The sequence below is a fragment of the Oncorhynchus nerka genome, linkage group LG15, assembly GCF_034236695.1.
Source record: "Oncorhynchus nerka isolate Pitt River linkage group LG15, Oner_Uvic_2.0, whole genome shotgun sequence".
Taxonomy (NCBI): domain Eukaryota; kingdom Metazoa; phylum Chordata; class Actinopteri; order Salmoniformes; family Salmonidae; genus Oncorhynchus; species Oncorhynchus nerka.
The window spans coordinates 89,290,357-89,578,714 of record NC_088410.1 but is presented as its reverse complement, the minus strand read 5'-3'; the positions used below and the strand labels follow the sequence as shown (position 1 = coordinate 89,578,714).

Genomic DNA, 288,358 nt, shown 5'->3' with positions numbered 1-288,358 from the left:
CATAACCCAGCAGACAAATCATTACAAACAGTAACCAGCCAAGCAGAAGAGTTAAACAAGTCAGAAATAGAGATACAATTAATCCCTTACCTTTGATGATCTTCATATGGTTGCACTCAGAAGACATTCATTTACTCAATACATGTTCCTTTTGTTCGATAAAGACTCTTTATATCCAAAAAACTCAGTTTTGTTTACGCATTTTCTTCAGTAATCCACAGGCTCAAACGCAGTCAAAACAGGCAGACAAAAAATCCAAATTGTATCCGTAAAGTTCATAGAAACATGTCCAACGATGTTTATATTCAATCCTTGTTTTTAGCCTAAATGAACTATAATATTTCAACAAGACAATAACGTTGTCAATATAAAAGGTAAACAAGAAAGGCACGCTCTCGGGATTGCGCATGAAAAAGCTCTGTGACTCGACAAGGATCCACTCATTCAGACTGGTCTTACTCCCTCATTTATCAGAATACAAGCCTGAAACAATTTCTAAATACTGTTGACATCTAGTGGAAAGCATAGGAACTGCAATTTGAGTCATAAGTCAATGGATACTGTAATGGCATCGAATAGAAAACTACAAAACCAACAAACAAAAAACTACTTCCTGAATGGAGTTTTCTCAGGTTTTCACCTGCCAAATAAGTTATGTTATATTCACAGACACTATTTTAACAGTTTTGGAAACTTTGGAGTGGTTTCTATCCAAATCTACCAGTTATATGCATATTGTATCTTCTGGGCCTGAGTAGCAGGTCGTTTAATTTGGGCATGCTTTTCATCCAAAATTCCAAATGCTGCCCCCTACCGTAGAGAAGTAAGCATCTCCAATCCAAAATTAAATCTAGAATTGGCTTCCTATATCGCAACAAAGCATCCTTTACTCATGCTGCCAAACATACCCTCGTAAAACTGACCATCCTACCGATCCTCGACTTGAGTGATGTCATCTATAAAATAGCCTCCGAAACTCTACTCAACAAACTGGATGCAGTCTATCACAGTGCCATCCGTTTTGTCACCAAAGCCCCATACACTACCCACCATTGCGACCTGTTCGCTCTCGTTGGTTGGCCCTCGCTTCATACGTGTCGTCAAACCCACTGGCTACAGGTTATCTACAAGTCTCTGCTAGGTAAAGCCCCGCCTTATCTCAGCTCACTGGTCACCATAGCAGCACCCACTCGTAGCATGCGCTCCAGCAAGTATATCTCACTGGTCACCACCAAAGCCAATTCCTCCTTTGGTCGTCTTTCCTTCCAGTTCTCTGCTGCCAATGACTGGAACGAACTGCAAAAATCTCTGAAGCTGGAGACTCATATCTCCCTCACTAGCTTTAAGGACCAGCTGTCAGAGCAGCTCACAGATCACTGCACCTGTGCATAGCCCATCTATCTACCTACCTCATCCCCATACAGTATTTATTTATTTATCTTGCTCCTTTGCACCCCAGTATCTCTACTTGCACATTCATCTTATGCACATCTACCATTCCAGTGTTTAATTGCTATATTGTAATTACTTTGCCACCATGGCCTATTTATTGCACTCACTGTATATAGACTTTTTGTTTTCTTTTGTTCTACTGTATTATTGACTATGTTTTGTTTATTCCATGTGTAACTCTGTGTTGTTGTGTGTGTCGAATTGCTATGCTTTATCTTGGCCAGGTCGCAGTTGCAAATGAGAACTTGTTCTCAACTAGCCTACCTGGTTAAATAATGGTGAGAAAAAAAAGAGAAAAAAAACCTTTTAGAATTAATAATTTTACAGTGTGTGGCTCACTGCTGGGCCTGACCTGTATAATCTTATGGTGATGCAGTATGTAGGCCAGTTTTGAGCATGACCCAGGCATATACTGGGCCAGAAAAATACAAAGTATGTGGCCCACAGCTGTACCCGAATAATTTCTCTATTTGGGTTGGAGAGGGGCAGGGCTCAGGGAACATTTTAAATTGTGATTAACAGCAGTGGCCCTGCTAAACAAATCATGGCAAAATACATTTTTTCGAAATATATTTACTGTATGTTCACATGTGCAAGAAAATTATTGGTATATTTCTTACATACATTTTCCTAAGACCTAAATATGTTCAACTGTCAAAATATATATATGACCATAGGCCTACTACATTAGTTTTCTGAGGTGTCATAGAAAATGGGTTAAAACGCACATTGTCCATATAATATCAGATCAAACTTCAATAAAGAGGCGTATAACACGTGACAGTAGCCTTTAAATAAACATTGTATGCAAGTTACATTCGATTACAAAACACATTGAGCTCTAGGCTACTAGAGCAACTCTCGACCACAACGACCACAACGAGGAACGAGGGGGTGTCACGCTTCTGATACTAACATTAGAACACTTGCCTGACTTCAGTAAATGTCCAATGAATGAACGGGGTGTTGCAGAGTAGAGAGAGCACAGTAGCATACCCTAATAAATCGAAGCACCACTTTATCTCGAGCAAGACGAGTGCCATCATTCTCCCTGTCTCACGTCTCCTGTGTACGCGAGTCTCTCTCCAGGGAACAAGGTATCCAAAATGACTAAGCGCAAATCAAAGACTGCCGCCAACTTCAAGCCAGAGCGCGAGGACAACTCTTTCTTAATAGAATCCCACCCAGTGTCCGAGTCACGAAGAAGAGTAAATCAAGTTGCGCTGCCATGCATGTTGTTCCTTATCGTCGCGATTGGAGGGGCATCCGCGGGCTGGTTTTGCCTGCAACAGCAACAATCCATTGATCAGCTATCAGAAACGTTTAGGGCCATGCAAATAAGAATCACCAAGTTTCAGCAGCAGATGGGGCTGAGAGACGCACAGGTAATGGACTGATCTGATTCTGAAATTGTCATATGACCATGAGTAGGCTATGTCGTTGATCTTTGCAATAATGTAAATCAAATGAGCCCGGCTGAGAATGAGAAGGGCTTTGGAGTTGTTATTAAAGCATTGACAGAATATACACTGAATAAAATTATAAACGCAACATGTGAAATGTTGGTGGTCCCATGTTTCATGAGCTGAAATATAAGATCCCAGAAATGTTCCATATGCAGTAAAAGTTCATTTTTCCCTGTTAGTGAACATTTCTCCATTGCCAAGGTAATCCACCCATCTGACACGTGTGGCATATCAAGAAGCTGATTAAACAGCCTGATCATTACACAGTTACACCTTGTGCTGGGGACAATAAAATGGCAATCTAAAATGGGTAGTTTTGTCACAAGATACAATGCCACAGATGTCTCAAGTTTTGAGGGAGCGTGCAATTGGCATGCTAACTGCAGGAATGTCCACCAGAGCTTTTGCCAGATCATTTAATGTTCATTTCTCTACCATAATCCGCCTCCTTCGTCATTTATAAGAATTTGGCAGTACGTTCAACCGGCCTCACATCCGCAGACCACGAATATGGCATTGTGTGGGAGAGTGGTTTGCTGATGTCAAGGTTGTGAACAGAATGCCCCATGGTGCCGGTGGAGTTATGGTATGGGCAGACATAAGCTACGGACAATGAACACAATTGCATTTTATCGATGGCAGTTTGAATGCACAGAGATACCGTGACGAGATCCTGAGACCCATTTTTTTTTATGTTATCTGTGACCAACAGATGCATATCTGTATTCACAGCCATGGGAAATCCATAGGTTAGTGCCTAACGAAATTATTTCATGTGACTGATTTCCTTAACTCAGTAAAATCTTTGAAATTGTTGCGTGTTGTTTATATTTTTGTTCTGTATAAAATATGAAAATGTATATATATTTATATTTTGTCATCATCAGTTTATGTTGATGTTCTGATCATGATTGAATACCAGCATGTGCCATGTGCATAGGATGTCTACAGCTCTTTTTGAATTGATCTTTTTGGTGAATGTCGGGAATCGAATCGCATCGGTGAAAGAGATGTTCATTTGGCTCCCTGTTTTGCATACTGTTACGACTGCTTTATGAGCTCAGAACAACGTTTTTCTGCAGATATGTTACAAAATAATTATCTAAAGAGGGTGAATCCTCGCTTCAGAAACAATAATTAGTGGGGATAGGACGTAAATCTGAGCCAGGTAAACATTTATTTGTATGCTCATTTCACAATCTGACATAATGGTAGCCTACCCTTTCCGCTATTCATGGTTATAGATCTTTTCGGGAACTGAGCCAAATGACTCGGCTCACCGAAAACACTTGGAATGCCCATCGCTACAGCATATAGTTCCACAGTAGGTTCTATAACAGGGTTCCACAGTAGGTGGCTATTTGGCACTCCAAGTTTTCTGAGCACATACATTTTGTTTATGGACATAAAATAATATTAAGTCACTATGAAATCAGTTCAAAGTCATTTTAATTTCAGAAATCTATTCCCAAGTATTTCCACTGAGAATTTAGAGGCATATGTGGTCATATCCCAATGTAAACAAGGGTTGAAATAATTCTGTTTTTGTCAAATACTATATCTGTTTGGGATTATTGTGATCAATTTGCGGTGAACAAATTGATTATAACTTTGTTCCGGCCCTCTGACCATCTGCTCAATGAAAAATTGGCCCATGGCTGAATGTAATTGGGGACCCCTGGCTTATACTGTACACATGCATACAGGATAGGATAGCTATCTATATATAGAATGCTACCAGTCTGCAAGTTCATGCTCATGTTTCCCAACCACACATGTTGAAATGAATGGAAATGACATTTGTTAAGCAACGGAAGAAACAGCAGCAGCTGTTTAAAGATCAGTCAGGACCTCCCTCTACCCTTTAACACTACCAAGCTATTTTCACAGCCCTGTATGCCAGCAGCTTGCCTGGCTACCCAGACTCCTTGCTCTGACCAAAAGCTATGTCACGTCCATGGACATTAGTTTCTTCTCCGCAATGGATCTGAGTACATCCCCGACCCTTTACCGAATGCTAACACATTCGGGGCTGTCTGATTGATCCAGAAGCCAATAGGTTGGGCCAGAGCCAGAAAACACGTGGGTAAAGCGTAAAGCGGCAGTTTGAAAATCCGTCATTGGCTTGGATGCTGTGATTGGTTAGAGACTCTGTGATTGGTTAGAGTTGTTTTGTACAACACCCCTCGTGCCACTCGTCAGCACAAACAACTTAAATGATGGCAGTCTCAGACCAAAGTATGTGGCGAAAGACAGAGCAGCGGAAGATTTAGTATGAGTTGTCAGGCTAACCAGAAACGGCTGTATGACTGAATGTCCTTGTAGGTAACAGATATTAAACGTGGGTGAGGAAAGTCTTTGCTTATGAACATAATCAGAAAGCCTGCACAAAACAGCATATATTCCTCTTCACTGTAACCAGAACCGCAATACAGTATTGCAGGTTCTCTTTCTTAGTTCTTGGTGTTTGTTGTTGGTCCAGCACGGATGTGGAGAATATTTTCCTATTCCTTGTGTATTACTGGAATCAGAATTTCTATGTGAATAACAGGGATGAGCAGTTGCCGATAAGGTCAATCCAAATCTATTTGTTTTTTTACAAGTTGCAACAGGGAGACAACTCCAGCACAGAATCAGAGAAATGTCTAACTAGCCGTCTCTGAGAAGGCCTTTACATCCTAAATCAGCAGACAACTTCTCTGGAAACACCAGCCAGAAAGTCTTGTTAGGAAGTCAAAACAAAATGCAGGGGCTTTGTAAGCTGCTACAGAATCACACAAGCATTTGTCGGTCCTTACACCTCCAGACCGGCGTCAATCACTATCTACAGATATTTGATAAATATTTCATCTCTAACATAAAACATCGAGTCTAGTGACCATCAACCCTCAACTCTCCCAAACAGAACACTGGAAATCATGTGTATTACAGAAAGGTAAAAAATATAAATATGCTAAACATTGTGTTAATCACTCTAAACTGAATTAATCTGATTCATCTTTCTTTTTTTTTTTCACCTTTATTTAACCAGGTAGGCTAGTTGAGAACAAGTTCTCATTTGCAACTGCGACCTGGCCAAGATAAAGCATAGCAGTGTGAGCAGACAAACACAGAGTTACACATGGAGTAAACAATTAACAAGTCAATAACACAGTAGGAAAAAAAAGGGGAGTCTATATACATTGTGTGCAAAAGGCATGAGGAGGTAGGCGAATAATTACAATTTTGCAGATTAATACTGGAGTGATAAATGATCAGATGGTCATGTACAGGTAGAGATATTGGTGTGCAAAAGAGCAGAAAAGTAAATAAATAAAAACAGTATGGGGATGAGGTAGGTAAAAATGGGTGGGCTATTTGCCTATAGGCTATGTACAGCTGCAGCGATTGGTTAGCTGCTCAGATAGCAGATTTTTGCAATTCGTTCCAGTCACAGGCAGCAGAGAACTGGAACGAAAGGCGGCCAAATGAGGTGTTGGCTTTAGGGATGATCAGTGAGATACACCTGCTGGAGCGCGTGCTACGGATGGGTGTTGCCATCGTGACCAGTGAACTGAGATAAGGCGGAGCTTTACCTAGCATGGACTTGTAGATGACCTGGAGCCAGTGGGTCTGGCGACGAATATGTAGCGAGGGCCAGCCGACTAGAGCGTACAAGTCGCAGTGGTGGGTGGTATAAGGTGCTTTAGTGACAAAACGGATGGCACTGTGATAAACTGCATCCAGTTTGCTGAGTAGAGTGTTGGAAGCAATTTTGTAGATGACATCGCCGAAGTCGAGGATCGGTAGGATAGTCAGTTTTACTAGGGTAAGTTTGGCGGCGTGAGTGAAGGAGGCTTAAATATTGCCATTACGACTACTCAATACCACAACTTGTTTTCCTCATAATTGCAGTGTAACTACACCGATATAATAATGTAACTGCAGCACAAGCTTTTGGGGCTTTTTAAATATTCTTATTTAGTCTATTGTAGTAAATGAACGGACAACAATACTTTTACTGATACTTCCAGCTATTTTGCTTCTACCTTACCTGTAGTTAAGTCATTATACTGTACATTGCCTCTTTCTTCAAGTGCTGGATTTTCATCATCAGTGGCCAATCCACCATTCATTCTGACCTTAACTCCAACCCTCCGCTGTCCACAGATGAACCCATATTTCCTAGTATAATCCTATTTAGCTATTTATTTTTGCAATACATCCCTCCATTTTACTATGAGGTTTTAAAGGGGTACTGAACCTCCCTATTTGTAACTTTTCTACCGATATTGACCTAACATTAACAATCATACCTCGACCTGAATCCAAACTTGAGCCACTGATTGACAGTAGCATAACATATGATCTATTGATTCTGTTTCAATGCCCCATATATTCAGCATTCTTTTTGTAGCAAGTGTTTTATATAATAGCTTAAATTGTAACAAACTGATTGATGTGTCAATTGTTGTTTTACATGTCAGTTCATAGACCCAATGCCAAGGTATTGGGACATTAAAAACCTGTTCCCAACTGACTTGATTTTATGTGGTATTGCTGTCAAACCTTTTGACTTTAATTCTTTGGGCTAGGGGGCAGTATTTTGACGTCCAGATGAAAAGCGTGTCCAAAGTAAAGTGCCTCTTACTCAGGCCCGGAAGCTAGGATATGCATAGAATTGATAGATTTGGATAAGAAACACTCTAATGTTTCTAGAACTGTTAAAATAATGTCTGTGAATATAACAGCACTGATATGGCAGGCGAAACCCCAAGGACAAATCATCCAAAAATAATAGCTTACTACTGTTTCCAATGGCTCTCATGTTTATTATGAGGCAAAACCCTCCCAGATTGCAGTTCCTACAGCTTCCACTAGATGTCAACAGTCTTTAGAAAGAGTTTCAGGCTTGTTTTTGGAAAAAAATGGCTAAAATTTGTAGTTTTTCTAAGTGGCTCCCATTTTGGCTGTAGTGTTTGCATACGCGTGGATAAGAGCGGGTTCTTTGTTGTTTATCTCCGGTAAAGACAATAACGATTCTCCGTCTGGTGGAGAAGTTTGGTGGAGGGCCATTTCCGTTCAATTGATACTTTTGCCTCTTCCCTTCATTTTTAACCCCTTAATGTTATCATTAGATCTAACAATTCAATGCCAGTAGCAAATATGTATGTATGGTGACAGAGGGCAACCCTCTTTTACGCCTCTTGACAATTCAAAGTTCTCAGAGAAGTAACCCTTATTTATTATTATTTAGGATTGTTGTACATGACTTTTACCCATCTTATGAGAGACTTTCCAAATTTGAAGAAATTCAAGCACTTATAAACAAATTCTAGACGTATCAAATGATTTCTCAAAATCTGCTATAAAGATTATACCTTGTTTCTCTGGAACACAAGCTTTAACTGATATCTGTTTTGTAACCAAGCCCAGATGAGATCAGGAGGTCTGATCGAGGAGAGGATACTGGCTTTGGAGGCAGCTCAGAAACAGGCCCAGCAGAAGGCGGAGGTTACCCTGGTAATGTCAGAGCAGTTGAAGAGCATCGACCTCAAATCCCAGTTGTGGGCACTCCACAACGAGATGAACACCAGGCTGGCTGAGTTCCAGCAGGTAGCCATCTCCTCCGCAGCCCTGCAGGCCATGATGAAGAACAAGAGCGATGACTTTGAGTCGATCAAGGAGAGCGTGGCGGCCGTTTCGAGCTCCAACTCTGCGCTAGCTTTGAGCTTGGCGAGGATGACCAGCACAGTGGACAACGTCAAATCCAGTCTGGACGAGCAGGTGTCTACGGTGGACGGCTTGACGTCACAGCTGGAAGGACAGGTCACTGAGCAGAGGGAACTGAGAGAGTTTCTGAGTCTTGACAGGATAGTGCTTCATAACAACCACCAGGAAGTGGGTGAAATAAAGTAAGCTTGGGTTTTGTGAATCTTATGATTAACTTCATGCATGAACTCACTCACTAGCTACAGTGGGGCAAAAATGTATTTAGTCTGCCACCAATTGTGCAAGTTCTCCCACTTAAAAAGATGAGAGAGGCCTGTAATTTATCATCATAGGTACACTTCAACTATGACAGACAAAATGAGAAAGAAAAAAAAATCCAGAAAATCACATTGTAGGATTTTTAATGAATTTATTTGCAAATTATGGTGGAAAATAAGTATTTGGTCACCTACAAACAAGCAAGATTTCTGTCTCTCACAGACCTTTTAACTTCTTCTTTAAGAGGATCCTCTGTCCTCCACTCGTTACCTGTATTAATGGCACCTGTTTGAACTTGTTATCGGTATAAAAGACACCTGTCCACAACCTCAAACAGTCACACTCCAAACTCCACTATGGCCAAGACCAAAGAGCTGTCAAAGGACACCAGAAACAAAATTGTAGACCTGCACCAGGCTGGGAAGACTGCATCTGCAATAGGTAAGCAGCTTGGTTTGAAGAAATCAACTGTGGGAGCAATTATTGGGAAATGGAAGACATACAAGACCACTGATAATCTCCCTCGATCTGGGGCTCCACGCAAGATCTCACCCCGTGGGGTCAAAATGATCACAAGAACGGTGAGCAAAAATCCCAGAACCACACGGGGGGACCTAGTGAATGAACTGCAGAGAGCTGGGACCAAAGTAACAAAGCCTACCATCAGTAACACACTACGCCGCCAGGGACTCAAATCCTGCAGTGCCAAACATGTCCCCCTGCTTAAACCAGTACATGTCCAGGCACGTCTGAAGTTTGCTAGAGAGCATTTGGATGATCCAGAAGAAGATTGGGAGAATGTCATATGATCAGATGAAACCAAAATATAACTTTTTGGTAAAAACTCAACTCGTCGTGTTTGGAGGACAAAGAATGCTGAGTTGCATCCAAAGAACACCATACTTACTGTGAAGCATGGGGGTGGAAACATCATGCTTTGGGGCTGTTTTTCTGCAAAGGGACCAGGACGACTGATCCGTGTAAAGGAAAGAATGAATGGGGCCATGTATTGTGAGATTTTGAGTGAAAACCTCCTTCCATCAGTAAGGGCATTGAAGATGAAACGTGGCTGGGTCTTTCAGCATGACAATGATCCCAAACACACCGCCCGGGCAATGAAGGAGTGGCTTCGTAAGAAGCATTTCAAGGTCCTGGAGTGGCCTAGCCAGTCTCCAGATCTCAACCCCATAGAAAATCTTTGGAGGGAGTTGAAAGTCTGTGTTGCCCAGCAACAGCCCCAAAACATCACTGCTCTAGAGGAGATCTGCATGGAGGAATGGGCCAAAATATCAGCAACAGTGTGTGAAAACCTTGTGAAGACTTAGAGAAAACGTTTGATCTCTGTCATTGCCAACAAAGGATATATAACAAAGTATTGAGATAAAGTTTTGCTATGGACCAAATACTTATTTTCCACCATAATTTGCAAATAAATTCATTAAAAATCCTACAATGTGATTTTCTGGATTTTTTTCCTTCTCATTTCTCATTTTGTCTGTCATATATGTACCTATGATGAAAATTACAGGCCTCTCTCATCTTTTTAAGTGGGAGAACTTGCACAATTGGTGGCTGACTAAATACTTTTTTGCCTCACTGTATATGAATAGTGAAAGTTACTTGATGGCTGTAATTTATTTGTCTTGACTATAGGCAGGAGCTTGTCCTGACAGAAGCATGGTTTTTCTTGGTCAAGTCACATGCTTAGATAAAATATACCATTTCAAATGTTGGTTCTAATATTCTATGGCTCATTGAGTCTCTATCTGTCTGTGTTTCAGGGAGTTGCTGGAGGAATGGCAGGTCAAGAAGGCCCAGACTCTGGAGCAGCAGCTGCAGTTAGTGACCAGGACCCTGGATGAGCAGCACATCAGCTCCCAAAGCATGCACCCCCATCTCAAGAGGCAGCTGGAGGCTGTTCACAGCCAGGTAGGCCCCACTTCCACCACAGCTAATTATTATATTTCTATATCCGTAGACTGCAAGGAAAAGGAACAATAAAGTATTCCTCATCTTCTAGATTTTTTAATGAAAGAACATATCATGGTTTTGAGGCTTATAGTGTAGACTTACACACAGTGCTCTTACAAAAGTAATTATATCTGCTTTCTGACACATACAGTAAGTTAGTCAAGTATTGTATAACTTCAGGTTCACTTAATAGATCGCTCTGATCTGTAAACACCAAACTAGCGTGATCAGAGAAAAGCAAATCCTTTTATCGACAAAGGGTTGAAAACTAATATAAAACGAATATTGGAGAGGAGCATTGTAAGTGTGTAACTCTTTCAGACACCATACACGATGACCCATGCTCGAGTGCCCTCTTGAATGTACAGTACGGATTGTTCTCTGTGTTCTAGCTGGTGAATGGTGGTCCACTCAGCCAAGAGGAAGTAGACTCCGAGGCGGCAGAGGCCTCGGAAATGGCAGAATGGGAGCATGAGGTAACAGAGGAAGAACCTGCTGAGGAGGAGGTAGAGGAGGACTTTACTGAGGAGGCAGTGGAACAGGAAGCTGAAGAGGAGGGCGTTACTGAGGAGGCAGTGGAACAGGAAGCTGAAGAGGAGGAAATGGAGCAGGAGGAGTCAGTGGGAAAGGAAGTGACAGAGGAGCCAGAAAAACAGCTAGTTGTAGTGGAGTCATTGGAAGATGGTGTTACAGAAGAGCAACTGGAGGAGGAGGAGCCAAAGGATGAGGAAGAGGAGATTGATGATGACAATGACTTCCCAGAGGACTGGTCTCCTGAGGAGCAATGGTAGGAGGAGGAAAAGGTTCAGGTACACATTGCTGACTCTGGTATGGCTAGAGCAGACATTTTGACAATTGAAACATTACTGTATTGAAAGAAGTGGAGGCCACTCAACCAACATGAGGCATGGTGCATTAACAAAAATTTGATAAGGCGCAACGCTAACTCACCATTAAAAACATTATTTTATTCAAGCAATTATTAATAGCCTGACAAAATTATGACGTAGGGGCCTATATGTACATGTCCATTCCCTCTGTATCATTTTATTGATGAAGGCCTGAAATGTGACATTTTGAATAGTTGCTTGAATAACATAATGACACAGTATGTCTTTAATGGTGAGTGAGTGTGGGCCATTTCCTTTTTAATTAATCATACTTTACTGCATTGCCAGAAATTAAATTACATTTGACCAAAATGGTGAGGTCTTATGGAAATATTAAAGATATATTTCTAAAGATAAAGACGAGTGCCTATCGAGGACCCACTCCTCAAGACCCACACCCTCATACAGGGTCTTTAAAGTTCAAAAGGAATACTTCAGATAAAAATAAAGACTCTGTCAGTGCCAACTGTTAACAGTTGTCTGTACCTAAGTAAGCAGTCTGAAGTTTTCAGTTCTTTGTTTAAATTTGAATTTCAGAGCAATAACATCAGTTTTTAAGATGAGTGACAAAAGCTACTTTCCAATTTGTTGGCAAAGCCGCAGAACACTTACCACCTTGGTTATGAACTTATTTGATAATGTTTCAGTTGTAAAATGTCCTTACTAAAAAGTTGTAAATCAAAAATGTGTGTGATTATTTGGTTTTGATTTATGTAAATACATTTTCTTAACTGTCCATATTATTGACCTAGCCTACATTCAGTAGCTGGGATTATTAATGGAGCCTCATTTTATTTCTGTCATGTTATAGATGTGACATTTTCAAACCTGCAAATTGCATCACAGATGTCATTGATGCACTTTTGTAATAAAAAAAAGTGTATACTTTATTTATTTACCTCTGCTTCTGTCCTCTTATTTGTTGTAGTTAATTATAGCCTAACAATGATTTAAACCTCGATTTACAAGAAAGCTGTTAAAATATAATTCTTCAGCTCATGGTTTAAGTTAATTTATTTGAGCAACTGAAAGCTTGCCTCTGTCTAAAAGAGAATGGAATGAAACCTTGACCGTAATTTGATCTGTAACAAAACACCTTCGCACAACCTCTCCCCATATGTTATTTATGGTGTTGGCTTAGCCTATGGCACGAAGAACAGTATAGCCCTGTGCTGGACCTGCTGTACATGTGGTTGGAGTTTCCCCTGTCTGGTGCTGGACATGTTGTACATGTGGTTGGAGTTTCCCCTTTCTAGTGATGGACATGTTGTACATGTGGTTGGAGTTTCCCCTGTCTGGTGCTGGACATGTACATGTGGTTGGAGTTTCCCCTTTCTAGTGATGGACATGTTGTACATGTGGTTGGAGTTTCCCCTGTCTGGTGCTGGACATGTTGTACATGTGGTTGGAGTTTCCCCTGTCTGGTGCTGGACATGTTGTACATGTGGTTGGAGTTTCCCCTGTCTGGTGCTGGACATGCTGTACATGTGGTTGGAGTTTCCCTGTCTGGTGCTGGACATGTTGTACATGTGGTTGGAGTTTCCCCTGTCTGGTGCTGGACATGTTGTACATGTGGTTGGAGTTTCCCCTGTCTGGTGCTGGACATGCTGTACATGTGGTTGGAGTTTCCCCTGTCTGGTGCTGGACATGTTGTACATGTGGTTGGAGTTTCCCCTGTCTGGTGCTGGACATGTTGTACATGTGGTTGGAGTTTCCCCTGTCTGGTGCTGGACATGCTGTACATGTGGTTGGAGTTTCCCCTGTCTGGTACTGGACAAGTTGTACATGTGGTTGGAGTTTCCCCTGTCTGGTGCTGGACATGTTGTACATGTGGTTGGAGTTTCCCCTTTCTAGTGATGGACATGTTGTACATGTGGTTGGAGTTTCCCCTGTCTGGTGCTGGACATGTACATGTGGTTGGAGTTTCCCCTTTCTAGTGATGGACATGTTGTACATGTGGTTGGAGTTTCCCCTGTCTGGTGCTGGACATGTTGTACATGTGGTTGGAGTTTCCCCTGTCTGGTGCTGGACATGTTGTACATGTGGTTGGAGTTTCCCCTGTCTGGTGCTGGACATGCTGTACATGTGGTTGGAGTTTCCCCTGTCTGGTGCTGGACATGTTGTACATGTGGTTGGAGTTTCCCCTGTCTGGTGCTGGACATGTTGTACATGTGGTTGGAGTTTCCCCTGTCTGGTGCTGGACATGCTGTACATGTGGTTGGAGTTTCCCCTGTCTGGTGCTGGACATGTTGTACAGTTTCCCCTGTCTGGTGCTGGACATGTTGTACATGTGGTTGGAGTTTCCCCTGTCTGGTGCTGGACATGTTGTACATGTGGTTGGAGTTTCCCCTGTCTGGTGCTGGACATGTTGTACATGTGGTTGGAGTTTCCCCTGTCTGGTGCTGGACATGTTGTACATGTGGTTGGAGTTTCCCCTGTCTGGTGCTGGACATGTTGTACATGTGGTTGGAGTTTCCCTGTCTGGTGCTGGACATGTTGTACATGTGGTTGGAGTTTCCCTTGTCTGGTGCTGGACATGTTGTACATGTGGTTGGAGTTTCCCCTGTCTGGTGCTGGACATGCTGTACATGTGGTTGGAGTTTCCCCTGTCTGGTACTGGACATGTTGTACATGTGGTTGGAGTTTCCCCTGTCTGGTGCTGGACATGTTGTACATGTGGTTGGAGTTTCCCCTGTCTGGTGCTGGACATGTTGTACATGTGGTTGGAGTTTCCCCTGTCTGGTACTGGACATGCTGTTCTTTTTCCGCCAGGCTTTTTGTGAGCTCTTTGGAAACTTTGTATAATGCCACCAGGTGGTGCCAATATCTACAGGTCAGTGTCTCATCCTCACTGTGTGACAAAGTGTGACCGAGACTTGTCCATACAGTTCTGATATTATCACCCAGTTCTGGTAGTAAAATATTACCATGAGATGGTGCCAACATGTTCATTTCCATATACTGTTCAGATAATATAGATTACCAACCTGGTGTGTGATTAAACTTTGATGAACACTGTTTTCTTGATTAATCTTGTGGAATGGTATTACTGTAAATATCACTTTTCAATTGGTCTGAGCAAAAACATTGGGTAGATATTAATCTTGGTTAACCAAGGACAAAAATCTTGTGTAATTATGTCCACAAGAGATTAGATAGAGATAGCTATATGGCTTGCTGTAATATTTCAGGCCAGAAATGTAATTTCTGCTATTGTTACCTTTCATATTATGCTCATATCCCTCTCTGTAAAGTGAAGATAGTGATTATTTGTCCATAAGGTATGTATATTGTATTTATAGCATGCTGAAGCCAAAAGATATTCTTAGACAGGCACTGACCACTAACCCATCAGGGGAGCACTAATCAAAGGAAGTAGAGATTATGAGCACCAGCCAAAATGACTTCCTGTTGTTGTCATCATTTTCCTCTACCCCCACGCTCTCCCCCTCTCTCCCTCTCTCCAGATCCCTTCCTACCCTCCTCTCTCCCCCTCTCCCCAGATTTCTCGTACCCCCCTCTATCCTTCACCCCAGTTCCCCTCCTACCCCCTTCTCTCCCTCTCTCCAGATCCCCTCCTACCCCCTCTCCCTTTCTCCAGATCCCCTCCTACCCTTCTCTCTCCCCCTGTCTCCAGATTCCCTCCTATCCCCCTCTCTCCCCCTCTCTGCAGTTCCCCCATACCCCCTCTCTCCCTCTCTGCAGAGCCCGTTCATACCCCGTCTCTCCCTACTACTCCCCTCTCTCCCTCTCTCCAGATCCTCTCTCCTGCACTCTCTCTCTCTCCAGATCCCCTCCTACCCTCTCTCTCCCTTTCTCAAGGTCCATCTTATCCCCCCCTCTCCCTTTCTCCAGATCCCTCCTACCCCCTCTCTCCCTTTCTCCAGATCCCTCCTACCCCCTCTCCCCCTCTCTCCAGATCCCCTCCTACCCCTATTTCTCCAGATCCCTCCTACCCCCTGCTCCCTCGTTCCCTCTCTCCAGATCCCCCTTCTAAGCCTTCTCTTCAGATCCCCTTCTACCCCCTCTCTCCAGATCCCCTCCTACCCATCCTACCCCCTCTCTCCAGATCCCCTCCTACCCCTTCTCTCTCCCTCTCTCCAGGGCCCCTCCTACCCCGGCTCTCCAGATCCCCTCCTACCCCGGCTCTCCAGATCCCCTACTACCCCTTCTCTCCCCTCTCTCCAGATCCCCTCCTACCCCCTCTCTCCAGATCCCCTCCTAACCCACTCTCCAGATCCCCTCCTACCCCTTCTACCCCCTCTCTCCAGATCCCATCCTACCCCCCTGTTTCCAGATCCCCTCCTACACCTTCTCTTTCACTCTCTCCAGATCCCCTTCTACCCCTCTCTCTAGATCCCCTCCTACCCCTCCTACCCCCTCTCTCCAGATCCCCTCCTACCCCTTCTCTCTCCGTCTCTCCAGGTCCCCTCCTACCCCGGCTCTCCAGATCCCCTCCTAACCCTTCTCTCCCCTCTCTCCAGATCCCCTCCTAACCCTCTCTCCAGATCCCCTCCTAACCCTTCTCTCCCCCTCTCTCCAGATCCCCTCCTACCCCACTCTCCAGGTCCCCTCTTACCCCTTCTCTCTCCAGATCCCCTCCTAACCTCCTCTCTCCAGATCCCTTCCTACCTTTTCTCTCTCTCGAGGAAAGGATCCCCTCCTATCTCCCTCTCTGCAGATCCGCCCTCCTACCCCCTCTTTCGCTTTCTCTAGATCCCTCCTACCCCCATCTCTCCCTTTCTCCAGATCCCTCCTACCCCCTCTCTCCCTTTCTCCAGATCCCTCCTACACCCCCTCTCCCCTTCTCCAGATCCCTCCTACACCCTCTCTCCCCCTTCTCCAGATCCCTCCTACCCCCTCTCTCCCTTTCTCCAGATCCCTCCTACAGCCCCTCTCCCCCTTCTCCAGATTCCCTCCTACCCCCTCTCTCCCTTTCTCCAGATCCCTCCTACACCCCCTCTCCCCCTTCTCCAGATCCCTCCTTCCCCCACCCCCTCTCTCCAGATCCCTCCTACCACCCTCTCTCCCTCTCCAGATTCCCTCCTACCCCCATATCTCCCTTTCTCCAGATCCCCTCCTACCCCCTGCTCCCTCTCTCCCTCTCCAGATCCTCCCCTACCCCCCTCTCTGCAGATCCCCTCCTACCCCTCCATATCTCCCTCTCTCCAGATCCCCTCCTACCCCTTCTGTCTCTCTGCTGCATCATGCACACACTAACAAGGGAATTCTGGCAGCCATGTTTGTGACGCTGTGAAATTAGATATAAAAATGACGAATTACATTTTTTTATTATCTTCATAACAAATTCCAATGTCCAACAAATCCATATTAGTCCATAGCTCAGACCAAAGGGTGATTAAAGAAAGAGGGGGAAAGAGAGACAGTGAGGCAGAAAGAGAGAGAGCGAGAGGCTGTCAGGCAGAATGAGAGCCGGGTGCTTTACTTTGAAGTTTTCATTTTTGTTGAATCACCACAGTCCAGAGAGTGCTCTCATTAGCGACATTGCTGTCAAGTCCCAGGCAGTGTCCCTCCCCATACAGTCTACAGCACCGCCCAGCGCCCACCCTCTTCCTCCTCCACAGCTCCCTCCCTTTTGCTACTCACCTTCCACTCATCTCATCTCAGGATCACTCAACATCACCTGGAGTGAGATCACACTCCTGACCACAGCTATTTCTGTATCAATAGAACTCTATTATTTTGATCCTGACAATCCTGACTCTGTCCCTTCACCACCTTCATTCACATCACAGGGATTTGAACTGTTGGTTGGACCGGACCGCTGGACCCCACGTGAACCTCATGCAGTGGAGATTATCCTGCAGCGATGTCATCTCATCTCTCCCCCCGCAACGCAAAGGATCAGCCACGCACAAGAAAGTCATCCACTGATTCGTCTCCCGCTAAACCCTCGCCGACCTCCAGAAGCCTCAAAGTAAGAACAGATTACTTCTCTTTTCTATGGGCAATAACAAGGAGACGCCTAGGCTGCCTTTTGGAAACATTGCCATGTGTTGAAAAAAGCTATGGATCAGATAAAATGCCACGCTTGACTTAGAACTTTAACCATTAGTTTTGAGCTCTCCAGACTAGCCAAGCACTATGTTGATGTCTAATACCATAGGTGTTATGGCATACTGTTCATGATTTTAGTGGAAACCTTTGTAATTGTTTCATGAAGATTGTAGTGAGCGATGGTGATTAGCCCTCTTGAGCCAAGTGGCTTATGTGGGAGTAAATTTGACTAAAGGAATAGGAAGTTTCAGACTCAGCTGCATGGATGTAACTATTCAAATATAATTGTAAAACACATTAAACATACAAAGTGTACTCATACACAGACTCTCTCTCTCTCTCTCTCTCTCTCTCTCTCTCTCTCTCTCTCTCTCTCTCTCTCTCTCTCTCTCTTTGTGAGGTCCAGAATCCGTCCAATACAGCCTCAGCATTTTACTCCCACGACTGGTCGTATAAGTGTCAGATAACTTTTGAGTTTCCATGACATCATCAGCTCCATGCAATTTTTTCACAAGGAAGAAAGTTGCCTCGGAATTTGACTGAGAGGAGTCCTGTGTAACTTAAAAAAAGAGACAGCTGACATATATACAACTCAGATTGTCATTGAAGATACTTATCAGACAGGATCAACTAGATCAAACCCTTTCAGAGGCATGCATTCAAGTGGGTCCCCCTGATATCACCCTGGATAAGACTCAGCACGTTCCTGCACACAAGCCAGCCGGGAAAACAAAACAGGGAAATGTTTAAGAAGTTATAATAAGAAGTTGATCTCAACTGTTTACTCAAGCAGTGATACGATATATATACAAATAAATATATATATATATAAACAACCATATTGTTTATATATATATATGAACCAGCTGTTCATGCCTTTTTTCATATATATATGATGTAAAGAATATGGTTGTTTATATTTATATATATATATCGTATCACTGCTTGAGTAAACAGTTGAGATCAACTTCTTATTATAACTTCTTAAACATTTCCCTGTTTTGTTTTCCCGGCTGGCTTGTGTGCAGGAACGTGCTGAGTCTTATCCAGGGTGATATCAGGGGGACCCACTTGAACGCATGCCTCTGAAAATGTGATATATATATATATATATATATATATATATATCACATTTTCTTCTTTGGATGAGCTAGTCAGCAGATAGGAAGTCCCCCATCGGATCTAACAGAGTAGGAGGGGAGCACAAAGAAAGACTGGCCTGGTCCACAAACAACCACTAGCTCCAACATTCTGGGCACTGGTGTGAATCTGAAAGGATTCTATTGGTGTAATGATTAATCAATACAAGCCTACTAGAGAACCAGATGGACCCACAACCATATTGTTTACATCATCCAACTATTTCTGATCTACATGAAATGCCTAGGGGTTAGATATTATAGGGTTATTCCTGGCTGGGTCTGGTTGTGGTGGAGGGGTTAGATATTATAGGGGTTATTCCTGGCTGGGTTGGTCATGGTGGAAGGGTTAGATATTATAAGGGTTATTCCTGGCTGGGTTGGTCATGGTGGAGGGCTTAGATATTATAAGGGTTATTCCTGGCTGGGTTGGTCATGGTGGAAGGGTTAGATATTATAGGGGTTATTCCTGGCTGGGTTGGTCATGGTGGAGGGGTTAGATATTATAGGGGTTATTCCTGGCTGGGTTGGTCATGGTGGAGGGGTTAGATATTATAAGGGTTATTCCTGGCTGGGTTGGTCATGGTGGAAGGGTTAGATATTATAGGGGTTATTCCTGGCTGGGTTGGTCATGGTGGAAGGGTTAGATATTATAGGGGTTATTCCTGGCTGGGTTGGTCATGGTGGAGGGGTTAGATATTATAAGGGTTATTCCTGGCTGGGTTGGTCATGGTGGAGGGTTAGATATTATAAGGGTTATTCCTGGCTGGGTTGGTCATGGTGGAAGGGTTAGATATTATAAGGGTTATTCCTGGCTGGGTTGGTCATGGTGGAGGGTTAGATATTATAAGGGTTATTCCTGGCTGGGTTGGTCATGGTGGAAGGGTTAGATATTATAGGGGTTATTCCTGGCTGGGTTGGTCATGGTGGAGGGTTAGATATTATAAGGGTTATTCCTGGCTGGGTTGGTCATGGTGGAAGGGTTAGATATTATAAGGGTTATTCCTGGCTGGGTTGGTCATGGTGGAAGGGTTAGATATTATAAGGGTTATTCCTGGCTGGGTTGGTCATGGTGGAAGGGTTAGATATTATAAGGGTTATTCCTGGCTGGGTTGGTCATGGTGGAAGGGTTAGATATTATAAGGGTTATTCCTGGCTGGGTTGGTCATGGTGGAAGGGTTAGATATTATAAGGGTTATTCCTGGCTGGGTTGGTCATGGTGGAGGGGTTAGATATTATAGGGGTTATTCCTGGCTGGGTTGGTCATGGTGGAAGGGTTAGATATTATAAGGGTTATTCCTGGCTGGGTTGGTCATGGTGGAGGGGTTAGATATTATAGGGGTTATTCCTGGCTGGGTTGGTCATGGTGGAGGGGTTAGATATTATAGGGGTTATTCCTGGCTGGGTTGGTCATGGTGGAGGGGTTACATATTATAGGGGTTATTCCTGGCTGGGTTGGTCATGGTGGAAGGGTTAGATATTATAAGGGTTATTCCTGGCTGGGTTGGTCATGGTGGAAGGGTTAGATATTATAAGGGTTATTCCTGGCTGGGTTGGTCATTGTGGAAGGGTTAGATATTATATGGGTTATTCCTGGCTGGGTTGGTCATGGTGGAAGGGTTAGATATTATAAGGGTTATTCCTGGCTGGGTTGGTCATGGTGGAAGGGTTAGATATTATAAGGGTTATTCCTGGCTGGGTTGGTCATGGTGGAAGGGTTAGATATTATAAGGGTTATTCCTGGCTGGGTTGGTCATGGTGGAAGGGTTAGATATTATAAGGGTTATTCCTGGCTGGGTTGGTCATGGTGGAAGGGTTAGATATTATAAGGGTTATTCCTGGCTGGGTTGGTCATGGTGGAAGGGTTAGATATTATAAGGGTTATTCCTGGCTGGGTTGGTCATGGTGGAAGGGTTAGATATTATAAGGGTTATTCCTGGCTGGGTTGGTCATGGTGGAAGGGTTAGATATTATAAGGGTTATTCCTGGCTGGGTTGGTCATGGTGGAAGGGTTAGATATTATAAGGGTTATTCCTGGCTGGGTTGGTCATGGTGGAAGGGTTAGATATTATAAGGGTTATTCCTGGCTGGGTTGGTCATGGTGGAAGGGTTAGATATTATAAGGGTTATTCCTGGCTGGGTTGGTCATTCCTGGCTGGGTTGGCTGGTGGAAGGGTTAGATATTATAAGGGTTATTCCTGGCTGGGTTGGGTTGGTCATCAGGGTGGAAGGGTTAGATATTATATTATAAGGGTTATTCCTGGCTGGGTTGGTCATGGTGGAAGGGTTAGATATTATAAGGGTTATTCCTGGCTGGGTTGGTCATGGTGGAAGGGTTAGATATTATAGGGGTTATTCCTGGCTGGGTTGGTCATGGTGGAAGGGTTAGATATTATAGGGGTTATTCCTGGCTGGGTTGGTCATGGTGGAGGGGTTAGATATTATAAGGGTTATTCCTGGCTGGGTTGGTCATGGTGGAGGGGTTAGATATTATAAGGGTTATTCCTGGCTGGGTTGGTCATGGTGGAGAGGTTAGATATTATAAGGGTTATTCCTGGCTGGGTTGGTCATGGTGGAGGGGTTAGATATTATAAGGGTTATTCCTGGCTGGGTTGGTCATGGTGGAAGGGTTAGATATTATAAGGGTTATTCCTGGCTGGGTTGGTCATGGTGGAAGGGTTAGATATTATAGGGGTTATTCCTGGCTGGGTTGGTCATGGTGGAAGGGTTAGATATTATAAGGGTTATTCCTGGCTGGGTTGGTCATGGTGGAAGGGTTAGATATTATAAGGGTTATTCCTGGCTGGGTTGGTCATGGTGGAAGGGTTAGATATTATAGGGGTTATTCCTGGCTGGGTTGGTCATGGTGGAAGGGTTAGATATTATAAGGGTTATTCCTGGCTGGGTTGGTCATGGTGGAAGGGTTAGATATTATAAGGGTTATTCCTGGCTGGGTTGGTCATGGTGGAAGGGTTAGATATTATAGGGGTTATTCCTGGCTGGGTTGGTCATGGTGGAAGGGTTAGATATTATAAGGGTTATTCCTGGCTGGGTTGGTCATGGTGGAAGGGTTAGATATTATAAGGGTTATTCCTGGCTGGGTTGGTCATGGTGGAAGGGTTAGATATTATTGGGGTTATTCCTGGCTGGGTTGGTCATGGTGGAAGGGTTAGATATTATAAGGGTTATTCCTGGCTGGGTTGGTCATGGTGGAAGGGTTAGATATTATTGGGGTTATTCCTGGCTGGGTTGGTCATGGTGGAAGGGTTAGATATTATTGGGGTTATTCCTGGCTGGGTTGGTCATGGTGGAAGGGTTAGATATTATAGGGGTTATTCCTGGCTGGGTTGGTCATGGTGGAAGGGTTAGATATTATAAGGGGTTATTCCTGGCTGGGTTGGTCATGGTGGAAGGGTTAGATATTATAAGGGTTATTCCTGGCTGGGTTGGTCATGGTGGAAGGGTTAGATATTATAAGGGTTATTCCTGGCTGGGTTGGTCATGGTGGAAGGGTTAGATATTATAAGGGTTATTCCTGGCTGGGTTGGTCATGGTGGAGGGGTTAGATATTATAGGGGTTATTCCTGGCTGGGTTGGTCATGGTGGAAGGGTTAGATATTATAAGGGTTATTCCTGGCTGGGTTGGTCATGGTGGAAGGGTTAGATATTATAGGGGTTATTCCTGGCTGGGTTGGTCATGGTGGAAGGGTTAGATATTATATGGTGGGGTTATTCCTGGCTGGGTTGGTCATGGTGGAAGGGTTAGATATTATTGGGGTTATTCCTGGCTGGGTTGGTCATGGTGGAAGGGTTAGATATTATAAGGGTTATTCCTGGCTGGGTTGGTCATGGTGGAAGTTGGTTAGATATTATAAGGGTTATTCCTGGCTGGGTTGGTCATGGTGGAAGGGTTAGATTTATTGGGGTTATTCCTGGCTGGGTTGGTCATGGTGGAAGGGTTAGATATTATAAGGGTTATTCCTGGCTGGGTTGGTCATGGTGGAAGGGTTAGATATTATAAGGGTTATTCCTGGCTGGGTTGGTCATGGTGGAAGGGTTAGATTTATTGGGGTTATTCCTGGCTGGGTTGGTCATGGTGGAAGGGTTAGATATTATAAGGGTTATTCCTGGCTGGGTTGGTCATGGTGGAAGGGTTAGATTTATTGGGGTTATTCCTGGCTGGGTTGGTCATGGTGGAAGGGTTAGATATTATAAGGGTTATTCCTGGCTGGGTTGGTCATGGTGGAAGGGTTAGATATTATAGGGGTTATTCCTGGCTTGGTTGGTCATGGTGGAAGGGTTAGATTTATTGGGGTTATTCCTGGCTGGGTTGGTCATGGTGGAAGGGTTAGATTTATTGGGGTTATTCCTGGCTTGGTTGGTCATGGTGGAAGGGTTAGATATTATAAGGGTTATTCCTGGCTGGGTTGGTCATGGTGGAAGGGTTAGATATTATAAGGGTTATTCCTGGCTGGGTTGGTCATGGTGGAAGGGTTAGATTTATTGGGGTTATTCCTGGCTGGGTTGGTCATGGTGGAAGGGTTAGATATTATAAGGGTTATTCCTGGCTGGGTTGGTCATGGTGGAAGGGTTAGATATTATAAGGGTTATTCCTGGCTGGGTTGGTCATGGTGGAAGGGTTAGATATTATTGGGGTTATTCCTGGCTGGGTTGGTCATGGTGGAAGGGTTAGATATTATAAGGGTTATTCCTGGCTGGGTTGGTCATGGTGGAAGGGTTAGATTTATTGGGGTTATTCCTGGCTGGGTTGGTCATGGTGGAAGGGTTAGATATTATAAGGGTTATTCCTGGCTGGGTTGGTCATGGTGGAAGGGTTAGATATTATAGGGGTTATTCCTGGCTTGGTTGGTCATGGTGGAAGGGTTAGATTTATTGGGGTTATTCCTGGCTGGGTTGGTCATGGTGGAAGGGTTAGATTTATTGGGGTTATTCCTGGCTTGGTTGGTCATGGTGGAAGGGTTAGATATTATAAGGGTTATTCCTGGCTGGGTTGGTCATGGTGGAAGGGTTAGATATTATAAGGGTTATTCCTGGCTGGGTTGGTCATGGTGGAAGGGTTAGATTTATTGGGGTTATTCCTGGCTGGGTTGGTCATGGTGGAAGGGTTAGATATTATAAGGGTTATTCCTGGCTGGGTTGGTCATGGTGGAAGGGTTAGATATTATAAGGGTTATTCCTGGCTGGGTTGGTCATGGTGGAAGGGTTAGATATTATAGGGGTTATTCCTGGCTGGGTTGGTCATGGTGGAAGGGTTAGATATTATAGGGGTTATTCCTGGCTGGGTTGGTCATGGTGGAAGGGTTAGATTTATTGGGGTTATTCCTGGCTGGGTTGGTCATGGTGGAAGGGTTAGATATTATAAGGGTTATTCCTGGCTGGGTTGGTCATGGTGGAAGGGTTAGATATTATAAGGGTTATTCCTGGCTGGGTTGGTCATGGTGGAAGGGTTAGATTTATTGGGGTTATTCCTGGCTGGGTTGGTCATGGTGGAAGGGTTAGATATTATAAGGGTTATTCCTGGCTGGGTTGGTCATGGTGGAAGGGTTAGATATTATAAGGGTTATTCCTGGCTGGGTTGGTCATGGTGGAAGGGTTAGATATTATAAGGGTTATTCCTGGCTGGGTTGGTCATGGTGGAAGGGTTAGATATTATAAGGGTTATTCCTGGCTGGGTTGGTCATGGTGGAAGGGTTAGATTTATTGGGGTTATTCCTGGCTGGGTTGGTCATGGTGGAAGGGTTAGATATTATAGGGTTATTCCTGGCTGGGTTGGTCATGGTGGAAGGGTTAGATATTATAAGGGTTATTCCTGGCTGGGTTGGTCATGGTGGAAGGGTTAGATATTATAAGGGTTATTCCTGGCTGGGTTGGTCATGGTGGAAGGGTTAGATATTATAAGGGTTATTCCTGGCTGGGTTGGTCATGGTGGAAGGGTTAGATATTATAGGGGTTATTCCTGGCTGGGTTGGTCATGGTGGAAGGGTTAGATATTATAGGGGTTATTCCTGGCTGGGTTGGTCATGGTGGAAGGGTTAGATATTATAGGGGTTATTCCTGGCTTGGTTGGTCATGGTGGAAGGGTTAGATTTATTGGGGTTATTCCTGGCTGGGTTGGTCATGGTGGAAGGGTTAGATTTATTGGGGTTATTCCTGGCTTGGTTGGTCATGGTGGAAGGGTTAGATATTATAAGGGTTATTCCTGGCTGGGTTGGTCATGGTGGAAGGGTTAGATATTATAAGGGTTATTCCTGGCTGGGTTGGTCATGGTGGAAGGGTTAGATTTATTGGGGTTATTCCTGGCTGGGTTGGTCATGGTGGAAGGGTTAGATATTATAAGGGTTATTCCTGGCTGGGTTGGTTATTCATGGTTGGAAGGGTGGAAGGGTTAGATATTATAAGGGTTATTCCTGGCTGGGTTGGTCATGGTGGAAGGGTTAGATATTATAAGGGTTATTCCTGGCTGGGTTGGTCATGGTGGAAGGGTTGGGTATTATAGGGGTTATTCCTGGCTGGGTTGGTCATGGTGGAAGGGTTAGATATTATAGGGGTTATTCCTGGCTTGGTTGGTCATGGTGGAAGGGTTAGATTTATTGGGGTTATTCCTGGCTGGGTTGGTCATGGTGGAAGGGTTAGATTTATTGGGGTTATTCCTGGCTTGGTTGGTCATGGTGGAAGGGTTAGATTTATTGGGGTTATTCCTGGCTCGGTTGGTCATGGTGGAAGGGTTAGATATTATAAGGGTTATTCCTGGCTGGGTTGGTCATGGTGGAAGGGTTAGATTTATTGGGGTTATTCCTGGCTGGGTTGGTCATGGTGGAAGGGTTAGATATTATAAGGGTTATTCCTGGCTGGGTTGGTCATGGTGGAAGGGTTAGATTTATTGGGGTTATTCCTGGCTGGGTTGGTCATGGTGGAAGGGTTAGATATTATTGGGGTTATTTCTGGCTGGGTCTGGTCATGGTGGAAGGGTTGGGTATTATAGAGGTTATTCCTGGCTGGGTCTGGTTGTGGTGGAAGGGTTAGATATTATAGGGGTTATTCCTGACTGGGTTTGGTTGTGGTGGAGGGGTTAAATATTGTAGGGGTTATTCCTGGCTGGGTCTGGTCTCGGTGGAAGGCTTCGCTGAGGCATGTTAGACTCAGAGCAGGCCCTCTCCATCACAGCCCAACTTCTCCCAGTGCCAGATCCAAGCAGAGCTTCAGGAGGTTAGCCTTGTTAATGATAACTTACAATGGCTCCAAACACAAAGACAGACTCTTTAATGACAGTGTTGACACAGACGGAGAGAGAACATCCTGAGAGCTTGTTGATGTCTGATGGGAAACATTCCTGTGTGTTTATACATGATCCTTCTAGAGCCCCTTGAACAATTCAGGTGAATTTATATCTGTCTCCATAGAGCCTTACTTGGTGTGTTATGTCTAAACACTGCAATGAGTTCTTATGCCTGTGTGCATGACCTTAAGTTTGTTTTCCAGACTTCAGTTCAAGTCTCTTTTATTCTTGAAGCAATAATAGGCGAGTGCACAAAAAACAAGAAAATATTTATGTAATCTTACATTGTTAACCAAATCAATTGACGTCAATTGAAGCAATGTTTTAATGCCTTCACTCTTGCTCACTGTTGCATACCATGGCGTAAAAGCCTAAATATTTGGCTTTGAGGGCTGAACTCTTGAAATTGCCTGACAAAGTGCTTGCTCGTCATGGTTCCCTGGACACATAGAAAGCGGCACAGGCTTGAAAACGGAAGCAGGCTGTCGCTGCAGCCTGAGAACACAGAGGTCAGGGGCTGGCCAAACACTGGAAGAGAATCACTGAGGACATTTTCTAGCGGGAATGATTATGCCTGCAGTGGAAAGCATCTCCTATTCTATCCTATAGTATTGTATATTGTATTGTATCAGGAATAACCTTTTCAACTCTTCTACTGAAATAAATCCACAAGTGACTGAAGTAACAAATGCCCCGAACATTAATGCCATTGTCAACATTGCCATTTTTGCGGGAGTGTCTCTTTAAAAACAGATTCATATCCCCTGTTTCCAACCCTTCAGCAGGCAATAACCGTCAAGATTCCCAGGCTAAGCCGCTGCCATAGTTATGACCTTTTTTGGATGTGTTTAGCTTAATCTCTGCGTCTCAGTTTGCACATGTGACTGTTTCCACTGTCCTTCTCTAACTTGGCGTGAGTATCGAGTTTCATCCCGAGATGCTCTCTGCTGATATCCACATGCTTGGCTGCAGGACAGTGTGAAGGTCTTCAGTTAGCCTTCTATGACAGTTCATAACTAGGGCCATGGGGTTTTCCTGGCCACGTGAGCTGAAATGTAAAAATGTAATTACAGCACATGATCTTTATGCATACAGGACACAAAGGCCTTTTACAAAGTGCTCATCTTCACAGCTCTGCTGTCGGAAGACATTACACCTCAGTGTTGCAGATCATCCAAAACTACTCATGTTCTATGCATTTTGTAAGTGACATATCTTCTCTGTTTGTTTTCAGCATGAAAGAGTGTCCAGGTAAGATGCTTTCAACTCAATTAACTTCATCAAAAGACACAGGTGTGCTTTAGATTGTCCCTATCTATCTGGCATTGAAACATATCCTAACAGCCATTGGTCACTCAGGCCTAGATTGCAACTGATTGTTATTACAATTAGGGTCAAAGGTACATTGGTGGTTAAGCTCTGACACAGTGCAGTAGATTCAGGTTCAGTTGTGCAATCTTACCCTCAGACTGGACTCGTCTGGTGCTTACGACCGAGAGGCCTATGATGCTCGAAGGGAAAACAGAATGGCAGCGCGGAAAAAAGCAGAGGAGGAGGCAGGGTGCACTGACTATAAGAAGGTAACCAGTAACTTGGAAAAATGACCGTAGTTTGCTAATGTTCTGTTATAACTCTGTTATGTCATGATAATGACATTGTTTTGTAGCCCTTATGACTGTGGGTTCAAGTACAGTGTAACCCAAAATGGTATTAAATGGTATTTCATTGCACTGTTGAGAGGTAGTTCACAAGTAAGCATTTCATTTCACTGTTTACACCCTGCTGTATCCTGGGTATGTGAAAAATAAACTTTGATTTGAATTGGAGATCAGGCTACATGAAAAGCACAACTGGTTGATAACCTAAGTCAAATTATGTGGCATGTTATGATGTTCTGGGTCTGAGTTTGCTGTGGGATCCTGTGCATCACAGATGTACGAGGAGGCCTTGTCTACCAATGAGAGACTCAAGTCCAGGCTGCAGGGCAGCAAACAGGAGCTGGTATTGGTGCAGACTCAGCTGGAGAGAGTGACACAGGTGATTATCCCCAACTGGTATTCATCCACCACACAAAATAGTACCCCAACAAACAGTCATTGTAAACACAAAAAAAAAAAAATGTGTTCCTCAACCAGTGGCTGACTTGGGCAGGAGCTCACTGGAGCTGTGTACTGGCACCTCAAATGTTCTACTGCTTGAGCTACTGTTCCTCTTATAGAATATTATCTCAAAAGTATTGTGGCACTTCTGCACCTAAATCTACAGTAAACAGCACCGGCACTCAAAATTAGTACCGGAATCTATTTTAGTCCAAGTAAAGCCAACAAACCATCATCCTAAACATCAAATGAAACTGCAGAAATCAGATGAAGAGTCCAATGAAGAAGTACAGTGCATTCGGAAAGTACAATGCAGTAGTCTCTGAATGTCCTCGAGTAGCCCAGCCAGAGCCCAGACTTGAACCCGATCAAACAGCTCTAGAGAGACCTAAAAATTGCTGTGCATCCTGACATACCTTGGGAGGATCTGCAGAGAAGAATGGGAGAAACTTGCCAAATACAGGTGTGCCAAGCTTCTAGCGTCATACTCAAGAAGACTCGAGGCTGTAATGCTTCATCAAAGTACTGTTTGTCGCTATGGGGTATTGTGAGTAGATTGATAAGGGAAAAAACAAACATTTTAATACATTTTAGACTAAGGCTGTAACGTAAAAAATTTGTAAAAAGTCAAGGGGTTTGAATACTTTCCGAATGCACTGTATGTGTCTGTTTGTGCAATTGTATTGCTTATCATTGTGATTTCCAGTGTACAGTTCTTGTCAAATTCATGGTGGAATAACTCTTCCATATCCTACTGCAATGACCACTGCACAATACAATCAGGAAAGTTGCAGGAGTGTGAAGAATGTGACAGGTTATGCAAGGAAGATGCATTGGCTGATTCCAGAGGTATTATTTGTGAAGTACGGTAGTATGCTTGTGAGGTGACCATGGTTGTTTTCAAAGTTATATATGAGAAATGTCTGCCGGCTTCAGGGATTGCGCTCTTCTCATTGTCCCCATTTTAACCATGGGCTTTTGCGTTGCAGAGAAAGATAACCATGACTGAAAGGTCCAATGAAAGGTCCATGCTTGAGACAGAAAAACGGGTGAGATCCTTATGTCACTGAATGTTTGCTTATGCACTTTTAACTTCTCTCTTGGCCTTGTACAGCATATCTATTCATTATATGTTATTTTAATAGCTCATAGGTCCAGTCATGGTAAGGCTTGTAGTCACATCATGTTCAGTCTCACTCCTCTCCTCTCTGGGAGCCTCATCATGTCCAGTCTCACTGTGACATGTCTCCTCTCCTCTCTGTGAGCCTCATCATGTTCAGTCTCACTGTGACCTGTCTCCTCTCCTCTCTGGGAGCCTCATCATGTTCAGTCTCACTGTGACATGTCTCCTCTCCTCTCTGGGAGCCTCATCATGTTCAGTCTCACTGTGACATGTCTCATCTCCTCTCTGGGAGCCTCATCATGTTCAGTCTCACTGTGACATGTCTCCTCTCCTCTCTGGAAGCCTCATCATGTTCAGTCTCACCGTGACATGTCTCCTCTCCTCTCTGGGAGCCTCATCATGTTCAGTCTCACTGTGACATGTCTCCTCTCCTCTCTGGGAGCCTCATCATGTTCAGTCTCACTCCTCTCCTCTCTGGGAGCCTCATCATGTCCAGTCTCACTGTGACATGTCTCCTCTACTCTCTGTGAGCCTCATCATGTCCAGTCTCACTGTGACATGTCTCCTCTCCTCTCTGGGAGCCTCATCATGTCCAGTCTCACTGTGACATATCTCCTCTCCTCTCTGGGAGCCTCATCATGTCCAGTCTCACTGTGACATGTCTCCTCTCCTCTCTGGGAGCCTCATCATGTTCAGTCTCACTGTGACATGTCTCCTCTCCTCTCTGGGAGCCTCATGATGTTCAGTCTCACTCCTCTCCTCTCTGTGAGCCTCATCATGTTCAGTCTCACTGTGACATGTCTCCTCTCCTCTCTGGGAGCCTCATCATGTCCAGTCTCACTGTGACATGTCTCCTCTCCTCTCTGGGAGCCTCATCATGTCCAGTCTCACTGTGACATATCTCCTCTCCTCTCTGGGAGCCTCATCATGTCCAGTCTCACTGTGACATGTCTCCTCTCCTCTCTGGGAGCCTCATCATGTCCAGTCTCACTGTGACATGTCTCCTCTACTCTCTGGTTGAGCCTCATCATGTCCAGTCTCACTGTGACATGTCTCCTCTCCTCTCTGGGAGCCTCATCATGTCCAGTCTCACTGTGACATATCTTCTCTCCTCTCTGGGAGCCTCATCATGTCCAGTCTCACTGTGACATGTCTCCTCCTCTCTGGGAGCCTCATCATGTTCAGTCTCACTGTGACATGTCTCCTCTCCTCTCTGGGAGCCTCATCATGTTCTCTCACTGACACAGGTGATTACAGTACCCCCAACAAACAGTCATTGTAAACAAAAAAAAAATGTGTTCCTCAACCTCACTGTGACATGTCTCCTCTCCTCTCTGGGAGCCTCATCATGTTCAGTCTCACTCCTCTCCTCTCTGGGAGCCTCATCATGTCCAGTCTCACTGTGACATGTCTCCTCTCCTCTCTGGGAGCCTCATCATGTTCAGTCTCACTGTGACATGTCTCCTCTCCTCTCTGGGAGCCTCATGATGTTCAGTCTCTCCTCTCTCCTCTCTGTGAGCCTCATCATGTCCAGTCTCACTGTGACATGTCTCCTCTCCGCTCTGGGAGCCTCATCATGTCCAGTCTCACTGTGACATGTCTCCTCTCCTCTCTGGGATTCTCATCATGTCCAGTCTCACTGTGACATGTCTCCTCCTCCTCTCTGGGAGCCTCATCATGTCCAGTCTCACTGTGACATGTCTCCTCTCCTCTCTGGGAGCCTCATCATGTCCAGTCTCACTGTGACATATCTCCTCTCCTCTCTGGGAGCCTCATCATGTCCAGTCTCACTGTGACATGTCTCATGTTCAGTCTCTCTCCTCTCTGGGAGCCTCATCATGTCCAGTCTCACTGTGACATGTCTCCTCTACTCTCTGTGAGCCTCATCATGTCCAGTCTCACTGTGACATGTCTCCTCTCCTCTCTGGGAGCCTCATCATGTCCAGTCTCACTGTGACATATCTCCTCTCCTCTCTGGGAGCCTCATCATGTCCAGTCTCACTGTGACATGTCTCCTCTCCTCTCTGGGAGCCTCATCATGTTCAGTCTCACTGTGACATGTCTCCTCTCCTCTCTGGGAGCCTCATGATGTTCAGTCTCATGTCTCCTCTCCTCTCTGTGAGCCTCATCATGTTCAGTCTCACTGTGACATGTCTCCTCTCCTCTCTGGGAGCCTCATCATGTCCAGTCTCACTGTGACATGTCTCCTCTCCTCTCTGGGAGCCTCATCATGTCCAGTCTCACTGTGACATATCTCCTCTCCTCTCTGGGAGCCTCATCATGTCCAGTCTCACTGTGACATGTCTCCTCTCCTCTCTGGGAGCCTCATCATGTCCAGTCTCACTGTGACATATCTCCTCTCCTCTCTGGGAGCCTCATCATGTCCAGTCTCACTGTGACATGTCTCCTCTCCTCTCTGGGAGCCTCATCATGTTCAGTCTCACTGTGACATGTCTCCTCTCCTCTCTGGGAGCCTCATGATGTTCAGTCTCACTCCTCTCCTCTCTGTGAGCCTCATCATGTTCAGTCTCACTGTGACATGTCTCCTCTCCTCTCTGGGAGCCTCATCATGTCCAGTCTCACTGTGACATGTCTCCTCTCCTCTCTGGGAGCCTCATCATGTTCAGTCTCACTGTGACATGTCTCATCTCCTCTCTGGGAGCCTCATCATGTTCAGTCTCACTGTGACATGTCTCCTCTCCTCTCTGGAAGCCTCATCATGTTCAGTCTCACTGTGACATGTCTCCTTTCCTCTCTGGGAGCCTCATCATGTCCAGTCTCACTGTGACATATCTCCTCTCCTCTCTGGGAGCCTCATCATGTCCAGTCTCACTGTGACATGTCTCCTCTCCTCTCTGGGAGCCTCATCATGTTCAGTCTCACTGTGACATGTCTCCTCTCCTCTCTGGGAGCCTCATGATGTTCAGTCTCACTCCTCTCCTCTCTGTGAGCCTCATCATGTTCAGTCTCACTGTGACATGTCTCCTCTCCTCTCTGGGAGCCTCATCATGTCCAGTCTCACTGTGACATGTCTCCTCTCCTCTCTGGGAGCCTCATCATGTCCAGTCTCACTGTGACATATCTCCTCTCCTCTCTGGGAGCCTCATCATGTCCAGTCTCACTGTGACATGTCTCCTCTCCTCTCTGGGAGCCTCATCATGTCCAGTCTCACTGTGACATGTCTCCTCTACTCTCTGTGAGCCTCATCATGTCCAGTCTCACTGTGACATGTCTCCTCTCCTCTCTGGGAGCCTCATCATGTCCAGTCTCACTGTGACATATCTCCTCTCCTCTCTGGGAGCCTCATCATGTCCAGTCTCACTGTGACATGTCTCCTCTCCTCTCTGGGAGCCTCATCATGTTCAGTCTCACTGTGACATGTCTCCTCTCCTCTCTGGGAGCCTCATCATGTTCAGTCTCACTGTGACATGTCTCCTCTCCTCTCTGGGAGCCTCATCATGTTCAGTCTCACTCCTCTCCTCTCTGGGAGCCTCATCATGTCCAGTCTCACTGTGACATGTCTCCTCTCCTCTCTGGGAGCCTCATCATGTTCAGTCTCACTGTGACATGTCTCCTCTCCTCTCTGGGAGCCTCATGATGTTCAGTCTCACTCCTCTCCTCTCTGTGAGCCTCATCATGTCCAGTCTCACTGTGACATGTCTCCTCTCCGCTCTGGGAGCCTCATCATGTCCAGTCTCACTGTGACATGTCTCCTCTCCTCTCTGGGATTCTCATCATGTCCAGTCTCACTGTGACATGTCTCCTCTCCTCTCTGGGAGCCTCATCATGTCCAGTCTCACTGTGACATGTCTCCTCTCCTCTCTGGGAGCCTCATCATGTCCAGTCTCACTGTGACATATCTCCTCTCCTCTCTGGGAGCCTCATCATGTCCAGTCTCACTGTGACATGTCTCCTCTCCTCTCTGGGAGCCTCATCATGTCCAGTCTCACTGTGACATGTCTCCTCTACTCTCTGTGAGCCTCATCATGTCCAGTCTCACTGTGACATGTCTCCTCTCCTCTCTGGGAGCCTCATCATGTCCAGTCTCACTGTGACATATCTCCTCTCCTCTCTGGGAGCCTCATCATGTCCAGTCTCACTGTGACATGTCTCCTCTCCTCTCTGGGAGCCTCATCATGTTCAGTCTCACTGTGACATGTCTCCTCTCCTCTCTGGGAGCCTCATGATGTTCAGTCTCACTCCTCTCCTCTCTGTGAGCCTCATCATGTTCAGTCTCACTGTGACATGTCTCCTCTCCTCTCTGGGAGCCTCATCATGTCCAGTCTCACTGTGACATGTCTCCTCTCCTCTCTGGGAGCCTCATCATGTCCAGTCTCACTGTGACATATCTCCTCTCTCTCTCTGGGAGCCTCATCAGCCTCATCATGTCCAGTCTCACTGTGACATGTCTCCTCTCCTCTCTGGGAGCCTCATCATGTCCAGTCTCACTGTGACATATCTCCTCTCCTCTCTGGGAGCCTCATCATGTCCAGTCTCACTGTGACATGTCTCCTCTCCTCTCTGGGAGCCTCATCATGTTCAGTCTCACTGTGACATGTCTCCTCTCCTCTCTGGGAGCCTCATGATGTTCAGTCTCACTCCTCTCCTCTGAGCCTCATCATGTTCTGACATGTCTCCTCTCCTCTCTGGGAGCCTCATCATGTTCAGTCTCTCATGTCTCCTCTCCTCTCTGGGAGCCTCATCATGTTCAGTCTCACTGTGACATGTCTCCTCTCCTCTCTGGGACAGTCTCACTGTGACATGTCTCTCTCCTCTCTGGGAGCCTCATCATGTTCAGTCTCACTGTGACATGTCTCCTCTCCTCTCTGGGAGCCTCATCATGTCCAGTCTCACTGTGACATGTCTCCTCTCCTCTCTGGGAGCCTCATCATGTTCAGTCTCACTGTGACATGTCTCATCTCCTCTCTGGGAGCCTCATCATGTTCAGTCTCACTGTGACATGTCTCATCTCCTCTCTGGGAGCCTCATCATGTTCAGTGTCACTGTGACATGTCTCCACCATTGTGACATGTCTCCTCTCCTCTCTGTAGGAAACGCGTGTCCTGCAGAAGAAGATATCAGACATGGAAGATGAAGTGAAGGTATCTGTCCAGTTGCAATAATGGTGAATTTCCTGAATTGATACTGAGAGATGTTCAAGGTCTGACCAATTTGGGGTCATTTTCTTGTGGCTTAATGCCAGTTCTTGTACTTCTTGAGAACCTCTCCAATAGACTAAACCTAGCCACAGCAGAGACAGAACATATTTCCAAAACATAGTCTGCGCAGGAGGCCGAGCCATCACAAAGTTGCCCTGCAGATAGACAGAGCAAGCTGCTGAACAGGGAATATCTCTCTGGGACGTGCCTTGGTACTGTAGTGTGTCTGTCTCAAACGACACCCTGTTCCCTTAAAAATGCACTGCTTTCTGGTCAAATGTGCCAGTTGCGATGCAGCCCGAGTCTCAAGCCAGCAGTGACAAAGCATACATGGTGTGTGGTGTGGTATTCTAAGCTGACATCATTTGCCACCATTATGTAATCATTATGCTCCGTTGGCTGTGAAATGTGTGAGTGCATTGATTTATATTCATGGCGTGAGTACACCATTGGTATTCCTCCACAATCACTACTGCCACAAGCATCTGCTGTGTTCCATACAGGAAGGTACAGACAACAACCTTTTGTTGTCTCTGAATGAGAGGTCTCAATAAAGATGGAACACTAAACTGAAAAAAGACAATCTTGTGGGAGAACATTACATGTTCAGTTGACTCGGAGGAGAGGTTGGTGATGAGTGTCGTTGTCATTTGTTCTGTGAATCAAACTTGAACTGGATTTGCTTCACTCTAACCCCAACCCTATTCCCAAACATAACCCTAACCCCAACCCCAATCCCATAACCCCAACCCTAACCCCTAACCTTAACCACAACCCTAATCCCAACTCTAACCTCTACCATATATATCCCCAACCCTAACCATAACTCCAACCCTAACCCCAAACTGAACCTTAACCCCAACCATAACCCCAACTCCAACCATAACCCTCTCTGTCTGCTGTCCTCCACAGGTCCAGACAGAGCTGAAGAATGAGAACCAGAGACTGAAGGACGAAAACGGAGCCTTAATCCGGGTCATCAGTAAACTGTCTAAGTGAGAAGAGGAGGAAAAGGAAGAGAGCAGGGGATGATACAGCTTTATTTCCCATGTTTACACCCACTTCTCCAACTCCACCACCCCCACCAACACCAGTAGTCTTCACACGCAGTTTGCATATTTGCACATTTTTTTGTATTAATTTATGGATTGTTATAATGCATAATTATATAATCACAGCACATAATAATACCGTATGAATGTCTTCAAATGTTTCATCTATAAACTGATGTAACAGGTTATATATTATCACGTTTTGTATCACTATGTGACATTTGAAATGTTTTTTTTGTTTTTTTGTTTACTCCATCACATGAACAGTCTCCTACGCCTTGTATAAGTTATTTATAAAGATTTTCTATGCTGCAATCCAACGCAATCTCTTGTATTCAGTGTCATCAACTGGTCACGTGTGGTAGTGCATCATACTGCAGAGGCCTACAGTATATACTGTAATGTGAATCAGGATTGGTCCACATTTGTAAGGGTTATAGATTATATACATTGTTATTCTTATAGTTTACATGAAGTAGTGAATTTGAAAAGAGAAGGGAGTGCGGAGGAGTAGAGGAGGGAGTGAGGAGGAAGAGAGGAGGGAGTGAGGAGGAAGAGGAGGGAGTGAGGAGGAGGAGAGGAGGGAGTGAGGATGAGGAGAGGAGGGAGTACGAAGGAGGAGAGGAGGGAGTGAGGAGAAGGAGTGAGGAGGAGGAGAGGAGTGAGTACGAAGGAGGAGAGGAGGGAGTGAGGAGGAGAGGGAGTGAGGAGGAGAGGAGGGAGTGAGGAGGAGGAGGAGAGGAGGGAGTACGAAGGAGGAGAGGAGGGAATGAGGAGGAGAGTATGGAGTGCAGAGGAGGAGGAGGAGGGTGAGGAGAGGAGGGAGTGAGGAGGAGAGGAGCGAGTGCAGAGGAGGAGAGGAGGGAGTGCAGAGGAGGAGAGGAGGGAGTGAGGAGGAGAGGAGGGAGTGAGGAGGAGAGGAGGGAGTGCAGAGGAGGAGAGGAGGGAGTGAGGAGGAGGAGAAGAGGGAGTGAGGAGGAGAGGAGGGACTGAGAAGGAGGAGAGGACGGAGTACAGAGGTAAGGCAGAGGGGTACAGTTCTTTGGAATTATTGCAGTATGGTGGCCATGGAGGAACAAAATGCATAAAGAGGAACTTTTTTTTCTTTTAAGCAGCAATGTCGGCGGTATTGCATTGCGAATGTAGTTATTGGTCCTATTGTAAATACAATTGGAAACATTTAAGGCAGACAGAATTATGGTTGCTGCTCAAGATACAATAAACACAAGTAACACAGGACCAATCTATAAAACGATCTTAATCAATCCAAGTACACTCAATAGGAGGGATAGTGAAAACAAGTCAGGAAGTAACAGTATTAATGTATCACCACAATTAAACTAATATTCAGAGTAATAACTGCCATTCTGGAATGGAGGTTATACTGAATGGTTTGTACAAATCAGATCCATAGGCCTTCTTGCAATTGGAGTATTCAGAGCGTATGTACCGTGTACTGGGACAGTGGAAAGGACCTAATGCTGCTACAGGCTCTTTATGCTGACGTTTAAAGAACAAACGTTGTTTTGCATTCCATGTGGAAATGATATGAATTACTAAAGGTTCATTTTAAACTCTTTTGAACATAAGTATGTATATGATCATCACTAAAAGCCAAGCAGTCATATGATTTCATAAATACAGAGGCATGTACATCTTACAATATCAACTTTAAGTCACACCAATAATGTTGGTAAACATGACCACTATCATCATGTTAAGTACATATTTGTATAAGCAAAACGTGCATTCTACAGTGTGAGGTGAAACTCCAACAGCGCTGCTTCTGGTGACGATAGATTAACAAATATCATCATTTTTCACCTGTTCTTGCACAGGAAAGGAATCAAGTGTGAATCAGCCGCTCTGTTAAAATATCTCTATAAGGTTTTTAATTGAGCAGTAATAAGCCTTTGCTCAGAGTATAGAAACTTAAGCTCAAGTTGTATGGCTTTACTTCTCATGTTAATCAACATACACAAAAATACATGTTTAACTGTTATGACACCAGTGAACGACAGCAAGCAGAGGACTACTCAGGGTACAGATATGGAGAGAGTTATTGAAAGGGGGCTACAAGTCCATGCTTTGACTCCTATACAATGAGCTATATCTGATAACATGAACCTGGGGCTAAACAATCTAACGTCAAGCACGGTCTAGTACTAGGATTTCAATGTGTGTAGTACTGTAGTCTGACTTAGTACTAGAACACTGGTCAACACAGCAGATTCAAATCATTTTTGATAAGGCGGTGACTACCACCTCCGGCAGGATACTTGAAGAAAACACGGTACTTAGAATTACAAAGCAAAGGAGCTAGTAAATGTTCTGCTTTTGCAAAAAATACACAATAAATCCTGGCCATCGAAGACCATGCACACATACAAGTGAAAGCAGGAAATGTAAGTAATATTGCATTTTGACTTGTAGCCCCAGCATATAGTCATACATTTCAGGTTGTCCACTGTAGACATACATAAATAAAATACAAATTAAGTAACACTGTTGAATTTCAGGCAAGAAAATAGCCTGTAAAATCAACATATACTATGCAGACATATGTTCAGTCCTATTATACCCTTAGGGGAAAATACATCAAATGTGCAGTCAGTGCATATTTTTCTCTCCATTTTATTATCAAAATGACATTGGACACAAACACACATACACACTAATTATGGTTCCTCTTTAAAACATGCCGCTATTTACAACATTTCATAGATACATGCTGTATTATGACATTTTCTCACTGCATAATGTTTACAGGAGGACGAGAGAGGGGGGGTCAAAACTACATATCAATGGACTTATTAGTATGCCAACGTTCCCCCTCCTTTCAGTTTGATCACCTTATACACCATGGCCTCCTGGCAATCAACATTTCAGGATGTCTAACGAACAACGCCCTTGGGAAAAACAGGTTTGAATAAACAGCGGACAATACCACAATGTTTCAGGACTTTTGCGTTTTACAGAAGAGGGTTACATACTAAGCAGGTTGCGGATGAGTGCATGGTGCAAAGGTCAAAGCTAACGACATGAAGATAAGCACAAAGCATAAATCATGCTTACTTTACTCTCATTTGTTTCAAGCAAATGCTGCATTTCCGGTTGCTTGATGATGAACATTTCATCATTACAATGTGAACATCCAAGAATTGAATGTATACCCACACCACTACAGTCATCCTCAGCAGAGAGAAATAGACGTTGGGCCTTCATGCAAACACACTTTTAAACTGAGAAAACATCCCCTCCAGTATGTTTGTATCAGTCATTTCAGAGATGCAGCTTTACAATTCACAGGCAGTGGCTGTAACAAGCATATGGTCCCATCTTATAACATATGTTTCTTTCATCTCGATAGCATTAATGCCAAAAATGTGCTCACAATAGTGTACAGGGTGCAATGCTGTCGTAGTAGAATATGATTGATCATTTTTCTTTATTTTCTTGAACATACATCCTCAACATTGTGTATCTTTGACTTAAAATAGTAAAAGGTCAAATGTGTTTTCAACACATGCTATTAGTAGTAAATATCTCATCACTAACAAAGCATGGTCGTCATGGTTTTGGATGACAGTGACAGTTCTTCAATCATCTTTACTTTGGACATGGATAAGTAATCACTTTTACATCCAAGTGGTCAAAGTAGGTCTGCAGCACAATTGCAGTTTCCTTTTGGACTGTGCCATTATGACGTTTGCCAGGGATACAGTTTCCCTCAGTGCACTCTGAGTTGAGAGCCTAAAGGCACCCATGAATTCAAACCAGTCTGGGTTTCACACTGAAAACACTGGAAGGTGTATGGACCCTGTCCATAACGGCATCGAAATTAATCCTGTTTGATAAGTAATCATTAACTGCAAAGCCAAATATAATTTTTGCCACAATATGTCCATCTCTCTTATATCTGGGAATATATATAATAAAACAATTACAAATAATAATAATACAATTGGAACAAAAAAACCTTGCATTGTAAAGTTCTTTCAGAAAGACTTTCTGGAATGAATTGCTGCATTGTATTACCTTAATACCTACCATCTCACCTAAACCCTTTCCATTAGTACATTAAAAACTGTTTTATGTGAGAAATGTCCCAATACTAATATCTACTGCAAGATATGGCACACTTATGGGTTGAGAACAAGATATATGCTAATGGGAATCGGTTTGGCATGGTTTATGTAGAGCAGTGAGAACATAAGTAAAGCATGCACAATGTTCTATAAACTAAATGAAGAAGCTATAACCAGCATCAATTTCATTGAGTCTTTCTCCAAACTTTCATTGTCAGCATCTAAGCATCTGTTCCTAAAAAGCATGTTCAAATGAAACACAGATCAATTTATCAATCAATCAATCAATTTATCGCTCAATCTCCCTCTTCTCTCTTTACACTAAATACGTGAAATGCTATGGTGTTGGGAAAAGTGTTGTTTATGTTCTTCGATTTAATTATGAATAAGCTGATATTTTAGATGTTTCTTTTTTTTGTTCAGTGTTTCAAATAGACATGACAGAATCATGTGGAAGTCATGAGTTTCATGCAGTGTATGGCAGTTGGGGAGGGAGGGTTTCTGAGTTAGTTGGTTAGTTGGTAATCAATCGGACAAGTTAAGTTACTTTTTTGCATTTAAACCTGCCAGTGCCGCATCTATATCCTCCTCCTGTTGTAGTGGGTGCCACTGGGCAATGGGACGCCTGGGGTTAGAGAGCATGTCAGACCAATGCTTCAGACCAGGGCCCGTCGCCTTGCTGCCCACAAATATCTTCCCAATGGCGTCATTCTTGCCAATCTTGTCATAATCAAACACTGTCACCACCACCAAAATTTTCTGAAGAGGAAAGAGAGAAAAACATGTATATGTGTAGTAGATGCTACATGTGTGCACTCACATAGCCATTCATATGCAAGCCTCATACAGTAGGTATTCAACTACCAGGTTTTAAAAGAAAACACCACTCAAAAACTGTCTTTTGGTGTTTGTTTCATTAGTAGACTGTTGATACAGTTCCAAAATGTTAGTTGCAAAATCATCATAGTGGTATTTTGAAAGTTCTATATCTTGAAAACGTGATTGCTGACAAGCAAAACAATTTTGGGACAGTATCAACAGTGGACCAATGAAACAAATACCAAAAGATAGTTTTTGAGTGTTATTTTCCTTAAAATTCCACTGAATCGTATTGATTTTCTTTCATCATTGAATTGCTGTAAAGCATAGCGAAAATGGAAATGCGGTTGTAGGCCTAGAGAGAAAAAAACAAGAGCAGACCACCAAAAATATGTAGTGTTCTGCACCTGCATCATGTCCATTGGGATCTCAAAGCTGAAGGACTCGTTGTAGTACGGATTCAGTGTGTTCTTCTTCACTGTAGTCTTCTTCTTCTTCAGTTTCTTGCCTCCCTGCAGCAACGCGATCTTCACATAGGGATCTGCAAAGAAAGACCAACAGATATTCAATCTCTCATTTAAATGTTTTAAATGCATCACTGCGGTAGAGTGAAAAAAAATGTGGTGTGATATGAGTTGCTTGCTAATTAGAAAAATAATTCAGAGAGCTCATTAATGCAACATGTCTGCACAATGTCTGCAAATAAATCAGAGATTCTGCATCAATGAGCTATTTTAATGAATGGCAGATTGACATGCCTGATTAGTTGGAAATGATCTACTGTTATGTCCAGTGGTTTGCCCTACCAGACAGTCCACCCACAAGTTGTTTAAACAGCAGGGTTCTTTGATTTGTGACCAGGGCGGGACCCTTTCTGGAGCTTTAGAGACTCCTGTCTTGGAGGTGCTATTTAGAACCTTACAAATATATATTATTTCATTCTGAATAGCACCTTACACATTTAACCTCTGTAACAGTTATCTACGAGTAATTGGTATATGATATGTATGATGATGAAGATATTCAGTTTTTAACATTGTTATGCTACTGTGTTGTAATATGGGGTTGATCATGCTTAATCACTCTCACCTGGGAGTTGTATCAACCTGACTCAACCATGTCAAATGATGAAGTTAGTCCAAAAATATAAACTCGCATATACTTGCAGACCCTTCTCACTGACGGTATCGGACTAGCCACCTCAACAGAACCCATGAACATAAACACAGACACAAGACAAGTAGAATAAAACAACAAAATCATAGGTACCACACAGTAAGTGAAATAATGCAACATAAAGAACAGGAATTCATAATTACCCAGAACCATCTAGTGAAGGACTGCTTCAACATTTTAAAGAACAATTTGGAAGGGGAGGGTTCTATATAGAGAATGGTTCTTTGAGAAGACATGGTTCTACATAGAACCATCACTCACTGCAAAGAACCTTTCAAGAACCCTTTAAGAATCTCAAGAGTAAACTGTACGTCCAGTGGAAGTCTTAACGTACCAGACAGTCCACCCACGTCCATCTTCTTGAGGTTCTTTGCCTCCAGGATACAGACAGTGAGTTTGCCAGCGGTGGGCACGTAACGAAGAGAGATACAGATGTCTCCCAGCTTCTCAGGCTGCATGGATATTAAGGACAGAGAGAGGGCAAGCACAGAGAGAGCAACGACACAGAGAGGGAAAGATAGACAAAAATGTATATTACAATTGTCAGAGCTTGGCTGTTGTTAATTCTGCTGGGGCAACGCTTCCGTCCAACGATTAGCTTAGTTAGATGAAATCACAGAAAGATCAATCAATCAATTATGACTAGCATAAATAGTTTATGTTTCTTTTCAGATCATACCTCCTCTTTGTCTGCACTCTCCAGGTCCTTCCATTCTTCGATGGGCTGTCCCAGGTCAATGGTGTTCATGGGGATCCTCACCTCTCCAATGATGTCATGCTTGGAGAATCGGTCGTAGTCAAAGACTGACATCACCAGGGTTTTCCCACCGAGTTCATCATATGGTAACTGAGGAAGGAACACAACAACAACAACAACACCACAACACAACAACAACACAACTGGATTATTACATCTGAATGTAACCACATATCCCTACTGTATACTATTTGAATTGTTAATACTGTGTATCTGTGCTATTGCTGTTGTTTTTTTAAAAGAAAGAAACATCTTATTTTGTGCCATGGGCTGCTGGCAAGATATTGATTACTGACACATCAGTAATACGGCACAATGTCAGCTAACATACAGAGTTTTACAACACAGAATAGGAAAGGCAGAAAATGGGTTAGGCTGAATTCTAATGTGTAGCTTGGTTTTTACTCAGGAAACATCTAAGGAGAGATTTGTTCAGGTCTAATGGCACTAAAGCATAATTAGAGTATCTAATATGGGTTCTATTGATTCACTCCAGCCCTTGCAGACCTGGGGCTCTATTTTAATAAACCTTACACAATGATAAATCAACAAAAAAAATTACCATGTCATTGGATTTAGGTTAACAGTTTTGCTGACAAAAAGACAACAACGTTGATTCAACCAGTATTTTCCCAGTGGGATGTCTTCATGCAAATAACAAATACTAGGCTCCCGTAAATTGTATTGTATATGTGAGGAACGTTCTCAATAAGCAAGAGATAGCCTAGGCCTACTGTTGATGTTACGGTGTTATAGGACTGAATATTTTGAATATGTTTGGAGGAGCGGGTCTTTGATAACTGAAACCGAGAGTTTCTCTTTGGAAATGGGGATGGATACAAGCCGAATGGAGTATGCATTGCAGGGTAGGCCTATGTGAATTCTGAATAATGCAAAATATGACAGCAAAATTCTCACAGGTAGACCATTAAAAAAACATCTTATGGATAGGATATTTGGCAAATGCATGGCCATGATAAGGAAGACATTTCTGTTGAATCAGCTTTTGTTATCGTAAGGGTAGCCTTACCATAGGGCTTGTTTTTCAATCAAATGAAACATACCTCAGATATTGCCACCCCTCCCACCTCAGCACAAGCGAGCTCACATAAGACAGGTAAATTACCAATCCTGGCTTACGGGTTGGAAAATAGCAGAGTGCTGGCTTTAGCAGGTTCAAATTGCCAACGAGTGTATAATACACTAAAGCAGGTCTAGGAGCTAGAAGCTAGACATTGCATTTTCCTGTGGTGAAGGGTCTCATGACAAATATAAATAAAAAAATACATTCTAAAGGCATGCATCTGATTTCATATACTGTAAATTCTCCAAACTGTTCATGGATGGTCCCTACTCTAGGGACAGTGCTTCCACTATTGAGTGGTACAGGAAGCTGCAGTTAGTACACAGGCAAGAGGGTATATAGCAGGCAGGCAGGCATGGCAAGCCAGCACTGCTCTATACTATGACGTGAACACAACAAGAACACATAATGAAAAATAAATGTAGGCAACAACCACAAAGTCTTATACCATGTAGCATCTTAGGTCTGATTTTTTTACAACACCAAAACTATTAAGTTAGATTTAGTTTGAGACTCCGCTGTACTAGCCTGACACAATATTTTTGGCAGGATGATTGATACCTTTTATATTCCAACTAACTTCTGTGCAAGTGCAGTCCTGGTATAGAAACTGTGTTATGACTTACCTTGAAAACAAATGACTCATTAAAGACAGGGTTCAGGTTTTTCTTTTGAACCTTGGTGTCAAACTTCTTCTTCTTGTCTGGGAGGACAAAGACCTTGACATACGGGTCAGAGGTACCTCCGCTGTCCATGGAGATAAGATCAGCAGCTTGGAGGATTCCCACTGTGAGCTGTGAGGGGAGGGAGGGAGGGGAGGGGAGGGGAGGGGAGTGTTCAGGGGTCAAAGACAGCATTGAGGCAAACCAAACATATTTGGTGAGAAAACAACATACATTAATATATTCATGTGTGCTTCCTGTCACTGCTGCAGACAAATGCCGCAGCCTTGTTACATAAGCTTGTGGCCTGTTGGCTGACAACCTAAAGCTGCAGCAATAATTATCACAGCCCTTTTACATGACCAAGATTAGATACAAGATATCCACACTAGAGCTGTCAAATATATTTGCTGCCATGTCATCAGAAAGTCACAGAATATCATGTTACAGTAGTTTTGCATATCTGAAAAAGAGGAACGTATGCCAAGTATCATTGTGCTCTGAATATACTGGAGAAACCCTCTCATTCCCAGAACCCCCGATCTGGATTCACTGCTCTCTTGAATATTTTTATTCATCAACCCTAAGTCCAGCAGTTGTCAGCTGTCCCTCCCCAAAACTGTCGCTGCACAATTCTGCTGATGTTTTTACAGAGCTGTTGATAAAAGATGCTTGTTTTTTCAAGGTACTTTGAGGGGTTGTAGGCATGCTATGTGGAGTTTGTACTCAACAATGCCAAATCTGAGCTGTAGCTCAGTAAAAACACACTGATTTCTAGATGGATGACTCACCACCAGGTTCTTCAGGTCCACCAGTCTACTCTCTGGATATCCATACATCTGTTATTTAGACTACTGTAACTATGCCTTTAATTTCTAGAAGAAGATAGGGCTGGGCAGGAGTAATCCAGTATCGGAGTACTCCAACGGACGTCAAAACTCATTCTTTAACCAGAGATCACCTTTTTTTCATATACTAGTCAAATGTAGGAATCTCGCGTCACATCTTTTGCCACTGCAAAGCACCGCCGTCACCTCACCAAAGCCACGCAGGTAACACAGCTCATTATGGTTTCAATGAATAATTCAAATTACTTTTTTTTGTGGACTGAATAAGTAATGGAGCAATTTGATTTCAGTTTATATTTAATAACTCAACTTACTTTTAGTAGTCCTTTTGATTCCTAACATAAGGCTTTCACAAGCAAGGGCCACTGCTGAGGTTACTGCCTTTTTGAAGATTGTGTTTCCCACAATATAATATAACTAGTTGATATTACGGTTTCAATAAATTAATCTTAAAATGTCACTAGTGTTTTTATTGTCTGAATATATGGGTCAATTTACTTATTAGTATTTGTTATCTGTAATGGTTATGATAAATTAGAAATTGTTGCACACTGTTGGCATATTGATAAATGTGCACACAATGTTTTGTGTTCTAAAAATGGTAGGGTTTTTTATTGTAAAAAAAATCATATTCCCATCCCTGGATGTTGATGGACTCTTACTGATAGACTGACAACGCTGCACATATTGTATTAAGGTTCAAAAAAAGCCTAATACAGGTTTTGCTGAGCAGTGCCTACAAGGATTTAAAGGGTAAAATATCAGCTACTGACCTTACTGTCTTGGAAGTCATAGTCCAGCGAGTACTGCAGCTTGCCAAGTTTCTCCTCCTCTTTCTCTTCCTCCTCTTTCTCCTCCTCCGTGAGGCCTGTCTCGCCTTCATCATCATCATCGTCCTGTTTCTGCAGTGGTAGAACACAGGACACAGGGATCAGAGTTGCAGGGTCAGGGGTTATGTGTAGGAGGCAGATGGAGGGTGCCCCACTCACCACAGACAGCATGCCACAGACAGACAGTGGACGTTCAGAGGCTTGTGTTGTGTTGCATTGCGTTGCGCTGCGTACTGTAGCACCAGGGTTTGTTGCGTTGCCTTGCCTTGCATTGCGTAGCACCAGGGTTTGTTGCGTTGCCTTGCTCCCGCTTACCTGCTTCTCACCTGGTGGCATAGTGGAATACCATCCTGTCCCTAATGCAACCAGGAACTCAGGAATTATGTTTTCTAGCCAATGACTTGAATTCAAAATGTCCTTTGGTGACACAATTGTTTTACCCTGTCTTTTACATCTTACCCAATATTCCCAAGGAACTAGTTAACTGATCCTTCAAAAGCAGGGCCTGTATAATCTTACTTGCTTCCTTTTTATTCCATTAATGTGTCACCAAGGAATGTTCCTCTCAAGTCAGGTCACCATTTTTCCCAGCCAAATGGTAGCTACAGGATTAAAGGGCATAGCCAGCTATTTGCATAATGTAGAAGCAGTATTTCAGTTAGATAACAGACAGTTATGGTAACCCCTGTTTCTGACATGTTCAAGTTTCCGTGACTATTTCATCTGCAAACCTGTTCTTTATTTTTAAATTCTCATTTTCACTCTTCATTGAGTGACAAAGTCATTGGGGTGCAGATGAAAAATATTGATTGATTGGTCATGCGGTTAGCATTGTCGTCATCATGTCCCACAAACAACCAACCATGCCCCTTTTCACATGCATATATTAATAGTGTTATTTGTGGGTTGCGTTTAAACTATGCCCAATACGTTTCATATTGGGGTGAGTTTGGCATCACACTGTCACATAGTGGGCGATACGTTATTTAAAAAAAAAAAATGTTTTCTCTCAGGATTTTATGGAGTAGACCATAGCGTTCTCATTTAAATTCTCAAAACATAATTACAAAACATGATAGAAAAGCAAAGAAGCTACGATTTTCATTCCATGAACCCCCCATGATCATCATCATCTGCCCATGGGTCAGAGAGCATCACCGCGATCCTTCCACCTACCGTAGATCAGGGGTCCATCACAGTCAAGAAACACGATGCACACATAAGAGACAAAGTGAAGAGGAGGAGAGCAGAGAGAGGAAGAGGTTTGAACTTACGACACACCAGAAAACAAACAACACCACCGGCAACACTGGGACGATGATAAATGACACAGTGATTGTCTGTTCGTAAAAAAAAAAAAATGTAAACGTCCTTCTTCTAGGACCATCTTTCACCATGTGGAGACAATTAATTGTTTTAATAACTGTTACTGTTGAATGGGGCCCTGTTAATGATATTGGACACATTCAGCCTGGAATTAAGCAGGAGCACTTTTCACAGTCCTCCCCTGTTTATTCTGCTTAGTCTGAGATATGGCTCCTCTGATCCATGGGTATCGTGTCTATTATCCTTAAGCACGGAGGGCAGCTTACCCTAGCACTCATCCGTTAATTGGAATACCACAAAAGACAGGGCTTCATTACCTTCTCTACCCATTACCTAAACCATCCCTGGTCCTTTTCCCATTACCTACACCTTCCCTGGTCCTTTTCCCATTACCTAAACCATCCCTGATCCTTTTCCCATTACCTAAACCATCCCTGGTCCTTTTCCCATTACCTAAACCATCCCTGGTCCTTTTCCCATTACCTACACCATCCCTGGTCCTTTTCCCATTACCTAAACCATCCCTGGTCCTTTTCCCTTTACCTAAACCATCTCTGGTCCTTTTCTCATTACCTAAACCATCCCTGGTCCTTTTTCCATACCTAAACCATCCCTGGTCCTTTTCCCATTACCTAAACCATCCCTGGTCCTTTTCCCATTACCTAAACCATCCCTGGTCCTTTTCCCATTACCTAAACCATCCCTGGTCCTTTTCCCATTACCTAAACCATCCCTGGTCCTTTTCCCATACCTAAACCATACCTGGTCCTTTTCCCATTACCTAAACCATCCCTGGTCCTTTTCCCATTACCTAAACCATCCCTGGTCCTTTTCCCATTACCTAAACCATCCCTGGTCCTTTTCCCATTACCTAAACCATCCCTGGTCCTTTTCCCATTACCTAAACCATCCCTGGTCCATTTCCCATTACCTAAACCATCCCTGGTCCTTTTCCCATTACCTAAACCATCCCTGGTCCTTTTCCCATTACCTAAACCATCCCTGGTCCTTTTCCCATTACCTAAACCATCCCTGGTCCTTTTCTCATTACCTAAACCATCCCTGGTCCATTTCCCATTACCTAAACCATCCCTGGTCCTTTTCCCAAACCTAAACCATCCCTGGTCATTTTCCCATTACCTAAACCATCCCTGGTCCTTTTCCCAAACCTAAACCATCCCTGGTCATTTTCCCATTACCTAAACCATCCCTGGTCCTTTTCTCATTACCTAAACCATCCCTGGTCCATTTCCCATTACCTAAACCATCCCTGGTCATTTTCCCATTACCTAAACCATCCCTGGTCCTTTTACCTAAACCATCCCTGGTCACCTAAACCATCCCTGGTCCTTTTCCCATTACCTAAACCATCCCTGGTCCTTTTCCCATTACCTAAACCATCCCTGGTCCTTTTCCCATTACCTAAACCATCCCTGGTCCTTTTCTCATTACCTAAACCATCCCTGGTCATTTTCCCATTACCTAAACCATCCCTGGTCCTTTTCCCATACCTAAACCATCCCTGGTCCTTTTCCCATTACCTAAACCATCCCTGGTCACCATCCCTGGTCCTTTTCCCATTACCTAAACCATCCCTGGTCCTTTTCCCATTACCTAAACCATCCCTGGTCCATTTCCCATTACCTAAACCATCCCTGGTCCTTTTCCCATTACCTAAACCATCCCTGGTCCTTTTCCCATTACCTAAACCATCCCTGGTCCTTTTCCCATTACCTAAACCATCCCTGGTCCATTTCCCATTACCTAAACCATCCCTGGTCCTTTTCCCATTACCTAAACCATCCCTGGTCCTTTTCCCATTACCTAAACCATCCCTGGTCCTTTTCCCAAACCTAAACCATCCCTGGTCCATTTCCCATTACCTAAACCATCCCTGGTCCTTTTCCCATTACCTAAACCATCCCTGGACCTTTTCCATCCCTGGTCCTTTGTGTAATTTTCACCGTATGTCACAATGAAGTACAGCACACATTTTAAAACGACAACAACAACCACATCAAGAGAACAGAGAGGATAGGAGGTTATCGACATGTCTCCCTAAATCTGGTCTAAGTGCTGCCAATGAAAGATCAAAGGTTGTTACTGATACACCAAGGGATGCATAAAGAGCACGTGTTGTTGGTCAAATCTATATACAGATGTCAGATCTTAATTTGATCACTCTCTTGCTGCTGAGAATTGTCCTGCACCGCAGGAAATGCAGAGTATCTTCGTGATTGACATAAATTCAGAGAAAACCCACACTAACACATATTAACAGTATTGCACTCTTGATGTAGCCTACTTTTGGCCAGCTAATAGTCCAACCACTGATCAAGCAACATTATAGAATAAAAATTCTAATTCTGTTGCTGCAATTACGGTATATACGTAGAAAAGTATGTGGACATCCCTTCAAATGATTGGATTTGGCTATTTCAGCCACACCCGTTGCTTATAGGTGTTTATAATCCAGTGCCAAGTCTTGGTCCAAAAGGCTCCTTAACAGTTCTACCGATAAGCCATAAGACTGCTGAACAGTCAATCAAATTGACTATTTGCATTGACCTCCCCCTACTTAGTTTTTACAATGCTGCTACTCGCTGTTTATTATCTATGCATAGTCACTTTACCCCTACCTACATGTACAAATTACCTTGACTAACCTGTACCACAACCCATTGACTCGGTATCAGTACCCCCTGTATATAGCCTCGTTATTATTATTTTATTGTCTAACTTTTTTACTTTTTTTATGTTTTCCTTTAGTTTATTTAGTAACTCTATTTTCTTAAAACTGCATTGTTGGTTAAGGGCTTGAAACTGAGCATTTCACGATAAGGTTTGCACCTGGTGTATTCGGCTCATGTGACAAACACAATCTTATTTGAATTTGATTTCCTTTGATGAATCACGCTTCACCATCTGGCAGTCCGACGGACGAATCTGGGTTTGGCAGATTCCAGGAGAACGCTACCTGCCTGAATGCATAGTGTCAACTGCAAAAGTTTTGTGGAGGACGAATAATGGTTTGGGGCTGTTGTTCATGGTTCAAGCTAGGCACCTTAGTTCCAGTGAAGTGAAATCTTAACGCTACAGCGAACAATCACATTTTAGACAAGTCTGTTCTTCCAACTTTGTGGCAATAGTTTGGGGAAGGCCCTTTCCTGTTTCAGCATGACAATGCCCCCGTGCACAAAGCGAGGTCCATACAGAAGTGGTTTGTCGATATCGGTGTGGAAGAACTTGACTGGCCTGCACAGAGCCCTGACCTCAATCCCAACGAACACCTTTGGGATAAATTGGAACTCCAACTGCAAGCCAGGCCTCACTAATACTCTTGTGGCTGAATGGAAGCAAGTCCCCGCAGCAATGTTCCAACATCTAGTGGAAAGCCTTCCCAGAAGAGTGGAAATTGTTATAGCAGCAAAGGGGGGGGACCAACTCCATATTAATGCCCGTCATTTTGGAATTAGATTTTCAACTAGCAGGTGTCCACATACTTTTGGTTAGGTAGTGTATTTTACTGTGGTCAAATTAAGATCTTGCATCTTTACATATTGACCAAAACATTCCCAAGTTCCTCAAGCAAAATAAATTGTTGCACAGTAAATAAAACAGGCAACCTTGTTGTTATGGGGGAATGCAGTCTATGGCTTAGTAGGCTAATAATTATAGACGCCATCTGTCAGCTATCCTAGTCCTGTATGTCTACGTTCATCATCTAAAAATAAATAACTTAACCTACTGATATTCATGTGAGTTTTGTGAGTTTTGTGTTCACATGAAATGCGTATCCTGAGTGTGATATATGTTATGTCTGTCGGAGCTGCATGTACTCTGTGAACTGAGTTTAAATGTGGAGCCCGAAGCACCATACCTCGTCTCCTTTCATGTTCTTCATGTTGAGGCCATCTTTGCCCTTCTTGCCCTTCTTGTTCTTCTTCTTCTTACAGCAGCACTTCTTGATGATGCAGAAGCAGCAGGTGAGGATGAGGAGGGCGGCCACCACAGCGATAGCTATGATGGCCCAGGAGGGCACTGCAACACACACAGGGAAATTATGAGGAAAAGAACACTACTATGTAAATACCTCAATATGGGTTGGACTCTTATGAGATCACTCCTATGAGATCATTCATATTTAAGATTCTATGTTCCAATATTGTTCCAATCATAGTACATGAGTTATGAGTCAGGGTTGGGAAAAAAATAAGTATTTTGGTTAACCAGGGAAGACGTACATGGGATCTTATCGATCTCGTTCATGAACTTGCTCTTGATCTCTTCGAACATGTCGTTCTTGGAAACTGTGCCGTTGCCTGGGGGTTCAGCCACGGTGGTGGCGATGGCGACGGCTGGGGCTGCGGTCATAGTGGCGCCGGTGCCCGTGGGCTCTGGACCCACCATGGCCTCAGGCTTATTCTTGAACAGGTTCCACTTCATCCTCAATGACTAGGCCACACACACAGTCCCTGGGGCAAGTCACAGACGCACAAAGAGATGGTCAGTTGCCATCACCAGCAGCACAGGCAATGAAGTGTGTAAACTTTGGTATAACACACAAACACACACACACATCAAAAAGACAAGTATTTCATCACTCATTACCTGTTGACATACATGTATCAGTATCATGGCAATGTTTAGGGAATTAAAAATAGGCATCTGTTAGAGATTTACTTCAGCAGTTAGATTAGTCCTCTCTGGCACTCCACTCCAATAGAAACAATTTAGTAGCTGAGTATTGGTTTTCTCCACACAAAGTAACAAAATGGAGGATCTACAATTATACCATGTGACCCAACTCAATGCCTTAGCAATGTGCCAGACAGTAGAGCAGCACAGTGACAAAGCTGGAGTGGTTTGTAGGGAAATGGCCTCCTTGACATTAGTCCACATCACAGACCCTGAGGATAAAAATGCCAGCCGGTAGTCCTGCATCCTTAATGTACTATAAACTCCTAAATGGATTTAACTCAGGGATGAAACGGCTAATCTAATTTGTTTGAGGAATGAGACACAGTATCTTAATATTACATCAATGTCAATGGAGTAAAATTCTGTCAAATGAGCCCTCAGTCCCTTGTGAAAGCCGATATTCAACATTACAGCATTACATCACGGTCCGTTAGGGATGAAATAAAAATGAATGGTTAACACATCTTCTACTTGAGGTGGAAAACGTGCCAAATAAATACTAAGGCTCCCTTTCCAAAATTTGTTCCAAAGAGGACTATTTTCCATTTATGAATCGGGATCTGCTCTCTCTGAAGGAATGGCAAAGACTAAGGTGATTATAATATATCAATTATAATATGCTATGTCTCTTCTGAAACAATCATCTCCACCAAATTGAAATGAGGCAATCGTGACCGAAACATCCTTCATTCTACTGGAGTGTCTAGGTCCAAAAGGCTCCTTATCAGCTTCTACCCCCAACCCATAAGGCTGCTGAACAATTCATCACTGTTTATTATCTATGCATAGTCACTTTACCCCTACCTATATGTACATAGTACCTCAATTACCTCGACTAACCTGTACCCCCGCATATAGTCTCATTATTGTTATTTTATTGTGTTACTTTTTTAAACTTTTGTTTATTTAGTAAATATTTTCTTAACTCTTATTTTCTTAAAATTGCGTTGTTGGTTAAGGGCTGGTAAGTAAGCATTTCACAGCAAGGCCCATGTGATAAATACAATTTGATTTGATTTGAATCCTAATAGGATTAGCAATGAACTGTACTGACACAATTAACCCTGTGAGAAGGTGAGATGGAGAGGCTGAATGGGAATTATGACCTTCGGATGCATGTTAGACCAACTGTTATAGGCCCCACCTATTGCTCCCCAAAGAGTTCTCAGGAGTTCCCATTATCATGTACTGACTCATAATTACACATCTATAACAGTGGATGGCTTCTCATGTCTAATCATCTATAACAGTGAATGGCTTCTCATGTCTAATCATCTATAACAGTGAATGGCTTCTCATGTCTTATCATCTATAACAGTGGATGGCTTCTCATGTCTCATCATCTATAACAGTGAATGGCTTCTCATGTCTAATCATCTATAACAGTGAATGGCTTCTCATGGCTAATCATCTATAACAGTGAATGGCTTCTCATGGCTAATCATCTATAACAGTGAATGGCTTCTCGTGTCTAATCATCTATAACAGTGAATGGCTTCTCATGTCTAATCATCTATAACAGTGAATGGCTTCTCATGTCTAATCATCTATAACAGTGAATGGCCTCTCATGGCTAATCATCTATAACAGTGAATGGCTTCTCGTGTCTAATCATCTATAACAGTGAATGGCTTCTCATGTCTAATCATCTATAACAGTGAATGGCTTCTCATGTCTAATCATCTATAACAGTGAATGGCTTCTCATGTCTAATCATCTATAACAGTGAATGGCTTCTCATGTCTAATTAAGGATTCATTTCAGATAAATTATATTAATGTTAGAGATGAGATCACTGTGCAAATAGAAAAAGGTATAACAGGAAGCAAATTAATTATATATTTTCTAATCTACCCAGCAGGGTTTGGCTCAACTCAAATTGAAGGCAGTCAATTCAGGAAGTGATTAGAAATGTACAAATCAGAAATGTTTGAACTTTTACTTTTCAGTTTATTGAGAAGTAATTGAAAATAAATACATGTGTTTATTTTTATTATTGAAGTGTAATTTGAGTTAACTTCCTGAATTAACTGCCCTGCTACCCAGATGCAGGCTACGGTAATAACAGTGTTTATCAATCTGACTGCAATCCGTAATCACCAACGACAATCATAACGAATAAGAATGCATGAAACACTATAACCCCGCGTCTGTCTTCTTCTGCGGAATCCTATAGACTACAAACAGCTGGCCAAATAAATTCTCATCTCAGGCCTCAGCAAGCATCATATCATTCTGTGCCAGTTCTGTGTTGCTCTCAGGGGCGGCAACAGGAGGAGAGAGTAGGAAACGTTACCCAATTACATTGAAGTCTGACCATTTATTTCCCAGAATTCCTAGCTACACTGGAGTCTCAGGGGTGACACCAGCATATGATTAACATTTACAGATCACGGTGATCCTCATTGTGAGTCATACTCATATTTGATTGGGTAGGACTAAGCAGGGCTGAGAAATGTCACGACAGTGCGAAAAGTGTACCTAACCTTGAGCCAACCCACTCAACAACCCATAGGATAAAGAGCTACTTGTTGCCACACGGCCATTGTCCGGCTCTGCCTCCCTGCTGTCCCTGTTGTATCCTTCTCCCAGGGCAGGATATCTAAGGTGGAAAATGACAAAAGCCTACTCCCCTATTCTGCACATACAGAATTGGTTATACATCTATTACTCACCAAAATCAATAATGACGATGAGAGTCACAGTAACTTAACATCTCTAAATCATGTTAGTCTTGTAATAGATCAAACCTATCATCTCTCCTGATATCTACAATCCTATTGGTCTGGTAATAGACTAACCCTATCATCTCTCCTGATATCTACAATCCTATTGGTCTGGTGATAGACTAACCCTATCATCTCTCCTGATATCTACAATCCTATTGGTCTGGTGATAGACTAACCCTATCATCTCTCCTGACATCTACAATCCTATTGGTCTGGTGATAGACTAACCCTATCATCTCTCCTGACATCTACAATCCTATTTGTCTGGTAATAGACTACCCCTATCATCTCTTGACATCTACAATCCTATTGGTCTGGTAATAGACTAACCCTATCATCTCTCCTGACATCTACAATCCTATTTGTCTGGTAATAGACTAACCCTATCATCTCTCCTGACATCTACAATCCTATTGGTCTGGTAATAGACTAACCCTATCATCTCTCCTGACATCTACAATCCTATTGGTCTGGTGATAGATCAACCCTATCATCTCTCCTGACATCTACAATCCTGTTGGTCTGGTAATAGATCAACCCTATCATCTCTCCTGACATCTACAATCCTGTTGGTCTGGTAATAGACTAACCCTATCATCTCCCCTGACATATACAATCCTATTTGTCTGGTAATAGACTAACCCTATCATCTCTCCTGACATTTACAATCCTATTGGTCTGGTGATAGATCAACCCTATCATCTCTCCTGACATCTACAATCCTATTTGTCTGGTAATAGACTAACCCTATCATCTCTACTGACATCTACAATCCTATTTGTCTGGTAATAGACTACCCCTATCATCTACTGATGATACAACAACTCTTTGGAAAAGTAGCTGATACAAAATAACATTATTGCTTGAGGGTTGGTATACAATACTTTCACAAACAGTGAAGGAGTATTTCTATGTCAACTATTGAAAAGGGATAGAAACTGGATATATTGTAATTGAAGATATGCTTATTGTAACATACACTGAGTGCACAGAACATTAAGAACACCGTCCTAACATTCCGTTTGCCCTCAGAACAGCCTCAGTTCGGCGGGGCATGGACTCTACAAGGTGTTCATGTTGACTACAAAGCTTCCCACACTTGTCAAGTTGACTGAATGTCCTTTGGGTGGTGGATCATTCTTGATACAGTGGAAACTATTGAATGCGAAAAACCAAGCAGGGTTGCAGTTCTTGACACACTCAAACCGGTGCGCCTGGCACCTACTGCCATCCCTGTTCAAAGGCACTTCAATCTTTTGTCTTGCCCATTCACCTTCTGAATGGCACACATACACAATCCATGTCTCAATTGTTTTAAGGCTTGAAAATCATTATTTAACCTGTTTCCTCCTCTTTATCTACAGTGACTGAAGTTGGATTTAACAGGTGACATCAATAAGGGGTCATAGCTTTCACCTGGAATCACCTGGTCAGTCTATGTCTTGGAATGTGTGTGTGTGTGTGTGTGTGAGCCTGTGTGTGTGTATGAGCCTGTGTGTGTGTGTGTGAGCCTGTGTGTGTGTGTGTGTGTGTGCCTATGCGTCTGTATGTGAGAGGTTCTCCAATGCAAAAAGCTTCCCAGAGGTTTTTCATTCCCTCTAAAAGGGCTGGATGACAAAAACGATCTGTCTCAGTTTAGTTGACAAGCAGTTTCTAAGGCCCATCTAAATGAGCAAGCAAGACAATTGGGCAGAATTGGGATACATGGCAGGCAATCGTAGAGCTTAACCCAGATTACATGTGTCCTCACTGGAGACAAACCGACACACGCAGGTCTACAACGGATCTTTACTGACTTTAGAATCAGCCAGCCAGATCACCACGTGCAATCTATTTTGCTCGAGATCAGCCTGCCAGATCAGCTAGATCACCACGTGCACTCTATTTTTCTCTAGATCAGCCAGCCAGATCACCACGTGCACTCTATTTTGCTCGAGATCAGCCAGATCACCACGTGCACTCTATTTTTCTCTAGATCAGCCAGCCAGATCACCACGTGCAATCTATTTTGCTCGAGATCAGCCTGCCAGATCAGCCAGATCACCACGTGCACTCTATTTTTCTCTAGATCAGCCAGCCAGATCACCACGTGCACTCTATTTTGTATAGCTTTTACCATCAAAGAATGGTACCATGTCAAACCAAGTCTTTTGTTGTAGATGTAAAGAGGTGTTTATATGCAGTTGACATATTTATGTTTTCAGAAACTTTGTGTAAACTGTACAGTTGTCTACCTAAGATACCAAGTATTAAGTCAATGCTATACTGTATGTAGGAAATGCATTGTCTAAAGTCGCAACAGACAGTGAAATGATCAAGACATGGGTCAGCAGCAACAGTAAAACAGTATTCTGTCAGCGTAGTTCATAACTTGTATGAGGCTGTGATTCAATGCAAGGCGCATTATAGCGCGGACAGGTCCTTTATGATTGAGCCGACATGTGCAGCGTTTACCGTGAATGCAACCTACGCAAGTGCTGCATTGTCGGCTGTATAGTGTGCTGCTCTATAACGTGGCTTGGATTGAATACAGGTCTGTGTCTTCGTAATGAAACCTCGTCTTCATTGACCTATAGACCACAAATCAACACGCTTTGCATCTCCAACAGGTGCATTTTTTAAAGTGTTTAAAAAAAACTTAAAACAGCTAAAGGCGATATGCTATCCCACTCCACAAGACATGTGTTCAATTCCAGACTCCTTATGAAACGCTACAGCAGAGAAACTAGTTGTTGCCGAGCAAATCAGATCCAGCTGAATTGTTTCTGTCTGATACCTTACAGCCTTGCCTGAGGCCATGCTAGCCAATGGAGTTTGGGATCAGACAAATCAAATGACTAATTGTTTGATGTCACAGACAGAACTGCTTACTCTGTCCTCGCTCTCATTTATCGATATACACCAATCTTAACAGATAAGGATAATTATATGACATATTTAAATGATTCCTGTCAAACAAATGGACATCATACATCACGACTTATAATAATTGTCGTAACAGCAATTCTCACAGGCTATATTCAATCATAGCATAATAACCCTTGTCTAATTCTCAACTTGTATAGCGACTGTAAGGAGACAGAGACAAGAAGAGAAAGCTATCCATCCTATTCATAGTAGTACGTACTGTACCTCAACGCTGCAGGTACTCTTAGCACTTATATACCAGTGTCTACATTTATGCAGTTCAACACAGGACAGCTCCACTTAGCTAGTCACAAACCGAAAGCCCCAGAAACACACCATACAAACCCAATACAAACCCCTCAAATGGTCTAATGATTTGCACATTCATAGTTCAAATCTTCAAACAACAGAAGAATCATTTGACAATCATTTGACACTGTATAATAAAAACAAAATCAGTATTAAAGTTGTCCTTAAATGACCTGCATGTCTATATTGCCCGCTGATTACCATTTCCAGGGAGGAAATGAGAGTGAGGTAGAAAGTATTACCAGTCTAATGTGATGTTCCCACTGGCTGGGTGACCCATCCAATAATCAGGCTCGTAGGGCTAACGTTTCCGTGCGGTGGTAATATCTACTGATTTCTCCCATAAGCAGAGACTGCAGTCTCTCCCCTCACTTCTCTCCACTGCAGCAGAGCAGGGCAGTTCTCTCTCTCGCGCTCTCTCGCTCTCTCTCTCGCGCCCTCTCTCTCGCTCTCTCTCCAGTACAAACCGTCTGCCGCCTTTCCCACCCTCAATCACACACCTCCCTCTCTCAATTCTCTCCTCCTTCACTGTCTCTCCCTCAACATACACCTCCCTCTCTCAATTACCCCCTCCCTCACCGTCTCTCCCTCAACATACACACAATCTCCAATTGTCTCTCTCTTACTCTCTCCGTCCTCATTTGCGATGCTGCTCACACTGCTGAATGCAGTATGCTGTGCATCTGATAGCCATCGTAAATGATCAATATTTAAACCCCGTTCTCTGTTCCTAAGGGTTGGAATGGCTCACCGATTCTCTGGTAGGAAAGAGGGATGGAAGAGAGATGGAAAGATAGGCATGGAATGAGAGAGAAAGAAACAAGAGGAGAAGAGGAGAAAGAGAGAGAGAGGGAAGAGGGAGGGGTATAGGTGTGAGGATAGAGGGAAAGAGAGAAAATGGAGAGGTAAACTATTTACACTGAAGTTGAAAGGGTCATACCATTCACTGTACTGCGTATACCAATATCTCCTCTTCAGCAAACAACCATGTATAAACATTCAGTCTTCCATCGTAGTAATGTTTGATATGCCTTATGAAGAGTCTACAATCACTCCTCATCAGCCAAGAAACCCCTTCAAAATGCAGGAGACAGAATGCAGGTTTAGTTGAGAGGGATCAGCATCTCAGAATAGGTGTGCTGATTTAGGATCAGTTTGGCCTTATAGATCACAATAAATAAGAATTTTTCTTTTTTTAACTAGACAAGTCAGTTATGAACAAATTCTTATTTTCAATGACAGCCTAGGAACAGTAGGTTAACTGCCTTGTTCAGGGGCAGTACGACAGAATTTTACATGGTCAGCTCAGGGATTCGATCTGGCATCCTTTCTGTTACAAGTCCAACGCTCTAACCACTAGGCTACCTGCCACCCCAGATTGCACGGACAGGGAAGACCTGATCCTAGATCAGCACCCCTACTCTGAGATGCTTGACATATGGCTCCTGGTGAACATGTCCTCCTCACAACACATATCTTTCATGGGAGGATTTGAAAGGTGACAACAGGATGTAACAAGGATAAGGCCTTGGTGGAATCATGACAGTTATCTTGTTACAATTCACACAATAGATGTAACAATGGACAAACCAAATGATCCATTTGACCTGTTTTGATAAGGATACCAAGATAATTTGATTATATGTCACGATTCATTACAAAATTACAATAGAAAATAACAAGATCATAGAGCTACTATGTTATTGATCCAGCATGAAATCTTGTTTCATATAGCTGCAAAGAAAAGGATTTTGTAAACATGTCATTTTGACTCTGAACTCTCAAGTTGTTCAAGTGCACCTTGAGGTTATTGCCTCAGATTGGAGTTAGTCTACTCTACAGTATGGAGTTAGTCTGCCCTATAGCATAGAGTTAGTCTGCTCTACAGTATGGAGTTAGTCTGCCCGGTATGTGGTGTTAGTCTGCTGTACAGTATGGAGTTAGTCTGCTGTACAGTATGGAGTTGATCTGCCCTATAGCATAGAGTTAGTCTACAGTATGGAGTTAGTCTGCCCAGTACATGGTGTTAGTCTACTCTATAGTATGGAGTTAGTCTTCCCAGTATGTGGTGTTAGTCTGCTGTACAGTATGGAGTTAGTCTGCTGTACAGTATGGAGTTGGTCTGCCCTATAGCATAGAGTTAGTCTACAGTATGGAGTTAGTCTACTCTACAGTATGGAGTTAGTCTGCCCAGTATGTGATGTTAGTCTGCACTACAGTATGGAGTTAGTCTGCCCAGTATGTGGTGTTAGTCTGCTCCATAGTATGGAGTTAGTCTGCTGTACAGTATGGAGTTAGTCTGCCCAGTATGTGGTGTTAGTCTGCTCCATAGTATGGAGTTAGTCTGCTGTACAGTATGCAGTTAGTCTACTCTACAGTATGGAGTTAGTCTCCCCTATAGCATAGAGTTAGTCTACAGTGTGGAGTTAGTCTGCTGTACAGTATGGAGTTAGTCTGCCCTATAGCATAGAGTTAGTCTACAGTGTGGAGTTAGTCTGCTGTACAGTATGGAGTTAGTCTGCCCTATAGCATAGAGTTAGTCTACAGTATGGAGTTAGCCTGCTGTACAGTATGGAGTTAGTCTACTCTACAGTATTTAGTTAGTCTGCTGTACAGTATGGAGTTAGTCTGCCCTATAGCATAGAGTTAGTCTACAGTATGGAGTTAGTCTGCTGTACAGTATGGAGTTAGTCTACTCTACGGTATGGAGTTAGTCTGCCATATAGCATAGAGTTAGTCTGCTCTACAGTATGGAGTTAGTCTGCCCGGTATGTGGTGTTAGTCTGCTGTACAGTATGGAGTTAGTCTGCTCTACAGTATGTGGAGTTAGTCTACCCTCCAGTATGTAGAATTAGTCTGCCCAGCATGTGGAGTTAGTCTGCTCTACAGTATGGAGTTAGTCTGCTCTACAGTATAGAGTTAGTCTGCCCTATAGTTTGGAGATAGTCTGCCTACGGTATGGAGTTAGTCTGCCCGGTATGTGGTGTTAGTCTGCTCTACAGTATGGAGTTAGTCTGCTCTACAGTATGGAGTTAGTCTGCTCTACAGTATGGGCTTAGTCTGCTCTAAAGTATGTGCTTAGTCTCCTCTACAGTAAGGAGTTAGTCTGCCCTATTGTTTGGAGATAGTCTGCCTACGGTATGGAGTTAGTCTGCTCTACAGTATGGAGTTATTCTGCTCTACAGTATGGCGTTAGTCTGCTCTACAGTATTTGCTTTGTCTGCTCTAGTCTGCTCTACATTATGTGGAGTTAGCCTTCCATATAGTATGGAGTTAGTCTGCTCTACAGTATGGAGTTAGTCTGCTCTACAGTATGAAGTTAGTCTGCTCTACAGTATGGAGTTAGTCTGCTCTACAGTATGGAGTTAGCCTTCCATATAGTATGGAGTTAGTCTGCTCTACAATATGGAGTTAGTCTGCTCTACAGTATGGAGTTAGTCTGCTCTACAGTATGGAGTTAGTCTGCTCTACAGTATGGAGTTAGCCTTCCAAGTATGTTGAGTTATAATTCCCTACAGAGTAAAGATTGTGCTTAATCTACTGCTAAATAACATGTTGTGACCTTTTGGTTAGTAAGATAAGGCAGTTTTGCATACCCCATCCATTCATCTGTTTAACTCTAGCAGAAATCACCCTTCCACCATATGGTATCCTTTCATTTGCGTAACAAATTGGTGACATAAAAAAAACCCAGAAATAATAATGTTCTCCCTTGAATGAAACTGACCGGTTTGTCTTCTAACTAGCTGCCATGTTCCTGTCCTCCCAACCCCTCTAGTTTGAGCCGAATCCTCCATCAGCAGTCCAGTAAGGACTTTACTGGAAAAGTACTATTTCTGCTCATCTCCAGCACTCTCCCAGCCACCTCCAGATGGAATGCCTCATCCATCTCCAAAACTCTAACAGCCACCTCCAGAGGGAATGCCTCATCCATCTCCAGAACTCTCCCAGACACCCCCAGAGGGAATACCTCATCAATGTGTTTGTGTGGAAGTGAACAGCTGGTGGCAGCCAGACCGGCCCAGCAGGGGCTCTGTCTCTGCCATGTTACAGGATGTTATGACTCCCTTTGCACAGAGGGGGGCAGTACTGAACTCACAGCTCACTGTGCATGGTCCGGTTATGCCCTTGGCTGGAATAAGTAAGAGTTGATGTTGTGCTATGTCAATATTCCCTAAACCAGTGGTATTAAAACTTTTTCAGAGGGGACCCCATTGTTTCCGATAGAATTTCTGTTATAGATTTCGCGATCCCACGCCATCCCAAATCTGAAGACACCGCCTTATGATCGGTAAATGTAGATTTTTACATTAACAAATAACCTTAAATTCATTACATTTTTTATCTCTTATGATGAAAAGAAACCAAGAAATACATTTACTAAATTAAGTTTTATTTTTCAAATGATCTTTATCAAAAATGTTAGTACATCGTCTCGTACAATAATCTGTATTATTATATATATATTTTTTTTGGGGGGGGGTGAAGTGTGCAGATTATTGTAGGAGATATATCTATATATATATATATATATATATGTACATGTTTGCGGCGACCCACTGCAGTTCCCACGACTTTGAATACCACTGCACTAAACCTTCCTTAATAACCCCTCACTCCCTACCCACTTACTCACTCTCCCCTCATGGATGTTAAAGCATTTGATTTGTGTAACATTGGGTTAGCAGGAGTTCCCTTAACACCATTTGATGTCTTTTACATCTGTGAGATGTAGTGAACAAGCACATACTTTGGGGAGGCGGGCAAGGAAATCAGACAGCAGCCAGTCTCTGGGTGGAAGTTGCCCAGAGGTACAGATCATGTTTTCATTGACTGAGTATTAGTAATGACGAACAAATGATGCTTGTACTTGTACACAAATAATGTGACAGGAATGTCCTGTTATGTCAGGTGAAAGGGATACCGTGTTGTTGGCTGGAATTGATTACCTTGTCTTTGGTAGTGACCTCTCCCTCCCAGGGTTATTATCTCTGACAATAACATAGCCCACATCCAGCCCCATGCTGTATCTGGCCTATATACAGTACCTGTAAAAGGTTTGGACACACCTACTCATTCAAGGGTTTTTCTTAATTTTTTATTATTTTCTACATTGTAGAATAATAGTGAAGACATCAAAACTATGAAATAACACATACGGAATAATGTAGTAAGCAAAAATGGTTATACAAATATATTTTATAAGTAGCCACCCTTTGTATTGATGACAGCTTTGCAGACTCTTGACATTCTCTCAACCAGATTCATGAGGTAGTCACCTGGAATGCATTTCAATTAACAGGTATGCCTTGTTAAAAGTTAATTTGTGGAATTTCTTTCCTTCTTAATGCGTTTGAGCCAATCAGTTGTGTTGTGACAAAGTAGGGGTGGTATACAGAAGATAGCCCTATTTGGTAAAAGACCATCCAAATTATGGCAAGAACAGTTCAAATAAGCAAAGAGAAACGACAGTCCATCATTACGTTAAGACATGAAGGTCAGTCAATTCGGAAAACGTCAAGAACTTTGAATGTTTCTTCAAGTGCAGTCACAAAAACCATGAAGAGCTATGATGAGGACCGCCACAGAAAAGGTACCTAGTCAGTTGTACATCTGAAATGTGTCTTCCGCATTTAACCCAACCACTCTGAATCAGAGATGTGTGGGAGGCTGCCTAAATTGACATCCACGTCTTCAGAGCCTGGGAAACGGGCAGAACACCAGATTTTTACATTGTCAGCTCTGGGATTCAATCCAGCAACCTTTCAGTTACTGGCCCAAAACTCTAAGCACTAGGCTACCTGCCATACCGGAAAGGAAGACCCAGAGTTACCTCTGCTGCAGAGGATAAGTTGATTTGAGTTAACTGCACCTCAGAGTGCAGCCCAAATAAATGCTTCACAGAGTTCAAGTAATAGACACATCTCAACTGTTTAGAGGAGACTGTGTGAATCAAGCATTTGTGGTCAAATTGCTGCAAAGAAACCACTACTAAAGGACACCAAAAAGAAGAAGAGACTTGCTTGGGCCAAGAAACACGAGCAATGGACATTAAACCGGTGTGATGGTGTGGTGGTGCTTTGGTGGTGACACTGTCTGTGATTTATTTCAAATTTAAGTTACTCTTAACCAGCATGGCTACCACAGCATGGCTACCTTCTGCAGCGATACGCCATCCCATCTGGTTTGCGTTTGGTGGAACTATAATTTGTTTTTAACAGGACCATGACCCAACACATCTCCAGGCTGTGTTAGGGCTATTTGACCAAGAAGGAGAGGGATGGAGTGCTGCATCAGATGACCTGGCCTCCACAATCACCCGACCTCAACCCAATAGAGATGGTTTGGGATGAGTTGGACGACAGAGTGAAGGAAAAGCAGCCAACAAGTGCTCAGCATATGTGGGAACTCCTTCAAGACTGTTGGAAAAGCATTCCAGGTGAAGCTGGTTGAGAGAATGCCAAGAGTGTGCAAAGCCGTCATCAAGCAAAGGGTTGCTACATTGAACAATCTAAAATCTACAATATGCTGCACTTTGATTTGTTTAACACTTCTTGGGATACTACATGATTCCATATGTTATTTCACAGTATGGGTGTCATCACTATTATTCTACAATGTATAAAATAGTAAAAAATTAAGAAAAACTCTGGAATGAGTAGTTGTGTCCAAACGTTTGACTGGTGCTGTAGGCTATAGCAGGTTGTGACGCACATGTAAATGTGCTACTGTCATTTATCTCACTAATCCACTAATTGATGGAATTGAAATGTGTGGCTGTGGAAATCAGTTCACTGAAATATGAGACAAACTTTCCCAAAGTCTTAATGTAATGTTAGTGCTCTATGCTCATTGAAAAGATTACAGGAAGTTAACTAGGCCTATATTTTGTCAGTGTTTTTCCTAGAGAAAATATCAGATGATTCGGGTTGAACTATCTATACCAAACTGGGTTTTCTGAGGACTACAAAGAATTATCTAAGAACTGGGTCTTAGCTCCATTTTTCTAAGTGCATTTTTATTGAACCAGAAAAACACTCCCAAAAGACTAGTTTATGGAAACTACTTTGAATATCAATTATTCTAATAAAAAGTCAAACATAATTGTCTTTGTGTTAACAGGAGAAAATAATACAATTAAATGCAAGTGATTTTTCCAGAAGCTAATTAGAATACTCCCAACATATCATCAACTCGGGATAGCTTTATCCAACAACATGTTTTATCACATTGTTCCAGCACTGCCAGTGTTGAATCCCCATGTGAAGACTTAGTTTTCACAATTCGTTAGAAAAACCTTATTTTTTTCCCCGTACCCATTCAACATGACCTTGGTTAACATCTGCAACTCACAGACTACAGAACAACACCAGCCCAAGTGAAGAGATATGACTGACCAGAGGGGTTTTTAGTTGTCACTTGTCTAAAGTGTGTGGTGGATTGATGATGATACTGTGTTCAAACAGACCCATAGATCTAGACTGTATGTTCCATAAATCAAACCTGGACCAACAGAAAGAACCTTGCTCATAAAGAAGAGGGCAGCTCGAGCTTGACTCATGAAGATTTTACAGCACACATGATCCGGTACATGGTAGTGGGTGAGTTAGTATGTTCTTTGGAAAGTTGCAAACACAGTTGCTAAAGAAGGCACATAAGCTATTGATGAATGCAATACTTTGGAGCAGATTCTTCTTGGAATGTTCATTGACCCCATGATAGTAATTAAGCTAACTAAGACTTGCATGCTGTTACCCATCAACATCAAACTTTACTTATCCAGTTGCGGCCCACTTCTTGGAGGCAGGCCACTCGATTTCGTCTCTGCGTTATATTGGCATCGAACATGTCACCCTCCCTAGGAGAGGGGGTGACCTTGATAATTTATTGTTAAAACGAGAGGCTGCCTGGATCAGTAATTTAAAGACCCTTGCGCCCTTCGGTCTCAACGTAGACTTTGATCTGCCATTCTTGTGATTATTGTGACTCTGCCATTGTAATTGTGTGTAAACTTGTATAGTCAAATTAATCTATGATCGTATGCTATCCATTTGTTTGTATGCTGTTTTTTGTATGACATTTTAATATTTGATTATTAACCAATGATATTAGGCCACTCCTGGCCATGATTACAGACACCTGTGTCTTTTGACACTATATAAACGAGTCATCCCGCAGTGTTTGTAATTATACCCTGATGAAGACAGCTTGGCTGTCGAAACGTTGGTATAAAAATTTTGCATCTGAGCTCCAAGAGTGTGCGGCTCTCTTTTATTTTCAGGTTTCTGCTCCGCTAGCCAGCACCTCGTCTTAATAGGTGTGCGTTTCTTTTTCTTCTAGACCCATCAACATCAAACAAATATTGCAGTAGGCCTGTAAGATGAAGTTAGGGTGGAGTTCTGAATACAGTGTTAGATGGTACTACAGTACATACAGACAGTGGCGACGAACCAGATTCGACCAGTCACCGTTCTAACTGTATCGATTCAGCAGCTCTAGTATGATGGTGCCGTGTGACAAGCCATTCTGCAAGGTCATAGTGCATAGAAACCATAACAGTGATCTGGAGCTCCTGAATTATTGATCACTGAGGATTCATATTCCCCACTTCTGCCGTATGGGATTCCCGCACCCCCTCCCTTCCCTTGTCCCCCTGCCCCCCTCCCCTCCTGCACCTCAAAACCAAATCAACCCCAGTGCATCTATCTGTGAGAGAAACTCTCTCAACCTGGGCCCAGATCCACATGAGTGGTTCAGTTCAGCTGTGTGGACTGCTAAGCTGAGACATGATAACAAGAAAGCGAAGTCAAAGAGAGAGAAAGTAAACCCGGCCCGTAGAGTTAATGTGTGGTTTTTCTGAGTTGCATGCAGGGGGCTTCTAGTCGTCAATGTTATTTGGACCACGTTTCACTTCCCTCCGCTGTGACGGCAAAGAGGATGGGCACTGCATCCTCTCCAGATCCTGCAGGCAGCACTGCAATGCAGGGGTGTAACGTACAAAGATGAAGCTCGCTCTCTCTCTCTTTCTCTTTCTCTTTCTCTTTCTCTTTCTCTTTCTCTTTCTCTTTCTCTTTCTCTCTCTTTCTCTCTCTCTCTCTCTCTCTCTCTCTCTCTCTCGCTCTCTCTCTCTCTCTCTCTCTCTTTCTCTTTCTCTCTCTCTCTCTCTCTCTCTCTCTCTCTCTCTCTCTCTCTCTCTCTCTCTCTCATGCACTTACAGAGGTAGATTGTTATGTTGATCCCCTCTGATTAAGTTACCTTTTGATGTAATTGACCAGAAAGTATGTTTATATCTCTGTAATAAGAGCATGTAGGCCAGTCCTAAAATGGCCACATGATGTCAGCAGGGGCAGCTAGTATAAACAGAGAGAGAGAAAAAAAAGAACTGGTGCTCATTTCCAAAATGTAATTCCTGACTGGCAAGAACCACTCCCGTTATTATACAAATAAAGGTCCACGATAAAGTTCAAAAATCAACTATTGCTGAGATATATTAAAGGAGGAGTTTGATACACAAACACACACACACACACAAACGTGTCTCTCCGGGCCCCTCGTAATGCTGACAGTGCAACTACAAGGCAGCCAAGAATACAACTAGGGAGGTGTAGTCTACAAATGGCAGTAATGTGCAGATAGTATCACAGTGAACCAGCAGCAGTAGTCTCAACAGTAAGACAGTAGCATTGTAGTTAGCTCTGGACTGACAGTGTTTGACTGATGATATAATTGTTACAGTTTGACCTGAATCTGATACACTAGACTGGGTATACAAACACATAATAGCCTTTTCTCTGGGTCTAACACACAACAGTTACTATTACATTCACAGATCATCTCTGTAACTGTAACAAATCAGTTATCAGTGGGGCTGATAAAGAAGGTGGGGGACTCCGTTGAGAAGTCTTGTCTAGTTCATACAGTATACATACAGTATAGTGAGCAATATGTTTGGAACATCAAATCACAATAAAATCTCAGTATCCAATCGCAATAAATACAGTTCAATAACCAAACTATTTTCTTTCAAACTCCAGATGTAAAGTCACAGCTGACACCCCATTCTTTCTGCTGACATCTTTGAATCTGAATTCAGATTTTGGGGAAAACGTGGTCGCATAAAAAACAGAGGGCGATTTTACCGTAATTTTGTTACCAAACTTTTCATTTGCACAGTTTTGGTGAAATGTTCTATGTAAATTGTTCAGAGTAGTCCTTATACATAGTTGTATGGTTTGTTAAACTTTCATATCAATGGTTTTTGCTTTGCATACCTTTTAAAGTGAAATAAATCTGAGTTAAAATGTCATTTGGTTACTGTGGAATTGCCCTTTTTTATGATTATGATCTCACAAAGTACGAGGAAAGGAACGGTGTTTACCTGAACCAGGCCAAATACCCAGGACGTGAAAGGCAATGTTCTACTTACTGTGTTTGGACTAGATCGTACACCTGGAGCATTGTATAGTCTAGGCTAATGCTGTAAAGCTGTTGTGATCAGCCATGTTGGTAAAGGCCTCAGGCTCAAGCAAGAAGAAGTTACATTGAGGAACTATTGGTCCATCTTCATTTCTCTTCAATGTATTATCATACATATAGCACCGCATGTACATCACAGAAAAGTCAAAAGGAGAACGATCCAGCTGTCACAACACAGACGTATAATATCAGACTATTTACTTGGAAACTATTGGAAAATGAAGCAGACATTTACTAATTACGCTCTTCCTTATTAAAATCTCCTGTCTCCAACTGTAATTAAATGGATTGACCTGAGAATTCTATTATAATTAACTAAGATCAATTGTGAAATAAGAGGAGTCATTTTCAATTACTCTTTCACATAAACCTACTTTATAACATGACCTACCAAACATCCAACCACTTGGAAGACTAAAGGATATGATTATGTGAAATAGAACATTCTCTGAACATTAAAAGTAATAGATGTATTCCTATACAATCTACCGCATGGGGCATTGCATGCCTGAACTTCTTTCACATTATCAACAGAACACTATAGGCTAGCCACCTCCTGGTGACATAACTAGTTCTAGAACACTATAGGCTAGTCACCACCTGGTAACATAACTAGTTCTAGAATACTATAGGCTAGTCACCACCTGGTGACATAACTAGTTCTAGAATACTATAGGCTAGTCACCACCTGGTGACATAACTAGTTCTAGAATACCATAGGCTAGTCACCACTTGATGACATAACTAGTTCTAGAATACTATAGGCTAGTCACCACCTGGTGACATGACTAGTTCTAGAATACTATAGGCTAGTCACCACCTGGTGACATAACTAGTTCTAGAATACTATAGGCTAGTCACCACCTGGTGACATAACTAGTTCTAGAATACTATAGGCTAGTCACCACCTTGACATGACATAACTAGTCACCACCTAGAATAACTAGTTCTAGAATACTAGTCACCACCTGGTGACATAACTAGTTCTAGAATACTATAGGCTAGTCACCACCTGGTGACATAACTAGTTCTAGAATACTATAGGCTAGTCACCACCTGGTGACATAACTAGTTCTAGAATACTATAGGCTAGTCACCACCTGGTGACATAACTAGTTCTAGAATACTATAGGCTAGTCACCACCTGGTGACATAACTAGTTCTAGAATACTATAGGCTAGTCACCACCTGGTGACATAACTAGTTCTAGAATACCATAGGCTAGTCACCACTTGATGACATAACTAGTTCTAGAATACTATAGGCTAGTCACCACCTGGAGACATAACTAGTTCTAGAATACTATAGGCTAGTCACCACCTGGTGACATAACTAGTTCTAGAATACTATAGGCTAGTCACCACCTGGTGACATAACTAGTTCTAGAATACTATAGGCTAGTCACCACCTGGTGACATAACTAGTTCTAGAGTACTATAGGCTAGTCACCACCTGGTGACATAACTAGTTCTAGAATACTATAGGCTAGTCACCACCTGGTGACATAACTAGTTCTAGAATACTATAGGCTAGTCACCACAAGGTGACATAACTAGTTCTAGAATACCATAGGCTAGCCACCACTTGATGACATAAATAGTTCTAGAATACTATAGGCTAGTCACCACCTGGTGACATAACTAGTTCTAGAATACTATAGGCTAGTCACCACCTGGTGACATAACTAGTTCTAGAATACTATAGGCTAGTCACCACCTGGTGACATAACTAGTTCTAGAATACTATAGGCTAGTCACCTCCTGGTTACATAACTATTTCTAGAATACTATAGGCTAGTCACCACCTGGTGACATAACTAGTTCTAGAATACTTTAGGCTAGTCACCACCTGGTGACATAACTAGTTCTAGAATACTATAGGCTAGTCACCACCTGGTGACATAACTAGTTCTAGAATACTATAGGCTAGTCACCTCCTGGTTACATAACTATTTCTAGAATACTATAGGCTAGTCACCACCTGGTGACATAACTAGTTCTAGAATACTTTAGGCTAGTCACCACCTGGTGACATAACTAGTTCTAGAATACTATAGGCTAGTCACCACTTGGTGACATAACTAGTTCTAGAATACTATAAGCTAGTCACCACCTGGTGACATAACTAGTTCTAGAATACTATAGGCTAGTCACCATCTGGTGACATAACTAGTTCTAGAATACTATAGGCTAGTCACCACCTGGTGACATAACTAGTTCTAGAATACTATAGGCTAGTCACCACCTGGTGACATAACTAGTTCTAGAATACTTTAGGCTAGTCACCACCTGGTGACATAACTAGTTCTAGAATACTATAGGCTAGTCACCACCTGGTGACATAACTAGTTCTAGAATACTATAGGCTAGTCACCTCCTGGTTACATAACTATTTCTAGAATACTATAGGCTAGTCACCACCTGGTGACATAACTAGTTCTAGAATACTATAGGCTAGTCACCACCTGGTGACATAACTAGTTCTAGAATACTATAGGCTAGTCACCACCTGGTGACATAACTAGTTCTAGAATACTATAGGCTAGTCACCACCTGGTGACATAACTAGTTCTAGAATACTATAGGCTAGTCTCACCACCTGGTGACATAACTAGTTCTAGAACACTATAGGCTAGTCACCACCTGGTGACATAACTAGTTCTAGAATACTTTAGGCTAGTCACCACCTGGTGACATAACTAGTTCTAGAATACTATAGGCTAGTCACCACCTGGTGACATAACTAGTTCTAGAATACTATAGGCTAGTCACCATCTGGTGACATAACTAGTTCTAGAATACTATAGGCTAGTCACCACCTGGTGACATAACTAGTTCTAGAATACTATAGACTAGTCACCACCTGGTGACATAACTAGTTCTAGAATACTTTAGGCTAGTCACCACCTGGTGACATAACTAGTTCTAGAATACTATAGGCTAGTCACCACCTGGTGACATTACTAGTTCTAGAATACTATAGGCTAGTCACCACCTGGTGACATAACTTGTTCTAGATTTTGGTTAACATATCAATGATGTAAAACATATAGGCATCAACAATCAATCTTGCAGATTATGTCTGAGTGTCTTTTCTCCAGTTATCAATAATGACAGAAATATAGCATTACAACTGATGAGTAGGGCCCTAAGTTTTTCCTGGCCAGTGAATTTGTTTAGGAAACACTGAAGGCCTTACTGAAAACTTCAGATAACAAAAATCAGCTATGAACCTGGTTTAGAGCCCTTTATTAAAGTTATCATTCCACATGCTGCTTCGTGCCAAAACTACAATACCTGTACAGATCTCTGCAATCGCCAGTCCTTCAGTGGCAGGCTGGCAACTATGCAATTGCTTTCCCTTTTGTCATAAAAAAATGCAAGCACCGGGGAAAATCAGAAAGTGTTAGATCAGAAAATTGCAGTGTGACATCTCAGCAGCATGACATCCAGACGTACAAGGGCAACAAGGACAACACAGGACAAAGATACGTGTCCAACTTCAAGAGAAATGTTTGTCCACCGTTGCTATCTTCAAGAGAAGTGCTTGTCCACAGTTGCTATCTTCAAGGGAAATGTTTGTCCACAGTTGCTATCTTCAAGAGAAGTGCTTGTCCACAGTTGCTATCTTCAAGAGAAATGTTTGTCCACAGTTGCTATCTTCAAGGGAAATGCTTGTCCACAGTTGTTATCTTCAAGGGAAATGCTTGTCCACCGTTGCTATCTTCAAGGGAAATGCTTGTCCACAGTTGCTATCTTCAAGGGAAATGCTTGTCCACCGTTGCTATCTTCAAGAGAAATGTTTGTCCACAGTTGCTATCTTCAAGGGAAATGCTTGTCCACAGTTGCTATCTTCAAGAGAAGTGCTTGTCCACAGTTGCTATCTTCAAGGGAAATGCTTGTCCACAGTTGCTATCTTCAAGAGAAGTGCTTGTCCACAGTTGCTATCTTCAAGGGAAATGCTTGTCCACAGTTGCTATCTTCAAGAGAAGTGCTTGTCCACAGTTGCTATCTTCAAGGGAAATGCTTGTCCACAGTTGCTATCTTCAAGAGAAGTGCTTGTCCACAGTTGCTATCTTCAAGGGAAATGCTTGTCCACAGTTGCTATCTTCAAGAGAAATGTTTGTCCACAGTTGCTATCTTCAAGAGAAATGTTTGTCCACAGTTGCTATCTTCAAGAGAAATGTTTGTCCACAGTTGCTATCTTCAAGAGAAGTGCTTGTCCACCGTTGCTATCTTCAAGAGACATGTTTGTCCACAGTTGCTATCTTCAAGAGAAATGTTTGTCCACAGTTGCTATCTTCAAGAGAAATGTTTGTCCACAGTTGCTATCTTCAAGAGAAGTGCTTGTCCACAGTTGCTATCTTCAAGAGAAGTGCTTGTCCACCGTTGCTATCTTCAAGGGAAATGCTTGTCCACCGTTGCTATCTTCAAGAGAAATGTTTTTCCACAGTTGCTATCTTCAAGAGAAATGTTTGTCCACAGTTGCTATCTTCAAGAGAAATGTTTGTCCACAGTTGCTATCTTCAAGAGAAATGTTTGTCCACAGTTGCTATCTTCAAGAGAAATGTTTGTCCACAGTTGCTATCTTCAAGAGAAATGTTTGTCCACAGTTGCTATCTTCAAGAGAAATGTTTGTCCACAGTTGCTATCTTCAAGAGAAATGTTTGTCCACAGTTGCTATCTTCAAGAGAAATGTTTGTCCACAGTTGCTATCTTCAAGAGAAGTGCTTGTCCACAGTTGCTATCTTCAAGAGAAGTGCTTGTCCACAGTTGCTATCTTCAAGGGAAATGCTTGTCCACCGTTGCTATCTTCAAGAGAAGTGCTTGTGCACAGTTGTTATCTTCAAGAGAAATGCTTGTCCACAGTTGTTATCTTCAAGAGAAATGCTTGTCCACAGTTGCTATCTTCAAGGGAAATGTTTGTCCACAGTTGCTATCTTCAAAATAAATTATTGTCCACAGTTGTTATCTTCAAGATAAATGCTTGTCCACAGTTGCTATCTTCAAGAGGAATGCTTGTCCACAGTTGCTATCTTCAAGAGAAATGCTTGTCCACAGTTTTTATCTTCAAGATAAATGTTTGTCTACAGTTGCTATCTTCAAGATAAATGTTTGTCTACAGTTGCTATCTTCAAGAGAAATGTTTGTCTACAGTTGCTATCTTCAAGAGAAATGCTTGTCCACAGTTGGATGTTCAAGAGAAGTGCTTGTCCACAGTTGCTATCTTCAAGAGAAATGTTTGTCTACAGTTGCAATCTTTGAGAGAAATGAACAAATGAACAAGAAATGAACAAATGAACAGAGACAATATTAATCTCACTGATCTAAAAGTGCACTTCCCAGTGAATTCTAGTATGTTGTGCCAGACCAGTACTTTATAGTATTACTGTATGCCATGACGATTTACAATGACTTATTTCAGCTTGCAAAACACACCAAAATTTTCCTCATTTTGTCCATGATATTTATCTAGATCATGTGTACTACCCACTGCAATACTTTATAGAAGGAGTAAGACATTGGTACTGTATTTTAAACTTGAAATAGCTAGTCAAAACACTAACTCAACTAACTGGGTACTAACGGTATTAGCTATACAGGATATTAATACAATAACTAACTAACGCAAGCAATTGGAAGTAGTCACATTTCAAATAAAAATAGTTGCCTCCAGTAAATAAATTGACTGGGTCAAGGATTAAAGACAGGAAAAGATTTTGAACATGATTCATATTCAGGATTATTATAATAAATTAGTAATGTCTCAGGACAGGATCTGTCGAGGCTGACAGTGACCTAAGTACATGGCACCCCCCTGGATACAGTCTCAAAGTTCCTCCATCCTAACACCATCACAGTCCCTCCATCCCATCACCATCACAGTCCCTCCATCCCAACACCATCACAGTCCCTCCATGCTAACACCATCACAGTCCCTCCATCCTAACACCATCACAGTCCCTCCATCCTAACACCATCACAGTCCCTCCATCCCATCACCATCACAGTCCCTCCATCCCAACACCATCACAGTCCCTCCATGCCAACACCATCACAGTCCCTCCATCCCAACACCATCACAGTCCCTCCATCTTAACACCATCACAGTCCCTCCATCCCAACACCATCACAGTCCCTCCATCCCATCACCATCACAGTCCCTCCATCCCATCAAAATCACAGTCCCTCCATCCTAACACCATCACAGTCCCACCATCCTAACACCATCACAGTCCCTCCATCCTAACACAATCACAGTCCCTCCATCCTAACACCATCACAGTCCCTCCATCCTAACACCATCACAGTCCCTCCATCCCAACACCATCACAGTCCCTCCATCCCATCACCATCACAGTCCCTCCATCCCAACACCATCACAGTCCCTCCATGCCAACACCATCACAGTCCCTCCATCCCAACACCATCACAGTCCCTCCATCTTAACACCATCACAGTCCCTCCATCCCAACACCATCACAGTCCCTCCATCCCATCACCATCACAGTACCTCCATCCCATCACCATCACAGTCCCTCCATCCTAACACCATCACAGTCCCTCCATCCATCCCACCATCACCATCATCACAGTCCCTCCATCCCAACACCATCACAGTCCCTCCATCCCAACACCATCACAGTCCCTCCATCCCAACACCATCACAGTCCCTCCATCCTAACACCATCACAGTCCCTCCATCCATCATCACCATCACAGTCCCTCCATCCCAACACCATCACAGTCCATCCTAACACCATCAGTCCCTCCATCTTAACACCATCACAGTCCCTCCATCCCAACACCATCACAGTCCCTCCATCCCATCACCATCACAGTCCCTCCATCCCAACACCATCACAGTCCCTCCATCCCAACACCATCACAGTCCCTCCATCCCAACACCATCACAGTCCCTCCATCCCAACACCATCACAGTCCCTCCATCCCAACACCATCACAGTCCCTCCATCCCAACACCATCACAGTCCCTCCATCCCAACACCATCACAGTCCCTCCATCCCAACACCATCACAGTCCCTCCATCCCATCACCATCACAGTCCCTCCATCCCAACACCATCACAGTCCCTCCATCCTAACACCATCACAGTCCCTCCATCCCATCACCATCACAGTCCCTCCATCCCAACACCATCACAGTCCCTCCATCCCATCCCAGTCCCTCCATCCCAAACCATCCATCCCTCCATCACCATCACAGTCCCTCCATCCCAACACCATCACAGTCCCTCCATCCCATCACCATCACAGTCCCTCCATCCCATCACCATCACAGTCCCTCCATCCCATCACCATCACAGTCCCTCCATCCCAACACCATCACAGTCCCTCCATCCCATCACCATCACAGTCCCTCCATCCCAACACCATCACAGTCCCTCCATCCCACAGTCCCTCCATCCCAACACCATCACAGTCCCTCCATCCCATCACCATCACAGTCCCTCCATCCTAACACCATCACAGTCCCTCCATCCCAACACCATCACAGTCCCTCCATCCTATCACCACCATCACAGTCCCTCCATCCCATCACCATCACAGTCCCTCCATCCCAACACCATCACAGTCCCTCCATCCTAACACCATCACAGTCCCTCCATCCCAACACCATCACAGTCCCTCCACCATCACAGTCCCTCCATCCCAACACCATCACAGTCCCTCCATCCATCCCAACACCATCACAGTCCCTCCATCCCATCACCATCACAGTCCCTCCATCCTAACACCATCACAGTCCCTCCATCCCAACACCATCACAGTCCCTCCATCCCAACACCATCACAGTCCCTCCATCCCAACACCATCACAGTCCCTCCATCCCATCACCATCACAGTCCCTCCATCCCAACACCATCACAGTCCCTCCATCCTAACACCATCACAGTCCCTCCATCCCAACACCATCACAGTCCCTCCATCCCAACACCATCACAGTCCCTCCATCCCATCACCATCACAGTCCCTCCATCCCAACACCATCACAGTCCCTCCATCCATCCTAACACCATCACAGTCCCTCCATCCATCACAGTCCCTCCATCCCACACCATCACAGTCCCTCCATCCTAACACCATCACAGTCCCCTCCATCCTAATCCCACATCACAGTCCCTCCATCCTAACACCATCACAGTCCCTCCATCCTAACACCATCACAGTCCCTCCATCCCAACACCATCACAGTCCCTCCATCCCATCACCATCACAGTCCCTCCATCCACAGTCCCACCATCACAGTCCCTCCATCCCCCAACACCATCACAGTCCCCCTCCATCCCAGTCCCTCCACACCATCACAGTCCCTCCATCCCAACACCATCACAGTCCCTCCATCCCAACACCATCACAGTCCCTCCATCCCATCACCATCACAGTCCCTCCATCCCAACACCATCACAGTCCCTCCATCCCATCACCATCACAGTCCCTCCATCCTAACACCATCACAGTCCCTCCATCCCAACACCATCACAGTCCCTCCATCCCACCAACAGTCCCTCCATCCCATCACAGTCCCTCCATCCCATCACCATCACAGTCCCTCCATCCAACACCATCACAGTCCCTCCATCCCAACCCATCACAGTCCCTCCATCCCATCACCATCACAGTCCCTCCATCCTAACACCATCACAGTCCCTCCATCCCATCACCATCACAGTCCCTCCATCCTAACACCATCACAGTCCCTCCATCCAACACCATCACAGTCCCTCCATCCCATCACCATCACAGTCCCTCCATCCCATCACCATCACAGTCCCTCCATCCCAACACCATCACAGTCCCTCCATCCCAACACCATCACAGTCCCTCCATCCCAACACCATCACAGTCCCTCCATCCCAACACCCTCCATCCTAACACCATCACAGTCCCTCCATCCAACACCATCACAGTCCCTCCATCCCAAACCCATCACAGTCCCTCCATCCCATCACCATCACAGTCCCTCCATCCTAACACCATCACAGTCCCTCCATCCCAACACCATCACAGTCCCTCCATCCCATCACCATCACAGTCCCTCCATCCCATCACCATCACAGTCCCTCCATCCTAACACCATCACAGTCCCTCCATCCCATCACCATCACAGTCCCTCCATCCCAACACCATCACAGTCCCTCCCATCCATCACCATCACAGTCCCTCCATCCCATCACCATCACAGTCCCTCCATCCTAACACCATCACAGTCCCTCCATCCCAAACCCATCACAGTCCCTCCATCCCATCACCATTACAGTCCCTCCATCCTAACACCATCACAGTCCCTCCATCCCAAACCCATCACAGTCCCTCCATCCCATCACAGTCCCTCCATCCCATCACTATCACAGTCCCTCCATCCTAACACCATCATAGTCCCTTCATCCCATCACCATCACAGTCCCTCCATCCCATCACCATCACAGTCCCTCCATCCTAACACCATCACAGTCCCTCCATCCCAACACCATCACAGTCCCTCCATCCCATCACCATCACAGTCCCTCCATCCATCCCAGTCCCTCATCCCCACCATCACAGTCCCTCCATCCCTCCATCCCTCCAACACCATCACAGTCCCTCCATCCCAACACCATCACAGTCCCTCCATCCCATCACCATCACAGTCCCTCCATCCTAATCACAGTCCCTCCACCATCACCATCACAGTCCCTCCATCCCATCACCATCACAGTCCCTCCATCCCATCACCATCACAGTCCCTCCATCCCATCACCATCACAGTCCCTCCATCCTAACACCATCACAGTCCCTCCATCCCATCACCATCACAGTCCCTCCATCCTAACACCATCACAGTCCCTCCATCCCATCACCATCACAGTCCCTCCATCCCATCACCATCACAGTCCCTCCATCCCAACACCATCACAGTCCTCCATCCTAACATCACAGTCCCTCCAGTCCCACCATCCATCCATCACCATCACAGTCCCTCCATCCTAACACCATCACAGTCCCTCCATCCCATCACCATCACAGTCCCTCCATCCCTAACACCATCACAGTCCCTCCATCCCAACACCATCACAGTCCCTCCATCCATCCAAACACCATCACAGTCCCTCCATCCCATCACCATCACAGTCCCTCCATCCCATCACCATTACAGTCCCTCCATCCTAACATCATCACAGTCCCTCCATCCCATCACCATCACAGTCCCTCCATCCCAACACCATTACAGTCCCTCCATCCCAACACCATCACAGTCCCTCCATCCCAACACCATCACAGTCCCTCCATCCCAACACCATCACAGTCCCTCCATCCCAACACCATCACAGTCCCTCCATCCCAACACCATCACAGTCCCTCCATCCCATCACCATCACAGTACCTCCATCCCATCACCATCACAGTCCCTCCATCCTAACACCATCACAGTCCCTCCATCCCAAACCCATCACAGTCCCTCCATCCCATCACCATTACAGTCCCTCCATCCTAACACCATCACAGTCCCTCCATCCTAACACCATCACAGTCCCTCCATCCTATCACCATCACAGTCCCTCCATCCCATCACTATCACAGTCCCTCCATCCTAACACCATCACAGTCCCTCCATCCCATCACCATCACAGTCCCTCCATCCTAACACCATCACAGTCCCTCCATCCCAACACCATCACAGTCCCTCCATCCCATCACCATCACAGTCCCTCCATCCCATCACCATCACAGTCCCTCCATCCTAACACCATCACAGTCCCTCCATCCTAACACCATCACAGTCCCTCCATCCCAAACCCATCACAGTCCCTCCATCCCATCACCATTACAGTCCCTCCATCCTAACACCATCACAGTCCCTCCATCCCATCACCATCACAGTCCCTCCATCCCATCACTATCACAGTCCCTCCATCCTAACACCATCACAGTCCCTCCATCCCATCACCATCACAGTCCCTCCATCCTAACACCATCACAGTCCCTCCATCCCAACACCATCACAGTCCCTCCATCCCATCACCATCACAGTCCTCCATCCCACACCATCACAGTCCCTCCATCCCAACACCATCACAGTCCCTCCATCCTAACACCATCACAGTCCCTCCATCCCAACACCATCACAGTCCCTCCATCCTAACACCATCACAGTCCCTCCATCCCATCACCATCACAGTCCATCACAGTCCCTCCATCCTAACACCATCACAGTCCCATCCCATCACAGTCCCTCCATCCTCCATCCCCACCATCACAGTCCCTCCATCCCATCACAGTCCCTCCATCCCTAACACCATCACAGTCCCTCCATCCCAACACCATCACAGTCCCTCCATCCCAACACCATCACAGTCCCTCCATCCCATCACCATCACAGTCCCTCCATCCCATCACCATCACAGTCCCTCCATCCCATCACCATCACAGTCCCTCCATCCTAACACCATCACAGTCCCTCCATCCCATCACCATCACAGTCCCTCCATCCCATCACCATCACAGTCCCTCCATCCCTAACACCATCACAGTCCCTCCATCCCAACACCATCACAGTCCCTCCATCCTAACACCATCACAGTCCCTCCATCCCAACACCATCACAGTCCCTCCATCCCAACACCATCACAGTCCCTCCATCCCATCACCATCACAGTCCCTCCATCCCATCACCATCACAGTCCCTCCATCCTAACACCATCACAGTCCCTCCATCCCAACACCATCACAGTCCCTCCATCCCTCCAACACCATCACAGTCCCTCCATCCCATCACCATCACAGTCCCTCCATCCCAACACCATCACAGTCCCTCCATCCCATCACCATCACAGTCCCTCCATCCCATCCCCATCACAGTCCCTCCATCCCAACACCATCACAGTCCCTCCATCCCATCACCATCACAGTCCCTCCATCCCCCTAACACCATCACAGTCCCTCCATCCCAACACCATCACAGTCCCTCCATCCCATCACCATCACAGTCCCTCCATCCCAACACCATCACAGTCCCTCCATCCCAACACCATCACAGTCCCTCCATCCCAACACCATCACAGTCCCTCCATCCCAACACCATCACAGTCCCTCCATCCCTAACACCATCACAGTCCCTCCATCCCAACACCATCACAGTCCCTCCATCCCAACACCATCACAGTCCCTCCATCCTAACACCATCACAGTCCCTCCATCCATCCCACAGTCCCTCCATCCCAACACCATCACAGTCCCTCCATCCCAACACCATCAGTCCCTCCATCCCAGTCACCTCCATCCCTCCATCCTAACACCATCACAGTCCCTCCATCCCAACACCATCACAGTCCCTCCATCCCATCACCATCACAGTCCCTCCATCCCATCACCATCACAGTCCCTCCATCCTAACACCATCACAGTCCCTCCATCCCAATCCACCATCACAGTCCCTCCATCCCATCACCATCACAGTCCCTCCATCCTAACACCATCACAGTCCCTCCATCCCTCCATCGCCATCCAGTCCCTCCATCCCATCACCATCACAGTCCCTCCATCCCAACACCATCACAGTCCCTCCATCCCAACACCATCACAGTCCCTCCATCCCATCACCATCACAGTCCCTCCATCCTAACACCATCACAGTCCCTCCATCCCAGTCCCTCCATCACCATCCAGTCCCTCCATCCCATCACCATCACAGTCCCTCCATCCCAACACCATCACAGTCCCTCCATCCCAACACCATCACAGTCCCTCCATCCTAACACCTCCAGTCCCTCCATCCCAACACCATCACAGTCCCTCCATCCCATCACCATCACAGTCCCTCCATCCCAACACCATCACAGTCCCTCCATCCCCATCACCATCACAGTCCCTCCATCCATCCCCCATCACCATCACAGTCCCTCCATCCTAACACCATCCTCCATCCCAACACCATCACAGTCCCTCCATCCCATCACCATCATCCAGTCCCTCCATCCTAACACCATCACAGTCCCTCCATCCTAACACCATCACAGTCCCTCCATCCCATCACCATCACAGTCCCTCCATCCTATCACCATCACAGTCCCTCCATCACCATCACAGTCCCTCCATCCTAACACCATCACAGTCCCTCCATCCCATCACCATCACAGTCCCTCCATCCAACACCATCACAGTCCCTCCATCCCAACACCATCACAGTCCCTCCATCCCAACACCATCACAGTCCCTCCATCCCATCACCATCACAGTCCCTCCATCCCATCACCATCACAGTCCCTCCATCCCAACACCATCACAGTCCCTCCATCCCAAACCCATCACAGTCCCTCCATCCCATCACCATTACAGTCCCTCCATCCTAACACCATCACAGTCCCTCCATCCTATCACCATCACAGTCCCTCCATCCCATCACCATTACAGTCCCTCCATCCTAACACCATAACAGTCCCTCCATCCCAACACCATCACAGTCCCTCCATCCCATCACTATCACAGTCCCTCCATCCCATCACCATCACAGTCCCTCCATCCTAACACCATCACAGTCCCTCCATCCCATCACCATCACAGTCCCTCCATCCCCCATCACAGTCCCTCCAACACCATCACAGTCCCTCCATCCCATCACCATCACAGTCCCTCCATCCCAACACCATCACAGTCCCTCCATCCCATCCCATCACAGTCCCTCCATCCCATCACCATCACAGTCCCTCCATCCTAACACCATCACAGTCCCTCCATCCCATCACACCATCCTAATCACAGTCCCTCCATCCCAACACCATCACAGTCCCTCCATCCCATCACCATCACAGTCCCTCCATCCCATCACCATTACAGTCCCTCCATCCTAACACCATCACAGTCCCTCCATCCTAACACCATCACAGTCCCTCCATCCCAAACCCATCACAGTCCCTCCATCCCATCACCATTACAGTCCCTCCATCCTAACACCATCACAGTCCCTCCATCCCATCACCATCACAGTCCCTCCATCCCATCACTATCACAGTCCCTCCATCCTAACACCATCACAGTCCCTCCATGCCAACACCATCACAGTCCCTCCATCCCAACACCATCACAGTCCCTCCATCTTAACACCATCACAGTCCCTCCATCCCAACACCATCACAGTCCTCCTCCATCCCTCCATCCCATCACCATCACAGTCCCTCCATCCCAACACCATCAGTCCTCCATCCATCACAGTCCCTCCATCCCATCACCATCACAGTCCCTCCATCCCATCACCATCACAGTCCCTCCATCCCAACACCATCACAGTCCCCCATCCAGTCTCCTCCATCCCATCACCATCACCATCACAGTCCCTCCATCCTAACACCATCACAGTCCCTCCATCCCTATCACCATCACAGTCCCTCCATCCCATCACCATCACAGTCCCTCCATCCTAACACCATCACAGTCCCTCCATCCCATCACCATCACAGTCCCTCCATCCCTAACACCATCACAGTCCCTCCATCCCAACACCATCACAGTCCCCTCCATCCCATCACCATCACAGTCCCCCTCCATCCCATCACCATCACAGTCCCTCCATCCCAACACCATCACAGTCCCTCCATCCCATCACCATCACAGTCCCTCCATCCCAACACCATCACAGTCCCTCCATCCCAACACCATCAGTCCCTCCATCCCAACACCATCCCTCCATCCCATCACCATCCACCTCCATCCCATCACCATCACAGTCCCTCCATCCTAACACCATCACAGTCCCTCCATCCCAACACCATCACAGTCCCTCCATCCCATCACCATCACAGTCCCTCCATCCTAACACCATCACAGTCCCTCCATCCCAACACCATCACAGTCCCTCCATCCCATCACCATTACAGTCCCTCCATCCCTAACACCATCACAGTCCATCCCTCCATCCTAACACCATCACAGTCCCTCCATCCCATCACCATCACAGTCCCTCCATCCCATCACCATCACAGTCCCTCCATCCCATCACCATCACAGTCCCTCCATAACACCATCAAGTCCCTCCATCCCATCCCTCCATCCCATCACCATCACAGTCCCTCCATCCCATCACCATCACAGTCCCTCCATCCCATCACCATCACAGTCCCTCCATCCTAACACCATCCAGTCCCTCCATCCCAAACCCATCACAGTCCCTCCATCCCATCACCATCACAGTCCCTCCATCCTAACACCAGTCCCTCCATCCCTCCAGTCCCTCCATCCCATCACTATCACAGTCCCTCCATCCCAACACCATCACAGTCCCTCCATCCCATCACCATCACAGTCCCTCCATCCTAACACCATCACAGTCCCTCCATCCCAACACCATCACAGTCCCTCCATCCCATCACCATCACAGTCCCTCCATCCTAACACCATCACAGTCCCTCCATCCCATCACCATCACAGTCCCTCCATCCTAACACCATCAGTCCCTCCATCCCTCCATCCTCCATCCTAACACCATCACAGTCCCTCCATCCCACACATCCCATCACACAGTCCCTCCATCCTAACACCATCACAGTCCCTCCATCCCAACACCATCACAGTCCCATCCCATCCATCACAGTCCCTCCATCCTCCAACACCATCACAGTCCCTCCATCCTAACACCATCACAGTCCCTCCATCCCATCACCATCACAGTCCCTCCATCCCTCACCAACACCATCACAGTCCCTCCATCCCATCACCATCACAGTCCCTCCATCCTAACACCATCACAGTCCCTCCATCCCAACACCATCACAGTCCCTCCATCCCATCACCATCACAGTCCCTCCATCCCATCACCATCACAGTCCCTCCATAACACCATCACAGTCCCTCCACACCATCACAGTCCCTCCATCCCAACACCATCCCAACACCACACAGTCCCTCCATCCTAACACCATCACAGTCCCTCCATCCCATCACCATCACAGTCCCCTCCATCCCATCACCATCACAGTCCCTCCATCCCATCACCATCACAGTCCCTCCATCCCAACACCATCACAGTCCCTCCATCCCATCACCATCACAGTCCCTCCATCCCAACACCATCACAGTCCCTCCATCCCAACACCATCACAGTCCCTCCATCCCAACACCATCACAGTCCCTCCATCCTAACACCATCACAGTCCCTCCATCCCATCCCAGTCCCTCCATCCCATCACAACACCATCACAGTCCCTCCATCCCATCACCATCACAGTCCCTCCATCCTAACACCATCACAGTCCCTCCATCCCAACACCATCACAGTCCCTCCATCCCATCACCATTACAGTCCCTCCATCCTCCAACACCATCACAGTCCCTCCATCCCATCACCATCACAGTCCCTCCATCCCATCACCATCACAGTCCCTCCATCCCTAACACCATCACAGTCCCTCCATCCCAACACCATCCTCCATCCAGTCCCCCTCCACCATCACCATCACAGTCCCTCCATCCTAACACCATCACAGTCCCTCCATCCCAACACCATCACAGTCCCTCCATCCCAACACCATCACAGTCCCTCCATCCCATCACCATCACAGTCCCTCCATCCTAACACCATCACAGTCCCTCCATCCCATCACCATCACAGTCCCTCCATCCCATCACTATCACAGTCCCTCCATCCTAACACCATCACAGTCCCTCCATCCCATCACCATCACAGTCCCTCCATCCTAACACCATCACAGTCCCTCCATCCCAACACCATCACAGTCCCTCCATCCCATCACCATCACAGTTCCTCCATCCCATCACCATTACAGTCCCTCCATCCTAACACCATCACAGTCCCTCCATCCTAACACCATCACAGTCCCTCCATCCCAAACCCATCACAGTCCCTCCATCCCATCACCACAGTCCCTCCATCCCACCATCACCATCACAGTCCCTCCATCCCATCACTATCACAGTCCCTCCATCCTAACACCATCACAGTCCCTCCATGCCAACACCATCACAGTCCCTCCATCCCAACACCATCACAGTCCCTCCATCTTAACACCATCACAGTCCCTCCATCCCAACACCATCACAGTCCCTCCATCCCATCACCATCACAGTACCTCCATCCCATCACCATCACAGTCCCTCCATCCTAACACCATCACAGTCCCTCCATCCCAAACCCATCACAGTCCCTCCATCCCATCACCATTACAGTCCCTCCATCCTAACACCATCACAGTCCCCTCCATCCCAGTCCCTCCATCCCATCACAGTCCCTCCATCCCATCATCACCATTACAGTCCCTCCATCCTAACACCATCACAGTCCCTCCATCCATCACCATCACAGTCCCTCCATCCCATCACTATCACAGTCCCTCCATCCCTAACACCATCACAGTCCCTCCATCCCATCACCATCACAGTCCTAACACCATCACAGTCCCTCCATCCCAACACCATCACAGTCCCTCCATCCCATCACCATCACAGTCCCTCCATCCCATCACCATCACAGTCCCTCCATCCCTAACACCATCACAGTCCCTCCATCCCATCACCAAGTCCCTCCACCATCACTATCACAGTCCCTCCATCCAACACCATCACAGTCCCTCCATCCCAACACCATCACAGTCCCTCCATCCCATCACCATCACAGTCCCTCCATCCTAACACCATCACAGTCCCTCCATCCCATCACCATCACAGTCCCTCCATCCCATCACCATCACAGTCCCTCCATCCCATCACCATCACAGTCCCTCCATCCTAACACCATCACAGTCCCTCCATCCCAACACCATCACAGTCCCTCCATCCCCCAACACCATCACAGTCCCTCCATCCCATAACACCATCACAGTCCCTCCATCCCAACACCATCACAGTCCCTCCATCCCATCACCATCACAGTCCCTCCATCCCATCACCATCACAGTCCCTCCATCCATCACCATCACAGTCCCTCCATCCTAACACCATCACAGTCCCTCCATCCCAACACCCATCACAGTCCCTCCATCCCATCACCATCACAGTCCCTCCATCCTAACACCATCACAGTCCCTCCATCCCATCAACATCCCATCACAGTCCCTCCAGTCCCTCCATCCCATCACCATTACAGTCCCTCCATCCTAACACCATCACAGTCCCTCCATCCTATCACCATCACAGTCCCTCCATCCCATCACTATCACAGTCCCTCCATCCTAACACCATCACAGTCCCTCCATCCCATCACCATCACAGTCCCTCCATCCTAACACCATCACAGTCCCTCCATCCCAACACCATCACAGTCCCTCCATCCTAACACCATCACAGTCCCTCCATCCCATCACCATCACAGTCCCTCCATCCTAACACCATCACAGTCCCTCCATCCCATCACCATCACAGTCCCTCCATCCCATCACTATCACAGTCCCTCCATCCTAACACCATCACAGTCCCTCCATGCCAACACCATCACAGTCCCTCCATCCCAACACCATCAAGTCCCTCCATAACACCACAGTCCCTCAGTCACCATCACAGTCCCTCCATCCCATCACCATCACAGTCCCTCCATCCCATCACCATCACAGTCCCTCCATCCTAACACCATCACAGTCCCTCCATCCCAAACCCATCACAGTCCCTCCATCCCATCACCATTACAGTCCCTCCATCCTAACACCATCACAGTCCCTCCATCCCAAACCCATCACAGTCCCTCCATCCCATCACCATTACAGTCCCTCCATCCTAACACCATCACAGTCCCTCCATCCTATCACCATCACAGTCCCTCCATCCCATCACTATCACAGTCCCTCCATCCCAACACCATCATAGTCCCTTCATCCCATCACCATCACAGTCCCTCCATCCTAACACCATCACAGTCCCTCCATCCCAACACCATCACAGTCCCTCCATCCCATCACATTCCTCCATCCCATCACCATCACAGTCCCTCCATCCTAACACCATCACAGTCCCTCCATCCTAACACCATCAGAGTCCCTCCATCCCAAACCCATCACAGTCCCTCCATCCCATCACCATTACAGTCCCTCCATCCTAACATCATCACAGTCCCTCCATCCAATCGCCATCACAGTCCCTCCATCCCATCACTATCACAGTCCCTCCATCCTAACACCATCACAGTCCCTCCATCCCATCACCATCACAGTCCCTCCATCCTAACACCATCACAGTCCCTCCATCCCAACACCATCACAGTCCCTCCATCCCATCACTATCACAGTCCCTCCATCCTAACACCATCACTCCAGTCCCTCCATCCCATCACCATCACAGTCCCTCCATCCTAACACCATCACAGTCCCTCCATCCCAACACCATCACAGTCCCTCCATCCCATCACCATCACAGTCCCTCCATCCCAACACCATCCCTCCATCCCTCCATCCATCCCTAACACCATCACAGTCCCTCCATCCCAAACCCATCACAGTCCTCCTCCATCCCATCACCATCACAGTCCCTCCATCCTAACACCATCACAGTCCCCTCCATCCCATCACACCCATCACAGTCCCTCCATCCCATCACCATCACAGTCCCTCCATCCCAACACCATCACAGTCCCTCCATCCCATCACCATCACAGTCCCCATCCCATCATCACAGTCCCTCCATCCTAACACCATCACAGTCCCTCCATCCCATCACCATCACAGTCCCTCCATCCCAACACCATCACAGTCCCTCCATCCCAACACCATCACAGTCCCTCCATCCCAACACCATCACAGTCCCTCCATCCCTAACACCATCACAGTCCCTCCATCCCAACACCATCACAGTCCCTCCATCCCATCACCATCACAGTCCCTCCATCCTAACACCATCACAGTCCCTCCATCCCATCACCATCACAGTCCCTCCATCCTAACACCATCACAGTCCCCTCCATCCCATAACACCATCACAGTCCCTCCATCCCTAATCACCATCACAGTCCCTCCATCCCACACCATCACAGTCCCTCCATCCTAACACCATCACAGTCCCTCCATCCCATCACCCATCACAGTCCCTCCATCCCATCACCATCACAGTCCCTCCATCCCACAGTCCCTCCACCAACACCATCACAGTCCCTCCATCCCAACACCATCACAGTCCCTCCATCCTAACACCATCACAGTCCCTCCATCCCATCACAGTCCCTCCATCCCCATCACAGTCCCTCCATCCCATCACCATCACAGTCCCTCCATCCTAACACCATCACAGTCCCTCCATCCCAAACCCATCACAGTCCCTCCATCCCATCACCATTACAGTCCCTCCATCCTAACACCACCATCACAGTCCCTCCATCCCATCACCATCACAGTCCCTCCATCCCATCACCATCACAGTCCCTCCATCCTAACACCATCACAGTCCCTCCATCACAGTCCCTCCATCCCATCACCATCACAGTCCCTCCATCCTAACACCATCACAGTCCCTCCATCCCAACACCATCACAGTCCCTCCATCCCATCACCATCACAGTCATCATCCCATCACCATCACAGTCCCTCCATCCTAACACCATCACAGTCCCTCCATCCTATCACCATCACAGTCCCTCCATCCCAAACCCATCACAGTCCCTCCATCACCATCACCATCCCTCCATCCTAACACCATCACAGTCCCTCCATCCCATCACCATCACAGTCCCTCCATCCCATCACTATCACAGTCCCTCCATCCTAACACCATCACAGTCCCTCCATCCCATCACCATCACAGTCCCTCCATCCTAACACCATCACAGTCCCTCCATCCCAACACCATCCAGTCCCTCCATCCCATCACCATCACAGTCCCTCCATCCCATCACCATCATAGTCCCTCCATCCCAACACCATCACAGTCCCTCCATCCTAACACCATCACAGTCCCTCCATCCCAACACCATCACAGTCCCTCCATCCCATCACCATCACAGTCCCTCCATCCTAACACCATCACAGTCCCTCCATCCCATCACCATCACAGTCCCTCCATCCCATCACCATCACAGTCCCTCCATCCTAACACCATCACAGTCCCTCCATCCCAACACCATCACAGTCCCTCCATCCCAACACCATCACAGTCCCTCCATCCCAACACCATCACAGTCCCTCCATCCCAACACCATCACAGTCCCTCCATCCCATCACCATCACAGTCCCTCCATCCCAACACCATCAGTCCCTCCATCCCTCCATCCCTCCATCCCATCACCATCACAGTCCCTCCATCCCATCACCATCACAGTCCCTCCATCCTAACACCATCACAGTCCCTCCATCCCAACACCATCACAGTCCCTCCATCCCATCACCATCACAGTCCCTCCATCCCAACACCATCACAGTCCCTCCACCCCATCACCATCACAGTCCCTCCATCCTAACACCATCCAGTCCCTCCATCCCATCACCATCACAGCCCCTCCATCACCATCACAGTCCCTCCATCCTAACACCATCACAGTCCCTCCATCCCATCACCATCACAGTCCCTCCATCCCATCACCATCACAGTCCCTCCATCCATCACCATCACAGTCCCTCCATCCTAACACCATCACAGTCCCTCCATCCCAACACCATCACAGTCCTCCATCCCATCACTATCCAGTCCCTCCATCCCATCACCATCACAGTCCCTCCATCCCAACACCATCACAGTCCCTCCATCCCATCACCATCACAGTCCCTCCATCCCATCCTAACACCATCACAGTCCCTCCCTAACATCCCAACACCATCACAGTCCCTCCATCCTAACACCATCACAGTCCCTCCATCCCAACACCATCACAGTCCCTCCCATCACCATCATCCATCACCATCACAGTCCCTCCATCCTAACACCATCACAGTCCCTCCATCCCAACACCATCACAGTCCCTCCCATCCTAACACCATCACAGTCCCTCCATCCCATCACCATCACAGTCCTTCCATCCTAACACCATCACAGTCCCTCCATCCCAACACCATCACAGTCCCTCCATCCCGTCACCATCACAGACCCTCCATCCTAACACCATCACAGTCCCTCCATCCCATCACCATCATAGTCCCTCCATCCCAACACCATCACAGTCCCTCCATCCCTAACACCATCACAGTCCCCCATCCCATCACCATCACAGTCCCCTCCATCCTAAAACCATCACAGTCCCTCCATCCCAACACCATCACAGTCCCTCCATCCCATCACCATCACAGTCCCTCCATCCCATCACCATCATAGTCCCTCCATCCCAACACCATCACAGTCCCTCCATCCTAACACTTTCACAGTCCCTCCATCCCATCACCATCACAGTCCCTCCATCCCACCACCATCACAGTCCCTCCATCCCTAACACCATCACAGTCCCTCCATCCCAACACCACATCCCATCACAGTCCCTCCCTCCCACCACCATCACAGTCCCTCCATCCCATCACCATCACAGTCCTCCATCCTATCACCATCACAGTCCCTCCTCCCACCATCACAGTCCCTCCATCCCATCACTATCACAGTCCCTCCATCCCAACACATCACAGTCCCTCCATCCCAACACCATCACAGTCCCTCCATCCCATCACCATCACAGTCCCTCCATCCCAACACCATCACAGTCCCTCCATCCCAACACCATCACAGTCCCTCCATCCCATCACCAACACCATCACAGTCCCTCCATCCTAACACCATCACAGTCCCTCCATCCTAACACCATCACAGTCCCTCCATCCCAACACCATCAAAGTCCCTCCATCCTAACACCATCACAGTCCCTCCATCCCAACACCATCACAGTCCCTCCACCCCATCCCATCACAGACCTTCCATCCTAACACCATCACAGTCCCTCCATCCCAACACCACCACAGTCCCTCCATCCTAACACCATCACAGTCCCTCCATCCCATCACCATCACAGTCCCTCCATCCTAACACCATCACAGTCCCTCCATCCCAACACCATCACAGCCCCTCCATCCCATCACCATCACAGACCCTCCAGTCCCTCCATCCCATCCCATCACCATCACAGTCCCTCCATCCTAACACCATCACAGTCCCTCCATCCTAACACCATCACAGTCCCTCCATCCCATCACCATCACAGTCCCTCCATCCCTAAAACCATCACAGTCCCTCCATCCCAACACCATCACAGTCCCTCCATCCCATCACCATCACAGTCCCTCCATCCCATCACCATCACAGTCCCTCCATCCCATCACCATCACAGTCCCTCCATCCTAACACCATCACAGTCCCTCCATCCCAACACCATCACAGTCCCTCCATCCCAACACCATCACAGTCCCTCCATCCTAACACCATCACAGTCCCTCCATCACAGTCCCTCCATCCCAACACCATCACAGTCCTCCATCCCATCACTATCACAGTCCCTCCATTCTAACACCATCACAGTCCCTCCATCCCATCACCATCACAGTCCCTCCATCCTAACACCATCACAGTCCCTCCATCCTAACACCATCACAGTCCCTCCATCCCAACACCATCACAGTCCCTCCATCCCATCACCATCACAGTCCCTCCATCCCATCACCATCATAGTCCCTCCATCCCAACACCATCACAGTCCCTCCATCCTAACACCATCACAGTCCCTCCATCCCAACACCATCACAGTCCCTCCATCCCACCACCATCACAGTCCCTCCATCCTAACACCATCACAGTCCCTCCATCCCATCACTATCACAGTCCCTCCTTCCCAGCACCATCACAGTCCCTCCATCCCATCACTATCACAGTCCCTCCATCCTAACACCATCACAGTCCCTCCATCCCAACGCCATCACAGTCCCTCCATCCCATCACTATCACAGTCCCTCCATCCCATCACCATCACAGTCCCTCCATCCTAACACCATCACAGTCCCTCCATCCCATCACCATTACAGTCCCTCCATCCTAACACCATCACAGTCCCTCCATCCTAACACCATCACAGTCCCTCCATCCTAACACCATCACAGTCCCTCCATCCCAACACCATCAAAGTCCCTCCATCCTAACACCATCGCAGTCCCTCCATCCCAACACCATCACAGTCCCTCCACCCCATCACCATCACAGACCTTCCATCCTAACACCATCACAGTCCCTCCATCCCAACACCACCACAGTCCCTCCCTCCTAACACCATCACAGTCCCTCCATCCCATCACCATCACAGTCCCTCCATCCTAACACCATCACAGTCCCTCCATCCCAACACCATCACAGTCCCTCCATCCCATCACCATCACAGACCCTCCATCCTAACACCATCACAGTCCCTCCATCCCATCACCATCACAGTCCCTCCATCCTAACACCATCACAGTCCCTCCATCCTAACACCATCACAGTCCCTCCATCCCATCACCATCACAGTCCCTCCATCCTAAAACCATCACAGTCCCTCCATCCCAACACCATCACAGTCCCTCCATCCCATCACCATCACAGTCCCTCCATCCCATCACCATCATAGTCCCTCCATCCCAACACCATCACAGTCCCTCCATCCCATTCACCATCACAGCCCCTCCATCCCACCACCATCACAGTCCCTCCATCCCAAAACCATCACAGTCCCTCCATCCTAACACCATCACAGTCCCTCCATCCCATCACTATCACAGTCCCTCCTTCCCAGCACCATCACAGTCCCTCCATCCCATCACTATCACAGTCCCTCCATGCCAACACCATCACAGTCCCTCCATTCCAGCACCATCACATAGCCTCTGTCTCCTCTGTCTTTCAAGGTTGCTCAAATTAGGCCAGTCAGACGTTTTGACTCTTTCTTACCCTCTTGGCTGCTCTTGGTTTAGTTTTCTCTCTCTCTCTCTCTCTCTCTCTCTCTCTCTCTCTCTCTCTCGCTCTCTCACTCTCTCTCACACTCACACACACACACACTTTCTCTCTATCTCTCATGCACACATGCCCTCTCTCATGTACACTCTCCCTACATCTCTCATTTTCTGTCTATTATACACACGCTCATTATTTTTGTGCTTCCTGCTGGTACCTAAAATAGCTTGACCGACTAGAGCTGGTTGAAACAGTTAGAGATGGGCTAGGGGGAGAGGATAAAGGAGAGAGAGAGAGCTCAGTCTGAATTCATCACCCTACACAAAGAGCAGAGCGTGTTGCCCCATTCAACGGATCTGGGGCAACTTGACTGAGTAGGCTACTGAGGGAAAGGCCTTCCATAAGGGACTGACTAATTAACGTATCTCTTTGCACCCCATTTATCTGAATAGATTTTAAAAGATTTTGTGTTTTTTTCTGTGATTTTTCTGTATTGCTAAGGAAACTGGAGAACCACTAGTATTCATTAGGCTGAATCCTTCGACGTTGAAAGTTAAGGCTGCACCAGTAATTACTTCATCAGCAGGAGGCCTGCATCATATCTTAGGAACTTATATAAACCAAACTAAGCTCTGTCTGGACATCTTCTATTTTCTGCTTCAGCAGCTCACCAGGATTTCTTGCTTGAGAGACAGAGGAAGAGCAAGGAAGACAAATTGGCATCATTATGGAAGGATGATTCTCAGCATTTCCTCACAAAGAGGCAGAATACTCTCCCTGTCTCTTCAGGCTGTTCCTGGTCAGTACATAGTCAATATTCTTAACTTACAACGTTCAATCTGGGATGGATAGATTCTCAGTCTTACTAAATCATTTGAAGATAGTATGTACAATGTTACTATTCTGAAATCTTTGCACCCACATTGTGGTGATGCACAAGTCTATAATTGAAGATCTGGATTCTGACCAATAGGGGGCAGTGAAGTTGAGCTGTCCTTCTTTAACAGAGGAGGGTAAATGTCATATGATATACTTTTCGATTGCTGTTTGCCCATTAACATGGCTGCATAGATTTATCAGAAATTCAATCATGGTTTAACACGTCATTGATGGAACTTTAATTAGATTATCCACATGAATCAACCAGATGTAGTGAAGTACAGGGGGAAGCCCTTTCTGCAATAGTTGCCCACCCCAGTCAATGGAGTTTGTGCTGATGTGGACTCCACTAAGCTATGAGAATTCTCAGCTATACTCTCTCACCTCTTGAGCTTCCAACTCTGCTGGCATACAACATAGACAGCATATCTTTCTAACAGTTAGGAAAAACAACACAGACATAGCAGCAGGCCTGATAGTTCAGGCTCACTGTGGCTCTTATCAAACATATTAATCAAATCAAATCAAATTGTACTGGTCACATACTCATATTTAGCAGATGTTATTGCGGGTTTAGCAGCATGCTTGTGTTCCTAGTTCCAACAGTGCAGTAATATCTAACAATTCACAACAATACCCACAAAACTAAAAGTAAATGAATGGAATTAAGATATACTGTATATAAATATTAGGACGAGCAATGTCGGATTGGCATTGACTAGAATACAGTAGAAGAGAATACGTTATATACATACAAGATGAGTAAAGCAGTATGTAAACATTATTCAAGTGACTAGTGTTCCAGGGCAGCAGCCTCTAAGTTGCAGGTTTGAGTAACCGGGGGGAAGCCGGCTAGTGATGGCTATTTAACAGTCTGATGGCCTTGAGATAGAAGCTGTTTTTCAGTCTCTCTGTCCTTGCTTTGATGCACCTGTCCTGACCTCGCATTCTGGATGGTAGCGGGGTGAACAGGCCGTGGCTCGGGTGGTTGACGTCCTTGATGATGTTTTTGGCCTTCCTGTGACACTGGGTGCTGTAGGTGTCCTGGAGGGCAGGCAGTGTGCCCCCGGTGAAATGTTGGACAGACTGCACCATCCTCTGGAGAGCCCTGTGGTTGCGGGCGTGGCAGTTACCGTACTAGGCGGTGATACAGCCTGACAGGATGCTCTCAATTGTGCATCTGTAAAAGTTTGTAAGGTTCTTGGGGGACAAGCCACATTTCTTCAGCCTCCTCAGGTTGAAGAGGCGCTGCTGCACCTTCTTCACCACACTGTCTGTGTGGGTGGACCATTTCAGACAATCAGTGATGTGTACGCCAACGAACTTGAAGCTTTTCACGTTCTCCACTGTGGTCCCATCAATGTGGATAGGGGTGTGCTCCATCTGCTTTTTCCTGAAGTCCAACATCAGCTCCTTCTTTTAGTTGACGTTGATGGAGAGGTTATTTTCCTGGCACCACTCCACCAGGGCTCTCACCTCCTCTCTGTAGGCTGTCTCATCATTATTGGTAATCAGGCCTTCTATGGTTGTGTCGTCTGCAAACTTGATGATTGTGGCCACGCAGTCATGGGTGAACAGGGAGGAGGGGGCTAAGTATGCACCCTTGTGGGGCCCCTGGGTTGAGGATCAGTGAAATGAAGGTGTTGTTTCCTACCTTCACCACCCAGGGTCTTGCCCATCAGGAAATCCAAGACTGGGTTGCAGACCCAGGGCCCGAGCCTGATGATGAGCTTGGAGGGTACTATGGTTTTGATGGCTGAGCTGTAGTCAATGAACAGCATTCTTTCATATGTATTCCTCTTGTCCAAGTGGGATAGGGCAGTGTGAAATGCAATGGTGATTGCATCGTCTGTGGATCTATTGGGGCGGTAAGCAAACCAAAGTGGGTCTGGGGTGTAAGGTAAGGTAGAGGTGATACGATCCTTAACTAGCCTCTCAAAGCACTTCATGATGACAGAAGTAATTGTCATGTAGTTCAGTTACCTTTGCTTTCTTGGGACAGGAACAATGGTGGACATATTGAAGCAATTGTGGACAGCAGACTGGGATAGGGAGATTTTTTAAATATATTTTTTTACCTTTATTTTACTAGGCAAGTCAGTTAAGAACAAATTCTTATTTTCAATGACGGCCTAGGAACAGTGGGTTAACTGCCTGTTCAGGGGCAGAACGACAGATTTGTACCTTGTCAGCTCGGGGATTCGAACTTGCAACCTTTCGGTTACTAGTCCAACGCTCTAACCACTAGGCTACCCTGCCGCCCCAGACATTGCATATGTCTGTAAAAACTCCAGCCAGCTGGTCTGCGCATGCTCTGAGGATGTGGCTAGGGATGCCGTCTGGGCCGGCAGCCTTGCAAAGGTTAACACGTTTAAATGTTTTACTTATATCAGCCATGGATAACAAGAGCCCACAGTCCTTGTGAGGGGCCCTTTTCGAAGGCACTGTGTTACCCTCAAAGCGGCCAAAAGGTGTTTAGCTTATCTGGGAGCAAGATGTCGGTGTCCACGACGTGGCTGGTTTTCCCTTTGTAATCCGTGATTGTCTGTAGACCCTGCCACATATGTCTCGTGTCTGAGCCATTGAATTGCAACTCCGTTTTGCCTGTTTGATTGCTTTACAGAGGGAATAACTACACTGTTTTTATTCAACCATATTCCCAGTCACCTTGCCATGGTTAAATGCGTTGGTTCACACTTTCAGTTTAGCGAGAATACTGCCATCTAGCCTCGGTTTCCGGTTTGGGTAAGTTTTAATAGTCACCGTGGGAACAACATCCCGTATACACTTCCTGATGAACTCAGTCACCGTGTCCGTGTATACATCAATGTCAATATCCGAGGCTATTCGGAACATATCCCAGTCCGCATGATCAAAACAATCTTGAAGCATGGATTCCGATTGGTCAGACCAGCATTGAATAGACCTTCCTGTTTGAGTTTCTGCCTATAGGAAAGGAGGAGCAAAATGGAGTCGTGATCTGATTTGCCAAAGGGAGGGCAGTAGAGGGCCTTGTAGGCATCCCGGAAGAGAGAATATCAGTGGTCAAATGTTTTCCCAGGGCGAGTACTACATTCAATGTGTTGACAGAACATCGATAGCATTTTCCTAAAATGTACTTTGTTAAAATCCCCAGCTACAATAAATGTTGTCTCAGTATATGTGGTTTACACCTTGCATAAAGTCCAGTGTAGTTCCTTGAGGGCCGTCGTGGTATCAGCTTGAGGGGGAATATACATGGCTGTGACTATAACCAAAGAGAATTATTTTGGGAGGTAAAACGGTCGGCGTTTCATTGTGTGGTATTCTAGGTTGGGTGAACAAAAGGACTTGAGTTTCTGTACGGTATCACAATCACACCATGAGTGGTTAATCATGAAACATACACCAATCCCTTCTTCCAGGAGAGTTCTTTATTCCTGTCTGCGCGATGTACTGAGAACCCAGCTGGCTGTATGGACAGTATATTCGGAGAGAGCCATGATTCCATGAATTGGAGTATATTACAGTCCCTGATGTCTCTCTGGAAGGGGATCCTCACCCTGAGCTCGTCTACTTTATTATCCAGAGACTGAACATTAGCGAGTAATATATTCAGAAGCGGAAGCTGTGGATGGTGTGCCCGCCGTGATCAGTGCTTGATCAGTGCTTACTGGGACTGCAGGGTTTGGTCTACACTACTCTTATCTGTAACAATGAAAGCTGCATGGTTGTCTCTCACTCCAACTATGAGATAATGGGCAGTTCTCTAACCAACACTTAGTCATTAGTTATTCAATCATTAGAGCAGGGGTATTCAACCGGGGATCCGTGGCCCCCTAGGAGTCTGCGGAGGTACTGCAGGGGACGGCAAAAATATAAATACATAAAACAATATATATATATTTTTTGTTTTAATGTTTTTGTGAATATCTCTACCAACAACATAATAAACTACGTGTGATTTACATACCTACAGTAGAAAAGAGGAGAATATCTTATTTCTAAAAATGTAAATAATGTCACATTTATTTCTCAACTCCTAATATTAAGCCAATTACACTCACTGGAGTATCTGACATAGGCTTTTAAGAATCACCCATGAATAGGCTGCTGGCTGCTGGTATGCTCCTTGACTTGTACATACCTGTTTGCAAACACATGGCTAACCTTTGTTTTAACCAGCAGCTCTTAGTGAAAATGTGTTTGGAGTTTTCTTTCCAGCTAATAGGCTGTTAGAGTTTACACTTCCTCTTCCAATTATAACGTGGGGAGGTCAAAATAATGAAAACCATCTACCAAATCTATTCACTTCAAAATAATGATTACTTCTCCTTGCCATTATCATTCACCTGATGATAATACAAGACGTATGATGGAGGTCGCTGGGTCACTGATTTGCCGGGAAGGGGGACCCTGGACAAGAGCATGTTTTATCATTCAAAAGATCATAGACTCAGAGTCTGTTCACGGTTAGTAGAGCATGAAACAACAAGAAACACAGATATGATAGTCTGTTTGTGCTAACATTCCACGCCTTGCCTTGTCATGCATGACAAGGAGTGGCAAGGAGTGGAAGTTAGCACAAACAGACTGGATTTCAGGCTAGATATGACACTTACAGTAAGTTGAACATAGCATTTTGGGATTGTTCAAACTTTAGAATCAATACAATGTTGATGTTATGGATCCCAAAGATACAGTATGTATTATATACTATAAGGCAGAGAAAACTTAAACACTTTAATGAAAATGTAGGCCTTTATCTCTGAGTATGTGAATAACAGGAGTAGCTTGCCATAATGTGTATGCCAAATAACCTGTAGGGTGGTTTCATTATTGTCTAGAAGCAGTGACAATTGGGGTGGCAGGCAGCTAGCTTCAGTACCAGTGGACCTGGAGAGAGCGAAGAGAGCGAAGAGAGGAAGATAGGACTCTGACAACATCTCATTACCTTCCTTTGTATTGTCTCTCTTTTTCTCCTATCTGACCCCAGTGGCTGGCTACACAAACAAACCCTCTACCACAGCAGTAAAGCGTAAACTGACAGTGTTTGCCTGCAGTTCCCAATGAAACAAAGACAGCAAGTCAGTAACTTTTAGAGGGAAGTCCAGGCTCACTATAAAAGTAGGCTAAACAAGACTTCATAATACATGACTGGCTCAGATGTCTGTAACATGGCTAAACGGTGGCTAAACGGTACAAAGGCCATGTTAGAGAATTACAACAGGCCATTGCATTTCAGTCTTACAAAAACAGCCTTTAGTCAGTTTACAAAGCACATTATAAAACATCCGTATGTACTTCACAAAATGTGTTACAGAAATGTCTGCCATGGACACATGAAGACTTCCCTAGCTTACATGCAGTTTGACTCACAATGAAAAATATCATCTCAGTATCATCTCAATGTGCACCTGGCGTGTCATTAACAATGGAACATCTTCTGGGGGAGATCATACAAACAGAGAGATTGTGGTGAAGCATCAAGGCCTTTCCTTTTCAGCTGCCCAACCGCTCCAACGTGAAGAGTAGAAGACCTATCGATGTACGGGAATATTTCTTAACTGTTATGCTTTTATGTTGACCAGGAGAGGAAACAGCAATTGACCTCCTCTACTCACAAATAAGGGTTAGGGTTAGGGTGAGGGTTACTGTAGTGTTGCCTCATTCCTTTGAAAGCCCATCCATTTTAACCAAGCAGTAAAACCCCAGACATGTCTCTCCCACTTACCCCTATGACCCAAAATAGACTCCATTTTACTGATTTATGAACTAGCACTGGTACGTATCCCAGTATCCTCCCCCATGACATGGCCAGCTCAGCACTATTCCCTGGACACTTTGTGTGTGTGTGTGTGTGTGTGTGTGTGTGTGTGTGTGTGTGTGTGTGTGTGTGTGTGTGTGTGTGTGTGTGTGTGGGTGTGCGCGAGTGTGCATGTGTGTGTAAGTGAGAGAGAGAGAGAGAGAGAGAGAGAGAGAGAGAGAGAGAGAGAGAGAGAGAGTGCTGCGGCTGTGGCTCCTCTGAATCACCTCTGCTGTGCCAGAGGAGGCGGACCCCTATGCATCTTAACCAGGAGAGTCCCAGTACAGGCAGTCCTGTACACCGGAGGAAGCTGGTGGGAGGAGTTATAGGAGGTTCTAAACCTGGAGAGTCCCAGTCCTGTACACATAGTGGCCCTGAAGACCGACCAGCCTGAAACACCACCTGAGAACACAACAGCCCCATAGAAAGACACTCACTTGTCACCTTGGATAATGCTGCCCCTCAATACCATTGTTTACATCCTGATGTGGTATATAGAGGTTCCATCCTTATGCTAATGACTCATGACTAAAGTATGCATATGAGGAATATGGAATTGCTCAGTAGATCAGGTTTTATAACCTGATATAAACTGCTGCATTTTCACTGAGGTCCACTTTTTTCTGGTAAACTGTACCCTTCAGGGTGGTGTGGAAGACTTTTCAAATCAACCCAAGAAAAGATGCGCAGTCAACGTAGTCAATGATGATGCAATGACCTTAGGTACAAGCTACACATGGTGGAAAGGGGCGATGTGGTTCATTTGTTCTGAGAAACCTAGCTTTGACAGTTAATATCATTACTTTGAATCCATTACAGTACAGGGTAGCACCTCTTCAATGCATGCATGGGCTCTTTCAGAATAGCTTGTTCAGCAGAATTGACCTTGCATGCACCCCCCAGCGCAGCAGAATGTATAGTGGAACGGGGCTGTTCCTCTCATGATGTTACTTCAAAACTGTCATCATGTCATTTTATCAACCATTTACCTTCCTTTTAGTCTAAATTTAAAGATAGAAAACAAATGGACAACAGATCAACAAATTGGTTGTTTGTACATTTCTCTCATATTTTGGTTCAGGGTAAAAAAAATAAAAAATAAAAATGTTAAAGGCATTTGATCAAACATTGAATTGGGACTAAAATACACTCCACTGATCACTTCAGTTATAGTTGAATCGGCATACGTGAAGTGAATGGTATCCATAAAAAGTAGAGGACTGTGAAATGTGTTGTTTCAATGTTTTCTCATGTGAAAAACAGCCCCATCCCAAGTTCTACTCTCTTACACACATTTTCTACTATTATGTAACGTGATACTGCAGCACTGTATGAAGCTACGCATGAGGACTTGCCTCAATACTGAGAGAGAAAGTTCCACTGGCAGCCTCCCTTTCCCTGCAGTGTCTCTACATTAAACCAGAGCAAATTGAAACTGGGGAAGATATCATTGTCTACTATAATTACCTTGAGCCTTTCCTCTCCCACTGCAGTCCTCTAGGTAGATGGGCAGTGTAATGAGGCTGGTTACTGCCATGACTAAATGATACATGACCACGGCACTCATCACCGATCAACAAACATGTACATACAGTAAGAAGTGACACCTTACCTGTATCGGAGAGCTGTTGTCTCCTGGAGAAAAAGAGAGAGAGGGACTTCTGTCTGTAGAACCTGCAGGACACTTGAGATAAGGTCTTAGGAGAAGAAATGTTTGAGATTAATAGTTTTTTGGGGTTTATCCCACTCTGAAGAAGATAAGTCTCTTGTAACTGCTCAGTCCCTGCAGTCACCCCCGGGGGTCTCTTCACGAAAGCCCTCTTCACACACACTGACACAAAACAGTTGCCTGTAGTGAGGAGTTAATCAGATCTGGGGAAAATGAAATGAAATACACGCGCACATTAACATTCTCTCACACTGCAAATCAGCACCAGCATCAAAGCTATGTGCCGTTTCACTGCTGTATTTCCCGGCACTGCAGCCTCATTGGCTGAAGGGCTACTCAATAAAATCCTACTTGTCATCAATTGGGTGGGTCGGGGGTGGGGGTGGGGGGTTATGGCGTACTCTGGACTCTGCTCCTCCTCCTCTCGTTCATTTGTTCTCCCTCTACAGTACACGCAGAGGGGAATGCTGAGCTTTGAAAATTAGGCGCAGGGTGAAAGGGAGGGTGGAAGGAAGGAAGGAGGGCTGGAGTGGAGAGGGAGAGAGAGAGAAAGAGAGAGAGAGAGAGAGAGAGAGAGAGGGAGAGGGAGAGGGAGAGGGAGAGAGAGTAAGGGAGCGAAGGAGGTGCGAAGGAGAAGCAAGGAGAGGGAGCGAAGAAGAGGAAGGGAGGGAGCAAGGGAGGGAGGAGCAAAGGCTGGGAGAATCGATAAGCAGTTAGGAGAGACGTGCCGTGCAGACGCTGAGCCTGGCACAATGCAGGGGCTCAGAGAGTCTGGCCGTAGGTGCTGCTCTCTCCTCTCGGAGACGCTGTCTCTATGCAGGACCAGAGTGCAGTGAGGTGTGTGAAGCGAGAGAAGGGGGGTTCTTCCAGCAGCGGTTGCCATGACGCTACAGCAAACTCTGCTAGAATAAAAAGGTCTCTGATCTGTCTCTTTTTTCCTTATTCACACAGCTAATAAGCACTGAGTGAATTATTTAAGATGCCAGAGGGAAGAAGGGTGGGGTAAGCTACATGGGTACCACAGCTGACTGCATCTTGATGCCTCAGGGGAGATGCTCAGCCTGTAGGACTGACTGACTGACTGACTGACTGACTGACTGACTGACTGACTGACTGACTGACTGACTGACTGACTGACCGACTGACTGACTGCCTGATTGCCTGACTGCCTGACTGCCTGACTGCCTGACTGCCTGTGTTCACAAGACTGTTATCTATAAATCAATGAGCTAAAACGAGGTAATAGTATGACAATAAAAACAGTAATTTGAGTCCTAAGGTCAGTCAGTCAGTTAACAACAAATTACTATTTTCAATTACGGCCTAGGAACAGTGGGTTAACTGCCTTGTTCAGGGGCAGAACGACAGATTTTTACCTTACAACCTTTTGGTCCAAGTCCAACGCTTTAACCAATAGGCTACCTGCCAGCCCATGGTTTTTAAACCGTTTGCGTTCTGTACAATTGTGAATAATGGTCTTAGTCTTCATCAATAATTAATTTCTTCATATGCCTTATATTTGTAGAAAGACATATGGCAGACTTGTGGTCATGCATAGCATCACACTGTATTCCGGTCAAGCATGCAGTACGCTACGTGCACCTCACAACCTCCTTGCTTCTCTCTACTTGCTTTGCTCTTCCCCTTAGTGCTAATTAAATTGACTTGATGGAAGTCCAACTCCGCCATCTGAAAACAATGAGTTATGTTTGTTCCTACCCTGGCTGGCTGGACAGACGGCAGGCTGAGCAGGGCTATCCCTGATCACATGCACTGCGGTGTTTCTGGAAGTCTGGAAGAGAGATCCCTACTCAGGCCTGGCCTGTCTGCCATCACACAGTTCAACAGCCAATGGTGCGGCAGGGGTACTGTAAACCAGATTCAGATTGGCAACTGACACATTTCTTCACATTCTTGGGTAGAATATTCACATTTCCATTTATCACATTATTTGGAATTGTTATAATGTGTAACATTAAACTAATTTAATGGTAGACTCAGCAAAATGATACCATCGTACAACTTCCTTCTTACAGACAACAACAACATTGTTCCCTATTAGTTCAGTCACTTATCCAGTTTGTCCTATAGACTTTCTGACGTCACAGGTTCTCGGCCCATTGACAGGGAACAGTCGGATGCAGCTACAGTTGAAGTCGGAAGTTTACATACACTTAGGTTGGAGTCATTAAAACTAGTTTCCAAACACTTAGGTTGGAGTCATTAAAACTAGTTTCCATACACTTAGGTTGGAGTCATTAAAACTAGTTTACATACACTTAAGTTGGAGTCATTAAAACTAGTTTTTCAACCACTCCACAAATTTCTTGTTAAATGGGCTATAGTTTTGGCAAGTCCACTAGGACATCTTCTTTGTGCATGACACAAGAAATTTTTCCAACAATTGTTTACAAACAGATTATTTCACTAATAATTCACGGTATCACAATTCAGAAGTTTACATACACTACGTTGACTGTGCCTTTAAATAGCTTGGAAAATTCCAGAAAACTATGTCATGGCTTTAGAAGCTGCTGATAGGCTAATTTACATAATTTGAGTCAATTGGAGGTGTACCTGTGGATGTGTTTCAAGGCCTACAAACTCAGTGCCTCTTTGCTTGATATCATGGGAAAATCAAAAGAAATCAGCCAAGACCTCAGAAAAAAATTGTAGACCTCCACAAGTCTGGTTCATCCTTGGGAGCAATTTCCAAACGCCTGAAGGTACCACGTTCATCTGTACAAACAATAGTACGCAAGTATAAACACCATGGGACCACACAGTCGTCATACCACTCAGGAAGGAGACGTGTTCTGTCTCCTAGAGATGAACGTACTTTGGTGCGAAAAGTGCAAATCAATCCCAGAACAACAGCAAAGGACCTTGTGAAGATGCGGGAGGAAACAGGCACAACAGTATCTATATCCACAGTAAAAAGAGTTCTATATCGACATAACCTGAAAGGCCACTCAGCAAGGAAGAAGTTACTGCTAGAAAAACACGATAAAAAGCCAGACTGTGGTTTGCAACTGCACATGGGGACAAAGATTGTACTTTTTGGAGAAATGTCCTCTGGTCTGATAAAACAAGAACAGAACTGTTTGGCCATAATGACCATCCTTATGTTTGGAGGAAAAAGGGGGATGCAGCACGGGAGTGAAGCACGGGGGTGGCAGCATCATGTTGTGGAGGTGCTTTGCTGCAGGAGGGACTGCTGCACTTCTCAAAATAGATGGCATCATGAGGCTGGAAACTTATGTGGATATATATAGAAACAATATCTCAAGATGTTAAAGCTTGGTCGCAAATGGGTCTTCCAAATGGACAATGACCCCAAGCATACTTCCAAAGTTGTGGCAAAATGGCTTAAGGACAACAAAGTCAAGCTATTGGAGTGGCCATCACAAAGTCCTGACCTCAATCCTCTAGAAAATTTGCGGGCTGAATTGAAAAAGCGTTTGCGAGCAAGGAGGTCTACAAACCTGACTCGGTTACACCAGCTCTGTCAGGAGGAATGGGCAATAAATCACCCGACTTATTGTGGGAATCTTGTGGAAGGCTATCCGAAACGTTTGACCCAAGTTAAACAATTTAAAGGCCATGCTACTAAATACTAATTGAGTGTATGTAAACTTCTGACCCATTGGGAATGTGATGAAAGAAATAAAAGCTGAAATAAATCATTCTCTCTAATATTATTCTGACATGACATTCTTAAAATAACGCGGTGATCCTAATTGACCTAAAACAGGGATTTTTTTACTAGGATTAAATGTCAGCAATTGTGAAAAACTGAGTTGAAATGTATTTGACTTCAACTGTATATTCAGTATATTACAGTGGTGGCCGGTGCCGTTTAAGATTAGGGAGGGCAACTTATTTTTATAACCATGGCCTTATTATTTTACAGCACATTGGATGACTGTCATTCATATTCCATTCACCCAGCTCAATGTAACATCGATAGCTTCAGGCTACTATATGTCAAATACCACAGACATTGACACATTCAACACGGCCTTGCACAATTTTGCCTGCATCTAGCTGATCTAGGGTGTAATCATTAGTCCAACAGTTAATTATGTGAGTATCTATTGGTAAAATTCAGGTATATTTATCCCCGTTTCGTTCGGTTTGCTTAAGTTTAAAAAATGTTTTTCAACAGAATTGACGGAATTAATATACCCCTGATCAAACGTACACATTTCACTTCCATAGCACCCACATTCTAACAGCATGAGCCCTTTGATCGTTGGATAATTCCTTCTCGCATCTACACACAGCCTACACCATTGTCACAATATTACCTAACGTCAAGTAAACATAGCTACTAGAATTAAAGCATTAGGAAAACTGCTACATTGATGCAGTACAGTGTACAGTTAGCAAGCAGTTTAGCAGTTACACCGGCGGACTCTGGTGGCAATAAATTAATAACACCAAAAGCTTACCTTGACTTGGAAGAGGTCCAGTGTTAGATAGCCATAGCCAGCTAGCTAACATATCCGTTTGAGATGGGTGTTTGAGTAAGCTAAACTAGCTAGCTGCATTCGCTAGTTAAGTAAGTGAAAGTGAAACATTTTGAAATCTCTCTCTCTTTCTTGCTTCTCCTTCATTTTTTGAAGAAATGAATTTGTTAAAAACTGTTAAACTATTGTCTTTCTCTTTGAGTCAATTACTCACAACAGTTTATGCACTGCAGTGCTAGCTAGCGGTAGCTTGTGCTTTCAGTGATATATTCATTCTCCGATCCTTTGATTGGGTGGACAACATGTCAGTTCATGCTGCAAGAGCTCTGATAGGATTGAGGACGTCCTCCAGAAGTTATCACAATTACTGTGTAAGTCTATAAAAGGTGGTGAGAACCACAAGTCTCCTAGGTTTTGTATTAAGGTAATTGTACCCAGAGGAGGACGGAAACTAGATGTCCTCCGGCTACACCATGGTGCTACCCTACAGAGTGCTGTTGAGGCTACTGCAGACAGTGTGTTTTTAATCATGTGAAGATATTTAGTATACTTTTATCTAAAAATTATAACTTTTTGAATGTTGCACTATTTTTATTTTCATTAAATTCACTGAGGAGGATGATATATAACAAGTACACAACAGGCTTCTTTGGTCTTACTTCCACTGAAATAAGTGATTCAGTGCTTTAAACAAACACTGATTCAGATAAACCAATATATCGTCTCAACACATTTGACCTCTCACCAAACAATTTGTTTAAGACAACATTTATGGTCCTCACCTAAAATAGACTAGTAAAGCAATGCCACAGAAAACATACTCTGCACAAGTCATTCAGTACAAACGCTCTCCTCTCACATTATCCACTGTTTGCAAATAATTGCTGTACTCTAGGAAACACTGACCAAAACTAAGGTTCCTTCTTACCCTTACCCCTGACCCTGTTTTGTCTGAAGCAAAACCTTATAATCAGGATTCTGCATTCATGGGAGTGCAGTCATCAATGATAGATTGTGTCTTTACAAACTACTGTGTATAAGACATTGAAGGCAACAATGGCTTAGAGCTACAAGTTGTTTCAACAGCTGGCAACCAACTTGACAATATCGTCATAAGGGAGCTCACAGGCTGATCTTCATCAATGTATTGACAACAACACATGGAAAATTACTCAAATAGAGTGCCCTACGTGATTCGGCTCTTCATATAGCAGCCAGTGTTCCAACTACAGTACTTTTTTATGGAAGATAAATACAGGGGCATTGGTTTGACCGCCAGCTTCACCATTAGACTTATTTCATCGCCTGGGCACAGTGCCAGAGCCTTAAGCAAATGGCAGGCAGGCAGGCAGCCTTCTAGGTCCAGGATGGACCAGGCCATTTCATTGCCTTTAGAGATACCCTTGACGCAGCAGCCATCAGCCCTGGCCTACTGCATTACCAGTGATTGAAACTATGTAACACAGTGTTACAGAGCTACATTTGAAACAAAATGGAGTTCCCATTCCACAGCCATCGCCATAGTACATTTTGTGTCTTGAACTAGCTTGTTTCTAAAGGTAAAGTAAGCAGCCTCATTTAGGGAAGAGGGAGCACTAGGTTCTCCCAAATCAAGATGGCACCATCCTCCTGTGCCTTATAGCTCCTTCACAGTAATATAAATAACCTCTGTTCATCTTGTCATTTGCAAGTAAGGACACTAGAGGGAGCTGTTGTAATAGTGGTGCTCTTGTGCCTTCCATGCCTTCGGTCTGGTTCCTTTTCCCCCTGCTACGTTAGGTTAGTCCGGTTGTGAATAAAGACACTGCAACTGCATTCTCTCTCTCCAAATCTCCTAAAGACACATTGTCATCCGGCCACTGTGTGGACTGACATCCAAACTCTTCATATTGTTATCGTTGGCAACAATCTACATATCTCTGGCAACACAGCCTCTTATCACTATGCCAATAACTCCATGTGATAAGACAGTTACAGGAGGGTCAGTCATACTACACACGGTTGTTTCACTTGTATATTGTTGTGTGTGAGCCAGGCAGCACCCAAAGGCAGAACAAGTTACTCTGCCTCTTGATTTAGTGGTTCTGTTGCCCTGGTTCTTTCAGTTCTCTCAGTTCTACTGTCTGTTACTCTCATGTGAATCCATCCAAAGTGTGGGGACTGTGTAGACTGATATCTGATCATCTTGGATTCAACCTTTCAAATGGCACTCTAATGTCATGTCATAACCAGCACTAGTCCTCTCTCACATCAGTAAGTACAGTAGGTTTCCGTCGACAACATTGTCATTTTTACTTCAGGTTAGAGAAGGTTTATTCAACAAAACAAAAACATGAATCAAAATCTTTATTTTAACAAACATTCCGAGGTTTTACATCTGAGTTGTGGACATGGATATGAACTATTTCAGAGAGTACTATGGGAAAAAATACAAATAAAGGGGACACATGTTTAATCTTCATTAATATAGGATAGGGTGGGATAGGTTAGGATACAGCGGTTGTAGGTAATAACAATTTGATTGTATGTTCTTTCCAGTTATATGTACATTTTTTTCCAGCATCCAGCACCGTCCTGTAGAAAAACAAGAGGTTTTTATAACCTTCAAACTCACAGAATCTTACCAAAAACCTATTTCACATCAAAAGAGAGAGATAGAGTACAGTTTTAGAGCACATAAAGTGGGCCTCACCTTTTCTTGTAAAGGCCTCATTCAGCTTGCTTCTAACTTGGGACTGTAACAGGTGTACAGAACAGAACAGCTGTCAATTCACATGCCATATTTAGCCAACTGAGGTGGCTAGAACTGCAGTAGCAGGCCTACAAAAGGCATATTCCAAGAGCTTAAGTAGGCTACTAATAGATAAACAGCGTACAGATGTAGGATCTTAATTTGAGCCCGATTCCTACAAGGGGAAAATAATCTTACAGCAACAGGAAATGTGCAAGAATTTCTCAGCAACAAAAGTGATCAAATTAAGATCCTACATCTGTATGACAAAGTATATATTTTTTTTTAAGACTACAGCCAGTATAAATATTGATGATATTACACATAAATTGTTATTTTGTAGTGTCCACTGTGGAAATTCAACACCCTGGGGGGTGACAAGCTGCTTGCATTACAGTGGATCCTGGTAGTAAATCACGCCATCTCGCTGGTCCCTAATGGGCCCCCTGCTGCTGAGTCAAGGAAATGTGTTTTAGTTCCCCAACTGAGTGCATGTGGAGCCATTACAGGAGTAATTTATGAGCAGCAGCTAGTACTGGCACTCAGACTCTTGCAACGGCAGAGGCTCTGTTTAGGGCTCTCCATGTAAGTCCAGCCTTGGAGAAGATGTACCAGGACACAAATAGACTCTGATACATATTAAAATAATATGGTGTTAAATTCTCAGGTTTCATAGGTATGTTTATTATTACTAAGTGACAATATGATGGTTAAATATAAACTTACTCTCCTTACCTCTCTACTCTTCTACATTTACACACACTGTACATAGATTCTTCTATTGTGTTATTGACTGTACGTTTGTTTATGTGTAACTGTGTTGTTGTTTTTGTCGCACTGCTTTGTTTTATCTTGGCCAGGTCGCATCAAAGCGCCCTTTATTTGTTGATTCACACTCAACCTCTGAATTCAAGCCAATTTTGTAAATTGAATCCCATTTTCCATATGAACCTTAAAATATGTCAACAAGAGTTGACTGACCTGTATGCATGTTCATTCACTCTGCCTCCTTGTCTTTGTCAGCATCTGCATAAACAGGCTCTGTTGAGGTAAATATCATTATTTTAGTGGTCATGAACCAATGGCAATATTTCCACAGTCTGATTCAAATACAACAAATAACGAGATCTAAATTTGCATGGAAAATCCAAAATGTAAAAACATCACCGAAACGAACGCTAAAGCAGAAATACATTTGATTGTAAAAGCAGTGTCTATATTATAGATGAACTCGGTTCATACTTTGGTGAGGCTTCTTCCTCGGATAAACCCATGTATAAGAAAGGACTTAAGTTACATTGTACATTGTAGTCGTTTAGCAGACACTCTTATCTAGAGTTGCTTACAGTCAGTGCATTAGTCTTAAGATAACAAGGTGAGACAACCAGGGCCTAAAATGGACTTTTTGGTCCACCAGCCACAGTCACTCAGATATTTTACCGGACAAATGTTTTGTAGTTGCCATAATTACACACAAAATAAATAAACGGATAAGCATGCTTTGTAATGTTTCTAAAACAGCAAATGTGTCACTAGTAAGAAGTTTCGTTAAATGTTTTGTGACCTGAGTCTTAAATAATCAAATCAAATCCAAATCAAATCAAATTTATTTGTCACATACACATGGTTAGCAGATGTTAATGCGAGTGTAGCGAAATGCTTGTGCTTCTAGTTCCGACAATGCAGTAATAACCAATTAATTAATGAATGTTAAAAAAAACTCCGGATTATAAAGGGAAAACCAGCCACGTCGCGGATACCGACGCCTCACTCAAAGGCAAGCTTAACACCTTTTTCACCTGCTTCCAGGAAAACAACACAGAGCCTCCGTCGGGGGCCCCGCTGCTCACAAGGCCTGCAGGCTCCCGATCTCTGTAGCTGACGGGAGTAGAACTTTTAAACATGTTAACCCTCGCAAGGCTTCTGGCCCAGATGGCATCCCAAGCTGCATCCTCAGTGCAGGCGCAGACCAGCTGGCTGGAGTGTTTACGGACAAATTTAATCTCTCCCTATCATAGTCTGTTGTCCCCACTTGCTTCAAGATGTCCACCATTGTTCCTGCATGCAAGAAAACAAAGGACACTGAACTCAATGACTATCGCCCAGTACGCTCACTTCTGTCATCATGAAGTGTTTAAACAAGCTAGTCAAGGGCCATATCTCTACCTTGCCCGACACCCTAGACACACTACAATTTGCATACCTCCCCAACAGATCCATGGACAACGGAATTGCCTTTGCACTGCACGCCGCCCTATCCCACCTGGACAAAAGGAATACCTATGTGAGAATGCTAGCTGTGCCACCAGAGACTCTGGGTTCGCGCCCAGGCTCTGTCGCAGCCGGCCGTGACTGGTAGGTCCGTGGGGCAACGCACAATTGGCCTAGTGTCATCCGGGTTAGGGAGGGTTTGGCCGGTAGGGATATCCTTGTCTCATCGCACACCAGCGACTCCTGTGGCGGGCCGGGCACAGTGCGCGCTAACCAAGGTTGCCAGGTGCATGGTGTTTCATGGTTTTCCGGGTTGGATGCGCGCTGTGTTAAGAAGCAGTGCGGCTTGGTTGGGTTGTGTATCGGAGGATGCATGACTTTCAACCTTCGTCTCTCCCGAGCCCGTACGGGAGTTGTAGCGATGAGACAAGATAGTAAGTACTAATAACTGGATACTACGAAATTGGGGAGGAAAAAGGGGTCAAATAAAAAGTCAATTTAAAAAAGTGACTAGTGATACATTTATAACATCCAATGTAAAATTCAAAACAAAAAACGAATGCTGATAATTGACTACAGCTTTGCTTTCAACATCATAGTGCGTCACTCATGACTAAGCTCAGGGCCCTGGGTCTGAACTCCTCCCTGTGCAACTGGATCCTAGACTTACTGACATGCTGACCCCAGGTGGAGAGGGGGCTGTACTCCCTGTTCACCCATGACTGCGTGGCTACGCACATTTCCAACTCAGTCATCAAGTTTGCTTGACAAACTTGGTGATAGTTTGCCTGATTACCAACAACGACGAGGCAGCCCACAGGGAGCAGGTTAGAGTCCTGACGGAGTGGTGCCAGGGAAATAACCTCTCCCTCAAAGTAAAAAAACAAATCGTTGACTAAAGGAGTCTGCTCGGAGGGCGTGTTCACACAGTCGTCCGAAACAGCTGATGCTCTCATGCATGCCTCAGTGTTGCTTGCCTCGAAGCGAGCATAGAAGTGATTTAGCTCGTCTGGTAGCCTCGTGTCACTGGGCAGATCGTGGTTGTGCTTCCCTTTGTAGTCTGTAATAGTTTGTAAGCCCTGCCACATCCGACGAGCGTCAGAGCCGGTGTAGTATTCTGTTTATATACTGTTGTTTCCTCGCTGTGTATGTATATACTGTGTATATACTGTCTATGTATATACCACATAGCTCATCTTAATATACCTTTCACTGTCCATACTTTACCGTTTTATTTTCCAAATTATATTCTGTTTTCTGTCTATACACACCAAGTATTTATATTCTCACTCAAATAAATCTACTTGGAATGTTAGTTCTTGATTTCTTGTTTAGATTTTTTTCAATATTGTGTATTTGTGAGACATTTTACTGCACTGTTGAAGTTAGAAGCACAAGCATTTCGCTTCACCTTAACACCTGTAAATTTGTGTATGCGATCAATCAACTTTGATTTGATTTACCAAAATGAATGTCATTGCTTCTTCATAAAATTGCAGGAAATGAGAATCATTTATATATTCTGTTCATGTTTTATGAGAAACTTATGCAAATTAATATTCTTAATTTTGCTCTGTGTGACCACCTGCCTTACGTGGCTGCTGAAATAAACATTCTACCTGCCTATACCAAAATCTACCCACATTTGGCGGGTGGCGGCGGGTGTTAATGTTAGACCCTGGAGACAACCACATACCACAGTCGTAGTAAGTACATTTTTTCTCAATAGTACAGAAGTTATCAGCAAAGTCATTACTAGTAGGAAAAATATATTATTATTATTATTATTTCTCTTCTTACCACCACTAGTACTTACTTTTGACCTCCAGCTTGCAGCCGGTGTCGACCTTCCCCAGTTGGTTCTCAGCTCTGCAGACATACTCTCCACCGTCATATTGGCCAGGCTTACGGATCTCCAGGGTGCAGATGCCCCCTGTGCTGATCATCCTGTACTTGGGGTTATCCATGTTGTTGAGGATCATCTTGTTCTTCATCCACATAATCTTAGGCTGCAATGACATAGTACGTCAATTCTATGTTTCAGATCAATTGTTTCAAGTTTCAAGTTTCATAGTCAGCAGCTATGTTTCCATCCAATCATGCAAATATTCTAAAATCTGCATTACAAATATGCACATTTTCCCACCTGACTTGCTGGGGATAAAAATCAGTGTACCGAATAAAAATCTAATGTTCAATGTTTTTCCATCGCATTTTCAACTCTACCGATAGTTTTGTGAGATAAGAGCGAGAATATTTTTATTTGTCAAATGGCAGTCAAGAATCGATCATCATGTCACCAGAGTAAACCATCAGCATTTATTGGAAAGGAGCATCAAGCTCATCTCTCTGTACCTTCCCCACCCTATGCAGTTCAACATAACTTATTTAATCTGTAGCCTAATCAACTGCAGGCTTTCCTGAGATGTAGTGGGAGGACCACAACCACCATATCATCATGTGACTCCCAGTTTGATTTGATATGATGGTTATTATATCAATATTTGAGCATTAAGGCATTTCCACAGCCATTTCTCACATCATTCATTTTACCGGCACAAAAAGTGATATGACTTTAATCATAAAAACTGTGGATAGAAACATGATTACAGTCACAATTGTTTACTTCAGTTTTTGTGTACTTGGAGTATTTTACTATGCACCCTACTAAATCTGATCCGTGTATTGAAAGTGGACATACCTCTATAAAAAAATCGAATTCCCCAATAAAGGAACATCACATTTTAGTAGATTATCACCCGCCAGAGCAACTTACAGTAGTGAGTGAATACTGATCCCCATGGGATGGAACCCACAACCCTAGGGTTGCAGGTACCATGCTCTACCAACAGAGCCACATACACTCACACTCACTCACTTAGCTATATTGGTTTCTAAGGCCTTTCCTTTGATGGTAACAGCTATTCGGAAGACACACTCTGTCTAGGGTACATGAAACAGAGGGTCCAGTGACAGGGGCACCGTTTGACTCCGTGTAAATGACCCCCATGGTCCCCTCAAGGTAGGAATGTCACACATTTGACCCTTCAACCCCCTGCTCTCTGTCATCCACCCACCCAGCTGGCCAGGGGTCCAGGGCTCCGCTCAGAGACTCAGAACCTAATCCTGTACGGAGGTAAATTCCCAACCCCCCTATGCCAAATCCTGCTTTGCTGTGACAACTGGCAACCCAGTGTATCTGGTGGGAGGGAAGGGGACAGGCTAGAAGCCGGAGGTTCAGACAGCAGGCTGACAAGGAGACTAAAGATCCCTCTCATTCCAGCTCTGCTATGAGTAAATATATTGACAGGGACGGATGGACAGGAGTATGTGTGTGTGTGTGTGTGTGTGTGCGCATGCGTGTGTGTGTGACATACTGTATATGTATATCCACATCCATTAATATTTTCCAGGGAAAAAGTGAGGGCGCGCAGAAAGGTGTAATTGGTCCGCACTCAAAAAGTGGAGCATAAAGCCTCCTCCATTATTTAATATTTTTAAGTATTTTCACTTAATCAGAGATAGCGTTCACAGATGTTTCAGCTTCACAGCCTTCTTCAGTATGTAGGAGAAGTGAAGGCGCAACTGGCAGCTGTCTGTGTGCATGGTCCTGGCATGTGGAACCATCGGCATTACAATCTCACCCAACAAACAACGAGTGGGTGGGTTAGAATCATAGCAGTTTTGCTAGCCTAGCCTTCAAGTTCCATGAAGATCCTTCAGTACTGAGCTGGTATGAGAGATTGAGAGAGGGAAGGTTTACCTTGGGGGATCCCCTCACAGAGCACAGCAGCTTGGTGCTGTAGCCAACAGTGGTGGACCTGTCGTTCAGAACAGTGGTGAACTTGGGAGCCTCGGTGAAGTCACGCTCCACGAACAGGGTAGGTTTATAGTCAATAACTGAAAAACAAATAGACACGAGCATGGATTAGGTCTTAAATAGGGACATCTAGCTAACAGAAGACTTTACTGTCCCACTCCTTCTAACATTCTCCAACATTTTAACGTTGCAGGGGGATGTTTTTAGAAAGGGGTGGTGTGGAGAATGTCTCACCCTCCTTCACAATGGTGGCTTCTTCCTTGGTCCTGGCACATTCCTCACTGAGTCCACACTTGTTCTCTGCAAAGATCCTGAAGGTGTAGGTGTTGCCCATGATGAGGTCTGAGATGGTGGCATTTAGTCTGGTGTAGTGCTCCAGAATGTTGAACCAGTCCTGGGCAAGACACCATATGAGCATTAATTATATTTTAAAGTCTTATTACAGGAATTTTCTTTTCTTTTGGGGTCTATTTTTTGTGTAAAGTGTACTGAGATGTACCTTTCAATAAAGTTTGTTTGGATTGGATGTGATGTGATGTGATTACGGGCGGTAGGTAGCCTAGTGGTTAGAGCGTTGGGCCAGTAACTGAAAGGTTGCTCGACTGAATCCCTGAGATGACAAGGTAAAAATCTGTCGTTTTGCTCCTGAACAAGGCACTGTTCCTAGGCCGTCAGTGTAAATAAGAATTTGTTCTTAAATGACTTGCCTAGTTAAATAAAAGGTTAAATGAAAAAATGACAGGGATGTGACGGGTTTCTCACCCCGGTTTTCTTGTCAGCCTTCTGGACGGTGTAGCCTGTGATCTCTGTGTTTCCGTTATCTTTAGGTGCGGTCCATTCAAGGGCAACATTGAATCCCCAGACATCTGCAACCTTAATGCTGGCTGGTGGCCCAGGCAGCTCTGTGGGTGAGCAGACACAGAGATAGAAGGTTCAATATGGGTTGCATCATTAGAATCAATCAACTCACAACAACTCAATCGTTCTCCAGATCAGTTCTTCCTGATCACATGACCTGACCAGGAACAACACCTGGCCCTAGTTATTATCAAAATATACCATGACAGTCAGAGGCTAATGCTACGTCATGATCTGTTTGGAAATGAAAACAAGGTTGGATAGTCTAATACAATTTGACTTACCAATAATCTGGATGATGATAGCAGCTTTGTCTTCAAAGTCATCCACCTTCACGCACATCTCGTATGAGCCAGAGTCCACTCTCTCTGCTTGACGGACGAACAGGATGCTGTCTGTGTCAGATGTACGGATGTTGGCCCTCTTTGGGTCAAGGGGCTCTCCATCCTTTAACCAGGTAACCACTGGTTTAGGCTTGCCCTAGGACAGTAAAGAACACAAGGTTGGGCTCAATCAATAGTCTAACTTACATCTGTATGGACATGCTACAACAAATTATTTTACATTATCATGCCCAGGAGACTTGCGATAGGAGACTTAATGACAATGCGATAAAACTCTAGCCCCTAGTAACATTAAATAGAAATGTGCCTATAGCTAGGGTCCAATTTAAAAAAAATCCTGCTCAGGTCATGTTTTCTAGACAAACTCCCAGGCCTACTCATCATCTCATAATGCAAACTCACAGAGAAGGGGATGACAAGGTTAATCTTCTCACCGACTTTCTTGACATACCTCTGCCTCAGGAAACGAGGCAAGCGGACTTTGGGGCGAGCTACAGACAGAACAAACATAGTTTACAAATAATAATAATCAACCTGTTCAAATAAGTAAAATGACTGAAACACTTTATGGATAGGACACTTTAGAACAAGCATTTGAATATGTATCAGAAAGAATTAAAAAACAAATCCTCAAAACCCACTCTGTACCTTGGAGACAGATTATCCTGTACTCCAGATCATATCTAGTTGGGAACCAACCACCTGCTGAGTCTAACAGAGTTACACTCATCAGAGCTCTAAATTGGTCCCATCTGAATTCAGACCATCTCAGAGCTCTAAATTGGTCCCAACTGAACTCAGACCATCCCAGAGCTCTAAATTGGTCCCATCTGAACTCAGACCATCTCAGAGCTCTACATTGGTCCCATCTGAACTCACACCATCACATCAGAACAGGTCCCATCTGAACTCACACCATCACATCAGAACAGGTCCCATCTGAACTCACACCATCGCATCAGAACTCTAAATAAATCCAATCTGAACTCACACCATCGCATCAGAACTCTAAATAGGTCCAATCTGAACTCACACCATCGCATCAGAAATATAAATAGAACACATGATGGAGATCTATAGTTACCCCAGCAGACACTGTTAAACAGGCTGCATTAAGAATCACACTCAACTTGATACTGTACTGTAGATTCTCCTCGACCATAGGGTTCCCCACAAATACATCAGTCACAGCAAATGGCTTGCTGTATGTCTTAAAACATGGACAGAACAGTTGATATTTGTAACTAACTAATAACAGAACATAGAAACTATAATTGAAAACCCACTCCTAAAAAAATCTATGCACTATTGCCATGGGATGTCCAGTGCTATGGGCAGAAATATGTGCTGCTATCAGAAAAAAAAAAAACCCACTGGGTAATGGTCATGATAGAGTTAGGTATGTTTCTCTGTGGAGCGTTCCGACTTGACACTCCTTATGAGGGGATCAGGTCAATAGAGAACTGCCCTGTCCCTGTCAGAGTCTGTGGCATATTTAAAAATAAACACTGAGTCCATGGTCGTCTCAAAGGACTTAGAAGGCATACAAGACATTAGATCCCTCCCCTGTCCCCACCCACTCTGTGTAGACTGAACACTTTGGAATGTCCCCAACCCCCAATGATTACACTTGTCACCATCGCACTATCGCTGGCTTGACACCTCTCCAGCACGCATTCTGACTTGGGAATCAACCCAATGCCAAACCTTCCAAATTGAATCTGTGTTAATTAGCAGACAAATCCTAACAATTTTTCTAAGGATTTGTGGGAAAGTTAGAGGTTTTTCCATTGTGTGGGAAACCTGATGCATCTATTGGTGGACTAATGGCTAAGTTTGACAGTGCGACTTGGACATTGACAGTCCTTGTGGTTCAGGTTTCATTCACCTCCACTAAATATCTCCATTACACATCTCTCTTTACATAAATTACTTTTTAATCGACTCAGTCTTTTTTTTTTGTAGGTCTACCTATTATTTACAATTTTACTGTATGTTTAGACATTTTGACTCAACATCCAGGGCCTACCACTGTATACAGTCAATTAACTTAATTCCATGATGAATGATGTAAATTCAGCCAGATCGCACAAGATTGACTTCGAAATTGGACGTCTGTCCATGTCCTGAGGATGTAGGGAAATGCCTTCAAAACCAGTCACTAGGGGCAACAGTAAACGTTATTACCATTAAGGCTTGGGCATTGTGGATGAGGGGTGGCAGATTAATGTAATCCCATGACTCCGGATTGTTTGGCATAGGGATTTTTTCCCCTAAACCTTAACCCTTAACTAACGAAACAATGCGTAGCAGGAGAAGCGACCCAGCATGTCAAAAACACTTGCAATTTGACGTTTGGAGAAAAGTGCAAGAACATGTATAATTCCGCAGTGAGACTATGAGAGCTTGTTGGTAAATGAAGATGCTTGACTCACCATTAACAGTTATCATTGAGGAAGACTAAAAATGACTTTTTCTGAATGCACAGTAAGAAGACACCGGTGAAAACATGCATCCAAAAGGTGTCAAAGGTAGTACTTTAGGCACTTAACAACTGGGGAGCTGCTCCATGCTTGGACTGAGGAGTTCTACCACCCTCTTGGTGGGAATAATCTGAGAAGACCACCGTTGCATTACTCTAACAGGCCAGGGAGGTGCCAAGCCAACGGCATTTGGATATCTGAGATGGAAAATATGCTGAGCTGGTTCTCCCTAGCTGTTTCAACGTCTGCTGTTTCAACAATAAAGACGGACACCGCCCATCACAAACAGTTTGGACTTGCTGCTATGGCCACCCGGTAATACAGTACTGTCCACTTGAAGTACACTGAAGAAAATCAATTTTGGAATAAAGCTGTGGGAAATGTGGAAGAAGTCAAGGGGTCTGAATATTTCTTGAATGCACTGTATTGTCCATGCTTTGCTTACCCCCAACCTCCTTGACCAGGATGGGATCGGCGATGGTAGCAGGGGGACTGCGGCCACCGGAGTTCACAGCCACCACCCGGACCAGCAGACGGTCGCCGGTAGTCTGGTTCTTGATAGCATAACGACAGGACACGGTCAGGTCCTCATTGACTGCTTTCCAGTCTTCGGCTGTGACAGGAAAGAGGACAATATAGAACAGTGACTGAACAGTTAACACACTGAGGACAATATGGAACAGTGGCAGGAGAATGAACACAGTGAGGACAATAAGCAGCTAACAGCTGATTTTAAAAGTCCTTTATTTAACTAGGGAAGTCAGTTAAGAACAAATTCTTATTAATAATGACAGCATACCCCCGGCCAATTGTGCACTGGGACTCCCAATCATGGCCAGATGTGATACAGCCTGGATTCGAAGCAGTTACTGTAAGGACATCTCTTGAATTGAGATGCAGTGCCTTAGACCACTGTGCCACTCGGGAGCCCAAAAGTTTAAGTCCTGTCATTTTATTGCACCATGCATTCATACATGCAGTACTTATTATCCTATCTGGGCCCAAAACAATATTTTTATATAGACGAAACAAGTAGATTCATGAATAAAAATATATTCTGTTGTGACTGTACGTACATACCCCAACCAGAAGCCATGGATTACAGGCAACATTCGCACTGAGCTAAAGGGTAGAGCTGCCATTTTCAAGGTGCGGGACTCTAACCCGGAAGCTTACAAATCCCACTATGCCCTGCGATGAACCATCAAACACGCAAAGCATCAATACAGGGCTAAGATTGAATCACACTACACCGGCTCCAACGCTCGTCGGATGTGGCAGGGCTTGCAAACTATTACAGACTACAAAGGGAAGCACAGCCACGAGCTGCCCAGTGACACAAGCCTACCAGACGAGCTACATCACTTCTATGCTCGCTTTGACGCAAGCAACACCGAGGCATGCATGAGAGCATCAGCTGTTCCGTGCGACTGTGTGATCACACTCTCCGTAGCCGACGTGAGTAAGACCTTTAAGCAGGTCAACATACACAAGGCTGCGGGGCCAGACGGATAACCAGGACGTGTGCTCCGGGCATGTGCTGACCAACTGGCAGGTGTCTTCACTGACATTTTCAACATGTCCCTGATTGAGTCTGTAATACCAACATGCTTCAAGCAGCCCACCATAGTCCCTGTGCCCAAGAACAAAAAGGCAACCTGCCTAAATGACTACAGACCCGTAGCACTCACGTCCGTAGCCATGAAGTGCTTTGAAAGGCTGGTAATGGCTCACATCAACACCATTATCCCAGTAGCCCTAGACCCACTCCAATTTGCATACCGCCCAAACAGATAATGCAATCTCTATTGCACTCCACACTGCCCTTTCCCACCTGGACAAAAGGAACACCCATGTGAGAATGCTGTTCATTGACTACAGTTCAACACCATAGTACCCTCAAAGCTCATCACAAAGCCAAGGATCCTGGGACTAGAAACCTCCCTCTGCAACTGGATCCTGGACTTCCTGACAAGCCGCCCCCAGGTGGTCAGGGTAGGGAGCAACACATCTGCCACGCTGATCCTCAACACTGGAGCTCCGCAGGGGTGTGTGCTCAGTCCCCTCCTGTACTCCCTGTTCACCCACGACTGCATGGCCAGGCTCGACTCCAACACCATCATTAAGTTTGCTGACGACACAACAGTAGTAGGCCTGATCACCGCAACGACGAGACAGCCTATAGGGAGGAGGTCAGAGACCTGGCCGGGTGGTGCCAGAATAACAACCTATCCCTCAATGTAACCAAGACTAAGGAGATTATTGTGGACTACAGGAAAAGGAGCACCGAGCACGTCCCCATTCTCATCGACGGGGCTGAAGTGGAGCAGGTTGAGAGCTTTGAATTCCTTGCTGTCCACATCAACAACAAACTAGATTGGCCCAAACACACCAAGACAGTCGTGAAGAGGCCACGACAAAGCCTATTCCCCCTCAGGAAACTAAAAAGATTTGGGATGGGTCCTGAGATCCTCAAAAGGTTCTACAGCCTCAACATCACTGCCTGGTAAGGCAATTCCTCGGCCTCCTACCGCAAGGCACTTCAGAGGGTAGTGTGTACAGCCCAATACATCACTGGGGCAAAGCTGCCTGCCATCCAGGACCTCTACACCAGGCTGTGTCAGAGGAAGGCCCTAAAAATTGTCAAAGACCCCAGCGACCCCAGTCATAGACTGTTCTCTCTACTACCGCATGGCAAGCGGTACCGGAGTGCCAAGTCTAGGACAAAAAGGCTTCTCAACAGTTTTTACCCCCAAGCCATAAGAATCCTGAACAGGTAACCAATGGTTACCCAGACTTTTTGCATTGTGTGCCCCCCAACCCCACCCCAACCCCTCTTTTACGCTGCTGCTACTCTCTGTTTGTCTTATATGCATCGTCACTTTAACTATACATTCATGTACATACTACTCAATTGGGCCGACCAACCAGTGCTCCCGCACATTGGCTAACCGGGCAATCTGCATTGTCTCCCACCACCTGTCAACCCCTCTTTTTACGCTTCTGCTACACTCTGTTCATCATATACTGTATGCACAGTCACTTTAACGGTACCTACATGTACATACTACCTCAATAAGCCTGACTAGCAGGTGTCTGTATATAGCCTTGCTACTCTTTTTTCAAATGTCTTTCTACCTTTGTTTTATTTCTTTACTTACTTACCTACACACACACACACACACACACACACACACACACACACACACACATACCTTTTTTTGGCACCATTGGTTAGAGCCTGTAAGTAAGCGTTTCACTGTAAGGTTTACACCTGTTGTATTCGGCGCATGTGACAAATAAACTTGGATTTGATTTGATTAGTAGTTAAATGGTAGCCTGGTCCCAGATTGGTCATACCCATGACCGTAGGAGTTAGCAAGACTGCACAAACAGATCTAAGACCAGGCTAGTTAAGGACTGAAGTGGGCTTTAAGGACTTACTTCCTTCCTTGGTGATTTCCACAGTGTATCCATCCAGGCCAGAGTTGGCCGGAATGGTCTTTGGAGGCCTCCAGGTGATGGTCACTGAAGAGTCACTCTTGTCCTCCACTGTCACTTCCAGGGGCTCGCTGGTGGGCTCTGCAGTTTGGAAACATTAACACAATTCAGACAATGTACAGCTCAAGATGGAACAGGAAATAATTAGCCTTTTTGGATTAGCATTTCAAAGGAAACATGGCAATAGGGCTCAACAGTTTTGAAACGCAAACACAATTCAGACAACATACAACTTGAGGACATGATATTGGGTTATCATATGAATGATAAAAATGGTAATAGGAGGACGTGTGAAGAGCTCCGTAACGGTTTGACCCATTTTTTTCAGACCGTCGGGTTGGTTTACCCTTTGGGGGTGGGGGTGGAGTTGGGGGGGAGTGAGGGTGCTTTGTGCGGGGTTCCTCTGCGCGGAACACATCAGCAGGAACAGATGATGTTAAATGTGCATTTATTTAAAGGTTAGAGGCAGCAGGTATGAGAACAGTGTTCTAGAATCACTTCCAGCCAATCCCATCTCTTTCTGAATACCTATTGGTTGTCCAGTAGAGAGATGAAAACAGTCTACACCTATGCAATGCTCTATGGTACACTGTAGTCTTTAACTAGGGCCGGGAGTATTTCCTGGTACACTGTACTCTTTAACTAGGACCCTGAGTGAGTGTTCCCTGGTGCACTGTAATCTTTATCTAGGGCCCGGATCATTCCCTGGTACACAAATCTTTATCTAAGGCCCGGATTATTCCCTGGTACACTGTTGTCATTAACTAGGGCTGCGAGTGTTCCCTGTTCAGGTTAACAGGGACAGGAAAAACCTATTCCCTATATGTATACCAAACTACATACACCTTAACGTGATCCCATACTGGAATGGATTGGACATATTCAGATGTGAAGGTATCAGTGATCCATTTCACTTGACAGGGTCTACCTGTCGGCAGCAGCAGCATCAGCTAGTGTTAGATGTTAGAGATTCATCTAATGTATTCGTTCAAAAGACATAAGAGCCTGGTCCCAGATCTGCTTGTGCTGTCTTTTATGTCAGCTCCTATAAAAAGGAGCATAGCAATTTTCAAGAAAGACAGCAACAAAACATATCTGGGGCCAGACTTATTCGGGCCTAACATAATGGTAAAAAGGCTCAAATATCATTGAGATCTTTTAGCACTGTTAAGTTAGGGCTCTATTCAATCTGTAAAGCTGAAGCACTACAAATTCTGCGATATCTTTTTAACGGTAATTTCCCGACTGAGCCGACATATGCAGCTAAAGCGGGAACATTGCCTTTAACTTAAGGATAAGAACCTTTTTTCAATTTTCGTCTAAAATGACATACCCAAATCTAACTGTCTGTAGCTCAGGACCTGAAGCATATTCTTGATACCATTTGAAAGGAAACACTTTGAAGTTTGTGGAAATGTGAAATTAATGTAGGAGAATATAACACATTAGATCTGGTAAAAGATAATACAATGAAAAAATATATTTTTTTCCCCATCATCTTTGAAATGCAAGAGAAAATCCACAATGTATTATTCCAGTTAAGGCACAATTTAGATGTTGGCCACTAGATGGCAGCAGTGTATGTGTAACGTTTTAGACTGATCCAATGAACACTTGCATTTCTGATCAAAATGTTGTATCAAGTCTGCCCAAATGTGCCCAATTGGTTTATTAATAGATTTTCAAGTTCATAACTTTGTACTCTCCTCAAAAGATAGTATGGTATTCTTTCACTGTAATAGCTACTGTAATTTGGACCGTGCAGCTAGATTAACAAGAATTTAAGCTTTCTGCCCACATCAGATATGTCTATGTCCTGAGAAATGTTCTTGTTACTTACAACCTCATGCTAATCACATCAGCGCACATTAGCTCAACCGTCCTGTGGGGGGAACACTGATCCCGTAGAGGTTTTTAACCTCTTCACTGTAACATCTTTATCTCTTTAATCGCGTACCGGCACTTTCTATCCACATACTTTAAGCTTGTCATTTTGTAACATCTAGTAAGATATTTTGAAACCTTTAAAATCAGCTTTTGTTCTAACATCTCTCTAGCATTTAATGAATATCAGCCGCTTTTGATGCTGCTGCTGAGGGCGAAGCCCCCGCTGCTGGTAATAGTCTCACTACCAATCCACAAGGCGCCAGGTGACATCTTCATCATCATATGCCGCTCAACATGGATATACCTATTTAACCTGTTACTCCTACCCCCTACTTTTTCGAACATTCTGTTAAAAATCGCGCAACATTTCAGCGCCCTGCTACTCATGCCAGGAATATAGTATATGCATATGATTAGTATGTGTGGATAGAAAACACTCAGACGTTTATAGAACTGGTTAAATCACGGCTGTGACTATAACAGAACGGAAAAACACTGAAAATGGAAAAATATATCCATGCGCGACTTGAACCCATTGATAAAGGTGAACCACATTTAATGGGGCCGAGGTTGCAATACCTACAGCTTTCACACGATGTCTAGAGTCTTGTCATTTGCCTACTATTTGTTTCTTGGTCAAACAGACACAAGGCAGCGCAGTTCTTCCGGTCTCCGACCAGATATTTTGGTTGAGATTTACCCGGACATTATTTCCAGACGGACAGCTATAGAATATACATCGCCACGTGATCAATTTGATCGCTTATTAACGTTTACTAATACCTAAAGTTGCATTACAAAAGTATTTTGAAGTGTTTTGTGAAAGTTTATCGTCGACTTTTTTAATTTAAAAAAATGACGTTACGTTATGAAACGCTATTTTTTTCCTTGATCACACAGTCTTCATAGATCGATATCTAGGCTATATATGGACCGATTTAATCGAAAAAAAGACCCAATAGTGATGTTTATGGGACATCTAGGAGTGCCAACAAAGAAGATGGTCAAAGGTAATGAATGTTTTATATTTTATTTGTGCGTTTTGTGTAGCACCGACTATGCTAATTATTTTGTTTACGTCCCCTGCGGGTCTCTTGGGGTGTTACATGCTATCAGATAATAACTTCTCATGCTTTCGCCGAAAAGCATTTTAAAAATCTGACTTGTTGCCTGGATTCACAACAAGTGTAGCTTTAATTCACTACCCTGCATGTGTATTTTAATGAACGTTTGAGTTTTAACTAGTACTATTAGCATTTAGCGTAGTGCATTTGCATTTCCAGATGTCTAGATGGGATGCCTGCGTGTCAGGTAGGAGCAAGAGGTTAAAAGAATCGCAAATCACTTTTGGCTAACAACACCTAAGAGCTCTATTCAATCCGCATCACGGAAGTTCAGCTTTACACCGTGATTGAAATTTAAGTAGCCTAATCAAGACAAACATCTCTTCATCTTGGCTTTACCCTTGACAGGTGCCTCAGCGATGGCTGAAGCTGCACCTTCCTCGCCCAGCAGTGGCTGGCATTAGATGTTAGATATTAGTTTGATTACCATTACCCTCTGTTTTAGCAGGCACCTTTGTGGTGGCAGGAGCCGCAGCTTCCTCTGTAGCGGACGGTATTCGATTTGATATTAGATTGATTACTAGCCAATAGGCAAAATACACGAGAGAACAGAGCTAACAGAGCTGTGGTCAATTCTGAATTGAGTTGTGAATTTTATTTAAATTGGCCACCCCACACAACACAGGAAGCGACATTTGAATTGAATTTGAATTAAAGGAAGAAGAATTGAATTAAATTAAATTCAAATGGGTTATTTATTATTCTATCACAATCAACAACAAAAAAGGTACATCATATGTGGTTACCAATACGATTTAGCATAAGATTTTTTGAACTCATTCTCCAAAATAAAAATGTTAAAATTACAGTGGTATGGAAATGCTCTAAGATCATGATGTGGGTTGTCTATAATAATTCAAAATTCCATGAATGTTTTTAAATATCAGGAAATGCTCTAAGATCATGTTGTGGGTTGTCTATAATAATTCAAAATTACATGAATGTTTTTAAATATCAGGAGAAAAATTTAATCCACAGAATGCAATAGGTCAAACACTGCAGAATGGGTGGGAACAATCACTTATAATCGTATAATTAAACAATGCCACTTAATATAAAGTTTACATACATATGAGATGAGGAATGTAGGGTATATGTATATACTGTACTCTATACCACCTACTGCATCTTGCCTATGCCGTTCTGTACCATCACTCATTCATATATCTTTATGTACATATTCTTTATCCCTTTACACTTGTGTGTATAAGGTAGTAGTTGTGGAATTGTTAGGTTAGATTACTCGTTGGTTATTACTGCATTGTCGGAACTAGAAGCACAAGCATTTCGCTACACTCGCATTAACATCTGCCAACCATGTGGATGTGACGAATACAATTTGATTTGATTTGAAACTCCATTTTGAAATTCTTTGCGTTAATAAGTGGCATATCCTTTTGATAAAATATTTGTCAAATGAATTAGACTTTCATGTTTCATGTCTCAGTTGAATTGCTTTGAATTTAGTTATACTTATTTTTAACTTCCATGGGGGAGCCTGGTGGGCGGAGCTATAGGCTCATTGTCATGGCTTGAATGGAATAAATGGAACTCGGTCATTAATATGGTTTCCATATGTTTGAGATGGTTGATTCTATTCAGTAATTGACTTGGACTGAAATAGTTGTAGGTACTCATTTTGGTTGCTGGCACTGTTTATATTTAGGTGCAGGAGCTCCACAATACTTGTAAGCTAATATTCTATAAGAGGAACAGGAGCTCAAGCAGTAGACAATGTGATGTGCTGGTACTTAGCTCCATTTCCCCATTGATTCCATTCCAGCCATCTCAAATGCCCCATTGATTCCATTCCAGCCATCACAATGAGTCTGTCCTCCTATAGGTCATCCCATCAGCCTCCTCTGTTCTTTAGAGTTACCATTAAAGAGTAGCCTACTCCCGAGCACAATAGTTTATCCAGGGAATCAGGGCGGGCAATGATGCACAAAGGATGGAGCACTAATATAAACTGAAGAAGGTTAATCAATATCTCTTATATACAGTGAGATATCGAACAATCAGCATGCAATTGGGTAGAATAAGCAAGCAAGGGATACTTGACCTTGTAGTCAGGCTATCAAGTGCCTTACACAACCACTTACACGACACGTTGTAGGCTTGTAGTTAAAGGGCGCATGAAGCCCGCAATTATTATTTTACACATTGGCCTCTCCAAAGTAGGGGCTTCAGTGGTTTACTGTTATCTCATGTGAACTAAACCGTGGACGACTGTTGCTTATTTTCTTTGCAAATGGTGTGAAAAAATAGATTCTCTCAAAATACATGTAAAGGAATACTTCGCTGGGTTTGGCAGCGCGCAATGGATGCAAGTGAAATTTTGGACCAAAAATGGAGAGGCTATTTATAGAAAGCGGGCCTTGAAGAGATCCAGTGACAAAGGGACCAACATAAGACCCATTATCTCCATCGAAATAGTTGATGTATAAAGACCCATTAACAAACAATATCAAAGTTTTGTTATCCTGTCATCTTATGAAAATGTCACTTATGCCCCTTGCGCACCAAACAAACGTAGCCATGGATCATCCATCCAGTCCAGAGATATCAATGATATTGACAAAGTAGCCTACATGTGTTTCTGCAAAAAGCCCAACCAAGACTTATTTCATGAAGCATTATCTCATTACCATCTGGAGGAGGGGGTGTGGGGGCTTTGGGCTCCTCAGGCGCGGGTTCAGCGGGAGCTTCTCCTTCTGCTGGAGCGGCCTCCGCTGGGGCATTTCCCTCGGCAGGTGCAGTCTCTGCCGGTAGAGCTTCGCCCTCGGCAGTGGAAGTAGCCTCAGCAGGTGCGGCTTCAGCGGGTGCAGCGTTAGACATGGTGGCGGTTTCTGCTGCTACTCCCAAAGTCATTAAGTCCTCAAAGAGTCATCACTAGAGGAAGTGGCAGGCTATGTAGTCCGTGTTAGCGGACTCCACCCCCTAATGCATTTTATGTAACATATACTTACTTGACTGAATCTTGGATCTTATTATAGGCATAGGAGGAATAGGGACCCCTATATACAGTTGCCTATGTGATCAGAGGGGTTTAACCTCCGTGTTTCACTCAGTTTCCTTTTTCTGATAAACCAAGCTTATAAACACTGATATTCATTACGCATTTGTTTGCATGCTTTTTTATGAAGAGCAAGTAAAAATATATTCGCAATTATGAGACAAAACATATATTTGACATTATTTTATTGACTCCGACGAACAGTGATAAGTGTATGGAAATGTTGTTTCAGAAGCATGCCTATATTCCACACAATTCTGGAGGGATAAAGTTATTCATCTTGTAGTAGGCCTATATGGAGTTTTCTATTCCTGAATGATTGTTGTCGCTTACAGTATGCTGAAGTATTTACAAGGTTTACAATTATGTCATGTACAAAATAGATCAATGAGATTTACAAAGCATTCATTAGAAAAAGAAATCTCAAATATCAGCGTATTAAAAAGGAAAAGCTTAATCTATATAGTGAACCCCTAACGATAACGTAATGCTATTACATGTTCTGTTCACGCACTCATCTACAACATTTAGAAATCCACCACAATTGCACGTCAATGACATTAGAGACCATTATTACCATTTTTATTTTGAGTCAATAACAAGCTTTGCAAAATAATTATGACTATTCAGCAACCTGTATCGGCCTTCATCAAGTGGAAATACTTCATTTATAGAATCAATTCATATTCGTTAAGTTTTTACCAGGAACCTGCTTATATAGAAACATTGATTTATCTTCGATTTCTTGAAAATCTCGTTTTCATTTTGAACTATGAACTTTGTTCTTGGATAATAGTTCAATTGTGCCGAACTGCAATTAGGGCCTAATCCGTTTTGACAACAAGCTGTAGAACCTCTAGAACCTAGGTTTACACTGTCATATCCCTCTTGACCGACCTATGTTCAAATCCAGATCTTCTGTGTGCCACAAAGGTACAGCCCAGTGATCTAAAGCAGAGGTTCTACCACTTCCAATTCAGTCAAGTGGTGTCTTGTGGGACCAATGATTTCATCACACATATTCTAACAACCTTCATATAGTCAGTCTACTCATAACACAAGGCATCCCTTACATTTTTGAAGGTCACATACTCACTCGCTCTCTCTCATAATGCAACACTTGCATCACAATTCACATTAAGGCATAGTCAAGCATATCTGGTAACACATCATTTGGTCCAACTTACTGCAAGACTGGGGCAATGCAAATCAGAAGTAAACTGTGTCTGTTAGCTTTCAAAACTCATTTAAACTGTTTTTTTCTTTCTTCTGATTGCCAAAACCAGTAAAAGTTGCTGCATAGTCCTGATACACAAGATTGTTATCAAACACACAGCACAGCCACTACAGAGCAACAGCCACAACGACCAGTGAATGAGATGAAGAACAAACAGAATGGCATTTGTTTACCTGCATACATAGATACAGGATATACTGTACTATACTTTCATACTCTTCTGAATAGTAAAACAATGCAGTGTTTGTACAATGGCAGATTGGGAGCCTACATGATAGTTTTGTTTAAGTTAATGAGGCTAATTATTTAGATTATAGAAGGTCCAGATGGGTCTCATGGTGTCATTGTAAAATGGATAGACCAAAGGGGCATTTTCCCCACATATGATTCATCACAGAATTCTTTCAATTTGTAAAAATGTGTCAGGTTGACATTTATTGGGTCTTGTCTTTGTGCCAGAACTGAGAGACTTCCACTAAGATGGGCCAGCTGCATAGTCAAAATTGGCTACATCATAAAAATTAATGTACAAATAAAAAATACCTTTTGAATTTAATTTATTAAGGTTAGGGTTAGGACATTAGGTTAGTAGTGTGGTTAATGTTAGAGGTTAGGTTAAACATTAGAGTTAATGACTTTGTGGCTGTGATAGCTAGTAACCACTCTGCAGAGCTGCCACCAGAGCAAGATTCATAACAAAAAATGCAAACCTGCAATAATGTGACCACACAGAGAAGCAAAAGCCATTTACTTCAAGTCATTAACAGTTTGATGTCGTCAGACGGACTTTGGACTCATTAACAGTTTGATGTCATCATATGGACTTTGGACTCATTAACAGTTTGATGTCATCATATGGACTTTGGACTCATTAACAGTTTCATGTCATCATATGGACTTTGGACTCATTAATAGTTTGATGTCATCAGATGGACTTTGGACTCATTAATAGTTTGATGTCATCAGATGAACTTTGGACTCATTAATAGTTTGATGTCATCAGATGAACTTTGGACTCATTAATAGTTTGATGTCATCAGATGAACTTTGGACTCATTAATAGTTTGATGTCATCAGATGAACTTTGGACTCATTAACAGTTTGATGTCATCAGATGGACTTTTGGACTCATTAATAGTTTGATGTCATCAGATGGACTTTGGACTCATTAACAGTTTGATGTCATCAGATGGACTTTGGGTTCATTAATAGTTTGATGTTATCAGATGGACTTTGGGCTCATTAATAATACGATGTCATCAGTTTGCCTTTAACTTATTAACAGTTTGATGTCATCAGATGGACTTTGGACTTAGTTTGATGTCATTGATTTGATTAACAGTTTGATGCAAAAGCAAAACAACAAAAAAGTACCATATTTTAACGTAATCATGGTGGTTTAGTTCCACTTTGCTTAATAATGACCTTTAATAGTTTGCTAAATTTATTTCTGTTGTGATAACTATTGTACAAAGAAAGCAATTGAACATTCATTTCACAGTTTATATACAGGTGACTTATGATCAAGAGATTATACATTATTAATGTGAAGAGACCAAAACAGAGACATTCCCCTACATTGTTTCAGCATCAGTCAGTATGGCCAGATGTATCTTTTGAAAACACTAATGTAACCCACGCTACTTTACAATTTCATTATTTTCATACGTTTATCTTCCTATATGTATGACTCTGAACTGAGAAATGGCCCTTGATCATTGCTGATGAGCAAATAGATTTTTCATCCATTTTATGCTGTGTCTGAATTGTCATTAACTAAACCGAAGATGAGCAAAGCAATATTACCAGTCAAAAAGTGGACAGCACCATTGGCAGCTACAATAGATGTAAGATTGTTAACCTGTGTCTGATTACAATGGTTTGTGGGGTGCAACAGAGAACTCACCCGTTCACTCACCCATCTTGGTGTAGGTCTAAAAACATGTTTTTGCAAGGAATGAGAGAGTAGCTTTGTAAAACGTCTACATTCAAAAGCACCTAAATGATCTGCAATGTTACATGGCCAACATATTGAGGAAAATATCTACATGTTCATTCTTTTAAGCACTTTTATGCTCTGACCCCTAACCAGACAGTCAATATGCAAGATTACAGTAAAATATTTGGTTCAGCATATAAGATATTTGCACCATGCAACTAGTGTGGATAAAACTGAAATCAATATCTACATAAAGAATTGAGCACAGTAACTATATTGGATAATTGCGTGGAATATATTAGATGATACCTCACCATCTTAAAAATAGAAGTTGAGAAATATCTAAGCTATAAGCAAATAGCAGTTGCTCAAGCATTATTCATACAAAATAACTTTCTTAGTAATACCTGATTTATATGAAAGTAGTACTATCATGGCCTTATTTCTTCAAAACAGGTAGTTAGATTTGAAATATATGTTCAGTCAAATAAATATAATGTATGCTGCCTGCAACAAACCAATGAACTAGTACCACAGAAGCTGAGATTAGTATGTACTGATTTTCACTCCTGTTTTAGTAATGAGTATGACAGCGTTTGTAATTTTGCACAGATTTTGCCGTGAATGATAATGAAAGATATTAACCATAGGAAATAATTGTGTTTCTGTGTTCTGCTCTGTTCAACCCTATATTTTCTCACTTGACAAAGAAACCCTGATCATCACCATCTACCCTACCTGCAACATAGTTATCTGTCAAATATAGTTAGATGACATTTAAAATCACCCCGGAACCATTTGACCCCAGAACCATGTGAGGGAGGGACAAGTTAATGTCCTCGCACTACTCTGCTCTGAGGCGATGGTGATGAAAGCAAAGCACCACGATTGAATACTGCTGTCCATCTCGAGGTGACCATCAGGAATAGATGTATTAATTAAGGCATTCAGTTTGTTAGAGCACAGAGTCAAAACAGTTCACCTGGTTATGTATAACAGTTGCATATGTCTAAGATTTGGCCTTCAAAGAGTGATAGATAGATATGTATTCAGGACCAGGACACTACACAACCTGACATGCCAACAACATGCCGTCATACTCTTTCCAATAAGCCGAAAACAGGTTTCAAACTGACTTGATTTTACAGACACATTGCAGGCCATGTTGCTGTTGTTGAGCAAAAGCAGATAAGCAAGAATGTGCTTTTTTTGTCTTTTAAATGTGCTGTTGGAAGAATCACCTGCTTAGACCAATGAGAGATGAGGATGAATTTCTAAAGAGTAATACTTATTATCTAGATAATTAGCACCTGTTTCTATTGAGGGCAGAAGTGATAGAGATACGTCTTCTGTAAAGAGAAAGACACTTTATAGTGTGAATATAACCTCTAGTTCAAGAAAAATCGACAGAAATAGAAAATCTAAACATCGCTATATGTCTTTTGGAATGACTTGGCATGATTGAATAAAGTTTCAAAACAACATAACAAAACGGCTTCTCAATCAATCAACCATACGGAGGATGATTGTTTTTTGCTAAGGTTCAAGATAAGTTAGAAAATTAGCAGAAAAGTATATTGGAAAGTTTTTGTTCCTGAATTTTATACACTGAAGTTCACATAGGGGAAAGAAGTAGGGCTATTTGAAGTGCTAGGTTTTGAGTCTACAGATGAAGTTGATGTTCAAAGTGTAGGGAGGCTGGGGTCCATTGTTTCTCTGTCTGGAGATTCAATGTAGTTGGCTGCCTCTTGCAACTTCAACAACATCGCCATCTGAATCAAAAGACAGAGGAGAGAAGGGTCAGGAAAGATGAATCATTTCAACTTAACGCTACACTACGTTCAGTATGGTGACAAAGATACCTTCCAAGCACATCCAGTAATAGAATTGCGACACAGACAAGGCCAGAGAAGGCCTTTACAGCAGGGAAACAGGCGCCCCACAGTGTGTTTCAGGGTTTAGTTCCAGCCCTGCTCGTGCCTTATTCACCAGACTCAAGTAATAATGCTCCTCAAGTGTATCGTTGCTGGACTACAACCAAATCTTGCACACACTGTGGTAGCTCCATGACCACAGTCGCCTACCCCCAGAGTATCTCACCAGAGGGTCCAGGGTGTCCATGGAGCTGGGTGGGGTTTCCTTATTAAGAGGCCTGGCTGAGGCCTCGCTGGGCTGGCCGGGGCCTCCAGAGGTCATGCTGGGGGGAGGCAGGTGGAACAGCTTGGCCTGGTCCTGTTGGGCTGAGGGCCAGGGTAGGGTGCCCCTTACCCACTCCACTGGGTCCTCCCACACTGCCTTCTGACCATGCACCTGTGGCACAAAGCCACAACACCGTCATACACTGACCCAACCACTGTCCTATCCACTTTTTTTTCAGGACAAACTTGTAATTCATCTTGCCTGGTCCCAGATCTGGTTGTGCCATTATGTTTGACGTGGCAATGACAATAGGAATTGGCAATACAGCACAGATCTGGGACCAGCCTATAATTGATCTACCAGGATAGTAAAACCTGTCTGACCTTAATGCCATCCTTGGCTCCTTCCTGCAGGTAGGGGATAATGGAGAGGTTCCACAGGTCAATGAACCAGGAGCGGAACTCCTCCACAGTCACAGGACAGGATAGGAAGAAGCACGGGCCTAGAGAGACGGAGAGAGAAGAGAGAGAGAGAGACAGAAAGAGAGAGAGAAACAGAGACAGAGAGAGAGGAAATAAAAGAGAATAAATCATATTAATAATATTTTTCAATGACCACATCCATTCAAACACGGTCTGTGACCACAGACTACAGACAGATCTCCAATATCTAACTAACTTTAGGCATCACTTGATTTGGATAACATGTAGATTTAGACCTGTAGACCATCCATAGAGGACTATCCAAATTAAGTGTGACCTACCTTTATATTCCTGTATTATTTCTCCCGTAAAACAAAATGTTTTCCTACCGATGAGGAAGTCAGAGGTGCTGTGTTTCTCCAGGAAGGTGTGCAGGTGGTACCACAGCTTGGGTACCCAGTCCAACACCCTGAGGAGGTCCTCGTTGGCCAGGCTCCTCTCGTCCTCCGCCTCCATCAACTTCCTATGCAGGTAACGCACCAGGAAGCCATTGGCTGGCTCCACGTTATTGGAGAAGGTCACCATCCTGGGGGTCAGGGGAGGGTCAAAGGTCAGGTCATGCGGTACATATCCTAAGGCACATTATTTAATGTACTTACATATTAGACGTCCAATATCCCAATTTAAATAACTATCAAAGTATAGATTCATGGCAGGGATATAGCCTTCAATGAGGCGTTTTAAGACTCGGTCAAAACAATAACAAAACATGATTTGTCTGTTCAATTACCTGAAGCTGAGGTGCAGGCCGTGGTTCGGGGTCATCTTCACTGGCTGGTTGGTAGTTCCAATGATGTAAGGACTGAAATAGACACAGAATCATCACAGATCAGACTAGAAACATAAATGTGCCATAAATGTCGCTATAGATGTTTGATAAAAGGTTCCACTTCAGCTTCTGTTCAGTGTGTTAGTCCGCTCACCATTTGTGGTATTTGCAGGTGAGGGCCCCATTGACAAGCTCACTGATGGAAGTGGCATCATGTATATCATCCAGGATAACCACCAATGGGATTTCAGCTGTGCTGGTTTCCCGATCGATCTGATTGGCCAGGTTGGACAGGTAGAGTTGGAGATCCTGTTGAGAGGTATGGGTGCGAAATAAATCATTCTATGGTGTTAAATCACAAACCCAATGACAGTTGACTGTTTTCTAATATTCTCGAGCTGTAAGGTGTACAGGCTTTTGTGCCAGCCCAGCAATAACACATCTTATGATTAGTGATAGCCTAAATGATTAGTTCATAATGACCCTGTTCCTGTCCCTACCTTGCATGACTGGCGGTGCATGTTGAAGGTGACCACGATGCCGTCGGTGAGGTCTCGGCCACTGCGGTCCACCAGGTACTCTGCCAGGTGGGAAGTGAGGTAGGTCTTGCCGGTGCCGCTGGGCCCAGACAGGATGAGGCGGCGGTGCTTCAGCAGCAGGCTGATGTAGTGCTGGCTCATGGGCTTGGGGATGAGAGTCTCAAACACCAGGCTGTCCACACACTTTTCCTTCAGACCTGCAGGACGTAGAGGTCAAACTTCAAAAGTTTAACATAGTAAAGATTTACCGTCTGTTTAGTTTAAACACACAGTATTAAACAGAACAAACATGGACATTGGCATCCTAACAAATAAAGTGTATGACAACACAGGTACAACGATTGGTTGAGTGTACAGCATTCCAAACAGCCCTCCATACACTAAACCAGAGTTTGAATGTTTGTAGTTAAAACAAGTCCATCCATGTGAATGAAAATGTTCTGCTCAACGATTTACCGCATCAGACGTCATGTCACCCTTCATAAACAACTAGGAGTGCAGAAATAATGTTCTGAAAATAACTGTGCTCCTCCTTCATGACTCCGCCTCCTCCTTCATGCCCTCCTCCCCCTCCCTCATTATTTCTCCTCCTCCTCCATTCCTTCTCCTCCCTCATGCCTTCTCCCCCACCTTAATACATTCTCCTCCCTCATTCCTTCTCCCCCTCCTCCATCCTACAGTGTGACATACCACCCCACATGTATAGGGTATTATGTGTGTGTGGTGTGTGTGTAGGCCTGGGCCAGCTGGTCAAAATGCTTCAGCTGCTTGACAGACAAGCTGCAACAGGATATTTCTCTGAACCCCTCCTTCTAGCCCACCCATCCCTACTGCATTCCTACCTAGCCAGGAGGAACAGACTGCCTACCCCTGCACCTCTACATTGGTTTAAAATCACTAATGGGCTTGGATACATATAGATTATAGTGGAAGGGATCTATGTACACCACTGTTCTAGGAAAATGTGCTCCAAGAAAACTAATCGGTCCAAGAAAATCTAATTGCCAAATGCCTGTCTGAGCTTATGTTTTCCTCTGGGTCTCCTGGGGGACGGAGGGAAGCCACACATTCTCTTATTTCAATAATATGGTAATCTGGAACATGGCGATAAGGGAGAGGTAGGGAGAGCTAGACACCACAAATCAGTCCTAGCCTGGCCCAGGCTGAGACCCCGACACTAAAGGGTACCAGGGATCAGAGACAGGGGGGAGATAGAGTTGAGGCGATAACGAGGCAGACAAAATGAATTATGACACTTCACAGCGAAACATCCATCCCACTTGATATTTAACATGACATGTTAGTATTAAACATGACAAGCAGTCCAAATGTCTGGATAGTGTGAGCACCCTGGCCATAAATCATTCTGGATCTTAAGAAAACATCCCTTTCGTCAAAGTTCTATGTGGAATGATGTGGATACTGTTTGGTTTCTGAAACAAATGGCATGCTTTGAAAGTGGAATGGGAAACTTCCAAACATAACAGGAGATCAGAAGAGAGTGGACAGAAAATCCAGAGCGGAGATAAGGAGGTGAATGTCCATTAGACAAGATAGACGGACTCAGAACCTAAAACATGTGTTGAAATTCCCTGTGGGGTGAACAATAAGTCTGTTGACTGTTTGCTGACCCCAAATGGATCTAAGACAGGCTAGGCACAAGCTGCTATGTATTTTCCGTTCACAAAAAAAATTGTTGCTCAAAGAAAACACACACACACACAAAAAGAACTTCTACTGTGATAATCAGCTAATAGCACATAAACAAATACCCTCTCCCTCAGAGGGACATTGTTCGTCACCAGAAACAAACTGCAGATTGCAGTTTACCCTTCTAACTATTATTTTGATTGTCACATTAAATATAAAGAGTGCTAAAGGGCACCCTTTTCTTACCTACCAATGCATAAATTATGTTTTGTTCCCAGAAATATAAACATTGAGTAAATCCATTTGTGGTCAATCACTTTTTGACAGCCTCTCTTTTGATACAAAAAAAAAAAACGTTACACCACAGGAGGTGAGTGGCATGCCGGTCGGTGGCATGCCGGTCGGTGGCATGCCGGTCGGTGGCATGCCGGTCGGTGGCAGGTCGGTCGGTGGCAGGCCGGTCGGTGGCAGGCCGGTCGGTGGCAGGTCGGTCGGTGGCATGCCGGTCGGTGGCAGGTCGGTCGGTGGCAGGTCGGTCGGTGGCAGGCCGGTCGGTGGCAGGCCGGTCGGTGGCAGGTCGGTCGGTGGCATGCCGGTCGGTGGCAGGCCGGTCGGTGGCAGGCCGGTCGGTGGCAGGTCGGTCGGTGGCATGCCGGTCGGTGGCAGGCCGGTCGGTGGCAGGCCGGTCGGTGGCAGGCGGTCGGTGGCATGCCGGTCGGTGGCATGCCGGTCGGTGGCAGGCCGGTCGGTGGCAGGCCGGTCGGTGGCAGGTCGGTCGGTGGCATGCCGGTCGGTGGCAGGCCGGTCGGTGGCAGGCCGGTCGGTGGCATGCCGGTCGGTGGCAGCATCGGTCGGTGGCAGGTCGGTCGGTGGCAGGTCGGTCGGTGGCAGGCCGGTCGGTGGCAGGCCGGTCGGTGGCAGGCCGGTCGGTGGCATGCCGGTCGGTGGCAGGCCGGTCGGTGGCAGGCCGGTCGGTGGCAGGTCGGTCGGTGGCAGGTCGGTCGGTGGCAGTCGGTCGGTGGCAGGCCGGTCCGTGGCAGGTCGGTCGGTGGCAGGTGGGTCGGTGGCAGGTGGGTCGGTGGCAGGTGGGTCGGTGGCAGGTCGGTCGGTGGCAGGTCGGTCAGTGGCAGGTCGGGGAGAACGTGCTTGTATTCATGACTGGAGCGGAATAAGTGGAATGGTATCAAATACATCAAATAGGTGGATTCCAGGTGTTTGATGCCATTCCATTTGCGCCGTTATGTAAATTATTATGAGCCGTTCTCCTTTCAGCAGCCTCCTGTGCTGTCCATACATGTTTGCCCAAGAAGCGGTCAGAAAGACCTGGACCTGAATCCTGAATGCCAAAACTTTCAGGAGATAAAGGTGCTCAAAGTTGGCCCATTTTGCATTACCCACCATACCATGAGACATCCTCACTGGAACAGATGAATGGTTGAGTGTGATGTCATTTAAATGACACAGGGTTGTCAAACTACTTTAGAATTTCTTGAAAACATTTGTTTCACATTTTACATAATCTAAGGTTTTTGTCTTGTGCCCATCATTGGTTGAGACACACCATGCTCTTGAATACAGGGTGGGAGTCATTTCAATCAGAGAAATATAATTCAGCAGCGTTGCAGTTCTTGACACACTGAAATGGGTGCACCTGGCATCTACTACCATACGCCGTTAAAATGCACTTAAAAATGTTGTCTTGCCCATTCACCCTCTGAATGGTACATATGCACGATCCATGTCTCAATTCTCTCAAAGCTTAAAAATTATTCTTTAACCTGTCCCCTCACCTTCATCTAAACTGATTTACCGTTGATTTAACAGGTGACATTAAAAACAATATGTTTCTTCCCGTGATGTATATATCAGAGTTATTGACCTCACAATAAGCCATATTCGACTAACTTACATTGCGGTGCTGAAATTTGAGGTAGCAGCCGCGTCACAATCAATCAGAAACGGGCAGCTGACGGTGCTGAAAGTAGGCAAATTCGAGTAGCCATAATTCATTTAAACTGTCTTCATTTGAATTAGACTTAACAAGAGGGCTTTATGTTGGAGCCTATTCATTCCTATTGAACAAATAAGAGGTAGACTACCTGTTTGACAGATGAAAGTAGGCTTTAGGCTTCTATCTTAGTCAATTCCTCACCCACCATGAACTCTTTAAATAGCCTACTGTACCTCTGTGTCAGTGAAGGGCTGCTAAGTTCAAAACAGGACTTGAATTGAGGGGGTATGACTGGATATGCCAAAAAGCACAGAACTACCCATTGTTAGCTTAAGATTTTGAAGTAAATTCAACAGATTTGATTATATAAAGTGATCTAACACAACGCTTTGGTCCGCAGTGATTTATGCTAGAAACAACCTTTAAAATACCTGGGAAATATGTGACTCCGATACAGAAGTGGTATCATTGTTTTATATCTTTGACATTCAGAAAACATGTACTTTGCTTGGGAAGTAATCTAATTCTGTCACTATCATTTGATTAAGCTATTGACTTTCTGTACAGTACAGTAGATGCTTAAACCAAGACAGCTTTTAGGGAAACACTTGTAATCTTCTCTCGTTGGGTTGAGCCACAGAAGAAGAACGGCCAGCAGAGGAAGCTTACATCTTTCACCGTCGGTCGGCCTAATTTGTCTGGAGTGGAAAGGTAGGCCTGACTTTGGAAAGTACCATGCTCAGATTCCTAATGACGTCTCAGATTTAAATATTTGGAAACAGGGACAGTTTAGTTGCAAACAAGACACACTGATTTAGCACTGGAGAAATATGATAAGAAGAACACAGGCCTATCTCTCTGTCCATTCTTAGCCTGTAATTTCAGTAATTTGTGTGGTATTAAAAAAGTTCTGCTATTATGTAAAATGACGTAGAATTGTATGAAATGTTTAAAGGCTATTTTTTCTCGGACTTGCAAATACGATGCTAATTTCATCCAATGCTTTTACGATAAAGGAGATCTTTCCACCCCTACTCTTGCTCACGGTTGTCTGTGAACCCACAACCTTCTGGCCCGCAGCCATGTGCGCTATCAAAATTCCTGCAATGCTTCCAGGACGAAGAACAGTTTCTAAAACTGCATATCTAAGGCTCTGGTCTGTCCAAGAGGTGAGAGTAAGGATTTTCTCTGCTGTCCACTTTATGTTTTAATTATTATTTTGAGGGAGGGTAGGGGAGGGTCACTTGTTTTTTTTGTCACGAGTTCAGAGAAGGTAAAATATATTTTGATTTAGGGAGGTCCAATTTTCTCCATGTAACCCTTATCATAAATAATTATTACCACAAAAATGGCTGCCAGTTCACCCAGCATTGAATGTCAACTTAAATGGTCATTTCGATTATATTATCTATATGACTAAGATTTCAATATGTTCCCTATGGAGGATTGACAGTGCAATTTAAAACAACAGATATTCCCATTGAAGTCAATATTGTCTGTGGACCTCCAACCATCTTTGTTGTACCATTTGTACCATATATTTGATTACATATATCAGTCAAAACAAGAACAACCGATGTCGGGCACAACACCAAAACCTCAGATGGTATAAAACTGACACATTTTATAAAAATGTATTATAAAATAGTTTGACAACCTTGTTTGTAAGCTTTTAAATGATATCAATCTCAACCGTTGGATATCTCATGGTATGGTTGGGTATGCAAAATAGGTAAACATTGAGCACTTCTACAATGGTGATTGAATTAAAATGGATTAGGCCATTATTGATAATGGTACCATTATAATCCGGGTTACCTTTGAGTGTAACAGTGACGCCGCTGGGCCCCTTGGATACACAGTGTGAGGGTTGGCTCTCTGGCAACTCTCCTCCCAGCACCCTCCTGATGTGGTTCATACTGTAGCTGTAGATAGAGTCTGTAGACAGGCCCAGGCTGGAGGTGGGGTCCACCTTGGCTATGTACACCTAGGAGGAGGTGAGAGGAGAAAGAGGAGAGAGCGAGAAGAGGAGAGGTACATTCGTGGTGGTGAGGAACATTAGTGGTGGAGGGGAACATTAGTGGTGGAGGGGAACATTAGTGGTGAAGGGGAACATTAGTGATGAAGGGGAACATTAGTGGCGGAGGGGAACATTGGTGGCGGAGGGGAACATTAATGGTGGAGGGGAACATTAGTGATGGAGGGGAACATTAGTGGTGGAGGGGAACATTAGTGATGAAGGGGAACATTAGTGGTGGAGGGGAACATTAGTGGTGGAGGGGAACATTAGTGATGAAGGGGAACATTAGTGGCGGAGGGGAACATTAGTGGCGGAGGGGAACATTAATGGTGGAGGGGAACATTAGTGATGGAGGGGAACATTAGTGGTGGAGGGGAACATTAGTGATGAAGGGGAACATTAGTGGTTGAGGGGAACATTAATGGTGGAGGGGAACATTAGTGGTGGAGGGGAACATTAGTGGTGAAGGGGAACATTAGTGATGAAGGGGAACATTAGTGATGAAGGGGAACATTAGTGGTGGAGGGGAACATTAGTGGTGGAGGGGAACATTAGTGGTGAAGGGGAACATTAGTGATGAAGGGGAACATTAGTGGTGGAGGGGAACATTAGTGGTGGAGGGGAACATTAGTGGTGGAGGGGAACATTAGTGGTGGAGGGGAACATTAGTGGTTGAGGGGAACATTAGTGGCGGAGGGGAACATTAGTGGTGGAGGGGAACATTAGTGGTTGAGGGGAACATTAGTGATGAAGGGGCACATTAGTGGTGAAGGGGAACATTAGTGATGAAGGGGAACATTAGTGGTGGAGGGGAACATTAGTGGCGGAGGGGAACATTAGTGGTGGAGGAGAACATTAGTGGCGGAGGGGAACATTAGTGGTGGAGGGGAACATTAGTGGCGGAGGGGAACATTAGTGGTGGAGGGGAACATTAGTGGTGGAGGGGAACATTAGTGGTGAAGGGGAACATTAGTGATGAAGGGGAACATTAGTGGTGAAGGGGAACATTAGTGGTGGAGGGGAACATTAGTGATGAAGGGGAACATTAGTGGTGGAGGGGAACATTAGTGGTGGAGGGGAACATTAGTGGTGGAGGGGAACATTAGTGATGAAGGGGAACATTAGTGGCGGAGGGGAACATTAGTGGCGGAGGGGAACATTAATGGTGGAGGGGAACATTAGTGATGGAGGGGAACATTAGTGGTGGAGGGGAACATTAGTGATGAAGGGGAACATTAGTGGCGGAGGGGAACATTAGTGGTGGAGGGGAACATTAGTGGTGAAAGGGAACATTAGTGGTGAAATGGAACATTAGTGGTGAAAGGGAACATTAGTGGTGAAATGGAACATTAGTGGTGGAGGGGAACATTAGTGGTGGAGGGGAACATTAGTGGTTGAGGGGAACATTAGTGGTGGAGGGGAACATTAGTGGTGGAGGGGAACATTAGTGGTGGAGGGGAACATTAGTGGTGGAGGGGAACATTAGTGGTTGAGGGGAACATTAGTGGTTGAGGGGAAAGCAGACTGAGAACTTACAGTATAAGATGTGAAGGTTAAGTACAGACCCTTGCCAAAACCATGTCCACGTGGAGAAGAAAAGTGCTCCCATATTTATGTGTTTACTGTTGGTTGACATTATGATCCTACACAGAACCCCACACCCTACCTTTGCATTACTGTTGAAGGTTAAACATTTGGCATTTTTAGGGTACATTTACAGCAACAATGTATCCACTTGTGAAGGAAGAGCAGGGTTTTTGTCAGTCGAGGTGCCTGTTGAGACTCACCTTAAAAGCCTGGCCGACAGCCGAATCCAACATAGGCCAGTCCATTCTGCCGTTAACCCTCACAGTACCGATGAAGAAATCCTGCTGTTTCACCTCCTGTTGAACAAGGACCAACAGTACTGGATAGGTTAAAGGGTTAACCATCACTTTTATTATAGAGGTCTACTGAACTGAATAAGTCTGGCACATTCATCATGAATTGTAATAAAAAGGCTCACATCTTTGAAGATGCGCAGGTTGGCCACACGAACCACCACTCTGACGCGTGGGTCGTCTCTGTGAGAGGGGAGACTGGCGGCTTCTGTCTGGAACAGGTCTGTTCAGAGAGAGGGAGGCAGAGAGATAAAGAAAGAAATGGAGAGAGAGAAATGGGGAAACAGAAAGAGAGAGTGAGTTCAAGGAATAATCGAGTGAGTGCTTGCCATGACTACTTTAACTACATTGTCCTTGTGTTAATTCTTACAGTTAAAATGAGGTGAAGTGAGATCACTACTGGTTGTGAATAGACTCCTGGGTGGTTGTTGGGTCGTTTTGTAAAAACTGTTAGGTTTCATATACACGCTTTAAGGAGGGTTATTTAGCTGACATGTTTTGTGATAATTATCTCTAGTTTCATATTTAAAATTAAAGCTAATTCATGGAAGTCATTTAGTCTTAAACTTGTTCAGTGATGCCGGTGTTCCTCTAGTTACAGTATACTGACGCCAGCCCTCACCAGGGGAGCTGCCCTCTCCCAGGCTCATGCTTAAGGTCTTGGTCAGAGATATGGCAACAGATTGACGTGGCGAGGCAGTGCCCAGTGATGCCAAGCTGGAGGACTGGGAGGTGGAGGTTGAGGGACCGCCTGTCTTCAACTGGTCATTCTCTGCCTTCAGGTTCTCCACTGTCATCTGCAGGCAGGGACACACAGTGTAGGATTAAGGGGGGATACTAATAAAGATAGCTACTTAGTGAGGGGAGTCCTGTAGGGCCCTAATGGGGTCAGGTTCAGGGGTCAAACCATATCTATGTTACAGTAGACATCATTAGGTAACACAAAAACACAAATACACACAGGCAGACACACACACACATACACACAGGCAGACACACACACACACACCTGCATGTTGTTCATGGCCTCCTGCAGTTGCTCCAGCTGGTGGGCGGAGCTAAGGGCTTCCAGGCGGATGTCCGTCAGCTTTCTCTCCTTCTCCCAGAGGGCTGAGCGCAACGTAGACACAACCTTCTCATCCTCCGGGGGATCCTCGCCACCTTCACACAGCCTGAGGGAGAAAAACACACGTTGCAAATACTGAACAGAGGCATCATGTCCATTGAAACTGATGTGGCACATGTCTAATCTATTCCATTAAACTGATGGAGATAAATAAGACACATAAATAAAATAGAGCTAGATACTGATAGATTAAATTAGTGATAGATACTAATACATGATATAGAGCTAGATACTGATAGATTAAATTAGTGATAGATACTAATACATGATATAGAGATAGATACTAATACATGATATAGAGATAGATACTGATACATGAAATAGAGATAGATACTGATACATGAAATAGAGATAGATACTGATACATGATATAGAGATAGATACTGATACATGAAATAGAGATAGATACTGATACATGAAATAGAGATAGATACTGATACATGAAATAGAGATAGATACTGATACATGATATAGAGATAGATACTGATACATGAAATAGAGATAGATACTGATACATGATATAGAGATAGATACTAATACATGATATAGAGATAGATACTGATATATTAAATTAGCGATATATACTAATACATGATATAGAGATAGATACTAATACATGATATAGAGATAGATACTGATACATGAAATAGAGATAGATACTGATACATGATATAGATAGATACTGATACATGATATAGAGATAGATACTGATACATGAAATAGAGATAGATACTGATACATGAAATAGAGATAGATACTGATACATGAAATAGAGATAGATACTGATACATGATATAGAGATAGATACTGATACATGAAATAGAGATAGATACTGATACATGATATAGAGATAGATACTAATACATGATATAGAGATAGATACTGATATATTAAATTAGCGATATATACTAATACATGATATAGAGATAGATACTGATACATGAAATAGAGATAGATACTGATACATGATATAGATAGATACTGATACATGATATAGAGATAGATACTGATACATGAAATAGAGATAGATACTGATACATGATATAGAGATAGATACTGATACATGAAATAGAGATATATATGAATACATGATATAGAGATAGATACTGATACATGATATAGATAGATACTGATACATGATATAGATAGATACTGATACATGATATAGAGATAGATACTGATACATGATATAGATAGATACTGATACATGATATAGATAGATACTGATACATGATATAGATAGATACTGATACATGATATAGAGATAGATACTGATACATGAAATAGATAGATACTGATACATGATATAGATAGATACTGACACATGATATAGAGATAGATACTGATACATGATATAGAGATAGATACTGATAAATGAAACAGAGATAGATACTGATACATTAAATTCATACATACCATTTGTTGCCCCTCAATGTTTTAAATATGTATTTTATGGAATCAAAACATGGTTCAGACTAGAGGGGCACCAAGGGGGATCAGGATGTGTGAGGCCTTACCCAGAGGAGGATGCAGAGACAGAGGACCTCATCACGGAGGGAGGGTTGTCCCCGTCCCCATCCCTGTCCCCGTGGTGGATGGTGATCTTAGGAGAGGAGGGAGCCGAGGAATCTGGAGTGGCGATCTCCTCGATGTCAGCGTACGAAGCAGAGAGCTTTGAACCCTTCTTACTGAACGCCTTGTTGAAGGAACTCCTCAGCTGTACAACAGGAGTACATAGATAACAGAGAGAAAGACTGAGGATCCCCTTCTGGAACAGAATTCAAGTTGTAAGACTGATAGAGTACCCAGAGAGAACCACAGTGAACAATTCCTCAGTCTGACCCCTGTAACCATCCCGTACTCGTTAATGTGTCTCAAATGGCACCCTATTCCCTGCATAGTGCACTAAATCAAATCAAATCAAATGTATTTGTCACATACACATGGTTAGCAGATGTTAATGCGAGTGTCACATATACATGGTTAGCATGTAGGATTCATAAAAAATCCTACAATGTGATTTTCAGGATTTTTTTTCTCATTTTGTCTGTCATAGTTGAAGTGTACCTATGATGAAAATTACAGGCCTCTCTCATCTTTTTAAGTGGGAGAACTTGCACAATTGGTGGCTGACTAAATACTTTTTTGCCCCACTGTATATGGCACAGCTGTCAGTTTGTTGGTCCTTAAATGAAATTGGTATATGTTTTTATTTATCACACTTTTCTTTAACCATTTATGTTCTTTAATACAGGGCCGACATACAAGTTCCTTACTTTTTTCCCCTTCTACTTGCCTCTTCCATTTTTGTGGTAATGCTGCAATTAATTGGTTGTAATTTTGGGTAGAGCAGACATTTCCATATGTCTGTGTTAGCTGCATGTGTGACATAACTCCACCAGTTCTATTTATGATATTATTCACAAAATTATACATTTTTTAAACATCTCCTCGAAAAATATTTTTTTTAATCAATTAGTATATTTGAATTTAACCACAATATTTGTTGTATTATTTATTCTGTCTTTTCAGGTGGATTAAACTGAAATTGCAACCAACTTTCTAAGGCTTGTTTAAAAAATAAAGATATTTTGGAGATTATTTCCTTTTCAAACAATCGAAAGTGGGCCGGTGTAATCTGAATAAAGGGGAAAAGGCCATTCTTGAACATAGGATGATACATTCCTACCAATTTACTAGAGAACCAGTTTGGATTTAAGTATGACTTTTGTATGACTGATACCTTTGGTGAGAGGTCTAATGCTTTAATATTTAATAATTTCTGCCCTCCGAATTCATATTCGTTATATAAATAGGCCCTTTTAATTTTATCTGGCTTGCCGTTCCAAATAAAATGGAATATTTTATGTTCATATAATTTAAAAAGCAGGTCACTAGGTGTAGGCAAAACCATAAGCAAATAGATAAACTGTGATATGACTAAAGAGTTAATCAGGATGATTTTTCCACAAATAGACAGGTATTTTCCTTTCCATGGTAGCAAGATCTTATCTATTTTTGCTAAATTTCTATAAAAATTGATTGGAGTGAGATCATTTCTTTTGGGATTTGTATACAGAGTATGTCTACATCTCCGTCAGACCATTTTATTGGTAATGTCACGTTCATCATAGTGAGGAGACCAAGGCGTAGCGTGATTTGAAGACATTCTTCTTTTAATAACGAAGAACACAAAGAACACCTAAACAAACTAACCAAAACAACAAAACAAACGTGACGCTATATAACATGAGTGCTGAAACAGGCACCTACACATAGACAATAACCCACCAACTATCCAAGGCATATGGCTACCTAAATATGGTCCCCAATCAGAGACAACGATAAACAGCTGCCTCTGATTGAGAACCAATCTAAGCAACTATAGACATAAAAACACCTAGACTGGACAAACCCCATAAACATACAAAAACCATAGACAGGACAAAAACACATATATCACCCTCGTCACACCCTGACCTAACCAAAACAATAAAGAAAACAAAGATAACTAAGGTCAGGGCGTGACAGGTAAACTACATGGTAATGTAAAATTAGCATTTTTTTAGTGATCCATTACGTAATATAGTAATATTATTTGGTAATAATTTGGTTTTAATCCAGAGAGAATAGCAAAAGTATCTAGATCCTCTATGAGGCCGTGGAGAGACTCTAATTGTGGTTTTAAAAGAAAACATGAATCATTAGCGTACAATGACACCTTAGTTTTTAAGCCACGGATTTCTAATCCCTTAATATTATTGTTAGATCTAATCTTAACAGCTAACATTTCCATGGCAATAATAAATAGATATGCCGATAGTGGACAACCTTGTTTTACTCCTCCAGAGAGGAGTACTATATAGGGGTAATGGTGCCATTTGAGACACACTCCTTTGTTTCATCAAAATATCACAGCAGGGGATCTGGGGGGGGGGGCTGTTGGCCTGGCGGTTAGGAGCTTTGGCCGATGGCAGATAGGTCGCAGGTTCGGGTCCCCGTTTTTTGACCTTGTGGGAGATCTGTCGACTTGCCCGTGAGCAGGGATTTGACCCTGGTTGCTTCTGTGGGTCGCTCTGGATGGGAGTCTGTTAGATCACTAATGTGATGTAGATGTTGAGCGGCTTCCCTACAAGTAGATTGTTTTAATATTCTATAAAAAACTAGAAATAGTACAAAAATCACAGCAGTAACTACTGCCTCTGATTTTCTAGACTTGAATATAACCAGTAGGAAAACAATATTGTCCTCAAAATCCCCAAATCTCGCCACCCCTATACTGGTGTTGTTCCTGCTGAGGTGAAGCGGGACAATGTGAGAACCCAAGGCTTATCTGGCAGAGTGAAACAAGAATAGTCACGGGCTGCAGCACACACAACATGGAAATAACCTAACAGCTTAGTCTGCAGGGAAACTGTAGAAATTAGCACCCGGTAATGAGACAGAGATGCCCATTAGACTTTGTAAGTATGGTCCAAAGAGGGGCAAGAAATATAGACGAACACTGTCAAATAAGGGGGACAGAATGGAGAAGAGCACTGTCCAATGTTGGGAAGAGCAGCTGGGAATTGCATTGATGAGCCTTGAGCGCTGCACAGACCGTACAGATTTGAGTTGCTGCAAGAATAATGATTTTATTTATTGTCGAATCCTAAATCACACTTATTTTTTACTTTACAGATAGTACAGACACTTAAGAAATGTGGAGAATTCCTCATATAGGGTTTTACTGTCAACAAACCCAACATAATCATAAAAGCCTTGCTCCTTATTTAATGATATTCAAGGACGACCACCAAACAAAACAACACAATGTTTGGGGTGACAATAAATCAATCACAAAAAGTTTATATTGTCATCTGACAGAAAAAATCTCTATATCACTTCTCTGACACTGAACCAAACAGAATTCTCTGACACTGAACCAAACAGAATTCTCTGACACTGAACCAAACAGAGTTCTCTGACACTGAACCAAACAGAATTCTCTGACACTGAACCAAACAGAATTCTCTGACACTGAACCAAACAGAATTCTCTGACACTGAACCAAACAGAATTCGCTGACACTGAACCAAACAGAATTTAACTGCAGGTTTTGAGAACATCTGAATTCAATTTGTTAATGATTTATTTACTTGTGATTTAAGGAATAATTTGTCTGGCATATATTTAACGTAAATGGTATGCTTATGTAACATACAGTTAGTGAATGAAGTGGAGTTAGCTAGGTTTAATATGAGATTAGAAATTAGACAGCTTCCAAATATCTTAACAAGAATGGCACATCAGTGTACGGAGGGAGGGAGGAATGTAGGGACGGAGGACTTGCAGCTCTCACAATATCTACTACTCACCTCCACCTCAAAGACCTGAATAAAATACAGAGAGAGAGAGAGAGACAGAGAGAGAGAGAGAGAGAGAGAGAGAGACAGAGAGAGAGAGAGACAGAGAGACAGAGAGAGAGAGAGAGACAGAGAGAGAGAGAGAGAGAGACAGAGAGAGAGAGAGAGAGAGACAGAGAGAGAGAGAGAGAGAGAGAGAGACAGAGAGACAGAGAGACAGAGAGAGAGAGAGAGAGAGACAGAGAGACAGACAGACAGATAGATAGACAGACAGACAGAGAGACAGAGAGACAGACAGACAGACAGACACAGAGAAACTCCAGACCGTTTCTGGTACTTGGACTGAATTCGGCAAGACAGTACCACTACCCTGGCCACAGTGAGTGGGTTCTCTCATAGAACCAGGATCTCAATAAGAATCCTAATTCTAATGATCTATTCTATTTACAGCAGGCGGTTCTGTGCTCTCACCCAGCTCTTCTTCTTCTTCTTGGCCTCCTGCTCCTTCAGACTGCTCAAGCTGGAGTGGCTGGTGATACTGTTCAGGCTGGAGATGCTCTCGGACGAGTTCTGCCTCTTCAGCTGAAGCTCTGGAGAGACAAGAGGAGATGGTGAGAAGAACTGATCTGGACAGAGGAGAGGAGCTAATGAGAATAACTGTTCTGGAGAGAGGAGAGGAGCAGGTGAAAATAAGTGTTCTGGGCAGAGGAGAGGAGAGGAGATTGTGAGAAGAACTGTTCTGGAGAGAGGAGAGGAGCTAGTGAGAAGAACTGTCTGGAGAGTGGAGAGGAGAGGAGATTGTGAAAAGAACTGTTCTGGAGAGAGGAGAGGAGCTAGGGAGAAGTTATGGAGACAGGAGAGGAGCTAGGGAGAACTGTTCTGAGAGAGGTGAGGAGCTAGTGAGAAGAACTGTCTGGAGAGAGGAGAGAAGATTGTGAGAAGAACTGTTCTAGAGAGAGGAGAGGAGCTAGTGAGAAGAACTGTTCTGGAGAGAGGAGAGGAGCTGGTGAGAAGAGCTGTTCTGGAGAGAGGAGGAGCTAGAGAGAAGAACTGTTCTGGAGAGAGGAGGAGCTAGAGAGAAGAACTGTTCTGGAGGGAGGAGAGGAGCTAGAGAGAAGAACTGTTCAGGAGAGATGAGATGAGCTAGAGAGAAGAACTCTTGTGGAGAGAGGAGCTAGTGAGGAGGGTGAATAAGGGTTGGGTCTCCAGATTTTCACATCTTCATACCATCCTTTTCTCTTCCTGGGAGTATCGACTGATGGTCACTGAATGTTGATGCTAGCAAATATGACCAGTTGTCAAACTCAACTCCGCCTGGTTATAAGAGAATGGAGTTGAGCACTCCTCAGCTACGGGAATATTTTTGACGGTATTTTGACAATAGTTTGACGGTATTGAAAAACCATCCCGTGAATATTTACTGGTGAAAGTAGAGAAGAGAGAGATCAAAATGGTTCTGGAGAGAGAAGAGGAGAGAGAGAAGGTGTGTGGGGAGTGATTATGGTAAAATAACTTTAGGCCTTTGGTTGGCTCTCTACCTTCAGGAGGGATTTCAGGGTTGCTGAGGGCCACATGGATGATATCTTGGGCCTCTGTGTTCTTCGTCTTTAGAATCTCTATGGTCTCCTTCAGATCAGTCAGCTCAGAGTCCTACGGGGAAACAGGCTCAATACATAAACACACTGACAAAATGTTAGTTGTCTCTGGGAACTTTCTCAAAATTACCAGATTTTCAAGAAATCCTGGTTGGAAGATTCTTGGAATCAGAAGTGATTAAGCAGGAATCTGGGAATTCTCCAAAACTCAATAGAACAGCGCTGATAGATGAATCCTAATCAAATCAACATTTATTTGTTGTGTACACAGATAAGCAGATGTTAAAGCAGGTGCAACGAAATGCTCATGTTTCTAGTTCCAGCAGCGCAGTGTCTATAATCCCCCCAAAAGAGAAGAAGAAATTAATGAATATCAGAACGAGCAATATCAGATGGAGATTGACTATGGAATTTCTATGGTGTCTCGGAGGTCCTGAAGGTTTGAAGGATCGTGTTGAGTGGCTTGTGAAAACACAACCTTAGCACCATGTCAAGCTTTGACTAGATTTCATTTCCTGTCAGGAGGACCAATGGCAGCGGTGCTGAGTCCCTGTCCTCTGCTCTCTAACAGGATGACACAGCAGTTAGATGGTGCCGGGGGGGGGGGGGGGGGACTGTCTACACTCTAGGCTCACTATGCTCTCAGATTTTCATTGAGCAAAAGTAAATTGGTTCATTTGTTTGAAAAACTGTAGGTTAATATGAATTCCCCACACACATTTTTTTAAATGAATTTCTCACAACCAGAAGATACTGAATGTTTGCTACATCTAATTATAGTAAACTACAAAGAGTTATCAATAATAAACATTTATTTTACATTGATTGGAAATAACTGGATAGTAAATTAATAGAACAAAACTCAGCTCCACTGAAGTTTCTGAAAGTAAACACGTAAGAGACGGTAGCATAATGCAGCTGCATTTACCGGTACCTTCTGCTCCTGGCTGACCGACAGGGTCTGTAGACGTGACGTCATCAGTTGCAGGCTCTGCTCGAACGCTGCTACCAAATTAGCCTTGAGAGAGAGAGAGTGAGAGAGAGAGAGAGAGAGAGAGAGAGAATGTAGGGTAGAGAGGTGGTAGAGAGGGAGGGTGAGCGAGAGAAAGAGAAGAGGTGGGGTAGATAGAGAGAGAGAGGGTAAAGAGAGAGGTGGTAGAGAGGGAGAGAGAGATAGGGTAAAGAGAGAGGTCGTAGAGAGAGAGAGAGAGATAGGGTAAAGAGAGAGGTGGTAGAGAGAGAGAGATAGGGTAAAGAGAGAGGTGGTAGAGAGAGAGAGATAGGGTAAAGAGAGAGGTGGTAGAGAGAGAGAGAGAGAGATAGGGTAAAGAGAGAGGTGGTAGAGAGAGAGATAGGGTAAAGAGAGAGGTGGTAGAGAGAGGAGAGAGAGATAGGTAAAGAGAGAGGTGGTAGAGAGGAGAGAGAGAGGGTAAAGAGAGAGGTCGAGAGAGAGAGAGAGAGATAGGGTAAAGAGAGAGGTGGTAGAGAGAGAGATAGTAAAGAGAGAGGTGGTAGAGGGTAAGAGAGGGTAAAGAGAGAGGTCGAGAGAGAGAGAGAGAGAGATAGGGTAAAGAGAGAGGTGGTAGAGAGAGAGAGATAGGGTAAAGAGAGAGGTGGTAGAGAGCGAGCGAGAGAGAGAGATAGGGTAAAGAGAGAGGTGGTAGAGAGGGAGGGAGAGAGATAGGGTAAAGAGAGAGGTCGTAGAGAGAGAGAGAGAGATAGGGTAAAGAGAGAGGTGGTAGAGAGAGAGATAGGGTAAAGAGAGAGGTGGTAGAGAGCGAGCGAGAGAGAGAGATAGGGTAAAGAGAGAGGTGGTAGAGAGGGAGGGAGAGAGATAGGGTAAAGAGAGAGGTCGTAGAGAGAGAGAGAGATAGGGTAAAGAGAGAGGTGGTAGAGAGAGAGAGATAGGGTAAAGAGAGAGGTGGTAGAGAGAGAGAGAGAGAGAGAGAGAGATAGGGTAAAGAGAGAGGTGGTAGAGAGGGAGGGAGAGAGATAGGGTAAAGAGAGAGGTCGTAGAGAGAGAGAGAGATAGGGTAAAGAGAGAGGTGGTAGAGAGAGAGAGAGAGAGAGAGATAGGGTAAAGAGAGAGGTGGTAGAGAGAGAGAGAGAGATAGGGTAAAGAGAGAGGTGGTAGAGAGGGAGGGAGAGAGAGAGAGGATACAGAGGTGAGTCACTGCACCACAGGCATACTACACATCAAGCAAAATGGCCTTCTCCAAGAGGAGCGGGAGTGGTGAAGGTTTGGACAGCTGTGGAAGGTGAGGAAGATGAAAGAAATGGAGGAGAGGAGGGGGAGGGCGAGCGAGGGATGACTGGAGTATAGTACTGGGGCACAGGCCTTTCCAACCTTGTGTACAGTAGCATGGGAGACCTTTCTGAACGGTGGCAGAAAGCCTAGCGGTTAAGAGCATTGAGCCAGTAACCGAAAGGTTGCTTATTTGGAATCCCTGAGCTGACTTGGTTAAAAATCTGTTGGTGTGCCCTTAGGCAAGGCACTTAACCCTAATTGCTCCTGTAAATCGCTCTAGATGAGAGCATCTGCTTAGTGACTAAAATGAACTCGCATAGTGGTGTGTGTGGCTGTAATTTAATATGGTAACAATATCTACAGCCAGATGTTTTCACTTATATGGTATTTGTAGATACAGTGTCTTCAGAAAGTACTCATACACATTGACTTTTTCCACATGTCGTTGTGTTACAGCCTGAAATCAAAATGGATTACATTGATATACCCATCTGCACACAACACCCCATAATACCAAAGTGAAAACACGTTTTTAGAATTTTTAGCAAATGAAGTACAGAAATATCTCATTTAAATATGTATTCACAACCCTGAGTCAATACATGTTAGAATCACCATTGGCAGTGATTACAGCTCTGACTATTCCTGGGTAAGTTTCTAAGAGCCTTGCACACCCAGACTTTACAATATTTGCTCATTATTATTTTTTTTAAGCTTGAAGCTCTGTCAAGTTGGATGTTGATCATTGCTAGACCGCCATTTTCAAGTCTTGCCATAGATTTTTAAGACTATTTAAGTCAAACCTGTAACTACACCACTCAGGAACATTCAATGTCATCTTGGTAACAACACCAGTATATATTTGGCCTTTTGTTTTAAGTTATTGTCCTGCTGAAAGGTGAATTCATCTCCCTGTGTGTGTTGGAAAGCAGAGTGAACCAGGTTTTTGTCTAGGATTTTGCCTGTGCTTAACTCTATTCTGTTTATTTTTATCCTTAAAAACTATCCAGTCCTTGCCAATGAAAAGCATACCCATAACATGATGCAGCCTCCACCATGCTTGAAAATATGAAGAGTGGTACTCAGTGACGTGTTGTGTTGGATTTGCCCCAAACATTTTATATTCAGGACATACATTTAATTTCTTTACCACATTTTTATTTATTTTTATTTTAGTGCCTTATTGCAAACAGGATGCATGTTTCAGAATATTTGTATTCTGTACAAGCTACCTTCGTTTCATTATGTTATTTAGGTTAGTATTTTGAAGTACCTACAATGTTGTTGATTCATCCTCGGTTTTCTCCTATCACAGCCATTAAACTCTGTTTTAAATGGGCCTCATGGTGAAATCCCTGAGCAGTTTCCTTTGTCTCCGGCAACTGAGTTAAGGAGAAAGCCTGTGTCTTTCAAGTAACTGGGTGTATTAATACACCATCCAAAGTGCATTTAATAACTTCACCATGCTCAAAGGGATATTCAATATCTGCTTTTTTTATGCTATTATAGACATGCTTCAAGGTAGATGTCGAGACCTAGCTGGCGGCACCACACGGTGACTCAGACAGGAACCGTATCACCGGGTTAGCCTGTCAGTCAAGCGGGACGGGATGGGCGATCAAAGAGTCATGTGACAGCGAAGAACGGAGGAGGGATCTGGAAGCAACAGACATTCCAACAAACCTGTCCTAGCTGCTACACCCAGTATCCAGAGGTGTGGGTCAGCGGCCAGCAGGCAGGGGGCAGCAGAGATTCCAGAACCAGCAGTCAATACAGCCAACAGTGGAGGAGAGATGGACAGTGGCATTAGGCGGGGTCACACTATTTGCACACATTCACACACACGCACAACCTAGACACAAACAGACACAGAGATTGGGCCAGAGGGCTGGCTATTCAATATCAATTATTACAAATTACAGTAATAATCAACTGCAGTTAAGAGCAACATCATACAATTTAACACATGATAAAGATAACAACACAGTGGGTAAGGGCTGAAGCAAAACATATTCAATAATTTGATACTATATTTTTTTATTAGTTGTTTATAAATACTGTTAATGAATGTATTATTACTGAACCAAGGTCTGTGTTCATCTCACATTCAATCACACAGTATCAGTAACATACTCAGGTCAGAGGGTTGGAGCATGTTAAAGGGTATTGCCAATGGATAGGGTTAGTACTGTAGTGGACTTTGACTTGCTAAAACAACATGCAACACATAGTAATCAAGTGAATTTCTTGAAAATAAGGTTTTGGTTTTAGACTGGTATCTCCGCAGCCTTGAGAAAATGGTCTCTTTCAACAAATACAGTGCATGGCGGCAGAATTTCACTCACTCTCTCAACACATGTAATATACTGTATGAAGCATCTGATAGCAGGAGTGTCAGGCTGAGGTAAAGAGAGGTGAGGAGAGGGGCGGGAAGGAGGTTGATAGGGGTGAGGGGCGGATGGGGTGTGGAGGTAGAGTACAGATAGAGTAGAAGAGGTTGTGTCAGTACAGGGGAGAGAAGGGCTTGATAACGTGGTGGGGGTGCAGCGTTGATAATGTACCCCACTGTAGTGCCTAGGGTTCATAAATCTCAACCACTATCGCTGGTGTTACTCACTCCCTAGTTATGGGTTCTGCGAGGGGGCCACAGCCAGCCTCTAGTAGGGTTCATTATGGCTGGCAAAGGCCAACTTTATCCTCCATCACGTTCAGCTATGACTGGGCCAAGGAGGGCAGGAATAGCCCCTCCAGGAGAGGTTATGGTTACCTACCTGCCCAGTGACTACAACTATGGCCAGGGGATTTGTCCTAGTAAGGTCACATGGCCAGGGAAAACTCTGGAACCAAACTCTAACTAACCAATACACAACTATAGAATTATTAACATTATCATTGAGTGGTTTTTGGTCAGCGAGTTAGATTGCGTTCTATGCTTTCAACACTGGGCAATAAAGTCACAGATAGATTTATGCCTCTATCTCAGCCAGCACCATTTCTGATCTCAACCTCTACGGCATGTTTTCCTATCGTAGCTCAACAGCAGAGTAATCAACGCCTGACGATTCAGGCACTCTAAATAGCTTCACAATACCTTTATCAATATATCAGAACTTTTCAGACATGGTTTTTGTGTTGGCTTGTGTGGCAAAAACCCCATCATCACCTCTCATGTTTTACCATTAATAATGTCTGGCATCCAGAGACAGCTTCCATCCATCATACTGTATGTCCCAACACAGACATTAAGAAATGGGTTTGTTATGGATGCTGCTACCGTAGTATGGGACAAGTTGTGAGGCTGCTGTTGACGGAGACTCTCACAATCAATCCTAATAGAATCATGGTAGAACATCATGGAATCATGGTAGAACATCATGGAATCATGGAAGAACATCATGGAATCATGGTAGAACATCATGGAATCATGGTAGAACAAAGGTGTGTCATAGGCATTTTTTTAATTTAATCTTTATTTAACTAGGCAAGTCAGTTAAAAACAAATTCTTATTTACAATGATGACCTAGGAACAGTGTGTTAAATGCCTTGTTAGACTTTTACCTTGTCAGCTTGAGGATTCCATCTAGCAACCTTTCAGTTACTGGCCAAACACTCTAACCACTAGGCTACCTGCCACCCAAGTCCTAAATCTAAGTCTTATCATCAACTGATTTCAGTCAGTGTATGGCTGCGGATTGACTGCATTGTTTGAATGTTGGCATATTGAAAGTTAATTTGAAAAATGTATGGAATTATTCCTCTAAAACTGGCTGCCTAGTTAGCTAACAAACATACAGTGCAGATACATTCTTCAAATTCATGATTTTGGAGAATATCTTATCACAGCACAGGCAAACCATGGTTGACCAACTCCCTAAACAAAATGGCTGCCCTTAATCCCATCATAAGAAGCTTCATGTCCATTCTAGCCAGACCGGTTGCTGCTTTAGCCAACTCCATTGGCATTTAGCCAACAATAAAATAATAGCATACAGTACCATAGTTTTGATTTGGCCAGACTTAGGCTACATAACAATGCAACTTGCGCCTAGCAACTCAAGACTAGATAACGCCAGAAACAAATATGGCCACCATATAGAGGTTCAGAGGTTGAAACGTGAGAAGCATGTTCTACATACGTTGGCAGACAGCTGGGTAGTCAGGTTGGCCACTTTTTCCTGGGAGTTCTCCAGCTCACGTCTCAGCTTGCGGATTTGCTGTGAAGAAAATGACAACAACAAGGTCCTTTAGACAGGCAGTGCAGGAAAACATATAATTGAACATAACTCCATACTGTGCTTTTCCCCACATCTCAAAGAGCCTTACACTGTATGGTGATATATGGCATTGGGTTTTGGCTGGGTAAGGTGCATGACACAAAGTAAGCTTGTAAAAAATGTAAATTAATATAAAGTTTTCCGGATGGGAGAGGATGAGATTATAAAGTAGGAAACTTGATGAAAAACAATAGACACATGGTTGCTGTATAGCAATATCACTGCATGTCGAGTTACTCTGAACATGCTAAATAAATCAATTAAAAACACTGGAAAACAACAATGTTTCAGATCCTAAAGCACCGCTGAATGCATGGACGTGAACAGTACGGATGGACGAAAGCGAATGAGATGATATTTGGAAGATGAAGACAAGGCGAGAGTGGAACAGCAGATCAGCCTTACCTCTCCTTGTATCCGCTCCTCGGTCTTAGAGAGCATAGTAGGACGGAAAGAAGAAACAACAAGAAAGAGAGAGAGTGAACTTGGGAGAGAGAACTTGGGAGAGAGAACTTGGGAGAGTGAACTTGGGAGAGTGAACTTGGGAGAGAGAACTTGGGAGAGAGAACTTGGGAGAGTGAACTTGGGAGAGTGAACTTGGGAGAGAGAACTTGGGAGAGTGAACTTGGGAGAGTGAACTTGGGAGAGAGAACTTGGGAGAGTGAACTTGGGAGAGAGAACTTGGGGGCAGTGGATGATACGGTTGGTTAAGGTACTTTCACAGGAGCTCTGTAAGTCTGGCCTTAGGTTGAAGGCACTATCCTGGGTAGTGGGTTCAGACTGCATCCTATAGGAGTTCAGCAGGGTAAAAGCAGGGTAGAATAGCAGGGTTACCCAAATTCGGCCTGCGGGAATTATTATAATTGTTTTAATACTTTTCGTTGTTGGACATGAAATACTGTAAAATCACCAGGAAATCAGGTTAAAGTGATCTTAATTTAGGAAATGTGTTCCCAAGTATTCCTACGCATAAATAGATAGGCATATGTGATCGTATCCCTAGAAAACGATATCTGTTTGGGTGTCTTGCGGTCAATTTGCAGTGTATAAATGATTTAAAACTATGTTCTGCCCTCCGGACCATCCATTCAAGGAAAAATCGGCCCATGGCTGAATGTAATTGGGGAGCCCTGGCCTATATTGGGGACCCCTATGCTATATTGGGGACCCCTGGCCTATATTGGGGTCCCATGGCCTATATTTGGACCCATGGCCTATATTGGGGACCCATATGCAATAATGGGGACCCCTGGCCTCTATTGAGGACCCATGGCCTATATTGGGAACCCCTGGCTTATATTGGGGACCCCTGGCCTATATTGGGGACCCCTGACCTCTATTGGGGACCCCTGGCTTATATTGGGGACCCCTATGCTATAATGGGGACCCCTGGCCTATTTTGGGGACCCCTGGCTTATATTGGGGACCCCAGGCCTATATTGGGGACCCCTGGCCGATATTGGGGACCCCTAGCCTATATTGGCGACCCCTGGCCTATATTGGCGACCCCTGGCCTATATTGGCGACCCCTGGCCTATATTGGCGACCCCTGGCCTATAGGAATTATATAAGGACACCAATTGTGAATTGTTATCTGGCATGTGTTTGTGTATCAGTAGCAGTCAAACCCCTTTATATAAACATATATATAATGTAAACATAATGGTAAAGAGCTGGGTAAACAATGAAGTAATCTATAAACCATGGACAAAGTTGGAAAAGGAGAGAAAAACCCATGTTTTGAGGTAAAAAGGTCGTCATTGACAGCTCTGGAACTCATCAATGACATGGCACAACATGTCACCTCACTTCAGGCATGTTTTTAATCCAAGAGAGAAACACTACATGGTTGTATTTCTACAGTTGGCAGGCCAGGTCTATATTACACACAGTCATGTCATTGTGAAGGGACCAACTGTTATAATCGTGAAAGTATATCCTGTAGGCACACAACAGCTGAGCCCAATAACTGTTTCTGGATGATTGAATAATTGTAGTACTCACCGAGGAATAGTTGGATGAAGTGTTTGATGCCAAGGAGAGGACAGAGCCATGGACTGAACACAGAAGAGACAGAGAGAGCAAAGTCATTCAACATGGTTTATTACTGACATATGCCATATTCACACTTCACAGAATATGCTACAAAGTGATTCATCTATCGTGTTCAGATTTGTAAAAAAATACTTTATAGCCAGTAAACCTGCTACTGTGAGTGTAGATATACAACATATGAATTACAGTTGACCTGTGGCAGGATATAAGTACTTCATAGAAAACAACATAAAACATAACCCAACGCTGACAATGTTGAAGAAGAGATGAATTATAGAGGAGTGACAGAGAAAACTGGGTCACCTCATTACACCTTTACATAACGCACATCTAACATGGAGGCACTCTCTCTTTCTCTCGCTTCCTTTCTCTCTCTCTCTGTATTGAGAACACAGCCTCAAGGAGACCATTAGAGGGTTGTCTAGGCTGGGGGCCTGCAACATCACGGGAATGTGTTCCACAGGGTTGGAAGAAGATCAGTTTCCTTTTAGTCGATTCAGGGAGTGAATAAATAGACATTTCAAGTCATGAAAACTCAACAGTCACTCAAATGGAAATGGTGAAGGTGCATAAAGATGGCGGTCCTCATGTACTCACCACAAACGCCACATTTTCTAAGTTCTCCGTATTGTACAGTGCTCTCCGTTACAATGTTTTTGTATGTTCATTAGCACAATATACATAATCCCAATTCAAGCTTCAACACGGGCACAATTAGATTTTTTTTTAAAGTAGATTGTGCTGTTTTATAGGCACCTTGAACCATATCGCGCAGTAGTTTAAAAAGTCTGTGGATAGTGATCAAACGAAGACGTCATATTATCATTTATTATATCTTTATCCACCTTCGCTATTGGAATTTCAATGAATTTCCTGAATTGAAATGGAGCTGACCTCAAACCTGGTTTCTTTATTAACTAAGGGCCTCAATTGAAGAAGGATAAGCCAACATGGGCCAGCCATAGAAATGGAGCCATAGGGCTAGCAATAGAAACGGAGCCATAGGGTCCAGCTTTAGAAATGGAGCCATAGGGCTAGCCATAGAAATGGAGCCATAGGGCTAGCAATAGAAACGGAGCCATAGGGTCCAGCTTTAGAAATGGAGCCATAGGGCTAGCAATAGAAACAGAGCCATAGGGTCCAGCTTTAGAAATGGAGCCATAGGGCTAGCCATAGAAATGGAGCCATAGGGCTAGCAATAGAAACGGAGCCATAGGGTCCAGCTTTAGAAATGGAGCCATAGGGCTAGCAATAGAAACAGAGCCATAGGGTCCAGCTTTAGAAATGGAGCCATAGGGCTAGCCATAGAAATGGAGCCATAGGGCTAGCAATAGAAACGGAGCCATAGGGTCCAGCTTTAGAAATGGAGCCATAGGGCTAGCCATAGAAATGGAGCCATAGGGCTAGCAATAGAAACGGAGCCATAGGGTCCAGCTTTAGAAATGGAGCCATAGGGCTAGCAATAGAAACAGAGCCATAGGGTCCAGCTTTAGAAATGGAGCCATAGGGCTAGCCATAGAAATGGAGCCATAGGGCTAGCAATAGAAACGGAGCCATAGGGTCCAGCTTTAGAAATGGAGCCATAGGGCTAGCCATAGAAATGGAGCCATAGGGCTAGCAATAGAAACGGAGCAATAGGGTCCAGCTTTAGAAATGGAGCCATAGGGCTAGCAATAGAAACAGAGCCATAGGGTCCAGCTTTAGAAATGGAGCCATAGGGCTAGCCATAGAAATGGAGCCATAGGGCTAGCAATAGAAACGGAGCCATAGGGTCCAGCTTTAGAAATGGAGCCATAGGGCTAGCCATAGAAATGGAGCCATAGGGCTAGCAATAGAAACGGAGCCATAGGGTCCAGCTTTAGAAATGGAGCCATAGGGCTAGCAATAGAAACAGAGCCATAGGGTCCAGCTTTAGAAATGGAGCCATAGGGCTAGCCATAGAAATGGAGCCATAGGGCTAGCAATAGAAACGGAGCCATAGGGTCCAGCTTTAGAAATGGAGCCATAGGGCTAGCAATAGAAACAGAGCCATAGGGTCCAGCTTTAGAAATGGAGCCATAGGGCTAGCAATAGAAATGGAGCCATAGGGTCCAGCTTTAGAAATGGAGCCATAGGGCTAGCCATAGAAATGGAGCCATAGGGCTAGCAATATAAACGGAGCCATAGGGTCCAGCTTTAGAAATGGAGCCATAGGGCTAGCAATAGAAACAGAGCCATAGGGTCCAGCTTTAGAAATGGAGCCATAGGGCTAGCAACAGAAACGGAGCCATAGGGTCCAGCTTTAGAAATGGAGCCATAGGGCTAGCAATAGAAACGGAGCCATAGGGTCCAGCTTTAGAAATGGAGCCATAGGGCTAGCCATAGAAACGGAGCCATAGGGTCCAGCTTTAGAAATGGAGCCATAGGGCTAGCAATAGAAACGGAGCCATAGGGTCCAGCTTTAGAAATGGAGCCATAGGGCTAGCAATAGAAACGGAGCCATAGGGTCCAGCTTTAGAAATGGAGCCATAGGGCTAGCCATAGAAACGGAGCCATAGGGTCCAGCTTTAGAAATGGAGCCATAGGGCTAGCAATAGAAACAGAGCCATAGGGTCCAGCTTTAGAAATGGAGCCATAGGGCTAGCAATAGAAACGGAGCCATTGGGTCCAGCTTTAGAAATGGAGCCATAGGGCTAGCAATAGAAACGGAGCCATAGGGTCCAGCTTTAGAAATGGAGCCATAGGGCTAGCCATAGAAACGGAGCCATAGGGTCCAGCTTTAGAAATGGAGCCATAGGGCTAGCAATAGAAACGGAGCCATTGGGTCCAGCTTTAGAAATGGAGCCATAGGGCTAGCCATAGAAACGGAGCCATAGGGTCCAGCTTTAGAAATGGAGCCATAGGGCTAGCCATAGAAACGGAGCCATAGGGTCCAGCTTTAGAAATGGAGCCATAGGGCTAGCCATAGAAACGGAGCCATAGGGTCCAGCTTTAGAAATGGAGCCATAGGGCTAGCCATAGAAACGGAGCCATAGGGCTAGCCATAGAAACAGAGCCATGGGGTCCAGCTTTAGAAATGGAGCCATAGGGCTAGCAATAGAAACGGAGCCATAGGGTCCAGCTTTAGAAATTGAGCCATAGGGCTAGCAATAGAAACGGAGCCATTGGGTCCAGCTTTAGAAATGGAGCCATAGGGCTATCCATATAAACGGAGCCATAGGGTCCAGCTTTAGAAATGGAGCCATAGGGCTAGCAATAGAAACGGAGCCATAGGGTCCAGCTTTAGAAATGGAGCCATAGGGCTAGCCATAGAAACGGAGCCATAGGGTCCAGCTTTAGAAATGGAGCCATAGGAGCCATAGGGCTAGGGCTAATAGAAACGGAGCCATAGGGTCCAGCTTTAGAAATGGAGCCATAGGGCTAGCAATAGAAACGGAGCCACAGGGTCCAGCTTTAGAAATGGAGCCATAGGGCTAGCCATAGAAACGGAGCCATAGGGTCCAGCTTTAGAAATGGAGCCATAGGGCTAGCAATAGAAACAGAGCCATAGGGTCCAGCTTTAGAAATGGAGCCATAGGGCTAGCAATAGAAACGGAGCCATTGGGTCCAGCTTTAGAAATGGAGCCATAGGGCTAGCAATAGAAACGGAGCCATAGGGTCCAGCTTTAGAAATGGAGCCATAGGGCTAGCCATAGAAACGGAGCCATAGGGTCCAGCTTTAGAAATGGAGCCATAGGGCTAGCAATAGAAACGGAGCCATTGGGTCCAGCTTTAGAAATGGAGCCATAGGGCTAGCCATAGAAACGGAGCCATAGGGTCCAGCTTTAGAAATGGAGCCATAGGGCTAGCCATAGAAACGGAGCCATAGGGTCCAGCTTTAGAAATGGAGCCATAGGGCTAGCCATAGAAACGGAGCCATAGGGTCCAGCTTTAGAAATGGAGCCATAGGGCTAGCCATAGAAACGGAGCCATAGGGCTAGCCATAGAAACAGAGCCATGGGGTCCAGCTTTAGAAATGGAGCCATAGGGCTAGCAATAGAAACGGAGCCATAGGGTCCAGCTTTAGAAATTGAGCCATAGGGCTAGCAAAAGAAACGGAGCCATTGGGTCCAGCTTTAGAAATGGAGCCATAGGGCTATCCATATAAACGGAGCCATAGGGTCCAGCTTTAGAAATGGAGCCATAGGGCTAGCCATAGAAATGGAGCCATAGGGCTAGCAATAGAAACGGAGCCATAGGGTCCAGCTTTAGAAATGGAGCCATAGGGCTAGCCATAGAAATGGAGCCATAGGGCTAGCAATAGAAACGGAGCCATAGGGTCCAGCTTTAGAAATGGAGCCATAGGGCTAGCCATAGAAATGGAGCCATAGGGCTAGCAATAGAAACGGAGCCATAGGGTCCAGCTTTAGAAATGGAGCCATAGGGCTAGCAATAGAAACAGAGCCATAGGGTCCAGCTTTAGAAATGGAGCCATAGGGCTAGCAACAGAAACGGAGCCATAGGGTCCAGCTTTAGAAATGGAGCCATAGGGCTAGCAATAGAAACGGAGCCATAGGGTCCAGCTTTAGAAATGGAGCCATAGGGCTAGCCATAGAAACGGAGCCATAGGGTCCAGCTTTAGAAATGGAGCCATAGGGCTAGCAATAGAAACGGAGCCATAGGGTCCAGCTTTAGAAATGGAGCCATAGGGCTAGCAATAGAAACGGAGCCATAGGGTCCAGCTTTAGAAATGGAGCCATAGGGCTAGCCATAGAAACGGAGCCATAGGGTCCAGCTTTAGAAATGGAGCCATAGGGCTAGCAATAGAAACAGAGCCATAGGGTCCAGCTTTAGAAATGGAGCCATAGGGCTAGCAATAGAAACGGAGCCATAGGGTCCAGCTTTAGAAATGGAGCCATAGGGCTTGCCATAGAAACGGAGCCATAGGGTCCAGCTTTAGAAATGGAGCCATAGGGCTAGCAATAGAAACGGAGCCATTGGGTCCAGCTTTAGAAATGGAGCCATAGGGCTAGCCATAGAAACGGAGCCATAGGGTCCAGCTTTAGAAATGGAGCCATAGGGCTAGCCATAGAAACGGAGCCATAGGGTCCAGCTTTAGAAATGGAGCCATAGGGCTAGCCATAGAAACGGAGCCATAGGGTCCAGCTTTAGAAATGGAGCCATAGGGCTAGCCATAGAAATGGAGCCATAGGGCTAGCCATAGAAACAGAGCCATGGGGTCCAGCTTTAGAAATGGAGCCATAGGGCTAGCAATAGAAACAGAGCCATAGGGTCCAGCTTTAGAAATTGAGCCATAGGGCTAGCAATAGAAACGGAGCCATTGGGTCCAGCTTTAGAAATGGAGCCATAGGGCTATCCATATAAACGGAGCCATAGGGTCCAGCTTTAGAAATGGAGCCATAGGGCTAGCAATAGAAACAGAGCCATAGGGTCCAGCTTTAGAAATGGAGCCATAGGGCTAGCAATAGAAACGGAGCCATAGGGTCCAGCTTTAGAAATGGAGCCATAGGGCTAGCAATAGAAACGGAGCCATAGGGTCCAGCTTTAGAAATGGAGCCATAGGGCTAGCCATAGAAATGGAGCCATAGGGCTAGCAATAGAAACGGAGCCATAGGCTCCAGCTTTAGAAATGGAGCCATAGGGCTAGCCATAGAAATGGAGCCATAGGGCTAGCAATAGAAACGGAGCCATAGGGTCCAGCTTTAGAAATGGAGCCATAGGGCTAGCAATAGAAACAGAGCCATAGGGTCCAGCTTTAGAAATGGAGCCATAGGGCTAGCAATAGAAATGGAGCCATAGGGTCCAGCTTTAGAAATGGAGCCATAGGGCTAGCCATAGAAATGGAGCCATAGGGCTAGCAATATAAACGGAGCCATAGGGTCCAGCTTTAGAAATGGAGCCATAGGGCTAGCCATAGAAACGGAGCCATAGGGTCCAGCTTTAGAAATGGAGCCATAGGGCTAGCAATAGAAACGGAGCCATAGGGTCCAGCTTTAGAAATGGAGCCATAGGGCTAGCAATAGAAACGGAGCCATAGGGTCCAGCTTTAGAAATGGAGCCATAGGGCCATAGGGTCCAGCTTTAGAAATGGAGAAGGGCGGAGCCATAGGGTCCAGCTTTAGAAATGGAGCCATAGGGCTAGCAATAGAAACGGAGCCATAGGGTCCAGCTTTAGAAATGGAGCCATAGGGCTAGCAATAGAAACAGAGCCATAGGGTCCAGCTTTAGAAATGGAGCCATAGGGCTAGCAATAGAAACGGAGCCATAGGGTCCAGCTTTAGAAATGGAGCCATAGGGCTAGCAATAGAAACGGAGCCATAGGGTCCAGCTTTAGAAATGGAGCCATAGGGCTAGCCATAGAAACGGAGCCATAGGGTCCAGCTTTAGAAATGGAGCCATAGGGCTAGCAATAGAAACGGAGCCATTGGGTCCAGCTTTAGAAATGGAGCCATAGGGCTAGCCATAGAAACGGAGCCATAGGGTCCAGCTTTAGAAATGGAGCCATAGGGCTAGCCATAGAAACGGAGCCATAGGGTCCAGCTTTAGAAATGGAGCCATAGGGCTAGCCATAGAAACGGAGCCATAGGGTCCAGCTTTAGAAATGGAGCCATAGGGCTAGCCATAGAAACGGAGCCATAGGGCTAGCCATAGAAACGGAGCCATGGGGTCCAGCTTTAGAAATGGAGCCATAGGGCTAGCAATAGAAATGGAGCCATAGGGTCCAGCTTTAGAAATTGAGCCATAGGGCTAGCAATAGAAACGGAGCCATAGGGTCCAGCTTTAGAAATGGAGCCAGTTAGCCATAGAAATGGAGCCTATCCATATAAACGGAGCCATAGGGTCCAGCTTTAGAAATGGAGCCATAGGGCTAGCCATAGAAACGGAGCCATAGGGTCCAGCTTTAGAAATGGAGCCATAGGGCTAGCAATAGAAACAGAGCCATAGGGTCCAGCTTTAGAAATGGAGCCATAGGGCTAGCAATAGAAACAGAGCCATAGGGTCCAGCTTTAGAAATGGAGCCATAGGGCTAGCCATAGAAACGGAGCCATAGGGTCCAGCTTTAGAAATGGAGCCATAGGGCTAGCAATAGAAACAGAGCCATAGGGTCCAGCTTTAGAAATGGAGCCATAGAAAGGAGCCTAGCTTTAGAAATGGAGCCAAGGGCTAGCAATAGAAACGGAGCCATAGGGTCCAGCTTTAGAAATGGAGCCATAGGGCTAGCAATAGAAACGGAGCCATAGGGTCCAGTAGCTTTAGAAATGGAGCCATAGGGCTAGCCATAGAAACGGAGCCATAGGGTCCAGCTTTAGAAATGGAGCCATAGGGCTAGCAATAGAAACGGAGCCATAGGGTCCAGCTTTAGAAATGGAGCCATAGGGCTAGCAATAGAAACGGAGCCATAGGGTCCAGCTTTAGAAATGGAGCCATAGGGCTAGCAATAGAAACAGAGCCATAGGGTCCAGCTTTAGAAATGGAGCCATAGGGCCTCCAGCTTTAGAAATGGAATAGAAACAGAGCCATAGGGTCCAGCTTTAGAAATGGAGCCATAGGGCTAGCAATAGAAACAGAGCCATAGGGTCCAGCTTTAGAAATGGAGCCATAGGGCTAGCAATAGAAACGGAGCCATAGGGTCCAGCTTTAGAAATGGAGCCATAGGGCTAGGGCAATAGAAAGAAACGGAGCCATAGGGTCCAGCTTTAGAAATGGAGCCATAGGGCTAGCAATAGAAACGGAGCCATAGGGTCCAGCTTTAGAAATGGAGCCATAGGGCTAGCAATAGAAACGGAGCCATAGGGTCCAGCTTTAGAAATGGAGCCATAGGGCTAGCCATAGAAACGGAGCCATAGGGTCCAGCTTTAGAAATGGAGCCATAGGGCTAGCAATAGAAACAGAGCCATAGGGTCCAGCTTTAGAAATGGAGCCATAGGGCTAGCAATAGAAACGGAGCCATAGGGTCCAGCTTTAGAAATGGAGCCATAGGGCTAGCAATAGAAACGGAGCCATAGGGTCCAGCTTTAGAAATGGAGCCATAGGGCTAGCCATAGAAACGGAGCCATAGGGTCCAGCTTTAGAAATGGAGCCATAGGGCTAGCAATAGAAACGAGCCATAGGGTCCCATAGGGTAGCAATAGAAACAGCTTTAGAAATGGAGCCATAGGGCTAGCCATAGAAACGGAGCCATAGGGTCCAGCTTTAGAAATGGAGCCATAGGGCTAGCCATAGAAACGGAGCCATAGGGTCCAGCTTTAGAAATGGAGCCATAGGGCTAGCCATAGAAACGGAGCCATAGGGTCCAGCTTTAGAAATGGAGCCATAGGGCTAGCCATAGAAATGGAGCCATAGGGCTAGCCATAGAAACAGAGCCATAGGGTCCAGCTTTAGAAATGGAGCCATAGGGCTAGCAATAGAAACGGAGCCATAGGGTCCAGCTTTAGAAATGGAGCCATAGGGCTAGCAATAGAAACGGAGCCATAGGGTCCAGCTTTAGAAATGGAGCCATAGGGCTATCCATAGAAAGGAGCCATAGGGTCCAGCTTTAGAAATGGAGCCATAGGGTTAGCCATAGAAATGGAGCCTAGCAATAGAAACGGAGCCATAGGGTCCAGCTTTAGAAATGGAATGGAGCCATAGAAATGGAGCCATAGGGCTAGCAATAGAAACGGAGCCATAGGGTCCAGCTTTAGAAATGGAGCCATAGGGCTAGCCATAGAAATGGAGCCATAGGGCCAGCAATAGAAATGGAGGGCCAGCTTTAGAAATGGAGCCATAGGGCAATAGCAATAGGTCCAGCTTTAGAAATGGAGCCATAGGGTCCAGCTTTAGAAATGGAGCCATAGGGCTAGCAATAGAAACGGAGCCATCAGGGTCCAGCTTTAGAAATGGAGCCATAGGGCTAGCAATAGAAACGGAGCCATAGGGTCCAGCTTTAGAAATGGAGCCATAGGGCTAGCCATAGAAACGGAGCCATAGGGTCCAGCTTTAGAAATGGAGCCATAGGGCTAGCAATAGAAACGGAGCCATAGGGTCCAGCTTTAGAAATGGAGCCATAGGGCTAGCCATAGAAACGGAGCCATAGGGTCCAGCTTTAGAAATGGAGCCATAGGGCTAGCAATAGAAACAGAGCCATAGGGTCCAGCTTTAGAAATGGAGCCATAGGGCTAGCAATAGAAACAGAGCCATAGGGTCCAGCTTTAGAAATGGAGCCATAGGGCTAGCAATAGAAACGGAGCCATAGGGTCCAGCTTTAGAAATGGAGCCATAGGGCTAGCAATAGAAACAGAGCCATAGGGTCCAGCTTTAGAAATGGAGCCATAGGGCTAGCCATAGAAACGGAGCCATAGGGTCCAGCTTTAGAAATGGAGCCATAGGGCTAGCAATAGAAACGGAGCCATAGGGTCCAGCTTTAGAAATGGAGCCATAGGGCTTTAGAAATGGAGCCATAGAAACGGAGCCATAGGGTCCAGCTTTAGAAATGGAGCCATAGGGCTAGCCATAGAAACGAGCCATAGGGTCCAGAGCCATAGGGTAGAAACAGAGCCAGGGTCCAGCTTTAGAAATGGAGCCATAGGGCTAGCCATAGAAACGGAGCCATAGGGTCCAGCTTTAGAAATGGAGCCATAGGGCTAGCTAGAAATGGAGCCATAGGGCTAGCCATAGAAACAGAGCCATGGGGTCCAGCTTTAGAAATGGAGCCATAGGGCTAGCAATAGAAACGGAGCCATAGGGTCCAGCTTTAGAAATGGAGCCATAGGGCTAGCAATAGAAACGGAGCCATTGGGTCCAGCTTTAGAAATGGAGCCATAGGGCTATCCATATAAACGGAGCCATAGGGTCCAGCTTTAGAAATGGAGCCATAGGGCTAGCAATAGAAACGGAGCCATAGGGTCCAGCTTTAGAAATGGAGCCATAGGGCTAGCAATAGAAACGGAGCCATAGGGTCCAGCTTTAGAAATGGAGCCATAGGGCTAGCAATAGAAACGGAGCCATAGGGTCCAGCTTTAGAAATGGAGCCATAGGGCTAGCCAGCTTTAGAAATGGAGCCATAGGGCTAGCAATAGAAACGGAGCCATAGGGTCCAGCTTTAGAAATGGAGCCATAGGGCTAGCCAGCTTTAGAAATGGAGCCATAGGGCTAGCAATAGAAACGGAGCCATAGGGTCCAGCTTTAGAAATGGAGCCATAGGGCTAGCAATAGAAACGGAGCCATAGGGTCCAGCTTTAGAAATGGAGCCATAGGGCTAGCAATAGAAACGGAGCCATAGGGTCCAGCTTTAGAAATGGAGCCATCCAGCTTTAGAAATGGGCTAGCAATAGAAACGGAGCCATAGGGTCCAGCTTTAGAAATGGAGCCATAGGGCTAGCAATAGAAACGGAGCCATAGGGTCCAGCTTTAGAAATGGAGCCATAGGGCTATAGAAACAGAGCCATAGGGTCCAGCTTTAGAAATGGAGCCATAGGGCTAGCAATAGAAACACGGAGCCATAGGGTCCAGCTTTAGAAATGGAGCCATAGGGCTAGCAATAGAAACGGAGCCATAGGGTCCAGCTTTAGAAATAGAAATGGAGCCATAGGGCTAGCCAGCTTTAGAAATGGAGCCATAGGGTCCAGCTTTAGAAATGGAGCCATAGGGCTAGCAATAGAAACGGAGCCATAGGGTCCAGCTTTAGAAATGGAGCCATAGGGCTAGCAATAGAAACGGAGCCATAGGGTCCAGCTTTAGAAATGGAGCCATAGGGCTAGCAATAGAAACGGAGCCATAGGGTCCAGCTTTAGAAATGGAGCCATAGGGCTAGCAATAGAAACGGAGCCATAGGGTCCAGCTTTAGAAATGGAGCCATAGGGCTAGCAATAGAAACGGAGCCATAGGGTCCAGCTTTAGAAATGGAGCCATAGGGCTAGCCATAGAAACGGAGCCATAGGGTCCAGCTTTAGAAATGGAGCCATAGGGCTAGCCATAGAAAGCTTTAGAAATGGAGCCATAGGGTCCAGCCATAGGGTCCAGAACCTTTAGAAATGGAGCCAGCTTTATGGGCCATAGGGCAATAGAAACGGAGCCATAGGGTCCAGCTTTAGAAATGGAGCCATAGGGCTTTAGAAATAGCCCTAGCCATAGAAACGGAGCCATAGGGTCCAGCTTTAGAAATGGAGCCATAGGGCTAGCCATAGAAACGGAGCCATAGGGTCCAGCTTTAGAAATGGAGCCATAGGGCTAGCAATAGAAACAGAGCCATAGGGTCCAGCTTTAGAAATGGAGCCATAGGGCTAGCCATAGAAACGGAGCCATGGGGTCCAGCTTTAGAAATGGAGCCATAGGGCTAGCAATAGAAACGGAGCCATAGGGTCCAGCTTTAGAAATTGAGCCATAGGGCTAGCAATAGAAACGGAGCCATTGGGTCCAGCTTTAGAAATGGAGCCATAGGGCTATCCATATAAACGGAGCCATAGGGTCCAGCTTTAGAAATGGAGCCATAGGGCTAGCAATAGAAACGGAGCCATAGGGTCCAGCTTTAGAAATGGAGCCATAGGGCTAGCAATAGAAACGGAGCCATAGGGTCCAGCTTTAGAAATGGAGCCATAGGGCTAGCAATAGAAACAGAGCCATAGGGTCCAGCTTTAGAAATGGAGCCATAGGAATAGCCATAGAAACGGAGCCATAGGGTCCAGCTTTAGAAATGGAGCCATAGGGCTAGCCATAGAAACAGAGCCATAGGGTCCAGCTTTAGAAATGGAGCCATAGGGCTAGCAATAGAAACGGAGCCATAGGGTCCAGCTTTAGAAATGGAGCCATAGGGCTAGCAATAGAAACGGAGCCACAGGGTCCAGCTTTAGAAATGGAGCCATAGGGCTAGCAATAGAAACAGAGCCATAGGGGCCAAGAAATGGAGCCATAGGGCTAGCAACAGAAACGGAGCCATAGGGTCCAGCTTTAGAAATGGAGCCATAGGGCTAGCAATAGAAACGGAGCCATAGGGTCCAGCTTTAGAAATGGAGCCATAGGGCTAGCCATAGAAACGGAGCCATAGGGTCCAGCTTTAGAAATGGAGCCATAGGGCTAGCAATAGAAACGGAGCCATAGGGTCCAGCTTTAGAAATGGAGCCATAGGGCTAGCAATAGAAACGGAGCCATAGGGTCCAGCTTTAGAAATGGAGCCATAGGGCTAGCCATAGAAACGGAGCCATAGGGTCCAGCTTTAGAAATGGAGCCATAGGGCTAGCAATAGAAACAGAGCCATAGGGTCCAGCTTTAGAAATGGAGCCATAGGGCTAGCAATAGAAACGGAGCCATTGGGTCCAGCTTTAGAAATGGAGCCATAGGGCTAGCAATAGAAACGGAGCCATAGGGTCCAGCTTTAGAAATGGAGCCATAGGGCTAGCCATAGAAACGGAGCCATAGGGTCCAGCTTTAGAAATGGAGCCATAGGGCTAGCAATAGAAACGGAGCCATTGGGTCCAGCTTTAGAAATGGAGCCATAGGGCTAGCCATAGAAACGGAGCCATAGGGTCCAGCTTTAGAAATGGAGCCATAGGGCTAGCCATAGAAACGGAGCCATAGGGTCCAGCTTTAGAAATGGAGCCATAGGGCTAGCCATAGAAACGGAGCCATAGGGTCCAGCTTTAGAAATGGAGCCATAGGGCTAGCCATAGAAACGGAGCCATAGGGCTAGCCATAGAAACAGAGCCATGGGGTCCAGCTTTAGAAATGGAGCCATAGGGCTAGCAATAGAAACGGAGCCATAGGGTCCAGCTTTAGAAATTGAGCCATAGGGCTAGCAATAGAAACGGAGCCATTGGGTCCAGCTTTAGAAATGGAGCCATAGGGCTATCCATATAAACGGAGCCATAGGGTCCAGCTTTAGAAATGGAGCCATAGGGTTAGCCATAGAAATGGAGCCATAGGGCTAGCAATAGAAACGGAGCCATAGGGTCCAGCTTTAGAAATGGAGCCATAGGGCTAGCCATAGAAATGGAGCCATAGGGCTAGCAATAGAAACGGAGCCATAGGGTCCAGCTTTAGAAATGGAGCCATAGGGCTAGCCAGCTTTAGAAATGGAGCCATAGAAATGGAGCCATAGGGCTAGCAATAGAAACGGAGCCATAGGGTCCAGCTTTAGAAATGGAGCCATAGGGCTAGCAATAGAAACAGAGCCATAGGGTCCAGCTTTAGAAATGGAGCCATAGGGCTAGCAACAGAAACGGAGCCATAGGGTCCAGCTTTAGAAATGGAGCCATAGGGCTAGCAATAGAAACGGAGCCATAGGGTCCAGCTTTAGAAATGGAGCCATAGGGCTAGCCATAGAAACGGAGCCATAGGGTCCAGCTTTAGAAATGGAGCCATAGGGCTAGCAATAGAAACGGAGCCATAGGGTCCAGCTTTAGAAATGGAGCCATAGGGCTAGCAATAGAAACGGAGCCATAGGGTCCAGCTTTAGAAATGGAGCCATAGGGCTAGCCATAGAAATGGAGCCATAGGGTCCAGCTTTAGAAATGGAGCCATAGGGCTAGCAATAGAAACAGAGCCATAGGGTCCAGCTTTAGAAATGGAGCCATAGGGCTAGCAATAGAAACGGAGCCATAGGGTCCAGCTTTAGAAATGGAGCCATAGGGCTAGCAACAGAAACGGAGCCATAGGGTCCAGCTTTAGAAATGGAGCCATAGGGCTTGCCATAGAAACGGAGCCATAGGGTCCAGCTTTAGAAATGGAGCCATAGGGCTAGCAATAGAAACGGAGCCATTGGGTCCAGCTTTAGAAATGGAGCCATAGGGCTAGCCATAGAAACGGAGCCATAGGGTCCAGCTTTAGAAATGGAGCCATAGGGCTAGCCATAGAAACGGAGCCATAGGGTCCAGCTTTAGAAATGGAGCCATAGGGCTAGCCATAGAAACGGAGCCATAGGGTCCAGCTTTAGAAATGGAGCCATAGGGCTAGCCATAGAAATGGAGCCATAGGGCTAGCCATAGAAACAGAGCCATGGGGTCCAGCTTTAGAAATGGAGCCATAGGGCTAGCAATAGAAACGGAGCCATAGGGTCCAGCTTTAGAAATTGAGCCATAGGGCTAGCAATAGAAACGGAGCCATTGGGTCCAGCTTTAGAAATGGAGCCATAGGGCTATCCATATAAACGGAGCCATAGGGTCCAGCTTTAGAAATGGAGCCATAGGGCTAGCAATAGAAACGGAGCCATAGGGTCCAGCTTTAGAAATGGAGCCATAGGGCTAGCAATAGAAACGGAGCCATAGGGTCCAGCTTTAGAAATGGAGCCATAGGGCTAGCAATAGAAACGGAGCCATAGGGTCCAGCTTTAGAAATGGAGCCATAGGGCTAGCCATAGAAATGGAGCCATAGGGCTAGCAATAGAAACGGAGCCATAGGGTCCAGCTTTAGAAATGGAGCCATAGGGCTAGCCATAGAAATGGAGCCATAGGGCTAGCAATAGAAACGGAGCCATAGGGTCCAGCTTTAGAAATGGAGCCATAGGGCTAGCAATAGAAACAGAGCCATAGGGTCCAGCTTTAGAAATGGAGCCATAGGGCTAGCAATAGAAATGGAGCCATAGGGTCCAGCTTTAGAAATGGAGCCATAGGGCTAGCCATAGAAATGGAGCCATAGGGCTAGCAATATAAACGGAGCCATAGGGTCCAGCTTTAGAAATGGAGCCATAGGGCTAGCCATAGAAACGGAGCCATAGGGTCCAGCTTTAGAAATGGAGCCATAGGGCTAGCAATAGAAACGGAGCCATAGGGTCCAGCTTTAGAAATGGAGCCATAGGGCTAGCAATAGAAACGGAGCCATAGGGTCCAGCTTTAGAAATGGAGCCATAGAAAGGGCTAGCCATAGAAACGGAGCCATAGGGTCCAGCTTTAGAAATGGAGCCATAGGGCTAGCAATAGAAACGGAGCCATAGGGTCCAGCTTTAGAAATGGAGCCATAGGGCTAGCAATAGAAACAGAGCCATAGGGTCCAGCTTTAGAAATGGAGCCATAGGGCTAGCAATAGAAACGGAGCCATAGGGTCCAGCTTTAGAAATGGAGCCATAGGGCTAGCAATAGAAACGGAGCCATAGGGTCCAGCTTTAGAAATGGAGCCATAGGGCTAGCCATAGAAACGGAGCCATAGGGTCCAGCTTTAGAAATGGAGCCATAGGGCTAGCAATAGAAATAGAAACGGAGCCATTGGGTCCAGCTTTAGAAATGGAGCCATAGGGCTAGCCATAGAAACGGAGCCATAGGGTCCAGCTTTAGAAATGGAGCCATAGGGCTAGCCATAGAAACGGAGCCATAGGGTCCAGCTTTAGAAATGGAGCCATAGGGCTAGCCATAGAAACGGAGCCATAGGGTCCAGCTTTAGAAATGGAGCCATAGGGCTAGCCATAGAAACGGAGCCATAGGGCTAGCCATAGAAACGGAGCCATGGGGTCCAGCTTTAGAAATGGAGCCATAGGGCTAGCAATAGAAATGGAGCCATAGGGTCCAGCTTTAGAAATTGAGCCATAGGGCTAGCAATAGAAACGGAGCCATTGGGTCCAGCTTTAGAAATGGAGCCATAGGGCTATCCATATAAACGGAGCCATAGGGTCCAGCTTTAGAAATGGAGCCATAGGGCTAGCAATAGAAACGGAGCCATAGGGTCCAGCTTTAGAAATGGAGCCATAGGGCTAGCAATAGAAACAGAGCCATAGGGTCCAGCTTTAGAAATGGAGCCATAGGGCTAGCCATAGAAACGGAGCCATAGGGTCCAGCTTTAGAAATGGAGCCATAGGGCTAGCCATAGAAACAGAGCCATAGGGTCCAGCTTTAGAAATGGAGCCATAGGGCTAGCAATAGAAACAGAGCCATAGGGTCCAGCTTTAGAAATGGAGCCATAGGGCTAGCCATAGAAACGGAGCCATGGGGTCCAGCTTTAGAAATGGAGCCATAGGGCTAGCAATAGAAACGGAGCCATAGGGTCCAGCTTTAGAAATTGAGCCATAGGGCTAGCAATAGAAACGGAGCCATTGGGTCCAGCTTTAGAAATGGAGCCATAGGGCTATCCATATAAACGGAGCCATAGGGTCCAGCTTTAGAAATGGAGCCATAGGGCTAGCAATAGAAACGGAGCCATAGGGTCCAGCTTTAGAAATGGAGCCATAGGGCTAGCAATAGAAACGGAGCCATAGGGTCCAGCTTTAGAAATGGAGCCATAGGGCTAGCAATAGAAACAGAGCCATAGGGTCCAGCTTTAGAAATGGAGCCATAGGGCTAGCCATAGAAACGGAGCCATAGGGTCCAGCTTTAGAAATGGAGCCATAGGGCTAGCCATAGAAACAGAGCCATAGGGTCCAGCTTTAGAAATGGAGCCATAGGGCTAGCAATAGAAACGGAGCCATAGGGTCCAGCTTTAGAAATGGAGCCATAGGGCTAGCAATAGAAACGGAGCCACAGGGTCCAGCTTTAGAAATGGAGCCATAGGGCTAGCAATAGAAACAGAGCCATAGGGGCCAAGAAATGGAGCCATAGGGCTAGCCATAGAAACGGAGCCATAGGGTCCAGCTTTAGAAATGGAGGCATAGGGTCCAGCTTTAGAAATGGAGCCATAGGGCTAGCAATAGAAACGGAGCCATAGGGTCCAGCCATAGAAATGGAGCCATAGGGCTAGCCATAGAAACGGAGCCATAGGGTCCAGCTTTAGAAATGGAGCCATAGGGCTAGCAATAGAAACAGAGCCATAGGGCTAGCCATAGAAACGGAGCCATAGGGTCCAGCTTTAGAAATGGAGCCATAGGGCTAGCCATAGAAACGGAGCCATAGGGTCCAGCTTTAGAAACAGAGCCATAGGGCTAGCCATAGAAACGGAGCCATAGGGTCCAGCTTTAGAAACGGAGCCATAGGGTCCAGCTTTAGAAATGGAGCCATAGGGCTAGCCATAGAAATGGAGCCATATAGGCCAGCTTTAGATGTGGAATGATATATTTGTATACAGGTTACTTACATGTGCTAGCTGTCTCACAGTCATCCCCAGGCTCACGGAAGGATCCAGAGCGCATCATGCTCTTTGGCCGGTCGGCCAGTGACATGGTGCTGCCCAGTGGAGAGGTGCCATACAGGTCGAAGGCCATGTCGTTGGTGGGGATACTGTTGGAGCGGGTTATCCTGGGGGCACCGCTCGGGATGGGGGCAACTGGGAGGGCAGGAAGGTTGGCATGAGTAAGAGGCAGGCTGGCAAAGAAACTGTATGAGGCACGCACGTACACTACATACTCACACACTCACACATATCTGCACTCACTCACACATACCTGCACTCACTCACACACCGACACACCGACACAACACACACACACACACACACACACACACACACACACACACACACACACACACACACTCCCGAGAGGAACCTCACCCCGATGACACAGTGTAAGGAGACACTCAGGTTCCACAAACAGTTAAAGTGATATACAGTATGTATATACTGTACATACATAGCATTGCTTTACTCAGAGCGTCTTTTATATCTCCTGCCTATTCACGCTTCATCAGTACACATATAAGAAATCATCATATTTTACTGACACAGCCAAATCTTAACTATAAAATAAATATTTAACTATGTAACTTGATTAGTTCTGAATATGATTAGAACCATTTCTGAACTATAACGTCAACAGGGTGTTAATGTACTTGAGTGGATACACATTTACTGTATTCACAGGCTCATACTAAAGGAGCGTTATGTGTTTCTGCTGCTTTCAACCTGTGCCTTAAACCTTTCAAATGTATCTGTGTTGAAATAAAGACCAGCAGGACGATTAGTCTGAATGAGAGTTTAGAGTTACACAGAGTTTTCCAGTCAGTCTTCAGACCTGCAGGGCTGTGGATGGATAAAGGTGCAGTAGACTGAGACTCACCCACGTTAGTGAGGACAGCCTTGCCAGAGGAGAGGTGGGGAATGTGGGTGGGCGATGGCAGCTGAGGGGGGCTTTCGCTCTCCATCAGGCTCACTGCGGTGTGAGAGTGACGCCTCTCCTTCCCCTCCGACTGATCCTCTGACAGACCAGAGCTGTAGCGACTGGAGCAGGGCATGGAGAAGAAAGCAACAATTAAACCTCAGACGAGAAAAATATACTACATCATTTGTACATTGGATAAAGCAAATGTGTCATAAAACAATGAAAAACTTACTTGACATACCCTAATCCTTTCTTGGGTAAGGTGTTCCTGTCTGTTTGCAAACTTGTAGAGAAAGAACAAGACAACAGTAATTACCTTTTATGCAATCAAAGATAGTAGAACATCTTGTTATTAATAATATCTCAGATGCAGTAGAACGATGGCAACAGTTTGATCATAGTATGTTCCTACATACAGATACTGACTGGTGAAGTACAGGGTTCCGAAACCTATTCCACCTCATCATCAGGGTCTTGCTCCTGTCTAGACCCACCTGTCTGGGAGATTGAGGGAGGTCCTGCTCCCAGCACCCCAGGTCCCCGTGCTCCTCGTCTCCTCCCTATCCCTGTCTCTGTAGCTGTCCCTGTCCCTGTTTCTGGACTCTGCCCGGATATATCCTCCACTGGGAGGGACACTCATAGTGAGGGGAAGTGACTCCATGCTGCGGTGTAGGCCAGACAGTTTGGGGTAGAGCAGCGGAGAGCCGCCCATGGACAGGGTCTGGCTGGGGTAGCAGCTGGGGGAGTCGAGGTGCAGGATGGGTGCTGGACTAGGGGTGAGGCCCCGGGGGATGGTGCAGCGCGGCCCGGACCCAGCCAGGTCCTGGAGCTTGGAGTAGGGGGGCACTTTAGGAGGGAGGTCCTGAATGGTCACGCACGAGTCCAGGCTGTTGGAGTTGACCTTGTCCAGGTGTGCCAGGCTGGGAGGCCGACCCAGAGATTTGCAGCTCAGCATCCTGTGAATTAGACATGAGACACAGAATGTCAGATCCAGCACCATCCAGAACCACGAAGGCTCCAGAGAGCCTGCTTTTCTGGACTTGAATGAAAAAGACAGTGACTTGTTTTCTTGCTGTGTTGTTCTCTTATGTCTATAAAGTGGTTTGAGTAGTTAAAAAATTACACAGTAACTCTTCCTAAAATATCTTAGAACATTCAGCTGAGCAAACTGGGTCGACACTAACAGAGTAATATATGTAGCTGGTTCTATAAACCCCAAACCACCGCAAAAGGAGTACTTCAACTAAAAATTGCACAATTGTAATCTACTGTAGGAATGTATCTGGATGGTGACTTTACCTCTGAGTGGTGGGTGATGAGAGCTCAGGGTATTTGCTGCTGCTGGCCCTACGCAACCCATGCAGTTTGGCGCTAGCCTCCCCAGTAGAATCACCCTGACAGTCTGCCATCTTCAGAGAGCCACATAGGGAGCCCATATCAGACGCCACTGCCTTGGCCTTAGCCCTCTCCTTCTCCTTCTCCCTGTCTGTCTGGTTGACAGGGCCTGTGCTCCCTCCTCGACTGGCCCCCTTAGTGCTTCCACTGCCAGTCTCTTTCCCCCTAGGGCCGGGGCAGGCCATGGAGACAGGCTTCAGGCTGAGCAGGCCGGGGTCCATGCTGCTGCTGGCGGGCCGGGCCGACCCAGGGCGGCCGATCAGGCTGAGGGTGCTGGACTTGGCGGGGCGTGGCAGGCTGCGATACTGGAGGCTGTTACGGGCGCTGGGCCCCAGGAAGCCCCCCTCCTCACTGCCGGTGGCGTCAAAGCTATTCTTACGTCCCCCTCTTCCTCCTCCTCCTCCAACTCCCAGAGGCTTCACTGGGATGCCAGAAGACTTGGGCATCTTGCCCAAGGTGGCAGAGCCACTAGAGATGGTACTGCCCCCTGCTGTCATTACGGTGGCGGTGCTGGTGGTCGGGAGCCTCTTGTAGCCGAACGAGGCCCCGGCAGAGGGCTTGACCAGGCCGGATGGGGGCTTGCGGAGTTCCCGGTGCTGTGGAAGATGATCCCTCCCGGCGTCAGAACGAGATCGCTGCAGCCCAGCAGCCTTCACAGACATCTTTGTCTTGTCCACCGCCCTGTGGTCACTCTTTGGTGCTGCAGAGAGAGAGAGATAAATGTCTTCATTCTTTTGGAACTTTTGTGAATGTAATGTTTAATGTAAAAAAAAAAGTTTTATTTCACTTTTGTTTATTGTCTACTTCACTTGCATTGGCAATGTTAACATACGTTTCCCATGCCAATGAAGCCCTTGAATTGAGAGAGATTAGATTCAACCATAGCATTATCATTAGTCATGATTAGTCAGCTACCAGCTGTAATAATGAGTGGAGCTGAAAGTGGACCATTGCATATAGATCAAGAGTGAAAGAAAGCATCAGTCAACTGGCTGGATGTAGATGACAGCATCATTACTAATGTTGGACGACCAGAACCGTACCCTATGGCTTAATGGCTACTTGGTCACATAAAAGCAGCTGTATATAACAAGAAACATGTGTATATGGTTAATGTTCCCTAGATGAAGACAACTAGTCACCAACATACAGCCACAAACGTCTCAGAGGTACTGCAGACATGTCTGTGTGACAAACTGGGCCCTTGACCAAGACGTAATGCAATGCAACGGTTAAATACTTTGGTGACTGACAAAATTAGGGAAAGGCTTAGTTTTTATTAATCACACTCTGTAACTTGTGCATTCATATTATTCTGGAAACTTGACATGTACAAGTCACAAAAATGTTTCTCAGACACGTTTATAAATGCATGCATTATTGTGGGGGGGGACTAAGCTAACATATGAAATTGTTTTAAGATGGTCACACCATCATTTTAGGACCCCTGTAGGTATACATTTGTTTTATTTAATTTGGTCTTTATTACTATAGCCCATAGAAACACATTGAATAACAAACACATTCATAAATGGCAAAACAGACAGAACAAACACATTCATAAATGGCAAAACAGACAGAACAAACACATTCATAAATGGCAAAACAGACAGAACAAACACATTCATAAATGGCAAAACAGACAGAACAAACACATTCATAAATGGCAAAACAGACAGAACAAACACATTCATAAATGGCAAAACAGACAGAACAAACACATTCATAAATGGCAAAACAGACAGAACAAACACATTCATAAATGGCAAAACAGACAGAACAAACACATTAATAAATGGCAAAACAGACAGAACAAACACATTCATAAATGGCAAAACATGATCATAAGGAATTAGGTGTTGAAGTGTCTATCCTATATTTAGGAGATACAAGAAACTCAGGAAATATTTGTGTTTTTTAGACACATATTTAACCCCTTTAGTCTCTTGTTACAACATACATTCATACTCCCATTCACTTTTTACACGGGTCCCGGGTTTCCTTCAGTCTCATGACATTTGTGAGGGTTGTAAAAAGCAGAATATCCCCTTTCCATAGTGGGATCATAATAGTTTGTAGCCCAAACGGTTCGGTACCTGCAGACAGAAGCTGTCACATCAGCTGAACCGACTTCCCACTGTGATCGTGTGGGTCTACGCTTTCCATAGAGTGGTCATAATAGTTTGTAGGGCAAACTGTTCGGATGCTAAAGACATTATCATCAGAAGGCTGATTTTCTGGATGTCTCATGGTCTGACAAACATCTCTGTATCCCGGCCACCTTCCACCGCGGGTGTGGAAGGATGATATCGGTGGATTGAGGCGCTGCCCAAGGAAAATGATTTCTCTAGCTCAAACTGACACATTTTAATGGCTATTTAAAAAAATTATGTTACTTAGATTGACGAACGGGCGCGTCAATAGGAGTAACAGAGGCGTTATAAAGTAACAGTGCATGTCACTCAGTCAGGGAGAAAAGGTGAAGGTTAGTTAAGAAAGCAAAAGCAAAGAGCAGTAAAGTAGCTGCCAGTCTTTCCCATGTGGCATAACCTCAATTGGATACCGTCAATGGAATTGAAAGCAGCATAACTGATTGGGGAAATTAAAAAGAAAATAGTGTCTGTTTGGGAATATCACAAGACTGCATTTTCAGCCCAGAGAATGATGCCAAAAAACATAGAGCCTCCTAATCAGCCACATTAATCAGACGAATAAGTGGTCGAGGGCATTACAATAAATTACATCAGTCAGGAAATTGAACTGCAGTTTGATTGTTTCCTCTATTGTTCAATCTTCATTAGATTGTGAGGAATTATATAACCCCTAAACACAACATTATTGCTGTGATCAGATGGATGAGTCACTACACATCATTGTAATCCGCTGCATTTCATTACTAGCAAACAATAGAGACATAGAACTGGCTTTAGGCTGAATAAAAGGTAATGCACTACATTGCACACCAGTGGAGGCTGCTGAGGGGAGGAAGGCTCATAATAATGGATGAAATGGAGAAAATGGAATGGTATGGAAAGTGTGATACCATTCCATTGTACTCCATTCCAGCCATTGTACTCCATTCCAGCCATTGTACTCCATTCCAGCCATTATAAAGAGCCATCCTCCCCTCAGCAGCCTCCACTGCTGCACACTCTTGCTACTATGTCTTAGTCTGAAAAATATGCATTTTTACTTGAACTATGAATCAGAGAAAAATATGATTTAAAAAAAAAAATAGTTAATTAAGAAACAAGTCACACACCCGCCATTTGAAATGCCATACTACACTTTGTACTGTTGGAAAGGAAACCTTTTGTTGCTGTTTAAATGTCCTTTTCCTACTGATACTGCCCATAAAGGTTAATGTGGTATCTGTAGTCCTCAAACTCAGGTATGGAGCGAAAATATGTTCAAATTCATTATACATTTTTTCCCCCTTTACTTAACCAGGTAGGCCAGTTGAGAACACCTTTATTTAACCGGGTAGGCCAGTTGAGAACACCTTTATTTAACCGGGTAGGCCAGTTTAGAACACCTTTATTTAACCAGGTAGGCCAGTTGAGAACACCTTTATTTAACCAGGTAGGCCAGTTGAGAACAAGTTCTCATTTACAACTGCGACCTGGCCAAGATAAAGCAAAGCAGTGCGACAAAAACAACAACACAGACTTACACATAAACAAACGTATAGTCATTAACACAATAGAAAAAATATATGTACAGTGTGTGCAAATGTAGAACAGTAGGGAGGTAAGGCAATAAATAGACAATAGAGGCGAAATAATTACAATTTAGCGTTAACACTGGAGTGATAGATGTGCAGATGATGATGTGCAAGTAAAGATACTAGGGTGCAAAACAGCAAGAAGATAAATAACAATATGGGGATGAGGTAGTTAGGTGTACTATTTACAGATTGGCTGTGTACGGGTACAGTGATCGGTAAGCTGCTCTGACAGCTGATCCTCAAAGTTAGAGAGGGAGATATAAGACAAAGAATGCTTCACAGACAGTGTTTTACAGTGAGTTTGTCTTTGATAAGAAGCATGGAAAGATTAACCAAGAGAGAAACCCAAAGAGATGATCCTTGTTCTGTATGGAATACACTGGCATTTCTTCTCAGTGTTCTTGTACAGTACTAGGCCTTCCAATCAAACTCTGGCACAGACTTTCAACATTTCATTTGGTATCAAGCAGATATCTGCTGGCCCTGGCTACTCTCCATGTGGAATCCATTTAGGGGAGGTTATGGACGACAAAGATATCTTGCAAAACAAGTTAACAATCATGTTTCCTCCCCCGAAGATGTCACGCCATTCATACTTCTACTTTAACACAAACACACTCTTTATGAATGCAAGCAGTAAAAACCCTTTCCTGTATAGCAGTCACTTGGAATAATGATTTCAATATAATCATCAAATTGCTAAATTACTCCCAACTCAACAGGACTGGACCAACAACAAGGTGTATAGTGTAGAGAGAGAGAGAGAGAGAGAGAGAGAGAGAGAGAGAGAGAGAGAGAGAGAGAGAGAGAGAGACGTGGGCCCTGGCAGTAAACACCCAAAATACTAAAATAATGATTTTCCAGAGAAGATCCAGATCTCAGGGAATTAGACCAAAGTTCACAATTGGTACAAAATATATATAGTACTGCACACACTACAATTACTTAGGTTTAAAAATAAGCTCAACTGGGCACATTAATGATACAGTGAATGAACTGAGAGACAAAACAAGCAGGGCATTCTACACCATTAAAAAACAAACTCAAATTGAATGTGTCATTGAACCAATTGCACTTTATGGCAGCTAGGTGTGGGGTCAACTTGCAAAAAAATATTTCAACCAATGGGACAAACACCCCATTGAAACCCTGCATGCAGAGTTCTGTAAGATTCTCCTACGTGTCCAGAGGAAAACTACAAAAAATGCATGCAGGGCAGAGTTAGGCCAATATCCACTAATAAACTCCAAAAAGAGCAATTCAGTTTTAGAAACATCTAAAATACAGTGACCCCCTCTCATATCATTACCAAGCCCTGCAATACCAAGAGCTGAGCAAAAAATATAGTCCCCTCGTCCAGCTGGTCCTGGGGCTGAGTTCACAAACCTGTTCTACTAACACACTGAAGCCTCAGGACCAGAACATCCAGTCAATCAGATCAAAACAAATTACAACACAGTCCAAACAAAACATCATTATTTATTGGGAAACACAAGCACAAAGCAAAATGCTGTGCTATCTGGCCCTAAATCGACTATACACCGTGGCAAACTATTTGACCATGGTTACTGATCAAAACCTTAGAAAACCCTTGATGGGGGCCTCCCAAGTCGGGCAGTGGTCTTGGGCACTGCATAAAAGTGCTAACTGTGCCTCTATAGATCCTGGTTCGAGTCCAGGCTCTGCCGCAGCCGGCCGCAACCGGGGGGGTTGGCTGGGTCGTGTTTTGGAGGACACGGCTCTCGACCTTTGACTCTCCCGAGAAGCAGCAATGGGACAAGAATGTAACTACTAATTGGATATCACGGAATTGGGGAGAAAATGGGATTAAAAAATATTTAAATTTGACAATTTTAAAAAACTTGAGAAAGTACAGGCTTGCCATTGAGAAGGGTAGACACAGGAAAACAAAGGCTGTGCAACCACTTCACTACAGCAGAACCCGAGATAGAGAGTTTCATTTCCCCTTATTCAATGTTTCAAAGACCTCTCTGATAAGGATAGGCTATATGTGCTGTTGGGTCGGGGACACAGAGAGCTGTGGGTTGGCAGCGCACTACATTGGTGCCTGCCATAAGATCAGGGACAGTGTCCTTTATGCTTATTGTTATTGTTCAATGTATGGTTATTTTGACCCTTGGTTATTATTGTTACTGTTGTCTAGTTGACAATATTGATTATTATTATTAATTATGTTAATATTTTAAATCTTCGAAGTAAGCTTTGGCAATACGTACATTGTTACATCATGACAATAAAGCAAACTGAATTGAATTGAGAGAGAGAGGGGAGAAAGACCTTAGAGCGAGAGAAGCAGAGCGAGAGAGGCAGAGCGAGAGAGGCAGAGCGAGAGAGGCAGAGCGAGAGAAGCAGAGCGAGAGAGACAGAACGAGAGAGAGACAGAGATAGAGAGAGATAACACATGTTATTCAATCTGACCTGCCACTTTGAGCACGCTCTGAGAGGTGTGGGTAATGGGTGAGGTCACGCCCACAGGAGGGTGGCGCCCCTTCTTATTAAAGTTCCCTGGCTGACCCAGGATCTGGGGCTTCCTCAGTTCCCCTTTGACCTCTGCATCCTCACTAGCACCCTCCATGGGTCTCGAGGACTTCCTCCACTTGCTGGGGGTCTCGGTCTTGAGGCTCCCAGTTTCGTAGCTGCCCCCGTCCATCTTGCGTGCGGCCTTGGCATCCTCACTGTACCAGGACAGGCCACTTTCCACCAGGGAGCGCTTCTCAGCATCGGTGCGGAGCTGCATAAGGACATAGGGACATAACCATTGAGATATGAAGTATTCTGCAAATGGAAAAATTATATTTGTATGGTCACAATGGTAAACACAGTGTTGAAGTCAATTCCATTTCAGTTCAATCAATGAAGAAAAATTATCGAAATTCAGATTTAGGAATTCTTGAATTTTCTGAATTTAATTTTTTTATTGTAGGGGTCATGTGAGAGGCAGCCAGGTGTGGTGTGTGTGCGTACATATGAGACACTGTGTTTGTTATCTCTGCCAGAACCTCAGTTTACACTCAGTAATCTCTGCTGTCCCGTCTGAGTGCCTGTCTGCATTTCAGAGAAAGAGCATGTGGGAGGAAACTGATAAGCCTGTACTGTTTAACATCAGAGATTCACTGCAGTCACTATGTTATGATCTGCAGCGTCTTTCACTGCAGTAGTCGCTAATAGAAATAATGAATCAAGGATGAATCATGTTCTCCTTTAAATCCCATAATGGATGATCAGTCTTTTTGACTTGGCGTTCTGAAGCCACATTACATACTCATGACATGCATTGTGGATGACGTGCTACATGAAAGGTTGGTCAATCTGGGCTGATTTAACAGTGTACTCGATTCCAAATGCCCCAGTCTTGCTTCAGCTATTTTCACAATGTTTTTCAACGCCCTCCCCTTTCTAGGCCACTGCTACCATATTACGTAACGACTGCTCTTTCGTGGTCTGCGGGGCAGGCACAATATTAACTGTCCAATTAAACTAGAACCAGCTGAGAATGATTAACTCTGACCTTTCCTTACAATAACGTTCAGCACGGTGGCCAAGGATGGGAATGGCTAAAACAATATAGTACCTTCCTGTAGGGCACAATTCACCTCAACTCTATTGAATCACCTCTGCTCTCCTCTTTGTTGAGCAGCGCAAGACTCATTCATCAAAACAACAAGGACACAATGCTGTTTCACCTAACGCGTCCCTGAGCAGAAGTCTGTTAATACAAGGTGGACACTGGTTTAGTGGGTAAGTCCATAGATAGAAACTAAAACAGGATACACACGTGCTCAGGTCTGTTCAATGCTGGTCTGACAAATCTGATTCCACACTTCAAGATTGCTTTGATCACGTGGACTGGGATATGTTCCGCATTTCGGCGAACAACAACATTGATGAATACGCTGATTCGGTGAGCGAGTTTATTAGCAAGTGCATCGGTGATATTGTACCCATGTTAACTATTAAAACCTTCCCCAACCAGAAACCATTGATTGATGGCAGCATTCGCGCAAAACTGAAAGCGTAAACCACTGCTTTTAATCATGGCAAGGTGACCAGAAACATGACCAAATATAAACAGTGTAGCTATTCCCTCCGCAAGGCAATCAAACAAGCTAAGCATCAGTAGAGAGACAAAGTAGAGTCACAATTCAACAGCTCTGACTGTAGACCCTGTGGCAGGGTCTACAGTCAATCACGGATTACAAAAAGAAAACCAGCCCCGCCGGGGACACCGACGTCTTGCTCCCAGACAAACTAAACAACTTCTTTGCTCGCTTTGAGGACAATACAGTGCAACTAACACGGCCCACTACCAAAACCTTCAGGCTCTCCTTCACCATAGCCAACGTGAGTAAAACATTTAAACGTGTTATTAACCCTCGCAAGGCAGCCGGCCCAGACCAGCAAGCTGGTGTCTTTAAGGACATATTCAATCCATCCCTGTCCCAGTCTGCTGTTCCCACATGCTTCAAGAGGGCCACCATTGTCCCTGTTCCCAAGAAAGCTAAGGTAACTGAGCTAAATGACTATCGCCCCGTAGCATTCACTTCCGTCATCATGAAGTGCTTTGAGAGACTAGTCAAGGATCAGATCACCTCCACCCTACCTGACACCCTAGACCCACTCCAATTTGCTTTCCGCCCCAATAGGTCCACAGACGACGCAATCACAATCAAACTGCACACTGTCCTAACCCATCTGGACAAGAGGAATGCCTATGTAAGAATGCTGTTCATCGATTACAGCTCAGCATTTAACACCATAGTACCCTCCAAATTCGTCATTAAGCTCGAGATCCTGGGTCTCGACCACACCCTGTGCAACTGGGTCCTGGACTTTCTGAAGGACCGCCCCCAGGTGGAGAGGGTAGGAAACAACATCTCCACCCCGCTAATCCTCAAGACTGGGGCCCCACAAGGGTGCGTTCTCAGCCCTCTCCTGTACTCCCTGTTCACCCATGACCGCGTGGCCATGCACGCCTCCAACTCAATCATCAAGTTTGCAGACGACACTACAGTGGTAGGCTTGATTACCAACAATGATGAAACGACCTACAGGGAGAAGGTGAGGACCCTCGGACTGTGGTGTCAGGAAAATAACCTCACACTCAACGTCAACAAAACAAAAGAGATGATTGTGGACTTCAGGAAACAACACCTCCCTATCCACATCCACGGGACAGTAGTGGAGAAGGTGTAAAGTTTTAAGTTCCTCGGCGTACACATCACAGACAAACTGAAATGGTCCACCCACAGCATGGTGAAGAAGGAGCATCCTCAGGAGGCTGAAGAAATGTGGCTTGTCACCGAAAACACACTTTTATAGATGCACAATTGAGAGCATCCTGTTGGCTGTATCACCGCCTGGTACGGCAACTGCTCCGCCAACAACCATAAGGCTCTCCAGAGGGTAGTGAGGTCAGCACAACACATTACTGGGGGCAGTCTACCTGCTCTCCAGGACACCTACACCACCCGATGTCACAGGAAGGTCAAAAAGCTCATCAAGGACAACAACCACCTGAGCCACCCCAGAAGACGAGGTCAGTACAGGTGCATCAAAGCGGGGGCCGAGAGACTGAAAAACAGCTTCTATCTCAAGGCTGAGACTGTTAAACAGCCATCACTAACATTGAGTGGCTGCTGCCAACATACTGACTCAAATCTACAACCACTTTAATAATTTTATTATTATTATTATTAATTTAATAACATTGGATGTTATCACTAGTTACTTTTTATTTATTTATTTATTTTACCCCTTTTTTTCTCCCCAATTTCACAGTATCCAATTGTCCGATACACAACCCAACCAAGCCGCACTGCTTCTTAACACAGCGCGGATCCAACCCGGAAAGCCAGCTGCACCAATGTGTCAGAGGAAACACATTGCACCTGGCAACCTTGATTAGCACGCACTGCGCCCGTCCCACCACAGGAGTCGCTGGTGCGCAATGAGACAAGGATATCCCTACCGGCCAAGCCCTCCCTAACCCGGGCAACGCTAGGCCAATTGTGCATCGCCCCACGGACCTCCTGGTTGCGGCCGGTTACGGCAGAGCCTGGGCGCGAACCCAGAGTCTCTGGTGATACAGCTGGCGCTGCAGTACAGCGCCCTTAACCACTGCGCCACCCGGAACTTTAGAATGTTTACATACCCTACATTACTCATCTCATATGTATATACTGTACTCTGTATCATCTACTGCATCTTGCCTATGCCGCACGGCCATCACTCATCCATATATTTATATGTACATATTCTTATTCATTCCTTTACACTTGTGTGTATAAGGTAGTTGTGAAATTGTTAGATTACTTGTTAGATATTACTGCACAGACGGAACTAGAAGCACAAGCATTTCTCTACACTCGCATTAAAATCTGCTAACCATATGTATGTGACCAAGTAGCTACAACATTGTACCAAGCGATAAGATGAAAATACTGTACTTGGCTATTATGCCGAAATATGACCAATTGATTGTAGGTACTATGTCGCTGCTTTGAGAGCAACATACCGTATCTAATGGGTTATCCTGTTGTGAATTGGGGGGCTGCGAGGATAAAAAATTGGGCACAGTAGACTTTGGCAGCACACCTACTTAATGTGATATAGTCACAGATGGCTCAGTCAGCTATACTAATCCCCATGATTCATCACTCTCTTCTCTCTGGGATGAGGACAAGGACAGCAGGAAGAAGCAGTGTTGCCACAGTAACACCAGGAGTGACAAGATGCCTGCAAAGCATTTTTCACCTGTGGACAAAGACCTGCCTCTCCCCAATGTCAATATGCCTTGTTCATTGCTGTTTTGGTTAGTGATTATTGTCTTATTTCACAGTGGAGCCTCCAGCCCTGCTCAATATGCCTCAGCTAACCCTCTTGTCCCACCTCCCACACATGCGGTGACCTCACCTGGTTTAATTGATGTCTTTAGAGACAAAACCTTTTTCATCGTCAATCAATGCCAGGGTTTACCTCCACTGTATTCACATCCTACCATACCTTTGTCTGTGCATTATGCCTTGAATCTATTCTACCGTGCCCAGAAACCTGCTCCTTTTACTCTCTGTTCCGAACGACCTAGATGACCAGTTTTTATAGCCTTTAGCCGTACCCTTATCCTACTCCCCCTCTGCTCCTCTGGTGATGTAGAGGTTAAGCCAGGCCCTGCAGTGCCTAGCTCCACTCCCATTCCCCAGGCGCTCTCATTTGTTGATATTTGTAACAGTAAAAGCCTTGGTTTCATGCATGTTAACATTAGAAGCCTACTCCCTAAGTTTGTTTTATTCACTGCTTTAGCACACTCTGCCAACCCAGATGTCCTAGCCGTGTCTGAATCCTGGCTTAGGAAGGCCACCAAAAACCCTGAAATTTAACATTTTTAAACATTTTCCAACGAGATAGCTGCAACAGGGTGCGGAGTTGCAATCTACTGCAGAGATAGCCTACAGAGTTAAGTCTTACTGTCCAGGTCTGTGCCCAAACAATTTGTGCTTCTACTTTTAAAAACCCACCTTTCCAGAAACAAGTCTCTCACCATTGCCCCTTGCTATAGACAACATTCTGCCCCCAGCTGTGCCACATACACCATATGAGAATTGATTGCCCCCCATCTATCTTCAGAGCTTGTGCTGTTAGGGGACCTAAACTGGGACATGCTTAACACCCCGGCCATCCTACAATCTAAGCTTAATGCCCTCAATCTCACACAAATGATCAATGAACCTACCAGGTACAACCCCAAATCCGTAAACACAGGCACCCTCATAGATATCATCCTAACTAACCGGCCCTCCAAATACACCTCTGCTGTCTTCAACCAGGATCTCAGCGATCACTGCCTCATTGCTTGTGTCCGTAATGAGTCTGCGGTCAAATGACCATATCACTGTCAAATGCTCCCTAAAACACTTCAGTGAGCAGGATTTTCTAATCGACCTGGCCCGGTTATCCTGGAAGGATTATGACCTCATTCCGTCAGTAGAAGATGCCTGGTTATTCTTTAAAAGTGTATTGCTCACAATCTTAAATAAGCATGCACGTTTCCCAAAAAATTTATCCAGGAACAGATATAGCCCTTGGTTCACTCCAGCCTTGACTGCCATTCAACTGTTCTGCCTTCGGCTATGGAACCCTGACCTCTTCACCGGACGTGCTACCTGTCCCAGACCTGCTGTTTTCAACTCTCTAGAGACAGCAGGAGTGGTAGAGATACTCTTAATGATCGGCTATGAAAAGCCAACTGACATTTACTCCTGAGGTGCTGACTTGCTGCACCCTCGACAACTACTGTGATTATTATTATTTGACCATGCTGGTCATTTATGAACATAATCTCCACCCGGCACAGCCAGAAGAGGGCTGGCCACCCCTCATAGCCTGGTTCTTCTCTAGGTTTCGTCATAGGTTTTGGCCTTTCTTGTGAGTTTTGCTAGCCACCATGCTTCTACACCTGCATTGCTTGCTGTTTGCGGTTTTAGGACTGGGTTTCTGTACAGCACTTTGAGATATCAGCTGATGTACGAAGGGCTATATAAATACATTTGATTTGATTTGATTGACCAGCACAAAAACATCCTGTGGCGTACTGCATTAGCATCGAATAGCCCCCGCGATATGCAACCAATAGGAACCAATATACACAGGCAGTTAGGAATGCGAAGGCTAGCTTTTACAAACAGAAATTTGCATCCTGCAGCACAAACTCCAAAAGGTTCTGGGAGAATAAAGAAGTCCATGGAGAATAAAAGCACCTCCTCCCAGCTACCCACTACACTGAGGCTAGGATACACTGTCACCACCGATAAATCCAAGACAATTGGTTTCCAAGATAATTGCAATCTGGTTTCCAAGCTGGTCATGGGTGCACCTCAGCCACGCTCAAGGTCCTGAACGGTATCATAACCTCCATCAATAAGAGACAATATAGTGCAGTTGTATTCATAGACCTGGCCAAGGCTTTCGACTCTGTCAATCACCATATTCTTATCGGCAGACTAAACAGGCTTGGTTTCTCGAATGACTGCCTCACCTGGTTCACCAACTACTTCTCAGACAGAGTTCAGTGTGTCAAATCGGAGGGCCTGTTGTTCAGACCTCTGGCTGTCTCTGCCACAGGGTTCAATTCTCGGGCCGACTCTTTTCTGTGTAAACTTCAATGATGTCGCTCTTGCTTCTGGGGATTCTCTGATCCACCTCTACGCAGACGATACAGTTCTGCTTCTGGCCCTTTGTTGGACACTGTGTTTAATTAACCTCCAGACAAGCTTCAATGCCATATAACTCTCCTTCCGTGGCCTCCAACTAGAGGTCGACCGATTATGATTTTTCAACACCGATACCGATACCGATTATTGGAGTACCAAAAAATGCCGATACCCATTAATCGGCCAATTGTTTTATTTATTTATTTGTAATAATGACAATTACAACAATACTGAATGAACACTTATTTTAACTTAATATAATACATCAATAAAAATCCATTTAGCCTCAAATAAATAATGAAACATGTTCAATTTGGTTTAAATAATGCAAAAACAAAGTGTTGGAGAAGTAAAAGTGCAATATGTGCCATGTAGAAAAGCTAACGTTTGAGTTCCTTGCTCAGAACATGAGAACATATGAAAGTTGGTGGTTCCTGTAAACATGAGACTTATATTCCAAGGTAAGAGATTTTAGGTTGTAGTTAATGTAGTATTTGTAGGACTATTTCTCTCTATACCATTTGTATTTCATATACAGTACCTTTGACTATTGGATGTTCTTATAGGCACTTTAGTATTGTAACAGTATTGCTTCCGTCCCTCTCCTCACCCCTATCTGGGCTCGAACCAGGAACACATCGACAACAGCCACACTCGAACCAGCGTTACCCATCGCTCCACAAAAGCCGCGGCCCTTGCAGAGCAAGGGGAATAACTACTCCAAGTCTCAGAGCGAGTGACATTTGAAACGCTATTAGCACACACCCCGCTAACTAGCTAGCCATTTCACATCGGTTACACCAGCCATTAGGCTGATAGGCTTGAAGTCATAAACAGCGCTATACGAGACTTTGGTCATTAATATGGTCGAATCCGGAAACTATCATTTCAAAAACAAAATGTTTATTATTTCAGTGAAATACAGAACAGTTCTGTATTTTATCTAACGGGTGGCACCCCTAAGTCTAAATATGCCTGTTACATTGTTCAACCTTCAATGTTATGTCATAATTAAGTAACATTCTGGCAAATTAGTTTGCAATGAGCCAGGCTGCCCAAACTGTTGCATTTACCCTGACTCTGCGTGGAAAGAACGCAAGAGAAGTGACACAATTTCACCTGGTTAATATTGCCTGCTAACCTGGATTTCTTTTATCTAAATATGCAGGTTTAAAAAAATATATATACTTTTGTGTATTGATTTTAAGAAGGGCATTTGTGTTTTCATGGTGAGTTACAGTCATGCAACGATTGTGCTTTTTTCGCAAATGCGCTTTTGTTAAATCATCCCCCAGCGTTGCATATGCAACACAGGACACGCTAGATAAACCCCAGTATCTCTACTCGCACATTCATTTTCTGCACATCTATCACTCCAGTGTTTAATTGCTAAATTGTAATTATTTCGGCACTATGTTCTAATTATTGAATTCTCAAAACATAATTGATTCCTGAAAGTTGACGTGATCATTTGTGTTGTAAGGATAAGCGAAGGGGTCACTAAAGGGCTATCAGAAGAGCCGTATGAAGCGATATCAGTGACAGTTTTTCCACCCGAGAGATCACCTACTAAAAGTGTCACCTTTCAACCAAATTGACTTTCAATCCAATGTAGATGTCCACAGACTAAATTGGATGAATGATTTTGCAGTGTTACCGTAATTTCCGGACTATAAGCCGCTACTTTATTCCCACACTTTGAACCTCGCGGTTTATACAATGGCTAATTTATGGATTTTTCCCGCTTTCACAAGATTCATGCCGCCAAAAAACTGAGCACCGTCACATAAATGTGACTTAAATCGAGCGCGTTCAAACTTCCCATCATTCTGATTACGGTAGTAATTTTGTCACCCTCATCATGGCAAAGACACGGAGAAATGCATATGATGCAGCTTTCAAGTTGAAGGCGATAAATCTGGCTGTTGGAAAAGGAAATAGAGCTGCTGCATGGGAGCTTGGCCTTAATGAGTCGATGATAAGACGTTGGAAACAGCAGCGTGAGGAACTGACTCAGTGCAGAAAGACAACAAAAGCTTTCAGAGGGAAGAAAAGTAGATGGCCCAAAGTATTTGCAGCCACTCGACATCAGTGTAAATCGTGCATTTAAGGTGGCGCTCCTAGTTTCAGTGGGAGGCTTGGATGACAAGTGGGGAGAAATCCTTCACTAAAACGGGCCGCAGGCGAAGAGCATCTTATGGTAAAGTCTGCCAGTGGGTCCTGACAGCGTGGAGCATTGTCAAAAAATCCACTATCATTAACGGGTTTCGAAAGGCTGGACTGCTGCGTGTTGAAGGGGCAGCATGAGCTCAGTGGGGTATTTGCCTCCGGATGAAAGTGACGAGAGCGACAATGAAAACGATCCAACATCGGATGAAGCAATTCTGAGGCTATTCAACTCCGACACCGAAGGAGATGACTTCAGTGGTTTCAGTGCACAGGAGGAGGAAGATAGTGACCAATGACTTTCTTGGTAGGCTACTGTTTTAATTTTTGTTACAAGCCTTGTTTCGTTAAAGCCTATTTATTTTTGTTACAAGCCGTGTTTCGTTTAAAGGCTGTGTAAAGTTCATTTGTTTCAATGTACCGGTAGGCACCTGCGGCTTATAGACATGTGCGGCTTATTTATGTACAAAATACATATTTGTTAATAATTCAGTGGGTGCGGTTTATATTCAGGTGCGCTTAATAGACCAGCAATTACGGTAAATGAAATGTAAAATATCACATTGATTTCCAGTGACTGGATAATGGGGAAAACAAGTGCTGCACAATGACATCATCATCTTTATCCATGTCTGATTGATGACTTCATCATCTTCATCCATGTCTGATTGATTGACATTGTGGTGTTGGCCGTGTGAACTGTTTCTTTGGGACCCAAATGACAGATTTGACACGCTTCTGCAGAGGGTGAATAATACCCACAGGCAGGCAGGGAGACAGGCAGGCACAGGCAGGCAGGAGACAGGCAGGCAGGGGGACAAAGAGACAGGCAATGGGTGCAATGTAAATCATGAAATACAAACCTGAACTATGATGACCAAGAACTTAGGTAATTGTAATCTCATATAAATAACTTAGCAAGAGTCATACACTGCCCTCACAAGGTAGACTGCTCTCATCTGTTCCCAGTTACAGCAGTGAGACAGTGTGTGTGTGCATGTGCATACAGTAGTTTGTCAAACAAAGCAGGTAGACAGGGAAATAGATTCACTGTCAGTCATGAAATACTGACCTAAACTTATAGAGGAAAAATGGTGTAACTCACACTGATAAAGATGTTCCTTTTATCTGCTGGAATATGCTTTCAGGTCCTGTCAAATACCAGGTATACTGCTCTGCCATCACAGGGTATCTGCTTACAGCTTCTCCAGTAAGATCCGTGTGTGTGCAGGCAGTGGAACATCGCTAAGGCTGTTGTGGTTGAATGTACCCTTCACTCACCATGACAGAGGAATTGCGTCTGGATCCGAGGGGTGTGGTGGGCAGAGAGTTGAGGGAGGAGCTGGCGTTGAACTCCTCGGAGCTGAGGTTGTCTACAGAGCCATCACTGAGCCCACTGCTGATGGAGCTGCTCTCTTCCCAGCTGAAAAGAGAAGGGGTCAAAGGTTATAATAAAGCATGGTACTGTTTAGAAGGGAATATATAGTTACTGTGTATTAACAGTTATAAAGCTATCTAACAGTAAAGGAAAGGGGGATACCTAGCCAGTTGTAAAACTGAAAGTATTCAACTGAAATGTGTCTTCCACATTTAACCCAATACCTCTTAGTTAAAGAGGAGGTTATTAAAGGATAAGACAAAGGTAGGTCTAAATTGGCAACAGCTTTGACTGTCCATCTGTACTCCTGAAGGGATACCATGGTAACGGCCAGCTACAAGCTGTTCGATCAGAGAGGGATGCCTAGGTTACACCACACAGCTGCTTTGATTCTAACACAACTAGGAACTCTTTATCCTCTCAGTGACAAACTACAGCTCCATGAGTGGCACTTTGACTGAAGTTTCCTCAGCACGGGACGTTTATGTTAAATCAAGTTGACTGGGCGAGGCCAAGGGTGGCGGTGGGTTGACAAGTAGCTCAGGGATGTCGTGCTCCAAGGAGCGATAGAACAGGGGAGTTAGAGAAGAAGTGGAAATCCCAGTGACAGCTGCCTGTGGGTCTGGGCTGTCATCCCGCCACCCGCCTGCCTGACCTGGCCTGGCCTGTCCTGGGACAGATGATGCTGGAGAGGCCCATACGTGAGAGGAGGGAGGGAGGGAGGTGGACACACAGATGAGCAGTTACAGTGTGGTACTGTAACCCAAAAATCTGTTGCTCGCTCACAAGACAGCAACTAATACTTGGACCAAATGGATCCCTGAATAAATATGAATATGAGTGAATTTGAATTTCACATTCTGAAAATACAGGTCATTGAATTTCACACTGAAAATACAGGTCATTGAATGTAACTGAATGTGAGAAGGGGTGGAGGATGTAGTCGAAACTATTATTGTCATGTAAGGCTCAGAACAGGACAAAACAGACTTTTTAAATGGAGACCCGGGTTCTAAAGCGAGCTTTGTATGCCTTTATTGTTTCAATAGAAACATCTCAAGAGTGCTGTAATGTTAAGTACCTCTTAGATGTATGTAACTGTTATGTTCTCTCACAAACGTGTCAGATAGCAAAAGGTAATAATAATAATAAGACCCTTAGAAACCTGAGTCATTCCTGAGTCATTCCTGAGTCATTCCTGACTTCTGTTCTCTGTCTGTGCTTTCCTGCCCCGGCTGAGTTGAAATGGCTCTTTGTGGGTTCCTACTCTGCAATTAGCAGGGTGATGGAACATGGAATTGCATATGTAGAATACACTGGTAGAAAAAAACGGCCTGTAGAAATTCTGAAGCAGAGGAGGCAATTGGACTTAATCACATGGCTACGGAGAAATTAGTCCCCCCAAAAAAGGGCATTGGGTAAAACTTAGAATCTACCAGTCACTGGAACACTTCAGTATATAATTTTGCGCACTGAAGGGAACTACTACCATAAATGTACAGGACAAAAAGCATATGTTGGTGTCGGTCACAAAATTGTATAAAGTCCCTTAAATTAATCTTGCATTTCTCAGAAGCACCAATCACCTTAAGTGGATACATGAATCTAAAAATAAGTTTATAAACAAGGGGTTTTATTTCCTTCCCATCCTTCATCAGGTAGACATATAAAACAGACACACAGAACTGTTGGCCAACACAGAGACAGGGTGTTGAGTAATGTTTTAATTGGCGGTTGTGGAGCTAAGAGTTCTAAGCCTGATCTGCGTTGCTGCACTGCAGTGCTCTCCATAGGTGGTTGTCATAGACAACCATCTCATTAAAGATAGCCCACAGAAACGAGTGGCAATTATGAGTTAATATCCTTTCCAAACCTCTAAATATCCTTTTAATATCCTTTCAAAAATAGTAGGAATATTGCATCCGTCTGATCTGTTAGCTTTATGTCTAGCTGGCTTGCAGAAAATAGATATTGAAGATGGCAAGATTGGGGGTTTATATATTGAATGCTATGCAGAGTTTTGTGATGTGCAATGGTTGAAATGTACTTCTTGGTCTATAAACTTTGTACAGAGGACTGAGGTGAGCCGCATTTGTCACCACTCTAAGCAGCAATGCTATAAACAGCCGTCTTGGAACAACCACAGACCAGCAAGGATTCATCACGGGACTAGGCTGAACAGCATGGATCTCAGCTCACAGTAATACTACAACTTGGCCTAAATGTGTGATGAGTTGATGTCCAAGGAAAGGTTCCATCTTCTACATTGTGATTTGAAAATATTATCCTCATACACACTGGTTAAACCAGCATGTTTGTTACTTGATAAAGATCACAGTTTGAGGGAGAGCCTGTTCTTTAAGGCAAGTCATTCAGTGTTCTGGCATTATTGAACTGATTAACAGAGATCCACAGGTACTCACCCCGGACTTTTATATTTGAAAAGTCACACCTTATGTAGTAGTTTATGGCCAGTGGTTTGTTACAAAGGAATGACCCTGGCGTGTCCAGTATCTCCCCAAGGGGGTGGCAAATCCAGGAGAGACTGGGAGGGTCTGCAACTCTGTATAGCCTGTAGTCTGTTGATATTGCAACATGTGTCTACTTTGGAGCTTACGTTACAGAGTTACAACTCAGACAAGGATGGGTGGGAGGAACATAATCACTTGCTGTACATACTTCATACATTGGGGTGGAAATGAGCTTTTTGTTGTCCGTGGCACTGCTCCAAGCTTACCGGCTGATTCATGCGTTAGTGCTAGTATTTGAATTCTGTTGTTGAGAAAATGTTTTGGTTTGAAAGATTGAGGGAGGGGTCGTGTGGTGGGTGAAGGAGGGAGGGGGGGGACAATATGATCTACATTCTCCCCTCCTCCCTAGCGGGGCACAAACTGGGACCAGCTGTGTGCAACAAGAGGACTCTTCTTGGTTACCAAAAGCTTGTCATTGTGTAATGCACTGGATGTTCATGACTAGACTACTAGATGATCTGACTGCTAAAACACAACTTTCTGCATACTGTAGGGATACTAAACCTAACAATGATTTCACTTGATTCAATCAATCATAATAAATTGAAAACATCAACAATCATGCAGAGAAATGTGTGACATTTTGCGCTAATGTCAACCATATTCATATAGCTGTGACTACATAAACAAACCACTAGCATTCTCATACAGAGAAAGATCAACACTACCATAAGACTTTGATGTCATTCCTGCAAAGCTAATAAGTGGTCCATTTGGATAAGCACCCAGGCATCACACCTAATAAAACAACATAGAACTTCCTCCACACACATACAGTGGGGCAAAAAAGTATTTAGTCAGTCACCAATTGTGCAAGTTCTCCCAGTTAAAAAGATGAGAGAGGCCTGTCATTTTCATCATAGTTTCACTTCAACTATGACAGACAAAATGAGAAAAAAAATCCAGAAAATCACATTGTAGGATTTTTAATGAATTTATTTGCAAATTATGGTGGAAAATAAGTATTTGGTCAATAACAAAAGTTGATCTCAATACTTTGTTATATACCCTTAGTTGGCAATGACAGAGGTCAAACGTTTTCTATAAGTCTTCACAAGGTTTTCACACACTGTTGCTGGTATTTTGGCCCATTGCTCCATGCAGATCTCCCCTAGAGCAGTGATGTTTTGGGGCTGTTGCTGGGCAACACGGACTTTCAACTCCCTCCAAAGATTTTCTATGGGGTTGAGATCTGGCTAGGCCACTCCAGGACCTTGAAATGCTTCTTACGAAACCACTCCTGCATTGCCCGGGCGGTGTGTTTGGGATCATTGTCATGCTGAAAGACCCAGCCACGTTTCATCTTCAATGCCCTTGCTGATGGAAGGAGGTTTTCACTCAAAATCTCACGATACATGGCCCCATTCATTCTTTCATTTACACGGATCAGTCGTCCTGGTCCCTTTGCAGAAAAACAGCCCAAAAGCATGATGTTTCCACCCCCATGCTTCACAGTAGGTATGGTGTTCTTTGGATGCAACTCAGCACTCTTTGTCCGCCAAACATGACGAGTTGAGTTTTTACCAAAAAGTTATATTTTGGTTTCATCTGACCATATGACATTCTCCCAATATTCTTCTGGATCATCCAAGTGCTCTCTAGCAAACTTCAGAAGGGCCTGGACATGTACTAGCTTAAGCAGGGGGACACGTCTGGCACTGCAGGATTTGAGTCCCTGGCGGCGTAGTGTGTTACTGATGGTAGGCTTTGTTACTTTGGTCCCAGCTCTCTGCAGGTCATTCACTAGTTCCCCCCATGTGATTCTGGGATTTTTGCTCACTGTTCTTGTGATCATTTTTACCCCACGGGGTGAGATCTTGCGTGGAGCCCCAGATCGAGGGAGATTATCAGTGGTCTTGTATGTCTTCCATTTCCTAATATTTGCTCCCACAGTTGATTTCTTCAAACCAAGCTGCTTACCTATTGCAGATTCAGTCTTCCCAGCCTGGTGCAGGTCTACAATTTTGTTTCTGGTGTCCTTTGACAGCTCTTTGGTCTTGGCCATAGTGGAGTTTGGAGTGTGACTGTTTGAGGTTGTAGACAGGTGTCTTTTATACTGATGACAAGTTCAAACAGGTGCCATTAATACAGGTAACGAGTGGAGGACAGAGGAGCCTCTTAACGAAGAAGTTACAGGTCTGTGCTTGTTTGTAGGTGACAAAATACTTATTTTCCACCATAATTTGCAAATAAATTCATTAAAAATCCTACAATGTGATTTTCTGGATTTCTTTTCCTCATTTTGTCTGTCATAGTTGAAGTGTACATATGATGAAAATTACAGGCCTCTCTCATCTTTTTAAGTGGGATAACTTGCACAATTGGTGGCTGACTAAATACTTTTTTGCCCCACTGTAGACAGGGATACATTGAACAGGTTTAAAGCCACTGTCGCTGCACCACACTATTGGAGAGTCCCACTATTGATGTGTGTGGTAACATGTGGATTGCCTGACCCGATAGATATCACGAGATAGTAAAAGGTGCGTAAACCATTAATGGTCAAGTCCTTGAAACAACCAGACCTGTGTCATATAATCCCAAATACTTTAGCTGCACTTGATTTAGATTGCCCAATATATAGAAACAATAGGAAAGCTCCAAAAGTGCAAACTCCAAGCTAAATCAAGTGCACCTCCAATACAGGACCTTATGAAAGTATTCACACTCCTTGCCTTTTCCAGATTTTGTTGTGTTATTTCAATCATTTTAAATTGATAATATTTAGATTTTTTTGTCAGTGGCCTACACACAATACCTCATAACGTCAAAGTGGAAATATTTTTATTAATTAATAATACAATTTATAAAAAATGATTCAATAAGTCAATAAGTATTCAACCCCTTTGTTATGCCAAGACTAAATTAGTTCAGAAAACATGTGCTTAACAAGTCACGTAATAAGTTGCATCTACTCATTCTGTGTGGAATGGTAGTGTTTAACATGATTTTTTAATGAGTACCTCATCTCTGTACCCCACACATACAACTATCTAAAAGGTCCCTCAGTGAATTTCAAACAAAGATTTAACCACAACATTTTCCAATGCCTTGAAAATGACACCTACTGGTAAATGGGTAAAGCAGAAATTGAATATCCCTTTAAGCATGGTGAAGTTATTCATTACACTTAGGATGGTGTATCAATACACCCATTCACGACAAAGATACAGGCCTCCTTCTTAACTCAGTTGCCAGAGAGGAAGGAAACCACTCAGGGATTTCCCCATAAAGCCAATGGTGACTTTAAACAGTTACAGAGTATAATGGCTGTGATCGGGAGAAAACTGAGGACGGAGCAACAACATTTTAGTTACTCCACAATACTAACCTAATTGACAGAGTGAAAGAAGGAAGCCTGTACAGAATATAAATATTCCAAAACTTGCTTCCTGTTTGCAATAAGACACTAAAGTAATACCTCAAATAATGTGGCAAAGCAATTCACTTTTTGTCCTGAATAAAAAGGACTGGGGAGTTTTTCAGGATTAAAAAAAAAATGTAATGGAGCTAAGCACCTAAAACCTGGATTAGTCTGTTTCCACCAGACACTGGGAGACAAATGCACCTTTCAGTAAGGCCAAATTCACCTAACACATGAGGCCAAATCTTCACTGGAGTTGCTGCTTACCATGAATACAGTAAATGTTCCTGAGAGGCAGAGTTACAGTTTGGACTTAAATCTGCTTGAACATTTATGGCAAGACCTGAAAATTGTTGTCTATTAATGATCAACAACCAATTTGACAGATCTTGAAGCATTTCTAAAAGAACAGTGTGCAAATATTGTACAATCCAGGTGTGCAAAGCTCTTAGAGACTTACCCAGAAAGAGTCACTGTTGTAATCACTGCCAAAGGTGATTCTAAAATGTATTGACTCAGGGGGTTGAATAATTCTCTAATCAAATTACATCAGTGCTTCATTTATTTTTAACAAATGTTAGAATTTTTCTTCCACTTTGACAGAGTATTAGAGTCTTTTGTGTAGATCGTTGACAAAAATGACAATTGAATCCATTTGATTTCCACTTTGTAACACAACAAAATGTGCAAAAAATAAAGGGGAGTGAACACATTCTGAATGCACTGTATGTATTTGGACTGAAAGAAGGATTGAAAGAAGGACAGCAGACAGTACAGCCAGGCAAAACACAGTTCATGACTCTTGGGAGCGCATACCTGTGGCTGAATGCTCAATGAATCTTCAATTACCCAGATACTGTAGCTGTGGTACTGTTGCCACAATTCCACCATGGAGGGTGTTCTTTTAACCAATCCCATAATTGCTTGTGAAAAACAAGTGCCAACTCTCCATCTAACAAGACCTCAGTGCTTACTTGCCAAAGTATAGAGCTTTGCTTAATAAGAAGAATGTTGACTGTCTGCCTCTGAGTCACTTGCTCTAGATCCATTTCAACAATTGACCCAGCAGGTAGCCTATATACAGATATATCCTTTTTTTTTTTTAAATGTCAGTATTTATATAGCCTATAAGGTAGTAATTTTTATCAAAACTATTGGCAGGTAAAAAAATGTCCCATGGGAAAGCTGCTGTGGATAGATAAAATAAACTGATGAGTGTATTTCTTTTCTTTTAAACTGCAACTATGCATTTCAGTTGATTGATTCAATAACATAACAAAATTCACATAATTTTCAATTAGAAAAAAAAAACATTGTCAATGTGTCTTTTCAATGCTTTTGTTTGTTTTTCAACAGTTGCCAGACTAATTCCCATCATTTCGTCAGGTTAGCAAGCTACAATGGATACATTCTAAAAAGTTCATTGGTCAACTCTTGAGTCATACCTTTCAAATTCCATGAATTCACAGTATTGAGAATAATTTACAGAGCTACGGTACATGGTCTGATGGTGTTACACGCTGTTCTATATTGTTATAATCATAATCGCTTAGTGCCTACCTTGGACCCGAAGTAAAATGTATTGTCCTTTTCGCACTGGGCGCAGTCCGCTGCCGCATTGGCGGCACTTTCCCAATTAGCACACGTCCGCTCATTTTCCCGCAATTCTGACATAAAAAAGTATTTAGAAGAAAAATAATCACATAACGTCATGAAGCCTCAAGGAAGGCTCAACGCTCCATTCAAATCGGTATTGCAGCAACCTCCTATTCCCCATACAGTGAGGACTGCGAACCAGTTGGGAAACACCCCCAAGTAAGAGGCTAAAAAGTGACCCCCCCCCTACTCTCCCTCTCCTGATGGCTAACAGCTGTTCCCAAAACTGCCACATGTAAACACACATCATATCATCAACACCATCATTATAGCTACTTGAATAAACTAATCGTTCAATAACCCTTGAATATTGCCCTCTAGGGTTAACATGGATATGACATAACATGGCACATATATACATCAAATGTACAGATAAATAATTGTACATAATGAATCTGGAAGTTAGGGGGGTGCCTTGACTTGCTGTAGGCCATATATGTCAACATTACATACGCTTAACATATTCAGAGGATATAAATCTAATCAATATAACCGACTATAAGCTCTTTATATACTCTCTCCGGGCTAAGTTTTGTTCTCTCTGCTCCCCCTCCTGCTAAGCTGGAACACTGGAGCGGTAAGGGACACCGCCTCACTGTCTGTCTGTCTTCCAGGAAGACAGCTTGACTGAGTATCCTCCCTGCTTGACCTTCAGTCAGAGGACCACCAGGGAGGAGAGATGATAATATATATATATATGTTTTTTTAAACATTTATTGAACCTTTCTTTAATAGGCATGAGAACACAGAGAAGCAGCTAATGTTCACTTAGACCACTACACCAATAGGCTACAATAAATACACCCATTGTGTTACTGGAGCTAAATCCTTACTGCTCCACAGCCTATTCCAAGGCTCTACCGTGTTCCTGGAGAGCTAAATCCTTACTGCTCCACAGCCTATTCCAAGGCTCTACTGTGTTCCTGGAGAGCTAAATCCTTACTGCTCCACAGCCTATTCCAAGGCTCTACTGTGTTCCTGGAGCTAAATCCTTACTGCTCCACAGCCTATTCCAAGGCTCTACTGTGTTCCTGGAGAGCTAAATCCTTACTGCTCCACAGCCTATTCCAAGACTCTACTGTGTTCCTGGAGAGCTAAATCCTTACTGCTCCACAGCCTATTCCAAGGCTCTACTGTGTTCCTGGAGCTAAATCCTTACTGCTCCACAGCCTATTCCAAGGCTCTACTGTGTTCCTGGAGAGCTAAATCCTTACTGCTCCACAGCCTATTCCAAGGCTCTACTGTGTTCCTGGAGAGCTAAACCCTTACTGCTCCACAGCCTATTCCAAGGCTCTACTGTGTTCCTGGAGCTAAATCCTTACTGCCCACAGCCTATTTCAAGGCTCTACTGTGTTCCTGGAGAGCTAAATCCTTACTGCTCCACAGCCTATTCCAAGGCTCTACTGTGTTCCTGGAGAACTAAACACTTACTGCTCCACAGCCTATTCCAAGGCTCTACTGTGTTCCTGGAGCTAAATCCTTACTGCTCCACAGCCTATTCCAAGGCTCTACTGTGTTCCTGGAGAGCTAAATCCTTACTGCTCCACAGCCTATTCCAAGGCTCTACTGTGTTCCTGGATAGCTAAATCCTTACTGCTCCACAGCATATTCCAAGGCTCTACTGTGTTCCTGGAGAGCTAAATCCTTACTGCCCCACAGCATATTCCAAGGCTCTACTGTGTTCCTGGAGAGCTAAATCCTTACTGCTCCACAGCCTATTCCAAGGCTCTATTGTGTTCCTGGAGAGCTAAATCCTTACTGCTCCACAGCCTATTCCAAGGCTCTACTGTGTTCCTGGAGCTAAATCCTTACTGCTCCACAGCCTATTCCAAGGCTCTACTGTGTTCCTGGAGAACTAAACACTTACTGCTCCACAGCCTATTCCAAGGCTCTACTGTGTTCCTGGAGCTAAATCCTTACTGCTCCACAGTCTATTCCAAGGCTCTACTGTGTTCCTGGAGAGCTAAATCCTTACTGCTCCACAGCCTATTCCAAGGCTCTACTGTGTTCCTGGAGAGCTAAATCCTTACTGCTCCACAGCCTATGCCAAGGCTCTACTGTGTTCCTGGAGAGCTAAATCCTTACTGCTCCACAGCCTATGCCAAGGCTCTACTGTGTTCCTGGAGCTAAATCCTTACTGCTCCACAGCCTATTCCAAGGCTCTACTGTGTTCATGGAGAGCTAAATCCTTACTGCTCCACAGCCTATTCCAAGGCTCTACTGTGTTCCTGGAGAGCTAAATCCTTACTGCTCCACAGCCTATTCCAAGGCTCTACTGTGTTCCTGTAGCTAAATCCTTACTGCTCCACAGCATATTCCAAGGCTCTACTGTGTTCCTGGAGAGCAAAATCCGTACTGCGCCACAGCATATTCCAAGGCTCTACTGTGTTCCTGGAGAGCTAAATCGTTACTGCTCCACAGCATATTCCAAGGCTCTACTGTGTTCCTGGAGAGCTAAATCCTTACTGCTCCACAGCATATTCCAAGGCTCTACTGTGTTCCTGGAGAGCTAAATCCTTACTGCTCCACAGCATATTCCAATGCTCTACTGTGTTCCTGGAGAGCTAAATCCTTACTGCTACACAGCCTATACCAAGGCTCTACTGTGTTCCTGGAGAGCTAAATCCTTACTGCTCCACAGCCTATTCCAAGGCTACTGTGTTCCTGGAGAGCTAACATCCCGGGTCCGGGTTCCTGATAGCATTGGAACTTGGAGTTATGAGTGTTTTGAGGATGGATCATTCTTACAACGGCCAACGATGGGACATGTGTTTCTCAAAACACGCAGAAAGAACATTCTGTAACACTTAATTTTAAAGTGTACCATCTGGGTTAACTTAGTTCAGCTTGTAAAAACATGATCAGTAGGTCAACCTCACTGACTGGGATCGAATAAGAGTGTCATCCAAAATGTGGAAAAATACACTGTTTCAAAGCATAGTACATGTAATTACTAGTTTCAAAGCATCTGGAGGTTCCACTTCATTTTTTATTTATTTTATTTAACCTTTATTTAACTAGGCAGGTCAGTTAAAGAACAAATTCTTATTTCCAATGAAGGCCTACCCCGGGACAAATCCTAACCCGGATGACACTGGGCCAATTGTGCGCCGCCCTATGGGACTCCCAAACACGGCCGGTTGTGATACAGCCTGGAATCGAACCAGGGTCTGTAGCGACGCCTCTAGCACTGAGATGCAGTTCCTTAAACTACTGCGTCACTCGGGAGCCCAATTGGCATGTCTGCTCTTGGATCAGCTTTCTCCATTCACATCTTAGCTTAACACTATAATTTTTCCTCAGTACTGACGACAGATCAACTTCTAGAGATGTATTATCATAATTTCACAATAAGGTACAGAAATTAAGTGAAACTTCCAGAAGCTTTAAAGGCCAGGTTGAAAGGGTGGGTAATGTATTGTATGAGTACATATTAATAACAAGTAAGTACCCCTCAAGGTACACTTCATTGTAACTAGCTACATCCTGTGTAACACCTAGTAATTACACTGTACTTAGGCAAACATGACATGCACTATGCTTTGAAACAGTGTGTTTATTCTGATGACCATGTTAACCCCGATCGTACACTTTATTTTGGTGGCAAGTGCTAGCAATAACAATGAGTGGAGATATATTTTCAATGATGCACATTCATAGGTCAGTAATGACAGCCGATTGAACAAAATCTATCGGACACCGAGCTTGACCACCAGGGGTCACAACCTTTGTGACAGCTGTTACTGAATCGGATGCATCTGAGAAGAAACAAAACAGTAAGTTGGTGAATGTAGTGGAAACCTGCTCATTCGTAACAAGCCTGGTAACACTTTTGTAATTACAGACCTCAATTACTACCGGCTACATGCTGTTATTACAGTGTAACTATTGGTTGTTACAGTTAACTACAATACTTGTTTCAGTGTAATTACACATGTAATATAATAATAAGGACCTCTTCAAATGAAGTGTTACCAAACGTTTGCTAAATGCGTCGTGTCAGTCGTGATAGGATCGAAAGAAATTGGCATGGCTGTTCTTGGATCAGCTTTCTCCATTCATATCTTACCGTAACATGATAACTATTCCTCAATACTGACGACAGATCAGCTTCTAGAGATATATTATCATCTATATGTCTGCAAATAACCAGGCGGCTTATTTGAATGCTTAGCCTACCCTATAATAATGCAGAAAATCAGATTTGGCACATCATTGAACACACTACCCATCATGAAATATATTGAGGCAACAATTACAGACAGTAGCCTACAATTAGCAAAATAGAACTCGATTGAATGAACATGAAAGTGCTTTCAATATGATTGAAATGTATAGGACTATGTAGCCTACTGTGTTTACCTTTTTATGCAGTCATCTCATTATTCATTTAAAGGATCATGTTATCCTCTGCTTGAAACAATTTTCATTTGAGTCATTTAGCAGATGATTTTATCCAGAGCAACTTACAGTAGTGAGTGCATACATTTTCACCCTTTTTTCCTCCCATACTGATCCCCATGGGACTGGAACCCACAACCCTAGCATTGCAAGTGCCATGCTCTATCAACTGAGCCACGGTGGGCTATTACGAAGACATACGCTACGTTAAAAGTGTAGTAAACTACGTTCTGAAATTATCGTTGGTCACAGAGAAACAGATAAACAGCTTGATTCTATGTTTAGCGGAGATCTTCTGTGTATAAATGGATGTGGATGGGCAAACAATTATCTAACGATGCACTTAGCTGTTCTACAAGTGGTCTGAGCCCCTTGATAAATAACAAGCGTTTTCAAGTGAAACAGCTTGGATATTTAAAGATGCTCCTACGAAGGTTTTTATGATGAATTTAAAATGCTTTTGGGAAACCGGGCACTCCAATCCTAATCTAGTGCACCTGATTCTAATAATTAACTGGTTGATAAACTGAATCAGGTTAGTTGCAACTGGGGTTGGACAGAGTAACTTTACAGGAGGGTGGCTCCCCAGGAACAGGGTTGGAGAGTAAACCTACACGAGGGTAGCTCTCCAGAAACAGGGTTGGATAGTAAACCTACACAAGGGTAGCTCTCCAGGAACAGGGTTGGATAGTAAACCTAAACGAGGGTAGCTCTCCAGGAACAGGGTTGGATAGTAAACCTACACGAGGGTAGCTTTCTAGAAACAGGGTTGGAGAGTAAACCTACACAAGGGTAGCTCTCCAGGAACAGGGTAGGAGAGTTAACCTACACGAGGGTAGCTCTCCAGGAACAGGGTTGGAGAGTAAACCTACACGAGGGTAGCTCTCCCAGAACAGGGTTGGAGAGTAAACCTACACGAGGGTAGCTCTGCAGGAACAGGGTTGAAGAGTAAACCTACACGAGGGTAGCTCTCCAGGAATAGGGTTGGAGAGTAAACCTACACGAGGGTAGCTCTCTAGAAACAGGGTTGGAGAGTAAAACTACACGAGGGTAGCTCTCTAGAAACAGGGTTGGATAGTAAACCTACACGAGGGTAGCTCTCCAGAAACAGGGTTGAAGAGTAAAACTACACGAGGGTAGCTCTCTAGAAACAGGGTTGGAGAGTAAAACTACATGAGGGTAGCTCTCTAGAAACAGGGTTGGATAGTAAACCTACACGAGGGTAGCTCTCTAGAAACAGGGTTGGAGAGTAAAACTACACGAGGGTAGCTCTCTAGAAACAGGGTTGGAGAGTAAAACTACACGAGGGTAGCTCTCTAGAAACATGGTTGGATAGTAAACCTACACGAGGGTAGCTCTCCAGAAACAAGGTTGAAGAGTAAAACTACACGAGGGTAGCTCTCTAGAAACAGGGTTGGAGAGTAAACCTACACGAGGGTAGCTCTCTAGAAACAGGGTTGGAGAGTAAACCTACACGAGGGTAGCTCTCTAGAAACAGGGTTGGAGAGTAAAACTACACGAGGGTAGCTCTCTAGAAACAGGGTTGGAGAGTAAAACTACACGAGGGTAGCTCTCTAGAAACAGGGTTGGATAGTAAACCTACATGAGGGTAGCTCTCCAGAAACAGGGTTAGAGAGTAAAACTACACGAGGGTAGCTCTCTGGAAACAGGGTTGGAGAGTAAAACTACATGAGGGTAGCTCTCTAGAAACAGGGTTGGATAGTAAACCTACACGAGGGTAGCTCTCTAGAAACAGGGTTGGAGAGTAAAACTACATGAGGGTAGCTCTCTAGAAACAGGGTTGGAGAGTAAAACTACACGAGGGTAGCTCTCTAGAAACAGGGTTGGAGGGCCCTGGCCTATTCTTTTTAACCTATTTTAAAACATTATTCACTTTCTGAGACCAGGGTGGAAAGTCCAGGCATAGGGTGGAAAGTCCAGGCATGGGCTGGGTAGACTAGCATTCAGTAACTCTGTGTACTGAATGACTCACAAGGCTAAGTCAACCACAACATAATCTAACCTCCAGCAGGTTATGAGGAACCTCGGAAAATGTTATCCTGGTCCCTCCCCTCATTAGTAACAGAGCATTCTCAACGTGATGTCATCAGGTCAGAGGAGCGACGGGCCAACAACTTTGGGAGGTGCACTGTGCGGGCCAAGAAGTTTCCTCCCCAACAAAAGGGCTTACAAAGAAAAACTTCAAAAATGACTAATTTGAGACAGAAAGAAGTTGGAGCACTGAACAAAAAAGCCAGAGATTAATTTATTATTTGTTCAGGCTTTAATCTAGGCATGGGCAACTGGCGGACTGTGGGTCGGGATCAATTTACCCCTCCTACCCATTTTTTTAAATACAAAAATATGAATATAGTCTCGGGGATCATCATCACATTAACCAAGCTAGCTAGATATTTTTGCATGCAACCTATTTCCACATGTTTTTTTTTTTCCATTGTGACAACCTTCAAGATTTTACACATAGAAGGAGCAAGAGTGTGTAAATAAATGTCATGGGTACACAGTGGGTACACAAGATATCTGCCATGGTAGTTCCTGAGTTGGGACAGACTAAACAGTCAGTGATCTGTTATCAGCTAGCACCAGCCACACAACAGATCTGTTATCAGCTAGCACCAGCCACACAACTGGCAATGGGAAGATTTCTGTCCAAAGAGAAAACAAAATATATGTCCCAAACAGATGAACTTTGGTGATGATAGTAGAATAGAAGACTGTTGTCTCCCTGGATCTCTTGATACTCATACCCTGATCTTTAAGTACAAATTATCTGATCAAAAAAATATGTTTCCCTGTTGCTGTTTTTGTTTATTCAGTCAGCGACCATCATCCCTTCCTCATCCATAACGACTGTAACTTAATCAAATTGAATTTCTATTGTAATAAAGAAGGGCTTTTCAAACATTATGCTCATACGGAAAGCCCTTCCCAGGAGACGTATTTCCTGCTTCCTTTGAAAGGTGCTGCAGTATAACAGGCATGAATACAAGTACTATACATGCTTTATGTCTCCTGTTTATCAGCATTTCAGAGTTAAACAAACTGTCAACTATCCTCTACGTAACCTTTACTAAGGTGTACGTGTGACTACTAATATTGTCATTACCTCTTGACCAAATGGCTGAAATGTGTGTCTGAAATAACCTCTCCAAAATGTTTGCTTAGGTCATAACTCACCATTCAATAACGTAGCGGTATTGACTGGGATATGTACAAGCTGTTTGAGCACTGAATACCACAGTCAGTGAGCACGAACGTGTAGGCAACGGCCGTAACACACAACATGTGCTGTTCTCTCTTTGCTTTGGTTAACTGCTGTTCTCTGTAGGTTGCATGAGAGCAGACAGGAAGCTGCATTCATATCCTGACCTTCATATGGCTGTGGCCTTTATCTATCTGTGTCTGTCAGCTCTTCCTGCTGGACCAGATCAAAAGGTAGAGAGCAAAGCTGTCTGTTCGATTTAACATTTTTGCAAATCCAAGTTTGATGTTTAGTTGAAATTAGTAGGTATACCCCCTGCCTTTAATCGTCTAAAAAGAGAGACTTTAATGTTGTTCTAAATGAAACGGTTTGAGGGATGGTGAGTGGGTGAGAGGGAGAGACATACAGGGGTACAAGAGATAGAGCACTGTACTTCCTTCCCTCAGAATGATTCTTAAATATTAATCTAGAATTGGCATTGGCTGAGATAGTGCATTAAAGCACAGCTAAAATATTGATAGGTGGCAGCTGAGCCTCTTCATTTACACCGTACAGTACTATGGAATAAAACCTTTCATCTTCAGCCCAGTCCAGAGTAAAAACCAGGTATCCAGACACTGTTGTAGAACGCTACAGAAAGCTATATTCCCTGCTCTTTGATTTGATTACCCTGTGGAGTACCATTCAGGCATCCAGGAAGCGACTGCTACATAAAAAGACTTGACTCAACAACCTGGATAAAGATCATATGAGCTCAATCCATTTTCCTAAATAATAGAATTGTTGACATCTCTACTCCATAATGACTCCCAAGCCTAATGGTGCAACGACACAATCATTCCAGCAGACGGCACAATGAGTCCAGACTGAGGGGGATTGATATGGCATGGACAATGCCACGGATTGGCACAATGGCTTGGGTCTCATTGCTGTATTTGTCTGCAGATGGTGTCTAGCCAGTACAGTCTTTCTATATTGTATTCTATTTGTGCACAATTTGTCCACGCACTTTCATTAATCAGTTTATATTCAAGAACTTCATCATGAGGAGTGGCATAATTTAATGCATTAGAAAAGGCATAAACGTGTCTAAGAGGCGCTCGGAGGACCCAAGTCAGTGTCCAGAGGCTCAGCCTGCAGTTCAGTTAGTGTATTATGTCCATTTATCCTCTTATTCAAATGAATGAGAAAGACAGTGATGCACTGCACCAGTAGATCACTGATCTTACATTAACCCTGGCATAGCTAACAGGATTGTTTTGGCATCGGCAAGGCAAGGCAAGGAGGTACAGCTCAGCAAAGCAGGTCCATTAACAGTAGCAGTAAAACAGTAATGGTTCTGAAATGCATCAGTGAGTCCATCTGAAACTGGAACCCTGTAGCTATATCCCTGTGGAAATGTCCTCTGTCCAACCACTGGGCTGGAAAACAAGAGCAACAAAGCAGTCTCCATGAGTCAGACTAGACCTCAGACAGTACAGGAGAGTTCCCTTACCTAACACACATCACATCATATTGGCTTTTTATATTTTTGGTACATTGTATTTGTAAATGTTGTATGATTGGTGTACATGCAGGGCTTCCTTTCAACAGAGGTATTGGTCTCAATGGGATTTCCTTGATATTTTTTTTTTTAAATATGTAAAATAAATAAACCTAGCCCTGATATGCTAATGAAGGCTGTCTGCCTTCTTTATTTTTCATTTAATTAGACAAATCAGTTAAGAAAAAAGTCTTATTTACAATGATGGCCTAGGAACAGTGGGTTAACTGCCTTGTTCAGGGAGCAGAATGACAGATATTTACTTTGTCAGCTCAGGGATTTGAACTAGCAACCTTTCAATGACTGACCCAACGCTCTTACCTCTAGGCTACCCCGCCACCCCCCTTCTGTGAGTGATATACATAATTTAGTAGACTCTTTGATTCAAAACATACATTGTACGTATGGGTTGCCCCCGTGGGAATTGAGTGACGACATGACATCATTGACATGATACAGAAACGGTTCACATGCACCCAGGGCTGCAGTCATATCATTAGTTACTGGTCTGTTTATCAGACATGCCCCCAGGGCTGCAGTCATATCATTAGTTACTGGTCTGTTTATCAGACATGCCCCCAGGGCTGCAGTCATATCATTAGTTACTGGTCTGTTTATCAGACATGCCCCCAGGGCTGCAGTCATATCATTAGTTACTGGTCTGTTTATCAGACATGCCCCCAGGGCTGCAGTCATATCATTAGTTACTGGTCTGTTTATCAGACATGCCCCCAGGGCTGCAGTCATATCATTAGTTACTGGTCTGTTTATCAGACATGCCCCCAGGGCTGCAGTCATATCATTAGTTACTGGTCTGTTTATCAGACATGCCCCCAGGGCTACAGTCATATCATTAGTTACTGGTCTGTTTATCAGACATGCCCCCAGGGCTGCAGTCATATCATTAGTTACTGGTCTGTTTATCAGACATGCCCCCAGGGCTGCAGTCATATCATTAGTTACTGGTCTGTTTATTAGGGCTACAGTCATATCATTAGTTACTGGTCTGTTTATCAGACATGCCCCCAGGGCTGCAGTCATATCATTAGTTACTGGTCTGTTTTACCCAGGCTACAGTCATATAATTAGTTACTGGTCTGTTTATCAGACATGCCCCCAGGGCTGCAGTCATATCATTAGTTACTGGTCTGTTTATCAGACATGCCCCCAGGGCTACAGTCATATCATTAGTTACTGGTCTGTTTATCAGACATGCCCCCAGGGCTGCAGTCATATCATTAGTTACTGGTCTGTTTATCAGGCCCCAGGGCTACAGTCATATCATTAGTTACTGGTCTGTTTATCAGACATGCCCCCAGGGCTGCAGTCATATCATTAGTTACTGGTCTGTTTATCAGACATGCCCCCAGGGCTGCAGTCATATCATTAGTTACTGGTCTGTTTATCAGACATGCCCCCAGGGCTACAGTCATATCATTAGTTACTGGTCTGTTTATCAGACATGCCCCCAGGGCTGCAGTCATATCATTAGTTACTGGTCTGTTTATCAGACATGCACCCAGGGCTACAGTCATATCATTAGTTACTGGTCTGTTTATCAGACATGCCCCCAGGGCTGCAGTCATATCATTAGTTACTGGTCTGTTTATCAGACATGCCCCCAGGGCTGCAGTCATATCATTAGTTACTGGTCTGTTTATCAGACATGCCCCCAGGGCTGCAGTCATATCATTAGTACCTGGTCTGTTTATCAGACATGCCCCCAGGGCTACAGTCATATCATTAGTTACTGGTCTGTTTATCAGACATGCACCCAGGGCTACAGTCATATCATTAGTTACTGGTCTGTTTATCAGACATGCCCCCAGGGCTACAGTCATATCATTAGTTACTGGTCTGTTTATCAGACATGCACCCAGGGCTACAGTCATATCATTAGTTACTGGTCTGTTTATCAGACATGCCCCCAGGGCTACAGTCATATCATTAGTTACTGGTCTGTTTATCAGACATGCCCCCAGGGCTGCAGTCATATCATTAGTTACTGGTCTGTTTATCAGACATGCACCCAGGGCTACAGTCATATCATTAGTTACTGGTCTGTTTATCAGACATGCCCCCAGGGCTGCAGTCATATCATTAGTTACTGGTCTGTTTATCAGACATGCCCCCAGGGCTACAGTCATATCATTAGTTACTGGTCTGTTTATCAGACATGCCCCCAGGGCTGCAGTCATATCATTAGTTACTGGTCTGTTTATCAGACATGCTACAGTCATATCATTAGTTACTGGTCTGTTTATCAGACAGGGCTGCAGTCATATCATTAGTTACTGGTCTGTTTATCAGACATGCCCCCAGGGCTGCAGTCATATCATTAGTTACTGGTCTGTTTATCAGACATGCCCCCAGGGCTACAGTCATATCATTAGTTACTGGTCTGTTTATTGGTCATGTATGTGGATGTGATACTGTAGGGGTTGTCTTCTTGATCCTGTCAAATATACCTTTACTAGTGACCCCTCCAGTGATGGAGGCCTCCCATATTGTCCACAGCTTGCATGAATTATCTATTTATTTTTCAAGAGATTTTGTGTGTGTGTGTGTGTATGTGTATGTGTAGGTCCTCCTCTGTTCACATGTGGCCCCGGACTCGTCCTGGCCTTGGTGAGGATATATAGAATAGAGAACCCCTCCCTCTTCACTGAGCCGTGACCCATAAAGTCTTGACCCCGAGAAGTGGTCCTACTAAACTATAATCCCTGCAGGGTTTTTTGAAGGCCCGGCCAACCAGGCCCAGACCCAATCACTCTGCACATGCTTTATGTGGGTCAGGAAGGCATTGCACTAGGCTGGCCAGGAAAGCAGGGACTGACTATGGAGAAGTGTCCAATGTATGAAGGAAAGATCAATTGAAGGGAGACTGTTCCCTTCTAAGAGGACCAGTATTAGATGACTAAAGGCAAATACACCTACTGTACTATACGTGTTCCCTTACGGGTGTGTAGATGCTTATGGGGGGGGGTCTATTTCCTAGCATGTGCAAATATTTTTCACCTTTGCCATGGAAATGACATTGCCAGAAGAGCAAACTGAAACAATGGATCAGTTAACATGTAGGAATCCATTCTTCGTCTTAACTGGTTAGCACATGCTTTAAATGAATCTCTCTGGGCAGTTTCTGAATAGTACTGCATTTTAAACAGCCTTATATATGCATTCTTTGTGGTAATCTAACTGAGCATTGTGTTTGTTGTTCATCAGAGACAAACACCATTAACTATGAAATAACTTATTGTATTCTAATGACCTCAATCAATTTAAATTGTAATGACCTCCTGCAAGTCTTTGTGTCGCGATTATTGATAGCAGCTCAGAAACCATCAAACATGTCTGCCATAGAGGGATTCAGAGATGATTTCTATCAATAGGTACGAGCCGGAGACATCCAGCTCCCAGTCGCCCACTACACCGTTTCATGTTGGCATGCAGAACAATCTGCTTAACAGGTCAATATGAAACCACTTCATCCTCCACACACACATCCACACACAGCTACACACACACAGCTACACACACACACGCTCACTACCGCACACTGATACACAATGCACAGCCGAACAGTGGGTCAGAGGAGGAGGGTTGCCATGGCAGCACATCCTGATCCATGTGCCGCATGATGAGAGGCGTGTTGCTGCACCAGCCTTCCTTTCCCCTTATCTTTCCTGAACTGCTTTCACACACACACACACACACACACACACACACACACACACACACACGCACGCGCGCGCGCGCACACGCACACGCACACACCTAGCTGGCTATAGTCCACCAGCCCTGCACCACCACGTTCCCACACACATTACATTACCTAACCTTACACAATGGGAAAGAGTGTGTGTGTGTGTGTGGGGGGGGGCATAGATAGCCTTATATTTACTCCCGTTCCACACAATAATTTAGGCTACTCATTGATGCCAGTAGGCACTGCCATAATCGATACCATGCTGTGCAGTCAAGTGCTTTACAGCTGGTTCTGTAAACAGGGCAGAATCTGAATCCAAATAAAATGCTGACAGTCATTAGTTTTCTGTCTGAAAGTCTAAATAAGCTTTCAGTAATGTTTTGAGTTAATCAACGTCTGCCAGGAAAAGAGAGTAAATCCCTTGGTCGTGACAAACAGAGAGCATTCTGGGTGGGCCTCCTTTAGAAAATCTCCACGTTTGCATGTCCTGTTTAAAGCATTAAACCATTCGCTTCATCAATCAAAGAACGAATGACCAAACAGATTATTCTCCTTTGAAACGAAGCGATTGGACATGAGAAAGTACCCATCAGGTTCCAACAGAACACTGATGGCGCCACTTGGTGGGTCTGAGTGTGTAACCATAATTGACAGAGGGGTGCACCACGTAAATATATGTTTGTTGAGATGGCATTGAATAGTGGGACATTGATCACTTCTCTATCGGCTTTGGAAAATAAAAACAAACACATATTCAATAATAATGTCATTATTTATGTGTAACTCAATAAGTGGAATATGATTCACGGAGACCAAAACATGTAGAAAGTGTTTCAAATGGCTGATAATACTATAATATGATACTGGTAACGGTTAAACCATCATAATCCTCCATTGTTATCTGGTGTGAAGAGGATAACCATTCTGTCATTATAAAGACATTATGATTGTACCATACAGATTCCTACAGACAAAGAGAAGCTTAATTCAAATGGAAATGTTTTTTTGTAAAACATAGAGTACCTTCCCTGTCATGGGGAATAATAGAGCCTGTCAGCTCTATGCATCATATTTCTGTCTGAACTTTCACCCATTCTGAACACACCCCTGTGTGTTACACCCTTCCCTTCCATCTCTCTCTGTCCTCATCGCACAGAGGAACATACGTCAGTAAAGTGTAGACCAGCTGTAGATATCAAACAGCCATCAGTCAGTAATGTGTAGACCAGCTGTAGATATCACACAGTCATCAATCAGTAAAGTGTAGACCAGCTGTAGATATCACACAGCCATCAATCAGTAAAGTGTAGACCAGCTGTAGATATCACACAGTCATCAATCAGTAAAGTGTAGACCAGCTGTAGATATCACACAGCCATCAATCAGTAAAGTGTAGACCAGCTGTAGATATCACACAGTCATCAATCAGTAAAGTGTAGACCAGCTGTAGATATCACACAGCCATCAATCAGTAAAGTGTAGACCAGCTGTAGATATCAAACAGACATCAGTCAGTAATGTGTAGGCCAGCTGTAGATATCACACAGCCATCAATCAGTAAAGTGTAGACCAGCTGTAGATATCACACAGCCATCAGTCAGTAATGTGTAGACCAGCTGTAGATATCACACAGCCATTAGTCAGTAAAGTGTAGACCAGCTGTAGATATCAAACAGCCATCAATCAGTAAAGTGTAGACCAGCTGTAGATATCAAACAGCCATCAGTCAGTAAAGTGTAGACCAGCTGTAGATATCAAACAGCCATCAATCAGTAAAGTGTAGACCAGCTGTAGATATCAAACAGACATCAGTCAGTAATGTGTAGACCAGCTGTAGATATCAAACAGACATCAGTCAGTAATGTGTAGACCAGCTGTAGATATCACACAGCCATCAATCAGTAAAGTGTAGACCAGCTGTAGATATCAAACAGCCATCAGTCAGTAAAGTGTAGACCAGCTGTAGATATCAAACAGACATCAATCAGTAAAGTGTAGACCAGCTGTAGATATCAAACAGCCATCAGTCAGTAAAGTGTAGACCAGCTGTAGATATCAAACAGCCATCAATCAGTAAAGTGTAGACCAGCTGTAGATATCAAACAGACATCAGTCAGTAATGTGTAGACCAGCTGTAGATATCAAACAGACATCAGTCAGTAAAGTGTAGACCAGCTGTAGATATCAAACAGACATCAATCAGTAAAGTGTAGACCAGCTGTAGATATCAAACAGACATCAGTCAGTAAAGTGTAGACCAGCTGTAGATATCAAACAGACATCAATCAGTAAAGTGTAGACCAGCTGTAGATATCACACAGCCATAAGTCAGTACATTAAGGGTACAGTAGTTAGTGTAGCAGTAATCAATAGACATTAGGCCACCAGCAATGTGCTGTAGGTCCAGTGCGCTCCCTAGAACCCAAATCCCACAGAGACCGGACCACAGTGTGGTGAAGTTCATAGCACCAAAAATGGTCTGTCCTTGGTTGCAACACTCACTACCAAGTTCCAAACTGCCTCTGGAAGCAACTTTAGCACAAAAACTGTTCATCAATAAAAGGTTAACATCCTTACAGCCAACCAGGAATCAGAATACAGAACCACCAGAAATAATAGATGTGAAAATTATATTTAATTTCAAGAACCATTTTAGCTCAACATTCCCATGTTACCCATGCAAGTCAAACTTCCCTTTGGATATGATTGACATTATTACTATAGCTTCGATTCAGATAAAGAAGACTATTCTAGGGATGATGGTGGAAGAGCTGGAGAAATGTTCCCTTTCCCCACCATCACATTGGAGCTGGTTGCTATGGTGACGCAAGAGAGGCTTGCAGAAATGATCTATTTTCAAGAGATGGGTAGAGGCTAATGGTTTCCAAAGAGCTCAACTGTGTGTGTGTTTGATTGTGTGTGTGTGTGTGTGTGTGTGTGTGTGTGTGTGTGTGTGTGTGTGTGTGTTTAGAGTGCTGTCAGCATTGTGGATTATTTTTGCATTTGAGTGTACAGTACCACTCAGATTAAATCAATTAATGTTTGCCAACAAGGACAGTAGTGTTACCAAAACATGCTAATGTGTTCAGAGGTATGCTGAGCAGTGTATTATAGAGGAAAACTAAAGCATGAGTTATCTCTTCCATTTTTCAGACCTGGATTAGCTTCTCTCCTGGTAGATTAGCCTCTCCCCTCAATTAAATTCGGACAGATAAAGAGTGTGTGCTAGTGTGTGTGTGTGCGCGTGTGCGCGCGCGTGCTAGTGTGTGTGTGTGTTTGTGTGTGTGTGTGTGTGTCTCTCTCTCTCTCTCAGTTGGTAGAGCATGGAGCTTGCAACGCTAGGGTTGTGGGTTTAGTTCCCATGGGGGACCAGTATGAAAAAACTTTGGAAATGTATACACTCACTACTGTAAGTTGCACTGGAGAAGACTGTCTGCTAAATGAATAAAATTCCCTTAGTCCTGGGTATGGACTGACCTTGGAATAGGTGGCACAACACAGGAGGTATAGGGACTCTCATCATGGTCACCTTGAAATACTCACCTAGTGATTATTATTTCATTTTTGTTTAACCTTTATTTAGTGATTGAGGACATGGGTGGCCCAATGCTGAGCACTCACTATCAAGTATTTCTAAAATCAGACATACTATCTCACTCTCACGCTCTATTTTACTTCAATCTGCCCAAGAAGCTGCAGATTAAATCCCAGTGCATGTGGAGCAGAGAAAAAGCTTCTCACATCACACCAGAAAACTGGCCTGGATTCCCTCAGCCTTTCCTTTCCCTGCCTACTGACTGTCAACTTGGGAGAGGGAATTAAAGAGAGGATGTGACACAAAGGAAATGAGGAGAGAGAGAGAGATGGATGGGGGAGAGTGAGAGGGAGAGAGAGAGATGGATGGGGGGAGAATGAAAGGGAGAGAGATGGATGGGAGGTAAGAGGGGGAATTCTAAGAGGGCGAGAGAGAGAGAGAATGAGAGAGTTTTGAGTTTGAAAGAGATATTAAAGGAGAGAATGATGCAGCTGGCAGACAGAACACCTGACAGACAGAACACCTGACAGCCTGACACAGCCTGACACACCTTGACGACACATCTTCACACACCTTGACATCGTGACACACCCTGACCTAGGATCTGACTGATGCCGTACCATGGCATTGATCGTTAGGCTACTGTTACTAATGGGCAGTTAGTATTAGTAAGTTAGTAGGTTATGACTCTGTTAAAAATGTAGGGGAGTACTTTAAACCAATGTCATACTCTATGTCAGTACTTTTTGCTTCTGTTTTTTTTGGTAGCACCAAGGGACTTGCTAAAACACATTTAGTGCAGGGGCAGGCAGTGATTGGCTCTGTGTGTGTGTTTGTGTAAGTCACACCGTCCTCGGTTTCTGCAGTGGGATGTGGGTGTGAATGAATGAATGCCCACAGCTGTCTGTGACATGGCCAGCTCTGCAAGAGGCATGTAATGAATGTCATTACTGCACAACTCAGACGTGATCTGCACTCATTTCGAACCATTTAGAGTTCCAGCTCTGGTTTCCTGCCAATCGGCCATCTTGGTTTTACTATCGCTATAAAATGGAAGATTCCGTTCAAAAACAGGTCAGGCAAAATGTCTGGTTTCAGCACATCATTTCCCTAGTTCTTGGAGTGGCTAAGAACAGAGATTAAATAGTGAAGCTGAAACTTCGGAATTACTCTGGATTCTAGACTATTTTTAAAACCTTGTGTTTGCACATGTGTTTATTCACTAGTTGCCATATCCACCCAAAAACAAACAACCACAACATATTTCATAGAACAATGAGTTTCAGCCAGAGGGGGATCCACATTACTAATACCAGATAACTCATCTGACAATAATAGCTGATGATTCACATGCAAGTCAATACTCATCACAGCTTCCCTCAAGGAATACTGCAGGACTTTATTGCCAGGGTACTCTCTACTCAGCAGAAAGGTTTTAACAAAATCCAGATACGTCTCAGCAGAATCAGCCTGAGATGGTTGCTGCATGAAGCATGAAGCCCTGACAGACCCATGAAGCCCTGACAGACCCACGAAGCCCTAACAGACCCATGAAGCCCTGACAGACCCATGAAGCCCTAACAGACCCATCCAGGAACAAAAGTTACACTAGATTGACTGCTGAGGACAGCACTATGAGAGGGCTACTCCAAGCACAAGTGCCAACGCAAAGCCATTTTGTACCCACAAAAAAGTGTCTCATCCAAATGTATGCTTGATTGATGATTGCTTTATGACATGCTGTATGTTTTAGGATCGTTATGGTCCAAAGAACAAGTGACCACAACTACCATAGTATTCACAAGGACTACATTAAAGATCATTTAACAGTAGGATGCAAAGTGAGTGTTACTGCAGAACTGTTACTGCAGCCTTCACCACGACTAGAGTAGGAGAACCCCCCCCCCCACACGCACGACCAGAGTAGGAGGACCCCACCACACACCCACGACCAGAGTAGGAGAACCCCCCCCCCCACGACCAGAGTAGGAGAACGCACACCCACGACCAGAGTAGGAGATGTCACACCATGATCAGAGTAGGAGAACCCCCCCCCCCCACGACCAGAGTAGGAGAACCCCCACAACCAGAATAGGAGAACCCTGAGTTAGACAACAGAATAGACCACAGGTGTCGAACTCATTCCATGGAGGTCCAAGTACTTAATTGATCAATAAGGTCACTGATTGGTTAGGAACTCCCCTCACCTGGTTTTTCTAGGTCTTATTTGGACACTCGATCATCTATGGAATGAGTTAACACCCCTGGTATAGACTCTTACCCATTGGCCAGGTTGTCGTCGTCATCCTCTGGCATGCTCTTGCCCAGCAGGTCGGTGTCGCTCAGGTAACCAGACTTGAGGTCCGCATCATCCACTTCCAGCCCTTCGATGAGCTCCATTCGGGAGGAGTGGCTGAAACGGCTGGAGACTCGGGCGGGCATTGTGTGGGCTGTGTACTGGGACCCGGCCTTGCCCCCCTGGTACCCACCGCTGCCCGTGGAAGAAGGAGCGTCTCCAGCCTGCATCCGGGGGCTGGATTGGCCATGGCGCCAGGAGAGAGGAGAGGAGCGGTTGGACTGACTGGACATGCTGCGGCCGTTCGTCTCGTCACTGTCGTAGCAAACAGTACTGCTGTCCAGACAGCTGGGGAGAGAAGGCGAGGGAGAGGTTATAGAATTGTAGAAATGGAATGGGTGAGAGAGGACAGAAAGGGAAGGAAAATGTAGAGTTTGAGGGACTATGATATTATTATTATATTATTATAAAGAGAAAGAATTCTAGAGAGAGAAAAGCTACTTTTTCTATATTTTTCCCTCTCTGTCAGTTGGCATTTAAAGGAATCCATCCAGCCATATAGTCTCTGCTGACCTAGATACGATTGTAACATTCACTCTCAGCCTTCAGCCACGACAGCAAAGATCTCAGAACTCAGGGGCAAGTCACTAGCTACAATGTAAGGATATATTATCATTGCGTGAAAAGAGAAGCGTCTAGCTTCTCCCTCTCTCCCTTTGACAGGATCATTCATAACCCTCAGCATATGTTCACAACATCATTACCAGCTGGGATTTACAGACCTAGGGCAATCAGTGCTTAATCACACACCCCAACTGAAAAAATGTATGATTGCTCAAGCGGGCTAGAACTTTTTCATGACTACTCTGGATCAGTGTCAGCTAGGGAAAGGTGAGCCAATGTGTACATGTAGAGCGAGAGCTCAGACTAGACAGTAGTTCTAGATTAGAGACTAGTTCTAGTTTAGATTAGAGACTAGTTCTAGTTTAGATTAGAGAATAGTTCTAGTTTAGATTAGAGAATAGTTCTAGTTTAGATTCGAGACTAGTTCTAGTTTAGATTAGAGAATAGTTCTAGTTTAGATTAAAAAGTAGTTATAGTCTAGACTAGAGAGTAGTTTCTGCTGAGTCTGGCCATGACATAACCATATTCACCAACCAGCCCAGATGAATAATGCAATGCCTGCCTGAGACCATATGGGTGTTCTTTCCTCCTGCTATTTCTGTACTTCTGTAGATGGATAATTCATCAATAGACACTGTTCATTCTTTACAGTCTAAGAGGGGGGTTCTAAACTGACATACAGTTGACTTGTTGCACATTTTGTTTTAAAAAATTGATTCAATTAAATGTTTTCCTCATCAATCGCCATCAAGGTTTTAAGAAATGTTTACAAATGTATAAACGATACATGAACAGAAATACCTTATTTACATAAATATTCAGACACTTTGCTATAAGACTCGAAATTGAACTCATGTGCATCCTGTTTCCATTGTTCATCCTTGAGATGTTTCTACAATTTTATTCAGTCCACGTGTGTTAAAATCAATTTATTGGACATGATTTGGAAAGGCACACACCTGTCTATATAAAGGTGCCGCAGTTGACAGTGCATGTCAGAGCAAAAACCAAGACATGAGGTCGAAGGAATTGTCCGTAGTGATCCAAGACGGGATTGTGGCGAGGCACAGATCTGGGAAGGGTATCAAAACATTTCAGCAGCATTGAAGCTAAGTTAAATTGATTGGATCTGGGGAAGGGGGACCCTGGCGAAGGGTACCAAAAAATGTCTGCAGCATTGAAGATCCCCAAGAACACATTGGCCTCCATCATTCTAAAATGGAAGAAGTTTAGAACCACCAAGACTATTTCTAGAGCTGGCCGCCTGGCCAAACTGAGCAATCAGGGGAGAAGGGCCTTGGTCAGGGAGGTGACCAAGAGCCAGATGGTCACTCTGACAGACCTTCAGAGTTCCTCTGTGGAGATGGGAAAACTTTCCAGAAGGACAACCAGCTCTGCAGCACTCCACCAATCAAGCCTTAATGGTAGCGGCCAGACAAAAGTCACTCCTTAGTAAAAGGCACGTGGCAGCCCACTTGGAGTTTGCCAAAAGGCACCTAAAGGACTCTCAGACCATGAGAAACAAGATTCTCTGGCCTGAATGCCAAGCGTCAAGTCTGGAGGAAACCTGGCACCATCCCTACGGTGAAGCACGGTGGTGACAGCTGGAAGACTAGTCAGGATCAAGGGAGAGATGAACAAAGTAATGTACAGCAAGATCCTTGATGGAAACCTGCTCCAGAGTGCTCAGGAGCTCAGACAGGGCCGCAGGTTCACCTTCCAAAAGGACAACGACCCTGACATTTAAGCCTAGTACAAATTCCCTCTCTGGTCAGTTAGGATCACCACTTTATTTTAAGAATGTGAAATTTCAGAATAATAGTAGAGAGAATGATTTATTTCATCTTTAATTTCTTCCGTCACATTCCCAGTGGGTCATAAGTTTACATACACAGAATTGGTATTTGGTAGCATTGCCTTTAAGGGTCAAACGTTTTGTGTAGCCTTCCACAAGCTGGGAAGAATGTTGGCTCATTCCTCCTGACAGAGCTGGTGTAACCGAGTCAGGTTTGTAGGCCTCCTTGCTCACACATGCTTTTTTAGTTCTGCCCACAAATTTTATATAGGATTGAGGTCAGGACTTTGTGATGGCCACTCCAACACCTTGACTTTGATGTCCTTAAGCCATTTTTCCACAACTTTGGAAGTATGCTTGGGGTCATTGTCCATTTGTAAGACCCATTTGCGACCAAGCTTTAACTTCCTATCTAATGTCTTGAGATGTTGCTTCAATATATCCACATAATGTTCCTGCCTCATTATGCTATCTATTTGGTGAAGTGCACAAGTCCCTCCTGCAGCAATGCACCCCCACAACATGATGCCCCCACCCCCGTTCTTCATGGTTGGGATGGTGTTCTTCTGATTGCAAGCCTCCCCCTTTTTCCTCCAAACATGACGATGGTCATTATGGCTAAACAGTTCTATTTTTGTTTCATGAGACCAGAGGGCATTTCTCCAAAAAGTATGATCTTTGTCCCCATGTGCAGTTGCAAACCGCAGTCTGGCTTTTTTATGGTGGTTTTGGAGCAGTGGCTTCTCTCTTGCTGAGCTGCCTTTCAGCTTATGTCAATATAGGACTCATTTTACTGTGGATATAGATACTTTTGCACCTGTTTCCTCCAGCATCTTCACAAGCTCCTTTACTGTTTTTCTTGGATTGATTTGCACTTTTCGCACCAAAGTACGTTCATCTATAGGAGACAGAACCCGTCTCCTTCCTGAGCGGTATGATGGCTGCGTGGTCCCATGGTGTTTATACATGTGTACTATTGTTTGTACAGATGAACGTGGTACCTTCAGGCATTTGGAAATTGCGCCCAAGGATGAACCAGACTTTTGGAGGTCTACAATTTTTTTCTGAGGTCTTGGCTGATTTCTTTTGATTTTCTCATGTCAAGCAAAGAGGCACTGAGTTTGAAGGTAGGCCTTGAAATACGTCCACAGATACACCTCCAATTGACTCAAATGATGTCAATTAGCCAATCAGAAGCTTCTAAAGCCATGACATAATTTTCTGGAATTTTCCAAGCTATTTAAAGGCACAGTCAACTTAGTGTATGTAAACTTCTGACCCACTGGAATTGTGATACAGTGAATTATAAGTTAAATAATCTGTCTGTAAACAATTGTTGGAGAAATGACTTGTGTCAACTTTACAGAAATGCATTGAATAGCACATGGCAAAAATAAATATATATATTTTTTAAGAATTGCAAGAAACAAAGGTATTGAAGTAAGTGTCTGTCCTATATCTAGGAGATATAAAAAAACTTTTTTACACATATTTAACCCCCTTTTTTGGGTCGGCACAAAACTACCTTCGTACTTCCATTGGTTTTTACCTTCAGCAGTTACCTTCAGACAAGTCTCCTGACACTTGTGGTCGTAGATCACAACGGAGAACACCATAGTGTTCATGACAATCTCCCCTTCCCACAGTTGGGTCCCATTAGTTTGTGATAGAGACAGTAAGCAGCAGCCAAAATGGCAGGCATACAGTCTTTGAATGCAGAATGACTTTTTGTTTAAAAATGTTTTGGTTTCTGCCAGTTTCTTCGTATCCTGTGGGGCTAAACTCTGGTGTTTTTGTTATTGTTTGTGTCTCACGGTGATAGAGATGGTCTGAAACGTGTACCGAACATGATTGTCTTGAAAAATAAAGTCTGTTTGAGAGGGATTGACAGAACATGTTAGCCCAAACGGTTCGGACGCTACTAAACAGAAGTTGGCACATCCACGGTACCAACTTCAGATGAGTCTCCTGACACTTGTGGGGGTCGTAGAACAAAACAGAGGATGCCTCCATCGTGTTCATGAGTGTCTCTCCTTTCCATAATAAACTAACAGATTTATATTCATATTTTTTTGTTATGTAACTTAGTTTGACGAACCGGTGCATCAATCGACTCTAGGGGGTTAAAGACATTCTCTGGTACATTTGAATACTTTTTACCTAGTAGTTCTGAAAGTAGTGCCCACAAGCCAAAAGTAACTACGTTACATACAGTATGTCCAGATATGTGAAGCACATCTAGGCTCTCTCTCTCTTTTGCTCTGCTGTTTGTGCATCTTGCTATCTGTCACTTAAATGGCGAGGGGCTGAAGCTCATTGGTTAGACCTCTAATTGCTACGTGGCTGGCCCACATGGGGGGAAAAATTGGGAAAATGGCGCAGCACAGTTTCCAGAAAAAGAATCCCTTTCAAACTAGGGATTTCGTGGCTAATTGAGGTAAAACAGTAATTCTGCTCATAGATTATGCATGTATGAACTACACAAAGCATAAGGTTTAAAAAAGACAGGCCAACTCTCACAATGCTTCGGTGAAATGATAAACTATCTCACATTAGTACAGTACTTCCTTGAGAGTTTTTGAAATGTAGCTTCAATTGAGGTAGTTTAAACGTATAGATGCACATCAAACGATTCCATACATTAGGGTATATGTTTGGGAGTTATGACAGGGAGCTGAACTATTAAAGTCATTAGAAGATGAGGATTTACTAGTAGCATTGAATGTGGGTGTTACCTATAGTAGATTTTGATCAGTGCCTAGAAGTTCGGTGGCCAAGGTCAAAGTTTTTGTGTAAAGTTACTGAACAGTCTGTCAGTCTCTAGAGGCCAGGGCTGTGGAAATTCAGAGCTCATGTCTGGGATAGAATCCCCTAGCACATCAACAGTACACACCTCACAGAGAGACCTAAAGGCAAGGAACATTGGTAGGCAGAGCACATACTGTTGAGCTGGGGAGAAGCAGCAGCCAAAATGGCAGGCATACAGGCTTTGAATGCAGAATTACTTTTTGTTAAAAAAATGTTTTGGTTTCTGCCAGTTTCTTCGTATCCTGTGGGGCTAAACTCTGGTGTTTTTTGTTATTGTTTGTGTCTCACGGTGATAGAGATGGTCTGAAACATGTACCGAACATGATGGTCTTGAAAAATAAAGTCTGTTTGAGAGGGATTGACAGAACATGTTTTCCAGGTGGCCAAGATGACAGAGGATGAGAGTTAACATTGAGTGTAAACATTGATTACGTGTGTACCCCATCAATCTGTCCATTGTGTTTCATGAGTGTATTTTATTTTTTTTATTTTTTATTTTACTAGGCAAGTCAGTTAAGAACAAATTCTTATTTTCAATGACAGCCTAGGAACAGTGGGTTAACTGCCTGTTCAGGGGCAGAACGACAGATTTGTACCTTGTCAGCTCAGGGGTTTGAACTTGCAACGTTTCGGTTACTAGTCCAACACTCTAACCACTAGCCTACCCTGCCGTATGAGTATTTTACATGTCTCAAACAAATCCACAGCTTTCTTCTAAGTTTACACACATATCTACTTGTGTTCAATGCAATATACAGTGGGGAGAACAAGTATTTGATACACTGCCGATTTTGCAGGTTTTCCTACTTACAAAGCATGTAGAGGTCTGTAATTTTTTTATCATAGGTACACTTCAACTGTGAGAGACGGAATCTAAAACAAAAATCCAGAAAATCGCATTGTATGATTTTCAAGTAATTAATTTGCATTTTAAAGCATGACATACAGTAAGTATTTGATCACCTACCAACCAGTAAGAATTCCGTCTCTCACAGACCTGTTAGTTTTTCTTTAAGAAGCTTTCCTGTTCTCCACTCATTACCTGTATTAACTGCACCTGTTTGAACTCGTTACCTGTATATGTGTGGGTGTGAAGTAACATTTGAGCAGATGGAAAGAGATGGAAACAGATGGAAAAAAGGAGAATGCTCTTTAACATTATGCCCCACTCACACCAGTACATAACATCAGAAACACCCCAGTATTTATTGTCTATTATAAACTGGGTGGTTGGAGCCCTGAATGCTGATTGGCTAAAAGCTGTTGTATACCACAGGTATGACAAAACATGTATTTTACTGCTCTAATTATATTGGTAACCAGTTTATAATAGCAATAAGGCAGCTTGGGTGGTTGTGGTATATTGCCAATATACCACCGCTAAGGGCTGTATCCAGGAACTATGCGTTGCGTCGTGCATAAGAACAACCCATAGCCATGGTATGTTGGTCATATACCACACCCCCTCAGGCCTTATTGCTCAACTATAATCTATGAACTTAGTGTATGGTAATGTACTCACCCATGGCTGAGTTGGGCTCCCCGTAGACTGGACATGGTATCTTCCAGGTTCTGTCTGAGGTCAAGGACGTTCTGCACCGTACGTTTCCTCTGAGACTCTGGGTCTGTGGGGACATTACATCAGTCACTATGGTGAGACTCTGGGTCTGTGGGGACATCACACCATTCACAATGGTGAGATTCTGGGTCTGTGGGGACATTACATCAGTCACTATGGTGAGATTCTGGGTCTGTGGGGACATCACACCAGTCACAATGGTGAGACTCTGGGTCTGTGGGGACCTCACTCCAGTCACTATGGTGAGACTCTGGGTCTGTGGGGACCTCACCCCAGTCACTATGGTGAGACTCTGGGTCTGTGGGGACCTCACTCCAGTCACTATGGTGAGACTCTGGGTCTGTGGGGACCTCACTCCAGTCACTATGGTGAGACTCTGGGTCTGTGGGGACCTCACTCCAGTCACTATGGTGAGACTCTGGGTCTGTGGGGACATCACACCAGTCACTATGGTGAGACTCTGGGTCTATGGGGACCTCACTCCAGTCACTATGGTGAGACTCTGGGTCTGTGGGGACATCACACCAGTCACTATGGTGAGACTCTGGGTCTATGGGGACCTCACTCCAGTCACTATGGTGAGACTCTGGGTCTGTGGGGACCTCACTCCAGTCACTATGGTGAGACTCTGGGTCTGTGGGGACATCACACCAGTCACTATGGTGAGACTCTGGGTCTATGGGGACCTCACTCCAGTCACTATGGTGAGACTCTGGGTCTGTGGGGACATCACACCAGTCACTATGGTGAGACTCTGGGTCTGTGGGGACATCACACCAGTCACTATGGTGAGACTCTGGGTCTATGGGGACCTCACTCCAGTCACTATGGTGAGACTCTGGGTCTGTGGGGACATCACACCAGTCACTATGGTGAGACTCTGGGTCTGTGGGGACATCACACCAGTCACTATGGTGAGACTCTGGGTCTATGGGGACCTCACTCCAGTCACTATGGTGAGACTCTGGGTCTGTGGGGACATCACTCCAGTCACTATGGTGAGACTCTGGGTCTGTGGGGACCTCACTCCAGTCACTATGGTGAGACTCTGGGTCTGTGGGGACATCACACCAGTCACTATGGTGAGACTCTGGGTCTATGGGGACCTCACTCCAGTCACTATGGTGAGACTCTGGGTCTGTGGGGACCTCACTCCAGTCACTATGGTGAGACTCTGGGTCTGTGGGGACATCACACCAGTCACTATGGTGAGACTCTGGGTCTATGGGGACCTCACTCCAGTCACTATGGTGAGACTCTGGGTCTATGGGGACCTCACTCCAGTCACTATGGTGAGACTCTGGGTCTGTGGGGACATCACACCAGTCACTATGGTGAGACTCTGGGTCTATGGGGACCTCACTCCAGTCACTATGGTGAGACTCTGGGTCTATGGGGACCTCACTCCAGTCACTATGGTGAGACTCTGGGTCTATGGGGACCTCACTCCAGTCACTATGGTGAGACTCTGGGTCTGTGGGGACCTCACTCCAGTCACTATGGTGAGACTCTGGGTCTGTGGGGACCTCACTCCAGTCACTATGGTGAGACTCTGGGTCTGTGGGGACATCACACCAGTCACTATGGTGAGACTCTGGGTCTATGGGGACCTCACTCCAGTCACTATGGTGAGACTCTGGGTCTGTGGGGACATCACACCAGTCACTATGGTCAGAAACCAAATGAATTCACACATCCCATGTATCACTGTTAATCTGTTGTGTCTTTATACCTTGAGATATCCCAAATATTACAGTTCCAGTTATTGAATATATTAAACATAACGTTGATTTCCCAAAGATTGAATTAGACTGTACTGAATAAATGGCACTCATTAAAAGCATAACCCATCAGAGTCTAAGCCCTGTCTTAGCCAGGGGAAGGGTGGGGTTCTTCTAAGCAATATGGATTTGATTTAAGAAGGTCATACACAGAATAATTTAGCTATTTGATTTGGAATTTTAAGACCCCTTGAAGTATAAAAAAATACATATAAAACATTTATTTGATGAAAAAAATGTTTGGCTTTACTGCTATTTGCCCATACAAATGTATTGAATAACAGATTCACTACATGTAACAATAGATTGTCCCCAAAAATATAAAAATTAAGTTAGTCCTGAAGTGTCTGTCCTATATCTAAAATGTATTTAACCCAACATTTTTGGCAATAAAAAGTCTCCATACAGTTAATTCAGAAAGTATTCAGACCCCTAGACTATTTCCACATTTTGGAAGCGATTGCAGCATAGAGTCTTCTTGGGTATGACGCTTCAAGCTTGGCACACCTGTATTTGGCGAGATTCTCCCATTCTTCTCCGCAGATCCGCTCAAGCTCTGTCAGGTTGTATTGGGAGCATCGCTGCACAACTATTTACAGATCTCTCCAGAGATGTTCGATCGGGTTCAAGTACAGGCTCTGGCTGGGTCACTCAAGGACATTCAGACACCTGTCCTGAAGCCACTGGAAGGTGAACCTTCGCCATAGTTTGAGGCCATGAGTGCTCTGGAGCGGGTTTTCATCAAGGATCTCTCTGTACTTTGCTCCATTTATCTTTCCCTTGATCCTGACTAGTTTCCCAGTCCCTGCCGCTGAAAACATCCCCACAGCATGATGCTGCCACCACCATGCTTCACTGTAGGGATGATGGCAGGTTTCCAACAGACGTGACACTTGGCATTCAGGCCCAAGAGTTCAATCTTGGTTTCATCAGACCAGAGAATCTTGTTTCTTGTGGTCTGAGAGTTCCTTAGGTGCCTTTTGGCAAACTCCAAGTGGAGTGTCTTGTGCCTTTTACTGAGGAGTGGCTTCCATCTGGCCACTCTACCATAAAGGCCTGATTGGTGGAGTGCTGCAGAGCTGGTTGTCCTTCTGGAAGGTTCCAAACTTCATCCATAAGAATGATGGAGGCCACTGTGTTCTTGGGGACCTTCAATGCAGCAGACATTTTTTGGTACCGTTCTCTAGGGTACCAGGGTCCCCCTTCCCCTGATCCAATCTCAGTGCTAGAGGCGTCACTACAGACACTGCCTGGATTCAAACCAGGGTATCACAACCAGCCGTGATTGGGAGTCCCATTGGGTGGCGCACAATTGGCCCAGCGTCATCCGGGTTTGGCTGGTGTAGGCCGTCATTGTAAATAAGAATTTGTTCTTAATTGACTTGCCTAGTTAAAGAAAGGTTATATAAAAAAAAATAGGTCAGATTTGCCAAATGGAGGGCGAGGGAGAGCTTTTTATGCATCTCTGTGTGTGGAGTAAAGGTGTTCTATAGTTTTTTTTCCATCTGGTTGCACGTGACATTCTGGTAGCAATGAGGTAAAACAGATTTAACTCCCCAACCACAAGGAGCATCGCTTCTGGATGAGCATTTTCATGTTTGCGTATGGCCTTATACAGCTAGTTTAGTGTGGTCTTAGTGCCAGCATCAGTTTGTGGTGGTAAATAGAAGGCTTTGAATAATATAGATGTGAATTGTCTTGGTAGATAGTGTGGTCTACAGCTTATAATGAGATATTCTACCAGGCGATCAATACCTCGAGACTTATTTAATATTAGACATCGGGCACCAGCAGTTATTGACAAATAGACACACACCCCCGCCCCTCGTCTTGCCAGACGTAGCTGCTCTGTCTTGCTGATGCACAGAAAACCCAGCCAGCTCTATATTATCTATGTCGTCATTCAGCCCCGTCTCGGTGAAACATAAGATATTACAGTTTGCAATGTCCTGTTGGTAGGATAGTCTTAATCGTAGATTGTCCAGTTTATTTTCCAATGATTGTACTTTGGCCAATAATTTGGAGGGTAGTGGTGGTTTACCTCCTCACCGGCGAATTCTCACGCAGATGAAAGCATTTTCGCTACACCACAAGCATTTCGCTACACTCGCATTAACATCTGCTAACCATGTGTAAGTGACCAATAAAATTGGATTTGATTTGGGTCTTGTCTTGACAAAGCAGTATATCCTTTGCATCGGACTCATTAAAGAAAAGATCTTTGTCCATTTCGAGGTGAGTAATCTCTGTTCTGATATCCGGAAGGTAATTTCGGTCATAAGCAGCAACATTATGTACAAAATGAGTTACAAACAATGCGAAAAGGAGCCCGTAAAACGGCTGCCATCCCCTCCGTCGTCATTCTCACCATGGCAACGCTGCTCTAACCCCCTTACAGGATCCTGACATGGTACAGCCCCAACTGTGGAACACCCCTCTATTGGATCCCGAATGGTACAGCCATAACTGTGAAACACTGATGACTGGAAGTGGCCACCAGGGGAATTCGTCTGACATTCTGTGTGAACTCCAACCTCTATAGCAGGGTTTCCCAAAAACCTACAGACACTAGGCCCTCCATGGAATGAGTTTGATATCCCTGCTCTATAGCCTCCCAAAAGTTTAAACGCATTCACCAGGATGTGTGTGCATGTTCCTGCATACATTTAGGCAATTATTTTATCATAACACAATAAACATTTCACACAAGTGTTCAGTCACCCCCACTGCCCATCTACACAAGCACACACTCACACACGCTAAAAATAATCCATAGTAAATTATAGCAAAACAAAGGGAGATTGGGAACTGCATGGGCAGTGGACAAGACATGATCATCCTATCCTAAATCAATAACGCGGAGATGTCTCATTTGTTAAAATTAATGACTGGATTTGTCTTTTCCTAAGATACTGAAGAGGATACATTCGTTTTCTACTATACAGTAAAATAGCTACAGGCAAAACCTCACGACAGTTGAAAAAAATGATCATCTATTGAATTAATTGGAGGTGTTGGCTGAAAGTCAACCATAGTAGAGGAAACACATCTCAAATAATGGGCCTTATACCGTATTCATTAGTTCTTCACTCTTAGCGGAGTGCTAATTACACTGTGATTGCCCGCATGCACATTTTCCTTTATGGGCCTAATAGTGAAGATGTCATTTAACGGTAAAAAATGAATGACCTTTTATTATCTGATTGCCTTCAAAAAGTAGGCTGCCTGGTGCATGTTTGTCTACTACAAAATAATTCCAGCATTCAAATTAATGGATAATATCAACTGTTACAAAACACCAAAAAGTGTGCTTAATGACATTCGCCGAATGCCATTGATTCGACCTACATTAATTGATGCGTCTTGCTAACAAATTGCCCTTTTTTTTGCCTGAAAAGTAGGGACTCATGAATGGGGCTGAAGCTGTCCCAGGAAAAACGGTATGGTCACCATAACACACACAGTCAATGTAATAGACTAGGCTACATGACAATGTGTATTATCATGGACCAAACAGGCCCACCTGTATCCAGTCATGTAGCCTAGTGTGCTAAAAGGAAAAATGGTGGCTAAACTCAGATTGCAGGTCGCAGTGGAAAAAGTTACTCTCCCTATACTTTCAATGCATTTTCAGAAAATAGTGGGCCTGCACCACTGGCGGTAGCCTACCCTATCAACCGAGGCAATGCTACACACACACACACACACACACACACACACACACACACACACACAGGCTTCATATAAAGCTGCTTATGCTGAGTTCAAAACAACTGGGAATGCAGAAATGTCCGACTTCAGAGCGTTCAAGACGACCACAAAAAAACGAGCTACGTTTTAAATGGTCATCCAACTTGGGCATCTATCTAGAACTCCAACTTTCCGACCTGAAGATCACTGATGTACTGTAATGATTCCCAGTTGTCTTGAAAGCTCCATTAAGATATCACCTTGTTTGTAGTTTTTATCCTGTCATCACACAATCAGCGCGTAGAAACAGAAACAATGAATTGCATTGTAAACAGTAAAATATGCTTGGAGCCTTCGCAGATCGTGTGTCATATAACACTACCTTTATTTCCTTACATTACTGACATTTATGGCCACATTATTTGTCAAGTGAAGCATTAACAATTGCATTAGAACACTGAACTTATTTCAACTCTGTAGGAATCCGGAATCTTGGAGATCTCAGAAAATGTCATGTAAGTAACTATGCCTACATAACAGTTCATGATGTTTTGCTGTGAAGACATGTCTCATGGACACACAAATCCACAATAATGTAGGCCTATGTCATTGAAAAATCAAATGATCCTAACCCGAAAGAGTCAATTATAGCCAATATAGGCCTACTGTCATTAACTTATAGCCTACTTGTTGGATGGATTGGATGTGCATTGAGGTCTATCTGTAGGCTAGGTGTCTAGTAAATATTGCCGACCATCATCAGCTGATCCAGGAAAGAAAACAAATATCGATAGAAAATAAAAAAGCTAAATATATGGTCTTCTTCTTGTGGCGACAGAAAGCATGGAGAATACCAATAAATGCACGCACCTGAAAAACAAAACAACGAGCGCTCTACACAGCTGACTGACAAAAGCAAACAATGATAACTCAACCAATAAATCTAATGCATTTGAATAAAGCCTTTTTTTAATCAAGGACGCATGGCAAACAAATTGGGAACACGTGGAAGTACAAAGTAAAATCTATCCGTTTAAGGTAACTCAGCTGAGGCCAAAATTCAGCAACCTATAGGACGTATACCATTCCTGAACAGGTTGACGGTTTGTCCAGCCACGTAGAAATACATGTTTTAAACCAAATCAAATCAAATGTATTCGTCACATACACATGGTTAGCAGATGTTACAGTAATGCGAGTGTAGCGAAATACTTGTGCTTCTTGTTCCGACCATTCAGTAATATCTAACAAGTAATATAACCTAACAATTTCACAACAACTACCTAAAACACACAAGTGTAAAGGAATTAATACGAATATGTACAGAAAAATATATGAATGAGTGATACCCGAACGGCATAGGCAAGATGCAGTAGATGGTATAGACTACAGTATATACATATGAGATGAGTAATGTAGGGTATGAAAACATTATATAAAGTGGCTAGTGATACATTTAATTACATCAAGATGGCAAGATTCAGTAGATGGTATTAGCGTACAGTATATACATATGAGATGAGTAATGTATGGTGTGTAAGCATTATATAAAGTGGCTAGTGATAAATTGAATACATCAATTTTTCCATTATTAAAGTGGCTAGAGTTGAGTCAGTATGTTGGCAGCAGCCACTCAATGTTAGTGATGGCTGTTTAACAGTCTGATGGCCTTGAGATAGAAGCTGTTTTTCAGTCTCTCGGTCCCCACTTTGATGCACCTGTACTGACCTCGCCTTCTGGATGATAGCGGGGTGAACACACTATCATGGCTCCGGTCCTTGATGATCTTTTTGGCCTTCCTGTGTCATCGGGTAGTGTAGGTGTCCTGGAGGGCAGGTAGTTTGCACCCGGTTTGCACTACCCTCTGGAGAGCCTTACGGTTATGGGCGGAGCAGTTGCCGTACCAGGCGGTGATACAGCCGACAAGATGCTGTCCCGTGGATGTGGATAGGGGGGTGCTCCCTCTGCTGTTTCCTGAAGTCCACGATCATCTCCTTTGTTTTGTTGACATTGAGTGTGAGGTTATTTTCCTGACACCACACTCCGAGGGCTCCTCCCTGTAGGCTGTCTCGTCGTTATTGGTAATCAAGCCTACCACTCTTGTGTCGTCTGCAAACTTGATGATTGAGTTGGAGGTGTGCATGGCCACGCAGTCGTGGGTGAACAGGGAGTACAGGAGAACACTGAGAACGCACCCTTGTGGGGACCCAGTCTTGAGGATCAGTGGAGTGGAGATGTTGTTACCTACCCTCACCACCTGGGGGCGGCCTATCAGGAAGTCCAGGACCCAGTTGCACAGGGCGGGGTCGAGAGCCAGGGTCTCGAGCTTATTGACAAGTTTGGAGAGTACTATGGTGTTAAATGCTGAGCTGTAATTGATGAACAGCATTCTTACATCGGTATTCCTCTTGTCCAGATGGGTTAGGGCAGTGTGCAGTGTGATGGCGATTGCGTCGTCTGTGGACCTATTGGGGCGGTAAGCAAAATGGAGTGGGTCTAGGGTGTCAGGTAGGCAGGAGGTGATATGGTCCTTGACTAGTCTCTCAAAGCACTTCATGATGACGGAAGTGAGTGCTACAGGGCGGTAGTCATTTAGTTCAGTTACCTTAGTTTCTTGGGAACAGGAACAATGGTGGCCCTCTTGAAGCATGTGGGAACAGCAGACTGGGATAAGGATTGATTGAATATGTCCGTAAACACACCAGCCAGCTGGTCTGCGCATGCTCTGAGGATGCAGCCGGGGATGCCGTCTGAGCCTGCAGCCTTGCGAGGGTAAACATGTTTAAATGTTTTACTCACGTTGGCTACAGCGGAGGAGAGCCAGCAGGTTTTGGTAGCGGGAGCGAGACATCGTGGTTTTTCTTTTATAGTCCGTGATTGACTGTAGACCCTGCCACATACCTCTCGTGGCTGGGCCGTTGAATTGCGACTCCACTTTGTCTCTATATTGACGCTTAGCTTGTTTGATTGCCTTGCATAGAGAATAGCTACACTGTTTGTATTCGGTCATGTTTCCGGTCACCTTGCCCTGATTTAAAGGAGTGGTTTGCTCTTTCAGTTTTGCGTGATTGCTGCCATCAATCCACGGTTTCTGGTTGGGGAATGTTTAAATAGACACTGTGGGTACAACATCACTGATGCACTTGCTAATAAACTCGCTCACCGAATCAGCGTATTCATCAATGATGTTGTTCTCCGCAATTCGGAACATATCCCAGTCCACGTGATCGAAGCAATCTTGAAGCGTGGAATCCGATTGGTCGGACCAGCGTTGAACAGACCTGAGCACGGGAACTTCTTGTTTTAGTCTCTGTCTGTAGGCTGGGAGCAACAAAATGGAGTCGTGGTCAGCTTTTCCAAAGGGAGGGCGGGGGAGGGCCTTATATGCTTCGCGGAAGTTAGAATAACAATGGTCTCGGGTTTTGCCAGCCAGCCCTGGTAGCACAATCGATATGCTGATAGAATTTAGGGAGCCTTGTTTTCAGATTAGCCTTGTTAAAATCCCCAGCTACAATAAATGCACCCAGGATATGTGTTTTCCAGTTTACCAAGAGTCGAATGAAGTTCTTTCAGGGCCATCGATGTGTCTTCTTGGGGGAGATATACACAACTGTGAATATGATCGAAGAGAATTGTCTTGGTAGATAATGCGGTCGGCATTTGATTGTGAGGAATTCTAAGTCAGGTGAACGAAAGGACTTGAGTTCCTGTATGTTATTATGATCACACCACATCTCATTAATCTAAAGGCATACACCCCCGCCCTTCTTCTTACCAGAGATATGCTTATTTCTGTCGGCGTGATGCGTGAAGAACCCAGGTGACTGTACCAACTCAGATAGCGTGTCTCGAGTGAGCCATGTTTCCGTGAAACAAAGAACGTTACAGTCTCTGATGTCTCTCTGGAATGCTACCCTTGCTCGGATTTCGTCTACCTTGTTGTCAAGAGACTGGACATTGGCGAGTAGTATACTAGGGAGCGGTGCGTGATGTGCCCGTCTATGGAACCTGACCAGAAGACGCTCCGTCTGCCCCTTCTACGGCGCCGTTGTTTTGGGTCGCCGGCTGGGATCCGATCCATTGTCCTGGGTGGTAGGCCAAACAGAGGATCCGCTTCGGGAAAGTTGTATTCCTATGGTATTGTTGGTGAGTTGACTTTGCTATTACATCCAATAGTTCCTCCCGACTGTATGTAATAAAACCTAAGATTTTCTGGGGTAACATTGTAAGAAATAACACATAAAAAAAAAAAAAATACTGCATAGTTTCCTAGGAACGCGAAGTGAGGCGGCCATCTCTGTCGGCGCTGGAAGTACGATAGAAAGGTGGGGGTGTTCAATTAATTTGGAAGCTTTCAAAAAAACATTTACCACTGTAAAACGTATTTAGCACTGCATTTTAAAGACATAGGAGAATAGATAAATTAGCATGATTTAGAGACCCCTCCAAGTTGACTTTTGTTGCAATTAGGGGAGCTGATCCCCCTGGCCCCCTCCTATTTTGCACCCTGACTCTGAGGCAATGCAGTAGAACAATGCAGTAGAACTTGAAGAGTAAATTAGTGTGCAGCATTAAATAGAAATACATGGCCTTTCACACCTCTTTCACTGTCATGAAAGAGTGGATACAGAAAAAATGTCTGTCATGTTAACCTCTTCAGTCGACCCTCTACTTTTTTGAACATTTTGTTAAAAATCGCGCAACATTTCAGCGCCCTGCTACTCATGCCAGGAATATAGTACGTTCATATGGTTAGAATGTGTGGATAGGAAACCCTCGGACGTTTTTAAAACTGGTTAAATCACGACTGTGGCTATTACATAACGTGCGTTACATCGGAAAGCGCAGGAAAACCTGATCACAGAAAATGGAAATAAATATCCTTGCGCCACTTCCAGCAATTGTTAACAGTGAGCCGAATTAGGTAAGACCGAGCATTCGTGAATTTAATCATCTTTGATTCTTGGTTGAACCGAAAGAGGGGCACCGCTTACCTCCGGTCTCCGCCCAGATCATTCCGGAAGAGCTCTCTCCTGAAATTTTTTCCAAGACGACAGCTAATGATATTTACATCGCCTACGGATGATTTTTATCGCTTATTAACGTTTACTAATACCTAAAGTAGCATTACAAACGTATTTCGAAGTGTTTTGTGAAAGTTTATCGTCTACTTTTTGAATTTTAAAAAATGACGTTACGTTGTGAAATCGCTGTTTTTTTCGTTTATCACACAGTCTACATATAACGATATCTTGGCTTTATATGGCCCGATTTAATCGAAATAAAGACCCAATAGTGTTTATGGGACATCTAGGAGTGCCAACAAAGAAGATGGTGAAAGGTAATGACTGTTTTCTATTTTATTGTGCGGTTTGTGTAATGCCAAAATGCTAATTATTTTGTTTACGTCCCCTGCTGTGCTTTTCTGTTGTAGTGTATTGGTGCATGCTATCAGATAATAGCTTCTCATGCTGTCGCCGAAAAGCATTTTAAAAATCGGACTTGTTGCCTGGATTCACAACGAGTGTAGCTTTAATTTGATACCCTGCATGTGTATTTTAATGAACTTTTGAGTTTTAACTAATACTATTAGCATTTAGCGTAGCGCATTTGCATTTCCAGAGCTCTAGTTGGGACGCAAGCGTCCCAAGTAGAGGCAACAGGTTAGTGTTCTGAGAAGTGCTATTGTCTTGTGCAATTACACTGTCTGATTCTTTTCAGCATCACTGAATTGAAAATAAGCATCTCAGCAGCACTCAGTATTTCAAACAATTTAAGGTTACACCTGGGTTCATATCAGCTTACATCAGCTCAAACTGATATAGCCAAGCTATCTCCTTAAAAACCAGTTTAGATGGACTTCACCACCATTTTGCAAATAGCTGTGACAAGCACCTTTCCATAGCATTCATCCATCCTCCTTAGTATTTAGCCTCACAACAGACACACCCTTTAAGAAGGCCCCATTAGTCTGACAGAGCATGAAGAGTTATTTATTTACTTTTAACCCTACAAAGCCTGCTGATATATTGGATCTTTACAGTAAAAATAATGATTATGGAAATGGTGAATGTGATCTAAAGGCGATTATAAACTGGGAGATTCGAGCCCTGAATGCTGTTTGGCTGAAAGACGTGGTGTATCCGACTGTATACCATGGGTATGACAAAAAATGGCTATGTACTTCTCTAATTACGTGGTAATCAGCAATAAGGCACCTCGGGGGTTTGTGGTATATGGCCAATATACCACGGCTAAGGGTTGTATCCAGGCACTCCACCCTGCATCGCACATAAGAACAGCCCTTTGCCCTGGTATATTGGCCATATACCACACCCTTATTGGTTAATTCTAGCTAGCCTTATAGTTTTGATATTATTTCCACTCATGGCATGTATTGTCAAAGAAGGTAAATCTACGATGCCATTTGATTTAATATCATCCTAACCATAAAATGTATGTACTTCATGTCATCAATCACTTTTCACAAACTCAGAGCACCAGTGCCATGTACCTACTGTCAAGATGTGATCTACTGTCAGTGCCTCCATCATAGAGCTATAAGGAAAACATCCATCTCTTTGTAGTGGCAGACACCAAAGGGGTTAGATGCTAGTGACCTTCATATAGGCCCAAAACAGGAAGCTGAGGCAGCCAGCAAACCAAATAGCAGACATGCATGCAGGCAGGCAGGCTACGCACCACATCTGCTGAGGAAATACATGCTAAAGTGATTGACAGGTCCCTGGTGCCCTGCATTGCAGTGATCTGTGAGAGGGAGGGCAATCCACCTCACTCACACACAGACAGATACAATGCTAAAGCAGATCTCAATGGAAAGACCACAGACATTATGAATGTCATATAAATCTCCACAACTCTTCACCTACTGTTTAAATTATTACTTTTCCGTAAAAAAATTAAAATGAGGGAGCAGAATAATTAACAGATTGCTAAATTCATCTGTTCAGTGCTCTCGGGTCTAAGACAGACAGGATGAAGGTGTATAGATTAGTTAATCAAGACTTATGTGACAGTTCGTCCCTTTAAGGTCCATTCAATAGATTAGCTTGTTCACTGAGAAGAAGATAGAATGTCAGTGAAAGGCCTTTATATTGTTTCCCACAGCAAACACCCCACTCCAACTCTACAAACACCCCACTCCAACTCTACAAACACCCCACTCCAACTCTACAAACACCCCACTCCAACTCTACAAACACCACACTCCAACTCTACAAACAGCCCACTCCAACTCTACAAACACCCCACTCCAACTCTACAAACAGCCCACTCCAACTCTACAAACACCCCACTCCAACTCTACAAACACCCCACTCCAACTCTACAAACACCCCACTCCAACTCTACAAACAGCCCACTCCAACTCTACAAACACCCACTCCAACTCTACAAACAGCCCACTCCAACTCTACAAACACCCCACTCCAACTCTACAAACACCCCACTCCAACTCTACAAACAGCCCACTCCAACTCTACAAACACCACACTCCAACTCTACAAACAGCCCACTCCAACTCTACAAACACCACACTCCAACTCTACAAACACCCCACTCCAACTCTACAAACACCCCACTCCAACTCTACAAACACCCCACTCCAACTCTACAAACACCCCACTCCAACTCTACAAACAGCCCACTCCAACTCTACAAACAGCCCACTCCAACTCTACAAACAGCCCACTCCAACTCTACAAACAGCCCAGAGGATAGGAAATAGGACCCTAGCATTTGGTTATCGCACAATATAATGGTACCTTCTTCCAAACTCGATGAGAGCAAGGGTTGAGAAATAAAGCAAAATAAATCCCATCACTTTCATCTATTTCATCTGTGTGTACACACTCTTCCATTATCAATTTTCTCCAGTGCCATGAGAGTGTTTAAAATGTTCTCCTAGTGGAACAGCATGACCAGAGAGGTTTGCCCAGTGGTGGAAAAAGTGCCCAATTGTAGAAATAGAATTTGAGTCAAGTCAAAGGCACCCAATAAAATACTACTTGAGTAAAAGTCTAAAAGTATTTGGTTTTAAATATAATTAAGTATCAAAATGAAATGTAATTACTCAAATAAACTTACATTAAGTATCCAAAGCAAAAGTATAAATCATTTAAAATTCCTTATATAAAGCAAATCAGATGGCACCATTTTATTTTAAATTTTTATTCATAGATAGCCAGGGGAACACTCCAACACTCAGACATCATTTACAAACGAAGCATGTTTGTTTAGTGAATCCACCAGATCAGAGGCAGTAGGGATGACCAGGGATGTTCTCTTGATAGGTGTGTGAATTTGACCATTTTCCTGCCCTACTAAGCATTCAAAATGTAACCTTTAAATTAGTAGTTTTGGGTGTCAAGTAAAATGTATGGAGTAAAACATACATTACTCTCTTTAGGAATGTAGTGAAGTAAACGTAAAAGTAGTAGTAGTACTTTAAAGTATTTTTATTTAATTACTTTACACCACTGGGTTTGCCGCACCCATTATACCCTACATACCTATTTCACCGCTACTCTATGGCAGTGAATTCTATTGTCACAGTCATGGAGGGCTTGCATGACTGTTCACATCCAATGGGCTCTATGGCAGCATTTCCCAAACTCGGTCCTCGCGACCCCAAGGAGTGCACGTTTTGGTTTTTGCCGTAACACTACACAACTGGTTCAAATGATCAAAGCTTGATGATTAGTTGATTATTTGAATCAGCTGTGTGGTGTTATAGGGCACCCCGAGGACCAAGTCGGGGAACCCTGCTCTATGGCAACCGTGACGTAGCAAAACTGCAAAACTTTGTTGTTTACTTCTGGCGAAGACGTGCAAAACTCTGGGAATCACTTTTAGTAAATACGGAAGTAACGTTCTGCAACAAGCCAATTACTGCAATAATTCATGGATGCTGCCTCCGCCCCGTCAGCTAGTTCTCTCGCAGTAGTCATAATAACCCAGAGCTCTGCTTACCAACCTGACCTGCTGTCCTTGTGGACTTGGTTATTGGAGGAATTCATATTGAATCTGCCATACAGAACGAGTCAAATCTCCCTTAGTTATGTTCATGTGCACTTATTCTCCAGCCCCCTTTATGCATAACAGCATGCCCACATTACTATATTCCTCTTGAATAAGTTGAATCCTGGCAATTGTCGATTGCTATTGAGGTTCCTTCTGCTTGCTTGTCCATTAGAGTTGCACTCTGTACAATAGAGGTAATATAGTGGGAGAACCAGTCTATCTCCAGCTCTTATGATGAGTTGTTCCGGTAATTGAGCGAGGTTGCATTACACAAACTGACTTCATAAATAAGTCTATTATGACATCCAGAGGACTATTGTACCACCGAATCAGAATGAAGTCATAGGATGTGTCCCACAAATAGAGACTATATTAACGAATCAAAACAGTCCTTTCATTATTCCTGTAATGAGCAGTGGGTTACTGCTGAATTATGCAGACTATGAATGCACAAGACCATGAATAAATGTATGTGTCCAATAAGGAGGGCTATTGTAGTATACCATACAGTAGGGAAGGGGAATAGTCTCAAATAAAGACATGTTCTGTAATGAATGTTCTGACCTGGAATAAGGAGAAGTGTGCTGGACCATATAATTAGAATGCTATCTGTATGTGCTGGACACTCATAGACGATTGGCTACTCCTTATAGTCTGTTACATCAATGAAGAAAATCCCTCCTGCAAACAGCTTGCCTCTGCACATTTATTTGTTGACGTTTCAGTCAAGCTGCCCTTTATTGTAAACATGCAGAGGTAATCGCCTGTAGCTTTAATTCCCAGCGCCACAAAGAGAAATAGTTGTGTGTGTGTGTGTTATAATATTTGCTCTCATGGGCTGTTTGATATTACATGGGAAGGCGAGTCATGACTCGTATATGATAGTTCTTCCTGTCTGAAATTCTGCCTGGTTTTACCATTCATGAAACAAAGCTGTTCGTTCATTGCAATGCTGTCTCATGAGGGATTATAAAATCCTGTAAAATAATAGATCCTGTAAAATAATAAATCATTCATTAAGCAGATGTTTTAAATGACATTTCCTCATTTTAAAATAATTACTTCAATGGATTTTAACTAAAATCTCCATTCCTTAGAAAATCTAGGAGGGTGAGAATTGAGTGCATTTCTGAAAATGTGTCACAAGTGGTTGCTATGCAACCAAAAGCATGATTGTAAACACACATACACACACAATGGACTCACAATGTTCACAATGTGATTGTTTACTGACACTGTTTACTTGGTTCTAAGCGTGACAGGCACAAGAGGTCAACCTCCCGTCATATAAACTAATGAAGCATGGCCATGAAGTCGGATCAGCAAATATGTATCCATTAAGTTGAGATAGGGGATGTCAACAAAATATATCTCTACGGGTGTGTTTCGTAAATTTAATCTGGAGTGTCAGTGCTCTGGGCGTTCGTAAATTCATCAGTTATTCTGCGCTCTGGCACATTCAGATGAGAGTGCTCTGAAGTTGGAATAGATAGCCAGAGTGAATCTACAAACACACCTATATTGCCTAGCTGGGATGTCAACAAAATACAGACTTCTTTGATATTGGCTAGCTGGAATGTTCATTGACTGGCTTGTTCATAAAACCTCCTGATATCAATAACGGCCATTCAGGTACATATTGAAATGCTATAGAAATGAAGCGATTTTAAACAGCAAGTATGATTATTGGAGTCAACAGTTGTCTTGTTTGAATCAGTCTCTAGGCTATATGATTTAGGACAGAGCTCACTAACATTAGACTTTAACGCCCTTGGAGCAATCTCTAGATCCAGTCAAAGCAATGGCCTAATGTTCTCAAACCATCCAGTACCATGTTAAATTACTGTCCAGAGAAGAGCTGACCCTTTCAGAAGCCTGCAGAGAAAAATACACCCCAAAATGAGCATCCTATGAAACAACAGTGACGGTCTGGCACTGAGGTCTCTACATCCAAGATGTCCGACCATTGTTTTCAACGTAATCTACAGTACTCACACTCGCAAAAGCAGATTCATGGACTGTCTATATCCGGGTTGCATCCGGTTTACATGGCCCAACTTCACATGAGCATTAGCACACAATGCATACAGGATGCATACAGGGATCAGTGTGAGCAGCGACAACGTCACACCATCCGAAAACATGGCAGACATTGAAAGAATATAGAATGTTAATATAATGGGCTGTGAGTGATGGAGAAAAACAAATCAGCCTCAGCGACAAATATTTGAATAACTCAATGGTTGTTTTGTTTTGTGCACGAAGGTGGTGACTAAAGTCTCTTTCTTATGAGTTAGAAATGTTCTAATCTAACTTCTCTATAGAACCCCACAGTGGAGGTGTCATAATACCCCTAAAATCTTGCGATCAGTGAAATGGTTCCAATAATTTTTCCTATAGGGGATTTTAGAAACACTTAAAATAATGGCTGTGTTTCATTTATGCTTACCCTGGCGTGATGTTTTGATAACCGTGTAAATCTCTCTCAGACAAGGTGACTTTCAATATATTTTGCTCTATTTACTCTCAGATTCGAAAACGCTAATTAGCATCAAAGTAGACATCATGCAAAACTACAAATCTCTGCTAGTTTCTGCATGCCATCTCTTGCTGACACCTGTGCTAGCAGGTACAGTGTTTCCTCCTTTAAAAGTTGCAATCTTTCACCGCATGACTTAGAGGTACTCTAAGCCAAAGCCACGCCTTTATTGCTCCAGACCACCACAAGGGGGAGTTAGAGAACTCATTATGCTTTTGGGTCCCAACGTTTTTATATGACCAATCATATTGAGTGGTTACAATGACAAAATTGACGTGAACCAACCGTCCCTGGTGACTTTCTTCAGCAAAGATGGCCGACAAAACATTACAGAGGAAGCAAATGTAAGTACTTATAACGTCATAACAAGTCAAGCAAAAAATGTACAATTGAGAGGAATATGTTATGGCTGACAATTTCTTTTAAAAAATGGCTGACAATTAAATGACTTGCCACAGAATGCTGCGGCAGCAAACAAAGTGTGCCGCAGTATGACGCAACTTTTAAAGGAGGAATTTAAAACTTGCACAAGATAGTTCACAGAATTGTCCATTTTGAGAAACTTTGCCAATGTATTAATTACTACATTTAGGTAACGTTAAATAGTTCATCCAGAGATTCTTACCTTTGCCTCGATTCGGCAGTCTCGTCCAGATCATCATGGCATTTTGTAGTTCCTTTTGATAGCCCCATTAGCACATTAGAAGCAAATATATTGATAAAACTCACCTTGTCCTAGAGAGATTTACACGGTTATGAAACATTTACGCCAGGGTAAATCTGTACGAAATGCAGCCCTTATTTTTTAAGTGTTTCTAAAATCCCTTATGGGAAAAATTTATGTTGGAAAAATTATTGGAACCATTTCCCTGTTTGACTGCTTTATGGGTATTATGACTCATACTGTGGAACTCTATGTGGCCGTCTATAGAAATTGTCATTCTGGGCCTTGTGTCAGTTAAACTGCAGTATCGAAGCAAGACTTTAGGAACAGTAGAAACCGTGCTTCTAGGCTGGATCCCTGGTCCCTTGGGGTGTGGTACTTGAAATTGGCAATCTAATAAAGCCAGCGGCACAATTTAAAATGAGGTCAACAATTCAGCAGCTGATTCACAAACTAGAGTACAGTGGGATGTATGACAGTCAAGGTTTGAGTTGGATATTTGGTTCTTGGTCTTAAGCTAAAACTGATGTGCTCTTGTTTCTGATCAATGTCAACGCCAATTAACCAATTAACTCAACACACTAATCAAATGTACTCATTTGGGATAATGAGATGCATAGCCAGAGGCCATTAAATATAATAATAATTTCACAGGAAGGAATCCAGTGATCAAACTATACCAGTGTAAAACCTGTCAGAAACATTACACTGCACTGTATGTTTCAGAAAAATAAAGCTATTCTGTTCAAAATGTGCTGTATTCAGTCAATGACATTCACACATTATATCATGCTACTCTATCTTCTTTATACACCTGGTTGAAAACAAAGAGCTTATAGTTTTACTGAGATACCTAGAGTACCAGAGAAGCCCAGCCACTCCTGGCTATTTTACTTCCCATATAGACAGTGTGGGCACCATCTGTCAATGGCCACGGATGAATGGAGCTGGAAGGAGTCTAAATATGTCTCACAGGGAACTTAAAATCAATTCAATATGGCTCAGTTTATTTCCCAGGTCCTATTTTCTGGAACCATTCACATATATCTCTGCATGGAGCATAAAGAGAGCTGCAGGATCACTGAGGGCCTAGCTGGTTGGTCAACCCACTGCAGCAGACTATAGCTGAGACGGAATATAACTCAGGAAACAACCTTATACACACAATCAATGACATCATGCTTCACACGCCAGAGAACAGCCCGTAGGATATCAGAAACAATAGCCTAAACGCATTGCAAACAATGGAGGTATTGTCCACCACCACCTGCAGTAACTGATCAAAACCCATGCTTCACAAGAATCAGGATACGGCTTTAAAACAAAATGCTAAATCTGGGGCAGCATTCAAGAGAAAGCTTTTCAAGTGCATACAATATGAACACTGAGAGACGGTATACAACCCCTGGAGTTCATCTCAATCGATACCCAGCAAGATTAGCTCCATTCAGGGACAATGAGGACTGCAGTAGCAAGCAGGTTTTAGTGACAGCTGTAGTAAGGGGGCGTGCTGATGGGGAAAGGCATCGAGAGGAGAGAGGGGCGTTTTTGTTTTGTGCTGTAGAGAGCAACAGACACACAGCCAGGCTCGACAGGCAGGTAGAGGTCTGCAGGACAGAAAAAGTTGGTTTTACTCACCCAGCATCTGGCTGAAGAGAAGTTGCTCCAGGTCACCCAGGACAGTCACTACCAGCTCTGGATCCACCTTGAGGAAGGGGGATTGGCTCCCATCCCCTTGGCTCTTGGCCTCTGACTCCACAGAAGCTCCCACTGCCTGCTTCTTGCTGGCAGCCTTGGCCTTGCTGGAGAGGATCTCATCATCAGATTTTCCGTCCTCAGGGGCTTTACTCAGGGGATTCACCTCTGCATACGGCGCCCTGGGGATCCGGCTCTGACTGGGTCTGACCAGACCAGAAGAAGCCGCCAATGGGCTGAAGGTTTTGGGTTTGCCCTGGAAGAGAGAGTGCTCTGACTTGGAGAGGTTGCGTGAGAGTGGCGCGCCCCCTCGTCCGCCACCGCCACCCCCTCCTGCCAGCTTGGGCTTGCCTGCCTTGAGGGGTCCTGCTCCAGGTTTGGCCATGTCATCACACCACTTGGGCTCGTAGAGGTGTATCTTTTTCTCTGCATCGGTGAGCACGGCCAGGTTGGTCATGGACCTCTGCTTGCGGAGGTTGGAGGACACTGGAAGCCGCCCCTCAGAGCTACCTGCACGGTACACCCTCAGTTCCCCTCGTTGGGCGCTCTGGGGCACCCCCGACTTGCCCCTCTTGGCTGCCATGCCAACAGCTTTGCCCTCGGCTTGGCCGTACGTTTTGGTGCTTTCCGCCCTTTCCATCTTTAAATCTCCTTCTCTGCCTCCTTTCACGCTACTTCTGAGCATGCCTCCTGCATGAGAGCATTTCAAAAAGCATCAGCAAGGAGAGAGAAAAATAGTCTTCCTTTCAGTCCCCTTATCCTTTCAGGAGAAAACAAGAAAAGGCTAACAAGGCACAGTCCTTGGATCTTTGCTCTTCTTTGCAGACAGATTATTCATTTTTTCCTCTCCTCATTCCCTCTGCCTCTCTCTGTCCGCCTGACAGACTGCTGCAGCAGCTGTTGCAGTGCTGCTCAGGCTCTCCTTTCTCTTCTTTCTTTCCCTGTCCTCTCTCTCTCTCTCTCTCTCTCTCTCTCTCTCTCTCTCTCTCTCTCTCTCTCTCTCTCTCTCTCTCTCTCTCTCTCTCTCTCTCTCTCTCTCTCTCTCTCTCTCTCTCTCTCTCTCTCTCTCTCAGCAGACCCTCCTGCCGCTGAAGCGCACAACAGCAGAATAACAATAGCACCAGACGCAACCACAATCCCTCCTCCTTCCTCTGCCTGTCATCTATCCTCCTCCTCCTCCTCCTCCTCCTCCTCCCTACTCCCTTTCTCCATCCCTCCTCCCTTACTCCTCCTCTGTTGCATTTAAAGATGCTTCGCTCTGCCTCAGCAGAATGTGTGAAATGTAAGGGGGTGATGAGAAATGATAAACATGATATTTTTAAAAAACTGGACAGCATTATTTTGATCACAGGCTTGTTATCACATGCTCTCGTCTCTCTCTCTCTAACCCTTTGTTCTTCCCACCTCTCTTTCTTCAGGCACGTTCTTCGCACACACAATTATTTACTGGTGTGGAAATGTGGAAATGGTGAGGAAATCTGTGTCCAAAAGCTCTCAACAACTGGAACATCCAGCTTATCTGTTTATCCTGTCTGAGCTGCCTTATTGCCTAACCCTTGTTTAATCAAAAGAAATCATATATTTAAATCTACTGAGTGTTATCAGCTTTTTACTTAAATGGAACACTAGTCTAATGATGTTTCTATGATATAATAGCAATGCTGTCCGATAGGTTTCACAGTGCATCACTACCACATCAGTATGTCCCATACTGTACCAAAATCATATGGAGGTCATCATTTAATATGGACATTACCTGCTTATTCACAAAACAAATTGAATAAATAGATTGATAATATTACACATGTATCAAAAATGATTGATGGTAAACAAACAAAACAAGGTGCTGATATTTTGGCAGCTGTATACAGTATGGAGGTTTTCAAGTCAGATCCTCTTTCACTATACAGTATCCCGCCTGGATGAGTGTAAATGGGTCTCAGCAGTGTGAAAGAGGACACACCCTATACCACGAGGCAGCACTTTATTTTACACTACAGAAATAACTAGGTAATGGCGTGGTAAAATGGTAATTACACAGTTAACCTGTTAATTACTTGTTTGTTTCTCCGGGATTCAATAAAATAAGCACAACTCGGCACAATCTGATTCAACAATATCCAATATCAGGTACATACCAGAGGTAATACTATAAGATGTGTTAGCACACTTTGGAAAGAAATGCAGGCAGCATGAGCACTAAACCCAGGGAACAGCATCCAAACCAGACTCTCTTAGTATGCAAGTTAAGTATAGCACTGCAATTACTCAACCAGCATAATTACTGTCTGTTTCATCCCCTCCCCTTAGATTGTGCGTACTTTCATTTACTCTGAATGCTATTTTAGCTCCACTAATTGTGCTTCTCGATTATTTAATGAATGTATTTATTTTGTCTTGAGACAGGTCTCTAAAATAGATATTTCGAATAGCATAATTTGTATGAATAGTGAATAAATAAAATAACACGGAGTGATGAGCTCTTTTAAGACCCTCCCTTACTGCAGCATCTTTAATGATATTCCACACGCACACATATCTCTCAAGAGAACTCTGCAATGCTCCACAGCACATGTATGCACCATGGAAAATGAGGGCCGCTTCACCAGCCAGGAGGCTTTCTGATCACACATGCCCCGATTCATTAGCCTCTCCACGTTCTATAACAGTAACATAGTACAATATATTTGGCATACATACTCATGATTATTTTTGCAGACATATGTATGTCCATAGTATGTGTGTATGATGACTCTTCACAATTGTGCTTCTAGTGTTTGAGAAATCAAGGAAGCATTTCTAGGTTGTGCTCAATTGTTCTTATCCAGGATAACCAATCAACTACTGGTAAAAACACTGCATGACCTGGTTTTCTTTGCTTTGATGCAACTGACCAGTTTGTTACAATGCCTTGAGGGCCCTTTCCCACTCTGCTCTCCCACTGTGCCTACACGCTCCACTGGCCTGATATGTGGGTCCCGGGGCGCCTGGGGTTCTTCTGAGACCCATGAAGTCATTTGATGGGTCTTAGCGAGGTGGCCTGAAAACAATGTAACGTCTTGTTCTGGCTCGTCAAAAGCAATACCCCCACGCTCCAGTCCATTGATGATGACCTCACTCCTCACTGCCAAGCTGCTCTGACAAGCTTGGTTCCTGTTGTGTAGACATTGTGGATGGGACTAAGTTGATTACCACATTTTGAAAGTATTTTTTATGTGAACATATTTGTAATATGTAGATGGGAAAAAATGCAATTACATCAAGTCCTTTCAGCAACACTGGTGAATAACCAACATATGAACTGTGCATGAGTCCTCGTAAAGAGAAAGTTAGCACCTAAAAGTAGCTTACAAAAGACCCCAAAAACGATTATGCAGCTAGCTAATTATACGGCTAAGTAATTTCCTGATTGTTCTGGACATTGTAACATGTCTGAGTGCTGGGCTAATGAACTAAGACATTGTAACATATCTGAGTGCTGGGTTAATGAACTAAGACGGTGCTTAGAAAACTTTTTATAGTCCCATACCCCTTCAAACATTCAACCTCCAGCTGTGTACCCCCTATAGCACCAGGGTCAGCGCACTCTCAAATGTTGTTTTCTGCCATCATTTTAAGCCTGCCACACACACACACTATAAGATACATTTATTAAACATAAGAATGAGTGTGAGTTTTTGTCACAACCCGGCTCGTGGGAAGTGACCAGGGCACAAATAATATAATAATAATCAATAATGTTGCTCTTTATTTTGCCATCTTACATATAAAACCTTATTTGAATAACTCACAACAGGTTAATGAGAAGAGTGTGCTTGAAATGATTCACATAACTCTGCAATGTTGGGTTGTATTGGAGAGAGTCTCAGTCTTAAATCATTTTCCAAACACAGTCTGTGCCTGTATTTCATTTTCCTGCTAGTGAGGGACGAGAATCCACTCTCACATAGGTACTTGGTTGCAAAGGGCATCAGTGTCCTAACAGTGCTATTTTCAAGGCAAGAAACTCTGAGCTCCGCCCTATCCCGAAATCTGGCAGTGGCTTCTGATTAAATTCAATTTTCACAAAACCGCTTGTTGCAATTTCAATGAGGCTCTCTTGTTCAGATATCGGTAAGTGGACTGGAGGCAGGGCATGAAAGGGAAAGGGGTGTCGGGAAATATTATTTTACATATATTACACTATATTACATTTGACATTGTCCGTAAGCTTGAGTTCATTTGCACACAAAAAAATCATACAATGATGGAAAGACCTGTGTGTTGTCCTTGTTAATGCAGACAGAGAAGACCTGTGTGTTGTCCTTGTTAATGCAGACAGAAAAGAGCTTCAACTTCTTAATCATAGCCTCAATTTTGTCCCGCACATTGAATAGATTTGTGGAGAGTATCTGTAATCCTAGATTCAGATCAATCAGGCGAGAAAAAACATTGCCCAGATAGGCCAGTTGTGTGAGAAACTCGTCATCATGCAAGCGGCAGACAAGTGAAAATTATTGACAGGAAACTTTAAGCTCATCTCTCAATGAAAAAAAAATGTGTCAATACTTCTTGATAACCAGCACACATCTGTATGTTGTAAAAATACACGAGAGTTCAGGGGCCTTGCTTTAACAAACTTAACATTTTTAATTGTAGTGTCCAAAACATATTTCAAACTGTCAGGCATTCCCTTGGCAGCAAGAGCCTCTGGGTGGATGCTGCAGTGTACCAAAGTGGCATCAGGAGCAACTGCTTGCACGCATGTTACCACTCCACTATGTCTCCTTGTCATGGCTTTTGCCCCATCAGTACAGATACCAACACATCTTGACCACCAAAGTCCATTTGATGTCACAAAGCTGTCCAGTACTTTAAAAATATCCTCCCCTGTTGTGTTGATTTCCAGTGGTTTGCAGAAGAGGATGTCTTCCTTAATTGACCCCCCATAAACGTAATGGACATATACCAGGAGCTGTGCCAGGCCCGCCACGTCTGTTGACTCGTCCAGCTGTAACGCATAGAATTCACTGGCTTGTATGCAAAGCAGTAATTGTTTCAAAACATCTCCTGCTATGTCACTGATGTGTCATGAAATCATGTTGTTTGATGAAGTCATGATCTGTGTATGTTTTTTGGGCCTTTTCCCCCAGCATGGTCCCAGCCATATCCGTGGCAGCAGGAAGAATGAAGTGCTTCACAATAGTATGGGGCTTGCCTGTCCTAGCCACTCGGTAGCTCACCATATAAGACGCTTCTAGCCCCTTCTTATTAATGGTGTCTGTTGCTTTTATACATGTCTTACTACTCGAAAGTCGTCTTAATTCTCGCTCAAAAACCTCCTGTGGCTTATTTTTCAAATTTTCATGTTTTATTTCTAAATGTCTGCGCAAGAGTGAAGGTTTCTCGCGAGAGAGTAACGGTTAATTTGATTGGATGTTAATCATTTGACTAGGCTACCTGTATTTGAAATTGTGTTGTTATTTTGCTGAACAGTAGATGGTTTAATTTTATACTTGGCAGTGAAACAAGACCATTCAGGCGCTACAAAAAGCTCACCCAACTGTATAGCCCCGTTGGAAAATATAAATGGACTGTCTGAAAATGTGACAAATATTTTTTTATTAAAAATAATATATATATACGTATATATATATATATTTTAAATTGTGAATCACATTTTTATTTGGCCTACCCCCAACGGCATTGCGCTTAGCCCAGTTTGGGAATATCTGAACTAGGACATTGTAACATATCTGAGTGCTGGGTTAATGTACTAGGACATTGTAACATATCTGATATGTTACAATGTCCTAGTACATTAACCCAGCACTCAGATGTTACAATGTCCTAGTTCTGTTACAATGTCCTAGTACATTAAACCAGCACTCAGATGTTACAATGTCCTAGTTCTGTTACAATGTCCTACTACATTAACCCAGCACTCAGATATGTGAGTGCTGAGTTAATGTACTAGGACATTGTAACAGAACTAGGACATTGTAACATATCTGAGGGCTGGTTTAATGTAATGGGACATTGTAACATACAGTGCCTTGCAAAAGTATTCATCCTCCTTAGCATTTTTACTATTTTGTTGCATTACAACCTGCAATTTCAATAGATTTGTATTTGGATTTCATGTAATGGATATATTCAAAATAGTCCAAATTGGTGAAGTGAAATGAAAAAAATAAAAATACAAAAACGGTTGAAGTGGTGCGTGCATATGTATTCACCCCTTTACTATTAAGCCCCTAAATAAGATCTAGTGCAACAAATTAGCTTCAGAAGTCATATAATTAGTTAAATAAAGTCCATGTGTGTGCAATCTAAGTGTCACATGATCTGTCACATGATCTTAGTATATATACACCTGTTCCGAACAGCCCCAAGTCTGCAAAACCACAAAGCAAGGGTCACCACCAAGCGAGCGGCACCACGAAGACCAAGAGCTCTCCAAACAGGTCAGGGACAAAGTTGTGGAGAAGTACAGATCAGGGTTGGGTTATAAAAAAAATATCTGAAACTTTGAACATCCCACGGAGCACCATTAAATCCGTTATTAAAAAAATGGAAAGAATATTGCTCCACAACAAACCTGCCAAGAGAGGGCTGCCCACCAAAACTCACAGACCAGGCAAGGAGAGCATTAATCAGAGGCAACAAAGAGACCAAAGATAACCCTGAAGGAGCTGCAAAGCTCCACAGTAGAGATTGGAGTATCTGTCCACACTTTAAGCTGTACAGTTCACAGAGCTGGGCTTTACAGAAGAGTGGCCAGAAAAAAGCCATTGTTTAAAGAGAAAAATAAGCAAACACATTTTGTGTTCGCCAAAAAGCATTTGGGAGACTCCCCAAACATATGGAATAAGATACTCTGTTCAAATGAGACTAAAATGTAGCTTTTTGTCCATCAAGGAAAATACTATGTCTGGTGCAAACTCAACACCTCTTATCACCCCGAGAACACCATCCCCACAGTGAAGCATGGTGGTGGCAGCATCATGCTGTGAGGATGTTTTTCATTGGCAGGGACTGGGAAACTGGTCAGAATTGAAGGAATGATGGATGGAGCAAAATACAGGGAAATTATTGAGGGAAACCTGATTCAGTCTTCCAGATATTTGAGACTGCTTCCAGCAGGACAATGACCCTAAGTTTACTGCTAAAGAAACACGGGGGAAACATTTAATTGTCTTGGAATGGCCTAGTCAAATCCCAGACCTCAATCCAATTGAGAATATGTGGTATGACTTAAAGATTGCTGTACACCAGAGGAACCTGGATGTGCCAAGCTTATAGAGACATACCCCAAGAGACTTGAAGCTGTAATTGCTGCAATAGGTTGCTCTACAAAGTATTGACTTTGGGTGACTGAATAGTTCTGCACGTTTTCAGTTATTTTGTCTTATTCTTGTTTGTTTCACAAGAAAAAATCTTCAAAGTGGTAGACATGTTGTGTAAATCAAATGATACAAACCCCCCCAAAATAAATTTTACTTCCAGGTTGTAAGACATCAAAATAGGAAAAATGCCAAGGGGAGTGAATACTTTCGCAAGCCACTGTATCTGAGTGCTGGATTAATGCACTAGGACATTGTAACATATCGAAATGCTGGGTAAATGAACGAGGACATTGTAACATAGCTGAATGCTGGGTTAAAAATGTATTTGGGATCGGTGTCCCATCCGGGTTGAGTTAAAGAAGGCTAATGCGATTAGCATGAGGTTGTAGGTAACAAGAACATTTACCAGGACGCAGACATATCTGATATTGCCAGAAAGCTTAAATTCTTGTTAATCTAACTGCACTGTCCAATTTACAGTAGCTATTACAGTGAAATAATACATTGCTATTGTTTGAGGAGAGTGCACAGTTTTGAACAAAAAAGTTATTAATAAACAAATGAGGCACATTTGGGCAGTCTTGATACAACATTTTGAACAAAAATGCAATGGTTCATTGGATCAGTCTAAAACTTTGCACATACACTGCCGCCATCTAGTGGCCAAAATCTAAATTGCAGCTGGGCAGGAATAATACATTATGGCCTTTCAAATATGATGGTACAAAGAAAATATAAAAGAACAGTTGTTTTTTAATTTGTATTTTCTTTTACCAGATCTATTGTTGTTCTCCTACATTACTTTCACATTTCCACAAACTTCAAAGTGTTTCCTTTCACATGGTACCAAGAATATGCATATCCTTGCTTCAGGGCCTGAGTTACAGGCATTTAGATTTGGGTATGTCATTTTAGGCAAAAAATTGAAACAAAGGGATGGATACTTAAGAGGACATTGTAACTCATATCTGAGTGCTGGGTTAATGTACTAGGACATTGTAACATATCTGAGTGCTGGGTTAATGTACTAGGACATTGTAACATATCTGGGTGCTGCGTTATTGGACTAGTACATTGTAACATATCTGAGGACTGGGTTATTGAACTAGGACATTGCAACATATCTGAGTGCTAGGAGGGAGACACCCTTCCTCAGGAGAGGCCAGGGTGGACCAGCATCCAGAATCCAGCCGCTGCTTTCCCACACATCTGGAGACTAATCTGACTCTACGATTCACCAGCTGTGTGTGTGTGTGTGTGTGTGTGTGTGTGTGTGTGAGTGTGTGTGTGTGTGTGTGTGTGTGTGTGTGTGTGTGTGTGTGTGTGTAAGTAAAGAGGCTATGGGGTGGACAGCTCCACAGCTGCCAGTGAACTGGAGAGTCTATGTAATTATTCTGTGACGGCTCAGCTGCTGTGGCAAAACCATGATGATGTTGCAACATATCAAAGATACAAAGGAACGTTCCTGCCCAGTGTGTGTGTGTGTGTGTGTGTGTGTGTGTGTGTGTGTGGTGTCAAAGAAAAGCAGAATGATCCTTGATGTCCTACCATAAAGATACAACTCCTTTCAAACATTAATGAAATCATTGTGCTGAGTGGAATGTGAGCCCGAGGGTCCAGGATATTGTAAAAACCTGAATAGTAATGTGAGTGCATTTTCTTCTCCCAACTTTCCCCATATGCTGAATATTAGTATATTCCTGCTGAGCTCAATATGCTGGAGACCTGTAGAGGAAGGAAGATGAAAACTACTAAGTCATCTTGCTCGTTTCAAGTCTCACCAAAGTGATTATCTTTCTTCCTTTTTTTAACCTCGGAGTGTTTTGTGTGCTGTCATAGAAATAATACTATTATATTGTTCCTGGACATTCAAAATGTTCACAGGTGTTGTTTCCAAAATGGCTGCCATAGATCAGCTGGTTTAACCTGGTGGTAAGGGTAGGCAACAACACATCTGCCACACTGATCCTCAACACCTGGGCCCGTCAGGGGAGCTAGCTTAGTCCCCTCCTGTACTCCCTGTTCACCCACGACTGAGTGGCCAAGCATGACTCCAACACCATCATTATGTTTCCTGACGACAAGGATGAGACGGCCTATAGGGAGGAGGTCAGAGACCTGGCGGTGTGGTGCCAGGACAACAACCTCTCCCTCAATGTGAGCAAGACAAAGGAGATGATCGAGGGCTATAGGAAAAGGAACGCCAAACAGGCCCCCATTAACATCGACGGGGCTGTAGTGGCGAGAGTTTCAAGTTCCTTGGTACCAGTACCCCGCGTATATAGCCTCGTTATTGTTATCTAATTTTATTTACTTACTTATTTACTTACTTTTTTTTAAACTTTAGTTTATTTTGTAAATATTTTCGATTTCTACTCTATTTCTTGTTGGTTAAGGGCTTGTAAGGAAGCATTTCACGGTAAGGTTGTATTCGGCACATGTGACAAATAAAATTTGATTTGATGAAGCTACACACTGATTACACTTATGAAGCCACATACTGATTATACTGACGAAGCCACACAGAGAACATTCTCAATATGGAATAAACATATATCCTCTCAATAGAGAGCGGACCTCTCTTTACCCCTTTATCAATACTGTCTAAGACACAGTGATGGGTTGGAAGAGACCCCAGGGCTGTCCTGAGGGGATGTGAGGCACTCTGTGACAGGAGGCGAAAGTGCGTTCCAGATCAAATCACTGGGTCCCTCAGTCCTGCATCTGTCCATTCGGCCCTAAAGACCACTCAACCACTCAACCTCCCACCACCCTCTACTAGGGGAATATAGTGAGGGGCCATCACCCTCTCTCAGAGGAATACAGTGAGGGGCCACCACAGCCTCTCCCAGAGGAATATAGTGAAGGGCCACCCACAGCCTCTCTCAGAGGAATACAGTGAGCGGCCACCACAGCCTCTCCCAGAAGAATATAGTGAGGGGCCACCACAGCCTCTCCCAGAAGAATATAGTGAGGGGCCACCACAGCCTCTCTCGGTCATTACCATAATTAAGAGACACTACAAAGACTTTATAACTACTCAGAAGGCTTTTATAACTACTTACAAGGCTTTTATAGTAAAAGTGGTTTTCTGAGTTCCTTTTCTCATTATCTGCACGCTGGGTGTTCCTAAAGTGTACTAATCAGGGCAACACTTAGACCCCTCTCTCTCCATTACAGGCTCAGAGTGACTTTCGTATTCTCCTTTCATATTCTCCTCTTACTGTAGGTCCATGTTAGTTAAACTATAGGTTGACATTGTGGTTTTTTGTAGACAGGGATGTTTGCAAATTGATATTTTTGCAGAATGACTATTCCAATGTCCAATCCTCATGTCCCCCAGCAGTCTGAAAACTTGGTACTAAACATCTTCACAGACATGTCACTGTGAAATTAATCGCTATGTTCCTATTCAACATTTGAAGATGCAAAACATATACATTCTCTGGTAAGAATAAAACAGACAATGGAGTTTAAAGTTAAGATCTTCGAATGGCTTTTTAAACAGTTTTGACATACATTTCACGGCAAGTGTACTCCCGAGATGTAGAAACATTTTGGAAACCGCCGTATGCTGTATGGGTTTTAAGATTGATTTTGACAGTCGGGAAAACATATTTTCCCACATGTGCGTTTACGAAAAACAGTATTTATATAACAGCAGCAGTGAGATGCAGTTGTGACAAACTGCTGGAGGAGATCCTAGGTCCTGATGTATAAAACAGGTGGGGAGTAATGAAGTGTTTACTGTACTGTATGTTGGCAGTCACTGTAGTGAGAACTAGTGAAAGGGGCGGTGCCTACTAACAGTGGAATACTATAACAACCAGTACATATTTGCGTGGCATGCTGTCCTGTTTACTGAAAGACAACTGCTTGTCAATATGTCCTAATTTGCTGTGTTGCCATGACTGACAAAAAGATAGGGTGTGATCTGTTAGTAAAATAAAAGATAGGGTGTGATCTGTTAGTAAAATAAAAGATAGGGTGTGATCTGTTAGTAAAATAAAAGATAGGGTGTGATCTGTTAGTAAAATAAAAGATAGGGTGGGATCTGTTAGTAAAATAAAAGATAGGGTGTGATCTGTTAGTAAAATAAAAGATAGGGTGTGATCTGTTAGTAAAATAAAAGATAGGGTGTGATCTGTTAGTAAAATAAAAGATAGGGTGTGATCTGTTAGCAAAATAAAAGATAGGGTGTGATCTGTTAGTAAAATAAAAGATAGGGTGTGATCTGTTAGCAAAATAAAAGATAGGGTGTGATCTGTTAGTAAAATAAAAGATAGGGTGTGATCTGTTAGTAAAATAAAAGATAGGGTGTGATCTGTTAGCAAAATAAAAGATAGGGTGTGATCTGTTAGCAAAATAAAAGATAGGGTGTGATCTGTTAGTAAAATAAAAGATAGGGTGTGATCTGTTAGTAAAATAAAAGATAGGGTGTGATCTGAATAGTAATGTGAGTGCATTTTCTTCTCCCAACTTTCCCCATATGCTGAATATTAGTATATGATAGGGTGTCATCTGTGATCTGTTAGCAAAATAAAAGATAGGGTGTGATCTGTTAGCAAAATAAAAGATAGGGTGTGATCTGTTAGTAAAATAAAAGATAGGGTGTGATCTGTTAGTAAAATAAAAGATAGGGTGTGATCTGTTAGTAAAATAAAAGATAGGGTGTGATCTGTTAGCAAAATAAAAGATAGGGTGTGATCTGTTAGCAAAATAAAAGATAGGGTGTGATCTGTTAGTAAAATAAAAGATAGGGTGTGATATGTTAGTAAAATAAAAGATAGGGTATGATCTGTTAGCAAAATAAAAGATAGGGTGTGATCTGTTAGTAAAATAAAAGATAGGGTGTGATCTGTTAGTAAAATAAAAGATAGGGTGTGATCTGTTAGTAAAATAAAAGATAGGGTGTGATCTGTTAGTAAAATAAAAGATAGGGTGTGATCTCTTAGTAAAATAAAAGATAGTGTGTGATCTGTTAGCAAAATAAAAGATAGGGTGTGATCTGTTAGTAAAATAAAAGATAGGGTGTGATCTGTTAGTAAAATAAAAGATAGGGTGTGATCTGTTAGTAAAATAAAAGATAGGGTGTGATCTGTTAGTAAAATAAAAGATAGTGTGTGATCTGAATAGTAATGTGAGTGCATTTTCTTCTCCCAACTTTCCCCATATGCTGAATATTAGTATATGATAGGGTGTCATCTGTGATCTGTTAGTAAAATAAAAGATAGGGTGTGATCTCTTAGTAAAATAAAAGATAGGGTGTGATCTGTTAGTAAAATAAAAGATAGGGTGTGATCTCTTAGTAAAATAAAAGATAGGGTGTGATCTGTTAGTAAAATAAAAGATAGGGTGTGATCTGTTAGTAAAATAAAAGATAGGGTGTGATCTGTTAGCAAAATAAAAGATAGGGTGTGATCTGTTAGTAAAATAAAAGATAGGGTGTGATCTGTTAGTAAAATAAAAGATAGTGTGTGATCTGTTAGCAAAATAAAAGATAGGGTGTGATCTGTTAGCAAAATAAAAGATAGGGTGTGATCTGTTAGTAAAATAAAAGATAGTGTGTGATCTGTTAGTACACTAAATGATAGGGTGTCATCTGTGATATAAAGTAGCTTACCATGGTTGAATCATCTGATAAAAACGCTTAAGGATCGTCCCCTTTTTTTCAATTTTCGCCTAAAATTCTAACTGCCTGTAGCTCAGGCAATGAAGCAAGGATGTGCATATTCTTGGTACCATTTGAAAGAAAACACTTTTGAAGTTTGTGGAAATGTGAAAGGAATGTAGGATAATATAACACATTACATCTGATAAAAGATAATAAAAAAAAGAAAAAGTTTTTTATTTTTTTATTTTATTACCATTATCTTTGAAATGCAAGAGAAAGGTCATAATGTGTTATTCCAGCCCAGCTGCAATTTATATATTGTCCACTAGATGGCAGCAGTGTATGTGCAAAGGTTCAGACTGATCCAATGAACCATTGTATTTCTGTTCAAAATATTGTGTCAAGACTGCCTAAATGTGCCTCGTTTTTTAATACATTTTCATGTTGAAAACATGAATTCTCCTCAAACAATAGCATGGTATTCTTTCACTGTAATAGCTACTGTAAATTGGACAGTGCAGTTAGATTAACAAGAATTTAAGCTTTCTGCCAATATCAGATATGTCTATGTCCTGGTAAATTTTCTTGTTACTTACAACCTCATGCTAATCACATTAGCCTACATTAGCTCAACCGTCCCGCAGGGCACCCACCAATCCTGAAGAAGTTTTAAAACATGGTCAGGGGACAGAATTGATCCTAACCATAGAGTGAAATGTGAATAGATTTCTGTTGAAAATGAACATGGAAAAACAACATTATTGGACAGCATAGTTGGAAACAATCCCACCACCTGCATCCTGTGAAATCCCAATTCAACCTGTGATCACAAGCAACAACAAAAAAAGATTGTCTAGAAACATTTTCCAATGGTTTTATGTTTCCTCAAGGATATCAGAGTACAATTGACCATAGTTTCTACTAGTCCTGGTATATGCAAAATCATGACCAAATGTAAGGCTGTTTCTTTGTACATGTGGCCTTGATGCCTCAGATGAGAGCTCCAGATCAGAGCGGATGCATACACTGTATATACAAAAGTATATGGACGCCCCTTCAAATGTGTGGATTTAGTTACTTCAGACACACTCTTCTCAGAAGAGTGGAGGCTGTTATAGCAGCAAAGTGGTGACCAACTCCATATTAATGGCCCTGATTTTGGAATGATATATTTGACAAGCAGATGTCTACATACTTTTTGCCAGTTTGTCAGGATGGATTTAGACAGATAAGTGTCTGAAAACGACTACAAATACCCATAAAGCCTGCTCAGATAACCTACTACAGCAGGAGGACTAGATTTGGTACCAAACCCTGGATCTGGAGATTTGTGTAACACCTTAATCACATTGGTGTAGGACTGGGGCAGTAAACCCTATGACATATTTTCATTGAATTGGTTAAAAAGAATGTCTACAAGATGTTTAATGGAAGTCGAACCGAATGTGGTATCCAAAACCAGTTTGTTCTTCAATCCTCAAGCAGTAGTATACTTTGTCGTTGAGTTAAATAGGCCAACCCTAATACTAGTACTGTACAGTGAACGTGGTGAGACAACGAGTGAATGTGACTCACCCAGGTCATCACAGCACACCTCCATGGAGTCAGAGGAGCAGTCACTCAGGTCCTCCAGAGAAGAGGCATCATCATCCTGGACATTCAACCTACATGCACAGCATGACCATCAATTTGCACCACCATACAATTCTGTCAGTGTAACTGATAGAACAGGGACATTCATATAATACATTTTTACACTACAATATGTTGTACTGAATAGCCTATATAATCATGTGTTCCCACTAGGCACCTGGTTGACTCAACGTTGTTTCCATGTAATTTCAATGATATTATATTGAACCAAGTGGAACAGATGTTGAATTGACATCTGTCCCCAGTGGATTGTCTTACACGTATTCCAGACATACTCCCAGTGAGTATACATTAAAGTAGAGCTGATGCTATCAGTGTACCCTCACCTGAACCTGAAAGGTGCCACAGTGGCCATGTTACTACGGGCTGGCTCACTCCCTCTGCGTGGCACACTGACTGTCTGCCTGGTACCACCACCACCACTCTGGCTCAGATGGGACGCTCTATGTTTGTTGGTGGACATGTCTTTTTTAGGAGCGATCATGCCATGGCAGGAGAGGTTCCTCGGCTCCCTCTGCTCCTGACGGGTGGTCATCAACACAGCGCTGATCAGATTCCCGTTCCCTGCTTTAGTGTTGGAGAGCCTGCTTTGGCCTGAGTGGAGATCACCACCAGAGAGCTTCGACAGGGCATCCTGCGCATCTCCATTGTCGTCCAGACGGCTGTGGCGAACCCCGCCTGAGGCCCAGTTCCCATTGGCATTTCTCCTGGTGGGAAGTTCTCGAAAAGCCTTCTGGGATAGAGCATTGCTGCTGCGGAGGTCCAGGGTGTCCTTGGAGCGTGGTGGTGGTGTCTGTCTCTTGGGGACCTGGGGGCTGCTGTAGGCTGACCGGCTGATGGTGCCTCTCTCTGGGGCATAGGAGACTCTGGAGGAGGAGCCAGTGGGACAGATACCACCCCTCAAAGCTGCACTTTGAGATGATGAAGAGTAGGAGGGATGCATTTTGGTGCTGAGTTGAAACTGTGCTGTGGGGTTAGATAGGGCGCTGCCCCCCTGATGTTTGGGGTCCAATTTGGAGAGGGGGGTTATCCTCTGGGGAAGGGGGATACCAGAGACCAGACCTGAGCTTGGTTGGGCCTGGGAGATGGTCTTGATGTTCACACCGCCGCTCATGGTTTTCTGAAAGAAAAATAATTTTAAAAATGACACGATGCTCTTCATATTTCATATTTCAGCCTTTGTTTACATGTGGATGAGACCAAGTGAAAGTCTCCAAACTATTACCATGCTACAATTGATTGATTCTAATTGGTTTCCTTTTTCATGGTGTTTTCTTGACTACAAATGTCGGATCTTAATTTAATCCCTTTCAAATCAAAGCAATTTTTGTTGATCACATGCTTTGATAACAACAGGCGTAGTTTCACTAACAGTGAAATGCTTACTTACGGGCCCTTCCCAACAATGCAGAGAGAAAGAAAAATGAGAAATAATAGAAAAGCAAATTAATAAAAGTCATAATAAATACACAATGAGTAACACAACTTGTCTATATACACGCGGTACCAGTACCGAGTCGATATGCAGGGGTACAAGGAAATTGAGTTAGATATGTACATACACACTAAGATTAAAGTGACAGATAATTTAGTCACAGGAGGAAAATAATCCTGCGTTAGGTGTTTGTATACAATGCAGTTTTCTTTTTTTAAACTTATTTTTTCAATTGAACCTTTATTTAACTTAAGTTAAGAACAAATTCTTATTTACACCGGCTGTCACTGGCAGTACCGTGCCTTCTGTAGGCTACGTGCAAGCTACAGAGAGTCTTGTGCCAATTCATATGTGGATTATAATACATTGACATATATGTAAGGGGTAAATGTTTTTGTTATGCTTTTTTTAAATAAATTGTTTTATTATATGTTGAAGGCAAGCAATAGGCAGAACAAATTATTTTGGTTGCCTCAGTGCCTGTGTGGTCATGCGGTTAAAAGCCATTGACCCCAGCACACAAATGCCAGAGTCGACATAGCTTCGAATTCGTCCCACTGCCCTTTGACTCATGGATGAATGCAATCGGAACAACGTTTTATAACAGGCAAGCATTCTGTACAGTAGAAATCAAGTATTTCCTTGTTCAACATCGCAAATCTACTCTGGCAATTTACCAGCTACCTTTTATGAATGGAAACTAATGTTGGTGTAGCCTACTGTTATTATTTTATTTGTTATCTATTTATGTTCTCCAAAAGTGTCTGGTATGGTCATTTCTTATCAGAATCGGGGGTAAAATATCCCTGGACTGTCCATGTTTGAAATGTGTAAATAAATCAGGGCAATCGGGCGAGTTATTTGTTACAGAAGGGCGTGGGTCAGAATTGAACTCACACTGACATTGTAAGCCTATATGTGCACTCTGAAGGCAGTGTTCCTAACTGCTAGACCGACCCCAGGCCACTATTGAACTACATTTTGACCCTAGTATACGCTTGACACTTGTCGTAGCCTAGTGGAGACCAATATCAATCTTGTGTTATTAAGCTATATAAAACCATAGCTGTTGATATGTATGGCTGCATTTCAGATACATTTTTGAGCATTTGAAGGGTGTAGAACTAGGACCTAGGCCTATAGCGTTTTAGCGAGAGAGAACATTATTTTGATAGCAAGCCCAGATCACACTGACTCGACTGCCTTCGCGTGGAGAGGAAGAGAACTGCTCATTTTCAGTCAACTCAAGAGGCTCATTTCAATTTCCTGATGCAGCAGGTAAATTCTCTGCGACAACAGAGGGATTATGTTAAGATCTGACATCTGTCCTTCCTGAATATCAAATATCAGTAGTTAGGTTACTGAACATATCATATGGACTCAATCAGAAACAAATTGAGGGGTGTTGTAGAGGTCCATGTGTGTGGTCCTGCTTCGTGGGAGACTAGGGAGAACACGTACATGTGTTTATCTCATACAAAATATACTGTGGATCATATTCTTGCAAGCCGTAGGAGACGGAAAATGGCATGCTTCTTGTAACATTTGTTCTACACTATACTGGACAACAGGTGAACCTGCCAGTCTGTCTGTCTGACACACAGAGAAAGAGAGTGCGTTACTGTCTATAGATTCACTGTATGTCCTGTCAAATATGATTTCAACAGAGGATCGGGAATGCGTGGGGACGTGGGTACTTGAATTGAGTGTCATGAAAGTCACGTCAAATAAAATAGAATTGTGTTAATATTTTAATTCTCATCATTTCGGTTGGAGCAGCTTTGCCACAAACATATTCCATCATTCCCCTTTTCCCTCCAGTGAACTGCATGCTGGGAGAGTCAGTGACAGACTGACATCGTTACTGACTGACATCATTTGGCACACGCAGCAGGACTGCTGGCCCTTTAAGGTAGTGCCAGCAGCACCCCACCCCTCCCCAACTCATGGTCTGGTCATGTCCCTGGTTCATGCTACATCTTAAAATCTATTTGTATACACATATTTAGCAGATGTTATTGCAGGTGTAGAGAAATGCGTGTGTTCCTAGCTCCAGCAGTGCAGTAATATCTAACAATTCACAACAGTACACACATATCTAAAAGTAAAATAATGGAATTAAGAAATGTATAAATATTAGGACGAGCAATTTTCTGAGTCCGGAGTATAAAAATATATATGTGATGTACATTATAGACATTATGGACTCCACCCTGTGCTACGGTAACCATGGCCTCCCCATCAACACCCAGCCCCTGTCTATCACCCTCATATCAAAACAAAAGAAAACAGCAGCATCTTTGTCGTGGGGGACTTGTTGACATGTTCTGCTGCAGCTGCACAGTAGATCGCCAGAGGCACCACTATAAGATACTCAATGTAATATATAATTGGACCTGTAGTTAATTTAGTCCTATTTGCCCTCCTGCACAACACATGGCTCCGTGTCTCTGTTCCAGATGACCCATTCAGTAATCATCGGAGTGGAGATAAACACAACAGGCCAGTGCCTTGAACAACCTGGAGGTACGGCTAGTAAGGCCTGCATTTACACATGTAATGTAGGCATAGTAGGAGCGCAGCAGATGTTACCACACGCACACACTGTATGAACTAATGCATGTGGACATGCACGCACACACACACACACACACACACACACACACACACGCACGCGCACGTGCACACACACACCACACAAACACACACATTGATGAACATGAATAGATTTGACATTAATGACAATGGAGTGACTGGGTGGTTCGAGCCCTGAATGTTGATTGGCTAACAGCCGCGGTATATCAGACCGTATACCACTGGTATGACATTACTGCTCTAATTACATTGGTAACCAGTTTATAATAGCAATAAGGCACCTCAAGGGTTTGTGAAATATGGCTAATATACCACACCTCCTCGGGCATATTGATTAAACATACACTGCTAGCCTATAGTCTGCTGATTTGGTTTAAACTAGTCAACGTGATAGTGTTTGTTTATCAACATTTACGAACCCACTGTACCTCTGAATCTTGCCACAGATTATTATGACATCCAGTAGAATGCAGCCCATATCTACAGAGCACACCACACACCAAGATGTTAGATTAACAAGATGGCTCCTGTTAGGACACACAGAGACCTAGAACCAGACAGGAGTGGAGTAATCACAGAGACCTAGAACCAGACAGGAGTGGAGTAATCACAGAGACCTAGAACCAGACAGGAGTGGAGTAATCACAAAGAGACCTAGAACCAGACAGGAGTGGAGTAATCACAAAGAGACCTAGAACCAGACAGGAGTGGAGTAATCACACAGAGACCTAGAACCAGACAGGAGTGGAGTAAAAAGAGAAAGGGCTATTTTTGCCATAAAACTAGACTTACATATGAATCTGTTCTGAAAAGGCTTGACAGACTTAAATAGAGAGGACGGTTATTTTCTTACCGAACTGCAGATTTCCTCTTTCAAGCAAAGCCAGGATAATTCCACTGTACGTCCTAAGCAGTCATGCATATGTCAGTGTTCCCTACCAACTGCTAACCACTGCAATGGGATAAACCTATGATGAAGAATACAATTGAAGAGCCACATGCTGCGTTGGGGAGAGTGTGTGAGTGGGGGTCAGAGGATGCTGTACACAAAACAAGCCAATGGAAGAGCTAAAAAGGAGGATTAAATGTATTGTAACAGGATGTTTGTAACCTCTCTCTTTTTCTCTCTTATTTAATCTCTCTGTCACACACACATTCCACACACATATCACACCAACACACACACACACACTGACATGCACACACACATACACAAGAGCGTGCTCATACACAAGCATACATGCACATGAGCACACACATGCATGCACGCACGTACATACACACACACACACACACACACACACAGTGACTCATATTTTTTGTGTGACATCATGCCAAGCTGCAGAGGCGGCATGCTCATGGCGTGTATAGGGGCACGTGCCCCCTCAGATTTGTCATGTAAAAATCTAATATTTATTTGAGATTTTTGTTGTTGTTGTTTTCCTCTGTAATCCAACTAGCAATTGTATGAAGTTGTCTTTAGCCCAGATAGGTTCCCAATCTGCCGACCTCATAACTAGCTACCAAGAAGCCCTCTTCAGGCTATTCTAAATGTTCTGCCTAAAATACAAAAAGGCTAAATTCATTTTTAATTGCTAGTTGCAGAGCCCTTACCATTCAGGGCCGAGTCTTACTATCCAAAGTTGAGGGCATTTCAAGTTTAGTACAGCCTGTACGCTTATGCATTATCTCTTTATGTTGAACCTGAGTCTTGTAAATGCCATTGATTCACTCTTGTTTCAATTCCGAGGGAAAAACTCACCTGAATAGTCAAATGTGAAAAGAAAACCTGTTGTTAGGGGATGTTCAAATTGCGGTTTTAATGTGCTGGATTTACAAACAATCAATTATCTTTAAGTTGAACTAGATTGAACATTGTGAAATTACAAATAGCTCTTTATATACAGCAATAAACAGATTTTGTGCTCTCAAATCAGTGCGATTACTAACATTCTTCATTAACAATATGGGCAAAATGAATTGTTGACAATGGAAAAGGTGGGAATGTTGTTCCCTTGTCATATACATTTCTACATTTACTTTCAATATAGCATTAAAAATAGCTTTCCAGATGGCATCCGCGATGCAAATATTGAGTGGTGACTAAAACAGCCTGGTCAAATCTGGGTCCCAAGGCCAAACTATTTGAGAACCACTGCACTACAGCTGACCACTACACTCTTAGAAAATAAGGTACTGTCTAGAACTTAAAAGGGTTCTCCGGCTGTCCCCATAGGAGGACCCTTTGAAGAACCATTGTTGGTTCTAGGTCGATCTCTTTTGTTTCCAAGTATAACTGTTTTAGGTTCCATGTAGAACCCTTTCCACAGAGGGTTCTACATGGAACCCAAAATGGTTCTAGCTGGACAAAAAAGGGTTTTTCCTGGAATCCAAAATGGTTATTCTATGGGGACAGCTGAAGAACCCTTTTGGAACCCTTTTTTCTAAGAGTGTAGGAAGAAGGAGAACAAGCTTTATATAACAGTCTCGTCCTCATATATCTGTTAAATTTAGATCAGAGTCCCAGATTCCACATTTCCACTGCCACTTCCTGTGCTGTGTGTTCTGGGTCTGTCAGAATGGAGCTTATCAGACAGGGGCAGAAACAGGGGGGCAGAAACAGGGGGCAGAAACAGGGTGGGAGAAACAGGGGGCAGAAACAGGGGGCAGAAACAGGGGGCAGAAACAGGGGGCAGAAACAGGGTGGGAGAAACAGGGGGCAGAAACAGGGGGCAGAAACAGGGGGCAGAAACAGGGTGGGAGAAACAGGGGGCAGAAACAGGGTGGGAGAAACAGGGGGCAGAAACAGGGGGCAGAAACAGGGGGCAGAAACAGGGTGGGAGAAACAGGGGGCAGAAACAGGGGGCAGAAACAGGGGGCAGAAACAGGGGGGGCAGAAACAGGGGGCAGAAACAGGGGGTCAGAGACCGGGGGCAGAAACAGGGGGCAGAAACAGGGGGAGAGACAAAGGTGTGTGCAAACACACTCACAGATGCACAGTCAGACACAGTCACTCACACACTCACAGATGCACAGTCAGATACAGTCACACACACAGACACAGAAACAGAAACAGACAGTCACACACATGCACACACACACGCACGCACGCACACACACACACACACACACACACACACACACACACACACACACACACACACACACACACACACACACACACACACACACACAGAAACAGACAGTCAAACACAGAAACAGACAGTCAAACACACACACACACACACATAGAAACAGACAGTCACACACGCACACATACACACACACACACACACACACTCACACTCACACACACATACACACAGTCAACACACACACACACACACACACACACACACACACACACACACACACAGAAACCGACAGTCAAACACACACACACACACACACACACAAACACAGACAGACAGGCAGGCGTGTGGGGACAAGAGGGAGCAGCAACACAACACTGTGGCTCGTCTTCCATATAACCAAAGGCCCCCAGTGAGAAGACAATGTGTCTCCATGACAGAAAGCTCACAGCTCTGATTTATCTTATAACATGGCCTCCAGCAGAGAGGCATCAGTGTTCTCCTTCCCTTTAACATCTCTGTCTCATGACGATCACCATCTTGAGTGATTGGAAAATGAGCTGGTTGACAAGAAACACCATCATTTTTATATTGTTATCTAGAAATGATCATGTTATTTATGGTTTAATGTTATTGTAATATGATCATTGTAATCCTTTGTTCTGCTGTTTAATAACCATGATGAGGATTTACAGATAAAGCTCAAAATGATGAAACTGGATCTAGAGTCGGATTAATATTCCATATGTTCACTAACCGAAAATGGCTATAATAGGATTAATACAATACTTATCTTAGTTTTTTTGCCTGCACAAAGTTGCAGGCAATGGAGTGTATTGTATGTACATTGCATGTATGTATAGGTTACTTTCTGAATGATTCACAATACTGTAAATAGAACATTCAAATAACTCCCTGTCTGTATTCCCTGGGCTGTGGACTAGACAAACCTGATGTGACATCGATGTCCACAGAAGGGAAGAGGTGACATGCCTTGAGACTCAGAGGTCAGTGTTTAAAACAGGACAGGACAAAGTGTATCACTAGGTCACCCGTCCAAAGCTGGGTCCCAATGTTAGCATCACAGCCACCTGGATAACAGCCTGGGAAAAGCCTGGGAGCCAGGCCTTCCGTTTCCCAGAACAGATCGCTACTAATCACATTGTTCCTCATTCACTCAAGCTAGTCAAGCTCACTCCTCAATCCGTCATACAATCTAATACAATTACGGCAGCTATGCAGCAGCCACTCTCCTGAAGGAATGTGTGTGTGTGTGTGTGTGTGTGTGTGTGTGTGTGTGTGTGTGTGTGTGTGCGTGCGTGCGTGCGTGCGTGCGTGCGTGCGTGCGTGCGCGTGTGTGTGTGTGTGTGTGTGTGCGTGCGTGTGCGTGTGTGTACACAGTATGTGTGCATGTGTGGGATACAATAGGTTGGCTGAAATTGCTATCTTGTGAAAGCAAAAGGAGTCAATCTTAAAAGTGAGTTGCAGCTATACTTTCCCCACTTGTCATCCATTTAGCTGTTATACCTTTGTCTCCCACTACTGAGCCATATACTGTAGAAGCACGTCTATGTAAGCAGTTATCAAATTAGCTATTGATTAAAACAGCCAGGTCACCCATGATACAAGTCCGTATTCGACATCCCTCCATGTCTGAGGACGTCAGCTGATGACATGGAAACCGGCCACTAGGGGCAACAGTGAGTACTGTTATCTTCAAATAGGTTTCAGTTTTGCATTGGTTATGGAGGATGGGTGTAAGCACCTGCCACTGGTGCCAAAGGTTACATGTTCAAATCCAGTAACAGAAAGCAGTTTTTGCCATTTTTCTTTTTAAACCTATCCCAAACTTTAGGCCCTCATTGTAAATTAAGAATTTGTTCTCAACTGACTTGCCTAGTTAAAACTTGTTGGGGATAGGGGGCAGTATTTTCACTTTGGATGAATTGCATTCTACTCTGTCCTAGATTGCTAATATATGCATATTATTATTACTATTGGATAGAAAACACTCTGAAGTTTCTAAAACTGTTTGAATTATGTCTGTGAGTATAACAGAACTCATAGGGCAGGCAATCTTCCAAACAGGAAGTGAAATTCTGAATACATGTCTAATTTCAAGTCATCGCCTATTCACTTCCAAATAAGATATGGATCTGGTAGCACTTCCTACGCCTTCCACTAGATGTCCGCATTCAGTAGAACGTGGAATGGAGCTTCTGCTGTGAACTTTGACTGAATGGGAGGGGAAATAGTCACTGTCTTGGCAGAATGCAATTTCCCTGTGGCGCATTTGTCTGCTGATGTCACCGTCGTTCCATTTGGCTGCAGATGAAAACGTATGATCCGGTTGGAACGTTATTGGATATATATGAAAATAACATCCTGAAGATTGATTCTCTACTTAGTTTGACCAGTTTATTTGACCTGGAATATATCTTTTTGAAATTTTCGTCCGAGTTCTGCTGGACCAGCGTCAGCTTTTGGGCACGTGAGCTGAAAATGCTAGCAAATGCAGCTAATTGGACACTAGTATTGGACATTATGGAACAAAACAACAATTTATTGTGGAACTAGGACTCCTTGCACTGCATTCTGATGAAAGATCATCAAAGGTAAGGGAAAATTTATGATGTAATTTCGTATTTCTGTTGACTCCAACATGGCGGAGGAATATATTTACGTCTGAGCGCCGTCTCAGATTATTGCATGGTAGGCTTTTTTCGTAATGTTTTTAAAAAATCTGACACAGCGGTTGCATTAAGAACCAGTGTATCTTTAATTATATGTAGAACATGTATCTTTAGTCAAAGTTTATGATGAGTAATTTCTGTTATCTGGCATTTATTATGAGTATTGAGTATGAGTATTTCTGTTATCTGGCGTTTATGATGAGTATTGAGTATGAGTATTTCTGTTATCTGGCATTTATGATGAGTATTGAGTATGAGTATTTCTGTTATCTGGCGTTTATGATGAGTATTGAGTATGAGTATTTCTGTTATCTGGCATTTATGATGAGTATTGAGTATGAGTATTTCTGTTATCTGGAATTAATGCCTTAACTGAACCTTAAAAACTTTGAAATGTGACATTGGGAACAACTTTGAAATTTGACGTTTGAGAAACATGGATGAACATCTAATTCTGAAGTGAGACTGTGAGAGCTTGAGAGAATCCCCACAATACGGTTTGTTATCATTTTTGGTAGCGATCTGGTCATCCGGAATCACAACAACTCAAGGGCTTCTGCCTCAGCAAAGCGTGAAACGTTGTCACTAACCCATCTCTTAACCAATTTACCGCATGGTGATGTCACCATGGAAAGCCGAAACTGCCGCCCATGCAAACCTGCTGATTAGAAAGTCCTATATAGATAGTATTTTTAACTAGCAACTATCAGGGAATATCACTGATCACATTTATTCACACTTTTACAGTGTTAGTTTCATCAGCTGTTGTACAATATGATACAAAACACAGGAAAAACAGCAATTTAAACACTCAATTCTGAGTGAAAAGCTAAGCTCCCACAGTATATATAGGATTATTCCTGAACCTTTGTCTTTCTCTGCCACAGCCACTGTAGGTTTAGGGAGGGTGTGTTACTAGTGTGGCGCAGAAGGGACATTTTTTTGTCAGTTGACTCCTTTTACACATATATTTTCTGCTTAGTCACAAACAGGCTTTTTAAAAGAACAGACTTGCCAAATCCAAAATGGCCAAACCTCGAAGGCAGTCGTCACAGCAGGGAAAGTACACCCTGCCAGCGCCAATCAACCCTGTGCCATCCCACACAAACAAGCAAGACCCCTGCAGTCAAAGTGTTATGTAACTGACACAGTTTTCTCAATTGAACTCTGACTATTACTGCAGGAATAGAAGGATGAGGCTGTAGTGCAAAGACCATTGATGCAGCCAAGAGCGTAGGAGTGGGACCATCATTCTGAGCTACTTAGCCTACAGATCTACAGACAAGTAGGTCAGTAGAATGCAGAATGGTATAAAAGTGAAGGAAGAAGCACTGGATATTGAATAACTGCTGTTCTGCAGCTATTTTACCTTAAATGGCGCAGTGGAAGTGAGATTCAGTTCATGCATATGAAATCCAAACATTAATTTCTACTTGTCCTCCTGGTGCAGGTAGAGGTGGATGAGACTCTTCATGGTTGTCTTGAATCATTTCCCTGGAGTTTCTCTTTGCATTGTCTCCATAAGTAATGTGACAGTTCATATGGAGTTAATGCATTAAGTCCTTAAAACCCTGTCAGTCTTGAGACCTCGGCAAAAATCAGCCTTTCATTTATCTGACTTTCATTTATCTGACTTTCATTTATCTGACTTTCATTTATCTGACTTTCATTTATCTGACTTTCATATATCTGACTTTCATTTATCTGACTTTCATTTATCTGACTTTCATTTATCTGCGTACCCGTCCCTTATATTTAGCCTCACAATGAAGTGTTTTACCATTTTCTTTTCAGGACAACTAAGTATAATACACATTTACAAGTAGAATACAAATTTGACATAATCAGTTGTATTCATGAGTGTTATTGACACATGCCATTTTAAAAAAAGAAGGTCCCCAGAGAAAAAACCTGATACAAATTTATATAAATGCTGTAAGCACATGAATTGTTTGCTCAGTGAGAAATGAATATTCAACTAGTCAGTGACAGTTTTGTGAAGTTTGTAGTTTGTGACAGCAACTATTTAAGCTTATTACAGTATTATAGACACTATGTCCTACGATTTCCTACGATCTTCTATGTAGAAGAACCACTTACCTTCTAACGACACTTGTGTAGCTTGTGAGCATCATAGAGCAAAACATGTTACATGTGGGTGTTTGTAAGAGTCTCAGCTTTTAATAGATACAATTTACTATTTTGTAGCTATAACCATTCTGTCTCTACAGACCTTTTGTAAAAGAAAGACTCGGTCCCAGGCACCGGGACCCTTCGGGATGTGCCCTTATCTCACAAACACTGCTCTAGCTCAGCCCCGGTTAATCAACTCAAAAGTCTACAGCTCAAACAGACAATGTTTAAAAAGGGTAGGCAGCCCTAAATCAAGCCGGCTACCAACTACCATGTCTTCCTCTTCATCTTCATGCTGTCAAGATCACTGCAGTTCAGATCACCTCTCATATTGTGTTATGGACATAACATGCCCCATCTGGAGGGGTGCCTGTGGAACTGAGCCGGCTCATCTCAAGCCCATAATCAAACGGATTTATATGGATTGATTGAACACACCACAGGGGAGATATCTATAGATTGATAGAACAGAACACAGGGGAGATATCAATAGATTGATAGAGCACACCTCAGAGGAGATATCTATATATTGATTGAACAAACCACAGAAGAGAGATATATATATATATATTTTTTTTTACTTTATTTTATTTTTACCTTTATTTAACCAGGTAGGCAAGTTGAGAACAAGTTCTCATTTACAATTGCGACCTGGCCAAGATAAAGCAAAGCAGTTCGACAGATACAACGACACAGAGTTACACATGGAGTAAAACAAACATACAAACATACAGTCAATAATACAGTATAAACAAGTCTATATACAATGTGAGCAAATGAGGTGAGAAGGGAGGTAAAGGCAAAAAAGGCCATGGTGGCAAAGTAAATACAATTGATTGAACACACCACGTAAGATATATATATATATATATATATATATATATATATATATATATATATATATATATATTGATTGATTGATTGAACACACCACAGAGGAGATATATATATTGATTGAACACACCACAGAGGAGATATCTATAGATTGATAGAACACACCACAGAGGAGATATATATAGATTGATAGAGCACACCACAGTGGCGATATATATACATTTACATTACATTTAAGTCATTTAGCAGACGCTCTTATCCAGAGCGACTTACAAATTGGTGCTTTCACCTTATGACATCCAGTGGAACAGCCACTTTACAATAGTGCATCTAGGTCTTTTAAGGGGGGTGAGAAGGATTACTTTATCCTATCCTAGGTATTCCTTAAAGAGGTGGGATTTCAGGTGTCTCCGGAAGGTGGTGATTGACTCCGCTGTCCTGGCGTCGTGAGGGAGTTTGTTCCACCATTGGGGGGCCAGAGCCCTTCATATAGATGTGAAATGCTTACTTACAGGCTCTAACCAATCTATGATAGTGTATTTAGGGGTAATGTCCAAGACTAAGTTACACATATGGACCGATGGGAGAGGAGTGGCCATCCCACCTCATCTCCAGCACCCCCTCCACCAGCACCTCCTACCCCTGCTACAGCATCCAACTCCGAGGCTCTGCGTCTGGCGCTCCCAGCATCCAGGAGGTGCTGTTGGAGGTGCTGGTGGGGAGGAGAGCGTGAGCGTCCTCGTCTCCAGTCTGACGAGACGAGCCCTGGAGTGGGCGAACGCAGTGTGGAATGTCCCAGACTCGGCGAGGGATCATTACCCCGAGTATGATGATCACCCACCAGAGGGTCGGTGGGTGTCACCTGCGACAGGAGTAGGAGAGGACTTTGCCCTGGAGTTGACCTTGGCCGCAGGAGGTGGCGACAGGGCGTTGATAGACCACTACCGCTGTAGCCTCAGGGAGGACGTCCGCAGGGAGCTAGCTGGACACCACCCTCAGTTTGGATGAATTTATAGACATGTCCATTCGTCTTGACAACATGCTGGCTGCCTGTGTGCGTCCGGAACCGGCCCTGTTGTTTCCACCCCCCGGCCCTCCTGCTCCTATCCCCATGGAGTTAGAGGGTCTGCATCAAGGGGGACCGGAGAAGGAGTCTCCTCCTGCACCAGTTGTGGTCGGCGAGGACACACGGCCGACCGTGCTGGAGGAGCTCGTCTGGGAGTCGGGAAGGCAGGCGGAGCACTATTCGGTCACCCCTGGTGCGACTACGGTGGAGAGTCCAGACCAGGTTTCCACCGTGCGCATTCCCTCTGAATATGCCAATTTGGCTATCGCCTTCAGTAAAAAGATGGCGACCCAATTACCACCCCATCGTCGAGGGGACTGCGCGATAGACCGCCTGGAGAACCCTGTACTTCCTAGGAGTCACGTGTATCCATTGTCCCAGGAGGAGACAGTAGCTATGGAGACTCATATGTTGCTGAATCGCTGGGACAGGGGTACATTCGGCCCTCCGCATCACCCGTTTCCTCAAGCTTCTTTTTTGTGAAGAAGAAGGAGGGAGGTCTGCGTCCGTGCATTGATTATCGAGGTCTAAATTCTATCACTGTGGGGTTTAGTTACCCACTACCTCTCATCGCTACGGCGGTGGAATCATTTCACGGGGCGCGCCTCTTCACAAAACTGGACCTGAGGAGTGCGTATAATCTGGTGCGTATCCGGGGAGGAGATGGGTGGAAAACCGCATTTAGTACTACATCTGGCCATTATGAGTACCGCGTCATGCCACATGGGTTGAAGAATGCTCCAGCCATCTTCCAATCCTTCGTAGACGAGATTCTCAGAGACCTGCTCGGGCAGGGAGTGTTAGTGTACATCGATGACATCTTCATCTATTCTGCAGACTCCGACCACGGTGAAAGAGGTGCAGCGGTTTTTAGGGTTTGCCAATTACTACCGGAGGTTTATCCGTGGTTTTGGTCAGGTGACTGCTCCCATTACCTCACTGCTGAAGGGAGGACCGGTGCGCTTGCGTTGGTCAGCAGAGGCGGGCAGAGCTTTCAGTCGTCTGAAAGAGCTGTTCACCAATGCGCCCGTGTTGGCGCTTCCGGAACCCTCTTTAGCGTTCATAGTGGAGGTGGGCGTGTCCGATGCTGGGGTCGGGGCCGTGCTGTCCCAGCGCTCGGGCGTGCCACCAAAGCTCTGCCCTTGTGCTTTCTTTTCGAGGAAGCTCGGTCCGGCGGAACGAAACTATGACGTGGGGGACCGGGAGTTGTTAGCTGTAGTCAAGGCTCTGAAGGTTTGGAGACATTGGCTTGAGGGGGCTAAACACCCTTTTCACATCTGGACTGACAATCGTAATCTCGAGTCTATCCGGGCAGCGAGGAGACTAAATCCGCGCCAGGCTAGATGGGCCATGTTTTTTACCAGGTTTCGTTTCACCATCTCGTACCGGCCAGGCTCCCAAAACACCAAAGCCAACGTGCTGTCCCGCCTCTATGATACCGAGGAGCGGTTCGTTGAGCCGACCCCCATCATTCCACCATATCTCGTGGCACCGGTAGTATGGGAGGTGGACGCGGAGATAGAGAGGGCATCACGGTTAGAGCCGGCCCCCCTCAGTGTCCAGCAGGGGCTCAGTACGTGCCGAGGGGGGTCCGTGATAAACTAATCCGTTGAGCTCATACTCTACCCTCCTCGGGTCATCCTGGCATCAAGAGGACAGTGCAGAGTCTTAGGGGGAGATACTGGTGGCCCACGTTGGCCAAGGACGTAAGATTTTATGTCTCCTCCTGCTCGGTGTGAGCTCAAAGCAAGGCTCCTTGACACTTGTCTAGAGGGAAGTTACAGCCCCTCCCCGTTCTACAACGGTTGTGGACACACTTATCGGTGGACATTCTTACCGACCTTCCCCTGTCCCAGGGAAGTACTACGATCCTGGTTGTTGTGGATCGGTTTTCTAAGTCCTGCCGTCTCATCCCGTTGCCCTGTCTCCCCACGGCCCTGCATACTGCGTTTCTGATCGGGACCCCCAATTCACGTCCAGAGTTTGGAGGGTGTTTATGGAGAGAGGGGTCTCAGTCAGCTTGACCTCAGGTTTTCACCCCGAGAGTAATGGGCAGGTGGAGCGCTTAAACCAGGATGTGGGCAGGTTTCTGCGGTCATATTGCCGGGACCGGCCAGGTGAGTGGGCGAGATATGTTCCTTGGGGTGAGCTTGCTCAGAACTCCATCCGCCACTCCTCAACGAACATGTCCCCGTTTCAGTGTGTGTTGGGCTACCAGCCGGTCCTGGCCCCATGGCATCAGAGCCAGACCGAGGCTCCTACGGTAGAGGAATGGGTACAGCGCTCAAAGGACATCTGGAAAGCCGTCCAGGAGTCGCTGAGACTGGCGGGGGGACGGCAGAAGAGGAGCACTTACCAGCACTGCAGTGAGGCCACCGTGTTCACACCGGGGGACCGGGTCTGGCTCTCGACCCGAAACCTGCCGGAAGCTGGGGCCGCAGTGTGTGGGGCCATTTAAAGTCCAGAGGAGAATAAACGAGGTGTGTTACAGGTTACAACTTCCTAGGTATTATCGTATTAACCCCTCGTTTCATGTGTCTCTCCTCAGGCCGGTGGTGGCTGGTCCCGTTCAGGAAGGTGAGGTGCTTGAGGTCCCTCCGCCCCCTCTGGACATCGAGGGGTCGCCGGCGTACACAGTACGTGGCATTCTGGACTCGAGACGCCGGGTGAGGGGCCTACAGTACCTCTTATTAGTTGCACCTGAGTCTATTTGTGTGCCTGATGGGCTTCCTTATTTAAAGTACATTTACCCGCCCTTGTTTCGTGCGGGATTACTCATATGTTACGTCCGTATGTTTTTTGGTGTTCGTGCTCTGGACCTGGTACCCTGTGTGTTGGGTTGGTCCACTTTTTCCGCACCCTGTGTTGTTGGGAATTATTCTCAGTACAATATTAAAGTGCTTAAAGTCTTCTTGTGGAACTATATGCTCTCTGCGCCTGATTCTTCCCTCACGCACCAAGTTTCTTGTGACAACATGTGTTACTCCACTCACTACTTGTAGTTTTATAGTATGTTTGTGTTTTTGGTCTTAATGTTCCGGTCGGTAGCTAGCTAACACTCACTCACGTGGCTGCTAGCACCATCATGAAAAGGGGCATGAGGGAAGCCCTATCGTATTACGTTTAGGTAGTGAGAACGCCTGAGAGCAGGCACTGTTGAAAGTTATCTTTAGACATGTTGGACTTTTCTTAAATGTAATTTTGTTATTGACTAAAAGAAGCAGACAACAAGAAAATTGCATTTGAAAAAGGTTTTTGCTGTGACCCAATGGGGTAACCAAGGTAACCATGGGTTGGTTTCCCCCAAGGCAGGTGGGACCGCGACATTCTATCTAATACAGACTGGGAGTATGGATGCATCCCAAATGGTGTCTGTTCCCTATATAGTGCACTACATTTTACCAGAGCCCTACATGTGTCCTGTTAAAAGGCAGTGCAATATATAGTGAATAAGGCTCCATTTGGAATGCATGATGTGAGAGTTCCAAAAAAAAACACCACATGCCAAATGGATGCAGGGTTCCAAGGCAAACACGTGTCCAGACTCTGGGTTTGTCAGGCTGGAAATACTACCACTGGAGCATGTCTGTGGACCAGATGGCACAAACCAGAGTCCACATTGGCCAGGATACACACACACCACTGAGACGTGGCAGACAGAGAGGCTTATGGTGATTTGCTTACTGTGTTTTAAGAATGATACACCCAGTAGCACAAGCAACAACAAAAAAAAATCAATTTTCAGACATAAGTGCATAAGAAATACAGTCTAGTTTTCCCTTGAGGATACATCTATATGCTTGAAGCATCATTGCTTGCCTCTGCAATACTCTAGATCAGTGGTATTCAAAGTTGGGGTCAAATACATTTTTGGGTAGGGGACAACGACAAACAATAAAATAAAAATGACTGATTATTGTATGGGACAACATACAAATGTTTTTTGAGAAAGAAAAATGCTTGACCAATTTTAAGGTTGTGTCATTAGATTTGGAGTTGGGTCCTCAGAAATTCTGGCTAAATAAATGGGTTCCCCACTGAAAAGGTTTGAAAACCACTCCTCTAGATGTTACTATTTCAGTCCATCCATCCCATAATCAGAGTTGTCATTGACATTATTTCTGAAGTTCAGTAAGTGCAGTGAGATATTGGTCTCTCTCTCTGTGTGTGTGTGTGTGTGTGTGTGTGTGTGCGTGCGTGCGTGCGTGCGTGCGTTCAGTCTGTTCCACTGGGGATGACATCACCAGTCATTAGTGGTATTCCCTATGCATTCCAGGGCCAGACTCTTCACATCACATGGTAATGAATTACGTGGGTGTGTGAGGAAAGGTGCATCTGAATCCTGACAAATTATCACAACATCCAACACACGAACACTGACACGCAGGGACACACACAGACGAAGGAAGCATGCACAAGCACACGCACACACGACCAAACATATGCTTACTTACATTAAGTACATTCTCAGGCCATTTTACATAGATCTGACCAGTCCTGCAGATCATAGAGTACATCTCCCTTCCTGCTGTGTCTAACTGATATGTTTGACATTTGTTATATGATTACATTTAGCTTAACATAGCAGAGAGTTTATATGCCTGGTTTCCGTTTGGAGACAGACATTCGCCCGAGTGAAAAGAATGACAGAATTTCACAGCAGATCAGACTCCCCACTGGATGCAAGATTTATAACAGCCAGAGAAGGACCACATTTGTTTTTGTAACAGCCCAGTTCTGATTCCCACTTAACATTGGGGTTTAGAAAATGTCATAGCTATAATTCACTCCCTCACTCAGCTCCCCAATCGGGTTGCCTAATGGGAGCCACAACCAATGAAAACAAAAGGCGTAATGCATCTCATGGGGTCATACAAAAACATGACTGATGTTACTGTAAGCATTAGAAGTCCACCTCTACCCTTACCTCTTCAAATTGCTGGATGTCAGTGGCATTGGGTAAAATTCTAAGCCGTTTTAAGATGGTCATACCATGGGTCATTTAGCTATTTGGAATTTAGGATCCCTTTAGGTATAAAAACAATATATTTAATTTGGCCTTTTCCACTTCAGCCCATAGAAACACACGTCACTTACACAAATGACTGATGATTGGCGAGAGAAATTGATGATAAAAAGATTTTGGGAGCTGTTTTGTTACTTAAGTTCGGCTTTTGACATTATGGAACATAGTCTACTGATGGAAAAACGTATGTGTTATGGCTTTACACCGAGTTACCTGTCTAACAGAACACAGAGTTTGTTCTTTAGCAGAAGCCTCTCCAACATAATAATCCAGTTAGAATCAAGAATTCCCCAGGTCAGCTGTCTAGGCCCCTTACTTTTTTCAATCTTTACTAATGACATGCCTTGAGTAAAGCCAGTGTGTCTATGTATGTGGATGACTCAAAACTATACACGTCAGCTCAAATCAAATCAAAGTTAAAAAAGAGGGGTTGGCGTGTGGTGGGTGGGACACAATGCAGATATTCCGGTTAGCCAATGTGTGGGTTCACTGGCTGGTCGGCCCAATTGAGGTAGTATGTACATGAATGTATAGTTAAAGTGACTATGCATATGTGATAAACAGAGAGTAGCAGAGTAAAAATAGGGGTTGGGGCGGAACACAATGCAAATAGTCTGGTTAGCCATTTGATTACCTGTTCAGGAGTCTTATGGCTTGGCGGTAAAAACTGTTGAGAAACCTTTTTTGTCCTAGACTTGGCACTCCGGTACCGCTTGCCATGCGGTAGTAGAGAGAACAGTCTATGACAGGGGTGGCTGGGGTCTTTGACAATTTTTTGGGCCTTCCTCTGACACGCCTGGTATAGAGATCCTGGATGGCAGGCAGCTACGCCCCAGTGATGTACTGGGCCGTACGCACTACCCTCTGTAGTGCCTTGCGGTCAGAGGCCGAGAAATTGCCGTACCAGGCAGTGATGCAATGCTCTCGATGTTGCAGCTGTAGAAACTTTTGAGGATCTCAGGACCCATGCCAAATCTTTTTAGTTTCCTGAGGGGGAATAGGCTTTGTCGTGCTCTCTTCACGACTGTCTTGGTGTGTTTGGACCATTCTAGTTTGCTGTTGATGTGACACCAAGGAACTTGAAGCTCTCAACCTGCTCCCCTACAGCGTGGTCGATGAGAATGGGGGCGTGCTCGGTCCTCCTTTTCCTGTAGTCCACGATCATCTCCTTAGTCTTGGTTACGTTGAGGGCAGTGTGGAGTGCACTAGAGATTGCATCATCTGTGTATTATCTGTGTATCATCTGTGTATCTGTACAAGTTGGAGTGGGTCTAAGGTTTCTGGGATAATGGTGCTGAGGTGAGCCATTACCAACCTTTGAAAGCACTTCATGGCTACGGACGCAGGTCTGTAGTCATTTAGGCAGGTTGCCTTTGTGTTCTTGGGCACAGGGTCTATGGTGGTCTGCTTGAAACATGTTGGTATTACAGACTTAATCAGGGACATGTTGAAAATGTCAGTGAAGACACCTGCCAGTTGGTCAGCACATGTCCGGAGCACACGTCCTTCGTCTGGCCCCGCAGCCTCGTGTATGTTGACCTGTTTAAAGGTCTTACTCACGTTGGCTATGGAGAGCGTGATCACACAGTCATCCAGAACAGCTGATGCTCTCATGCATGCCTAAGTGTTGCTTGCCTCGAAGCGAGCATAGAAGTGATTTAGCTCGTCTGGTAGGCTCGTGTCACTGGACAGCTCGCGGCTGTCCTTTTGTCGTCTGTAATAATTTGCAAGCCCTGCCAAATAAGACTAGCGTCGGAGCCTGTGTAGTATGATTCAATCTTAGCCCTGTATTGACGCTTTGCCTGTTTGATTGTTCATTGCAGGGCAAGGCAGGATTTCTTGGAAGCTTCCGGGTTAGTCTCGCACCTTGAAAGCGGCAGCTCTACCCTTTAGCTCAGTGCGAATGTTGCCTGTAATCCATGGCTTCTGGTTGGGGTATGTACGTACAGTCACTGTGGGGACGACGTCCTCGATGCACTTATTGATAAAGCCAGTGACTGATGTGGTGTACTCCTCAATGCCATCAGAAGAATGCCGGAACATATTCCAGTCCTGTAGTTTAGCATCTGCTTCATCTTACCACTTTTTTATAGACCGTCCACTGGTGCTTCCTGCTTAAATTTTTTCTTGTAAGCAGGAATCAGGAGGATAGAGTTGTGGTCGGATTTACCAAATGGAAGGCGAGGGAGAGCTTTGTACGCGTCTCTGTGTGTGGAGTACAGGCGATCTAGAATTTTTTTTCCCTCTGGTTGCACATTTAACATGTTGATGGAAATTTGGTAGAACTGATTTAAGTTTCCATGCATTAAAGTCTACGGTCACTAGGAGCGCCGCCTCTGGGTGAGTGGTTTCCTGTTAGATTTTTTCCTTATACAGCTAACTGAGTGTGGTCTTAGTGCCATCATCTGTCTGTGGTGGTAAATAAACAGCCACGAAAAGTATAGCTGAAAACTCTCTAGGCATGTAGTGTGACCTGCAATTTATCACAATATACTGTACGGGTAGCATTCCAGAGGGACATCCGAGACTGTAACGTTCTTTGCTTCACGGAAACATGGCTCACTGGAGAGACGCTATCGGAATCGGTGCAGCCAGCTGGTTTCTCCACGCATCGCGCAGACAGAAACAAACATCTTTCTGGTAAGAAGAGGGGCGGGGCCGTATGCTTCATGGTTAACCTCTTAAGTCGACCCTCTACTTTTTCGAACATTCTGTTAAAAATCGCGCAACATTTCAGCGCCCTGCTACTCATGCCAGGAATATAGTATATGCATATGATTAGTATGTGTGGATAGAAAACACTCAGACGTTTATAAAACTGGTTAAATCACGGCTGTGACTATAACAGAATGTGCGTTTCATCGAAAAGCGCAGGAAAACCTGATCACTGAAAATGGAAATAAATATCCTTACTTCCAGGAATTGTTCAAAGTGAACCGAATTAAATGAGGCCGAGTTTGCCTCCACACGTTGTCTAGAGTCTTGTCATTTGATTCGGCTTTGATTCTTGGTCAAATCGACACAAGGGAACCAATTCCCTCCGGTCTCCGACCGGATGTTTTGGTTGAGCTCTCTCCAAGACATTTTTTCGAGACGGACATGTATAGAATTTACATCGCCTCCTGATGAATTTTATCGCTTATGAACGTGTACTAATACCTAAAGTTGCATTACAAAAGTATTTCGAAATGTTTTGTGAAAGTTTATCATCGACTTTTTGAATTTTAAAAAATGACGTTACGTTATGAAACGCTATTTTTTTCCGTTTATCACACAGTCTACATAGAACGATATCTAGGCTATATATGGACCGATTTAATCGAAAAAAAGACCCAATAGTGATTATGGGACATCTAGGAGTGCCAACAAAGAAGATGGTCAAAGGTAATGAATGTTTAATATTTTATTGTGCGGTTTGTGTAGCGCCGAATATGCTAATTATTTTGTTTACGTCCCCTGCGGGTCTTTTGGGGTGTTACATGCTATCAGATAATAGCTTCTCATGCTTTCGCCGAAAAGCATTTTAAAAATCTGACTTGTTGCCTGGATTCACAACGAGTGTAGCTTTAATTCAATACCCTGCATGTGTATCTTAATGAACGTTTGAGTTTTAACTAATACTATTAGCATTTAGCGTAGTGCATTTGCATTTCCAGAGCTCTAGATGGGACGCCTGCGTGCCAGGTAGGAGCAAGAGGTTAACGTGACGTGGTGTGATCATAACAACATACATGTACTCAAGTCCTTCTGTTCACCTGATTTAGAATTCCTCACAATCAAATGTCGACCGCATTATCTACCAAGGGAATTCTCTTCGACTATAATCACAGCCGTATATATTCCCCCCCAAGCAGACACATCGATGGCTCTGAACGAACTTTATTTGACTCTATGCAAACTGGAATCCATTTATCCGGAGGCTGCATTCATTGTAGCTGGGGATTTTAACAAGGCTAATCTGAAAACAAGACTCCCTAAATTTTATCAGCATATCGATTGCGCAACCAGGGCTGGAAAAACCTTGGATCACTGCTATTCTAACTTCCGCGACGCATATAAGGCCCTGCCCCGCCCTCCTTTCGGAAAAGCTGACCACGACTTCATTTTGTTGATCCCTGCCTACAGACAGAAACTAAAACAAGAAGCCCCCGCGCTGAGGTCTGTTCAACGCTGGTCCGACCAATCTGATTCCACACTCCAAGACTGCTTCCATCACGTGGACTGGGATATGTTTCGTATTGCGTCAGACAACAACATTGACGAATACGCTGATTCGGTGAGCGAGTTCATTAGAACGTGCGTTGAAGATGTCGTTCCAATAGCAACGATTAAAACATTCCCAAACCAGAAACCGTGGATTGATGGCAGCATTCGTGTGAAACTGAAAGCCCGAACCACTGCTTTTAATCAGGGCAAGGTGACCGGAAACATGACCGAATACAAACAGTGTAACTATTCCCTCCGCAAGGCACTCAAACAAGCTAAGCGTCAGTATAGAGACAAAGTAGAATCTCAATTCAACGGCTCAGACACAAGAGGTATGTGGCAGGGTCTACAGTCAATCACGGATTACAAAAAGAAAACCAGCCCAGTCACAGACCAGGATGTCTTGCTCCCAGGCAGACTAAATAACTTTTTTGCCCGCTTTGAGGACAATACAGTGCCACTGACACGGCCCGCAACTAAAACATGCGGACTCTCCTTCACTGCAGCCGACGTGAGGAAAACATTTAAACGTGTCAACCCTCGCAAGGCTGCAGGCCCAGACAGTATCCCCAGCCGCGCCCTCAGAGCATGCGCAGACCAGCTGGCTGGTGTGTTTACGGACATATTCAATCAATCCCTATCCCAGTCTGTTGTTCCCACATGCTTCAAGAGGGCCACCATTGTTCCTGTTCCCAAGAAAGCTAAGGTAACTGAGCTAAACGACTACCGCCCCGTAGCACTCACTTCCGTCATCATGAAGTGCTTTGAGAGACTAGTCAAGGACCATATCACCTCCACCCTACCTGACACCCTAGACCCACTCCAATTTGCTTACCGCCCAAATAGGTCCACAGACGATGCCATCTCAACCACACTGCACACTGCCCTAACCCATCTGGACAAGAGGAATACCTATGTGAGAATGCTGTTCATCGACTACAGCTCGGCATTTAACACCATAGTGCCCTCCAAGCTCGTCATCAAGCTCGAGACCCTGGGTCTTGACCCCGCCCTGTGCAACTGGGTACTGGCCGCCCGCCAGGTGGTGAGGGTAGGCAACAACATTTCCATCCCGCTGATCCTCAACACTGGGACCCCACAAGGGTGCGTTCTGAGCCCTCTCCTGTACTCCCTGTTCACCCACGACTGCGTGGCCATGCACGCCTCCAACTCAATCATCAAGTTTGCGGACGACACAACAGTTGTAGGCTTGATTACCAACAACGACGAGACGGCCTACAGGGAGGAGGTGAGGGCCCTCGGAGTGTGATGTCAGGAAAATAACCTCACACTCAACGTCAACAAAACTAAGGAGATGATTGTGGACTTCAGGAAACAGCAGAGGGAACACCCCCCTATCCACATTGATGGAACAGTAGTGGAGAGGGTAGTAAGTTTTAAGTTCCTCAGCGTAAACATCACAGACAAACCGAATTGGTCCACCCACACAGACAGCATCGTGAAGAAGGCGGCTTGTCACCAAAAGCACTCACAAACTTCTACAGATGCACAATCGAGAGCATCCTGTCGGGCTGTATCACCGCCTGGTACGGCAACTGCTCCGCCCACAACCGTAAGGCTCTCCAGAGGGTAATGAGTTCTGCACAACGCATCACCGGGGGCAAACTACCTGCCCTCCAGGACACCTACACCACCCGATGTCACAGGAAGGCCATACAGATCATCAAGGACAACAAACACCCGAGTCACTGCCTGTTCACCCCGCTATCATCCAGAAGGCGAGGTCAGTACAGGTGCATCAAAGCTGGGACCGAGAGACTGAAAAACAGCTTCTATCTCAAGGCCATCAGACTGTTAAACAGCCACCACTAACATTGAGTGGCTGCTGCCAACACACTGACTCAACTCCAGGCACTTTATTAATGGGAATTGATGGGAAATTATGTAAAATATATCACTAGCCACTTTAAACAATGCTACCTAATATAATGTTTACATACCCTACATTATTTATCTCATACGTATATGAGGTTACTTTAAGGAATACCTAGGATAGGATAAAGTAATCCCTCTCACCCCCCTTAAAAGATTTAGATGCACTACTGTTCCACTGGATGTCATAAGGTGAATGCACCAATTTGTAAGTCGCTCTGGATAAGAGCGTCTGCTAAATTACTTAAATGTTAAATTATATGTATATACTGTACTCTATATCATCTACTGCATCTTTATGTAATACATGTATCACTAGCCACTTTAACTATGCCACTTTGTTTACATACTCATCTCATATGTATATACTGCACTCAATAACATCTACTGTATCTTGCCTATGCCGCTCTGTACCATCACTCACTCATATATCTTTATGTACATATTCTTTATCCCCTTACACTTGTGTCTATAAGGTAGTAGTTTTGGAATTGTTAGCTAGATTACTTGTTGGTTATTACTGCATTGTCGGAACTAGAAGCACAAGCATTTCGCTACACTCGCATTAACATCTGCTAACCATGTGTATGTGACAAATACATTTGATTTGATTTGATTTAGATTTGATTTGATTTTTAATTGTCCCATTGACGGGACAAGTCAGTTAAGAAATTGTTTTATTTACTGACGGCAAACCCCAGCGACGCTAGGCCAATTGTGCATCGCCCTATGGGACTCCCAATCATAGCCAGAAGTGATAGAGCCTGGATTCAAACCAGGAACTGTAGTGACATCTCTTGCACGGAGATGCAGTGCCTTAGAACGCTGTGCCACTTGTGAGCATGACACGTTGTTGTGAATTAAATTCTCGGCTAAACAGGGTGAAATCAGGCAAATTAAAGTGTATCACTCAGAAAACCAGTTGCCTTGATTGATGATCTGTTTTGTCTGCTCTAAGTTGTCTGGGTAAAGACAGCTCTAATTGGCCCTACAAGGAAAATGTATAACTTTCTATTGCAGTGTTCACTTGATGTTTTAGTATCATCTTAAAAACTCTTCCCTCCCTGTGAGACCTGTTATGAATACAGATTGATGAATAAGCTTATTATGAACAAAACTAAGAGGGAGAATGCAAACTGCTGATATTAAGCACAATGGAGCTAAGATGTATTTTAGAACTTGGGAAAACACATATTATTTCAATTTGGACATGATGAATGCAGAGGATGATTCAGCCAACTGTAGTCTACTATATTCTACTATAACCTCTATAGAACAATTCTGACTGTACTGTAGTCTACTATTTTCTTCTATAAATAAAGGTTAA

At 44.0% G+C, this 288,358-nt stretch overlaps 5 protein-coding genes across 7 annotated transcripts; 2 read left to right on the top strand and 3 right to left on the bottom strand.

Moving 5' to 3' along the window:
- Positions 1 to 2,333: 2,333 nt before the first annotated feature.
- On the top strand, positions 2,334 to 18,437 carry LOC115143493 (neurofilament medium polypeptide-like). The gene is made up of 6 exons (XM_029683966.2): positions 2,334 to 2,837; positions 8,334 to 8,812; positions 10,670 to 10,817; positions 11,252 to 11,646; positions 17,506 to 17,687; positions 18,174 to 18,437. The coding sequence occupies exons 1-5, from the start codon at positions 2,559 to 2,561 to the stop codon at positions 17,642 to 17,644; spliced, it is 1,440 nt and encodes a 479-aa protein (XP_029539826.2). The 5' UTR covers positions 2,334 to 2,558; the 3' UTR covers positions 17,645 to 17,687; positions 18,174 to 18,437.
- Positions 18,438 to 25,330: 6,893 nt separating this feature from the next.
- Positions 25,331 to 35,956, top strand: LOC115143494 (protein phosphatase 1 regulatory subunit 12B-like). Its single transcript, XM_029683967.2, has 7 exons — positions 25,331 to 26,303; positions 27,438 to 27,454; positions 27,672 to 27,783; positions 28,136 to 28,240; positions 29,292 to 29,351; positions 34,477 to 34,527; positions 35,497 to 35,956. Exons 3-7 carry the CDS (start codon positions 27,730 to 27,732, stop codon positions 35,581 to 35,583), a joined length of 357 nt encoding a protein of 118 aa, XP_029539827.1. The 5' UTR covers positions 25,331 to 26,303; positions 27,438 to 27,454; positions 27,672 to 27,729; the 3' UTR covers positions 35,584 to 35,956.
- A 2,296-nt stretch (positions 35,957 to 38,252) lies between these two features.
- On the bottom strand, positions 38,253 to 101,803 carry LOC115143492 (synaptotagmin-2-like). 3 transcript variants are annotated; one of them, XM_065002013.1, is made up of 9 exons: positions 101,437 to 101,803; positions 51,471 to 51,701; positions 51,107 to 51,267; positions 45,844 to 45,972; positions 44,187 to 44,354; positions 42,399 to 42,566; positions 42,054 to 42,171; positions 40,951 to 41,084; positions 38,253 to 40,483 (listed from the first exon to the last, which is right to left on the bottom strand). In XM_065002013.1, exons 2-9 carry the CDS (start codon positions 51,670 to 51,672, stop codon positions 40,268 to 40,270), a joined length of 1,296 nt encoding a protein of 431 aa, XP_064858085.1. In that variant the 5' UTR covers positions 51,673 to 51,701; positions 101,437 to 101,803; the 3' UTR covers positions 38,253 to 40,267. The 3 variants fall into 3 exon arrangements, with proteins under 3 accessions (XP_064858085.1, XP_064858087.1, XP_064858086.1); XM_065002015.1 differs by having other exon boundaries at positions 45,844 to 45,966; XM_065002014.1 differs by lacking the exon at positions 101,437 to 101,803 and adding an exon at positions 58,115 to 58,316.
- A 6,493-nt stretch (positions 101,804 to 108,296) lies between these two features.
- LOC115143491 (myosin-binding protein H-like) lies at positions 108,297 to 127,821 on the bottom strand. The gene is made up of 12 exons (XM_029683964.2): positions 127,573 to 127,821; positions 121,857 to 121,994; positions 118,858 to 119,025; positions 116,332 to 116,420; positions 115,870 to 116,065; positions 115,490 to 115,629; positions 114,962 to 115,121; positions 114,671 to 114,807; positions 112,724 to 112,916; positions 109,678 to 109,737; positions 108,658 to 108,700; positions 108,297 to 108,539 (listed from the first exon to the last, which is right to left on the bottom strand). The coding sequence occupies exons 1-10, from the start codon at positions 127,793 to 127,795 to the stop codon at positions 109,694 to 109,696; spliced, it is 1,488 nt and encodes a 495-aa protein (XP_029539824.1). The 5' UTR covers positions 127,796 to 127,821; the 3' UTR covers positions 108,297 to 108,539; positions 108,658 to 108,700; positions 109,678 to 109,693.
- Positions 127,822 to 128,108: 287 nt separating this feature from the next.
- Positions 128,109 to 273,455, bottom strand: LOC115142363 (neuron navigator 1-like). Its single transcript, XM_065002012.1, has 33 exons — positions 273,243 to 273,455; positions 262,385 to 263,178; positions 261,981 to 262,069; positions 247,407 to 248,153; positions 227,996 to 228,098; positions 221,232 to 221,594; positions 194,892 to 195,033; positions 184,657 to 184,969; positions 178,395 to 179,190; positions 177,590 to 178,051; positions 177,328 to 177,378; positions 177,054 to 177,214; positions 176,135 to 176,323; positions 159,140 to 159,192; positions 157,541 to 157,564; positions 156,998 to 157,075; positions 154,544 to 154,552; positions 151,541 to 151,630; positions 150,556 to 150,667; positions 149,489 to 149,607; positions 145,190 to 145,389; positions 143,556 to 143,718; positions 143,169 to 143,343; positions 142,672 to 142,769; positions 142,454 to 142,549; positions 140,465 to 140,633; positions 135,007 to 135,242; positions 134,661 to 134,815; positions 134,468 to 134,539; positions 134,067 to 134,263; positions 133,639 to 133,757; positions 133,217 to 133,426; positions 128,109 to 132,888 (listed from the first exon to the last, which is right to left on the bottom strand). The coding sequence occupies exons 1-33, from the start codon at positions 273,294 to 273,296 to the stop codon at positions 132,799 to 132,801; spliced, it is 6,729 nt and encodes a 2,242-aa protein (XP_064858084.1). The 5' UTR covers positions 273,297 to 273,455; the 3' UTR covers positions 128,109 to 132,798.
- Positions 273,456 to 288,358: the final 14,903 nt, after the last annotated feature.

Coding starts and splice junctions, on each gene's coding strand:
- LOC115143493 (XM_029683966.2), top strand. CDS start 2,559: ATGACTAAGCGCAAATCAAAGACTGCCGCCAACTTCAAGCCAGAGCGC. Junction 2,838..8,333: donor TGGGGCTGAGAGACGCACAG/GTAATGGACTGA, acceptor AACCAAGCCCAG/ATGAGATCAGGAGGTCTGAT. Junction 11,647..17,505: donor TGGTCTCCTGAGGAGCAATG/GTAGGAGGAGGA, acceptor TTCACATCACAG/GGATTTGAACTGTTGGTTGG.
- LOC115143494 (XM_029683967.2), top strand. CDS start 27,730: ATGGCAGCGCGGAAAAAAGCAGAGGAGGAGGCAGGGTGCACTGACTAT. Junction 27,784..28,135: donor GGTGCACTGACTATAAGAAG/GTAACCAGTAAC, acceptor TGTGCATCACAG/ATGTACGAGGAGGCCTTGTC. Junction 28,241..29,291: donor AGCTGGAGAGAGTGACACAG/GTGATTATCCCC, acceptor TTTGCGTTGCAG/AGAAAGATAACCATGACTGA.
- LOC115143492 (XM_065002013.1), bottom strand. CDS start 51,672: ATGAAGTGGAACCTGTTCAAGAATAAGCCTGAGGCCATGGTGGGTCCA. Junction 51,268..51,470: donor CGAGATCGATAAGATCCCAT/GTACGTCTTCCC, acceptor TGTGTGTTGCAG/TGCCCTCCTGGGCCATCATA. Junction 45,973..51,106: donor AGAACATGAAAGGAGACGAG/GTATGGTGCTTC, acceptor CTACCACTGCAG/AAACAGGACGATGATGATGA.
- LOC115143491 (XM_029683964.2), bottom strand. CDS start 127,795: ATGACTTTGGGAGTAGCAGCAGAAACCGCCACCATGTCTAACGCTGCA. Junction 121,995..127,572: donor CACACCCCCTCCTCCAGATG/GTAATGAGATAA, acceptor TCCAAACTGCAG/AGCCCACCAGCGAGCCCCTG. Junction 115,122..115,489: donor AGGCTGACAAGAAAACCGGG/GTGAGAAACCCG, acceptor TGTCTTGCCCAG/GACTGGTTCAACATTCTGGA.
- LOC115142363 (XM_065002012.1), bottom strand. CDS start 273,296: ATGTTTGGATTTCATATGCATGAACTGAATCTCACTTCCACTGCGCCA. Junction 248,154..261,980: donor GGTGTGCTGTGATGACCTGG/GTGAGTCACATT, acceptor GCTCTCATGCAG/GAGGCATGCTCAGAAGTAGC. Junction 145,390..149,488: donor AGAAGAAGAAGAAGAGCTGG/GTGAGAGCACAG, acceptor CCTGTTGTACAG/CTGAGGAGTTCCTTCAACAA.